This window comes from Acinonyx jubatus, chromosome F2, assembly GCF_027475565.1.
Source record: "Acinonyx jubatus isolate Ajub_Pintada_27869175 chromosome F2, VMU_Ajub_asm_v1.0, whole genome shotgun sequence".
NCBI classification, from domain to species: Eukaryota; Metazoa; Chordata; class Mammalia; order Carnivora; family Felidae; genus Acinonyx; species Acinonyx jubatus.
In genome coordinates, this window is record NC_069394.1 from 70697142 (window position 1) to 70985499 (window position 288358).

At 42.2% G+C, this 288358-nt stretch overlaps 1 protein-coding gene and 4 long non-coding RNA genes across 6 annotated transcripts; 3 read left to right on the top strand and 2 right to left on the bottom strand.

The window, feature by feature from the left end:
* Positions 1-39106: 39106 nt before the first annotated feature.
* Positions 39107-55040, bottom strand: LOC128312823 (uncharacterized). The gene is made up of 3 exons (XR_008292609.1): positions 54901-55040; positions 47695-47770; positions 39107-42393 (listed from the first exon to the last, which is right to left on the bottom strand). It is a non-coding gene; the product is annotated as an uncharacterized LOC128312823 (long non-coding RNA).
* Positions 55041-61401: 6361 nt separating this feature from the next.
* LOC113594749 (uncharacterized) lies at positions 61402-138704 on the bottom strand. Of its 2 annotated transcripts, XR_008292606.1 has the most exons (7): positions 138239-138704; positions 85994-86132; positions 80724-80922; positions 73267-75286; positions 72515-72715; positions 64272-64345; positions 61402-63965 (listed from the first exon to the last, which is right to left on the bottom strand). It is a non-coding gene; the product is annotated as an uncharacterized LOC113594749 (long non-coding RNA). The 2 variants fall into 2 exon arrangements; XR_003415187.2 differs by having other exon boundaries at positions 61402-64345.
* Positions 108186-118933, top strand: LOC128312822 (uncharacterized). Its single transcript, XR_008292608.1, has 2 exons — positions 108186-114601; positions 115991-118933. It is a non-coding gene; the product is annotated as an uncharacterized LOC128312822 (long non-coding RNA).
* LOC128312821 (uncharacterized) lies at positions 130220-137327 on the top strand. Its single transcript, XR_008292607.1, has 4 exons — positions 130220-132292; positions 133308-133409; positions 135135-135310; positions 136865-137327. It is a non-coding gene; the product is annotated as an uncharacterized LOC128312821 (long non-coding RNA).
* On the top strand, positions 137971-227903 carry CA8 (carbonic anhydrase 8). The gene is made up of 9 exons (XM_027042921.2): positions 137971-138329; positions 139409-139600; positions 150854-150978; positions 181904-181999; positions 187604-187666; positions 190773-190821; positions 192188-192300; positions 204778-204947; positions 224686-227903. Exons 1-8 carry the CDS (start codon positions 138230-138232, stop codon positions 204910-204912), a joined length of 873 nt encoding a protein of 290 aa, XP_026898722.1. The 5' UTR covers positions 137971-138229; the 3' UTR covers positions 204913-204947; positions 224686-227903.
* The last annotated feature ends 60455 nt before the right edge of the window (positions 227904-288358 follow it).

Genomic DNA, 288358 nt, shown 5'->3' on the forward strand with positions numbered 1-288358 from the left:
ACAGTTTACGAAAACGTGACGCACACCCTGTTGGCTGCATTCAGAGAAGTACTCGTATGAATGCGATCACGTCAGTACTCCTTCCTGCCCAAGCCAAATGATCTTGGCCGGCCACCCTTCCGTGATTAGGCAGTGATCTTGGCCATTGACTCTCTTTTTATTCCCTATTGCTCTTCTTAAGCTCCTGCCCTTCTTTTCATTTCACGCTTTATCACCAAATTGCCTTGGGAATAGTGAAGAATTACTTTACACAAAGAGAGGCTTGGCCTTTACCCTCAGCTACTGGAAGATGATCTGTAGGCCCTTAGAATGTCACACCTGATGGGAGTGTCTTTGTTTTCCCAGGGGCCTGAGCCACCAGATTTTCTAACAGTATGATTTATGTTGGGGGTGTTGGGCCATGGCATATCAGATTTGTCTCTTAGAGGGGCCTGGAGACCAACGGTAATAGCCTGACCTCCAAGAAGCACTGGACTAAAGGTCAGCCACATGGGCAGGATGTGGGGGGGGGCACCCCAATGAAACCGAATACCAATGGCTTGGGTGAGCTTCCCTGGCAGGTGATACTCTGCATGTTGTTCATATTGTCACATGTGTATGCTGGTGGTATAACTTGTCCATGCCTCAATGGGAAGAAGACATTCTCAATGGGAAGTTTCCATGTTTGAGCTCTCCTCAGCTCTGTCCTACATGTCTCTTCCCTTGGCTGATATCAATCTGTATCCTTTTGTTGTAATAAACTGTAACCAGGAGTATAGCAGCTTTCAGTGAATTCTGTGAGTCCATCTGCGGAATTATTGGAAGCTTTGAGGGGTGTTTGGAACTCTCCATACTTGTAATTGGTGTCAGAAGTGAGAGCGGTCCCTTGTGGGGACTGGTCTCTCTAAACTTTGTGGTGAGCTTCGGGGCTCCGGGGTGGCTCAGTTGGTCAAGGGTCCGACTTCAGCTCAGGTCATGATCTTGCGGTTCGTGAGTTCTAGCCTCACATCGGGCTCCGTGCCGACAGCTCAGAGCACGGGCCTGTTTCAGATTCTGTCTCCCTCTCTCTGCCCCTCCCCTGCTCATGCTCTGTCTCCCTCTCCTTCAAAAATAAATCAATAATAATAAAAAAACCAAAATAAAATAAACTTTGTAGTTAGCCTCAATTCCTGCACCTTCTCTTCTACAGTATAGATAGAATTAAGCATAGGTAAATTGAATTCCCACTATTTTTTGCACTCTCATCTACAAACTCACCTTTGTCTTCTTCTACAGAAACTTCTCTCCCTCAAGCCTCAGAGCTGCTTTTCCTTTAGTTCACCACCATGCCTTCTGTTTGATCTCTTGATCCCACCCCTCCAGTCTTTTCTGGGACTCTGCTCAGGACTTCTCTCTCCTCAGTTTTTTTACTCCTCCCCCCTGCAGGCTTTTACCCGCTGAAGGAATGTGCTCACGTCCACTGTTCTCCTAAGCAAAGAGAAACAAAAGCAAACCATGAGCAACCTGAACACGAGAGCACCTTGAGCTTACCCGTCCTCCTCTGAGGAAAGTTAGATGCTTGATTTCTCCATTTTCTCATGTCTCATTCGTATTACAGCTGATTGTGGTGGGACGGGATCTCTCCATTGCACTGCCAGTGCTCAGGCAAAGATTGTGGAAGACTACTCATTTGCAGCTCAGTCGTCCATTTGGTAATTGAACAAATATTTAATGCCACTGTGGGTCAAGCATCATGTTGGGCCCTTTGGTCTGTAATGCTGGACCCAAATAGACACAATTTCTGGCCTCATGGCATTTACAGTTCACTGGGCGGGGTGGGGGCAACGGGAGCGGCTTTCAGACAAGTATCATAAACAAACACGTTAAGTGTTCTATTACGGGAAACACAGGGAGCTATAGCAACTTACAGGGCCTGTCTCTGTAGCATTTTTTTTTTAAATTTATTTATTTTGAAGGAGACAGAAGGGGGTGGGTGAGAGAGAGGGAGAGAGAGAATCCTAAGCAGGCTCCACACTGTCAGCGCAGACCCTGAAGTGAGGCTTGATCTCATGAACCATGAAATCAAGACCTGAGCCAAAATCAAGAGTCAGATGCTTAACTGACGCTATTGACCAGGCCCTCGTTTGTTTGTTTGTTTGTTTGTTTCTCCTGTTTTTCTAACCATTTCTTTTTACTGCCTTTGCCTGCTCCTATGTCTTTGCCCACACCTTAAACTTTGGTGTTCTCTAGCATCCAAGCTCTGAACTCTTCTCTCCTCCTCCTCCACCCTTTGGGGTCAGATCTCCTTCACTATTACAGCTGTAGTTACCACCTGCATACCTGTGATCCCACGTCTGCACCTCTTGGTTAGGCCGTACTCCTGAGTCCTCTTCCTTAGTGTTGATGAATAAATAATGCCACTGTCTACCCAGCCCCCGATGCCAGAGCCCTGGCTGTCCCCCTACATTCCTCTCTCCTGCCCCGTTGCCTCACCAAGTCCTTTGAGTCTACTGTGTTGTGGACACTTGTCATTTCAGCATCCGACTCCCCTTTCTGTTTGCGGGGGGATTCTGCCGTCATATGAGATGCCAAATCTCGCCGCTTTGGTGACCAGATTCCTGCTCTTTCCATCCCTGGCAACCGTGATGCAGGCACACGACTTGCGCTCTGCTAGCTGGGTGTTCTCTGGCCCTTCAAATTTCGTTTCTCATTCTGCTCCTGCCCCTCAGTTTCTTTTCCATAAACTAATCATTTGAAAATATAAGTCAGATCAGGACGCCTGGGTGGCTCAGTCGGTTAAGCGTCTGACTCTTGATTTCAGCTCAGGTCATGATCTCGTGGTGGTGAGAGAGAGCCCCACATCCAGCTCTGTGCTGGCAGTGCAGAGCTGCTTGAGATTCTCTCTCTCCTCTCTCTGCCCCTCCCTTGCTCGAATTTTCTCTCTGTCTCTCGGAATAAATAAACAAACTTTAAAAATATATACAAGTTAGATCGTGTCACTTTCCGCTGAAAGTCTTCTAATACATTCCCATCATATTTAACATAAAACTCAAAGTCTTTATTGTGACCTACAAGGTCCTACGTCATCAACTGCCAGATAACACTCCATTTCCACTGCCTGTCATTCTTCCCCTTGCTTATGCTGTTCCAGCCTCCTCCTTGTCCCTATAAGCTGCCAAGCACACTCCAGACTCAGAGACTTTGCACCCTCTATTCCTTTTGCCTGAAAGGCTCTTTGCACCGATTCGTACATGGTTCACTGTCTTACTTAATACAGGTCTTTATCCAAATGTTTGCAGAGAGCCTTTCTCTGACCGTCCCATGGAAAATAGTCACCCCCCTCCCTACTAATTTTTCTTATAGTGCTTCCTACCATCTGATGTTATATGGTTTACCTATTTGTTTACTGGTCTGCTTTCTACCCCCTCCATCAGAATGTAATGCTACAGAGCTCCCTCGCCCCTTTCACTATTCAGGGATGCAGAGAGAAGTCTGCAACCAGGAGAGGACCCGACCATGCTGGCACCCTGATCTTGGACTTCCCATTCCCAGAACTGTGAGAGAAGAATTTCCATTGTTTGAAAGCCACCCAATCTGGGGTATTTTGTTATAGCGCCCTAATAGGCAAAGGCATCTGACAACCAAAATTATGCAACCCATTTCTAAATGTCGCCTGGGAGGGAAGGTGTAGCATGGCCCCATGAGAACCAGTGTTAGAGGAAGTGAGGGGGAAATACAGGAGGGTGTAAGTAGGGTGTTGGCAGCTCATATCTCGATCATGGCCTGCTCATGGTTCCACACGGCATGCTGTGTTTCAGCTATTCATTCCACCTCGGTCTCCCTCTACCAGTCTGTGAGCTCTCTGAGGGTAGGAATTATAAGGTGTCGGAGTGTATCACCCATCTGAATCCATGAATATGTATGTTTGTATGTATATGTATATGTATATGTATATGTATATGTATATGTATATGTATATGTATATCTTTTCCTTATTGGACTGCCTAGCTTCCATAGCTATATTCTTTTCTGACCCATCCACCTCTGTCCCACCAGGTGTCACTCAGGCAGGTGTAGTGAGACAAAGTTGGGACTTCTGACATCACATGTGCCGGCCCCCGTGTGACCACCTGGCCCAGCCCTAAGCCAGAATGTGCTCCCGTAGGATTAGCTCTGTATTATAGATGAGGAAATTGAAGCTGGTATTCTTTGCCCGCAACCTGTTGATTGATAAGCAATCGACAACCATCTCCAAAAGCCCTGTGCTCAGACTTAGGTCATGATTTTAAAGCACAGGCTCCCCAGGTGGTGGGACAGTGTCGTTGTTGCAGATCCGGTCACCACTAGACCTGCAGCAGTCCCCTCACGCTGTGCTGAGGGACAGTGCCCTTTGAGTTATGGCAGCCTGCACTCATTTGCCACCAACCCTGCTGCCTTACCTCATGAGACATTATGTGACCTGCTTGGATCGACTGAACTCATTAGTGACCTAGCTGAGACTGGAGTCGAATATTTCCTTTTCCATGTCACTAGGGTCCCTCTATGCTAGGTGTCTTCTAGACTTTGAATAGCCTTGCTTGTAGGACCCCGAATCTTCATAACCTTCATTAGCCAAGTGCTTTAGTGGATACACAGAGCCCAGAGGACAATCCCAGTGACTCTTATCCCAGGGTGCTTTACTACCCACTGGGGCTTTTGTCCTCACACTCTTCTATCTTGGTGACTTGGGCTGGAACACATATGTACTCCTTTAGTTTAAGGTTTAGAGAAGCTTGACCTATTTCTTTCTCAGCCTAGACCTACACCCTATTTTTTACCCTCTGACTGAGGCATAACAATATGGGTTCTTGTCCCTCAGGCCTGGAGCAAAGCTACCCTCTTTCCTTACAACAGTGTTTTTCAAACTTTGGAGACACACACAGAGAGAGAGACAGGGTGCAAGCAGAGGAGTGGCAAGAGAGACAGACAGAATCTGAAGCAGGCTGTAGGCTCTGAGCTGTCAGCACAGATCCCGACGTGGGGCTTGAACTCATGAGCCATTAGATCATGACCTGAGCTGAAGTTGGACACTTAACCAACTGAGCCACCCAGGAGCCCCCAGACTCTTAACTATAAGAGAACAAACTGGTAGTTACCGGAGGGGAGGTGGGTGGGGGGATGGGTGAAATAGGTGAAGGGGATTAAGAGTACACTTATCATGATAAGCTCTAAGATATGTATAAAATTGTTGAATCAAGGGTGCCTGATCAGGTCATGATCTCATGGTTTGTGAGTTTGAGCCCCACGTTGGGCTCTGTGCTGATGGCTCAGAGCCTGGAGCCTGCTTCCGATTCTGTGTCTCCCGCTCTCTGCCCCTTCCCCGCTCATGCTCTGCCTCTCTCTGTCTCTCAAAAAATAAATAAATGTTAAAAAAATTTTTTAAACTGTTGAATCACTATATTGTACATCTGAAACTAATATACCACTAGGTGTTAACTGTACTGGATTTAAAATTTTAAAAATAGAAATAAAAAGTATTTCTTCTTACCTTTTGAGGTAAAAAAAATCAAGGTTCTTAGCTTGCAGGTGATGATTGTGATTTGTTAGAATATATCAGAATGATATGCCACTAAAGACGCATCAGAGTCTGGTGGGAGAGGATACATATATGTGTTTTTTAAGTTCCTCAGCTGATTATGTCATACCACCCTTGCTACTTCTCCAACACACACACACACACACACACACACACACACACACACACACTCACGTGCACGTGCCCACCTGCGGTCTCTACTGTTGTTGAGAACACCCATATTGTACTCATCTGGATATTCCTCCGTGCCCGAAACAGTGCCTGGTACTCAGATATTATTCAATAAATATTTGTAATTGTCAAGTGGCAAAGAAAAGTTTGAGGGGGAAAAGGTGGGAGCTACGCAGTTTTCTTCTGCCATGCCAGGCCCACACTTGGCACTTGATGAATGTCACTGGCTGTGATCGTAACGACTTGTGGAAAACATAAACACAACCATGAGAAGCTAGATGAATAGAGCGTACAGGTGTGATGAACAGCCATTGAGCAGGGCTGGCCCTCACCACTGCACAATAAAGCTCTCTTTCCCCCTCAATGCACTTCAACAAACCAATCCAGACCAGGAAACCTCAGGGAAGGAGTGGCTGTCATCTCCCTAAGTAATAGAGCCTATCTCCTCTTAACCTTTGTGACCCTCAAAAACCAGTAAATTCCTTCTTTTATCTATCCTAAATCCTTTATATTACCCTCTAAGCCAATTTTCTGTTGTACTGTATTCAATGGGAATTGAAAACAGCTGGTCACCATCTGCTGTAGATTAATTCTTCATGTACTTGAAGCCTATAATTAGGTCATTCCTCAGCCTTCTCTTCTCCAGGCTAAATATCTTATTTCCTTTAGCCCTTCCCAAAAGGTTTTATTTTCCAATTATTTAATTGTCTTTCTAGTGTTCTCTCAATACCAGGCTCTCTGTTCTCCATACACCTCAAGTTGAGGAGGTTGATCAGTGTGAAGGGTTGTGGGTGTTTAAGGTCACCCCTGCCACTTCTGAGGACTCTTTTTCTGTAAGTTGTTTATTTTCAGAGGGTCACTTAGAAATGAACAGCAGCCTTCTACTGAACAGGACCCTGCCATGCTGAAATTGGAAACAGAAGGATCAGAACATTATGCTTTGCTCCTACCCTGACTCCAGATAAACTGACCAAAGCCTTGACTTTGCACCCCAAATCCTGGAGATAGCCAATGCAAATCCACAGGGAGTCACTGTCATTCTTGATTATGGATACATCATGACAATAGCATTTTCAAAGTGTCTTGGAAACCTGGAAGGTCAGTGACAGCTGGAGAAAGATTTTTAACTTGACTAAGCTCAGGAAACAAGAGTAGAGAGAAGTGTTCTTCCTCCGAAGTCCAGGAAATATCCTGCTGGTAGAGTGACCCAGAGAGGAAGAAAGCCCGTCTAAGCATCGTTCTCCAAAGCAGTGGTTCCTTAGCTTTCTCCCTTCTGGAATTATATATGTGCAACACATTCTAAATTATCCAGGTTTTTATGAAATACAGAAATACTTTGTGGGTCAATGGATTCTTGAAATGATTGAGATTGTATTTTCACTTCTGTGGCTCTCTGTGCTGTCTTTGTCTCTGGAACTGCGTTGGAGTTTTGCAGCATGACTTTTGGTGGGAAGAACAAACCCTTGGTGGCCCCTTCATGAGGTAGATATTATCACCCTCATTTTTTTTTTTAAATTTTTTTTTTCAACGTTTATTTATTTTTGGGACAGAGAGAGACAGAGCATGAACGGGGGAGGGGCAGAGAGAGAGGGAGACACAGAATCGGAAACAGGCTCCAGGCTCTGAGCCATCAGCCCAGAGCCTGACGCGGGGCTCGAACTCCCGGACCGCGAGATCGTGACCTGGCTGAAGTCGGACGCTTAACCGACTGCGCCACCCAGGCGCCCCTCACCCTCATTTTTATAGATGAAACAGATACAGAGAAATTTCAAAAACTGTGCCCAAGATTACTTGAATCCAGGTCTAGTTGGTCTTTCTAGTGTCATTACGATTGCCCTGGCATGCTTGGCATACAGATATCTGGATCCCATGCTCAGATTCTGATTTAGGAAGTGGGGCCCAGGAATCTGAATTTTCAGTCAAATATCCCAGCAATGCTGATGCAGGTAACCCAAGTCCTATGCATACAAAAACACTAACAATCTGATCCTGGGATGTCTGAATAAGAAAATCCAGGTCATTGTTTCCCATGCTCGGGTTGTACATCTATGAAGGAGCTTGTGAAAAAGAAGCCTAGATTCTATTTCTGAATCAGGATCCAGGAAGGGCGGAGTCCAGATGGCGTGTGTTCGCATGCAGCCCCGGGGTATTCTGAGTCACTATGAAGGTTGAAAACCACCGGTATGAGTCCTCCTCCCAGTGGTTTCCTATTCCCAGCAATTCTAGATGCTTTTGTGAGAGACTGAGTCAGCCAGGGTGAAAGATAAGATACTACTGGCTTTAGAGCGATGGGCTTCCTAACTATGGAAGGAAGCTTCTGGCTGAGGAAACTGTAGCAAGGTCACTCCAGGCAGGTGTCCCCTAAAGAAGAATCGTTAACCCTAAGGATAAAAAACCAGGGTTTTGAAAGCCAAGTGTTGCATTCGGAATCTGAAGTCTAGGGAAGGGATAGCCATTTGTTATGATTGATGTCATAGCAGGTAGTGTTGCCTTGGCAACATAGCAGGGGACTTACCGAGGAGCTAGACAGAAGAACAGATGGGCCGGGTGTCATTCCATTGAGAACTTAGGGGACATAAAAAGGTTTACTAAAATGAGCAATATAAAAAAATACTTGGCACATTGAGAAATCCAGTCATAGAGGATGAAAACTCAGAAGACTTGGTTCCATGAATATATTTTAAATCTACAAAATATGTTTTAGCAGCAGGAGCAGAAGAAATTTTCATTCTACAGACCTCCTTTGCAAGCAGCTTTCTAGTAAATCATGCACTGTACCATATGTAGTAGTAACATACCGTGTGTGGGAAAATGAGTGTAATGTTTGCACTTAAAAGCCAAAGCCACACAAGGACAATTAAACTGTCACTAGATGACCTAAAGATAATTGATTGAATTCAGCACAGCAATTCCTTGAGTCAGGATTTATCAAGTAAATAGATGGAAATAATTCTGAAAGTTCATGCACATTTGTATTTAAATTTCGAGCGTTATAATATTTATGGACAACGTTTAAAAATATCTCATCTTAATTCCCTAGATTAATTTTGACTCATATTTATTTAATTCATTTCTACTTTGAACCAAGGGAAGGTCATTACTTAACACTGGAACATCCATACTCCATTGATGCCTCAAATTCATGATAACCAAATCAAAATTATTGAGAAAAGACTTCTTTTGTAGTTAAACTTCACGACTTCCTTAAATACACAAATACTAAGTTAAAATGATTTTTAAGAGGAACAAATGGATTCTATAAAAGTGTTTATCCCACCACTTGAAAAAGATCAAGCTGGTTTTCTGCCATGCTGAGCAGTAAACGGAGGCTGACGTCATCAGACAGGGCGTGGGAGGGCCTCACATTTTTCTTGCATGGATTGATCTCTGAACTCTAAGGATGGGGACCGGGGGGTGGCGGGGAGGAAGAATCACACCTTATACTTGTGAGCACATGTCCCTCCAAATGTTCCTTGGGATAAGCTTCTGGGAAACTGAATCCTTCCTGCAGACCCGACTTTTCCTCATTCACCTGGGGTTTTCTCTTCCTGTGAGAAGCGCATCTCCTGAAATCGGATTCTGAAGCAGGCAGACTTGCTCAGGGCAGCAACGAAGAGCTGAACTAAGCTCAGGGCTCTCCATTCCTGGCCACTCAAAGCCCACCCTCTCCTCATGTTAGTACCAGGGAAGACAGTTTGGGGGAACATTGAGACCCACTTTTACAGTGGGTAGACTGTGTGAGGAAGTTATAATTCCATGATGGAAACAGATTGGAGGAAAGATGGTTGGAATAAGATGGTCCAATGAATGGCTCATTCCGTCTCCTCATGTAGTCTATGTTTACAATCACATGTGTATGTTCCTGTACACAGAAAAGTCTAGAAACAAAGGTTGTCTATACAGAAAAAGGAAGGCCTCAAATCCTAGGAGGAATCTCCTAATTACTTAGGATTCCACTGGTTGCAAATTACAGAAACTGATTTGAGTTAGCTTACGCCAAAAGGGAGGCTTTGTTAAAAAAAAATTTTTATTGATGTTTTATTTATTTTTGAGAGAGAGAGAAAGAGACTGAGTATGAGCAAGGGAGGGGCAGAGAGACAGGGAGACAGAATCTGAAGCAGGCTCCAGGCTCTGAGCTGTCAGCACAGAGCTTGATGTGGGGCCTGAACTCGTGAACTGTGAGATCATGACCTGAGCCAAAGTTGGACGCTTAACAGACTGAGCCACCCAGGTGCCCCAAGGGGGGCTTTGTTTTTACAGGTAAGGGAGGGGCACCTAGGCGGCTCAGTCAGTTAAGCATCCAACTGTTTATTTCAGCTCAGGTCATGATCTCACGGTTCATGAGTTCTAGCCCCGAGTAGGCTGTCAGCACAGAGCCTTCTTAGGACTCTCTCTCCCTTTCTCTCTGCCCCTTCCCCAGCTCCTTCTCTCAAAATAAATAAATTAACTTTAAAGGTAAGGGAATGTCTCCTGACACCCAAGGGCAGGGATGTAATCTATGGCTCATACTGGAATCAAGGGTTAGAAGTCCATCACATGTCTCTCTGTGCTGGCCTCTGCTGGTCTCTCATTCTTGAGCCTTCCTCTCTGTAGACTGGTTTTCACTACTTCTCCTTCTTCACATTGGAAAGCAGGGCCACAGTCAAATCCTGGGGCTTCGTTTTCCCCCATCCAGGAGAGACCCTCGCTAAAGTGGAGGTGTGTTGAGTGCATTTCCAAATTCCTTGGCTCAGTTTGGAACAGGTGTACATTCTTGGTCCCATCAAGTATGGCTTGGGGAGCAGTCGTCTTCTATAAATATGGCCTCTAGGAGCCCTGTTGCTCTGGCCGCGTGGATGGCAATGGGGTTAGGGTGCAGATAGGGCATTCCCAGAGTGGGGTAAATGGGTTTGTCCTGGGAAAACTGTAAGACCCTCTCCCCTGCCACACACAGACACCTTTTCTTTCTTATACATTTAAAGATCCTCAACCTAAGATGATCTACTTGAACCACGTGTATATCATTTCTATACCGTCTATGCCCTGTTCTTACACAGCATACCCCCAGGTCATGTTCTGCCACTGCATCCAAAAGAGTTTTTATGGAGATATTTTTCACAATCAGAGCACATGATTTCTGGGAGAATTCCGTGCCTCTTCCAATTTAGTCGTGTTCTTGTCTACATTTGATATCTCACTATCTTGCAACCTATGGACTCTTTCCGGCTAAAAACTTCATATGCATCTAGTACAAAATGGTGTAGGGAAAATTGGAATAGCCACAGTAAAAACCTCCCTCTCAGAAAATAAAAAAAGAACAGCTATCATTGGTGGTGGGTCCAGAGCTCGTGCCTTCTGTTGTCAATAAATTACTGAACCCCAGATTCTCACGTGCATCCATTAGTCATCTCATTGGTGGCAGTGGAACGAGGTCATTGGTCAGGTGATGTGACCTCAGGTTCTGACTGCTGGATCGCCCTTGTCCAGTACTTTTTAGGGCCATCTGGGGGTGGATGATGTGTTCGCAGCAGTTCACTTTCTGTTAGAATACTTGGACCTCAGGATAGTTTTAGGAACTGAGAAATTGTGGGGCCTTGTTCACCAGGCCTGTTGGTTTTTTTCTTTCTTACTCTTTTTTCTTTTTCTGGCAATGCAACTGTCTTAAATCATTCGTTTAATTTCTGGGACTCCATTTGCTCATAGCCATTGCCAGAAGTTCTGTGTATCTGTTTGTCGGCACTAGGGCTGGGATCCCTCTCCCTTGCCCCTGGCTTTCAACTGGGGAGGTGAGTTTTCTTCTTAATCTGCCCTGGAATGTTGCTCCAGTCTCCGCTGCAAGCATCATCGCCTCTGTCGCAGTGAGACACGTCAGCAAGAAGCCCTCACACTTGGCTGTCTTCAGGAGAGCCTATCCTGAGCTCAGAAATTAACAAAGAGGAGTGATTATTCACTCCACCCCCCAGTGCTTGAAACTGGGCAACTGGCTTGCACCCCACCCTTGCGCCAGCTCTCAGAAGCAAGCTGCACCTGCCATTGGTGCAAGTAGCTGCATATTTTCGACAGCACCCACTATCAAATATAGTTTAATAATATTTAAATATACCCAACATGGGGCTCAAACCCACAACCCCAAGATCAAGAATCACAGGCTCCAACTGAGCCAGCCAGGGGTCCCGTGTTTTCTTTTTTTCTAATAGGGGTTTCTTCGTTCCATTTCTCCCTTGTCAACGGGTTTTAATTTCGTTCTCTCACACGTTCACATTTTAACATGCATACTTACTACACTCTGATGTTAGTATCTTTCCACACCTTCCTGCTAAACAATACGAGTTTCTAGGAACGGTTTAAGTCCAATCACTACCCCGCACAGTTTCACAGGTTGTTATTGTCTAGCTGGGTCATTCCATCTCAGTTCTGTAACTCTTACTATGCACTTTTATCAATGTATGAGACAATGTTTGTTTTAGATTTACTTACCTGTTAATTAACTTCTTTACTCATGATATCTTTTTTACTTTTAATTTAGTCTGCTTCCAATTTCCTTCTTCCTTGAATATATCTGTTATCAATGTTTCCTTTAATGATCTAGTAGCAGTAACCTTCTTGTCTTCGTATTACAGACTGAATGTGCCTCCCCCAAATTCCCAATGGGATAGTGTTTGAAGGGGGAGTGTTGGGAGGTGATTAGGTTTAGAAGAGATCATGAGGGTGGGGGCCCTCATGATGTGATTAGTGTCTTTATCAGAAGAAGAGAGGACAGAACTCTTTTTTTTTTATTTAAAAAAGTTTTTTTTAATGTTTATTTATTTTTGAGAGACAGAGAGTGAGTGGGGGAGCGGTAGAGAGAGAGAGAGAAAGACACAGAATCTGAAGAGGCTCCAGGCTCCGAGCTGTCAGCACAGAGCCCAACGCAAGGCTTGAACTCACAAGCTTTGAGATCATGACCTGAGCCGAAGCCAGACGCCCAACTGACTGAGCTACCCAGGCACCCCCGGAACTCTCTCTTTCTGTCTACTGTTTATGAACACAGGGAGAAGGCAGCCTTCTGCAAGCCAGGAAGAGAGGGCCATCACCAGGAACTGAATTGGCTGGCCCCTTGATCTTGGACTTTGCAGCCTCCAGACTGTGAGAAGCAAGCCCCCAGTCGTTTAAGCCCCCAGGCTGTGGTGTTTTGCAATAGCAGCCAGAGCTAAGACACTTACTTTCCTATTCCAAAAATGTCTTTACTTGCACCCTAGTCCTTAAATGAAATTTAGGGTCTGTCATTTTTTTTTTCTCAGCCTTTTGGGGCTAATTTTAAATAGTCTCCTATCTTCTGTAACCGTTGAAAAGAAATCTGTTGTTGAGTAAGAGGTTATTCCTCTTTTTGGTAACCTGTATTTACTTACTGTTTGCCCTAAAAATTTCTAATGGGTGTTCTGCAGCTTACCTGTGATGTGTGTAGACACGGGTTTATTTTTACTTATCTTGCTTAGGAGCTATATCTTAAAATTGAACCATTTTCTTTCATTAAATCTGGACAATTATCAGCCATTATCTATTTGAATCTTTTCTCTCCCCCATGTTTTCTATTCTCCCCTTTAAAAATTTTCATATTTCTACTTCTGTGTTATTCTATGTTGCACTGTGGATTATTTCTCAGAATTTTCCAGAGTATCTGGAAAGAAGTACAGATCTGATTAACACCTCCATTGAGGGTTTGAAATTTCAGCATATTTCAGTATTTTCCATTTTTAGAAGTTTTAATTTTTAACCTTTAAGATCTTTCTTGACTATTTTATTTCCTTATTGTTTTCAATTCTTTCTCTGTGTAAGTATATATATTATATATACTACACACACACACACACACACACACACACAACACACACACACCTTTATGTATATAAAGGTGAGACAGCAATATGGGAAACAGGGCAAGAAAAACGGTGTTAGAAGGATCAAGAGTGCTGGGGCAGGGGGCAGGCTGCAGTATTAAATGATGTGCTCATGATAAGCCTCCTTGACTTGGTGAGATTCGATCAAAGACTTAAGAAGTGAGGGAATTAGCAAGCGGATAACTGGGAGGTGCCTGTCCACTTCCCCACGTTCAAGGGAACAGCTTACATCACAGGGCATAAGGTAGAAACATGCCTAACATGATCAAGGAGTAGTAAGGAGCCTCGTGTGCTGGAGTGAGGTGCAGAAATGTGGAGTCACAGGAGATCAGAAAGGTACAGGGGCACAGATCAGACAGGTTCTTATAAGCCATTCTAAGGACTTTGGTTTTTACTTTGACATTGTGACATTGAAGGGTTTTAGGTGTAGAGGTGACATGAGCTTACTTATATTTTTAAGGATCACTCTGGATTTTAAATGTAAATTAGGCTGTGTGTGTGTGTGTGTGTGTGTGTGTGTGTGTAGTTGGGGTAGGGAGTGCTATGGTAGAAGCAGGGGCATCTGCTGGAGACTTGGTGAGCAATTCAGATATTCTTCTGGTGATGGCTTTGCCCAGGGGGTGGCTGTTGAGGAGGTCCAAAGAAGTGGGATTCTGGATACATCTTGAAGATAGTTCCAGCAGTCTTTTCTGATGAATAGATCTAAGAATAAGAGTGGAGTCAAGAATGGTACCAAGTTTTTGGGACTGAATAACTCGATAAAAATGGGGGAAGCATGAGGATGCCCAGGCTTGAGGGGATGTAAGAAAAGTTTGGGTTTTTGATGTCTCTTAGGCATCTGAGTGGAGATTTTGAGTTGGCCATTGAATATCCCCATCTGGAAATGGGGGGAGAAGTGTGAGCAGTGATGGGTTTGTAAGTGATTCTTCAAGCCTTGAGACTCAGTGGGATCACCAACAGAGTATCACTAGAGAGGAGATGGGGACCGAAGACTGAGCCTGAGCCTGGGACACATCGATGTAATCCAGAGATGGTCTGTATAAATACAACACATATTACAAGAGGTAGTACTAATTTCTATATTGACGGTAGCCTATTCTTCTGTTTTTTTGTCTTCTTTATTATTTTTTTTACTCATGTAGGGCTTGCCCCATAGTGCTCCATGTTGTATGCCATTTCCTTAGGCTTGGTGTTCCAGAACCCTTGCGTTGTGTAAATTTTAACCACAAACCCAGGTGAGGGCAGAGGCCCATCATTTCAAGTTCTCAGAAAAGGATTTTTTTCCCGCCTAGTTTTGATCAAGACTGGGTAGCTCCCTTGTCATCTCTGTTAGTTGCAAGCTTTTCTATCTTTACTTTTACTGAGTGTGGTCCTTTGCTTTCTTGTGATCTCTTTCATGCATTTAAGCGATTGTTTTGTTTTGCACAGCGTTTAGGTTGTGGCTTTTCTTTTTTAAGCTTAGTCGTCTATGTTGTCTTAAATATATGCACTACCCCTCCTTCTCCGCTGTCACATCTTAGTTCAGGCCTTCTTAACTTCCCTTTTTACTGCTCGGCACACTCCTTGGCTGGTCTCTTTTTGCCGTGTCTTCTGCATGATCATTAGATAGATCTTTGGAGATGAAAATCTGAAAATTTCATTCCTTGGTCTACATTCTTTTAATGGCTTTCCCTCCCCATAAGGATAAGTCTCAGTGTCTTTAGCAGGATTTGTGGGGAACCTCTGGTTTCATTGCTCACTTAACACCCTCCATCCATGCTTTGTTCCATCCACCGTAAGCATTTTGGGGACACGCCATTCTCTCTTACACCTTTGCATAGTCTATGCTCTTTTCTTGGAAGCCTCTTCCAGCTCTATCTGTGTAGCTATCACCCAGTGTCCTTCAAGACTGACTTCCCATGACTTCTTCTTTGGAACTCTTTCCTAGGAGTTGTGTATCTTTTCAGAATGAGTCGGAAAGCTTTCCTTTGGGTTCCTACTCTTTGCTCCACAGCCCCTGGACACAATATTGTAACTCTTAGTCTTTGCATCGTGATTAGGTTTTCTCCCCATGAGAGAAACTCTCTTCTTATCCACAGTGCCTAGCACTGTGTGTGTGTGTGTGTGTGTGTGTGTGTGTGTGTGTGTGGTATGTAATACATACTCGGGTTGCCTGGGTGGCTGAGTAGGTTAAACGTCTGACTTTCGGCTCAGGTCATCATCTGAGGGTCAGTAAGTTTGAGCCCTGCCTCAGGCTATCTGTTGTCAGCACAGATCCCACTTGAGATCCTTTGTCTCCCTCCCTCTCTGCCCCTCCCCTGCTCACACACTCTCTCTCTCTCAAAAATAAATAAGCATTAAAAAATAATAATACATTCTCAATAAACCTTTACTGAATGATTGAAAATATGGGAAAATATTTTCAATATGTTGAAGGAGGATGGAAATACCCTGTATCTTTACAGAATGAAGAGTCGATGTTAATTTCAAAGGATAATATACAAAAAATATTGGGATTTAAACATATTTTGAAACACCACACATTTTTTCTTTTAGGTGCTAACACCTAAATGATATATGACAGTTGTGAAATGACAGTTGTGAAATACTGACAGGGCATTAAAACTACTACATTTGTTCGAATCTAGTAAAAATAAAAAGTTCATTTAACACAGAGGCAGATTTTATAAACCTTAAGATGAGTTATATAAATATAAAATGTAAAGAAAATGTTCAGGGTGCATTAACAGTGACAAAAAATGAAATCACAGAGTGGTATTTGCAATTTGGGATGGGAAGGTGGTGTGCAGGCCTGAGGCCACCGTGACTGTCACACCCATGTGGCTCGTTATGCTTTCGCTGACTGTAAGCTCCATGGGGGTGGGGCCACATGATGCTGGGTACATGACAGGTACGCAACACGTGTTCATTGAACTGAAATGTTCCTAAGGATACTGTGAGATATTCTTTCTTTCTTTTTTTTTTTAATGTCTATTTATTTTTGAGAGAGATAGCCCAAGCAGGGGAGGTGCAGTGAGAGAGGGGGACAAAGGATCTGAAGCAGACTCTGTGCTGACAGCAGTGAGCCCGATGTGGGGCTGGAACTCATGACCTGAGCTGAAGTCAGATGGTCAACTGACTGAGCCAAACAGGTGCCCCGACTATGAGATATTCTTAATAGAAATAAAGTAAGTTTTGTCAACCACGTATACATATTAGAGAAGGATTTTTAAAAAAATTATCTGGTCCAATTTTTATGTATTACAAAGGCTATGGTAACAATATGAAGAAGAGTAATGACCAATAATAAACATTTGTACAGCACTTATTTTGTGTTACACATGAAATACAAAGTTTTAAAAGCATCTTTACTTATAATAACTCATTTAATCTGTATACCATTTAATCCTCAGACTGGAAAACTGAGGCACAGAGACATTAAGTAATATGCCCAGAGTCTTGCAGCCAGTATGTAGGAGAGCTGGGATTTAGTACATCGCGAGAGCTTTCTTGTTTCCTCTTCTCTCCCAGACATTGTTCACACGCTCATGTATTTTTGTAGCTGGAGTCGTAACATACTTAAAATCAGATATTCAGACCTTCGTTTAGCATATTCTAAACATTGTCCCAAAATATTACACAGACCTAAATATTACAATTTTAAATGACTGTCTCACATTCTACCAAGTCGTGCATCATAAACAGCTTGATTGTTTCTCACTTGGTGAAAATTCAGGTTGTTCTCAATTTTTTCTATTACACGCAATACTAAACTTATTATGTTAATGCATGTACCTTTTTGCTTCTTTAAATATTTTCTTTAAGATAAAAACCTTGAGGTCACACTAGTTGTAAAAGAATGTAAATGATTCCATGACTCTTTTTTTTTCTTTTTAAATTTTTGTTTCAATTCTAGCTAGTTAACATACAGTGCAATACTGGTTTCAGGAGTAGAATTCAGTGAGTCATCACTTACATATAACACCCAGTGATCATCCCAACAAGTGCCCTCCTTAATGCCCATCACCCTTCTAGCCCATCCCCCACCCTTTCTCTATCGTTAAGAATCTCTTATGATTTCTTTCCCTCTCTCTTTTCTCCCCATCCCATATGTTCATTTGTTGTGTTTCTTAAATTCCACATACGAGTGAAATCATATGGTATTTGTCTTCCTCTGACTGACTTATTTCGCTTAGCATAATACACTCTAGCTCCATCCACATCATTGCAAATGGCAAGATTTCATTCTTTTTGATGGCTGAACAATATAATTCTGTTACTCTTGACACGTAATGAAGTCAAGAAGAGTTATGTAAATATGTGCTGTTAACAGCAGCATGGGAGAATCTTATTTTTCTTCCCATCTGTACTTAATTTTTGCTAGGCAAATTCTTGTTTACTTAAAAAATAATTTTTTTAAAGATTATTTTTGAGAGAGAGAGGATGACCTGGGAGGGGCAGTAAGAGAGGAAGACAGAGAATCTGAAGCAGGCTGTCAGTGCAAAGCCCAATGTGGGGCTTGAACCCATGAACCCATGAGATCATAACCGGAGCCGAGGTTGGATACTCCACCAACTGAACCACCCAGGCACCCCTCTTGCTTACTTTTAAGTATGTATCAAATATATACATGTATATAATATGTAATAGTAAGTCAGTAGAGCATGCGACTCTTGATCTCAGGGTTGTGAGTTTGAGCCCCACGTTGGGTGTAGAGATTACTTACAAATAAAATCTTAAATAAATACATATGTAATATAATTTCTTTCTTTTCACTTTTACTTATTTATTAGAAAGTTTGAATTTTTTGTTTTTCTTTTTAAGTAAGGTCCATGCCCAGCATGAAGCCTGATGCTTCAGGGGCCGAACTCACGACCCTGAGATCAACATCTCTGAAATCAAGATCCAAGCTGAGATCAAGAGTCAGATGTCTAACCAACTGAGCCACCTAGGCACCCCAAGAAGTTTAGATTTTTTTTAAAGGTTTTTTAAAATGTTTATTTGTTTTTGAGAGAGAGAGAGAGAGAGAGCGCATGTGAGCAGGGGAGGGGCAGAGAGAGAGAGGGAGACACAGAATGCGAAGCAGGCTCCAGGCTCAGAGCTGTCAGCACAGAGCCTGACACGGGGCTTGAACCCACGAACAGTGAGATCATGACCAGAGCCAAAGTCAGACCCTTAACCAACTGAGCCACCCAGGCGCCCCTGAATTTTTTTTAATGCTTATTTTATTTTCGAGAGAAAGAGAGAGGGAGAGTGAGCAGGGGGGAGCAGAGAGAGGGAGACAGAGGATCTGACATGGGCTCAAACTCAGGAACCGTGAGATCATGACCTGAGCCAAAGTTAGACGCTTAACTCACTGAGCCACCCAGGTGGCCCAAGTTTGAATACATTTTAATAAAATGTTTCATTTCTCTTTTACTGCCATTTTTGCTACAAATATTTTTCTAATCGGTTTGTCTTTACAACTTTAATTTTGATAGTTACCTTCAGAGAAATTTAAAACTTTTATACAAGGTCATATGGGTTTGTCTCCAGCGATGTCTCCCCTTTTTTTTAACTTTTAGAATATCACCATTGTAAAAACAAATATTGTGGGTTAGTTGTTTATGGCCAGAGTGCTCTTTGATTTTTTTGGTATATACAGTTGAAATTGCTAAGAAATGGTGGGAATCCCAGAAGCGTGTAAGGGAGGCTCTGAAGGCTATGTGGTTGGAGTGACATAGAAGATTGTGCAGATTGTTCTGTGACTCAACGTGTCCAAACCATTCATGATTTAAAGCCCAAAGCTACTGAGCTTACTTACAGTTCAAAGACCTTGGATCCTTTCCTGCAACACAGATCTGGTCCAAGACAATAATTCTTCCAGTTTTAGAGGAAAACTCTTTTACATTGCGGAGCGTTGGAGGTGAACGGACACATGCACACTCACTATTGCTGTTTAAATGTGAACAGTGGCCTGTGGCAATGTTGGGATAGTATTAAGGAAGGTTGGTTGGGTCAATGTCCACGGGTCTCCTAAATTGGCCTTGACTTCTGTAGATTCTGTACTATCTCAGGTCAGGTTCTCTGCTTTGAAGCTTCAAACATTTAGAATTTTAAGTACACTTGGTGTGGATCCAGCTCTCAGGGGCAGACTCTCATTAACCCAGGTGACAAGAGACTGATGTATAAATCACAGTGCCAGCGTTATTTTGCAATGAGAGCTCCGAGCATCCCTTTGATCGAAATATTTAGGTCAGTATAATCAGCATATCATCTCTCTTTTGGCAGTTCTCCTTGGGGACTAAAATTAAAATAGGAGATTTCCTCATGAATCAGAGCGAAGACAGAAAGTCGTCTGACGTAGACAATTAATCACATGGAGTTTCAGCAGCCGCGTGTGTGCAAGTCTACTGATTGCAGTGCTGGGGTCTGTGGGCTGCTCCCCCGCTCCCTTCAGCAGCGCTTGTGTGGATCCTCAAAGTTACCTGCTGTGTGTGAGCTTTCCACTTCAGTCATGCTCCTGATGGGGAGACTGAGTTGCTAAGTTCCTTCTTAGCCCAATTGCCATCACACTCCCAAGTCAGCCTTCCTGCGTTAATTCTTTGGTCCTTCTGGTTGGTGTTTTGGGTGTTTCTGAACACATTTCAGCAGTCTCTCGCAGTAACCAGATGACTAACCTCTTACATTATGGCTAGACTTGCTGGTTTAGCTCTTTGGAGACAAACTTTTTCCATTTTCTTGGGAATAGTCCCTCAGTGCTACCCCTGTAGCTTTCTACATTGTGGTCCAGGGAAAATGAGGGTTTTGAGGTCATTCTGACCAACTGCAAAGACCTTCAATCCCGGGCATCTCCTTGTAGGCCCTTCTTGGGAATTTTCCCATCCAGACAGCTGGCCTTCACCTTTCTTGGCACATGGCAAGCCATGCACATTTGGGACTTGGTTTTCCTCCTTCAGAAGTCGCACGGGAGCCCTCCTGAGCTGACGCCATAAGCCCAGACTGGCCCGTGGGTGCCGCTCGGGCCTCCAATTGCATCTCAGCTGCATTTCCAGACTTCCTCACACGCTCCCCTCTGCCTCTCACGGCTCTTGGGCCACCCTGACCGTTGTGCTCACTGGGTCCTGGGTGCTGGCCTCATGCCTGGCTCACCAACCCCAAACAAACTCTGCCAGCTGCTACATGAGTGATGACACTCGAGGGGGTGCTGGCAGTGCGGCCACAGCCCAGCACAGCCTTTGTTAAAACCAACAAAATGACACGTGCCTGAGTAGAAAATGGAGTACTTTGGGGGAGAAAACTGAAGATTTTAAAAAGGAGATTAAGAATAGTACATTTCAGAATAGTTCACAGTGCCTAGCACGATGGTTTGAACTAATAAGCCAACACACAAGAAACTAAAACAGCAGCGGTGAATAGCATTTCATTGTGCAGATATGAGTGTCCTGAGCTGTGCAGAAATACGGTGCCAAATGGTAACATTTTTGTTACCAAAACTCTGTTAAGTAACCAGGAGTTAATGAAACTTACCACACGTTACAGCTACGAAGTTTGCCTTCTAACCAATCCTATCGTTTTGTGGTGAGAACACAGCACTGGCTAGGGCCAGGCCATCTAGAATGCTTGCTCTTACTTTGGGGGCTTTTTCCACTGTAGTTGATTGCATCACTTCCTTCAGTGGCCAGCACCCCAAAGGCGAATGGTGCAGGGAGGCCGAGAACAGCCAGTTTTGAACTGAGCCAGACCTGGAACCAAATCTTGGCTTTTGCTGATGACAGGTCAGGGGACCTTGAGCAAGTTAATTGGTCATTCTAAGTATTGATGATTTTCTAGCTGAGAAACAGAAATAATAATAATCATGAGAATTAGGATTACATAGTAAATTAAATTATAATGCATGCAAAGTACTCAAAAAGATTCAAGATGACAATATATTTTATTATATTATCATGTAGCCATTGTTTTACCAGCCTAATCAGTGGAGACACCAAAACTGGAGTCAAGCTTGTTTTACTTTTTACTTTTAATGCTTATTTATTTTCAAGAGAGGGAGAGAAAGCACAAGCAGGGGAGGGGTAGAAAGAGGCAGGGACAGAGGATGTGAAGCAGGTTCCGCATGGACAGCAGAGAGCCTGATGCGGGGCTCGAACTCACAAATCATGATCTGAGCTGAAGTCGGTAGGTTAAGCGTCCAACTTCGGTTCAGGTCTTGATCTCACGGTTCACAAGTTCGAGCTCTGTGTCTAGCTCTGTGCTGACAGCTCAGGGCGTGGAGCCTGCTTCGGATTCTGTGTCTCCCTCTCTCTCTGCCCCTCCCCCACTCATGTGCGCGCGGGCGCGCGCGCGCGCTCTCTCTCTCTCTCTCTGTCTCAAAAATAAATAAACATTTAAAAAAAAAACCCTTTTTTTTTTTACAGAACACGTTGCCCATCCCACTGGCTAACTGGTTCTCATGTGAGCTTTTGTCTAGAACATTGCTTTGGTAGTACTGAACCATACATTTAATAGTAGTTGCTCAAATTGTGTCCTATCTTAATTCCTGAAAAGAAAACAATGAACTTGAAAAATCAGTTGGAAAAAAAAAGTAAGTACATCAAACTTAGGTCATGGTGACCTTGACACCTGTGTTTTGAAAGTATCTCCTTTTCGAGAATGCAGACACATCCTATATCTGCATAAGACTGTAAGCGTATATAGTACTTTCCTGTCTCTGACCTCATTGCACCCATATGGTGCTCTATGAAACAGTGTATTTATTCATGCTTTCACACGTGGAGAAGTTGAAGTTCATTTTCTGGGACTCTGGTTTCGGGACTTTTCCTCCACAGGGTGACCAGCCCTGGAGAAACGATGCCTCTATGTGACTAATGAAACGTAGGCTTCCCACAAATGCATACTTTTCTTACTAACAGCTTTCCCATCGGGCTGTTACATTTCGTCCATAACACTTACATTTCGTCAATGATAGACACCAATAGAAAGCCTCCTCGTCTACGTCTGGGGAGGTGTAAGTGTTTGCACACGTGTGTGCCGGGCATTTGCTTGTTTGTCCGCGGGGCCAGTGTCTACACTTACCCTCTGCTGCGTACCTCCAGAAATATGCTTCCCAGGCTTCCCTGTCTTCTGACCTCTACCTCTTCTGGGCAAGGACAGGTGCAGGCAGGGGACTGTCGGGAAAGGGGAGGAGAGAAGCCAAGGTTCTCTCCCCGCTTCCCATCCGCCTTGGGTGCTGTCTCCATATCCAGCAGCAGCTAACTCTCCTTGGTGGTGTTAGCTGCCCTGCCCCCCATGGTCCCAGCTCTTGCCAGCCACCTGACCTCTGGGCTCTGTACAGCCACTACCTTCCTTTATTCTCCCGGCCTCCAATCTCTAGATGGTCTCTTTATTCTGTCTGGCTCCCTAGCTCCTCCACCTTGTGTGGAACCAAATCCCTGCCTTGAATTCTATTTGAAAGACCTAGAGGTGGTTTTGTTTCATGCCGGGTCGATGCTGTCACAACATATTACAGTTAACCTTTGCAACATTCCTGGGAGGAGGTGATACTATTATGTCCACTTACAGAGGAGGAAGTCGAGGCTCAGGGGACACAAATGATGTGCCCGAGCTCATACGGTCTGTAAATGAGGCTCTGGGGCTCAGATCCAACAATCTCTAGGTGACAGGTGACACGGATTGAGTGCATGGTGCCAGACCCTGGGGCCTGCATGTGTCCCTTATAGCCCCCACAGTGATCTCCCCAAGTACAGATGAAGAAAGAGAGTTCAGAGACATTAGTTGGTTACATGTGCGGGGCAAGTAGCAGAGATGGGATTCAAACCCAGATCTGACTCTCAGCCCGTTTTTTTCTACTACTAGTGCTCCTCCAGAGTTCATGTGGATCGCAACCACCGTGGTGGGGTGTTGTTAGGGTATACATTCCCAGTACCCCCCCGCCCCCAAAATTCCAGTTCAGTAGGTTTAGAAAGGGGTTCAGAAATCTGCATTTGCACAATTACCCTAAGCGATGCTGAAGCAGGGGCGTGGGAACCACATGGGGCCAACCCGGCTTATGCCCTTGTATCTGTGACACCCTGTGTGGCCTCCGCATGCCTCCCCCCCGCCCCCCAGCTTCAGTTTCCTCATCTGTAAAGTGAGGGGTCGGACTAGATAATCTCCAGGGGCATCCCAGGTCTGTTGGGTCCCCTAAATCTGTGTGCTGCCGGGGTGCGGGGCACGTGGCTCGGGTTTCCGAGCACGCGGCTGCGGTGCCCTAACCCCCACCCAGGGTACACGGCTAATGGCCGGGAGTCTGGGCTTTCTCATGGACTTCCCAGGCTCAGAGACTCAACAGGAACTCTGTGGCTGGAGAGCAAAGAAAAGCCCTGTTTATTGGCTTGCAGTAAACTGGCAAACCGGTATTTTAAAAAGGAAGTGAATCGTGGGGTAGGGGGCTTAATTCAGGGAAATATTTGAAGAACCCAGTGTTTGCTCCGAGAGGTCATTAAATAAGTTTTGTTCCCACACCCTCTGGGAAAATGATGCTTCATTAAAATGGCAACATGAGGTGTAGTGAGAACGGTGAAATTGGGAACACTGAACAGACACATTCAGTAGATTCCACTTAAAATGTAAAAGGAGTGGAAAGAAAACAAATGGACATTTTCTCGAGGCAGCTGAGCGACACAAAACACAGGCATCTTTGTCTCCTTCTTGAAAACTTCCACAATGCCTTCTCCTTTCTTCCTCTTGACTAATCTGTACTTCTGAGAGGTGTTGAGTTTCGGCCAAACTCTGTGCTCGGCTCCAGCAGAGGCTGCCCTCTTGTGAATAGCCCGCTCTCACCTACCGGTCCTCTTACCCGCTCCTGCCCAGCCGACACAGGTCAGCCCCCAGAATTAGCTCACAGACAGACTCTCCAGGAGCATCAATCACGGGGATGAATGGGAAGCCCATGTGTGGGAACCGCGGGAGGAGTGGAGCAAAGAGCCCGCTGCGGCCCCTCTGACCCTGTCACCACATATCTGTCCCTGCGAAGCTTCCTCCGGTCCCCCGGCTCCGGCTGCCGGGTGCCCGGCCTCCTCTTTGCTTGACAGAACAGGTTATTCTGGTTGCCGCACAAATTCAGAGTCGTGGTTGTTGGTGGGGGGGGGGCGGGTTGCTGAGTTTCTGCTTCTGTGTTGTAACGCGATCTTCCTACCTTGGTCCTGGGTTGGGGTTTTCTTTTCTCATTAGAGGTTATGTGCTTTCACAAGGCTTCTGTGTCTCACAACAAACGGTACAAGGGGGATCGGGGTACTGGTCCCGAGTTTCGTTCTTCCATCTGTAATACGAGGGTGACGGTTCAGAATTATGAGCTGACAATGAACGAGTGAGGATAAGACACCCTGAAAATACAAAATAAGGTAAACACGCAATGCTTGTCTGCTCTTTACCAGTAATCTTTTCTAAGGCTGACCTGATCTCCTGTTCTCTCCTGACCTGAAGGTTGGGGGACCTTATTCATGCACCTGCCCCAGGCTGCCCCCCCCCCCCCCCCCGCCCCCAAGCCGGTGCCTCCTCCTTGATGCCTCGGAAAGAGGCAGGCCTGGGACACAGTCGGTTCTGATGCTTGTATACTGCACGCCCATACTGGTGCCTGGTGTCCTCGCTCCCGCCTGTTACCTGGGACCAGCCTCAACAGCAGCTCCCCCCTGCCCCGCAAGGCACAAGGCCAAAGGAGGAGCTAGAGTCCTGCTTGGGGCAAGGACTGCTGTCAGGGGCTCTGGGCCGCTGCTCTGGGGGCACTTCCAGATCCTACAGCACGGAGAGGTTTTCCCGGGGGGAAGGGTGGGCACTTTGTGACAGGAGAAAACCCACTGCCAGAGCCTAGCGAAGTCTAAAGCAGAATCAGGTCTATGCTGTCCCCTGGTGGTCATGTTTCATACTACAGTCGGCTCCTTGAGTACCTGTAAAATCACAAAGTATTGAACTCTTTTTTTTTTTTTTTGGATGATAAATTCTTAAAATTCATGGCAAAATATACACAACATGAAATTTGCCAGTTGAAAGTATGTCGTTGTGGGACAATAAGTACATCCATGTCGGCAACTTGATGATAAATTTTTGTTAAGACCAAGGTCATGTTATACCCTATGGATTTTTTTAAATTGGGGTATAATTGATATATAAGATTCTGTTAGTTCCAAGGGTATACAATCACTCTCATATATTATATTATACAGTATGGAAGTCTAGAGCTGAGAAGAATCAGTGAAGACGAAAGCATAGATCTGAATCTTCTCATGGGATTGAAGGCAAAGTTCCACTCCGAGAGTCATTCAGTCTTTATCCGGTAATGAGCACGAACCAGTAGACATTGCTGGAACAAAAATTACCAATTTAGTGGATTAAAATTGGCTTTCGCAGTTAAGAATTAAAATTGTACCATTTCACCAATTTTGACTTTCACCAAGTTTGTTTCAGCGTTCCATCTAATTCTCACCCTTTTACAGCAGTTTGGGGGGAAGAGAACAATCTATTTTTTTAATCCCGATTTCACTGACATGGAAACCGAGACAGAAGCCAAAACCCTCTGCAGAGTCATTAGCAGACTGAGGATTACAGGGCTCCGGGTCCGAAATCAGAGGTCACGCGGGTCAGGGATTCTGGGGCAGACCCCCAGAGCTTCAGTTGTGCGTTAGCGGTTTCACCCCCCATTTTTCCTCATCCCTGACACAGCGCACTAAGAGCGCTTCTAGTCAGCTGTGTATGCTATGTGAGGCATTTCAAATATGTTTCTGGGAGTTGTCAGTGCTGTTCTCCATGAGGCCTGAAGGCAAAATTCAACGTTTGTAGTAAATAAAGTACTAAAATTATATCAGCTATTAAGAGGATGGATTATTTCCAAGTTGCTTAGCCATATTGGCTGAGTGTTGAGTTCAGCCTTGGTGCCAACATATTATGCACAAGAGTTTTATGTTCCTGGGCACCGAGAATGACACTGAACATGGAGGTACGGAGTTGGCTGGGCAGGATATCAAGGTGGGGCAGCAGGGTTCAAGAAGGAGTTGATGGAGATGTAAGAGCAGGTTCTGGAAACTCTGCGAGGCTGGAACCTCCACCTGACTAGCTCCCAAAAGCTGATGCAGATGAGACAGGCAGCGTGAGAGGCTGGATTCGTAGTGTTTTGCAAACAGTGGGCCTCAAGGCATATGTGTTCCTAGAATCGAAGGCACCTATGGATTTTCTCATCCTCTCCCTCTAAGTCTCTATTATGAGCTGAATTATGTCCTCCAAAAGTTATATGTTGAAGCCCTAAACCCCAGTACCTGAAAATATGAGTGTATCTGGAGATAGGGACTTTAAAGAGCTTTCTGAGTTAAAATGAGGTCAGTAGGACGGGCCGTAATCCAGTATAACTGGTGTCCTTATGAGAAGAGAAAATTAGGACACAGACACACACAAAGGAGAGACATGAAGACACAGTGAGAAGACGGTCATCTGCAAGCCAAGGAAAGAGACTTCAGAAGAAACCAACCTTGCCGACTGCCACCTTGAACTCGGACTTCTAGCTTCTATAACTGTGAGGAAACAGAGTTCTGTTTAAGCCACCCAGACTGTGGTGTTTTGTCACAGCAGACCTAGCAGAAGACACAGTCTCCTTGTGAGTTGAAAGAACATGACAGGGTTGCCTGGGTGGCTCAGATTAAGATTCTATCTCCCTCTCTCTCTCTCTCTCTCTCCCTCTGCCCCTCTACCCCACTCATGCTCTCTCTCTCTAAAATAAAAAAAAAAAAAGAAAGAACATGACTGGATGGCCCACCTAGTATCAACACCAACCAAATGAAAACCGTCAAAGGCCATTCTGGTAGGAGCTAAAAAAAAAAAAATCTAAAACCAAAAAATACAAACCTAGGAAGATGGTTTGTGAAATAACATCTGGTTTGAATGATGCCCAGTGTCTTTTACTAGACAAGATGCATTAGCACAATTTCTGGAGAAAAGCCCAAATACGTGCCCCAAATATGTACACCACGATATGATGGAATATAAATCTTTTTTCCCCCTGGCTCTACGGTGTCCTATGGAAGGAATCCAAATAGTATGAAAAATGTCCTCGAGTTAAGGTGCATCATACCAGCCAAGTTTATGGAACCAAGTTACAAAGTTACAAGTGTTACAAGAAAAATACGTTCACGTAATGTTATGGCTAATTTTTCTTTAGCTCTCCTATCTGGGGTTTAACTTACAGATTACATTATTTGATGAAACTACACAAGATTTAATCAGAAGAGGGACCTCAGCACTGAGGACTTGGCAACCAGCTAAGGCAGATAGTCTGTAGGGCATCATCGATGGTGGGGATGTTGGTGATACTGGAGACCAGCTTACCTTTACTAAGCATTTCCTGGGGCACAGGTGCTAAATAGGCGCTTGGCATATTTCATGTCAGTTTCACAGGGACCCTGATGGAGAACACAGGGTACAAGGTAGCAGCTTAGTTTTGGCTACTACAACTACTCAGTTGTGTGAACTTGAGCAAATGACATTACTCTGTGTAACTGTCTTCTCATTTGTAAAAGGTTGTTAACACACATAAAAGTGCTTGACGTAGTGCCTGGTACATATAGAAGTTTTTTTTTAAACCAAATCTTTATTTTTTTTAATTAAAAAAATTTTTTTTAATGTTTATTTATTTTTGAGAGAAAGAGAGAGGAGGGAGAGGGAAAGAGTGAGCAGGGGAGGGGCAGAGAGAGAGGGAGACTGAGGATCTAAAGGGGGCACTACACTGCCAGCAGAGAGCCCTGTGTGGGCTCAAACTCACGAACCATGAGATCATGACGTGAGCAGAAGTCAGAATCTTTTTTTTTTTTTTAACGTTTATTTACTTTTGAGACAGAGAGAGACAGAGCATGAACAGGGGAGGGGCAGAGAGAGAGGGAGACACAGAATCTGAAACAGGCTCCGGGTTCCGAGCTGTCAGCACAGAGCCCGACGCGGGGCTCGAACTCACAGACCGTGAGATCATGACCTGAGCCGAAGTTGGACACTTAACCGACTGTGCCCCCAAAAGTTTTAATAAATGTAGGCTGCTAGTATTTTTTCTTAACATCCTCACATGAGGAAACAAAGGACAGTAGAGATGTTAAGCAATTTGCTCGATACCTTGGTGCCATTCTGAAGCAGGATCCAGGCGGGCACATCGGATCCCCCCATTACTCAGGCTCTCCAGTGCCTCCTGTTGGTCATACTGTCCTTTGCAGGTTCTTGTGACCTTCCTGCTGAGACCTGACAGAATGATTTTAATATGGGTGACACATGTTCCCTTACCCCTAAGTACTTCAGTGTGTGATACCTAAAAACAGGGACAGTCTCTTTGAGAACCACAGGAAAATGATCAAAATCAGGAAATTAACACCGATATACTAATATCTAATTTCTAGAATTTATTCAAATTTTGCCAACTGTTCTGCTGACACATAGGAAAGCAAAAAGGAAATAATCCTTTTCTGGTTCAGGATCCGAATCCAGGGTCCCACAAGGCATTTAATTATTGTGCTTCTTTTGTCTTTCTTTATCTGGAACAATTCCTCAGCGTGTGTGTGTGTGTGTGTGTGTGTGTGTGTGTGTGTGTGTGTGTGAGACTTTCACGACCTTTATGCATATAGAGTACAGGTACGGGGGGGGGGACTGCCCCTCATTTTGAAATCAGATTTTTTGTTTTTAATGTGCACTTTCTGGAAGCATAAGTTTATCCAAAGGGATGAAAAAATGGCAGGAATATATGAACTATCATAACAGAACTGAAGGGGTCGTTTTGAGGTGAGATGGGTCTTCTGATAACACTTACGTTGAACTGTGTTCATGGATATCACGGTTGATCCTGCATGAAAGTTGTTCACTGTTAGTCTGGTAGGTAAGTCAGTTGTTTCATATATATGAATATGGGTTTGATTTACACAGTCTCTAATACTCTGTCCAGTTCTGGATTCTTCTAGCGTGATGGAATTCTGATATGTTGTTATGATGCCATCTCCATGCTTCAAGTGTTCCCGAACTGGCTTCCCCCCCAGTGAGGAACATCCTGGTTAACGTCACTTATCTCCAACCATTCCATTCTCTCCTTCCCGTAGCCTTTGCAACGTTTGGTCCACTTTTCTTTTTTCGTGTACTCAGACGCCTTATTTTAACTATGTTTCTGCCATGTGACTGCTCTTGGGATGTAGGACATGCCTCACGTACTATGACTGTGTGCAACACGTCTCCTCCACTGAGGACACTACCACCTCCTGGGGGGCACCAAGTCACTGCCCACGCCTCTTGTTGTGTATTCTTCTTGTGAAATAATTGCTATGTGCACACACCTGGCAGGAACTGAATGCCTGCTGAGTGGCAGTGTCACCAAGGAGTTGGCCTCAACGCCGTAATTCCCTGCGTGAAGTTCTTGGGCTCGCTTTCTAGACGTAATTTCCAAGGGCTTTCTTTGCTTTGGGGGGCAAAAGAGAGAGGGGAGGCAACAGGTCCACTGGGATGGTAGACTTTGGTGGGGACTCTGGGAGAATAATGATGAGATTTTGCCAACGATTACATAGTGAAGGTATAGAATTTCTACTTGCCTTTGAAACAGCAGAGACTTGCCACCTCCTTCACAGATCAGAAGGATGGGAGTCTAGATAAAACGGCAGCTTTGAGTTGCAGACAACCACTTGTGTGTGATAGTTTTAGACTGAGCGGAAATAGAACGGTTTGCACTTTACAGACACCTTTCAATCACCCACCCGTCCACATGTCCACCCGTTATTTCCTTATTCAGCGTATCCCAGCTTCCATTCTCGGCCCTGAGAATGCAGAGGTGGAAAGAGGAAAGGCTTGGTCCGTTCAGTGGGGCAGGGTAACTACAATGGGGTGCGGCGGACTTAAAACCACACAAATAATTTCAGAGGTGAAGCTGTAACGTAACGAATGCGGAGACCGTGTCCCCCTTCGAGGCCAGCGACCTCCCGGGAAGGCGTGCCTCCTTTGGCAAGGGTGCTGTGCAGGGCCCGGGCAGTCACAGAGTCACCTGTGTGTGGAAGGCCTCCGTGGGCTGTGGGAATGGCGCTCTTGGATTTCCTGACTTTTGTTCATTGATGGTCTCACGCACAGAGTCGCATTAACCCAGTTTCCTAGACTCAATGAAACCATTGGCAGCTTTCTGATTTGTTTTTCAGCCTGAGCCGACGCTGGCAAAGAAGCCAGAATTCCCAAGCTTTCCCAGGCGAGTGTGGAGAAACACCAGGACGCCTTTTTCTCCCTGCACCCCCCGCCCCGTCCCATCTGCAGCCAAGTGTGCCTCGGTCAAAGGCAAAACTCTGAATCAAGCTTTGTGCTCGTCTCTGGAAGGATACCCAGGATCGTGTGACGGAGAAAAGTGACAGCGGCGGTGGTGGCAGTGACATCTGTGGGGCTAGCCCCGTCCCTATCTGCCGCGGGATGCGTGTGGGCATGCTTTGTGAGAAGAATCCACCCTGGGTAGAATGGGGCTTTTGACATCAGCTGAGGCCTGGGCTGCCTCACAATGAGGCCTGTTGGTCAAAGGGAGGCTGTTTAATGAAGTGCCCGCCAGAGGCCAGCTCCGGCCATCTGTACTGGGGACCTTCGGAGCGAGCCTTCCCTGTAACCGGCTACATGTGCGAAAGCACGTTGCCTTTCACAGAAGGCAGCTGCGACAATAAATTCATATTCCCAAACGGTGACCTTTTGACTGCTTTTTGTGTGTGCATGATGAAAAGCTTCATACCAGCTTGATACTAAGGCTTCATAAGCAAGGAAGCCGGAAAAAGGAGCCTTTTTTGGCCCTGAGGTCAATAATGATAACGGCTTTCTCCTTACATGAGGTAGCAACGCCCTGCCAAGGATGCGAAAACACCGCGTGAAAATGAAATTCGTGAAAGCCCTTAATGATCAAGTGAGGGAGGCAGGTGATGGCAACCGCCACCCCACAGCTGGCTAAACGCCGAGGTTCGGGGAGAAGGATGACTCATGACCAAGGTCAAAGAGCAGCTGGGCGGTGGGGCTCGCATCGCATCATGTCCTCCAGCTTCTGGCACTGAGGAAATCGCGTAAAACTTTGCGATGACTTTTCCTGGCAGGCTCGTTCTTCCCAGCCGGAGCGCAGGTGGCAATGTTGCGATTCCTGGCGTAACCTTCAATGCTTTGCTGATAATCTCTGTCGTCGCCAGGCACCAGCAGACTGTCACAGCGCAACTCCCAGGCTTCAGCGATGCCCGCCGAGGTCTTCACTGCAGCCTCTCATTTATTAGCTGTGTTGGAAAGAACTCTCTAATACCTAGCTGGGTACCTCTGGATTTTAACAGCTGTGGTTTATAAGAGATTAAGGGGGGGGGTTGTTTTCAAAGTGCCTTTCAGAAAGTATCACCTTAGACGGGAGTTTCCGTTCTGTTCCGGTAGGATGACTTGCTCTTGTGCTCAGAAAACCAAGCCTGCAAGAAAAATCCGATATTTTCTTACAAGACTTCTTAGCAGGCGGGCCTCTATATGACTTTCCCTTCTCCTCCCCTTTATTGGCCATAACCTTAACGGAAGGCTTTTGATGTCAAATGCTGAGTATCTTGGAAGAGGTCCTGTGTAGACAAGACTGCTTGGCCAGGGGCTGGAGAGTCACAGTTGGACTGGACTTGAAGGCCCCTTCTAATCTGAGATGTTGTGACTCCGGAACTAATTAGCCTCAACTTCTACAATGAAATGACACTAACTGCCATTTATTGAGCACTTTCTGTGTCAGCTCTGTGCTGAGATCTTAACATCATTCTCTGAATTCTGACAAAACCCTGCCAATATCATCCACCTTTTACGAACGAAGAAACAGGGGTTTAGAGAAGTTAAAAGCTTGTCTGGTGGCACAGATGTAAGGTTTGGTGAGCGACTGTCCCCTGGAAATCGATTCCAGGTGAGTCTACATCCATACTCGAAACCCACAACTCAACCAGAATGAAAGGGAGACACCAGGGATTGCCCTGTTCACGGATCAGTTCACGATCTCTTGGGGCGGCTAGTGTGGATTCGTTAGTCAGATTCAGTGCTGCAGTTAGGGAGCAAGACCTTAAACAAGACCTAGCAGTGTCCCAGCCCACGAAGTCTCTTCTGGAGGACAGCTGGGGGATTCCTGTCTTCCTGCCAATCAGGGATTTTAGCTATAAACAGTTTGTGACATCAAATGTCACTTTTCTTCCACACTCGGCCCTAGAGTTTCATTTAAATAATCAAAACATTCTTGTCATCAAGGAGAGGCTAATCCCAGCAAAGCAGCCTAAAGCCATGTGAAGTGTGCACCTGCCATCTAGCACTCATAGTGAAAAATACAGCATTTTAGAAGAATTCAGCTTTTCCAGTTTGTTTTTTAACTTTGGAATTAAAATGAACTCAAAAGTTAAAAAAAGGAAAAAGAGAGACCCCCTAACATGTCAAGGTATTGAGATATAAAATATGCACCGAGTATTGCAAGAAAATATACTTCCTCTCATTATTATTATTATTATTATTATTATTATTATTATTATTATTTTGGAGAGCTTCTATGCTTGAGGAACAAGACTGCTCCATGTGCCACCTCCGATCCAAGCCCCAACTTCTGCCAGGACTGAAGCTCCTTTGTTCAGAACCTCACCCCATGTGTCTTTTCATCTGGCTGCTGATTCAGATCCTTGAATAAACTGGTAAGCATAAGGATATATGTATATATTTCATTTCATCCCTCAAGGTCCATTAAATGCAGATTCCATCCATGAAGCTAATATTTTCTCATATTTTATGAGCATTTTTTCGACACTCATGTTTTCAAAAACGCACTGGGGCTCAGCTGGAAACTGCACAATGACATGGAGCGCAGTGGGCGCTCAGCCTGCCTCCTGCTGGCCGAGGCGAGGTTGGTGTGAACAGGCCAAGGTGCATGGTCAATGCCTCCTATGTGACACACCTCTGTAAAAGAGTAAGGACGAAACACTTAACAAGTTGAGCCCTTCGGCCTCTGCGAGACTATCACCGTGGCTCTGCAAACCTTGCAAAATAAAGAAATCTGGGGCTCCTGGGGGGCTCAGTCGGTTGAGCGTTTAACTCTTGGTTTTGGCTCACGTTCTGATCTCCCGGTTCATGAGTTCAAGCCCCCGGGGGGCTCCCTGCTGGCTCCCTCCCCATGGGGAGCCTGCTTGGGATTCTCTCTCCCTCTCCCCTGCTCTTTCCGCCCTCCCCCTGCTTGCGTACTCTCTGTCTCAAAATAAACTTAAAAAAAAAAAGAAATCTGACTCTTATATGTATCTTTCTCACTGACATTCTATCATTTGAAAGATGTCCTGGGGCCCCTGGGTAGCTCAGTTGAGCGTCCGACTTCGGCTCAGGAGCCTGCTTCAGATTCTGTGTCTCCTTCTCTCTCTGACCCTCCCCAACTCATACTCTGTGAGTCTCTCTCTCTTTCTCTCAAACATAAATAGACATAGAAAAGAAATGTCCTAAAAATTTTAAAGGCAATTGTAGAGAGGAGACATCTATTCCATTTATAATGTGAACTAGTGTGAGGAGCTTTTTCTTTTTCGCTTTTCTTTCTTTCTTTCTTTCTTTCTTTCTTTCTTTCTTTCTTTCTTTCTTTTCCCTTTCTTTTCCCTTTCTTTTCTTTTTCTTTCTTTCTCTTTCCCTTTCTTCTCTTTCTTTCCTTCCTTCCTTCCTTCCTTCCTTCCTTCCTTCCTTGCAACAAGCAAGAGGGGCAGGGCAAAAAATTATTTGGAAAACACCCTCACTAGTGGAAGTGCCTCATTAAATGGGGAGCGGAAGAGGGTGGGGAAGTAAAGCCGGCCACGGTTGGAACAGCACCCCCATGTGCCCCAAGGTGCGCACTGGTTCCTCCGCGGGCCTCCTGCAGGGGGCGTTCGGGGGAGGTCAGTTCTTTAAGGGGTGCACGAGGTCTGAAGCTAGCTGACGGATTCAGCTTCTACTGTGAATCTCTGAAACTTTCTAGAGCTATTGCTCTTCCCTTACCCTTGATGTAATTTGAATCTCGCCTGCTTTCCTGACCACGAATATTGCCTCAGTATACAGAAAAGGGAAAAGATGAGAGGTAAAATCGGTCCATCAGTCGGTCAATAAATCAATTTGGAATTTATGCAATAAAACATCTGGTGCAAGAGAGGCTAGCTAAAATAGGATTTTGAAGTCTCATCTTTGAAATCTGATCACTAATCTATGTATCTCCACACGGACATTTCAACCAAACATCAGTCCTACGTCCCCAAAGCCTGTCAGTTTTCTTCTGTTTTTGTCTTATTATGTGTTATTAAATAGAGTAAGTCTTCCGAAATGCTTTTGGAATTGGCTGGATAAGTAAATCCGAAATTAGTGAAAATGTACACAGATCTTCTTCTGTTCACAATGGGGGTTATGTGCCCAAAAGTCCACTGCACGTAGAAAATGTCATGAAGTTGAAAATGCTTTTAATACGCCTGAGTTCTCGAACATCATAGCTTAGCCTAGGTGACCTCAAGCGTGCTCAGAACACTTACATTAGCCTGTAGCTGGGCAAAATCACCCAACACAAAGCCCATTTTACAATAAAGTGTTGACTATCTTACATGATGTGTTGAACACTGTACCGAAAGTGAAAACCAGAATGGCTGTGCGGGTGCAGAATGGCCGTAGGTGTGTCTCTGGTTGACCCCTGCGACCGCTTGGTGACCCGGAGCTACAGCCGCGGCCCCTGCCCAGCATCACGAGAGAAAATCGTCCCGCGTATCGCTAGCCTGGGAAATATTCCAAATTCGAAATTCCAAGCACGGTTTTGACTTCGTGCATTTCGCTTTTACACCACTGCAAAGTCAAGAACTCCTAAGTTGAGCCATCGTAAGCTGTGGCTGTGTGTACATTTCTACTTGTAGTTACCTCCTATTGAACCGAACATGCCCTACATCGCACATGTCTAGCTACCCCCATCTCCGTTCTAATTATGATTTCTCCTTCTCTCCTGTTTTGATCAATGGAGCCATCATTCTTCTGTTCACTCAGGCACAATATCAGGGATGACATTACTCATTCATTTATTCCTCTCTCGGCTTACCTAATTAACACATATTCATTGAACTCTAACCCCAAAGTAGGCACTGGAACCAGGCACTGTCTTCGACTCTGGTAACACAGCAGTGAACAAAACTGATAAAAATCTCTGCCTTCTTGTAGCTCATAGAGTAGTAAGGTAGAAAGTCAATAAACATGATCAGTGCATTTTATGTTGGGTAGTCATCTGTCTTCACACCTCCCCTCTTCTGGGAGTCTGTGTCTTCTCTTACAAGGAAACTTGTCATTGGGTTTAGAGTCCACCCAGGTAATCCAAGATGATCTCATTTCAAGATCTATAATTTGATTACATCTGCAAAGACCCTCTGCCAAATAAGGGCACAATCATAGATTCTGGAGGTTAGGATGTATGTGTATCTTTTCGGGGGCCACCACTGAACCCTCTAAAGGGGAGAACAAGTAGAGTTTAAAAAATTTTTTTTTATGTTTAGTTTTGAGAAAGAGACACAGAGTGCAAGCTGGGGAGGGGTAGAGAGAGGGAGACACAGAATCGGAAGCAGGCTCCAGGCTCCGGGCTGTCAGCACAGAGCCCGATGTGGGGCTCGAACTCATGAACTGTGAGATCATGACCTGAGCCGAAGTTGGACGCTTAATCAACTGAGCCACCCAGGCATCCCAAGTAGAGTTGTTTTTACCCATTTTAAATCAGAAGTTACAGGGGAGACGTTTCTGAAAAGGTGGCATTTGAATAAAGAATTGGGGGCGCCTGGGTGGCTCAGTTGAGCAACTCGATCTCAGCTCAGGTCTTGATCTTGGGTTTGTGAGTTCAAGCCCCACACTGGGCTCTGTGCTAGGTATGAAGCCTACTTTAAAAAACTCAATAAATTGAATAAACACCTGGAAGAGGTAAGGGAGGGACCTGTGCAGACTTCTGGGAAGGAGCACTCTGGGAAGTGGGAAGGATGAGTGGGACGGCCTTGCCTGTGTTGTTTGAGGAGGGGAGAGGCCAGGTTGTGCAGAGCATCATGGGTCCAGGTGATGACCTCTGAGTATGTGGGGGAGCTGATGGATGGAGGGCTTAAAGCAGGAAAACCACACAGCTCAGCTTCTGTTCAACAGCCTGGTGTTGGCTGCGTGTGGAGAATAAATGGCAGGAGCAAAGGCAGACACCAGATCCGTTCAGACATGACAGGAAGACAGGGGCCAATGGTGGCCTGAACCGCAGGGGTGGCTGCAGGAGTGGTGAAAGCGGTTGGATTCTGGACGTGTTCTAAGAATATAACTGACAGGATTTGCATCTGGATCCGGGGAGTGGGGGGAAGGAAAAGAGGAGTCAAGGACGCCTCCAAGTTTTTGGCCGGAGCAACTTGAAAAACCGAAGCTGACGTTTACAGAGATGGGAGAAGCCCGGGGTGGGGGGGTGGTGGCAGGAACTTGGCTGTAGGCAACCGAGTGTGGCGGTCCAGTGGCTGAGCCTGAGAGGCCCTTTAGCCAGGCGGAGTCAGGTGGCGAATGAGCAGCGAGGTGTACAAGTGGGCAGGAGGAGGTCTGGGCTGGACATTTAAATCTGGGACTTGGAACACAGAAGACACTTGAAGCCATGACACCGGGGGACATCAAGGGTGACAAGGAAAGAGGAGTGGTCCTGGCACCGGGCTCTGGGTGACGCCAACTCCAACGAGGAGCCAAAGGAATCTGGGAAGGAGTAGAGAGAGCTGGAGAGTCAGCATGAAGCGTGGGAGGCAAGCGAAGGAAGTTTTCGATGCTCCACTTGTTCTTCTACATCCCAGATGTAACCTTTAGTGCAGTAACTTCTTCCTTGTGTCTTTTTTTGATCTTTTAAAAGTTTATTTATTTATTTGGAGAGAGAGAGAGAGTCCGAGTGGGAGGAAGGGCAGAGAGAGGGGGACAGAGAATCCCAAGCAGGCTCCGCACTTTTAGCACAGAGCCTGATGTGTGGCTTGATCCTACGAAACCATGAGATCGTGAGCTGAAATTAAGAGTCAGACGCTTGACCGACTGAGCCACCCAGGCACCCTTCTCCCTTTCGACCCATTCTTAAAACTCTCCTGTTCTTCTGATTCTCCCTGTGTCCTTCATTTTATCACCCCGCATTGAGGTAGAAAAGGTGGGATTTCCAGTTTGAGGTACAAAAGGTGGGGCTTCTGACTCCCATTTCGTCCTTCCCCTTTTCCGTACCTATGCCTGCATGGTGGGGGCAGGGGTCCGTTATGAGCAGGGTGATGGAGGTGGAGAAAAACCAAGCCAAATTTACAGATGGGTCGGAGTGGGAAAGATACAAGCTAAGACTTAACAGTAGCCGCACTATAGCCCCTCGGGCTGGCCCTGAAGACAGAGGTGAGGGGGAAACCCAAGGGGCAGCGAGTTGGATGACACATCTAATCGTCCACTTCGTGTGTAAGGAGAATGGCTGGAGGCACATGGACTCATCAACAGTGGCAGATGGCTTGGCTGCTCGGTCAGAGGTCCACAAAGAGAAAGCCTGCGGGCCACCAAGGGACAAGCGGGTCTGGGGCAGAAGCAGGTGGATGGACACCAGGTGTGAAGGGCTTTGTTTCCTTTTTCTAAAAAAAAAATGTTTATTTATTTTGAGGAGGGGGAGGGGCAGAGAGAAAAGGAGAGAGAGAGAGAGAGAGAGAGAGAGAGAGAGAGAATCCAAGGAGGCTCTGCCCCGCCAGTGCAGAGCCCAACGTGGGGCTCAAACTCACAAACCGTTAAGATCATGACCTCAGCCGAAATCAAAAACTGGATGCTTGACCCACTGACCTAGCCACCCAGGCACCCCAGGCTGTTTCTCACATGAAAGGCCACCAGGGAGCATCCACCATACATGAGGCGTTAAATAAGCAGGGAATGGCTCACTTAAGCTGGAGTCAACCAGCTTCATCATTGGCCACCCAGCGCTGGCCACACGGACCCACAGATGAAGTAGCGAGGGTGGCAAGATTGCGGGCCAGGAGTGGGTCCGGCACTGTGGCTCCCACTCACCAGGGCAGTGGTGCCTCAAGTGTCCAACCAAGAGCAGTGCTGAGCCCTGGTGTGGCACCACCCCTCCAACGGCCACGTGGGGCAGGCGCCTGGGTCCCAGTCCAATTGCCCCCACTGCCCGGGGCTGCTCCCTGCACTCCCTCATGGGGGCTTTTCCTTCGAGTAATCCCCAATTAATGTCCCGCTTGCAAGTGTCTATCTCTGAGTCGTTCCTGGGGAACCTGGCCTAAGGTAGGAAGAGATACAGAAGAAAGAGGAAAAATGTAAGTGAAGAAAGATGAACATCTCATATGTCGTCACCGATCGCCACGCAGAATGCTTTCCCCTTCCCTGTGTGCATCTCTGTCTCTGTGTCTATTCTTTTTTTTGTCTGTATTCCAATTTATTGTCAAATTGGCTAACATACAGTGTGTAAAGCGTGCTCTTTGTTTTTGGGGTAGATTCCCGAGGTTCGTCACTTACGTACAACACCCAGTGCTCATCCCAACAGGTGCCCTCCGCAATGCCCATCACCCATTTTCCCCTTCCCCCACACTCCCCCTTCCACCCTCGGTTTGTTCTCAGTATTTAAGAGTCTCTTATGGCTTGCCTCCCTGCCTTTCTGTTTGTAACTGTTTTTTCCCCTTCCCCTCCCCCAAGGTCTTCTAAGTTTCTCAAGATCCACATATGAGTGAAAACATAGGATATCTGTCCTTCTCTTCCTGACTGATTTCACTCAGCACAATACCCTCCAGTTCCATCCATGTTGCTACAAAACTCCATATTTCATTCTTTCTCATTGCCAAGTAGTATTCCATTGTATATATAAACCACATCTTCTTTATCCATTTGTCAACTGATGGACATTTAGGCTCTTTCCATAGTTTGGCTATTGTTGAAAGTGCTGCTATAAACATTGGGGTACAAGTGCCCCTACTCCTCAGCACTCCTGGATCCCTTGGGTAAATTCCTAGCAGCGCTATTGCTGGGTCATAGGGTAGATCTATTTTGAATTTTGTGAGGAACCTCCGCAAGCCCGCGCAATTTTTATTTTATTGCACATCTTTTGAAACATCCACTAGGTGGAGAACTTGTGTCAAGTTTGACGCTCAGATTGTGCCGCTCGGCCAGCCAGTCAAGGGAGCTGCATTTATCTACTTATTTATTTATTTAACCATTATTGAAACGAAGCAATGGGTTCTAACCAACAATGAAAAGCGTCTATGCCTCTTCCTAGTGGCCTAAGCTTTCCAGACATTATAGGCCTGAAAACATTATATAGAATTACATTTCTCTTGTGATTGACTGCTACCATGGCATGTTTTTAGGAGACACAGATGAACTATGTGAGTTCAAGGCTAAAATTTCTGCATAATCATTTTTGTTGAACCCTGCCTCTTGATTAGTTTATTATGGTTTATTCTAAGCTCTTTTAAATTGGCGACGTGGTGTTTTTTGGGGTTTCTGGGAGTGAGTATTGATTGAAAGTTAACTGCCGATTAAGGAAATGATTTTATTCGTTAAAAAGCCTTATCCACTGATGTGCTTTTTACATTTCAACTTGCAAACACTGGGCAAAGGAATTTCTTTTCATGTGCATTGTTATTCTTGCTGATTATTGAGAAAGTTTTATTGAGGTCACAGAATGTAGGTTAATAGAATTTACTACACCATGCGTTCTTGGTTGCAACTCCGTGCAGTAGAAATGCGACCCTAATTCAGCTGCCAGCCAGCCCTTCCGTGCGCGGGAGTGCTGTGCCAGGAATCCTTGCCGGCTCCAGGGAAGGCCACTGTGTGAGCTTGTCCCCTGCCACCAAGATGGAGGGCCACGAACAGCATTGCTGATCCTGGCCGTGCCTGTACCTACTCTCAGCAGAGCTTCCTGAAAACAGTCTGGACCTGGGTCTTTTCCTCTGGGTGGAACTCACAGCAGCGATTAGCAAACTAAGGCCCACCGGCCAAATCCAGCCCACTGCCTGGGTTTTACCATCCTCAAGCTACGGATGGCTTTTACAGATGAACATTGTCAACTGATTTGATGATAAGGGATACTAACTTGGAGCCGTGATTAAGTGATATATTTTCATTACAAAAACCCATACTCAATTGCTATAGTTTGGATTTTATCAATTAAAAATTGCTGCGGTTTCGCTTTCCCACAGCTTCGGTTGCCTGCAGTCAATGGTGGTCAGGAAGCAGATGACGCTCCTTCTGAGATACAGTCAGAAGGTCAGGAGGTCAAGAGCAGCCTAACGCTGCGTCACGATGCTTACGTCGTCCACCTCACTTCCTCTCATCGCGTAGGCATTTTCTCATTTTGTGACATCACAAGAAGGGTGAGTACAGCACAGTAAGATATTTTAAGAGCGCGCGAGAGAGACCACATTCACATAACTTTAATTACAGTATATTGTTACGATTATTCTAGAACCTGTGCTTCATTTATAAATTAAACTCCATCATAGGTATGTAAGTATAGAAAAAAACAGTATAATAAGGTTCAGTACTATCTGTGGTTTCAGGCACCCACTGGGGGTCTTGGAACGTATGTCCCACGGGTTTGGGGGGAGGGACAAATGTCTCCACCACATAATATCCATTCTTTGCCTCTCGGTCCATAAAGTCTAAAATATTTACTATCTGGCCTTTATGGAAAAAGTCTACTGACTCTGCTCTAGAGGGTCTGTTAACTTATTACATATAAAATTATGAGTGTGTGAAACATGTGGATTTTTCTGGAGAGAGGGCACCTGGCCTTCTTTGCTCTGAAAGGAGAATGTAACGACCAAAATGTTAAAAACTACTAGTCTCACTGGATGAGGGCCTTCCACTGCCAGCAACAACAACAATAATAATAACTCAAAGTATCATAGGATCAATGTACAAACAACGATCAAAACATTACTTCCCATGACTTTGAGGGGACCAAGAACAGGGCTGAGTTGAATTACTAACAGTGTGAGTGCAACTCTTTAGTCAAAATCACAAAGTTGATTATACTTTGCTGGGAACAATGTAGGTGCCTAGTAAGTTATTGTTGCATCAGCTTTACGTGTAACATGAAAAACAGAAGCCCCCCGTTTTGACTCACTGGAGACCAGCACAGTGCTTGGTACTGTGTAAGTGTTTAGTTTGGGCCCATGACTGAATGACCCACGTGAACACAATTAACTGGACATTTGAAAATGTGTTACTGTCAGGGCGCCTGGGTGGCTCAGTCGGTGAAGCGTCCCACATCAGCTCAGGTCATGAGCTCATGGTTTGTGAGTTCGAGCCCTGCATCAGGCTCTTTGCTGACCGCTCAGAGCCCAGAGTCTGCTTTGGATTCTGTGTCTCCCTCTCTCTCTGCTCCTCCCTTGCTCGTGCTCTGTCTCTCTCTCTCTCTCAAAAATAAATGAAAACATAAAAAAAAAAAAAAGAAAATGTCAAATGCACAGAATTAGGATGGGCAAAAGCACTTATTCTTATGAATTTGAAGCTAACCTCACCAAGATGGTACCTACAAGGAGTGAGGATTTAAATAATGCTATCTGAAGTTTCCTACTGTTCCCTGGGCTCACTCTGCTGTTGTGGTAATGACTGCAAGACTGGGATGCCTTTTAGAAAAAACAGAGGGGCAGAGAACCTTCTGAGAAGCAATAGTGATTCCTTAGAATGCATGTTTGATATTTTAGCTCCTTTCGGCTCGAGTTTCTGGGGGGGTGGAGTCTATTCCCACCTTTTCTGATTACATTCCCTTGAGTATTCAAATAGGTTAAATGAGCACTGGCCACACCAAACACACCGTCACCTCTGGAGCTGGTTCCAATTCATCCTCTCTGCAAAGATGAGTGGACGCATGTGGCCTTTACAACACCGGCCCACTGGAAAGATCTATGGGCAGAAGGGAAAACAGACATGAGACCATTACCTGGAATCAAAGCCAGTACCTTCTCGCCCAGCATCCTGGGAAGTGCCGTCTCAAAGAACTGTCTTTTTCCCCCAACAGGATACTTGCTCTAGTTTATAAAAAGTAAGAGGATTTGCACACCTTCTCCTTTGATTGAGCTGTTTGTGTTGCTGTGAATTCTGGCCAACGTCTCCTAGGGCTTAGCTGAGTGGTTTGGGTACAACGTCGCCGACTGTTCCAATTTAAGAAGCTCTCACGAGATTGCACCGAGACAAAGGGTCTGCTGAGAGGCGCAGCCCCGTAGCGCTCCGACGCTGTAATCTGAGTTCTGCTCTGCAAAGTCCTGTCTAATCCTCTTGTACCCTGCTGTGGCTAGCAGTCGAGGGAAAGGCAGCAAGGGCAAAAGCTGCGGGATACAGATTTAATTCAATCCAGCAAACGTTTACTAAGCACCTCTGGTGTGCCAGTCACTGGGCCAGGTTCCGGGGATAGGAAGATTAATAGGATAGGATTCCAGAACTCAAAGGGGTCACGGTTTACAGGCAGAGAGGCACAGCCACATGAATAATAAAGCAGAAGACGGGAGCAGAGAAAACTTGTCACTGAAGGAATGACACGGATGAGTCTTAACTGATAAGGTGATGTTAAGGGGCAGAGAACGGGCGGATGGGCATCCCGGGTAGAGGAAACCGCATAAGTAGAGTTAAGAAGGTATCAAAGTCCCTGGCATTTGGGGCAAAGGTCGAAAGGATTTTGTCTCGGAGAGAGGTGGGAGAAAAGGCCAGAAGTGTGGTCTGGGGCAGGGTTATTGATTCGTGTACTGCTGGAGACGGGATAGCAAAGGTAAATCAACAAATCCCTGCCCCTGGGAAGCTTACCTTTGGGGGTGAAGACCAGATCATAAATACAAAGGATAGGCAGCTTGTTAGGTCTGCCCTAACAAAATACCACAAACTGGGTGATGGAGACAACAGAAATCTTTTGTCTCCCAGTTCTGGAGGCTAGAAGTTCAAGATCAAGGTGTTAGTTGGTCTGGCTCCTGCTTAGGGCCGTGAGGAAGAATCTGTTCTAGGCTCTTCCCTAGCGTCTGGTGCTCGGTTGGCTTGTAGCAGTATCATCCCAACCTCTGCCTCCATCCTCACAGGGAACGCCTGTGTCTCTGTGTCCTAATTTCCCCTTTGAATAAGGACACCGGCCCCATTGGCGTAGGGCCCACTTTGAAGACCCCAACTTAACTCAATCATCTGGGAAGACCCTTTTCCCCAAAAAGTTACATCCACAATCCCATATACTGGGGATTAGGACTTCAGCATCTTTTGCGGGGGGGGGGGGGGGGGGCGCATAATTCAACCCATAACAGTATGTTAACTTGTAATAATAACTTGGAGCAACATAAAGCAGTGTAACTGTGTTGGGGAAAGCATCTGTGCTCGAGGCAGTGTAGCGGGGAGGTTTGCAATTTTCTGTAAGGTGGCCCAGGTTATGACTCACTGCAGAGGCTACATCTCACACAAACACACACACACACACACACACATACACACACACTTTAGGTTCTATTTATTTATTTAGAGAGAGAGAGAGTGCTAGTGGGAGAGGGACAGGGAGAGAGAGAATCCCAAGCAGGCTTTGTTATGTCAGCACAGAGCCCGACTTGGGGCTCAAACCCACGAACTGTGAGATCATGACCTGAGCCCAAATCAAGAGCTGGATGCTCAACCGACTTAGCCACCCAGGCGCCCCAAGAGGCTACATTTGGACAAAACTCAGGGAAATGAGGGCAGTGGGGCTCACAGATATCTGGGGGAAGAGCGTACTAGGCAGAGAAAGAAAACAGTGCGAAGGCATGTGTTAGGCATGATCTGTGGAGCGAGGAAGCCAATGAGGCTGGACCCAAGGGGGATGAAGGAACCAGAGGAGATGAGGTCAGTGACTGCGAGCTGCCGAGACATGCAGGGCCTTACGGCCATTGGAGGGACTTTGGCCATGGAGCCATTGGGTAGTTTGGGGCAGAAGGGTGAAATGGTCTGATTAGGTTTTAAGAGGTTTGGGGGTTTGGTGTTGAGTATGGTCTGGGCGCAGGAGCCATGGTGGATGTGGGAAGACCAATTAGGAGGTGACTGTAAGAATTCAGGTGACAGACGGAGGTTGCTCGGACCTGGGTGCTGAGAAATTTGGAAATACTGAATTTGGGCTACAATTGGCTCATGAATGTGGAGCCAGAAGCTGAGGACAGAGATCTGAGCTCCCACTAACCTAGACCATGTCATTATTTCCCCAGGTTGTGGGCTGAGATATGCATTTGGACACTCCAAGGGTGTCTTTTGGTTTTCTATACACCGCAGTGGCTTAGCTCCTTTTCTTTCCTACCTGGAGTCTCTTTGAAGACACAGACATTCAAGGACAGGAAATCCTGTACTATGGACCCTCTCTTCTTAAAAGTAGAGAAGACACAGAAATAATTCAGTAGGATCCAGACATTCTAGCTTTGCATGTTTTGGGTCTGGTACAATCCAGAGCAGTGAGTGACTTTCTCCGCTGAGGAGGTGGGCTTTGCAAGACATGTACCCTAGAGGCATACTCTGCGGGGTAGCAAGATAAAGACAAATCACAGTTGCTTTGGGGTTGATATAACCTCATCCTTATCCATTTACCCAATTTAATTGTGTGCCAAGTTCTGCATCCTTTTTTTATCCCTTCCTTCTGTCACTGTCCTAGTTCAGGCTGAATCTCCTCTCTCTGTGCTTGTAGAATAGCTTCCTCAATGATCTTCGTACTGCTTATGTTTTTTCTTTTCTTTTTTTTCTCTTTTCTTTTTTCTTTTGTTTTAAATGTTTATTTTTGAGAGGGAGAGAGAGAGAGAGAGAGAGAGAGAGAGAGAGAGAGAGAGAGAAGGTGTGAGCGGGGGAAGGGCAGAGAGAGGCACACACACAGAAACAGAAGCAGGCTCCAGGCTCCGCGCTGTCAGCACACAGCCCGACGCGGGGCTCAAACCCACAGACCACAAGATCACGACCTGAGCTGACGTCGGATGCTCAACTGACTACCCCGCTCAGGTGCCCCTCTCTTTCTATCTTTCTAAACTAGTCTTAAAGTCATTTCCAGAATGTTTCTGCTAAAATGTAAAACTGATGACAGACATCATTCCCTGCTCGCTCTGGAAATCCTTTGATGCCCCATGCTGACTTGCCTTGTCCAGGCCCACGAAGCTATTTCCAGTCTGGCCCAGACATGCCTTTACAGCATCCCCCTCCTCTGCTCTCGACCTCGGATTCCAGAGCTGTCCTTCCTGCACGAGTGCCTTTCTTGCCAACCTGCCCCTGTCTATCTGAAGAAGAAGACTTTGATCCAGAACAGTGATCACAATTTTTGAGTCTATAGTGTTCACGCTAGTGAGATAGTCAAAAGAACATGGATTCCTGCAGCAGCAAGACCTGGATTAGAATCATGGCTTTGACAACGGCCATCTGCGTGACTCTGATCCATTACATGGCCTCTCTGAGTCTCAGTTTCCTCATCGAGAGTAGAGATAGCAAGGCCACCCTGCAGAGCTGCGGTTGACGTCGACACCACGTTGTTAAAATGACAGCTTAGCACCAGACTTGTAAGAGGCATTCAGGGAGTGGTGGACATTGTTATTAAACATCAGTTTGGAGTTCAGGAGAGACACCGTCTGGAGTCAGACTTTCAGGAGTCGGGCATGTTGGTGGAAGTGGTGGGCAATTTACAATTTCCTGGGCAGATGGTTCAGAGAAAGAGGCAATGACCCGGGAAAGAGCATGCACGATGAGTTGATACTGGCTTTTAACCTAACACATATGCACACTTCACCATTTTAAATTCAACTAATTCAGATTTTATGACATTGCAGGCAAAACTGGGTTGCAACTTACTTCTGTGCTATTTATGAGAAAATTAATAGGGAGAACATGATCCGGAGCTCCTAATGTGGGGATGCTTAACCTACTTAAATAAGTCAACTAAAGTTATGTCGGAATCAGTTTAGCAAGATTAGTTTTCGTAGAGACACTGTGCTTTAAGTGATTTAGAGATGTAAATTAGAATTTGGGAGCCAGAAAGGAGATAGAGATTATTAGCATATGGCCCTCATTTTACAAAAAGAGAAAAGAGAGGACTAGAAAGCTTAACTGACTTGTACAAGCCCACACAGAAAAAACAGAGGGCTCAGGCCCCCTCCCTCCTGAATAGTGTTCCTTTGAATATGCTGGGTGTCACCTTTTGCATGTCAAGTGATCGGTGTTTTTCTAGGCCATACCTGGTTAGCCATTAGTGCTTTGTTTTGTTTGCAAATTCTTGATGGTAATTAAGGAAGTGCTATTTCCAAATTATCGTGTAATTCAGACTTAGTATTAATTCATGCTGGTGTTCCTGGTGAGGTTCTGAAATTTGGCTGGTTTACTTGGGCAGAGTTGTAAAAGGGAAACCTGTACAAGGAGTAAAAGCCTGATGGCAGCTTTACTCTGAACAAATGTTCTTTATTTAAAAAAAAAAAAATTGGCCTCTACATACCCAATTTAACTCACTGGTCCTTAATTAGGACCATTGTGAGTTTAAGTTTGGCTTCACAGAGTAGATTTTCTGAATCCCAAAGTCTGGCTGGCTTAGCAACTTAGTCTCAGCAAAGATCAAAAGCATTTTATGAACAATCCAACACCCTCCACTCGTAATCTGATAGTAGAGAACCCTGGTCAACATATTTCTCAGGGTCACCCCTTGTTAGCCTTTATTACTGGCTGACATATGAGAATACACTCATTCATCTCAGAGACCTTCTGAGAAAAATTAGCTGACCGCAAGGCACATGATCTTAAAGGGCATTAAAGTTTATGTAGATCATCGTTGGCTATAAAACCTTTTTTTTTCTTTTTTATTTTTTTGTCTCAAGTGAATAGTCCCTAGAATTCCTATTATCTGACTTCAAGAGAATCTGAAAAGAAAGGAATCCTGGGTGATTCGTTTTCAAAAGTATTTGTTTGACTTAAACTTTTGTACCCCCAGTACCACTGCCCGAGGCTGTCAAGACAAAATAAATCAGTGTGTTAATTACGCAAATAAACTCACAGTAGAAAGACAGCTACAACTAGAAGGAAGGACATAGATGGAGGGTGTAAGTATTATTCCGCCGTGGAGGAGTACAAACCAGGCTGGACTTACATACAGTAAGAAATGGGTAAGAATGGAAACTTCTTAGGTCTGTAAACCACCCAACCAGAGTTAACACTACAGACTTCTTTCTACCTAGGATGAAGCGAACTGTGACTCACCCTTTAACATCTGAGATATCCATGGTTTTGTCTTTTCTTCTTCTCCTCCTCTGCCTTCTTGGATTTAATAGTTATGCTGGGAATAAGAATATAGACCAGGCTTGAAAATTAAGTTAAATGAAGTAATATATACTCTTTACCTTCATGTATATTTTATACATACCAAATGTGTATATATATATGTATATGTATAGACACATATATATACATATATACACATATATACATATATATATTTAGTTTAGCTTAAATATTAAATTAAATGCTATATACTCTTTATCTTTTTTGGTCAGAAAGATAAAAAATGTATAAAGGACACTGGCATGAACCCTACTGAATCAACCGTTTTTACAAACTGACCCAATCTTCAATATGTGGGTTGGTGATTATGGGGTGTTCCAGACACTCTGTCCTCAGCTCTAAAGCTTAAACAACAAAACAAGTCCATGTTGCTTGCCAGTTAATAAAGGGATCCAAGGGCCTCCCACTGAAAGCTCTGGTCCTTTGTAGCAAAGGAGACATCATTGTCTTAGGATGTCAGGTTCTGTTTGGGGCCATGGCTTCCACCAGGCTTTGTCTCAAGTACCAGATCCTTCCTTTCACTCCCTTCCCCCTTCCTCCCTCCATCTGTTCCTTCCTTCCTTCCTTTCTTCCTTCCTTCCTTCCTTCCTTCCTTCCTTCCTTCCTTCCTTCCTTCCTTCCTTCCTGTTTTAACCACTTTTAAGTAAAAGATCCATGCAATAACTATATTCACTTTTCTGTACAACCACCATCGGTCTCCTGAACTTTTTCATTTTCCCAAACTGAAATTCTGTACTCATATAGTACCTTCATTTCCCCCTCCCCTCAGCCCCCAGTCTACTTTCTGCATTTACCAATCTGACCACTCAAGGTACCTCATTATGGGTGGAACTCTATGGTATTTGTCCTTCTGTGACTGGGTGATTGCACAGCGTAATGTCTCCAAGATTCATTCATGTTGTTGCAGTATCAGCACTTCCGTACTGTATCAGCATTTCATCCCTTTTAAAGACCGATGAGATATTCCATCGTATGTATATACCACAGTTTGTTTACCTATTCATCTGCTGGTAGACACTTGGATGGCTTCCACCTTTTAGCTTTTGTGACGAATGCTGTATGAGCATGCGTGTACAAATACCTGTTTGAGTCCCCTGCTTTCAATTCTTGTGTGTTTATAGTCAGAAGGAGAGTTGCTAGATCATATGACAATTTGTTTGTACTTACAAAGATTTTTTTTAATTTTATGGATTTATTTTGAGAGAGAGAGAGAGCAGGGAGAGAGAGAATCCACACTGTCAGCACAGAGCCCAATGCGGGGCTCAAACTCATGAACCATGAGGCCATGACCTGAGCCAAAACCAAGAGTCAGACGCTTGAGCGACTGCGCCACCCAGGTGCCCCTATTTGTACTTTTTTGAAGAACCACATCCCATTTTCCCTCCTGTGGCACCATTTTACAAATGTAAAATGTACCAGCAGTGCACAAGGGTTCCAATTTCTCCATCTTACCAACACTTGTCATTTTCTGTTTTGTTTTGTTTTTTGATAACAGCCATCGTAATGGCTGTGAAATGGTATCTTATGGTTGTGATTTGCATTTCCCTAACGATTGGTGATGTTGAACATCTTTTCATGCGTTTAGTAGCCATTGTGCATTTTCTCCCATTGCCTGCTAACTTTTCACTCTGTGGGGAGTGTTTTTGAGGCATAAATGTTCTATATTTGACTGAGTCCTACTTACCTGGGTTTTCTTTTATTGCCTGTACTTTTGATGTCACATCCCTGGTATAGCTTATTCTACAGAAGGAAAACAGGGCATGTGCTAGACTTTATCATGTCCGTGAACATGGGCAATAGAGGAGACAAACCCAGCAAAACCTATTTGAAGGAAAAACTGGACCTGAGAGAGTAGCTGTAGATCTGAACCTCTTCATGTGAAGGCTTGAGGTTAGAGGGTCTAAAGAAGATTTTACAGAGAGCTTTTTGTTTTTCTTCTTTATTCAAAATCAGGTGACACATGTGTCGAGGAAAAGATACATGACAACAGGCTTAACATTTATTTTTTTTAGTGGAGATTTTAGTTGTGTATACGTGTGGGGAGTGCTGAGTATTGGTGGAACTTTTTTGTTTTTAGTTTATCTATTTATTTTGAGAGGGAGAGCGAGAGAGAGCGAGAGAGAGAGAGAGAGAGAGAGAGAGAGCAGGGGTTGGGGGAGGGGCAGAAAGAGAATCCCAAGCAGGTTCCACACTGTCAGCACAGAGCCTGACTTGGGCTCAATCTCAGGAACCATGAGATCATGACCTGAGCTGAGATCAAGAGTTGGACGCTGAATGGACTGAGCCACCCAGGCGCCCCTGGTGGAACTTTTCAAAGTAGACTTGGGACAGCTGATGGAAGAAGTACTCGGGACACCATACTTCATTTGGGAATATCCAGGAGTGACGTTAGTTGGACACTGTAAACATTTTCGTTAATGGTAGAACATGAAAACATTAGAAGAATTCAGACCATCCAAATACTGGTAGCTACTACGTGTCCAGACTAGTAGGACCTCCAAATACATTAATGTTTATTACGGTACATTGCATTTATAAGAAAGATCTAATATTTGCTATGCCTTTTAAAATAGCCACATGGATTACTGACTATGAACTCATATTGAGAATGCACTTAGATTGAAGTAAGGGAGATTTCTGAAGATAAGAGGAAAAACTGACTTGGCACGAATGTTAATTTACGTTAAGTGGCTTGTGGCAGAGCTGGGCACTCCAGATCACCCTCCCCTACTCATGGACAGCAGCTGTCCCTGTGAGCAGCTGATCTACTTTCCTCTGTTTACCTGGTGTGTTCATTGCTGAGCTCTCATCCACGGAAAGGCAGCGGAAGTGATGTAAGTCACTCTGGGAGTGTGGGAGTGTCTACTTCTTGCTCTTCTCTCCCTTATGTCGGCTAGAGGTGTGGGGGTTGATGAAGTCTGGCAGGATAGCAGCGTCCTAAGATGGGAGTAGCTTGAGTCCCTGAATCGCTGTGTGGAGGAAAGCTTCCCACCAGCTAGGAGTATCCGTCGAGGACTATTACTGAGCCAGAAATCAGTTTCAGCCTGTGTCAGAACGCTGAAGTTTTGGTGTCTATTTGTTACGGCAGCTAATACAGGCTTTCAAAGGGAATGAAGATGCTTTTGCAATTTGATCTTAGAGTAGATTGTGACTTCTGAATTTGCACCGCAGGATGTTAATGCCCTGAATTCTTAGCCCGGACTGCAAAGCACTGCTAAATTTGGCCTTGCCAACCTATTCAGCATATTTAGATGCCACGCTCACTTTTCTGAATAGCAGCCACATCGGCCCTTCTTCAGCTTCTTCGCTATGGGAAGCTCTCTCCTGCTTCAGGATATTTGAACATGATGTTTTCTCTGCCTGCAATTCTGTTTTCCTTGTCTGGCTAGTTCTGATTCATGCTGCAGAACTCAGTTCAGAGGCTACTTCCTGGTGACCCTCAAAGTTCAGGTCCCCTGACGTATGTTGTTATTGCCTACTGTATTTTTCCTTCATAGCCCTCATCATACATTGTGATTCTGGCTTTGTGTAATGATTTGGTCAAATATATTCCCTCCCTCTACATTGTAAGACTCATAAAGGCAGTGTCCAGACTTGCTTTGCTCACCGTTGTATGCTCAGCTTGGCATAGAGTGGACTCCTTTTAAAAATTTTTTAAAGTTTTTTTTTTTTTTTTGAGAGAGAGAGAGAGAGAGAGCACTCGAGTGAGCCAGGGAGGGGCAGAGGGAGAGGAAGAGAGAGAATCCCAAGCAGGGTCCACAGCCAGTGGGGAGCCTGGTGGGGCTCAATCCCACGGCTGTGAGATCATGACTAACCTGTGCCAAAATCAAGAGTTTGAGGCTCAACCAACTGAGCCACTCAGCCGCCCCTAGAGCAGACCCACAATAAATATTTTGTCAAATGAAATCATACATGTCCCTAACAATGCCTACCACTTATGGAAAGTCTGTGTGCCCAGCACTGTTAATAAAGGCTGTACATATCTTAATTAACTCAACCCATCACTCCACAAAATTTTATTTTAATCCTAAGCACACAACACTTTATTCACATGTTATTCATAAGGCCAAGGGTTTTTCTTTTATTATGAGTCTATTGATTAAATCTCCCTTAGTCTTTTTGCATAAACCATGCCTATTGCTTTATTTATGACATCTGAAATGTTCAGGATGTAACTACACCTGCAAAACATATTGAGTACAGAACACTTCTAGATTTTTACAAATTCGCCACACCATTTTTTCTAATTATATCACCAATATCTAAATATCTATCTATCTATCTATCTATCTATCTATCTATCTTTTTACCAACTAATTTGACCAACTAGTATTTTAAAAAGTTACCTTTTACTTTTTGCCTTCATATTTTAATTGTCTTGTGATAAAAATTTTAATTGTCTTGTAATAAAGATTTTAATTGTCTTGCAACTAACTAAAATCAGCATAAATATATTTAAAAGCAAACACAGGTGTATCTAGTAGGCGTAAGTTGGTTGGAGGGGCATCATCTTGTGTAGCCTGTAAAGTGTGTGCTTTCAGCATGATTGAGCAGCAGTCAGCATGTTTTACAGAGAAAGAAGAGTCTTCATGAATCTGGAGAGTTGGTTAAATGGAGGCTGGCTAAGGGAGCTTCAGTGTAGTATTACTACCCATGTTATAAAAGAGAAAATGGGGTCTCAGAGAGGCAAAGCAACTTTTGTAAGTTTACAGGTTAGTGAGTGGTGGAGAATTTCGGATGAAAATTCAGGTCCGTGTGATTCCAAAGCCAATGCTCTGAATGCGTGAATCTCTTTCACTGCTGGGTAGTAAATCCTTCTGGTGGAAACCATGACTAGTTTGTCACACAGTTGTGGGTAAATAAAACAGCCACTTGATAGTTAATAAATTATTTAGGATTTTCTTGTGCAAGCAGGGGCCATTCTCTAACCTTTCTATAGCTGTGAGTTGTCATGTGGTGCAAGGATGGGTATTATACCCTTCTACTTGACTCTGATCTCGTGAAGGGTGTGTGTGTGTGTATTAATTTATAGCAATGCCTAAAGAACACTGAGTAATCAACAAATGTTTATTCACTGGACCAAAAAATTAATTCAAATGGAGATAAAAATCAATCAGACTTTGGAGCAGGATTTCTCTACTCTCAATCTTCTGGCCTTCCTGGTGCTATTGGTCACCCATCAGTCTCTGCTGATCTTTACTCTTCTAAAAATTCATTCAGGAAGATTCTCATCATTACTTTTCATTTTTTTCAAAGAGATGTAGCATGCTCCAAAATGATACTTTTTGAGATGCAGTAAATAAAAGAGAAATCTATTGTACGATGTACAAGACAAACAAGATGTGTCTTGTTCTAAAATGAGCCATAGAATTCTGGCTCAACATGGGTGGCTGACCAAATTTATGTTTTCTCCTTTTAAAAACCCTATTAAAATGATCATAAAAGTCTTAAAGATATTAATCACAAAATCAAAAAGGGCAGGAGTTGATTGGTAGCAAAGGAAGGAGAGATTTTAGCAAATTTTGGGATGGCAGCAAGTGGGTGATTGCAGGGAAGAGTAAACTGCATTCTAGCATATGTAGGACTCTGTGGGAGTTTGGGATTCAGTTATGGCAATTTTGATGGACAGCAAGAATGATTCACTGGGCTGACACCAAGAGGGTTCCTTGAAAATCTGTCTAGAAAGATTCCACCTCCTCTCAAATGTGCATTCAAAACATGTGATGGTCAGTAATTTACCTCCAAACAACCCTAAACATGTTACGATAAACAAATTGAACAAATTCAGAGCCAGAGCAGCAAGAATGAGCATTTCTTCCCCAAAGCAGTTCTGGCACTGGAGGCCTTTTACACTAAGCCAGCTCTGTATCCACTCCCCCTTTCTCTTAAGAAGTAAAACATAAAGACTAAGAGATGAAAGATATGAATGAAAAGGAGAGACCTAGAAGATCAACCCAAAGTATCTGAGATTTTGACCAATAAGAATTTCAGAAGAGAGAACAGAAAAAATGGAAGACAGGAAATAATTCAAGAAATAAAAAAGGAATTCTCAGAGCTGAATAACACTAGTTGCCCGGAACACTGAAAGACTCATCTCAACTTAGTCCTATAGAGTTTCAGAAAATCTATAAAAGAAAACATCAAAAAATTTACAGAGAGGGATAGAGAAAAACAAACCAGAGGAGTTACCGAAGAACAGAAATCAGGCGACCATTTGACCCTCCCCTCAGCAGCTCAGGATGGCCAGCAAATAATGGTATATGCTTTCGAAATTATGAGGCAAATTATTTCAATCTCACGTTTTATACTCAGCAAGGCTATCAATCAAGACGGAGGATAGAATGCATTTTCATACATCTAAGGACTTAGAAAGTCTGTCTGTTACATACAGTTTTTTACGTATGTAACAGTTGCTTAGAGGGTATGGTCTAGCCAAGCTGGGATAAAACAGGAAGAAGAAAAGGACAGGAAGGAATAACAAAGTGAAGTTCTGGTGTTACAGTAAGGAGCAGATCTGGAGAGCATTAAGTTTAGACCGAGGGGCAAAACTTCCATCTGGAACGATGGAATTCTTCCAAAAATTTGCGAAATCCTTGAGCTATTGGAAAAGTAAGGATTTGATAAAGGCAAGTAATGCAAAGAAGAAACAGAAGCAGAAGAGCACGGAGAAGCAGGAGGACGAGGAGGAGGAAGGAGAGGAGGGGGAGGAGGGGGCGGAAGAGGAGAGGGGAGGAGGAGGGGGAGGAGGAGGAGGAGATAGCCAAAAACTCAAGGAAAACAGAAAATTTAAATGCACTAATAATATACTACTTGGCTGCACAGTCAATGACACTACAAAGTCATAATACCACACATACTGTCTACTGATTTTCAGCTTTTAGAATCAACCAATATGTAAGGAAGACTTAATTATGTTATTTTTAAAAAGTAAGCATTATCAAAATCAACAAGGAAAAGTTAAGGTCCTGAGCAGCTGAAGTTGCAAGGTAGGGTGGGGAGAAAAGGAGAAAGAACAGGGCCATTAAGAATCCATTTTTACCAAGTGAGAACTCAAGAAATGCTTGTATATTCATATATTTAAGTTAAAAAGACAACCAACAGAAGGACTTACGATCATAATTTTACCTGACAGGATGGGAGAAGAAAGGTGGGAAGGAGATCAGGCAGCTATCTTGGTAGGAGGTCCACAGATGTCTACACTTGATAGATCAAACAATTGTGATCTACGCGCGTGCCTGTTATTTAGAGAACCACGCAACAGCTAGAAAAAGTAAACACAGAAAAGTTGACAGAGTTAATATAGCACACTGGTAAATGGAACTGAGACCATTAAGACTTAGGAAAGAGATTGGTGCTTTTTGTTAAAAATGTTCCTGTCTTGGGGCGCCTGGGTGGCTCAGTCGGTTAAGTGTCCGACTTCAGCTCAGGTCACGATCTCACTGTCTGTGAGTTCGAGCCCCACGTCGGGCTCTGTGCTGACAGCTCAGAGCCTGGAGCCTGTTTCAGATTCTGTGTCTCCCTCTCTCTCTGACCCTCCCCCGTTCATGCTCTGTCTCTCTCTGTCTCAAAAATAAATAAACGTTAAAAAAATTAAAAAAAAAATGTTCCTATCTTATTTAAATTTAAACGCTTGTTACCTTAAGAAAAATAAAAAAATATATTTCTGTTAAAAAAAGAATGCTGTAGACCACATTAAACATAGCCTGATGAAATGGAAGTTTGCTAATTCTTTCATTTTTTTTCAGGCAAGAATGTAACTAGTTAAGTTATAGAAATCATTTATCATTTCTAACACGAAGAAAAACATTAACGGGATGTGGCCGAGACAAGAGCCTCCAAAGGCTTTAGTCAGTCCCTTACTTTTGACAAGCCAGGAGAATGTCCTCACAACCAGCCACGGGGCAGTTTTTTTGACGGCAAGATGTTTTCACAGGCTTCTCTGTTATTTCTTCTAGGAGACTGCAGAGTAGGAAGACTATAGACAATTGCTCAGTTGCTTTCCAGGGGCATTTCCAGTCAGTGTCCAAGGACACTGCTGTATGCATACCTTTCCGGATGAGAGAATCGTGGCACAAGAATCGCTCCTTCCTTGGTATTTGTCCACACACTGAGTATGTTAGGTAGGGCATCCTATGCTTTCGCTCAAGTGTCAATGCTCCAGAAGGGCTGTCATGGGCCACACTATGTAAAACAGTGTTCCCTGACTCTGTCATTTTCTGTTCCCTTCCTGACTTTATTTTTCCCTAGCCTTCTCCTTAGCTGGCATTATGCTACGTATGTTTTTGTTTATTGTCTTTCTTTTTCATAGGAAGGTATGCACTGCTGGGGCGAAAACATTATTTTGCTCACTTTTTTATATTTTGACCCCAAAGCAGGGCGGGCACATAGTAGGTGCTCAGTAAAAAATTGTTAAATAAAGAATAGATTTGAGAATAATTACTTGGACAGGAAAGTCAGGGAAGTTTTTACAGGAGAAGTATCCGAGCTAGGTCTTGAAGGCTGAGTAGAAGTTTATCAAATAGTGAAGGCTGGAAACAAGAATCCAGAGGACAGTGGAAAATGCCACTTCCTTTGTGAAGATCCCAGGTCAATTTAGATCATGGGATTTTTTTTCTTTTTAAAAACAAAGTTAAAGAAAGTCTCTTCTTTGAGAGAGACACAGAGAGAGCACAAGTGGAGGCGGGGCAGAGAAAGAGAGAGAGAGAATCCCCAGCGGGCTCCACACTGTCAGCACAGAGCCCAGCATGAGGCTCAAACTCACGAATGGTGAGATCATTACCTGAGATAAAAGCCAGAGTTGGACACTTAACTGACTCAACTACCCAGGCGCCCCTAGATTGTGGGATTCTTTTAAGTGATGACTATCAGTAAAGTGAAGAAAATGGTCACTGCAAAGTTGAGATATTTTGAAAATATTTGCTGAAAGTAATTAGAGACTTACGTTGAACAAATCACTTGGTAAGCTTCATCCTAAAAAACAATTCTTCCAGGTATCGCTACTAGTTCAAACAGAACCTGCTACATGGCAAGTGGTCAGAAGTGAAGTAACTAGCTCGAGGCCACCTGGCTAATATGTGGATTTGAACTCAGTTTTCTCTGGTTCAAGAGGCTAAGCCGGTGTTGTCCAATAAAAACATAACATGAACCACACACGAAATTAATAAGTTTTTAGTGGCTATATTAAGAAACAAGAAGAAATAAGTGGAATTAATTTGAATGATATATTTTATTTAAGTTTTTTTTTTCAATTTTAATGTTTATTTATTTTTGAGAGAGAGAGACAGAGCATGGGCAGAGGGAGGGGCAGAGAGTGGGAGACACAGAATCCGAAGCAGGCTCCAGGCTCCAAGCTGTCAGCACTGAGCCCGATGTGGGGCTCGAACCCACAAGATCATGACCTGAGCCGAAGTCAGACCCTTAACTGACTGAGCCACCCAGGTGCCCCTCCAGATCTATTTTATTTAGCCAATATATCCCAAACAGTGTCATTTCAAAATGTCATCCACATAAAGCAGTTGCTGATGAGATGATCTACATTCTTTCTTTCATATTGTTTTTTAAGACCTGCTATATGTTTTACATTAAAATTACACCTTAATTTGCTCAGTAGCCACATTTCAAGCCTTAACATAAATCTCTGGATCTGGGTGTGATACTGGTTGGTAACCGGGTTGTGCAGAAAGACTTTTGTGCAAAAGACAAATTTTCACCCTTTTTCTAGGAAACTCCAGATTCAGCATCTTGCTGTCAGTGTCCTCAGTTTTATTTACGGAAACCATGTTAAGTCTATTTCCGTGCAGCATTTCTAGGACATCCCTATTTAACTTCATTTGTTCTCTAGCTGTTGTTCACAAGAGACAGGATTGGGTTGATTACAAGAAGCATGCAACACTGTCTTATAATTGCCACTAAATATGTGGAGTGTCTGTCTCCAAACTAGCTCCTAAGGCATCTGAGGGCAGGGGCTCATCACTGGACCTCCAGGGCCTAACCCATAATAGCTGTGCAGTCAAGTCTGCTAGATGTTACATGTATATTTCCCATAACAAACCTTGGCCAACTATTTATTTCTTTTGGCTAATGACTTAGGAATCATGCTAACTACAAGAGATCCCAAAGATTTCACCTGTAAAACTATTTAGTCAACTCTAACATGCATTTCAGGACTCACTAGGACCACAAGAGCAATCTGTATAAAAGTGAATTTGCTATTTCTCTCGAGTTACCAGTATTGCAAAATGGAAAGTTTTTAGAACATTCTTGAAACGTTTTTAAAGCCAGACCCAAGAGCCCATTAGCAGGAATATAGTTTAGTTTACAAAATGATTCACAAAGTTCATGATCCCTTCTTACTTTCTGTTACCTCATTTGGAAGACTGTCTTTTGCACAATCACCAAGAAGGAGGGGCTTCATGGAAACAACGGAACTTGGCTGTCAGGACCTTGCTTGCTATAGGTATTTTTTGTTGTATATTCCCACCAACAAATAACGATAGCTCAGGTTGAGATATGCTGCTGACAGGAACAAAAAAGATTTCCTAATAGTGAGCTCTTACTGTTTTGTTTTTTTTCCTTGATGTTGCTTAAATACCTGCTGGAAGGTAGAAATTTAATCTTGCGACTTCTGTTTGGTATTTTAACCACGTTCCCTATGCATTCCCATATGTCAGTCGTTCTCTCTGTGAAACTTGTAGTGGAGTTTTTACTGGCACGCAAGCGTAGATTCAACCTTTTTGTTTTTCCTTCTGGTATCTATCAGCAAAATGAGGTTTGGGGTTTGATGGGGTCATGTCAGAATCAAATTCCCTTAATTCTCATTCTAGCACAATGTTCTATCTAGCTGAAAGGCCTTCTACTTTCTCGACATTTATTTCTTCAACTTGGGATGTATCAGAGAAGGACGGATTAGAGTCTTGGGTTTTAAACATCAGTCTGAACTCTGGCAGTGGTAGCTGATGTTGGTTTCTCCCTCAGTCGTGGATTCTGAACTACAGTATATGAATGGAAGTTATAATTCTTGAAGGTCTTGATCTAAAATGACTGCAGAATCTCAGGTGTTGATTACATGCCCAGATCATCACTTCATCTTGTAAAACACACATTTATAGCAACATTAAACTATTAGTTTGATGTCTACAGTTGTATGACTCACCCCTTCTAAGGAACCATTTTCTATTTCGTCACTGTGTTTCCAATATTTTTTGTATTATTTTGGTGGCTTTGGTCTTGATCTTTTGGGAAATATTTTCCCTCTCTGGGGGTCCAGTAAAGGGCCTGAATTTCTTCCCTTAATGCCACTACTGGCAAAGTAGGGTGATATCTACGATGCTTGGACATTCAGGGGCGGAACTAAATTATGTGATTTTTCTTCTTCTAAGCCACAAGCCATAAATGATTTTGAAATCACTTATTATGGAAACACAGATTCATAATTTTAAATATCTGGCTTTCATAGTCATATAATATATAATAATGAGGTAATGGTAGGGCTGCATAGGATGAATAGAAATCTGGCTCCAGAATTGATACCAGAGTGAAAGAGTTTGCAGATACGAAACAGTTACATGGTCAGTTCCTATCTTTTCTATATTACATCCTCCCAGGGCATTGTACTTAAGACTTTTAAAATAAATAGGCATTTCTCTTCCTCTGCACTGATAAAGGTGAACAGATAGTGAAATGGGCCAAATAATGGAAAGTCGACATAATTTGTCCCCAGACAGTTTAGCAAGTTCATAGATGAAACGTTAAACCCCACATAGGCCCTCATCACATCTCTGACTTTGGACCACTGATTAGATGAAATTGAGGAGAGAAAGGGTGTTTAATTGTAGACTGTCATGGCCCTGAGCTCTTCACTATAAAAGGAACATTCCTGTCTGCTGAAGCTGTTGTAAATAAATAAACAGACCCTTGTGCATGGAACCAGTCTGTTCTTTTGTTTTCTTAAACTCAGAGTCAAACCACAATATCTGACTAGCACCTTCTAATGAGATTTGTTATTATTTTTTTAATGCAAAAATTTTACACTTGAACTATTAATGTGCTCCTTTAAGAAAAATACAGACTTTTTTTTTTATTGGGTTTGGAAGGGGCCTACATGTTTTTCAAAGTTTAGACAGAAGGAAATGTTTACTTTTCAGTTGAACACACCTAAATTGAAAAGGACTCAATAAAATTCCCATCCTGAGGCTATGGAAATAAATATTAGCATTTTATTATAAGCAGATCCCATGTTTTAGTTCAATGAACAAAGAGTGACCTTACTTGGCAACTGGCTGTCCTTTGCAAGTATCTCCAGAAAGAAGGACTTCAGAAACAAAAATCTCTTCATTTTTACTAGACTCTATCAACCTACAACTGGCTGATGGTTAATAGCCCTAGAAAACTGGTAAATCCCGTCAATTATGTTAGGGTCAATTCAGTCAATTGTCTTGGAGGGTTCACTGGGCAGTCACCCTGCCTAAAGTTGGACGCTCAATAGATACTCGAATGAGGGTTATGTTTGTTTGTTTTTGCTGAGATTTTCATAAATGGTTTTCCATACAAAAATGATTGTTTTCACATTCTAGCTCTGAGACTTGACTGCTCATTTTTCTGCACATTGGAGAACGTCTTGCCTGTGTTGTCCTGTACTCTCTGCTTACCTCGTGCACTGGGGGAGACCTTCTACGTCACACACACCTTCTTTGGGGGTCTCAGCTTTTATAAAAACCTGTCAACCTTACCCTCCCTTCAGCTGAATGTAGAAGTCAATGTGTTGGCTTTCTGGGGCCTGTTTTCTTGATACTCTTTTATTTCTGCACCAGACCTAGACCACGTTGTTTTTGTTTTTGTTTCCCTACATTGAAATTACTTTTCTGAACTCAGTTTGTATAACATGCCCTAGTTACACCTTGAAGAAATGCTACAACTGGTCTCATGCATATTATTGGGTTTACTATAAGAATATTGATGAAGGTAACAGGGTATTATTACATGAAAGAGAAACTTCTTTATAAAGATCTATCCAGGGGCGCCTGGGTGGCACAGTCGGTTAAGCGTCCGACTTCAGCCAGGTCACGATCTTGCAGTCCGGGAGTTCGAGCCCCGCGTCAGGCTCTGGGCTGATGGCTCAGAGCCTGGAGCCTGTTTCCGATTCTGTGTCTCCCTCTCTCTCTGCCCCTCCTCCGTTCATGCTCTGTCTCTCTCTGTCCCAAAAATAAATAAACGTTGAAAAAAAATTTAAAAAAATAAAAAAAAATAAAAAATAAAGATCTATCCATAGGAGACATTTGTTTCAGATTTTGGATACTGAGAATTAAAAAGATTTTGCTTATGGTTCCCTTTTTGTAGTGGCTGCTAAAAAGCTCAGAGTCAAATTTTTGGACCACCTCAAGCAAGCACACATGATTTTAGGGCATGTGTTTTATGCACTAATTTCACTGATAGCTTTATTGTTATCTTTCTACCATTATTTTTCTACAAATTCAGTTTCTACTCGTTATCTTATTTCATTGTACATATTTTTGGACTTTAAATCCTTTAGGACTAGATTTGGTAAAAATAAAGAAATAACTCAGAACTAACTACATTTTTTTGGAGGGGGAGTTTAGAATTTTTTAACATTTATTTATTTTTGAGAGAGAGAGAGAGAGAGAAAGAGAGACAGAGCACGTGCAGGGGAGGGGCAGAGAGAGAGGGAGACACAGAACCTGAAGCAGGCTCCAGGCTCTGAGCGGTCAGTACAGAGCCGCTGCAGGGCTCAAACCCACGAACTGGGAGTCAGGACGTGAGCTGAAGTCGGAGGCTTAAGGGATGAAGCCACCAGCTGCCTCTTTTTAGGGGGTTAGAGCTAATGGAAATGTGCACAGGGTGCAATCTCAGTGGCAGGAGGTGACTCCACCGTTCATGGCAGTGGTTGGGCCTTAAACAGCTTGGCAGGGAGCAGACTGTGACCCTCACAAAAAGGGACAGGAGTAGAAGGACAATAAAATCGCAGGTGCTGGGTGACAGCAGATAACGTAAGAACCAGCCTCCCTCCTCAATAGAAAACTTTCTAGAAATAACTGGAGGTGGAGCTTTCCAGTGGGAGGTGCTGAAATTGTAGGTGGGAAAAGGAGTCAGGGGTTTACACATAATTGCTGTTTGCACAGATTTATTTTAAGCCCCAAATTGGAGTGGCCTAAAGAGACAAAAGTTAGGTTGCAAATGAAGTAATTCATGATGAATTTTGAGGGAAACCCTGTCTTCACCAATCTGCTATGATTGATGACTGAAACGCCAGGATTTAAACTTATCCCTGAGAACGAAGGTTGTGTCTTTTCAGGAGTCTTTTGTTAACGATCAGGTGGGTCTGAGGTAACAGATTTGCTGTGGGAATCAGCCCATCAGATTGTTTCACGTCTGAGAGGGGCCATGAAAGAAAATGTGGTAGAGGACGGTGTGAATCTTCCCCCGTGTCGGACATGGGCCAAGGCAGGGGAGGTGGGAGGCGGTCCGGCACTGGAGGAGAGAAGACACGCCATGAGAACAGAACACAGAATTTTTAGTATCTGGCTTAAAAACCATTCTAGAACGGAGAAGGCTAGAGGTTGCATGCCAGGGAAGGTAGTCCTCAATTTTGACTTATTTCTGCTAACAGTGCTCAACCTCACTTTCACTGACGGTGATGCTCACTTAGGTCAACTCGTTACTGTCTTCCCCCGCTCCTTTATTTCCCCTACCTTTTTTTATAGGAGGTTCTGGGACCTCATGGCTATTTTTGCCCCTACTGACAACACTTTGGGATCCCACACAAACACTAACAGTAGCCAAAGCACAAAGATGTCTTTCCTGCCTCTGCACCAAGCACCACCTCTCCTTCCCGGTTGTGGTTCTTCTCAAGAAGAGTTGGACTCAACATGCCTGAGAGTTTTCTTTACCTGCCCTGGTGGCGGGAACAGTATTTCCTAGGTTTGTCCCTATACCGGCCACCTCTATGGGAATCTAAGACCCAGACCTCCCCACCTGAAAGCTGAGGGAGGCATCCTTAGTCACGCTGCTATGGGCTTGGTTCCCTGGGTACTTCCTTGGAGTCACCCTGTGCCCCTGCCTGGATGCCCTGAGTCCCACCCCAGCTCACACACCTAGCTCTACACTTGTCAGGATGGGCCCACAAGAATGCCCCCAGAACCCCATGGAGACTTGGGAGTCACACTACCCTTGGTCTTTTCTGCTTTCAGCCCCTTGTCCCTGGGACTCAGATACTAGTCCATGAAGTCTGACAGACTACCCATATCAGAACAGGCACAGATTTTTCTCCAAATAAGAGCTTGAGCTCCACAATCAGTTCTCCCTGACGGAAGACTTGCGTTTTCCTTTGAAGCCTTAACTACAGGATATAGGCCCAGCTCTGGTGATGTATAGGAACCATGAATCAGAGCCACAGGCAACTCCATTTTCCCAAGGGCTAAGAGGGATGTACTTCTGGCCCTGCGTTGCAGGACTGATGTTGGCCAAATGCACTGACCACAGCATTCCCCAATATGTGGCCAGTCCTACCTCGAGCTTTCATTTTTTGTAAATCAATTTGCCAACTTCTTATCGTGTGTTATATAAGTGGCTAAGAGTCCTTAAAATCCTAGCAATCTGATGTGTGGGTCATACACATGTTCTCTAAGTAGTGTCAGAAGTCCAGCTATTCAGAAAGGAAATCTGTTTATTTGTAATTATTTGTAAATGAGTCCCCGAGGTCCTGGAAAGGCATATATTAACTTTAGAGGACAATGGGCAGAGGCTGGGCACATCCACGAGATACTCTTAGCATCGAACAGCAATGAAAGCTCTTGCTGAATTATTATCTCACTTTCTGCTTTCCGATGGTCTCAAATGGTTCTGTTTCTCTGAGAAAGTAATTAAGTTGTCATTAGTATTTAATGATTATGGTTTCATTTTTGCTCCTTTGACTCCTAAGCCTCTGGTGATGTGGTCTTGCCCAGTTACTGCTGACACAGAGTCTAGAGTGTTCAAAGTCTGAGGAGTTTCTCTTATGAATTTGAACATGGGTTGTCCGCATTGCTGGGAACTCAGGAAAGCCAGGCGTTCTCTATGAAGGGGCACCAGACTATTTCCTCGAATGACAACAGAGCTAAAGCAATGACTCTGTAGGAGTCTCACCTTTGGGATGTTCTGGAAAGCAACTGATACTAGTCCATCAAGTGACAAGCTGCCTGAAAAGTGGAGGAACGCGGTGGTCATTCAGTATCCTTTCGGGCTTCCTGCAATCTTCTGACTCTAATAGTGGAAGAATTCTCATGAGTCATTATTATTTAAATGATGGAAACTGTTGCGTGTTATTTGAGGAAATAAAGCGTATCAGCGGGGTATTAGTAATACATTGTCTCTAAAATTCCATCTGTTAAATGCGCAGTTAACATTTCTTTTATAGTTGGCATTTGTCAGGAATTCTCTGCAGGTACCTGTAGTAAGTATGCATTTGATGTAGTACAAACCCATTAACTGTAACTTATTGTTACCTGGGATTTAGATGCATCAGTATTCACACGATGTCCCTTGAAAATAATACTGGGATTCAATTCCAAATCCTATCCTAGAGGATTCAATTAAAAAATAACTAAATTAATAAATTTATAAATAAAATTAAATAATTTTTATCAAATTACTAAATAATTTAAATAAAATTAATTAATTAAATAATAATAAATTAAAAGATAATTTATAATCCCACAGTTTATGGGGAACAGGGAGGGCTGATCCTGGGTTCCAGAAAGCCCTTTGTTTGCTCAACACTGTGAAGATTATGTTTGAAGGGAGAAGATGGAAATGGGGCAAGAATGATTTTCTCTACGTAATAAAGTGGGGGGGGGGTGGCGGAGGTTGAGGAAGGAAGCCAGGAGTGGCCTGGTGGGGAGGACAGAACCTTGGAGATTCACCTGTTCAATGAAGAGTTTTAGAGTGGTTTCTTTTGCAGTGTGGGGTTGATCTTTCTTTTCCATTTCTCCTGTGAAACCTTCAGAAAAGTCTTTAGTTGTAAAAACTAATGTTTTTAGTCCGAGCACAATGTTTCTGGGACTTGTGAAGATGCCGAGTTGAGAAATGAGGTTGGCACAAAGCGGAAGGGACGACGCACGGGTACCGCTGAGCCTTAGGCACGTCTCAGAACAGGTGATGGCACCTTGTTCTGTGATCTGTTGCTGCTGCTGCCGTCTGTTGGGGGGGCTCCCAGGGGGGCAGGAGGCCAGAGGTGCCGCCTAGGCTGTCCCACCATTGCTCGGGACCCGGCTGGTGGTTTCGGCCAGCCGAGCCTCAGACTTCTCCCCTTGCAATTTCAGCCGCTCCGCATCCCTCAAGGCGCTTCTCCAGCAATCTTTCGAATTGCTTTTGCATATGGGCTAGTCAGACATTCAAGCTCTACTTCTAACTTCAAACAGGTCACACTGTGGATGCACATATGAATGTCCCGACGAAGCAACAGTCTAGGAAGTCTCATTACAGCTCTGATTTTGACTCCCTGATGATTGTACTTCGAACGGGAAGTGATTTCTGGCTCTGCCTTAGCTGCCTTGGAACGTCACTCATGAGCTGCCCTGAACACACCGCAAAGCTGCGAGTTGTTTTCTTGTTTGTTTCGTCAAAGCTGCACCTGTTTTCTGTACTGAAAATAGTGCCCCATGGATCTAAAGCCAAACCCAAGCCCGAGGCAGGAAATAAACAAACCAACAAGACAACCACAAAAGACACTGTTACTCTGGTGGTGAGTTTGTGTTGTCAATTTTTTCCAGTTATCAGATCTTGCAAGTTGTATTTTCTTTTCTAGTTCAACATGTATGTTTCACTTAATTATGGTGGGTAATTACCGTCTATTTTGCCTGTGGGCAAGTTCTTGAGCGGACATTGTATCTTCACTTCTCTTGAGTACAAACCAGGAGTGGAATGGCCAGGTCACGTGACAACCCCATGTTTCACATTTCGAGGAGCTGATTGTTTTCCAGAGTGTCTCCATCTTTTACATTTTCACCAGCGACATAGGAGGGTTTCAGTTTCTCCACGTCCCTGCCAACATTTGTCATCCATCTTTCGTTATAGCTTTCCAGTAGGTGTGAACTGGGGTCTAATTTTGGTTTCGGTTTGCATTTCCCTGATGGCTAGTAATGTTGACCATCTTTTTATGTGCTTATTGACCACTTATGTATCTTCTTTTAGGAATTTTTTTTTTCAAAATTGTTTAAATTGGCTTGCCTCTTTATTATTAAGTTTTAAGAGTTTTTTATGTGTTCCGTAAACAAGTCTCTTATTCAATATATGATATGCAAAATGGGTCAGGAAGTGTTTCTTTGTTTCTTCTTCTATGTTTTTGGAAGCGCTTGTACTTTGGAACACTTTGACTTTGGAATGCTTTGGAACTGGTATCAGTTCTTCAAATATGTGATAGAATTCATCCGTGAAGCCACTTGGTCCCAGGCTTTTTATTGTGGGAAGTGTTTTTGACTACTAATTCAATCTCTTTACTGATTATGGGTCTATTAGATTTTCTATTTCTTTTGGGTCTTTTGGTAGTCTGTAGGTCTCCTACAATGTGTCCATTTCATGTATGTTGTCTGATTTGTTGGCAGGCAGTTGTCCATAGTATACCTTTTTTTTTTTTTTAAAGCTTATTTATTTATTTTCAGAAAGAGAGACTGTGTGAGTGTGAGTGGGGGAGGGGCAGAGAGAGAGAATATCCCACGGAGGCTCCACACTGTTAGCTTGGAGTCCGATGTGGGGCTCAGACCCACCAACCATGAGATTGTGACCTGAGTGGAAATCAAGAGACGGACACTTAACTGACTGAGCCACCCAGGCACCCCCATAGTATTCCTTTACAATTATTTTTATTTATGTATTGGTAGCGATATTTCCTCTTTTATGTTTAAAAAAATTTTTTTTAAGTTTATTTATTTATTTTGAGAGGGAGGAAGAGCACAAGTAGGGGAGGGGCAGAGAGAAGGAGAGACAGAATCCTAAGCAGGCTCACGCCATCAGCACAGAGATGCAGGGCTTGAACCCACGAAGTGTGAGATCATGACCTGAGCCGAGATCAAGAGTCGCTTAACCGACTGGGCCACTCAGGTGCCCCTTTCTTTTATGTTTTTATTAATTTGAATCTTCTCTTTTCTTCTTTCTTTCTTTTTTTCTTAATTTTTTTTTTTAACGTTTATTTATTTTTGAGACAGAGAGAGCCAGAGCATGAACAGGGAGGGCAGAGAGAGGGAGACACAGAATCTGAAACACACTCCAGGCTCTGAGCTGTCGGCAAAGAGCCTGACGCGGGGCTCGAACTCACGGATCGTGAGATCATGACCTGAGCCGAAGTCGGACGCTTAACCGACTGAGCCACCCAGGTGCCCTCTTCTTTCTTAATCTAGGTCAAGTTTCACCAATATTTTTGATCTTTTCAAAGAACCAACGTTTGGTTTCACAGACTTATTGTTCTTACACTGTTTTATTTATTTCACTACTAATCCTTATTTCCTTTCTTCTGCTTGCTTTGTGCTGTTTTTTCTTCTTTTTCTAGGGACAGAAGGTGAAAGATAGGTTGTGGATTTAAGATCTTTTTTCTTGTTTTTACGTAGGCCTTTGCAGTTGTGAATTCCACCCCCCACCTGGCCACCCGAAGCGCCCTGCCCTACAAGTCAGCTGGGGTGAAGGTGGTCAGAGCCCCTGAGCATTCCTGGCATGCTGTGACTGGGAGTCAGCCTCTGCCTGTCTGTCTGAGGAGGAGGGACCAGGTGGGGGAAGGGAGCCCTGACCTCTCAGCTGTTCTCAGCAGGAATTTAGCTTTTTCATCTTACAGTTGGTGGGGATGAGAAATGCTGGCAGACTGCCTCTCCTGGTGAGATACTACAATCCTTCTTTAGGAGTCGAGGAGGAAGGGAGACCTGTCTTCTCGGCCTCATCCGCCCAGAGTGGGGCTTCTATCAAACTTAGCTGGCAGAGGGCTGGGAGTGGGTGGGTTATAGCTCAAGTGCACACTGTCATTCTTCCTATAAGTTTCAGGAGATTTTCTTGACTAAATCGTGATTCATTTGCTGTATGCCCTTGGGAAATTCCCAGAGACTTAAAAGTTAGAAGAATAATTTTCATGAACTTTGCTTGGGTTGGGTCCATGGAGGTGCATATGTTTTCATCCCAGAAATGGAACTCCAGAAACTGCTTTTTAGAATTTTCATTTTGCTTTAAGATTGTATAAAATATTTATAACCTTCCAAAGTCAAATCTACAGAACAAGATATCTTCAAAAAAGGACTAACTTATGATCCCTCTACCCTATTTCATCCTTCATTCTTTGGAAACCATTAAAATGTTCTTCCTGGGGCGCCTGGGTGGCTCAGTCGGTTAAATGTCCAACTCTTAATTTTGGCTCAGGACATGATCTCATGGTCGTTGACATCGAGCCCCACGTCGGGCTCCATGCTGACAGCTGGGAGCCTGCTTGGGATTCTCTTTCTCTCTCTCTCTCTCTGCCCTTCCCTGCTCTCTCGCTCTCTCTCAAAATAAATAAACTTTAAGAAAGTGTTCTTTTTTGTTTTAAATGTGTAAGTGAATATGTTCTCCAGAAAGTTTTATATTTTTGTTCTCAAGGTTGTCTTTATACTATATATAAAACATTTAGTGCTCTCTTTTTTGGTTATTGCCTATTTTTTTCCCCACTAGGAGCAATATTGAAATTAGCCAGTGTCCTCATATTTTCTCTTCTCTTCATCTCCATACCATCTGATTTGATGTAGTGTCGTTTTACTACTTAATGCCTAGAAATGAAGTTACTCTACTGTCATATACTCTGGCCATTCTTCCATCAAGCTTCGATGGCTGTAACATAACCAGACTGCATTACTAAATACTATTCTATCTCACAGCCATTATCGAGTATTACGTCAATGTATCCCCTCCATATTGGTAGTCTGAAGCTAATTATGTAATAAATTGACAGGGAGAATTTGTCAAAACCATATTCCTGGAATTCAAAGCCATCAGTACATGGTTCTTAAACTTGAAGATCCATTTAGTGGAATACAAAACTCTTGGCTTGAATTTTCCTTTTTGCATATTTTAAAATATCATGCCATTGTCTTCTAGCCTACGGTGTTGCTCCTGAAAAGTGAGATGGCAACTGATTTTCTTTACTTTCTTACTGACTGACTTGGTATTTTTGCTGAATACCCAAAGGTTTTCTTTCTTTCCTTTTGAAGACTGTGTTCCTGGAATACATGTCAGTATTGACAGCTGTGGGCCAATATTCTCAAGTATCCAGGTTAGGCTCAAGTCTTTTTTCATTCAGGAAAATTTGCTTAAATTACAGATTTATTTGTTCTCATCCATTACTTATTTCTTTGGGGACTCCTATGTGTATATTGGGTCTTCCCTTTCGCCTTCAAAAATGACATTTTTGGTTTTAAAAATATTTGTTCTTTCAATTTTATAACGCTCTTTTAGGGCATTTTGTATTGTGTTTATTCCAGTTTGCATGATTTTTCTTTATTTTGAAAAAAATGTTCAAATAAGTAACTAAATAAATGTAGTTTTTGAGTTCCGACAACTTCTTCAAATATTCCTTTTTTCCAATCACTTTATTTCCACATTTTTCCAATTCTGATTTATGCTATTCTTTAATACTTTCTACAATTATGTTAATTTTTTTTTAGTTCATATGGAGACATTAGGTAACAGTTTTATTTGCTCTCTGGGCATGTTTTTCTTTCATTGATTGTAAGGATATTCTTCCTTCCCTTGCTTCCTCCCTCACTTTTTTCTTTCTTTGTAATAATAATAACATTGTATAGAAATTGACTATGATTCTTTCCTGTTGCTCATTTTTTTTCTTTTTTTGAGAGAGAGAGAGAGAGAGAGAGAGAGAGAGAGATCGTGCATGGTGGAGGGGGGGCGGGGGAGGCGCAGAGGTGGGGAGAAAGAGCAAGAGAGAGGAAAAAATCTTAAGCTGTCAGCATGGAGTCTGACACAGGGCTCCATCCCACAACCCTGAGATCATGACCGAGCCGAAATCAAGAGTCAGCTGCTCAACCAACTGAGCCACCCAGGCGCCCCTGTGTCGCTCATTTTTAAGTGATAGGAGTTTTTCTGTACTTTTAAGAAGGCAGGGGTGGGCCAGGATATATTTCTAGCTTCATAGCTCTAAAGCTCCTTGGTCTGTTCTTTCTATGAAATAATTAAGACATGGCCTATTCTCTGAGCTCTGTTTCCTCTGCTCTCTTTCCCCCCATGTTTATCCGGATTTCTCTTTTCTTTGCCCTGATGTCCTGCAACCTAGATTGTCATCGATTTCTCCTTAGTGAGAGGTCTGCTCTAGAAGTGAGCTCAGGATTACAAGTTTTGTGAATTCCAAGGACCAAGACCATTTTGGCACCTGCTGACCTTTCCTCAGGCTCCCTTGCTCTCCTCCATGAATGAAATTTGTAGACTCCTCTGACAGTCTTTTCATGCTTAGACAGTACCTGCTGGTGATTTTGGATCCCCCTTTTCTCAGGGTACTCGGATACCCCATTTTGCTCTTTCCATTTCCTCCCACATGAGTGCAGATGCCAAGTGGGTCTTATCATTGGTGGTGGTTCTTCCCCACCTCTCATATTTTGGGGTTCTTATCAGCTAGTTTTATTGTGGATCCTTATATTATTTTGATACATTCTTACAACATACCCTCATATTTTTAGATCCTTATTCTTTGGTAGTGTGGTTTTACCTAAGAGATCACCATATGAATAAGTATGTGGCTGCCTTGAGCTGCTTAGACCACGCCTAGTAATCATTCTGTACTTTTAAGGCTTGATGTGAATCACAGAATGCTGCTTCTGACAGCACAACAGACAGACTATCTAGGGTTTTACTCACAGTGGGAAGGCCTCTGAATTCGCTTAAACCTGATGAGCTGGTTTATCTAAAGTTCGTTGTATTTGAACTTTATCTCTGAGCCACTTCTAAAGAGCTTCAGAAGGGAGAAACAAGAGTTTAGGATCATTCCATCTCTGTGGTAAAAAAATATTTTCCAACCTAGTAAATTAATGTTCTTACCCTATGAAATTCTTAGCCTTTTGAAATCACTGGTTTTTAAATAACCATGCCTTGATCCTCTATTACAAGTACAATCTGCAAAATTCTTAACTGTAAAGGTATTTGATGATCTACTTTCAAGATAAGTCTAAAGCTATAAGCAAATCTCATCTATATGAGGAAAGAAATCACAGTTGAGTCATGGTCAATGTTTCATGATCAGAACAGAGGCTTGGAATTTGCAGTGAGTTCCCAAAGTCAGTTTTTGGTTTTTTTTTTTAAATATGTGTATGGGTTTAAAAACAGTGAATATTTTACTGAACTGCTCTTGTATAAATCTGGGGCATATCCTACTTTAGGAAGTTGTTCTGTAGTAAAATACAAGACTTGGAGCTATTTAAAAAAAGACAATGCCCTAGTATTGCTGAAAGTTTCACTTGCTCAGGGACAGAATAATTGATGGGATTTAAAAAGTCGCAGTCATGGCTTTGACATTTCTAGTTTCTCTGGTCCAACTGTTAATTACTGTAAATGTTTAGGTTTTTCTGTGCATTTCCTCATCAACAAGTAAAAGCTTTGATCTCTATTCCATGTGGAATCACATGGGTAGAGAGAAGAAATGGGATATATTGAAATAAAACAGAAAAGAGAAATTATAAAAATATTTGCTTCTGTGTGTTTTAAATTGTTGAGTTCACACATCACAAGAAATTTGGTTTCTTTGATGATTTAAACACTGGCAACTCAATAGTCTACAAATAGATTATTTCATTCCATTCAGTGTTTTGTAGAATTTTTTCCTTTAGAAATATTGAACAGGGGTGCTGTCTGGCTCAGTCAGAAGAGCATGTGACTCTTGATCCCTGGGTTGTGAGTTCGAGCCCCATGTTGGGTGTAGAGATTACTTAAATAAATAAAACTTAAAAAAAAACTAAAAAAATAAATACAAAGCAATTTCCAGCTTGGTCCCCAAATTATTTAGTGCCATGTCTCCCATGGTCCTGCTCTCTGTTGGAGCAGAGACTAAAGGGAAGTCAGGGGAAGTATGATTCATGATCTCTGCACCTCTGTGAGCTTCCGGCAACACAAGAAGGAATATGATGGTGAGCGGAGAGAAGCAAGGGTGCAAACGAATAGTTCCCCACTGAGGAAGTCCTGAGGCCCTCTTTTGAGATCACCTTCAACCTTGTGCCTTGGGAGTAGAAGTTTCCATTATATTCTCCACTTAGCACATTACCATCCATACACCAAGTAGGCATACAATGAATAAACGAATCAAAATGCTTCCCAGTCGGATAGAATTCAAATACTGCTTCCTCTATAAAGCCCGCCTTAATCCTTAGTCTGAAATCATCTCTAATGCTTCCCTTCTCTGACCACCCATGGAGTCCTGCATGAGGCATGTTTCTTGGTGTTGGCTAACTTCAGAGCTCACCCTAAAGGCTTTACCAAAGTATAAGGTTGTGGGGAATTCTGTTTCTCATTGGTGGCTGCTCCAATGTATTTATCCCATCCCAAAGACTCTTTTTACAGTATGACTGACCCACCCAGAGATGGGGCTGCTGGGGTTATAGTCCCTCCTCTGGAAACAGGACAAGATTTGTGACTATCTCAACTGGCCCAGTGGGGTATGACTGAAGGGATCCCATGTGACTTCTTAGGCTGGGTCACAGAAAGGTTCGAGCTCCTCTCCTTCTACGCCCTCCATGATGCTTACCTCAGAATCCAGAGCTATGATGTAAGGAAGCCTGGGACTGGCCAGATCTGTGACCCAAGGCCAGACTCAACCACTAGATGTATGTGAGTAAATCTTCCGGTGATTTCTGCCCCCAGACTTTGAGTGTTCCACCTGAGGCCGCAGGCATTGCGGAGGAAAGGCATGTCCAACACGTCCTGCCCCATTCCTGATGCGTGGACACTGTGAGAGAGGACAAAGGAGTATTGTTTTCAAGTCACTAAGTTTTCAGTGGATTCATTTTGCACCAATAAGTAGATAACCAGTACAAACATGAGGGTTCACGTGTAAATGTTTTTTCATTTTCTCCCCTTTTCCTACTCCTAACTCCTAACTTCTGTAGCAACCAGGATGATGGTCTGCACACACAGCGGAAATCCCATTTCTTTAGGTGATTATGAGAATTCAGTAAGATTGCACGCAAAAGGATCTGGCAGGATGTTCAGTAATATGACGTAACCGATAAATGTTAACTGAAATTGCTACACGATTCATTTATTTTCTAGCTTCACTGAGATACAACTGACACATGACATTGGGTAACTTTAAGATGTAGGTGTTGACTTGATAAACTTGTATTTTGCAAAATGATTGCTACGACCACAGTGTCAGCTAACATCTCCAACATGTCATATAATTACCAGTTTTCCCTTTTGCAGGTGAGACTATTCAAGATTTTCTCTCTTAACAACTTTCAATATAGAATAATACAGAATTATTAGCTTCAGACTTACTCATCGTATAGCTGGAAGTTTGTACCCTTTGACCAACATTTCTCCATTTCCCCCACTGCTCAGCCACTGGTAACCACCCTTCTACTCTCTGTTTCTATGAGTTCAGTAGTTTTAGGTTCCACATAGAAGTGATACCGTACAGGCTTTGTCTTTCTCTGATTTATCTTATTTAGCCTCATGCCCTCAAGGTCCATCCATATGGTCGCAAATGGCAGGATTTCCTTCCTTCCTGTGGCCGAATAATATCCCGTTATATATTTCATTACAGCACAACGTAATAATGCGACACATCGTATCTTCTTTATCCATTCGTCTGTTGACGGACACTTAGGTTGTTCCATATCCTGGCTACCGTGCATAGTGCTGAACTGACATGGAAGTGAAGATATTTTGTCAAGATCTTGTTTTCATTTCCTTTGGATCCATACACAGAAATGGGATTGAAGAATCATATAGTAGTTCTACATTAAACATTTTTGAGGAACCTCCACTCTGTGTCACAGTTTCTGTACCCATTTGGCTTTGTTTTCTTATAGCTTACTGAATTTCCTTAGAGCTGCTATTTTGATTTATTTGTCTGGTAAACTGCAGATCCTCATGTGTTCAGTTTGCGTACAGGAAGCTTATTACGAGCTTCTGGTGGTGTTACGTGACCTTGATTGTTCCTGTTCCTTGAACTTCTGCGTGGCTATCCTCGCGTCATCTCCTCCAGTCTTGACTGCCATCTCGAAGGCGGCCAAACTGGTTGTTTGCTGCAGCAGTGTGCTGGCACTTCTTCTCTGTAATCGTGGACTTCCCCAAAGGCTCTCTCGTGCACAGGCAATTGCCTAAGTCAGTGTTCTCCAGGAGCTTCTGGACCACAGCTAAGACGGGCTGAAGCCAGTTAAGGTGCCATTACAAGATCCACAGCTAGCACCAAGGTCCGTCTGCCTATTGCCTGATGAATTGATAGGTGAGACTCGTCCTGGATCCCTTAGCAGGTGGTGTTGGATGCCACAGTTACCGCAAACACACCCTTGCCCATGGATGCTGAACTTTCGCTGTCGGGGCGACAAAAATGAGGGACATCTTTTGCCATCACGATGCTGATGTAACTCCTCTTACAAGTAAATTACGACTTTGCTTCCTCTGCATATCACGTCTGCCCGACCAAGAAGGAAACAGTCTATTCACATCAATTCAGCAAAGGCAAGTCTCATCTGTTAGTAAATGCTAACCAAACCAGTTGTACAAAACAGCAGTTACTTGATTAAAACTTCCATTTCTTATCCGGCTGTTCTATGTTATGTTTATATCCCTACTCTGTTCTGTCTCCCATTCCCTTTCCTTGCCCTTTACATTCTCAGACCATTTTTAAAATACACATTGGATTGGTTTATTTGGTTAAAGCCTCTGGAAGGTTTGATTAGAATTTCTCAAATGGCTAGTTGAAACTGCATCCCATTTCTCTTTTGGCACCCTGGTGCAGGAAATGGTCTCAAATCACGCAGGGCTGGATGGAAACATGTGGGCCCTCTGGGCAGGCTAATCATTTGCTGACCTTTCAAATGGATATCCATGAGATATTTGTTACATGTTTATTTAGAGGTGAGGCTATAGAAGGTTGTCGGCAAGGCCTGGACAGCTGGCCTGGGTATGTGCCTGATCTGGCTGCGCGGTCTGTTCTAACCGGCTATTATCTCCATCCTCCCCACACTGTATTCGCCACGAAGAGGTCAGCCTGCCCAAATAGAGGGTGCTTCGGCGTTCTGTCATAGATACACAGAACATACTCTGTGCCGGCTTCTTGTTTTGTGTTGTTTTGTTTTTTGCGGAAGACATCAACTTTATGAAGACGGCAGGTCTCTTGGTGCGTAGTGTAGCGAGGATTTGCAGAACTGGTATCAGGAAACCTGGGCACTTGGTTTCTCTGTGCTCCTCTCAAATGCCTTCCAATTAAGAATGTTGGATAAAATTTCCTTAAAAGATCTTGTCTGTTACATTATTGCATCTCTTGGGCCTATGGAGCTGCATGATAAATCTGTACAGAGAAAAAAGGGAGAATACATAGGAGTTACAAGGGAAATCGCAAGGAATTAACCTATATCCTTTAGGTAAGTTAAAATATCATTCCGATTTATAAAAACGCTATGCGATCCAGAGCTAATACTGTAAAGATTTTTCTAAAATCTTGGGGAACTGGATCAGTGAGTAATAGATCACAAACCACAAGATTCATGAAAGAAATGAGAGCTTAACCAGCCATTGCCGTGTTGATCAAAGCACTGTATAATTTTTAAAGATAATAAAATGTGAATGTTTATATGAATGAAATGTGATGATGTCACCACAGCAAATGCATTCCTAGGTATTATGTATATACTTCTCAAAAATTTGTAGTCTGGGGGGCGCCTGAGTGGCTCAGTTCGTTAAGCATCTCACTTTGGCTCAGGTCATGATCTTATGGTTTGTGGGTTTGAGCCCTGCATCGGGCTCTGTGCTGACAGCTCAGAGCCTGGAGCCCCGCTTTAGATTCTGTGTCTCCCTCCCTCTCTGCCCCCTCCCCTGCTTGTGCTCGGTCTTTTTCTGTCTCTCAAAATGTTAAAAAAAAATTAAAAAAAATTTTTAGTCTGATGTTGCAAATACATAACGGAAAATTTCATCCAGAAAATAATTTTTATGATTATGAATACTCATTGTTTTCATGGAAGAGAAGTTTACTTGTTGACTGAATTACATTTATTGAGAAATAAGTAACAACATAAATGATAACAGAATGACAATGCAGTCATTAAATAACAGATGCCCAACAGTTAATCTGCCAAAACACCAGCTGAAAATCAGACAACGAAGTAAAAGAGATGAGTTCCAATAAAGAGAAAACTTTTCTATGGAGGAATGGGTGCGAGACATTCATAGTTTGGTTCTGCAAAAGCTTCAGGCAATGCAAAGTACAAAGACGAAGCCAGAATTTCAAGCGTAGAAAGAGACATTAGGTACCTACCTACATTGAACTATTTACTAGAGTGCCCTATTTATACATAGATACTGGTTATTATTATTATTTTTTTTACTGGATTAGATCTAGGATTTAATACTTATGAGAGAGTATTATGGCTTAAATAAAATGTTGCAGAAGTTATTTCTCTCGTTCTGAAGATTTTCTTATTGATTTCATTTTCTTTCACCTCCCTTCTTTTTCTTCCCTTTCTTGTAAGGGTGCTTTTTCTTATTTAAACTGCAGCGCTGAGGTGAGATATAGGGCATAGAGAGAATGCTGATTATTTTACAGTAGTTTGAAGTTTCTTTCTGCTGTTCATTTTTAGAAAGAAACGTATGTCGTTATATTCATCAAAATTAAGCAGTATTATGGAAAATAACTGTCAAATTATCACCAAATTGTGTCAGCTTCCCACCAAAAGCTGTCAGGTTCAAGGAAGTCAAAGAAAGGTGGAAGAACTGTTTAAATTGCAAGAGTCTAGAGAGTTGGCAGCTAAATGCAACGAATCATCCTGGATTTGATCTTGGACCTCTAGACAATTCTTTTCTCCAAATGGAATTATTGTAAAATTTGACAAAATCTGAATGGGTCCTGTGGATTAGACGGTCATGCTACATCAGTGTTTATTTCATTATATAGTTGGTGGTGCTGTGATTATATAGAATAGTGTCTTTGTATTTTAGGAAATATCCACCAAAAAATATCTAGAGTCACGTTTGCAATTTATTTTCAGTTAGTTCAGAAAAAAATTACACATATGTGTGAGAGAGACAGAGAGACAGAATGAGAAAGTAAATGTATAAACTATTTACAGTTGGGAAGCCAAACAAAAGGCATACAGGAATCTTTATACTATTCTTTTAAGTTTTTAATAAGTTGGATGTTATGTTTTTTAAGTAAAAAAAACAACAAAAATATTTTCCACCATATTCTCCACACCTTTCAGTTATTTTATTTTATTTTTCGGTGAAAGAAAAGTCAAGATAAATTAGCAAATGCTAAAAATTAATCATCCAGCTTCTGTAAATATTCTTTGTAATTCAGGAAAATCGATTTTGGATTTGAATGATCTCATTTTCAATCACAACTTTCCAAGGCAGTTTATGGCTTTTAGCTTTGTGCTTGTGTTTTACAAGATATAAGATTTACGAACACATTTCAAAACAGTTTTGCAATACAAAAATTCCTAATTTCATGTTGTTTTAAATGTATTACCCCTAAAATTGTCCTAATAAAGGATCTGCTAAACTTTAACAAAATATTAGACTTCTAGGCCATGACTATAAGCTTCATGGGAACATTGCTAAGCAAATGAGACATGGTCCATGAACTTACAGAATATTTAAAGCGTTCCACCTTAGGCTGAACTTCACTCAGATTTTTATTCCATTTGCATGCACATTAAGGCTTTTATTTAGTTTGATTTTATGCTCTTAATAACATATGGGTTTTGACAATGGCAGTTTTTCATATTCCTTTCCATACCCTTCCCCACCATGGCATTAGGTTTTAGACAGCAGAATGACCTAAGCTTCTACCGACTCTCCCTGTCCTACAATGCTGTCACCCCGTGGAGTGAGATAGAGAGTAAAGACAAAAATAACCAAGTAATTCAATTACAAATAAGAATCAATTAGAAAAAATTATCTTAAATTTGAAAATTTATTCACATAGTTACAAAGTTAAACACGAAATCCTTGACAAAGTTAATTCCTCCTTACTCCTGTTCTTTCCATCCTACTTGGCAGTTAGAGCTTCTTGGATGTGTAGATTGATGTTTTTCATCAAACTGGGAAATTTTGACCATTATTGCTTCAAATATTCTTTTTGTCCCCTCCTCTCTTTCCTCTCTTTCTGCGGCTCTCATTTTACATGTTTTGGAATGTGATCTTTTTTAAGGTTATAACTTTAGGAAAAGACACCTTCTAAGATATAGGACTGAGTATCCAGGCACAAATCTGTCAACACTTAACAAAACACTACTTTTTTTTTTCTGTAGGTATTATGATGTAATGGTTTATTTTTCTGTGCTATAATGTTCCATTTAAAATACAGAATGGAGAACATAAGTTAAAATTATTCCGTTCATTTATTGCTAACAAAACATGTAAGAAATTGTGCCCATGAGACTTCAGACAGGATCCATCCTAGAGTTAATGAATTGTAGTTGGACTATGCATTGAATCAAAAAAAAAAGCCTTGATTTCAAATTAAGAATTAAAGAATCATTGGGGCACCTGAGTGGCTCAGTTGGTTAAGTGTCTGACTTCGGTTCAGGTCATGATCTCACAGTTTGTAGGTTCGAGCCCCGCGTTGGGCTCTGTGCTGACAGCTCGGAGCCCGGAGCCTGCTTCGGATTCTGTGTCTCCCTCTCTCTCTGCCCCTCCCCTGCTCACACTCTGTCTCTGTCTCTCTCTCAAAAATAAATAAACAGTAAAAACATTTTTAAATAAAAAATAATAAAGAATCATTTATGTTTGCACTCAGAGATTTAGGGACTTTTATTATTGCATACCGGATCATACGTTACAGTTCTCTTTCTTGTTTTTATTCATATTATATAGCATTATATCAACAGAATAATAGAAGAGTCAAGCTTTGGAAACCTTAACTTTCAAGGAAAACTTGGAATTTGAAATGAGCATGCTAATGATTTTTGAGCTCCTACAAACCGGGAAGATTTGCCTGTCGGTAGCAAAAAGTTATAGAGACTGTATTAGTGACGGTTCTCTAGAGAAACAGAATCAACAGGAGATATCTTTACATGTACATGAAATGCAGACATATGCACATTTATGTTATGTTATATTTATTATAGGAATTGATTGATGTGATTATGGAAGCGTGGGACATTCCAATCTGCCCTCTGCAAGCGGTAGACTAGGAAAACCAATGGTGTAAGTCCTAGTCCAAGTGCAAACGCCCAGGTACCAGGACTGCTTATGTCTGAGGGCAGGAGATGATGGATGTATCAGCTCAGCAGAGAGCAAATCTGCCCTTCCTCTGACTTTTTGTTCTACTCAGGCCCCCAACAGATTGGATTATGCCTACCTGCATTGGTGAGGTTGATCTTTATTCTGTCTACCAAAGCAAATGCTCATCTCTTGTGACCATGCCCTTCACGGACACACTCAAAAATAATGTGTTATTGCTCTCTGGGCATCCCTTAGGCCAGTCAAATTGACACATAAAATTAAACATTACAGAGACTAACAAAGTGTTAAATGTTAATGATATTAACTAGGTTTAAAAGTATTTTCCACACACACCAGGATGGCTAATATAAAAACAAAAATGAAACGCACGCTCGCAGCGAGTGTTTGCAAGAATATGGAGATGGAGAGATTGGAAGCCCTGTGTCCCACTGATGAGAATGTAAAATGGTGCGGCCACTATGGAAAATAGTATGGAAGTTCCTCAAAAGATTAAAAATAAAACTACCGGACAATCCAGCAATTGCACCGAATGCGTGTACTTGAAGAGATATTTGTACAGCCATGTTTACAGTATCAAAAAGTGGTAGCCAAAAAGTGGTAGCAATCCAAGTGTAGGTACACTGGTGGGTAAATGGAAACACAAAATGTGGTGTATACAAAGGCTAGAATATTTATCATTCAGCCTTAAAAGGGAAGGAAATTCCGACACATGCCACAACATGGATGAACCTTAAGGACATTATGCCCAATGAAATAAGCCAGTTACAAGAAGGCAGATACTGTATGATTCCACTTACATGAGGTATCCAAAGCAGTCAGATTCACAGAGATAGTAGAAAGCTGGTTGCCAGGGGCTGGGGGGACTGGGAATGGAAAGGTGGTTTTTAATAGAGTTTCAGGTTTATGAGGTGAAAAAGTCCTAGAGATCGGTTGCCCAATAATGTGAATACCCTTAACAAGACTCAACTCTCGAAAATAAAATGCTAAATTCTATGCCGTGTGCCTTTTGCCACCATTAAAAAGAATACTCTTGTGTATGTTTCTGATGCTACAGCAGTCTTGTGAGATTTGCGGGAAGGAAGAATTGACATAGTTCATCCATGTTCAGAAAGGTGAACCTGCTGCAAATCAAAGGGTAGTTAAATGTTGGGACTGTGGGAGAGGATTGGGAATGGACATTTACAGTGCTCCTTACGGCACTGATCTAAGCGTGTCACACAAAGACTTCACGTCTATTTGTTTCCTTTAGTTCTCCCAATAATCTTCTGAAATAGAAATTCATCTCCCCATTTTCAGAGAAGCTATCTGAGGTTTAGAAGAGGTAAGTGATTTGCCCAAGATCAAAGACCCAGGAAGAAGCGACATCTTCAAGGCACAGACGATTCACACTGTTCTAGATTCGATATTGCCGGAATTGGGGTGTGACGGACAGCGGAGTACAAACCCTGACCCCCCTGCCTCAAAGATGGGACAACTCTACGGGGCGATCTGTTGTTCTAGGCGCCCATCCCCACAGGGTTCAGGCTAAGTTTGGATTCTACCTGAGGCAACAGCCAACAGTGTTAGAGTGGGACACTAGAGTCGGATCAGATCTTGGCTGGCACCGGGGACCCATCCTTGCTGGTAGCGGAGGCACCGGCGCGCCCCATCATGGTGTCACTGCTAAGGCACGTGTCCACTGCAGTGGCACCCGAGCCGAAGGGATGCACCGCGGTGGAGTATGTCTGGAGTTCGAAAGGTCTGGTGGGGAATAAAACATACAAAGATGGCGGAGTTGCATAGCCACAGCTGTTGCTGTCTGGACACCAATGATGCACGAAGAAAGAAAATGGCAGGCTTGGGCTAACTGCAATTTTTAAAGGGAAGTGTGACAATCAGAGAGATTTTGTGCACATTTAGAGATCCCTACCACCATGCCCAAGCCCTAGCCTCCACTGTCTTCAGCCACAGGGCAGAGAAAGCTCCAGGTCAGGCACAGGACTGAATTGTGAATGACAACCATCGGGGAACGCTTAATTCTCAGCTGACCTTGGTTGCCTAGACCACGGTCAAGGTGCTGATAGGGAAGGGATGGGGATCTGAAACTTGAGATGGGGAGTCCGGCTAGAGTTTCCTGAACTTTCTTGCTCATGACCTCTTGTTGTGAGATGGACCCCTGCCTGGCTCCTCTTTATTTGAAGATTGCAAAAGCCTCAAACGGGGCAAGCACTTTAAAAACAGAAGATCTGCTCCCAGCTCCCCTCTTGAACACCCATCAATATCTAGCGTCAAGTCTCAGTGTATCCTGACTGTGAATGTGCGGGACCTGGTGGAGGAGGAAAGGGATTCTTTGCCGAAAGAGCAACCGTGTGTGCTAACATGTACCAGCAGGATCCAGAAATGTCTGCCTGGGAGTGGATCCCGGGGGTGTTGAATCAAAGCGTCAGAAGACAAATCTAGGTAAGGGAGAGGTTGTCAACATCGGGATGCTGTTTGGTAACACAGTCAACAGCACCCTGGTGAGGGCCCCAGAGGACTATTAACACCCTGTTGGGATGGCTTTTAGATGTGTGAAAAAGTGAACACCTCATTAAACAAAGTAGAGATGCCAGAAATGCTGTGACTGGGCTCAGAGGGTCTAGTTGTTGTTAAGCCCATGATTTCACCTGGCGAAACGGGGTAGGGCATTTATTTCTTTACCGCAGGCACCAGAGTTGCTCTTAGGGAGAGAACGGCCTTTACGTGGAAGGTGAGTGATGGTGTGGGAAGAGGAAATGACTTAGCAGAAGCCAAGCAAACAGAAAAGACAGTCGAACTTTCCAGTGCAGGAAGCGACTAGGTACTCTTGGTAGCCGAGCTGGTGGCTGGGAGAAGGGAGCAAAGGACGAAGACAGAAGGCCTTATTACCATGAGGTACTGCCATCCAGCAGTGGCTGTAGCCTCCACAGGTGGTCCTCCAACAGCTGGTATTAAGCTGTCGTCAAAGGTACCAAAAAAAATCCCTCTGTCTTCCCAAACTCCCACTCACACGAATGTCGAGGGAGATGGCATTTAATGGATTCAGAGGAAGAAATCTCAATGCCACGTGAGCGACACAGTTCTGAGCAACACAGCTCAGCAAGACATTCCCTAAGCTGAGCTAACATAGTGGCTCCAAGAACTCGATAGTGGAGCTGACTAGAACTTAAGTGCTCCTGGACTTCTCAGGGATCCCCGGGGTGGGGGTGGGGATGGAATTTCCAGTATCTGCCTTAGGGACTTTGAGGTCATCTTCCCTCCAGGAGTGGCCAGACTTCGAATGCAGTCTTGGTTCTACTAGTCTGGGGGTTCAGGGAACGGATTCTGGGGAAATCAGTGTCTCACTGGTTCTTTTCTGAAGAATGGGTTTGGCTCAGCCGGCAATCCAGTGAAGGCGTAAGTCAGGTTGCTGGAAACTGAGGGATTTAATAGGGAGGGAGGAAGGATGTAGGTATGAGATAGCTATGAGTTGTAGCAGGAAAATGGGAGAGAACCAAATGCAAATGATAAATTGACCGTGGCTGGGCAGGTCGCTTAATTTTCTCCCATTTAGCTTCTGTAAAGAGAAAAATTTGCCAGGTGATGTGAGTTCACCTTATAATTCTATACTTCTAGTAGTCACTGAGTTCTGTAAATTCAGCATGCAGACACATTTGCCTTAAATCTATGTTACAGACTGAACGTTGGCGTCTCTCCAAAATACAAACATTGAAGCGCTAACCCCAAGTATGATAGTATTTGGAGGTGGGGCCCTTGAGGCATAGTTAGGTTTAAATGAGGTCATGAGGTGGGGGACCCACATGTTGAGATTAGTGTTTCATAAGAAGAGGAAGAGGGGGCAGGGCTCCCTCTCTCTCTCTTGATCTCTCCCTCCCTCCCTTTGTTCACCTCCCTGTCTCTCCACTGTGTGAGGACACAGGGAGAAGGCAGCCATCTGCAAGTTGGAAAGAGACCTCTCACGAGGAAGTGAACCCTGAGGGACCTTGATCTTGGGCTTTCTAGTCTCCAGAACTGTGGGAAAACAAATTTCTGTTGTTTAAGCGCCCCCCACCTCAAGTCTATGGTATTAGCATGCTATGTCTTACTATAGCAGCCAGAGCTAAGACATCTACTAACCCCTTCTCTTTACCTCAGATGCCAAGATTCAGATGCCAGGAATTTTCCCATAGTCTACTGGGCTAGAAAGTAGTCCCTGGTCCCTCAGTAACATCAAGAAACTTGGCGATGAGGGTGCCTGGGTGGCTCAGTAGGTTAAGCGGCCGACTCTTGATCTCGGCTCAGGTCATGATCCCACAGTTTGTGGGATCGAGCCCTGCATCGGGCTCTGCACTGACAGCACAGAGCCTGCTTGGGAATCTCTCTCTCCCTCTCTCTCTCTGTCCCTACCCATCCTGTGATGGGCTCTCTCATTCTCAAAAATAAGGAAACAAACATTAAAAAGACCCCAATTTGGTTATTAATAACCACTCCTTAGAAGCAGAATAGTGTAGAAAGAGAACCCAGGATGTATAATCAGAAGTGACCCTGGCAGAATCATGATCTCATTTCTTTAATGGGAGAATAAGTACTCCTGCCTTATCAGATGTTTCTGAGGTTCAAGCATAACTGTTTGCACTGCAAATAGCAAATACTTGTTACATAATTCTGCTTATTATGACTTTTATAAAACAGAAACACACACAAATACTACAAGATTTTTACAAACGGACAAATGAGACACATAAAAGTGAATTAAGTTTTCCTCTCAGGACAAGAGCGCAAAAGAAAATGCCTAAAACCGGCCCACTGTTTTTTGTCACTTACTTATCTTACTTATTTTGGATATCTGTCTTGTTTGGGTTGTGATTTTTTCTCTTTCACAGAGTTATTTCATTTTCAGAAATAGGCCTAACACATCACAATAAAGCAAAAAATATGGTCTCTTCATGATTGACTCCAACATGGCAGTGAAAGGTGAATGTCAGAGAAGAGATAAGAGGAGGGAGGAAGTGAAGTGTGACCGGGAACAATGCTGGTCTGGATTTCTGACAGTTCTCGCAACACGTATTGTTTTAACTATCAGTTCTTGGGTGGAAAAAGTAGTTAGCAGTAACGTTCCCAAGAAGCAACAATTAGAAGAATGTGGCATTCAATCTTCGTTAAGAAATCAAGGGCACAGGGGCGCCTGGGTGGCTGTCAGTTAAGCATCCAGCTCTTGATCTCAGCTCAAGGTCTACATCTCAGGGCTGTGAGTTCAAGACCGGGGTTGGGCTCCACACTGAGCGTGGAGCCTACTTAAAAAAAAAAAAAAAAAGAAGAAGATGGAAATCGAGGGCACGAAAAGGCATATTCATACTCAATTAAACTGAGAAGTCTCTAACACACTAGTGGGACTTGGAAAGTATCGTGTCCTTGATTTGTCCCCACCGGGACAGCCTATTAGTGATCGATGACATCTCTCACGTACGTATTCCCCACCCATCGCCACGCTCCTTGAACACATTTTATTCTGAAATTCACCCCACTTCGCCTCTCTCTTACTCTTAATTACCAACTATTGTGGGTAGTCGTCGTTCTCAACGTAGCATGCTTTATTTATGTACCTTGGTCACAAAACTCAGATGTAAATTAAAGGAGAATCTCTTACATAGCTTTATGCTAGTTTAGCTTTCTTATTTTAGTGCTGAGAACCTACATGGAGTCCAATGGAAAGCATGCTGGTTATTATACCTCATTGCTTACATTAGTGAGGTAATATCAATAAGAAATAAATACGATGGTCAAAACGTGGTCTCAGAGACAAATGGAACCTAGTAGACTTAAGAGACACTTTACACAGTGTTCTATTACAAACGCAAAATACATTGGACACAATGAAGCTATAGCTTGAATTATAAATTGATTAATAATGTCACTGAAAGGAATCATGACGTATTTGCAAATGGTATCGACAAACAGAAAAATTCTGTTAATAATGATCTACGCTTATGAGCTGAGAAGGAAAAGATAAAGCAATTGTCAGACTGTATATGGAGCTTTTCCAGGATAGAATACTGTTATGTTTTCTCCCCACCAATGAAAAAGGGAAGCAGAGAAAGGGAATAACTTGTTGTTACTAAACAAGTATGCTTTGGTTTGAAAGGGCATAAGGGTTTACAGATAATGCTGAACTGTCTAGAGAAATATTTTGATTTCCATTATTGCCAAATATTTTCTTCCCAAGTACACAGGAAAGCTTCCTGCTTTAGGAAATAAAGACCAGTGGAGAGCTACTTTTGCCCCGATGCACAGGGGTTGGGAGTGTGGCAGGGGATATGGTGGGGAGGTGCACTGTAAGACTTACACGGGTGGCCAGAAGGTGGGGCTTCTTTCTTGCATAACGGACTTGCTCACATTCTGTTTGTGATCCAATTAGACACTAAAACTTCTCCACGAAGAACAAGCCAAGTGACTTAATATGTCTCCCTGGTCAGGTACTAGCTCAAGAGGAGAGAATGAATGACTGTAACTTCCCATGCGTTTTCAGTTACATCCGTCCTGACGAGTAACTTTCAGGTCACGAAACTCTTTCATTTAAGGGCCAGTATTAGGAGATTAGGGGAGGGGCAATTTCTCTTTGTCCTTTTGTCTACACCCAAATAAATAGTGCCTTCTCCCCCCTTTCTCTACTTGTTTTTGAAGTAAAGACATAATGACTCGGCCTTGAATTGGGGTAATGGAGAATTGATATAGGCTGCCTGCAACATTTTCTAGTTAAATTAGTCATGCTCTCATTTTTGGAAGACACATCATATCTTGCAGGTAATGGAAATAATAACCTCTCATTTCTACTCACCAAATGAGTCAGTTTTCTTGCCATCATTTTTCAAGGAAGATTTTGAGTCAGGGGCAACTTTCGTTATTTTTCTACTCTTCCATCCGAGAGAATCTGCAATCTAGTGATGTTGGATGGAATGCCTAAACTCAGAGCAGTGCTGAAAATAAATACATACAAAAATCACCAACCAAGCACAGAAAACAGAGATCTGTCTAAAGTCTTTATTTTTACTATGGACAATGAAGATTTTTTTAATTCTAAAATTAAAATTATTGCACACAAAAGAGCAGTGAATTTAATAAAGAAGGAAATGGCAAGAACTGTCAAGTCTGAATTTTGTCTTTTTCAGTGTCCTAAGTCACAGAATTTCATCAACCCCTCATTTAACCTTGTATCAAAAGGGGGGATACACTCTTTGAAAAGAGGATTTTAGGGCTCCCCTGCATTATTGCAGAACTATTTTCTCTCAACATCACGAACTTGTTTTGAATCACATCCAATTGTTCCCTGTTGGAATTCAGACACTCAGGAGTTGACAACAAAGTCTGCTTCCTCTAACGCTGGCTTCTCAGGGTGCATTCATACTACTCTTCACAGAATTGTACCAAAACCTCATTTGGGATGGAAGCTATATTTTCAAAATAGAAACTGATGAAGAACACAATGTCTTATATTTCGTCTGTAGCTAATCATTACTTTTTTTCAAAAATCACATACAGGGTTTGAAAAATAATAACAACCAAACAAAAATAAAATACCAAGATCAAACTAGAACAACACCCCTTTTAGCCTCTCTGACTCCTTCCCTCCAGATGCAGGTGGAACTTGAGAGGCTGCAGTGACTGGAAGGCCTGAAGTTTCTGCCTCCTCTTTCTAATGTGTTCACTAGATTAAACTTTGGATCTTAGTTTTAGGAAGCAAATGATGAAATCTATCGAGCAATGAGTTTCTTGCCCTCCACCCTCCCCATTTAATTCATCTGATCTCGGGGATATCCTGTAGGGCGGGTGACTTTGGTGAACCTCAGAGCAGGACCCTACCAAGCTACTCTTGTGTGGCCTGGGAGGAGAGAAGAGGAACGCTATTCCCTAAATGTTTCATCTGTTCCATAAACAAAACCCTGATTTTGTAATAAAACAATCTTTCCCCTGACTCTAATCCATGCTCTGTCATTAACTATTTGGGAGACATTAGAGAAGTTAATGACTCAAATATGAGAGTTCCATAGTTGTAGATTTGAATTCAAATTCCCATAGTTAATAGCTCTGTGACTTTGGGCAAGTTTATTCAACCTCTCTGGAACCTTAAAATGGGGATATTAATATTTATCTCAGAGGGTCGTTGGGAAAATTAAAATTTGCCTATTCCTAACGTACATCATTTTGTGTGTGATATTAGGGAAAGTTATTTTTTTCTCTTGGGTTCTCAATTATCTTTTCAAAAACAAGTAAGCTGATTTTGCTAATATTCTCTGAATTTCTGATTTATTGGTAAGTCTTTGGGTTTCTTTCCAGGTTCTCTATAGATTATGATTTCATAATGTTAGAGAAGATTGTATTCATTAGTTCAGTCCAAATGCTTTGGCTACTGCAATTTATAAGATCAATATTTATTTACTCGAGATACCCAGGTATGGTTATGTTACCAACTGACTTGACCGTAGACAAGTTATTTAACCTCTCTTTCATCTTCAAAAAGGAGATTATAACACCTACTTCACAAAGCTCTTGTTAGAGCAGATGAAATAGTATCTGGAAAGTACTTACGATAGTGCCTGAGGTATACAAGTGCCTAATAAATGGTAAAATTATTTTCATTATTCTTACTAAAAAAAAAAATCTAAAAGGTTTGTGACAAATTATACAAAGGAAAATGGGTCAACCCGAAGAATATAAGTGGTAGAAAGAAGTGACATACGTGTCATATACACAGGTCAAATATACTCATTGGACATTTGGAACGTGGGAAAATTCTCAAATTCAGGCTGATGGCCCACTTATTTTAAGCAATTTTTGGCGACTCAAAATTCTAGGCAAACAGAAAGGTCACATAACCTTTCAGATTTTAGTAGAGTATATTGGGCCCTTAGTATTGAAAAAGAAATAGGTAATTTTCAGCTTAGTGTTTAGGTAGCAGGGTCTGCACCCTGTAGCGTTATCTGCCAGCAAAGGGCCTGGAGTTTTCTTCTTTGTGATAAATACTGTAAGGGAGGCCCCTCTTGATGGAAGCCCAGTTTCCTACCCTCATTGTATTCCATCCAGCTTTCATGTTTGTTGGGTCATTAGCACAGATTCCACCACTGAAACTTCTCTTTCTTCTCTCCACCATTTTCTTTCAGGTACTATCTCTATTAAATCTATCTGATAGAAAAACTGCCCGGTGAAATAGAACTACAGGGCCATCCAGAGCCAGGGAATGGCTGACTTCCCCTGGAGTATTTGCTAGTAATTGAAGTAAGCAGTATTAACCACTCCCCAAACAAGCAGTAATTTTTTGTATATAAAAATTATTTTTTATTATGTAAGCAAAACGTGTGTGTGAAAAGTCAAGGGCTCAATGATACTGGATGGGACAGGTTTCCCCCGCTACCCATGAGTAGAGCTTCCTCTGAAACCTGTCATAAAGCGAAACGTCATGAAGAAGCAGTTACCAGTCTGTAAATGTGAAAATCCTCAAATTTCTTTGGGTGAGCGAAAACATGTTGTAAGGTTGGTTTTTCATAAAAGCCGAGTGGCACAAGGCAAACTTTTGGAAAGCGGGGAGACCTGTATTTGATCAAGGAACACCAAGTTTTGAATCCTTTGTTGACGCAGCTCTCTCATTTTCTCCCGAAGACGTAACCCCAGGGAATAACAGACACGTGAAGTTGGAAAGAAGTACATTCTCCTGAGTTGGGCTTTAGCTCCAGACACCCCTGCAGAGCAGCAGGGACTGGGATGGACTCCTGGGAGGGCAGGCTTCCCTGAGGCTGGTGACCATGCCGGGCCTGGAGCAAGGCACACTGTGTGCTGTTGGGCTGGCCCCCTGCACACAGGTAGGTCTGGGAACTTGCGTCGCAATGGAACAAGAAACCGCTGCACCAGCCAGTGTACAGTAGAGAGCACATATGCTCATTTAACGCCCTGTGTCTTCATCTCTAAAGTCTGAGCGATCTTCCTTCTCAGGACAGAGCGAAGGGGTGGGATGGGGAGGAAAGGACTCCTAGAGCAGCATCTTCAACCAGTCTGCTCATTAGAGGACATTTAAAAGACACTAGCATCTGGGTCCTATCTCAGACTAGCCAGAATCCCTGGGGGTGGGGCTTAGACATTTAAAGAAAAGCTTCTGTGGTGATTAAGGGGTGCAGCCAAGATTGGGAACCACTGTCCTAGACGCTAACAGTATTTGTTATAAAAAAGTGAAAAACTACAGTCAGACAAATACAGTGATTTCACTACCCCAAAATGATGACCATTGCCATTGTGGTCTTTGTATCTCTATCTATGTCTGTTTCTGTCTCTATGAGATATTTTCAAACAACGTGAAGAATTAATTGCTGCAACCTAGTAATTGGTACATGTAAAATATTTCTCTTATATAATTTGTTCTATTTCTGAGTGTGAGTCTTTCCCGAAGCTGTTTGCTAAAAATGGAAAAACACCTCTGTCTCGGTCCATGGGCTGCTATAATAAAAGAGCATAGACTAGGTGGCTTATAAACAACAAACATCTATTTCTCTGGAGGCAGGAAATCCGAGAGCACCAGCAGGGGCCGGTGAAGGGTCTCTTTCTGGTTCATACCTGGCGCCCTCTCGTTGTGACCTCACATGGTCTCTCTGGAGCGTCTTTCACATGGCACTAATCCCTTTCTCAGGGCTCTACCCTTCCAAGCACCCCTGAGAGGCTCCACCTACTAATCCCATCCCCTTTGGGGATCAGGATTGTAACATATGAATTTAGGGGGACACAAACATTCTGTCCCCAGCAACCTCTCAAATATGTTCCTTTCTATTTATTCAATTCTTTCCCTATCTTGCCCTTTTCCATACACACACACACACACACACACACACACACACACACGGTGCCTATTTATTTTTGAGAGACAGGGGAGGGGTGGAGAGAGAAAGGGAGACAAAGGATCTGACAGTGCAGAGCCCGATATGGGGCTTGAACTCATGAACTGCGAGATCGTGAACTGAGCTGCAGTTTGGTGCTCAACCGACTGAGCCACCCAAGCGCCTGTCTTGTCCTTTTCTTTAAACTGTGTCGCCTGGCAGGCAGCAGCTGGGGGTCTCAGTTCTTGGGTCTGCACAGGCCTACCCTGCCTTGACGCAATTTCAGGCCCTCACCTTACGGCCGCGTCATTGGTTCCCTCCAGGAAGGCAGCTGATCATTTTACTGCATCCAATACTTAACCGTGAACCCTTTCCCCAGGCTGTAGTGTGGTTCAGAGTCTGCGCTGTGATCTCAGGAGGGAGGCGACTGTGGTGGCCTGAATTAAGCAAGGTGTCAGGCAAGAGGTGGCATTTGAGGCGGGCCTGAAATAACTTTTAGCGGTGGAGAGTACCCAAGAGTTAGGGAAGGCAGCTGTGAGTAGAAGGAATGTAGCAGGCGAGGACCGGAAGCGGGATTTCTGGATGCAAGGACAGACTGCTGCGAGAGGAGGTTCTGGTCTGGCCCAGACTTCCCAAAAGGCAACTGTGGGAGATGTGGCTACAGGGGACGATCACGGATAGGTCCCCGAAGCTTCTCCCTGACAAGCAAAGGAGAGTCAGCATTTTATTTTGTGGACGCTGGGGAACCAATGAAGCATTCTCTCCAGGGTGTGACAATAAAACAGTGCTTTATGAACGTGAATTCGGTAGCCATGGGTAGAATGGTTTCAGGGAGAGGGGTTACAAAGCTATTGCCTTAGCTCAGGCAATGAGATTGAGGGACTCGACTAGGGAAAAGGCAATGAGGGATGGACAGATGGGGGCGGATGTGACCAACATGCAAATGTGGTCCCTTCAGGATGAAGTCACAGGATGCCGCTGGCTTGTGGCAAAGAAGTGGAAGATGAAAATGCCGAATCCAAGCCTGGGCAACTGCAAGAATGGTGATCCCATGAACGGAGCCAGGAATGCAGGACGAGTGGGTCTGGAAGTGGAGACAACCGAGGGAGATGTTACAGATACTATGGATAGCACTGCACAAGTATTTTAGACAACAACTGCAAGGAAAAGCTCGGCACAGAGTTTTGAACTCTACACCCCCGGAAGAGAAGAAGGGTTCCAGTGTGGTAGGGTTGGGAGGAATGAATTAGAACAAAATGCCCATCTGGCTACATTTGGAAGGGAGGTTAGATTCGAAATCTTCTCAATCCATTTGGCTAGGCGGGTAAATTTCTTAGGAGATCTCTCAGGAGATTGTGTTTATAGCTCCTTACATAACCATCAAATATTAACTTTCTGGCAAGGAAATTCTATGCCAAATAAAGAGGATCCCTTGTGTTAATTATTACACCTAAGTAGAAATAAATGCCAAACAAGGTGGTTCTTAAAGTTTACTATTTTTTTTTTTAAAGAGAGGGGGGAGGGACAGAGGGAGAGAGAGAGAAGGAAAGAGAGAATTTCAAGCAGGCTCTGTGCCCAGAGCAGAGCCTGATGTGGGGCTCGACCTCACGACTGTGACATCATGACCTGAGTTGAAATCGATAGTTGATGCTTAACCAACTGAGCCACCCAGGTGCCCCAGTTCTTAAAGTTTAAAAAGGACTACACTGGAGCAGCCTTTCTAGAGTCCTATTAATGTTTTATTGAGGAAATATCCCTATTTACTTCTGAGTAAGGCTTAATTCTCTCCGTCAGGGCAGTTTTTCTTGCGAAACAATTGATCTGTTCCCATGGTTCCCCACTTCCAGGTCTCCCAGAGGTCTTAATGACAACTCAACAAACCTGTTACGGAAAATATAGATGGTATTATTTTAAGTGGATTTTTTAAAGATAATTTGAAAAAAGTCATGGCAAAAATTGTACCAGTTTATTAGGTAATTTTAACATTAGGCTGTTTTGTAATCCTCTTTCTAGAGTATTCAGTTACGGTGTATGGGAATATGGATAGTTATATCCTGAACAACTGAACAGGGGCTTAAAATATTTTACAAAACAGCAGTCATTTTTCCCCGCACATATATGGTATATGTGTACCAAATTCTGTGTTAAGTGCCTGACATAAAATGTTTCACTTATCTCTACATAACTTGCTGAAGATGATGCTATTATTAACATCGTTCTTCAGCGTGTGGGGCTTGTGTATTTGGAAATTCAGCTGCTTGTGAAAATTTATTTGTAATCCCAAATCAATACTTGTGGCACCTTTGCAATTACTCGTGGATGTGCACACGTGCAGAGCAGGAAAAACTCTGGGTTGCTCAATGCACATGTTCCCAGGTGAGGTTGGACAAGATGAGGTTTTACCTTCTTGTTCCAGCTCTCAGACTGTAAACAAGTATCCTTTTTGCTGTCTATGTAGCACTGTGTGTGTGTGTGTGTGTGTGTGTGTGTGTGCATTTTTGTGTTTTATGTTGGACATTTCATTGTTAAAACATTGTTTAAAGCAAAGGGCTGACGTGCTGTCCAGTGTTCCTAGGAGCAAGAAGGCCACGATGTGCCTTGTGGGAAAAAAGTGTTAGATAGGCTTTGCTTATCATGGGTTACAGGCTGTTGACAGTGAGTTCAATGTCAATGAGTCAATATTAAGCAAGGCATCTTTACACGAACACACATAAAACAAGCCTATGTATTGACAAGTCGGCAAAAATATTGTAACCAGAATCTCGTAGGAACCTAACCCTGTATTTCCTGTGGGAACAATGGCTCAGTGATTCAGTGTTCACTAATTCCGTATCTCTAGCAACTTTCTAGAATATAACTATTGTGAATAGGAGAATCACTTGGTGTCTCTATGTTGCTTGCATATGAGGAAGCTGAGGCCCAGGGTCACATGCCTAAGGGCTTTCTGTAGGTAAATGGCATGGCTACGATTCAACTGGGTGGAGTTTAATGACTTCAGTGCTTTGCTGCCACCAAAACCTAGTTTAAAACTGTGCTTTGGCTCCTTCCCATAGTCTCCTGTGGTTGATGTTTTTTATTTCAGCCATTTGCATCCTGAGGAACATTTCTTCCACTGTGAGTCTGAATTGCTTCAATTCCTATCTGCACTGGTACATAGCCATCGGCGCTGTGCTTGTCAACAGACTAGTGCTGGGTGTTCTAGACTTCTCAGCTGCCACATCACCCGCTCTGCTGAGCCCACAGGGCATGAGTGCCTGTAGCACCTGGACACATGGGCAACAGGATGCTAGGGGCAGAGGAAAAGTCAGCCCACGTATAGGGTCAAAGGAATGGTCAACCTTTGTTCTTATTCCCAGCAATTCTGAGCACAGCACCTGCAGGAAGCTTAGTGTTATTGCCTACATTTTACTCCTTAGCTAACATTTTATTCCCTAGGTCTTTGCTCCTACCCACTAGTCGAAATATTCATCCAAAGTTCCCGCTTAAGGGAATCGAAGCATTGTAATTTGTTAACACAGACGTAGCAACAGCACACATTCCCACCTAACACATCACAAAGGTGACACACATAGTGGCAAGCCTTTGCTGTCCCCGAGCTCGGAGCTTCCAACCACTGACACTACATTTCTCTTGTTTTAATGTTTATTTATTTTTGAGAAAGAGAGAGAGAGTGAGCGAGCACGAGCGCACGAGTGGGGAAGGGGTGGGGGTGGGGGACAGAGGATCTGAAGTGGGCTTCAGCACTGAGAGCAGAGAGTCTCATTTGAGGCTCAGACTCTTGAACTGTGAGATCATGACCTTAGCCATGACCTGGGCCACCCAGGTGCCCCTAACATCTACACTTCTGAATTTACTTTACTGTTTAGGAAATTTCTTTTTTGTGAATACAAAACTAATAGATATTTATTGTAGATTATTCGGAAAATAGAAGAAAGCAAAGAGAAGACTATAGAAGGCATTGCTTGTCCGTTCTTCGCATATAACCGCACTTAGTGTCTGGGTGTGTGTCCTTTCAATTTTTTCTCCCTTAGAGTTTATATAGTTGAAAATGCTGCCTTCTAAGCTTTTTCATGTAATGTTATACTACAAATATTTTCCCATCCAGTCAGATAGACTTAATACTAGTAAATGATAGCAAAAATAGTCCAGTATATGGGTTCACCACAAATTAAAGATTTCACATAGCTGTCTATTCAGGGTTTTTACTTATTTTTATATTATAAAACAACTCTACAATAAGAATCCTTGTAGCTAAATCCTTGCGCAAACCTCTAGTTATTTTCTTTGGAAAAATTATTAGAAATGAAATTGGTAGATCAACAATATGCACATTTTTGAGGCCTTTGAAAGGCTCACACTCAGCTGCAGTGTAAATATTGGTTAGATTCAAACATCTTCTACTCTTTAACTGAATTTCCTGCATGCCAGCAAATATATTAGTGGTATGGTGGACAGGCAGGGTAAGGCTTAGAGAAATATACTTCAAGGACAGTGTTTTATAAGAAAAGTCGCTACCTGTTAAATCTTCCAAGTATTGATGGCAGAAAGGTAAGGGCAGGCTAGAACCAGATTAAATGTGTGTATGTGGGAGCTCTGTTTGTTTGGTAGCTGCCATATTTCCCCCTAGCAAGTTCCAGACCGTTCTGACTTCGGATGTATATTTGAACTTGCCTGAAACAGCTGCTGAACTGGGGTACTGACTTTTGAACACTTGATGCTGATTTTCTACTCAGGAGCTGCCTCTTGACTTTAAGTGGTACAATTCCCCAAAAATACTCATCTAGAGCTCGGAAGACTTTTTAGCAAAGTAACTTTCGCAGGTGTAGTCGCTGTAGGGTGGAGCTCTGTTGGAGAAGTTCTCCTCAGTGATGAGATAAAATCATTTAGCACCGGAAGACCGTATCTGCAGCTGCCCGTATCTATTTCCATCCCTTGGAAAGAGAACTATTGTGTCGTCAGGGTGAAAGAGCTTTGGCTAACTTGTGACCATTGTCCCTCGAGAAAACCACCACCACCACATCAATCTTTCTGCTTGGAGAGTGATTAATGATCGATTCTTGGGACAGGATCTGTGTCCTTTACATCCAACAATAGAGACAGAGTTGGGCCCACACGAATCTCTTTGTAAGTGAATCAAATGCAACCAAGCCGTGCACATTGTCTACATGTCGGACCACAATTTCCTTTTGGGATTTGAACAAATCAGATGGCAGAGAGCAATGGCATCCTTCCTTTCCACCAAGAGAATGTTTATCAGGCACAGGATTAGTTTATGCGTGCCCAAAGACAAGAATGTGGTCAGTAGCTAACGGTGGCAATGAATGGTATTTACTCTGGAACAGCGCTTGCCATGAAAACTCTCTTACGCGTTGGCAAGCGCCCCAAATGCTGGCCGTGGGGCTGGCAACAGCGTGTGGCAGGGCTGTTTGTCTTTGAGGCCACTACTTCCCCTTCTTGTCCACGTACTTGATCTATCTCCTCCCCACTTCCTCTCTTGCAACCTGGGTCACAGAGAAGAAGGATGCGATAAACAACTTCCAGTAAGATAATAATTACGTGTGTTACTCCTCCCTAGGAATATTTTAATTTCAGAGTAGGTTCATGAGGAGGATGCCCTTACCAGAAAAGCAATTTCCAACGTGTGCTTCGCTGCCACTGGCGTGTATATGTATACGTTTATAGACAGGGATGCTTCCTTTGGGGGTAAGAGGGTGAAACATGTCAGAATCATGGGTAGAGGAATATATTTCCGTAATGGAGTTATTTTTATTTGGCCCAAGGGATCGTTGATCCATCTCACAAACTGTCAGTGTAAATAGCCATGTGGTTAGTGGAAGATTCACTCTTTTAAAACTGATAGTTCTCTACATGCCATCCACTGTCCTACGATTACAGTGAAGATTTGATAAGTATTAAAATCACTGACTATTTTCCTGCATTGTTAAAAAAATTCTTCGTGGTTCCTTTCAGCAAATTTCTGCTCGATTATCCTGGAAATGTTTCCATAGCTCATTGTTTTCTTTCTCAACTAGGAAAAAGTTTGCTACAGTTCCTAGGCGCTAGGGGAACACCGAGTAGGTGAGCAGTGATAAGATAAATGGATCTGGTCCTCTGTTTACACTACAACAACTTCCTGTTCTTTTAGAATTCAAATTTCTTTTTTTGACAAGTATCTACTCATAAAAAGCAAAGAATGATTGAAGGGACTATTCAAATAAAGAGGAGCTTTTCTAGTGTGATTTTGTATTAGGTGACTTTTAAATTACTTTCTGCTTTTATTAAGAAGAAAATTTTATTTTATCCTGTTGGTAACAGGCAATATACATTCAGATGTACAGGAAACACTTCATGTGTTTTTGTCTTTAATTTTGTGTAGAGGAGTAAATTCTCAAAAAGTAATTAAAAATAATTTCTTCATTCTTTTCGGGCAGTTGTTAGTGTCTATTGTACAGAAAAAGCTCAATACATGTTTTGATGTTATTTGTTACCTAATTTCTAATGACTTTATTTCAATGTACTAGAAGCTTCTCACAGGGTGGATTAAGCTACCAGGGTTCTTCTTCAGTATGAGAAAATAGTTTAGTGACATAAAAGAGAATGTGCCTTCACACATTCTTAAACTCATTCTTAACGAGCTTAAACTCAACAGCTTTTGTTGAGTTTACCTAGCACAGTTCAGTAGTTAAGATCCAGGTAAGGTAGTAAATATGACACAAGACCAAGGCTCTGCTCAGAGGTTCTTCGTTTCCTAGGCTGTTCCCGAGGAATTCATTTAATTTCTCAAGTTCCATCAAATGTGGCTCTGATGTTTTAGTTGATTCACTCCTTCCAGATACCAATAGCATTCACAAGTATGGAGTCCATTAACATGTCGGCATTGTGCCGTTTTCTAAAACAGATGAGAGCATTTAGAAAGGGCATTAACACCACCACCACCACCGTCAACAACTTGATCTGGCTTGGGTTGAAGGAAATTCATCTTTGTGGGATTTCACAGGGCAAAGGTGGAGTAGAGATGTATCTACCAGTCATGCTGTGGTTTATTAAAAACATGGGATCCACAGAGGACTGAACTCGCAGCACTTCAAAAATGGGTCAGGTCAAGCAAATTAATAATTAATTAGCAAAAGAATCAACCATGAAATGGATGGGAAACTCATAGGAAACTTTTCCTGGAACGCTTCAGGAAAAAGCTATGCTCCGTTTAGAGCTGTTTAAGGGCTCATCAAATGTGGGTCCTTAAGGGATTAGGACCTTGTCTTACAGCTCCATAAAGAGATTAAGGAAAGGATAGGATGGGACTTTGGGAGAAAGCATATAGTAGTCATTTAGTGAGAAAATTAAAGGAACGAATGTTGTTATGCAAACTTTTTACATTGTGGAAATGAACCAATTCACAGTTATGATTTTCATGGTTATATCCCCCAGGATTCATGCACTCATGAATCCAAGAAATACACAGTGAGTGCCTCCCATGTACGTGCCTGGCATTGGGATAACTGTAGGGCATAAAACGTGCATGAAAATCTCTGTGCTGAAGAAGTTCGCAGGCTTGTGGGAACACAAGACTTCACATAAATAACTATGGAAATTAAAAAGAGGCATGAAAATTGCTCTGGTACCTTGATGGACTAACTCCAATCTGGGGAGAGTTAGGAAAAGCTTCCCAAAAGAGGTGACATTTGTTTGAGCTGAGTCCTGAGGAATGAGTGGGAGTTGGCCAGGTGAAGACAGGAAAGCATCACAGGCAGAGTGAACAGCATGTTCAAAGGCATAAAGCAGAGCTTCCTAAAGCCCATCAGAGGCACCAGGGGGTGGGGGTGGGTAATTTGCAGAATGCAGATTCCTGGGCTCATGCAGATGTATTTGGAATCAGAATTTCACGGGCAGAGCTTGAGAACTTTGGCAAGCATTCACATGTATTCTTACGCACTCTAGAGTTGAAAACCATTGGCATGGAGGAAAGATAAGAGTTTCTGGATGCGCCCTGAAAAAAGCCAGTCCTACAATGGAGTGTGGAGGTTTTGTAGGTACTTCCAAGAATACAGTAGACCGAGTGGTCGCCTATGGATAAAATTTTCAGGGATCTGGTGGTTAGGGATGTGCCAGGACATCTCCAAAGTACTACACCTTGCCCTTTTCTACCACAAAGAAGGCATCACAATACCTACTGGGCGTCTCTGGGTTCCAGAAGCAGCATATGCCACAGCTGGGAATATCGCTCCGGCTCTAATACTGAGTGGAGCCAAAGGCGACCTACCAGCTGTGAATGTGGCCAGGGCAGGAAAGGCCTCTGCAGCAGGTGTTGGGGGCGGGGGGCAGTATCAGCGGTGGGAAAAGACGTGGAATCTGTGGCAATTCCTAGTGGGAGAATAAAAAAGTAGGCCCCCAGTGTTCTGGCGGGATGCCACTTCATCAGCAGCGTAGAATTATATGCTCTTTGAAAAACATTTCCTGACCTGCTACTGGGCTCTGGTAGAGACAGAATGACCGACCAAGGAACACCAAGTGACCATTCAGCTGGATCTGCCCATCGCGAGCTGGGCAGACTTCGCACATCATAAGGTCGGGCTGGCTGAGCCACAATCCACTGTATCGGATGGTGAGGAGGGTGCATCCAGGATTAAGCGTGAACAGAACCAGTGGACATGAGCACGCAGCGTGAGCAATGCAGCCACGACTGTGGTACTGTGCCCCTGTACTTATGGCTGTATGGGGGATCCTATAGATGGAAGAAAAGGCCCAAGCTGGCTCTATAGAGGGTGAGTTCGTTATACGGAGGCAAACCACAAATGGATGACAGCCATGCCACAGGCTCCCTCAGAGGTGGCCTTGATAGAATGTGGCGAGAGAAAAGCCTCCCCGCGGGCAGTGTACTCAGTCACCCGCTTTATAACGAAAGAGAAGTGGCCCATGGCTAGGAAATCATGAGACTCTTGGGACATCCTGAATGGCTTGGCTGGCTGGGCAGGACCGTGGAAGGAAAAAGGCTGGAAGATCACAGATGCATGTGATGGACGTAAGGAGTGGGCCTGAATGTGAAGACCTTTGTGTCACATGTTAAAACCCGTGAGAGCGTACCCTTAGAAACAGCACGAGACAAGGGAACAGACAGAATGATCCAGCAGGTTGATATCAGCCAGTCTCTATTATTAATCACCCTGGTGCTGACATGGTGAACCCATGAATGCAGTCACCGTGCTGACTACACATGGGCCAGAGGGCACAGACTCCCATTTACCAAGACCCATGGAACCACGGACACCATAGAATGTCCAAACTTTCAGCTTCGGTGAAGAATACGATGAGCTTCTACCTTCCCTGGAGCCCTGCCCTGGTGCATTTCTAGTTGCTGGCTCCATTCTAGATCACCGGGGCCTCACATTCATTCTCAGAACAGCCTCTTGAGAAATCTGAGAGATTGTTCACTTTGGAAAGATTACCATAATACTTGGAATTCTTAAAACTTTATACTCGGCGAGCTACTACATTGGACAAATCCAGTTTTAGTCCTAGTGGAAGTAGAGTTTGACTTAACATTTTTTTGGTTGTCTTTAGACTGTTAATAAGTTGACTGAAGTTAATAAGTTTAGGGAAGAGGTCAGTTTTAATAACACTAAAACAGCATCACAGAGATCTATTAGAGAAGGTACAGGGCTCATGCAAAGTGCTATGGGGAAAAAGGTGATTTTCTTTAAAACTCCACTTCCCCCATATTTTAAATCACCTCAGTTATTGTAGGAAAACTCAAAAGCATCAATATTGCCTTTTATCAAGTCACAGTATCTCATAATAATGGGTTAAAATCTTATAGGATGTGCTTTAAAAGACCAATGTGTTTGAGAGAAGAAAACCAAAGTGATCCTTCACAGAAGCCATTGGTCATACATAAGACCAATTCCCTGGCTGGGAAAACGTAAGAACATATATTTGTAACATCCGTAATCTGTCAAGATGGTGAGTATATAAAAGTCTAGCTTTTGAGAAATCTATTCTTGGAGGCAGAGTAATTTCAATGGAGAAAAGTAATCCTTGAACCAGTGAAGGAATGATCTAGAGTTTCAGCATCCAGATAAAGCCTGCTCATTTGGGATAAACCTGCTATGGGGCTTCCTGACTTGTAAAACTTTGCCCTGCCTTGCATTTTGAACTTATTAAAATGACCCACAGACAAAGAAGTCTCTATATGACGGCCATAGAGAGACAGCACCTTACATTGATCTCTTGGGGGGCAAGGGGTAGCAACGATGCATGACAAAGGCTTCTCCTGTTTTCTATGCTAGAAAACGATCATCTTGTAACATGGTAAGCTAATGGCAGACAAGGTGCCTACATTCCTTTACCTCAGGCAGCTGAAGTCTCCTAACACCTAATAAATAATCCAACGGCAGAAAGAACATTAAAGAGATTGGGAATTCCTTTGGGCATTTTCCAAATACTCATTGTGCCTTTGGGAGACCTCTGATTTTAGAGATTTCAGGAGCAAAGTGATCAATTTTTCTCCTATTGAATTAATGGTATAAAAATGAGCTAAGTCATATTCGGGACTTACGTCTTTGCTTAAGGGAAAACTTAGCTTTGCATTTCTTCGGGTTCCGATACCCATCTGAAATCTGGTACACCTGCCTTCCCGGTTTGCTGCTCGGCACGCCCTCTGCTCTCTATCTGTGCTACCTGCTGTGCCCTAAATTCTCTCTGTGTCTTAATGCTTCCAAGTCCTTGCTCTGTCGGAAATCCTTCCCTGTCATCCCTGATGCAAATATCAGTTCTTTGAAGAAAGCTTCTCTGATCTTTACAACTGCGGTCAGTCTCCTTGCTAAGATCACTCGCACACACAAAACCTACTTAGTGCATGTTTATCTCCTTCTCTACATCACAAGCCGAGGCGGGGATTGTCTCCCCCTCCTCGTCTCTCTCCTCCCCTTCTCTGCTATGCACACGGTTTCTACAGGCCTGTGCTCCTTGGAAGACAACACTTAACACAGATCCCTACCACTGAGGGCTTCATTGTCTGCCTCCCCCCAGCCCCCTACCCTCACCTCCCCCAATATCCTTCAGCTATACTCTAAACTCCAGGAGGGGTGGTCCTTCCAGAAGCATCTCGAAAGCCACTGTATCCAGCGTCCAAATCATTTGAAGAGCTCCCGACCCACAGAAGGCACTGAACACACATTCCTTGTCGCTTCATCCTCTGTGATTTCTTGCACCGTGGATTTAAATTGATATGATCCTTTTCATTTGGGTCAGACTCTTAATAAACCTTTCCCGTCGGTCCCGTGCTTTTGGAAATAAAACAATACTACTGTTGTCTAAGCCCAGCTCAGTTCCTCTAAAGCATAGTCAGGCGACTGTTATTCATGACTTAAACGCTTTGGAAGATTACCAGACTGTTTATAGAGTCGAGACTGAACTTTGTAGGCCCCTGGCCTCTCTTAAGTCAGCCGAAGCCACAACGTACGAATAAAAAGAAGGTACACAATGAACAGAAGGTACATTTCCAATGTTGCGGCTTTTCCCTTAACAAAGGGATCATTGGAAAGCAATTCGTAATCCAACATATATTCCTGTAACTTCTCAACATGTAAACAAAAAAAGTTGTGGCGAATGCAAAACTAGCACTTGTTACACTAAATAAATTAGAAATGTGCAACATTTATACCTGTGGTTTTCCGATTTTGGAATTTGTAATAAAAATGCCAGTATCTGGTACAAGAGTTGGCAACACGCTTTAGTCCAAACACTGCTGCATAAACCAAATGGCTGTTCTGTAGAGGAAAATGGAGCTTGGGAATACTTCAACTGAAGGCTGGAGTGTGGGGATTTCCATCCTCTCGGCCAGAGTGAAACCCTATTTTCGTCAAGTTTAGAAACTATTTACATAAAATAACACGAAATCTTAGGCCTCCTCAGATGCACAAAACCAAGATTAAACGACACGAGTGACACAATCTGGAGAAAGGGCTGTTACTCCTCTTTAAAACAGGCCTTTTCATGCAAATAAAATAGGTGATTTTTTTCCCCCTAAGTTAAAATTGGGTTCATTTCAATTTAAGGTTGCTATTTGTTCCCAACATTTGTTCACTATTCTCCCAGCTGCATAATATCTTTGGAACATTCTCCCAAACCAAAGACCCAGACTTCTTCACTCCCGTGAAAGGACACAAATCCAGAGTGGAGATTTTTCATGCCCAAGCACATATTTTTGAACTCTGGAGGGGGAGGCCCACGGACTTTCCCTTTCCAATTCTTTCTTAATCATTTCTTACATTTTCAGGGACAAGAATAATGGGGTTGAAATGCACTGAGAGCTGCTTGTGTGAATTTATTTTGTTTTACTTACTTACTTGGAATTGGGGTCATTGGTGGGGGCGGGGGGAGGAAAAGTTCGCTCTATGCTATCCCTGAGAACGACAAAACATAGTGTCGACTTGCTTCCTTCTCTCCTAAATGACCTTCCAGCATCATCCTCTCTGGCCCTGCACAGGCTTTTCTACCTCTCCTGTCTCTGAATTGGCCATTTTGTGCAAACCTCCTTTTCAACTCTGGAAACCTTTGTTTTTTTGTGTTTTTTTTTTTTTTTGAGCAGGTTCAATGTTCTTTAATGAACTTCTGGGTTCTGACTCGTGACATGAGTGCTGGGAAGGGGAGGTGGAACAGACATACTGGGGCAGAGCACCCACTGAGGAGGGGCGAGCACAGAAGACAGACTCCTGTCCCCTCTAGTCCTGTGGGTTAGTAGTTCTTGGTACCCCTTCCCCTCAGGAAAGGGGGCTCTGCCTGCCTGCCTGCCTGCCTGCCTTCACCTTGAGAGTCTGTCTTAGTAGGTAGCTACTCAAGAGCCTGGCCACATCTTCACCCCTGGACCCAGGGAGAGTTCTCAGGTGGAAAACCTGCAGGAAATCCCACCCTGCTGGTCTTTGAATAAGTTGACTCTGGTCTTTAAATAATTTTGTGCATATTAAAAGTGCTTGAATGTATCACAACTTGAGAAATGTCTTCCTTATCAGTTACAGAACGGCATTAAAAGTGTGGGCTCAGGAGTCAGGCGACGTAGATTCAAAGCCTGATTCCATTCTTTCGAGGCTGTGAGACCTACGTCAAGTTACTTAACCGTCCCAAGCTTCCGTTTCATCATCTATAAAATGGAGATCATAATCAAACCCTCTCTTTGTGTTGTAGTGAGGATAAAGGGGATGATGTTTGTAAATAGCTTGGCGGATTGTCTACCAGACATTCAGTGCTCCGTAAATGTTAGCTATTGTCTATATATGGGTTAACATTACTGCAGAATCTCGGAAGTTTCAGAATTCTGTTGGGAATATCACCCTGTTCAGCTCTTCATTATAATCATAACTGGGTCATCCTAAGTTATCTCTGCCAGAGGGGTGCTTCGGGCCTCACCTTACAAAGCACTGATATTAATTCATTTCTTTTTAATTTATCAAGGGACTTCCACTAGCTACTAATTTAGCAGAGCCCACAGTCTCCCTGTATGTCCTTGAGCTGAGATGCAGGAGACCAAGTATGTAAGAAAAAAAAAAAAAACTGATTGCTTAGCCTTCCAGCTGTTCATTTGCTTGTTTTTCAAAATGGCTCTGAGCAGCAAGCAAGAGACAGGAAAAAAGTTGTTCGAAAGTGGAACTTGATTTAATGTATTCTGGACACAAAACTTTTACTTTCAGCCCCCTTCAGGCCTGAAATACATGAACTACAGCCTGTAACGTATTCAGTAAACGGCAAGTAGCCTAGAGGTCAAAGGCAATCTGGTACTATGGGTATTTGATCTTGTTCAAAAGGTGCTTTTGCAGGCTGGCTTTAGACTGTGCTTGACTGTCACCTTGGTTCTGGGAAGGCAAGAACGAGGGTGTTGTTCATATTGGTTCCTTTGGAGCCTGGAGAGCAAAGCCTCTCCTGACTCCTTTCTCTGACCCTTAAGGTCTGACTTCAGGGAGACCCAAGTGGCTGAAGTCAAGGCCATAGTTGTGTTGGGTCCTTGCAGAAGGGACAATTGTGGTATCGCCCGTGAGGCAGGGGGAGCACACTCTGTCACTGCAGGGGCCACGGCCTATTGGCCGAGATGGGGAGAAGCAGCGGCTTCCATTTTATTTATAGGAAAAGTGGTTTCTCTGTTTTTCTCTGTTTCAACTTTTATTCTAGTTTAAGGATCATCAGTGGTAAAATCTTTAGAATCTTAAAGGAGTTTTACTACACTGGATAACCTAAGGATAAATTTTCTTTTTCTCCACTCTATCTTCATTCAGAAAAAAATTGTAGGCAATGCATTTAGGATGAAACAGGAATTTTTACCATTGGAATTATAATTCTAATACTAAATAGTTGTTTTACTCTGGTTCCTCAATATTTCTGGATGTCATATTCCTCAGATAGAAAATGAGGGGCTTGGAATGGATGAGCTGTAAAGCCCCTGTCAGATTTAAAAACTTTATGGTTCTGCTGGAGGCTCAATTTATAAAGAAATATATTGTCCCCCTACCCCTACCAGTCAGTTCCAGATAATGTGCTATTTTTCACAAACATTGCTGATATAGCATCTATTTTCAGTTTCCAATGCAATGGAGAACAATGTGACCCATTTAAAAGCTAGCTTATGAGAGACTATTATCCACCAGTTATCAATCCTTCTATTTAGTTTTCTTGATAAGGACCATATGATGGAAACATTTCCTTGCTACAAAAATAATAGCGGTCTAGACTATAGTTGATAATACTGTACATGCTCTCCGTAATAGCTCTGAAAAATGATTTCATATTTGTTGCCAATTCAATTTGGATGAGTTGAGAAAAAGGAAAAAATTCACTCTTGTGCTCATTTGTCTTGAACAACTGAACAGTTAAAAAGACATATGGCTTCTCCACATCATTAGAAACTGTAATTGTTAATTTCAATTTGGACTGCTCTTGAGTTTATGATACAGAAATGATTGCTGTTAAGATCATAAGAGATTTCTTTTTTTTTGTTTTAAGAAAATATTCTTCTGTTCATATACATGCTTTCTTAGAATGAGTTAAAGGATGTTTACTAAGAAAGACGGGAGAGTAACTGAATAAATGGGAAACAGTATTATTTCAATGAGCAAGTCAGTTCACGGATGTAGTTTCCTTAATTTTATTTATATAACAACAATCTGGCTAATGTCTATCCACTAGCGATAGTGAATAGAGTTTAAAAAAATGGTTTCCTGGGGCGCCTGGGTGGCTCAGTCAGTTGTGCGTCCAACTTTTGATTTCATCTCAGGGTTGTGAGATTGAGCCCCATGTCGAGCTCCACACCAAGTGTGGAGCCTGCTTAAGAATCTCTCTCTCCCTCTACCACTCATGCTCTCTTGCTCTCTCTAAATATATATATAAATAAAAATAAAATATAAAAAAATAAATTAAAAAATTGTTTCCTTAAAGAGGGACAAGACTGGGACATATTAGGTAAGTGATGTCAATGGTTCCTCGTTTTTATATTCAATTTTGGTTACAAAGTTCGTATCCCAAGTTAGGGGCAAACACCAGAGTACATATTTTTAATGATATGTTAACTTCTAAATGCAGAATTTAAAAAAATACCATAAAATGATGGTACAGTAGCTAATAGATATTCTGTACAAGGAGATGCCGAAGAAAAGCTTTATAAAAACAAAAAGCAACCCAACAACCCTGACAGTATTACTCTTAATCCTTTCCAATTTCTGATACCCTGACCAGGAACACCCCATACACACACACACACACACACACACACACACACTCCCTGAATGGCTGACGGTGGGAGGGAGGACACGCCCCACAGTGGCCCCAGCGTCAGGTAAACGCAACAGTGGAAGAACCGAGGGGTGCTTGGAACCCAAGTCCCGGCAGGGAGCACCGTGCAGGCGGGTCTCTCATCTTCAAAGGCAGCTGGAGAAGAAGATCCAGGAGAGCGGAGGGCAACGTGGGAGCACGGAGCAGGGGAGCATGGCCGGCAGTGCTGCTTACGAACGATGCTTCTATCTCAGCTCACTTTTAAACTCGGAGGCACGGGGGCGCCTGGGTGGCTGTCTCTTGGGCGTCCGACTTGGGCTCAGGTCGTGATCTCCCGTTTCATGGGTTCGAGCCCCACATCAGGCTCTGTGCTGACAGATCAGAGCCTGGAGACTGCTTCATATTCTCCCTCTCTCTCTCTCTCTCTCTCTCTGCCCCTCCCCTACTCGTTCTCTCTCTCTCTCTCTCTCTGTCAAAAAGAAATACACATTAAAAAAAAATGAAACCAGTGGTATAGAGAGACGCGGTGAAGAGTGAATGAAAGAAGAGAAGGACGGAGAGAGGGAGGTACCCCCTAAAACGGTAACTTGGCCTCAGAGGACGTGACTCTGCATCCTGGTTTGCCTGTTGTTCCCATATAATTAGCAACAGTAGCCTTTCCTCTCAGACTGTCCCGCTGTGGATGATAAATTACCACCCTAGATACGTGCCCCAAATACTGGCGGCACAACTAGTGACAGGTCACCAGTCCCGGGACTCTGAAGGGTCAAGCAAGCGGTGCAGCCAGGGAAGGAGAACTAACGGTCTGCAGGCAACGGAGACAGAAACCAAGAGAAGCCACCGCATTTTCCTTGGTATCTGTATATAACTTGATAGGCTTCTTGCAGTCAGATATGCAGAGGAGAGTGTTTGTATGAAAGATGATAATCTGAGAGAAGGCTTTTCCCTCATCGCATCTCTCACCGTCTCTGTCTTCCTTTGGCCTCTAAGGCAGCCCCCCTGGTACTCCTGGCCTCATGTCAGCCCCTCCCCGAGGGTAGCCTGGATCTTTTGGCTCCTTTCTGGCAAACAGGATGGGGCAGGGGCGATGAGGTGCCTCTGCCAAAACTGAGTTATACGAGGGCTCCGGCTGCGTCCTGGCGCGCGCGTGCGCGCTCTCTCTCTCTCTCTCTCTCTCTCTCTCTCTCCCTCCCCTCAGGGAGACTGGCAGCCACATTGTGAGCTACCCTGTGGCGAGGTCTGTGTGGACAAGGAACTCACGTCTCCAGCCGACAGTGACCAAGGACTGAGGTTGCCAACCGCCACGTGAGGGAGGCTGGAGGCGGGTCCTGCCCCAGCGGAACCCTGAGGTGACAGCAGCCCCGGGCCACACCCTGACGACAGCCTTGAGAGCACCGGAGGTGGCATCCAGGCTGCGCCCAGATCCCCAGCCCATAGAAGCCGCGAGATGATAAATGTTTTCTAAAGCCCCTAAGTTTGAGAGAAATCTCTGAATCGGCAACAGTGACGTAAGATAAGCACCACCTTTGTCCCCCTGCGGGGTTCACGGACGGGCTTCCCTGCCTCCCACTGACCGGACCCGACGGAGGCAAGAACCCCACAACTGGCTGTCGTTGAACAACATTATTCAAATGCCTACTGTTGAGTAGGAGGGCAGGAATCTAAACAGGTTTTCGAGGGAAATGGCCAACTGAGAGGATTTATATGCAGGGGAGGCTTCAGGCTGGTGAACTTCCCCAGGGCAGACCTTGCCTGACTCACCGGCTAAGCTCTCCAACCCCTACGGCTGGACGGACGGTCTGTGTGAAGGCTGCAGCTACAGGCCTCAGGGCGCACACTTCCATTCCTTAGGGAGCTGCTTTTCCCGCAATGGGACACCTCATCCGCGTTTTCCACGGGAGGCCCTACACCTTCCAGTTCCCTTCATTTGGGGCGGAGGCCAAGGCCAGGCCTGTGGTGTCCTTGCTCTTGCTGCATTTGAAAGCAAGGATTCCATTTCCTGCAGCTTTGCAGTGAAACTTCCGGCTGACTTGTTACACATTTTATTTTGTTGGCTTTAAAGCATCGTTTCCTTATACGTGAGGCTGCTATTTCTTTTTTTTTAAGTTTATTGATTTATTTTGAGAGAGAGACAGAGTGAGCAAGCATGAGTAGGGGAGGAGCAGAGAGAAGGGGGAGGAGAGAGAGAATCCCAAGGACCTTTTACACTTTCAGCACGGAGCCTGACACAGGGCTTGAACTCACAAACGGTGAGATGATGACCTGAGACAGAATCAAGAGTTGGACACTTAACAGGCTGAGTCACCCAGGTGCTCCTTTCTCTCTTTTTTTAAAAAAAGTTCTTATTTATTTGAGAGCGAGAACGAGGGAGGGGCAGAGAGAGACAGGAAGAGAGAGAATCCCAAGCAGGGGTTGTCGGTGCAGAGCCCAATGAGGGGCTCGAATCACCGACTGCGCGATCATGACCTGAGCTGAAATCAAGAGTCAGACACTTAGCCGACTGAGCCACCTGGGGGCCCCATATTTCTTTTTTTGATAAGGACTCTTCTTTGGTTTGGTTCACTCTTGACGGGTCAACAAAACCTGGTGGTTCAGAGCTTGGCTCTGGATCTCCACTTGCTGGCCTCAGGTTTTGGGTCTCACATTTCCCAGCTGTGCAACCTTGGGCAATCTGCTTCACCTCTCTGTGCATCCGCTCACTCAAACAAAAATTGGACGGCAATAACTGTTACTGTGCACCAGTGAACACATGTCCCTTACTTATAAGGGCTAGAACAGGTTAGCTGTTTCAGGATGCCAACAATCAGGAAATACATGGAGGACAGTCCCACGAGGTGCTGGGGCATGAGGAAATTAACATTGTGCAAAAGAGCACCGGGCTGTGAGTGGGCATTCTGTCCACCTCACCTACAACATCACAGCATCACGTGGCACAAACATAAAGCAGTCATTTTTAAAAGTCAAAACCATGTCTTGAGCTGGGACTATTTTCTCTCATTTAAAGTTTTGGGAATTTGCCATGAGGTGCGAAATAACCCACTGGTATATACTGGATTCTTAGAGAGTGGTCCATGACTCAGACTCCTCAAAGGAAGTAAGACTGCTCCACGCAAAGCCTTTAGAAGTCATTTGTAGTCAGAGAATGGGGATAAATTGGAATCGCTCCGTGAAAAGAGAAATTGCCTATTTAATAGGTGAGTTGAGGGCACTGTGGAATCATTTATGGAATTTTGGAAGAAGCGCCATTGTAAAATAAATGAGGTATCGTGGACAAGTCAGTTTTGTTAGTCAAAGGAAACCGTGATCTAAATTTCAGCAACCCATATAGAGGAGACGAATATGGACGTGGCGGGGATGCACAGATATTCACAATGATCTCATCTCGTAGACGTTATCAGGAGCAAATACTTTCTAGTAGGCTATGGAACATGTATGTGTGGCATGTTTGGATTATACGGCTTCTGTGCTTTGGAATTAAAACCCAGAAGGGGATGTATACCCATGGACAGAAACCCACATACAAGAAAACTTTCAGGAGAGGCTTGGCTATATCTGCTCCCTGACTTCTTTCCTTCTTCCTGCTTCCTCGAGTCTATCCCCGCTTCCTTGACCTTCTGCCTGCTGCTTTGCCCGACTGACCAATCCTTCTCTTGGCTGGCTGGCTTGCTCCATCCACATGCTTAAGCACAGGACATGCAGGTGCTACAGGCTATTGGTTGGAGCCACAAGTACTCACACTGGCGATGAGAATGTGAAGTCCACATAATTTTCCCACAAGCACAAGAGTGGACATGGAGAAAAAAAAATCTAAGAATGAGTGTATTATATTGGGAAAAAAAAAACACACAGAAGATCCTGTCTCTTGGACCACCGGCATTGGCACCATCCAGGAGTGTGTTAGAAATGCAGGGTATAAAAAAAAAAAAAAAAGAAATGCTGAATATCAGACCCCAAACTGGACCTACTAAATCTGAATGCTTTGTTTTGCTTTTTTTTTTTTTTTAATATTTTTATTTTTTTAGAGAGGGAGAGCTAGCAGGGGAGGGGCAGAGAGAGAGGGAGACACAGAATCCAATGCAGGCTCCAGGCTCTGAGCTGTCAGCACAGAGCCTGACGCGGGGCCTGAACCCACAGACCGTGAGATCATGACCCGAGCTGAAGTCGGGCGCTTAACGGACTGAGCCACCAGGGCTCCTCATGAATGTGCTTTTTTAGTAAGATTGCTAGGGAGCTGTATGTACATTAAAAGTTTCAGAACCACTTCCCAGGAAACAGATTAGATTAAAACTCAAGTTCTTATAGCAGCACAGCACAGCGTAGCAGTAAAAGCATGGAACCTGATGCTAGAATGCCTAGGTTCACCACCTACAATACGGATCACACAACTTTCTTCACCTCTCAGAGACTCACTTTTCTCATCTATAAAATCAGAATGATAATAGTACTCCCCCATTGGGTTGTAATTGAATTAATAATTGCAGAATGCTTAGAACAGTGACTGGCACTTGGCAATGAAGTGCCATGTAAGCATTGGATAAGTAACCCGTTTCTGAAGCTCACGGTAACATAGGCAAAATGTTCTAGAACTTCTTTATAAACTTTATGGAGTGATAATCAAGGCCTACTTGACTCATTTCTCCACATTCTCACCCACTGCTTCCTTACTTCCTCTTTTGGGCTGCCTCTGAGCTGGGCATATATATCAACTCTGTGCTTATTACTCTGTAATGTAATAATTTATCACTCTGCCTTCCACACCATACTATGAGCCCTTGGGAACAAGGACTGTATCCTAGTCTTTTTGGTATTGCTTCAGAGTCTGGCATCTGATAGTAGGCACTCGATAAATGCTTTTATTTTTTATTTTGATTTTTTTATATTAAAAACAATTTATTGTCAAATTGGTTTCCATACAACACCCGGTGCTCATCCCAACAGGTGCCCTCCTCCATACCCATCACCCATCTTTCCCTTCTCTCGATAAATGCTTTTAAAATGAATGAACAGATGTTTGATTCATCATTAGTTCTTAATTTTTCTCAAGGCTTAGACATTTCTTTGTTTTTCTCATGCATTTTTCTCTTAATATTATTTAACACCATCAATTTATATTCATGGGGAACCTATTGTATATAGCTGTACGTATGTTTTCATTCACTAAGTACATTTCACGTTATTCATATTAGGTTTGAAAGTGGTGCCTGATAGTCCTGATAATGCAAAACCAAGCAGATTTCTCTAACATAATTATTCCAGGGAGAGTTTCTGCTCTAAGTGAGTCTGGCCTTGTATCCTTCACTAACAGCAGGATGTGACTTCTTCCAGTTTTAGCTCCCTTGCACACACATTACGACGTGTGTTATGCCCTGGCCATTCGGACCTAATTAAGGCATACGTTCCTATCTTTAAAGACTCAGCAAAAAACTAGCAAACCAAATCCAGCAGCAACACACAAAAAGGATTATATACCATGAGAAAGCAGGATTTATTGCAGGAGCGCAAGGTTGGTTTAACGTCAGAAAATCAATTAAATTAGTAATATGTTATAGTGAGAGAATAAAAAACAGAAAGTACACAATCATCTGAAGAGACCCAGAAAGACAACTGACAAAATCTACCACCTTTTCGTGACAGACACTCAGCAAGCTAGGAATGGAAGGGAATTTCCTCCCACTGATACAGAAAATCTGTGAAAAACTGTCAACGAGGTGACTGAATGGTCAAAGACTGAATGCTTTCCCTTTAAGGCTGGGGACAAGAGAAGGATGTCGCTCTCACCGCTTGTATTCAACATTCTGCTGGAGGTTCTTCAGGCAAAGGCAGTGGGAATGACTGCTAATAGAGTTCTTTTTGAGAGGATAGAAATGTTCTCCACTTAGATTATGGTGATGTTGCACAACTCTGTAAGTATACTAAAAACCACTGAATGGTACAGTTTAAACAAGTATGTTTTTATGTTATATAAATTCTATTTCAATGTAGCTGTTAAAAAGCCATTATAATACAGGGATGCCTGGTTGGCCAGTCAGTAGAGTGTGTGACTCTCATTCTTGGGGTTGTGAGTTCGAGCCCTACGTTGGGTGTAGAGATTACTTAAAAATAAAATCTTAGAGGCGCCTAGGTGGCTCAGTTGGGTGAGCGTCAGACTCTTGATTTCAGTTCAGGTCATGATCTCATGGTTTGTGGGCTCTGAGCGGATGGTGTGGAGCCTGCTTAGGATTCTCTCTCTCTCTTCTCTCTCTGCCCCACTCCTGCATGCACATTTATTCTCTCTCTCTCTCAAAATAAGTAAATAAAAAACTTTAAAACCATCTCAAGAAAAAGTCATTATAGTACAAAATGACAAGTGACAAATGTAATAACCCCTAGCCTTTTCCTAAGCACTGAGGGCATACCAGGCAGCATACTAAAGTCTTTAAATATATTATGTCTGTAATCACATATAAGGTAAATGTTGCTATTATCTTGATTTCACGGCTTTTGGCAGATGGGGAAACTGAGGCTTAGAAAGCTTCAGTAATCTCTCAAGGTTACACAACTAACAAGGGGTGAAGCTCGAATTCAGTCTTAAATACTATGAGGCTACAATGTATATACAGCACAAGCAAAGGGGAAGGATCTTCCAAATTCTGTTACTGAACACACGCTTTGAATATTAAATATTTATGCCATTGTAATTCTGTGGACTTATACAGGCCATTTCCTTTGGTATGAGGTTGGGGACTGGACTTGGACCAGGGCGCTCATCTGAGGCATAAAACGTTGAAGGGGGCTGAGCTGAAAGGCAGATTCCGGCATGGTAAGACCACACAACCTTTCATTCAGCCTACAGCAATGATAGCGTCCTATCCAAAAACTCTTCAGCACACACATGCCTAACAGTAAGACCATTCTCTTCCTTCAACTCCTGGGAAAACAACAGGAAACCGCAGACTTGCAGCATCCCACTGTGGCTCTTAGGACACAACCCAGCTCATGGAAAGTGAACATTCAAGAAGAAGGGGCGGGACAACAGCAGGTGAAAAGGGGCGGTGGCAGATTTTCCCTCCTGCTGCTAAAACAATGGGCGGACTCAGTGAGCTCTGAAGCACGGGGACCTTCTCTTCTGTGGAGGTAAAAAGAAAGTTTTACCCTCCCTCATTCTCTCTGGCCTCCCTTTTGCGACCTGTCTTTACTTTCAGGGTGTTTGGATGTTTCTTTTGATGCGTTTAGAAGTATTGAATCAGAAGGTGAAAATAGGGCAGGGAGAGAAATGGGAGTTTGCTGGGCTCATCACCACTGTCACGTGTTGCCTGGGAAGTGACCTGCAAGGGAAGTAGGGACCTGCCACTGGTCTCCCTCCTGGGCCCTGAATCCGTTTTTCTTTTTTTTTTTTTAATTACAAAAGTAAGACATCTTGTTTTTATACATTTCACCTCAATTTCACCTCCCTGTCAATTTCAGAGCAATTGCCCTATAGTTTTACTCTGGGAAAAAGCCCAAGTAAACTTCAGGCACTAGAAAATAGCTAGCAGGAGACCTTTAGAAGAGAAAACAAAATAAGCTCAGAATACTTAAAAAAAACCCACGTGCATGGAGCCTTCTACAAATCTTCCGAAAGAGGTAGGGAGCCACAGGAATGAATGACATAAATATTGTGATGTCCAGGTACTGAGGACCTTCTCTGTGCCGGTAAGTTGGTTGACCTGCAGAGCAGAAGCTTGGGCTCAGGGTCCCTCGCTTTCATGGAATCCCTTGCAAGGTCCTTGTGTGGTAGGATCCTCTCCCTAAGGAAAGAGAAAAACCAAAAACCCTCAAGGTAACCCGGCTATGCGCGCAGGCGACAACATCCCTCGTGACCTTTAACTGAGGCCACTTAATCAGACTGCATGTTTGTGTGTGTTACCATACATGGGAAACAGAGAAGTAAAAAACATATAAAAAAATACACCGTGTGGCGTTTGGGCACACACCCATCTGAGTGGTGCTGGCACGAATAAAGCTGCTTCCTGGAGAGAAAAGCCCGGGTGTCATGACTTTCTGTGCATTTCCACCTCCTTTGCCACCGGGGATGTGGATCTCGGGGTGACAGGAGAGGCAGCTTACTTGGCACCAGAGGACCCACTTGATCCGCAGGAGACCAGCCCTCCCAGCGCAGCAGGGTGGGGACCTGGGTGCGCAATGGAACCCGTGAGGCCCAGGAGCCTGCTCAAGGAGCGCCCGTCAGACTGGTGAGAGCCCGGGTTCGTTTTGGCAGACCTGCCCCTAAGAGGCAGAAGGGGAGCCTGATCACCTCCCAGCATGGCCCTAGTAGGTCCAAGAGGGATGAGGAATGAAGCCGCAACTCTAAGGCGCTGGGCGCTGGCTGGCGGGTTGGAGTGGCCGTGTGACTGTGTGTGGGGATTTGTCTCTCGTTCATTTCCTGGGTCAGTGACTATGATCATTAGAGACAACTGTCTCTGGTCGGTTTACCTCAGAACGGGGACTTTAAGGAATATTCCCAAGCAGCTGCTGAAACTCCTTTTGTTTCGGGGAAACTCCCTGTCTTCTCCAGATTGACACGGACTGGGGGCGGGGGGGGGGGGGGGGGGACAAAACAAAACAAAACAGAACAAAAGAAACCTGGAGTCTGCTCCTCGGTCTGACCTGATAAGATTTAAACCAAGGAATTCTCTTTCTCTGCCTTCTGCTGGCACCTCGCCTCTTCTGCCTGCCCTTCCCCCCCTCCTGTTTCTGCCCCACCTGGGGGGCGGCCTGCACAACTGGCTCCCCAATGCCTCAGGCACCATCAACTCCTCCTCCCACCCTAGATGTCGAGGAGCGAAGACCCCGGATGTCAGATTTCCCCACCAACGTTCCAGGTAAAAATTAACCATGGGGAACAAAGTGTCTTCCGTGGACCCAAGTAAAACGTATTCAGTGTTTAAGCTAATTGAAGTTTGCTGGTTTGAGACAGGCAATGTTTGTCAACAACAACAACCAAAAACCTTTTATTCTACCTAGATTTGCTGGAGGTCAAATGAGCTCATGTTATCTCTGTTCTAATTTGTTAGCAAAAGGATGACTTAAAGTAATGGTTAACTTTGGGGCACCTGGGTGGCTCAGTTGGTTAATTGATTTGTAAGTTTGCCATCTTAGAAATTCTGATGTAACAGTTCACAGTTGGTTACTACTTAGTTTTCACTGGACACTAAAGTTTCTAAGAGTTAAAATTCCTGCTCAATGTCATTAAGACTAATGACAATAAGGAAAGCAACTCTGCATGTAAAAAAGTAGATATATTAAAAAATATATATATATATATAATAAAAATACATTTTTTGTTAAAGGTAAAAAAAAAAGAAAAATACTTTTGTCCTAAATGAGACTGGTTGTTTACACACACACACACACACACACACACACAGAAAAAAGGCTTAGGTCAAAATCTAAAAGCAAAGAAAAATTGTAAAAGGTTTATAAAGAAAAATCTTAAAAAAATTTTTTTATATCTGGTCAGGAGGTCTAAAGTTAAACCATTAACTTATGCTAAAGTATCCACTATCTTACAGACCCAAAATAAAAGCCCAGTGGCCTTCCTGGAAAGGTTAAGGGAGGCTCTCATTCAACATATGGCTATTTCCCCTAACACTCCTGAGGCTGAGATGATTCTAAAAGACAAATTTGTCACTCAATCGGCCCCAGGTAGTAGGAGAAAACTGTAAAAACTGGCTGTTGGTCCAGAAGGGACCTTGGAGGAGCTCTTATGAGCTGCCAACTGGGTATATTGCAACCAAGATCAAAAGGAGAATAAAAAAAAAAGAAAAGAAAAGAAAAAAGAAGAGAAAAGAAAAGAAAAGGAGGCTTAGAAACAAAACAAAACAATCTGAGGCCTTAGTGTGGCCTTAGGTACTATGTCAGACCAGACTTCCTGAGGTCCTGGCACCAAGTGCCATTTATATGGCCATTCAGAGCACTAAAATGAGAATGTCCTCAGAGGGGACAACAAAAGAAAAAACCCATAAGCCAGGCCCCTTGTGTGGAGACAACCAGTGGAGATCTGAATCCGTTCGGGGACCTGTATCTGTGAGGCTCAGATAACCATGTCCCTGCAAGGGACTGACGGGGCCTGGGGCTCTTCACTGAGGCTCCCCTGAACCAACTGTCTATCAGAAACCCAGAGCCTCGGGTAACTCTAAATATAGAACGAAAACTGGTTGATTTCCTTCTTGACACCTGAGCTACCTTTTCTGTCCTCCTTTCCACTCCAGGCCAAGTATCCAAACGCAGTACGACGATTAGAGGCATCTCCAGAAAACTTCTTAACTAAATTTTTCTCTCAGCCCCTGGGATGCATGTGGGAAAAAACTAATTTTTTTCTCATTCTTTCTGGATAATACCGGAGAGCCTTACTGCCTTGTAGGAAGGGACATTATAACTAAATTAGAGACTATAGTACGAGTAACTCCAGAACAAATAAACAATTGTATGAATTTTGGGAAATTATTGGATATTGTAGGCTGTAGATACCAGGGTTCAGGAAAATGGTTTGCCTGCTATATCAATTATTAAAGGAGACTCAATCCCACCTACTCTCCAAAAAACAAACAAACCAGGGTCTGACTCCTAGGCACTGTCTCCAGCCCTTGGAATGGTTCTAAACAGAGCAGGGCAATTACTATTACCAAGCTCACAGGGCTAAAAGATCATTAAAACACAGCATCAGGCCTTTCATTTAGGGAAGGACAAGATTTATCAAATGGCCCAAAGGATGTTTACTGGAAAAAATTTGTCAAGGACAGTTCTGCAAGTAGTGTCAGCCTGTGAAGTATATCTTGGAAACAGTCCTCTCAACAAACTCTCTCTCCCAGGCAGTCAAAGAACTGGAGGCTAATCCCCGGAAGACTGACAATTAGGTTTCACTCATATGCCAAGGTCGAAGGAATGCCAACATCTGTTGGTATGGATTGATACTTTTACTAATTGAGTAAAGGCCTTCTTCTACAAGACAGAAAAGGCACAAGAAGTAATAAAAGTTCTGCTTTATAAAATGATACCCAGGCTTGGCTTACCTAAAAATTTGCAAATTAATAATGGTAAATGGCTGCTTTGACTCTTTCTCTAGTAGAACTCCTGGCTCATAGAAGAGTTTTACCCCTCAAAATAAAGCAAACTGTCTGCTGATGCTCAGCAAAACTCTAAATAACACCTCAGAAGCATTAGATGTTTAAAAAAAATGTTTTCTAAGTTGATCTAGGGCCGAACTCTTGGAAATAGAGCCACCATTGGTTACGCGCTGCTCCTGTTCCTCCATCACCTGAGTTATGAGAGATCCCCTGACAAAGTCAGGGTCTCTCCTAGGTTGTTTGACGGGTTTGGGAACTAAGGACATTATCTTAAGACGCCATCTTGTTGGTCAGTATAATCGTTACTTTGTGTTTTTCTCTGTGTGTCTGCTGATGTTTATACCACCTCCTGCCTGCCAGCCTTCCTGTAGAAACATGCTGTGGGCCACTCGACCGACCCACGGGTGGACTCTAACTGCTGTACCCCTCCCTACACCGCCCCCTGTCAGCTTGAAGAAGCTGCAACGGTCATCGTCCCTGTTCCCTGACAGCAGTTATAGGCCCTGTTCCAGGGGTGGAATAAACAGGGAAAGGGTTAACATGAGGCAGGGAGAGATAAGGGACCGCAGCTGCAGGTGGGGGGCTGAAGAAGCAGACGGGCTTCTCCCCGTATAGGATCTTTGACAGGCACCCTCCCCCCATTATCAAGGGCATAAGGGGGAGGATCTAAATGCGATGGACAACCTAACCCTAAGACAACAGATGCGGGCCCTCGGGCTCTGCCCTAATCACCTTACACCTCTGGGTCAGGGAGCCATTACCTGTGAGTCTGACCACAGACGCTCACCCCTTTAAACCAGGAGATGCAATATGGATAAAGGAGTGAAATGTCCAACCCCTAAAACCCCTCTGGAGGGGCCCGTTCACTGTCATTTTGTCCACCCCTCCTGCAGTAAAGGTGGCCAAAGTGTGTCCCTGGATTCACCACAGCAGAGTGAAGCCGGCATCTCGAAACTGGGCATGCATTCCTGACCCATCAATGCTGTGCAAGCTGACCATACGGAAGATTCTGCAACTCCAGAGGCTCCGGGAGACTGCAGCCCTGCTTTAGTCACTCCGGAAGCTGCCTGATCTATGCACAGCAGAAGGCTGAGGAACCGACCGTCTGGTGAGACAGATGACCGTCTTATTTTCTATATGTTTCCTTACTTGTGATGCACTGTCGCCCTTGTTTCTCACTATTACTGTGATGTTTGCTCTACTCTTTGTCACAGGATTGGCCTAGGCCGCCCCGGTTGTCTGCAAATGTGGGGAGAGGTTTCTGTGAACACTCACCTTCCTCTTGTGGATAGGATACTTCATTGGTATCAATGTGGGAAAACAGTGGCCATAAGAGACTAGAAAATTAGATCCCCACAAACTTTAGAGTAAAACAAAATACCCCAGTCCTACTACCGGGGTTTGGCTTCTCAAAAGCTCAAATAATTGGGAAGAACTTTCTTCCCTAGTGGGGGAAAAGTTCATCGTCGTCTCTGTTAAAAACTTAACATTCCTAGGCCAACTGAACTGCCAGGAAAACCCAGTGGTGGGGGCCCCAGATCACCTTGAGCCAGATCCCCATCCATTTTCTAACTTTTCTCATCTCTGAGAGGCCTGGGACAGTTGTCAACACAGCCATCAAATGGCGGGTCCCAGGTGGACTGTACTAGATATGTGGAAGGACAGCTCTACAGTACTTCCCTTGGTCTGGTCACGGTCACGTGTGCTGGGAACTCTTCGTCCATCTTTCTTCCTGCTCCCACTTGCCAGAGGGAAACATTCGGGAGTCCAAGTGTATGGGGAGAGGGAGACGCAAAGAAAGCAGCATGCCTTACAAATTGGCAATTAAAAAGGCAATAAAGGGCCTCCCGAGCATATAATCCAATATTATGGCCCTGCCGCCTGGACAGAGGACGGGTCCTCAGGCTACTGCACTCCCATTTACATGCTAAACCGCACAATCAGACTATAGGCAATTATAAAAATTATAACCAACAAAACTGCCAGAGTGGTTGACTTACTAGCCAAGCAGCAAACCAAAACACACAATGCTACCTATCAAAATTGCTTGGACTTAGATTACCTGCTTGCTTCCCCCCCCCCCCCCCCCGCCAAAAAAAAGTTTGTCAAAAGTTTAACGTAAGCAACTGCTGATTGATAATGAGAAAAAAGTCATAGAGGAGATCACAAATCAAATGAAAAGGATTTCTCATGTCCCCGTCCAGACCTGGAAGAGTTAAAACCCCAAGGAGTTATCTGGAGGATGTTTTTCAACTTTCGGAGGATTCAAAACTCTCATAAAAATTATCCTCCTAATTCTGGGAGGTTGCTTAATCATACCTTGCTTAGCTCCCTTGGTTGCATGGTCTGTCTCCGGTCTCATTGAGACCATAATTAAAAAAAAAAAAAAGGATGGTCACTCATGTAATGATGTTATAGAAATACAAACGTCTAAACCAAGATGATGCTGTTTGACCCAAAATAGAGGGTGTGAGTATCAAAGGGGGGGAATGTGGTAGGGTTCCCTAACAAAACCTAACAAAACCTCAAGGTAATCTGGCTATGTGCGTCCATGATAACATCCCTCATGACCTTGTAACATGAGACCACTTAATCAGACTGCATGTTTGTGTGTGTTACCATATATGGGAGACAAAGAAGTAAAAAATATACAAAAAACTATGCCACTGGCACAAAAAGAGACACTCAGATCAATGGAACAGAATACAGAAGCCAGAAATGGACCCACAAATGTATGGCCAACTAATCTTTGACAAAACAGGAAAGAATATCCAATGGAATAAAGACAGTCTCTTCAGCAAATGGTGCTGGGAAAACTGGACAGAGACATGCAGAAGAATGAACCTGGACCACTTTCTTACACCATACCTAAAAATAAACTCAAAATGGATGAAAGACCTAAATGTAAGGCAGGAAAAAATTCTCGAGGAGAAATCAGGCAAAACCTACTTACTCATCATGTAGCAACTTCTTACTCAACATGTCTCCAGAGGCGAGGGAAACAAGAAAAAACGAACTATTGGGACCTCATCAAAATAAAAAGCTTCTGCACAGCGGAAGAAACAATCAGCAAAACTAAAAGGCAACCGACAAATGGGAGAAGATATTTGCAAATGACATATCAGATAAAAAGTTAGTATCCAAAATCTATAAAGAACTTATCAAAATCAACACCCAAAAAACAAATAATCTAGTGAAGAAATGGGCAAAAGACATGACTAGATGTTTCTCCAAAGAAGACATCCAGATGGCCAACTGACACGTGAAAAAATGCTCAACATCACTCATCATCAGGGAAATACAAATCAAAACCACAATGAGATATCACCTTACACCTGTCAGAATGGCTAACATTAACAACACTGGCAACAACAGATGTTGGCGAGGATGTGGAGAAAGAGGATGTCTTTTATACTGTTGGTGGGAATGCAGACTGGTGCAGCCACTCTGGAAAACAGTATGGAGGTTCCTCAAAAAACTAAAAATAGAACTACCCTACGACCCAGCCATTGCACTACTAGGCATTTATCCGAGGAATACAGGTGTGCTGTTTCAAAGGGACACATGCACCCCAATGTTTATAGCAGCACTATCAACAATAGCCAAAGTATGGAAAGAGCCCAAATGTCCATCGGTGGATGAATGGATAAAAATGTGGTGTGTGTGTGTGTATATATATATATATATATACATATATATATATATGTATATGTATAATATGTAGTGTTAGTCGGCAATCAAAAAGAATGAAATCTTGCCATTTGCAACTACCTGGATGGAACTAGAGGGTATTATGCTAAGCGAAATTAGTCAGAGAAAGACAAATATCCTATGACTTCACTCATATGAGTGAACATAAAACAGATGAACGTAAGGGAAGGGAAGCAAAAATAATATAACAACAGGGAAGGGGACAAAGCATAAGAGACTCCTAAATATGGAGAACAAACAAGGTTGCTGGAGGGGGTTGTGGGGGGGGATGGGCTAAATGGGTAAGGGCATTAAGGAATCTACTCCTGAAATCATTGTTCCATTGTATGCTAACCTGGATGTAAATAAATGAATAAGTGAATAAATAAATATCAACACAAAACAAAACTACGCCACGTGGCGTTTGGGGCTCAGTTCTTCGGGTGCGAACCCAACTGAGCGGCGCTGGCAGGAATAAAGTTGCTTCCTGAAAGAAAAGGCTTGGTGTCACAACTCTGTGCCCGAATCCTGCTACACTTGGAGAGGCTCTGGCAGTTTTATATTCTTAATTTTCTACGTTTTTGAAGACCGTAATGTTATTGAAGTCTGACATCACATAAAGAAGACAATTTTGCATCATTTCTTCTGAGGAGGATCCCCTACTCCCAAACTGTGTACGTCTCAGGCCCCACAAAACCTGCCTCAGCCTGTGCTCGAACTTGCTTCTGGAGAGAAGTCCTTTCCCTCCTCCTCTCCCATCCCAACTGCGGAATTCAAGCTTGATTACCAAAAGCCTCCCTGAGTTCGGAGTGCTTCTGGCCCCTGTTTTGCACTTCCATAAAGAGATCCATGAAATGACAGTGGTATCGGCAGGCGGGAATAATGTGCTCAAATCCTGAACATTAAATTTAAAAGACGTAAGTGTAAAAAAAAAAAATCTAGCATTTGAGTTATAAAAGAAAAGGTACAGGACTGAGGAAACGGCTGGACTGTCATCCGTGAAGAAGGAGATAAGTGTTTTGTTTCACCACGAACTCAGTGTGTCAGTAGGTGCTAATGAGGTTATTAGAAATATCTAGAGTTATGGGATGTATGGTAACCGGGCAAGCATAGAGGAGTCCACTGTGTGCAGACCACATCTAATTTAACCTTCCGTGTTCTGGGAAGCCTGTCTCAGGAGTGGTAAAGCATACTTTTCTAAAAGGTAAAGTCACAAAAATAAAATGAACAGGTGTCAAGTATTTTATTCAAGTCGCTAATTAAAATCTACTCAGATGGTATTTTGACTTACAGAGATTTATGTTCTCCACCAGACAAAATCCATTTACACTGCCATGAACACGAATCGTCTGCATTACCGTGGGCACGCACTTGCCTTTGTTACCCATTTTCTATAACTTCAAGTCTATTCCTACGGACTTGTAAAATAGCCAAGCCAATTAAAGGCCATCAGAAGTGCACACCCTCTAGAATTAGATAACCCTCGAGGGTGTGCTAACAATGCTGTGAGCTCCACTGAAAGGGCACTAGAAATCAGTTTGGCCATTTCCAAAGATTTGGACCATTTTTCCTACATGAGGGATATTACCAAAGAGAAGGATGTTTCACGTAGAATAACCGTGAAAGCAGAAATCATGCATTCTGTGGACTAATGATGGGGGGGGGGGGGATGCTGTGTGGGATATTTTCAGCCCAGGAAAGGCAAGGTATATTGTACTGGGGGCATTTTCTGCCTGGCAAAGAAAAGATATAAGTTACCCAGTATCAAAGAATTGTCATGAGGCAAAGCGTTATCCTTATTCTCTGGTTTAAAGGTCAGAATCAAGATAAAGAGAAAACAAACAACCCCAGGATGTTAAAGCACAGCAGATCTTAATTCAATATATGAAAGTCCTGTCCGGAAATGAAAGTGGTCATTTGCAGGTTCCTTGTCATTGAAAGTATTGAGGCAGAGGTTACTTAATTTTCCATATGAGTTTTGTGAGGTCAGTTGTTACATTTTTAAGAAATTTGGTCTAGAGCAGTGCTGCCTCTTAGAGATATAATGCAACTTGTGTAATTTTAAATGTTCTTCTAGCCAGATGAAAAAAACTGATTAAATTGATTTTAATAATAGACTCTGTTTAACCTGATCTATCCAAATCATTACTATTTAAATATATAATCGATACAGAAAGCATGAATTATATCTTTTATTATTTTTGTACTGTTTCTGACATTCAGTTTGTATTTTTCATGTGGCAGCACGTCTCAGTTGGGATGAGCCGTATTTCAAATGTCCAATAGCAACATGGAGCTTGTTCCATCTTATTGGCCAGCACAGGTCTGGGCCACTGGTTCCCAAACTCTAGCCTGGAAGACTTGTTAAAATATTATTGCTGGGCTCCACCCCATTTCCCAGCTCTGGAAGGGAGCCCACTAATTTGCATGTCTAACAATTTCATGTCTAACAATTTCTCAGGGGAAGCGGATTCTGCTGTTCTGGGACCACGCTTTGTGTTTCTGGGACCACCTTTGTTCCAGACAAACCTAAGATCTTTACACATGAGGTGAGAAATGGTTCTCTTTTAGAAAATCTTTTTTTTTTTTAATGTTTATTTTTGAGAGAACGAGAGAAAAAGTGCACGGGAGGGGCAGAGAGAGAGAGAGAGAGACAGACAGACAGACAGATGATCCCAAGCGGGCTCTGTGCAGATAGCACAAAGCCAGATGTGGGGCTGGAACTCATGAACCATGAGGTGGTGACCTGAGCCGAAGTTGGATGCTTAACTGACTGAGCCACTCAGGCGTCCCGAGAAATGCTTCTCTTGAAAATGGGTATATGTTTTGGACATCTGTTGCTTATTTTTGTTAAATGATGGTCTTTGTGTAATAAAACTGAGATTTTCTGGGTTGACTCCAAAATGATTCTGACTTTTTCAGTCTTCACTGAGAGTTTCCTCTTATATCATGCTCTCATTCTAGAGCTCCTAATGTTTCATTCATGTTTGTTTTTGAACAGAGGTACTTTTACAAATTTCACTGAGGCTGTATAAACATTTACATAAAAGTCAAAAAGGGGAGTTTAAGGTTTTTGTATTCTTATAAAGGACATTCAGCAGTGGGGCATGATTTCTCGATGCATTAGACCCCAGAGACATAAGTCTCTGTTTTTCTTTTGTACCATATCTATAGGTCTTGAAACTATAAATTTATTAAACTACATTATAATTTTATATCATACTTTTGAAGCTTATTAAATATATAAAGTAGACCTTTGAAAAGACTTTTCCTAAAATTATACCTTTTAATTTCCAAGAGGAGCTTTGTTAATTTGATTATCCCAGAATTTGGCAAACATCTCCATATCTAATTTACTGATACCCCATTATTTCCCTGCTGGCATGTGTCCAGATATCTCCTTGGAAACTTTAGTTAGGGTCTTACTCAATGATGCTTATCCATTAGCTATATCCACCTATATCCACAAGGAATTCCATTTTCAACTTCTGCTATCAAAAGCCACACTTCTTGCATAGGTTTTTTGGTTTGGCCTTTAAAACAATCAGTTAGCACCAAAGCAGTTATGAAAAGAAAGAAAGGTGGTGGGGGGAGAGGGAATTGCATTTCAATGTTTTGGGAAAGGAGACAGGCCTGGATATTCTTGGTAGCCAAGAAGACAAATGTTTCTTCTCAGCAGATACAAGAAACACAGACTTTTATTTTTTTCATGTAACCAAGAAACAAGAGTTTCTTCTCCTTCTTAGGAAGTTTGGGAATACACCAAGGGCCATTTGCTCACAGTCTTCACAAAGGTACAAGGCTTCCATCAGATCCAAATACAGATGGGCTTGGATATGCATGCTGGTCAGGAACACCAGCTTCCCGGTCAGGTTGTTAGAGAGGGGGTTTATTCAAGCTGGGGAGATGACCAGTGGGGACAAAAATCAATGGTTTAAAAGTACAAAATATAGACACGTTCAAAACATAAATTAAAAATTGATGAAGCTTTGCATGAAACAGAATCCATTTAGGTGTATTGTGGCTGAGAAATGCCACGTGAAAATAGGACTTTGACCTTCAGAGTGTCTATCATATTAACCAATAAGTTTGTTAGTTTTGTTTAGAAGTGTTTAAATTATTCCCAGTAGACCCAGAACTTTCCTTTTAAACTATTGGGTTTCCAAAACATGTGATAGGTTATTTAAAAAAAAAAAAAGACTAAAATCTTATCATGTGAATTAGTCAACGAGTATTTATTTTGAACACCTACTCTAAGCCTGAGGCTTACTAGGTGTTGGAGATTCAAAGATGAATAAAATGTTACTACTGACTTTTTGAGAGCTTATACTCAAGTGGTAAAGGAAGGCAGGTAAGTGATGATCATGGAGCAAATGCTTTGGGAATAGCCCCTGTTTTTGCAAAATGTGGGAGTTGGGAAAGGCTTCAAGTGGAAAAAAATTAGTTTTGCCAGCAGCGAGGGGGTAAGAAGGGCTGGGGGAGGGTGGGGAATGGAAGAAGCAGCAAGAGGTGTCCTCCCTTTGGGTAGAGGGAGCCCCATATGCAATACACATAATAGGAGGTCTAATTTAGCATTGTGATACACAACTGTGTCTATCAGTAAATATCTAATACATTTTGAATGTCGAATGCATTTTTGAAAACCAGATTTTAGCTCGTCATCAGTCAGCAGCCCTTTATTAATGGTCCTCATATTTCTGGGGTTTTAACGCTCTATTACTGGAGTAATGAAAGCCACACCATCTTTGAAGCTAGTAGCTTGTGTGTGTGTATTCTAATCTCACCGCCTATTGAGGCTGTCACATTGGGTAAGTTACATGAACTCTCTGAGCCCCAGCTTCCTCATCTGTATAACAGAGATAATAATACTTTACAGAGTTGTCAGGATTAAATGAGCAAGTAAGTCTAATAGTATTTGATTCACCCTTGGTGGTCGGAATGTGCTCATTGCTGCTCTTGCCCTAAGTCCTTCCTCTACTGTGGGGTGAAATGTGGTTTTCTTATGTCTGTTCAGAAGCTTAACACTTAAATCACTTTTAGGGGCTCCTGGGTGGCTCAGTCGGTTGAGCATCTGACTTTGGCTCGGGTCATGATTTTGCGGTTCCTGAGTCTGAGCCCCACATCGGGCTTGCTGTTGTCAGCACAGAGCCCGCTTTGGATCCTCTGTCCCCTTTCTCTGTCCCTCCCCTGATGTGCTCTCTCAAATATAAATATTTTTTAAAAATAAAAAAAAAAACTTTCAGAATTTTGTAGCATCTCTGGAGAAACTGGAGACACTTGTGGGATGGTTTAGTTCAGGTTTGCTCTAGCCTAGTGATTTTTAGCCCTGCTATATATTAATATTAATTGGTGGAGCTTTTAAAAATTATGATTCTTGGCTCTTCTCCTCTCCCATAGTTTAGAACCCCTGCTGTTCATTTAAAAGAATTCTTCTGAAGATCCAACTGAGTGGGGCCATTATTTTAGTTTTTCATGCAGACTATAGTCACTGCTTTGGGTATTATGAATGAGGTTCAAAAGGATGTTCTTTCATAATGCATATTCAATCTGCGGAATCATGTCAATAATTTAGAATAGCATTTAAGTAGTCATATGGCTGTTCCCCAGTACCTTTTTCTAAAGTTCATTTTATCATGAGAGATTCTTTTTAGGGGTCACAAAATGAGCTAGGATTTTTTTTCCCCTGGAAGAAACAACATACTAAGATTATTTAATTTTGTTCACTTGGATGACTTTAAGAAGTACTCTAGGTTAGAAGACTCTTCTTTATAGTAGGACAAGACTCAGCTCTGTAGATGTTAGGAACACATGAGTATATTCAAAAAATCAATGTTGAAGCTACTAAGCCATTTGGATTTTTCATTGTGTTGTGAGTATCTGGGGCAACTCTACCAATTACGAGGGAACTCTTACAGAGCCCCTGTGAAGAAATTCCAAGACGGTTGTTGGAGGAACTTGGAAACCCAGAGAGCACCAGTTGGAAGAAAGAAGAGAAGCTGGCTAGAGTTCTAGGCTGGGAATTTCTTGCAGCAGAGAAATGGTGAAAGACTTTACTACAGACAGTGGAAAGAATGTCAGGCATTAAAAAAGAGACCTGAAATGTCCACTAAAGGGATAGACTTGGGGGGAATCACATGACCTTTCTGAACTCTGCCTTTTTATTTTTATTTTTTTGTATGAGAGAGAGAGAGTAGGGGAGAGGAACAGACGGAGACAGAGAGAGAATCTTAAGCAGGCTCCATGCTTAGCATAGATCTTGATGCAGGGCTTGATCCCACGACCCTGGGATTATGATCTGAGCCGAAATCAAGCTGGATGCTCAACTGACTGAGTCACCCAGGTGCCCAGGGATCTGCAAGGGCTCTTCTGTCAGCAAAAGTTGTGACAGACGTTTGAAGTGGGCAAAAGAGATTTCTGGATGTCCTTGTAGTGGAAATCTGGGTATTGTGGGAGGGGCCTTCCCAGGAGAGTCCCATTCTCTGGGGCCATAAGTCTATGTCTTTGCTCTATTTTGTAACTCCGTAGCAATAGAAACGGTGCCTTAAAGTCATTAGTTTATAAATGTATTCAGCTGCTGGGAAACTACTAGACTCTAGCAAGGCAAATAGAGAAAAATGAGATAGATTTCTAGTCAGTTCCTAGCCTAGAAAACGAGTCACATCATACACCCACTGATACTAAGTCATCCTTTACCTGTGCCCTTACCAACGTCCCCATCCTCAAATCCACCCAGGAATGGGGACTAGGTCAAAGAAGAAACGTTATGCAGAACAGTATGGTGGGCACGAAAACAACTGTGAATATTTTATAATGATAAGTTTTGTGTGGTCAGAGTTTTGGATTAATTACTGAGTGAATTTAATGAAGCTAGATGGTAAGATTTGGCCAGCTTTTTAAGGGTCTTGTGTTCCACACTAAAGGACGTGGATCTTAAATACTGTATGCGGCAGGGAGCCAGTAGGGATTTCTAAGCAGGGAAGAGACAGGATGTTACCTTCACCATTGATACGGAAAATGAGCAAATGAGGAGAGAGTGAGGGCAGGACCACCCAGGTGAAAGCTGACAGTTTTGGACTATGACAGTAGCTGGGGGAACAAAAAGGAAGACAGGGGTTGAGAGTCATGCTTTGAAATGGAATTAATCCATTAGATTATTAGAGAAAACACTCCATTGGTGAGAAGGAAGGTAGTGCAGGTTGATTATGAACTTTCTATATTGCACCAATGGTAGCTTCCATATTGGCAGCAAACAACGTTAAAAAAGTGAGGTTGCTGCGGCGCCTGGGTGGCTCAGTCGGTTGAGTGTCCGACTTTGGCTCTCGTCATGATCTCACAGTTCATGAGTTTGAGCCCCACATCTGGTTCTGCGCTGACAGCTCGGAGCCTGGAGCCTGTTTCCGATTCTGTGTCTCCCTCTCTCTCTGTCTCTCCCCTGCTTGCACTCTGTCTGTCTCTCTCTCAAAAGTAAATAAACATTAAAAAAAAAGTGAGGTTGTTAAACTAGGTGGGGTGAGTTGGGGAATGCGTTTAGCTGCAGACATGGTAGGAGAAGCAACTTAATAATTACGAAACTAATTTATATTTGTATAATCATTGATAATTTTTAATAATTTTCATATGTATTTCTTAAGAATTGTGAGTTGATATTTTTACAGTATCATATTTTCGTCTTTCATAGAGGGGCGTGCTACTCTTACTGAACATCACGAATGTATGAATGTGGATTAAACAATGTGTGCGCGCAGTTCTTTGCACAGTGAAGGCACACATGGTCGTTCTTTGGTTTGCAGTTGGAGCTTCTGCAAATTGGGCTTTCCCTGTTGATGGCTCTGTGGAAAACCTAACAGCTCCTCACCTCTGGGATCTTTCCCAATGGTCACACCACCATTTGTAAGGCCTGCTTCTCAAGGTCATTGCTTGAGGCATTCTGAGTGTGGGTACGCATTTCATCACGGTATCCCAAGCCTTGAGACAGGATCTACCACAGAGGACTTACTCGATAAGTGCTGCCTGAATGAAAGGATGGATGAATGAAAGGGCACGTTCAAGCCGTCAAAGCTTACATAGAGCAGTACAGTTGCAGTACTGATGGACTGCCTGGAAGTTAGGACTCGTCGTGTCCTTGAGGGTTGGTCACGCGTGACTTGGGCTTTTGAAAGTGCGTAAGAAGTAGAACAGAAAATGTGCAAAAATTCACATCTCAAACAATCTTCTTGTCTTCTTCCCACAACTTCAGCCCCTTGGTAGACTTACTGATAATTTCTCTCATATCTGAAATGTAAATATCCCTCCTTCCCCCATCTATGTGATCATTGGTTAAAGAGGCTTAAGGAAAACTAATCTAGAATAAGTTGTCTAAAACCAAACTATCCTGAAGGCAAATACCTAGAATTATCTACTGATTACCAGCAGGTTGTATTTTCTTTCTTTCTTTCTTTCTTTCTTTCTTTCTTTCTTTCTTTCTTTCAGAAAAAAATTTTTTTAACGTGTCCTCATTTTTGAGAGAGAGAGAGAGAGACAGAGCACAAGCAGGGGAGGGGCAGAGAGAGAGAGGGAGACACAGAATCCGAAGCAGGCTCCAGGCTCTGAGCTATCAGCACAGAGCCCAACACGGGGCTCAAACCCAGGAATTGTGAGATCATGACCTGAGCTGAAGTCAGATGCTCAACCAACTGAGCCACCCAGGCGCCCCCAGCAGGTTGTATTTTCATCTGTGGTCTCAAAGGGATATGGTCAACTTCCTAAGGTTTGTAATACATTTGAAGTCCTGAAGTGATGCGCTATTCTTGTATTGTTTTACACACTTTGGGCAATCTCACAAATGTACAAAAACATAAAGACCACTTCTATGAATATAATAATAATAATAATAATAATAATCAAACTAATAATGGTAATAATCAAATTAACCCAAACATAAAACGACCTAAGAAAATATCCAGGTCAAACACACTAAATGTCAGTTTCTTATCATTACAACCATAATAATTACATTATTTGAGTGTTTAGTACATGCAAGGTAGAGTCAGTTTTGCTCTAATGTGACACACATGCTCTTAAAACCCAATGTGCTAGGGCACCTGGGTGGCTCAGTCAGCTAAGCGTCCGCCTCTTAATTTCAGCTCACGTCTGGTCCCAGGGTGTGGGATGGAGCCCCTCATCCAGCTCCGTGCTGTGCATGAGCCTGCTTAAGATTCTCTTTCTCTCTTTCTCTGCCCTCTTCCCTGCTTGCACTCTCTTTCTCTTGGAAAAAAAAAAATAATAGTTTTTTACACATTTCAAAGATTAAGAAATGCATAAATCCTAGGGGTGCCTGAGTGGCTCAGTCGGTTGAGTGTCTGACTTTGGCTCAGGCCATGATCCCAGGATCGTGGGATTGAGCCCTGCTTTGGGCTCTGCACTGAATGTGGAGCCTGCTTAAGATTCTCTTTTTCTCTGAACCTACCCCACCCCCCTGCTTGCATGCTCTCTCAAAAATAAATTTTGGGGTGCCTGGGTTGCTTATTCCGTTAAGCATCTGACTTTTGCTCAGGTCATGATCTCGCAATTTGTGAGTTCGAGGCTCTGTGTGGATAGCTCAGAGCCTGGAGCCTGCTTCAGATTCTGTGTCTCCCTCTCTTTCTCTGCCCCTCCCCTGCTCACATTCTATCTCTGTCTCTCTCTCTCTCTCTCAACAATGAATAAACATTAAAAAAATTTAAAAAACCCATAAATTAAAAAAAAAGCATAAGTGCTAAAATAAGTGTGGCATTTTAACTTGGAAAAGACTGATATTTGCTTGTGGAAGCAGGTATTAGAAAGGCTGCAGCTTGGGAGTTACTGTGAAGGGGTGGAAGATAGGTTCCTTGGAATCTGATGGACAGTCGTCACATCAGATGAGGATGGTCTGGCCGCTAACACAACGTAAACTGAGGTAGCTGTAGGTGTCTGAGGTGTGCACCTGTGTGCACTTAGTGTATTTCCTGCACCACTCAGTCCAATCAGGTGCAGTTTTCTGTGTTAGTCTGGTGTTTCTCACAGACAAAAGTGGCATAAGCAGCAGGGAAGTCTTGCTGTGCTCCAATTGTTCCTTATATTACCAATTGCATTAGAGCAAATTTGCATTTTCAAAACAAGCATTCTCGTAGAAGTGACTGTTCTAGTTGAAGCGCATTATCTGTATGAACTCATGTAATCATCCCATCACCCTTTTGGCTTGATACTATTATTGTTCCCATTTTATTGATGAGGAAACTGAGGCAAAGAGAGGTTAGATAATTTGATCACGATCAAACTTACTAAGCGACAAAGCCATTATACTATACTATACCATACTGTCTCACAACATTAAATAATAATGCATTTAATGAGAGAAGTGTTTCCATCAGACTTTTGGAGAGGACCACTTTAAATAATTCTGACTATCTGGTAATCACTGTGTCTCACCTAAATCTCTCATGTTGTAATTTTAGTCAATTTTTCTGTTATCTCCTTTGTCAAGGTGCAGACTATCAAGTTAGAATGTTGTATGTTACTGCCCCTTAGGTAATTAACGCCCAGTTAAAAGCACAGTCCATCTTGTTTAGTGCTTAGCATGTACTCAGCACCAAGCTACATTTTCTCTTCCATCACTGGTAATTCTGCTAAAAGTAATAGTCAGTGAAGGCTAATCAATGGGGTTCCAATTATAATGTAAACATGCTGTGCTCCATTAGCATTAGAAATGTTTACTGTTTTGTGTATTTCATCAGTGTCCCTGGTTCCTCCTCATTACACAAACTCTTTATGAAATAGAAATATTTAATATAGAACATCTTGAATGCCTTCTGTTTTCGAAGAGTAGTATTTTAGGTTGCTAAGTAGGCACTTAATTCATATCCCATCGAGAGCTGGTTGTAAACATGAAAGGATGAATAACTAATGACACTCTGAATGGGCTTTTTGCTACAGTAGTGGCTAAAACTTGTCTGAGTGAAAAGTGGGAGAGGGTTACGGTATAAGCTTTGGCTGTAGAGCTGGTTGGACTTGATTCAGATTTTAATTCTTCCATTTGTTAGCTGTGTGATCATGGATAAAGCACTTAATTCTCTGAGTTTCTGTTTCTTCATCTATAAAAAAAACCTTTTGTCATATTAGAATTAATGAGCTAAATCACATGGCACACTTAATACATAATAGATGATTAGTAAATCGCCAGCTAAGTAGAGAGGACTCTGCCATCCACCAAGAGACATCAAATCCTGGGGCTGTTAGTCTGAGTTTGCGCAGAGGCAGGATGCAATAGGGCTGGAGTGTGCATTTCAGTTGGTGTTTGATTCTTTCCTTTTTCCTTTCTTTTTTCTTTTTTGGAGAGCAGGGGGAGAGGGAGAGGGAGAAAGAGAATCCCGAGCAGGCTCCACCCTGGCACGGAGCCCGACGCGGATCGATCTCACAACTGTGAGGTCGTGACCTGAGCCGAAATCAAGAGTTGGACCCTTAACGCACTGAGCCACCCAGGTGCCTTGGTGTCTGATTCCTAACTGTTCCTACAGCCCACATTCTCCTGGTGGTGGTGATGGAGCACATTAGCTGACTTCACCAACTCTAAAGGCAGTAAATTTGGCAGCTCAGAGCACGGGTTCGAGAGACAGACCTCAGGTCAGCCACCACCTCTGTCTGTGGCCATAGACAAGTCTGAGCCTTTGGTTTTCTCACCTGCAAATGAAGCGATATTATTGGAGCTCGTCCGAGAATGAAAGGAAACATTGGGAAGTGCTTTGCATAGTATCTGCTACACAGGTAAGTGCTTGCTTCAGTTCTCTGTGCTGCTTAATAAACCACTCCAGAGCTTAGTGGCCTGAAACAGTGATTATGATTTCTCAGAGTTCTGTGGGCCAGGAATTCAGGCAGGGTTTTTCTGTCACACATGCTGCCAGCTGGGGTCACTACCAGCTTTCAGGTGGTAGCTAGGCTGGGCTGGAAGGTCCCCGAGGGCTTTATGCGTGCACCTGTGCCTCTGAGCCCCTCCTCCACCTGTCATCGCCTGTCTAGCTTGCTCTTCCTCACAGCATGGTGGGCTCAGGGTGGGAGGGTTTCTTCCATGATGACTGGTTTCTGAGAGCAAAAGAATTGGTCAGCCCGCTTTAAGGCTAAGCCCACAACTGTACGGGGTCACTCTCTCACAGGCTGTTGTACAAAGCAGGTCACAGAGCCAGCTCCGATTTAAGGGGACGGCAAGAACTGTTGCAGCCATCTTTGGAGACAACCACAGTGCTCAAATTATTACTTTCCTGTGAATTGGTTTGTCATCTTGTGTAACAGGCATCCCTTTACGTCCCGGAGCTTCATGGCCTGTTACAAGGCAGAGTGAGGCGTCAGAGCTGCTGTGGGAACTAAAGTAGGGGTGTGGCCATGGGGCTGTTCGAACATCTGACGGATGCTGTTGTGTCTCTACGTGTTTTCAACGCTGTTGTTCTGTCAATACCACATCATACTCATTCAAGCATGTGATCTACTGGGTATTTTATTTCGTGTCGTGAGGTTATTTTGAGACTTTCAGAAAAGGAAATTTAGAGTAAACATAAAGATACCTTATCTGAACATGTCATTTTTGCTTTTTTATTAGCACCGCAGAAAACCTTCTATTAACACCATAGAAAAAGAAAACAAACTTGACCAAAAAGTCCAAGCCGTGCTGGCTTCTGTATTTGAAGTTTTGTTCTTTATTTTTCCACTTGACTGGCAGGTCTATTTTGCCTCCCTTCCTTTTCCCTTCTGCGGGCAAAAGAACACTTATTTATCTTTCCATTTATAGGGCATTTCCTTTATGAAGCCCCTATTGACGCACCTGCCACCAAGTAAACTTGATCACTCCCTGTTTTTGTGGCCCCGCTGCTCCCTGAAAGCTTCTACCATGGTAATCACAATTTTTATTGCACTAATATATTTATAAAGGCTGATCGGGTCACCATATGGCTGCTGGCACAAGGAAACTAATTCCTAAGTGCCTACCATGTGCTACGTGGGGGATACAAAGAGGAATTAAGATGAACTCTTTGCTCGTGAGGGCTCATTGTCGGTTGGAGGAGATGGCTATAAGATACATACTTCCAACTTAGTCTTAATTTCAGGGCTCGAGATCTGTACACGGTATATGGAAGCGCTCAACCACTTGAGTGGGAGTTTCATTTGGCAGAATACTTGGAAGGTTCCCTAGAGAAGGTTTTGCTTCCTAATAAAGGTAGATTTGAGAAGCATCAATATAATGATCACATGGCCCAACGGCCGTGGTTCTAGGTGGAGGGGCCCATGAGTAACTGCTGTGATCTCAGACAAGGGAAGAGGGTTCTACCCATGTTTACTCAGAGAGGAGGCACATTTCTCATGGAAAAGGGCTTTCGCACCGTGTGGTAAGATTGTGAGGATCCTAGATAGGGCCGGGGCTTCTACGAACTTTGCGAGGTGGGATACGGGCCCTGCTTTGCAGTATTTAGTTTCCTTGCAGGCCAGAGAGGTTCTTCCACGCTAAAGAAAAAGATGACAGAAAGCATTTCAGGAGATGAAACTTGCCCTTGAACTCACTGTTACCTGATGGGCTGCTGTAGCAGCTAGGTTATGCTAGGCTGCTGTAAAAGATTATCCTCAAATTTTAGTGGCTTATGAAACAAATGTTTACTTCTCACTGACATTACATGTCGACTTCTGGTTGGCTGTGGCTCTGATCTATGAGTCTTTTTTGTGCCAGGATCCAGAGTGACTGAAGAAGTAGTGGCTTTCTTAGACTGGGTACTTTTGGGACAGAGGGACAGACAGGATGGTAGAACCACATGACAACTCCTAAGGCTTCTATTAGAAGTGGCATGTGCACATTTACGCGTATTTAATTGGTCAAAGCAGGTCCTATGGTCAATCAGTGAAGTGCCATCGCACAGAGAGGGGCAGAGAATGAAAGGAACCATAATAAAAACCTACCATGGCTACCCAGAACCTGAACACTGAAAGCTGATGGTTCTGAAGACAAAAGATCAAGGAGAGATCAAACAAAGGTAGGGTGATTAAGAAAACTTTAAGTAGGCAAAATATGCGATTAATCTGGTAAGGTAAAAAATGTGGACGAATCAGAACTTCTTGCCTCAAAGCAAAACTTGAAAGTTTCAGACATCAAAATACGTAATGAGGAAAATTTTGATGTTGTGAAAATTAATCCAGGGAAAATTCACTGAAATGGAGTTGGGAAGCCAGGGGGGAGCACAGCAGGGAGAGACATCACTGAAATGTCTATCATAGGAAGAATTGTCAATTACAGACTCGAACAGAAGAACTGTTCACAGGAAAGAATCATAAATTACGGGCCCCGATAGGGACTGATGGTTCATTGTATCTCCTATAAGAAATGAACCACCTTGCAATTCAGCCAATGAGAAACCATTATCATCTTGAACTCTCGCTTTTCTCCAATGGACTTTCATTCAGAACAACCCCTTCCCACCTCCTCTTTCTCCATAAAGTAGTGTTCCTCTCCTATGTTTGTTGGACTTGTGTATGGTTTTGCCACAGCTTACCTTTTCTGAATCGCAGTTCTCTGATATTCCTGAGTAAATCTATTTTTGCTGGTAAAATGGCTGACTGTTTTGTTTTTCAGGTTAACAACGTCTTCACTGACAAAACGAAAATCAGACAAACTAAACCCAAGAAGTGTCTTACTCCAGTCACAATCCCACTGAAGCATACTTTTTCTGAGTAATCTAGATTGGTCTTGGCAGGTCACGGAAGATACTTAATGGAAAAGTGGGTCCACAAAGAGCACTTCGTGATTTGGTATCATTACTTGTGCTTAAAATGCTATTGGCTCACTCACTGCCTTCTACATCCTACTCAGCCTTTTTCATTTGCCTTAAAAGCCATCTTTTCCGAGAAACTCTCCTTGATTACTCCCATCTGTATGAATTGCATCTTCCTTGCATGTAATGGTGTTTGCATTTCTATTAAATATATCGCCTTTATTATAGTTAATTATTGACTGATCCCCCGCCCCCCCATCCCAAGATTTCTTGGGACTGATTGTGAATTTCTGTGGGCAGAAAGAGTGCTATTCATTTTGGGGTCTCCCACAGTGCACAGTGCAGAGCGGTACACAGGCAGGAACAAAAGTCATGGTTGCTGAAGTTTAGAAATTTACAATCTGGTTAGAAGCCATCTGATATCCATAGGTTAGCGCTGTCCTTGAGGTGCTCCCAGAACATAAGAGGTACACAAGAAGAATGTAATAATTGTTCATGACTCGTCTAGAGCCCAAACTCAACAACACAAGGAGGAAGTCTGGGTAAGGTAGGCAAAGGATGGGGGAAGATTGGGAGGAGAGGGGTGTGTAAGTCAGGGATGCCGTGAGGCCATCTTAGTGCCTCTTTGTTCCTGTGACATCTAGATCAGTTTGTCCCTTTTAGTTATTTCTATTTCTGTTTTCTCAGTATCAAATAGTAATAGTTATATAGGTCTTAGTTTTAATAAATTGTTCCACTGATGTGGTTTGACCTCAGTTATGCAAACACTATAAAGCAAGCCATAGAAAGTTCATTTAAGGAATCAAATATGCTATTAGGTTGAAATATTTTAAAATTACATGCAGGGGTATGTGGAGTACTTATGTTCATAATATAGAGCAGGGATATTTTTAGATTCTCTGATATTAGATTTAGGTGTGCTTGCTCCAGTTTATAAATCAAAGAATTGGCCTATATCTTCGGTCTGTGTGTTTAGGTTTTATGGTGACAAATACCTTATAATAGCTAGAAATAGAAATTCCATCTTTAGTGATAATATAGTACAGGGACCTGAGAAGAGGTCTTAAGGTGCTGTTAATTAGCAGAAATCTGAAGCACACAGTCTCAAAGCAATTAAGGCTGTTAATTGAATATTTGGATGCACAGTGTAATGGCTCATATGTCGCTGGGTAGGGTATCCTAGGCTTGCGGTGAGGAGCTGCGTTATACACATGATGCTGAATAATTCAGAAAGAATAAATATGGGTAAACGTATGTTTGTCTAGTAGTTAACTGCATTTATAAGTAGTGATATATTGTTGGCTATATACAAAATGGTCTATTAGCTGCAAAATTCAATATTGGTAATCCAATCTTTCAGCCTATCTGCTGTAAACATGGCACACCGTTTACTCATGGAACACTGACCTTTTTGCCATGGTGATTTGCTGTTGTCTGGTTTGGTAAACATCTCCATAATTCATGGGATGCTTTAAATGAAATTGGTGGTCACACAGGGCTACAGTTTGGCATCTGTGCATGTGTGGGGTGCAGGGGAATGCACGTTGCTCATGAGCTCAGGGTGGCAAAATGATTTTATTATCTTCTACAGGTTCCACTAGCTGCGGCATTTGATTAACATGTGAACATACCTCTAGCAAGAAACGTTAAGGAAAATGTCGGCATTGTTAAAAGGTATTCAACAATGGAAAGAGAAAGGGAATGTTCCTTTTAGAAGAACTTCGGTGAAAATGGTTAATACTTTGCGTCGTGATGCTATGATTTAGGAACCAGCTACTCAAACTGCTAACAGACATTTTGGTGCGCGCACAGAGCATATAAAAACACATTTTGCTTACGGATCAATTCTGAATTTATGTATGTACACTTTCTAAAAATATGGAGTTAACCTGCTCAGGGATTATTAGCTTGGGCTTTTAAAATGCAATGAAACAGGGGGCCGAAGGCAGGAACTCATTGGGAATCACGTGTAAGGTAACAATGGGACCTCTACGGAGCAGGAAAGTTCCTGTTACGCAATGTGTGCATTTCATTATTTACATGATTTCACGAGGCATTTTGGGAGCCTGGAAGTAAAACCACACGCCCTTTCTTTATTGCTTTTCACTACTCTTGCTTTTGAGATAATTTTTTTTTAATGGAAAAAATTCCCCGGATTATATTTACTTCTCTAGATTAAAACAATTTTGTCCGAAATGGTTGTAGGAACTACAAGTTTCTCGGGAATTTTTCCATTCCCGTTTCCGTCATCCTTCAAGGGCGAATTATATAGTAAACCGCCAATAATAAAGATCGGGAGTGGGAAACTTTTTTCTTGAGGTCTCCCAGTCCTCTCTCCTACTCAAGGCAATTCATCTCGCCTCTCCCCGACCTCCTCCCCCACCTTTTTTCTTTTGGGCATTTCCTGCAGTAAAGCCTAAATGAAGTAGACGGAGGTCGAAAGCCCCGGGTCAAGGCCCCGCACGCGGGGGAGCCCGAGGGCAGGCCCTGGGTGACTCGCGGGCTCCTGGAAAGTAAAGCGTGGGAGAGCCGGCCGCGGGGAGGCGACGCCGCAGGTAGGGGGCGGGGCTTCTGCAGTTTCCCTGGTGGGGCCCGGTAGCCCCGAGGCCTTTCCCCGCCATCCAACCCCCCTGCGCGGGGGCCACGGAGCGAGCGGGGCGGATCCTCCCGTACCAGACACGCCCCCGTCCGGTTTATAATTCGCCGGCTGCCGCTCCCGGAGCCGCGGCTCCACTCGCGCTCCGCGGGGACTCGGGACGCTCTCGCAGCGCCCGCCGCCCGAAAAGTCCGGCTCGGCCTGCGCCCACCTCGCGCGCTCACGCCCCCACGAGCGCGCCCACACCCCCACTGGCTCACCCGCACCCTCGCACGCGCGCACTCACACGCGCTCACGGTCCCACTCCTGCCCGCTTCCCTGCGGCGGCGCGAGAGCGCCGAGGGGACCCACGGCCTTCCCATGGCTGACCTGAGCTTCATCGAAGATTCCGTCGCCTTCCCGGAGAAGGAGGAGGATGAAGAGGAAGAGGAGGAGGGGGTGGAGTGGGGCTACGAAGAAGGTAACCGGCCGCGCGTCGGGCGGGGTGTCCGGGGTCCCGGGCGCCGCGCGTGCGTCCCGCCGAGCGCGGGGTCCCCGCTGCGCCCCGCTCTCCCACGTGCGTGTCTGTCGCGCGCACCCGCTCCACTGGTGGAAGTGGCTCCAGGAGAGAGGGCGTGCCCGCCGTCCGCGTTCGCGTCGGGGAGCCCGGCTTCCTGCCCCGCGGCGGCTGGCACCTGCGGCGGTTTGGAGGGCCAGCGTTCGGCCCCCCGGAACACTTGTGTGCGCGCGCCGAGGGCCCGCGAAGAGCGGCGTTACGTGTCGCTCAGCACCTTCGGGTGCACGGTACTGCCGCGACCACCCTACGGGCAGCAAGTGTCCTTGCCGCCCCTCGGTTCGTGAAGGAAACTAACAGTGTTCGGCTCTTTCTAAAGAAGGCCTGGATTTCAAGCTCGGTCAGCGGGTTTGGTCCGAAGGGGGCTGACTTCTTAAAAAGTTTTGCTTGCTACATTTATCCCGGAAGATGTAGGAATCCTCATACATGTGACCACGGGGGCTGGTGTTGAAACAGATGTGGAATTTTTGACTTTAATAATAAAATAGGGAAAGAGAATATGAGTCTGTATTGCGTGAAGATATAGGTGTGGGTATACGTACATATATCCACTTCAAAATTACCGTCTTTGCATTCTGTTAAAGAGGTGTTCATTCACTAGCATCACATTTAGTGGTTTTTGGCTCTCATCGAGCAAGTTGAGTTACAGGTATTTCCCCAGTAGTGCATGTAATTGAACTCATGAGCAGAAAAAAATTTTGTGGAATTACTGTTTTTTTAATCACTTAAAGATGAGCCAGCCTTCCTAGAGTCATAAAGGATTACATCTATGTGTTCAAATACACATAGGCTATTTTGTTAGTCCGGGATTTTATGTATGTATTTGATAGCTTTAGATCATTCGGAATATGAATGCAGAAGTTCTTCCACATTTATCGTATTTCATCCGTCAAGGATCATAAACAGTGTTTAAACTAGCCTTTGCATGTTAAATTTTACCGGAACTTTTTAAAACCTGTTCTAAATTTGCTTCATTTTGTCCTTAGGTGTGGAGTGGGGCTTGGTGTTTCCCGATGCTAATGGGGAATACCAGTCTCCCATTAACCTAAACTCAAGAGAAGCTAGATATGACCCCTCACTTCTGGATGTCCGCCTCTCCCCAAATTATGTGGTCTGCCGAGACTGCGAAGTGACCAATGATGGACATACCATTCAGGTTATCCTGAAGTCAAAATCAGGTATATTAGAAAACATTTTTGAAAGGATAAAAGGATGAAATAATGAAGATGGCAGTTTGGTTGTTCTGTGTTGTATGATCTTGCTGGAACACCCTTAGTTGGTCGACTTAAACTTGGTGGGATTTGAGGAAAAGTATATGCAGGTGTACTAATTTGCATTTTGTCCTAAATTGTTGTTTGGCTTAACTCATTCAGATAATTATTCTCTTCTTTCACTGCTTGGTGAAACTAAAGATTAGGATTTTTTGACCTAATCTGGCATTCAGGATAAACTTTTCAAATTAATTTTCTCTACTATATGAATGTGACAAGAAGAACTTCAACTAATAGCAATCAAAAACATCTCTAAACTTAGTAAAAGACTTAAATAGCCAACAAAACTCCTGTTTTTATTTTTAATTCTTCCCCTCCCCTTTGAACTCATCTGAGATGGATCTGAAATGTTTTGTGGAAAAGGTGTTGGAAATTGTCAAGAAAGTTGGCTTAAATGTAGGAGAGAGGAAAGAAGAATTTTGAAAAATTAGCATGCATATTAATGTTTTTCTTAGTAAATAATAGTTTTATTTCTCTCTTGGTAAGAATATAAAATTAGAGTATGTTGAAATGCTGGGAAATACTAATGAGCAGAGATCCTCTGTGCCCAAATTAATTCCGAATTAATAAATTTTATATTTCAACCCATAAAATCTTTAGGTTTATTATTTGGCAGGGAAGGTACTGATTTCCAATGGTGGATTTTTTTTTTTAAATGTTTATCTTTAGTTTTGAGATCGAGACAGAGCATGAGCAGGGGAGAGGCAGAGAGAGAGGGAGACACAGAATTGGAAGCAGGCTCCAGGCTCCGAGCTGTCAGTACAGAGCCCAATGCGGGGCTTGAACTCGTCAACTGCGAGATCATGACCTGAGCCAAAGTCAGACGCTCAACCGACTGAGCCACCCAGGTGCCCCCCCCCCTTTTTTTTAACTCATTGTGAATGTTCCTGAACTTTAATTTAGAGTCCATGAGCTAGTCACAGATGGATGTAGTTTTCCCTGCTGTTCTGAGTTTAGTGAAGGTATGGACATCATCAAACAGATTGTAGGTGTTACTATATGTAGTCAAAGAGAAACTGCTTCAGATATAAATTTGGATTTAAGTAAGATTTTGTGGGGGAGGGTATCCAGGAGAGACATTATGTGGTACTTTTTAAGAACACAGTACAGTTATTAAATGCTGACTGTTCTGGTTTATGAAAAACATTTGAAGGTAATAATAAATGTGTATTGGTATGTTGACATGCCTTGGTATTTCTGGAAATAAACATTTATAAATCTATACAACAAAAATGCATTGCACATCAGCACTGTGTTGAGTGAGTATAGGTTGTATACAAATAGATAAGACTGTTCTCCAGGATTCGTAGTTTAGTGAAAAGCATGATCCTTTAAATTTTCTTTTTTTAATGTTTATTTATTTTTGAGAGAGACAGAGACAGCGCAAGGGGGGAGAGGCAAAGAGAGAGGGAGACACAGAATCCGAAGCAGGCTCTAGGCTCCGAGCTGTCGGCACAGAGCCCGATGCGGGGCTTGAACTCACAAACCGTGAGGTCATGACCTGAGCTGAAGTCAGACGCTCAACCGACTGAGCCATGCAGGCACCCCAAAACACAATTCTTTAAAGCATTAGTGTAAATGCTAGTGGAAGTGTTACGAAATATGTGAGCATAGAGGGATGGCTGAGTACAAATACTCTGCTGTTAGAGCCAATTTAACGTGATGGAATTGAATTTAACATTTCCTTCTGGTCCCTTCACGATTTTCCTCGGCCCCCTCTCTTAGCCCAGAACAGACACTGTCAAGCAGTGTCTCAACTCTCTACCCGCAAGATTTTCCCTTTCAGGGTCCCTCTACCTTCCACCCCTCTGACCCCTGACCAGCCGGGCAGAGCTCTCTGTACGGCTGTCCTAGCCTAATTTGGAGACACATGTTCCACACCCTTTCCTCCTGCCTCCTTAGGGAGCTTTCTCCTTTAGATGCCCTGTCTCCTTGCTGCCATGACGATTTCTTCTTCCTTGTTTCCTCCTTTTTAGTATTTCTCAAACTTAAGAAACAAGTAACAACCAAAAAAAAAAAAAAAAAAAATACCATGTCTGGACCATTTTTGCCCCCCTAGGATATTTGAGCTTCTCAAAGGAGTAGTCTGTAAGCCCCGAACACCCTGTCATTTATTTATTTAATTCAAATGTTATCTGTATCAAAATAGAACATAGCTGTAATTTAAATAGCTGACTAGTACTACATGTTTCTCTCTCTGCCTGGTTATACCCTTCCCCCTGCAAAAAAGTACTTTTCGCCCTGGTGACAGCCACTTTTAGCTCTTAGCCATTTCTCCTGGTCTCTCCTTCATCCTTTACGGATACGTATATACTGTCATGCTTTGACATTTAAGATCTCCATGGACTCCTTGCTATGGAGAATGAGGCTGGTTCTCTTATTCTCCTCTCCCATTGTGGTTTTGCCCCTCTGTTGTCCCTGTATACTTAAATTGCAATTTTTATTTAAAGAATATGCATTAATAAAAAAAAATTTTTTTTGGTAATGTCTATTTATTTTTGAGAAAGAGAGAGAGAGAGACACACAGCACAAGCAGGGGAGGGGCAGACAGAGACAGAGGCACAGAATCTGAAGCAGGCTCCAGGCTCTGAGCTGTCAGCACAGAGCCCGATGCAGGGCTCAAGCTCACAGACCACGAGGTCATGACTTGAGTCAGAGTCAGATGCTTAACCCACTGAGCCACCCCAGCGCCCCTGCATTATTTTTTTTTTTTATCATTATGAGTGTGTGGCTGTTGTTTCCAGCTGAGACTAGATTCTGTTTCCTTTATTGAACAATATGGAGTTTTTCCTCCCCTGGAGTTCATGCATTTTTATTTATTTAATTGCATCTTTATCTCTCATGATTTCATTTCCAGACTCTTGACAGATGGCAGATCATCAAGAGGTCCTTCCACCCTCCCTTGGAGGCCTCTCCTCCCTTCTTCTGCCCCACTTTGGACCGCATGCTCTCGAGGCCTGCCCTGTAGTCATCACTTGCAGCTGCCTGCACCTTATGCCTAGAGAGTTCCTTTGCTGGTCTCTTGTGTCCAAGCCCATGTTTCCTGGATGCTGGGCATCCACTTTTGAGGTTGATCCCTCATTTCAGGGAGTTTCTAGGTTTATTCCCTCCTGTGGTCTATCTTCCAGTAACTTCCTGGGAAGAAGGGCATGTGAGGGCTAAATGTTTGGATACCGTGTGTGTGTCTGTCCTGGGTACTTGGTGTGCCTTTTGATCAGAATAATGGTGTCTGTCATTTTTTAGAAATTTTCTTACATTATTTAATAAGTTTTCTGCTTTTTTAAATTTTCTTCTTTTGTAAGTTGTATTTTTGTTTTGTTTTTTTGTCCTACTTTCTGGTAGATTTCCTCAATTTATATCTTTCAGTCTTTCTATCAAACTTTTCATTTCTGCTCTAACCTTTTTAACTTCTAAGAAAATTGTGCCTGGGGCGCCTGGGTGGCTCAGTTGGTTAAGCATCTAACTTCAGCTCAGGTCATAGTCTTGAGGCTCATGAATTTGAGCCCCGTGTTGGGTTCTGTGCTGACAGCTCAGAGCCTGCAACCTGGTTTGGGTCTGTGTCTCCCTCTCTCTCTACCTTTCCCTGCTTGTGCTCTTTGTCTTATGAAAAAAAAAAGGGTACTTATTCTATGACTTTTTTTAGTTGTCAAAGTATACCTTCTTTTCTTACATTATTGATAAGTTTTCTGTTTTTTCTTTATTTTCTTCTTTTGTACCTCATATTCTTGTTTTTTTGTTTTGCTCTCTGGTAGATTTCCTCAACTTATGCCATTCAGTCTATTAAAATTTTCATTTCTGCTCTTACATTTTTTTAAAGTTTATATTTGAGAGACGGAGAGAGAGAATGTTTGAGTGAGAGAGGGGCAGAGAGAGAGAGAGTAAGAGAGAGAATCCCAAGCAGGCTCCATGCTGTCAGCATCAGAGCCCAATGCGGGGCTCGAACCCACAAGCCATGGGATCAGTACCTGAGCCAAAATCAAGAGTCGGACGCTCAACCAACTGAGCCACCCAGGTGCCCCTGCTCTTACATTTTTAATAAGAAAATGCTTATTCTATGATTTTTTTTTTTTAGTTGACCACGTACACCTTCTGAAAATTATTTCATAAATGCAGGCTCTTTCTCCATTCTTTCCTCTATTGCTTTTTTTCTGTTCTATGTCTCCGCTTATGCTGGGTTCTTTCTTCTATTTGTTTGGTCTCTGTTTTTAAGATGAGCGGTCTTCTCAAATGTCTAGTTATCTCTGGCTCTTTATTCATATTTAGGAATGGGCCTAAGAATTGTGTTAGTATGTTTTTACCTTCACTGTAGTTCTGCATTTTTGAGGATGTCATCTAGTTGGGATCCTACATTGGCTTCTTTCGTTCTTTCACTCAGCAGTATGCATTGGCTTCTCACGCTGGTTTTATCTGGCTTGCCAAGGTGCAGGTGGCAATCTTTGTTTTACCTTTTTTGTAAGGTATTAACCTTCTTGGATCGGGTAAATATAAATCAGGCCTGCACCCTGCCTTCAAGAAGCATACAGTGGTGGGCGTGCCTGAGTGGGTCAGTTGGTCAAGCACCTGACTCTTGATTTTGGCTCAGGTCACGCATGATCTCGCGGTTCATGGGTTCAAGCTCTGTATCGGGCTCTCCACTTTCAGTGCAGAGCCCGCATCAAATACTCTTACCTCCTTCTCTCTCGGAGCCTCCCCTGCTCATGCTCTCTCTCCCCTCTCTCTCAAAAGTAAACATTTAAAAAAGAAGTTTGCAGTGGCGGATCGTGAAAGATAGGTGTAAGGGAGAGATTATTTTTGGCTGACATTATTAGGGGAGGATTGGCTCAGGAAGTAGCATTTGCAGAAAACACAAAGACTGAAGAGCATTTGGATTGGGATGATTAGAATGTGTATGGGGAGAGAGGGCAGTAAGCAGAAAGGACATAAGATATATGGGATGGTGTAGACATTGGATGAGAAGTGAATCCTGAAGTATAACTGAAAGAAAAGATTCATTCGTGTTAAATGAGGTTAATCTATAAATGGAGTGGCTGTGTTGGAGCAAACTCGTGAGGGATCTGGAGCCAGGTGTAAAGAGTATAACCTTTTTTTTTTTCGTCTGTAGACTATGTTTTAGGAAAATTAACCCGGCCATACCAAGTAAGATGGGATCTGGGAGAGGTCGGGAGCCAGTTTGAAAGTTATCGCAAGAGATTAAGTTAACCAAAGCAGCTGCTGTGTTGGGAGTGCCATTGGAAAGGCAGGGGTGACAAGGGGCGGGGGCGGGGGGGTGGTTCTGAGATGCCATCCACAGGGCTTCGGTGACTGAATCCGTGAAATGGCAAAGATGGGAATCGTCAGAGACGTGCGCTGGGGTGGAGCCCCTGTGACTGGACCACACTTTGGATCTTGTCACTGTGCTTCACCCTTTGTGCATATTTCAAGGTGACAGAGTGCCTTCTAACGTGGGTTGAGCCGAGCACCACATTTCAGGTCCTGTTGTCTCTTGACTATGGGGCATTTTACTGAGGCTGCCACATAGACGGCTCCATTTCCCTGTAGGACACGGGAATCCCTGTACTGCAGGAATCGTAATGTTTAGTGTGCACAGATTAAAATCAGACATCTTACAGCGGTATGAAAAGTAGCTTAAGTATAAAAATAGCACTGTAGATTTCTATAGCCTGAGTGGTTTAATACTTAAGTCACAAAAAAGCGTGAGACTGGCCAAGCTTCTGGAATAGAATCTTTCCTTCTTACGACAAACAGTGTGTTAAGGGTAATGACATTTTTAACGGGCCATCAGTATGGGAGAGATTGCTAATCAGGACAGGTCATTTGTACCCTTTGCAGTAACTTATTATAGAAACCTTAATAAAGAAAATTTTACTTCTGGGTCTTTTATAATTCTCAATATTAAATTTAGATTAGATTACTTTTATTGTCAATCACGCTTCCCCCCCTCCAAAAAAAAACATGACAACTTTTTATAGTGCTTCTTAACAGCCTTGCTGATTTAAAGATGAAGTTGTCAAAAATATCTTTAAGTTATTTGCACTTAGGAAATGGCTCTGTATCGTTTATTTATAGAGATGTCAGGGTTGAATTTCTTTCTGATTATACTTACTATTAGCTAACTTTGGGGGTCTTGCATCACCTGGACAATTGTCTTAATCTGTCTCACTTTGCTTATACAGAGCAACCTAACTGGCCTCCTCCCCCTATTGTCAATGTTATGTCCGCTCTTAAAAGCTGATGATATTTGTTCTTTAATATGAAATGAAAGTGTAGGTTAAAAGCTAAAGACCATAAAATAATTGATTTTTGCATTTGAGCCTTCAAATGCTAAAAAAGAACTAATTTATACTATTTTTGGAATGTTTTATGACTACCTTTTGGATTCCTTAAAATTAAACTGAGGTTCTGAAATCTTCAGACCTGTCGAGAATGAGCTGTTTGTTTGGGTCTTGAGATCTTTTGGGGGACACATCAGGGACGTTAACATTGGTTTCCCTCCATGTTGGAGATATGGCTCTGGCAGTCTCTGTCTCCTGGGACAGTCAGGTGGTTAGGCTTGCCCTCTGATGGTCCACCATCCAGGTAGACCTGTCGAGAATGAGCTCTTTGGGTCTTGAGATCCTTTGGGGGACACATCAGGGACCATTAACATGGCTTTCCCTCCATGTTGGAGATGTGACTCTGGCAGGCTCTTCTCTTGGGACAGCTAGCCGGTTAGGCTTGCCCTCTGATGGTCCACCGTCCAGGTAGACCTGTCGAGAATGAGCTCTTTGGGTCTTGAGATCCTTTGGGGGACACATCAGGGACCATTAACATGGGTTTCCCTCCGTGTTGGAGATAAGGCTCTGGTAGGCTCTGTCTCCTGGCCTCACCGTGTCTGCCTGAGCTGGGACGGCCAGCCACTTAGGCTTGTCCTTTGATGGTCCACTGTGCAGGAAGGTATGGGAGTAATATTTTAAAGGGCAAAAAAATATTAGTTCTCTGCTTAAAAGCTATCGGTGATTCCCTCTGTGATAAACTCCAGCTCTTAGGTACAGCCTACAAGTCCCCTCCCGGGGCTCACATCTTGAAGCCTACCTTTTTTCTCTTGAAACACACTCAGGCTTTCTCAGCCTCTTCTGTCCGCTTGGAATGTACTCGCTCACTTCTCTCGGCTTGATCTTCCAGACTCTGCTTAGTTATCTCCTCTGGAAAGCGTTCCATGACTTTCTGACGCCCTGTTGGTTTTGGCGTGGCTCTTGCTTGGTATCCTCCCGGTTCCTTGGCGCTTTCTCTTACTGCTTTTGATGTAATCTGTTTAAACTACAGTATTAAGTTCACGAAGCACTGAGAATGTCTTGCTAGCCCTGAGCCTATGTCCTTCTTTTGAGATTCTTGGTGGTCAGCACGGGGCCGGGCATGGAGTGTATCTCAAAACGTGTGTTAAACTCAAATGAAATGAGGGGGAATAAGCCTTGATCAATAGCCTTTGAACTGTCTGGAAAATTTGTTTTCGGCAGAGGATTGTGGAAGCTTAGTTGGACTTGGGTAAATGCTTCTATATCATGTCTTTATGGGATTCTCAAATTCTGCAGAGGCTTCTGAAAGGAGCACTTTTTATGTGGATAAACATAATAGCCATGCCTGTTAGAGAAAATGCAGACGGTGGCAATTGCATTCGTTTATTTTATATTCTTTCCACGAGTGTGCTATTCTAAGGAAATGCAATGTGTCATCAGTGTGACTTTCATGTTGTTTCAGTGTAATTTTATTGAACATAATGACATCACAACTAATAAACCTGCCACGTGGTGACAGAATATCACTCAGCAAAATTTGATACACATAAATGTAAGGAGAGTATACCGCTTTTGGTATGACTAGTTTCCTTATGAAAAAATAGGCTGGGAAAAGGGAGAATAAGAGGATGTTGCCAAATGGGTAAAACAGAGCTACTATTTATTTTTAGTCTATAGATGCAATCATTCTTGGGGGATGAACAGGTAATGCTTTTTTGGCACCTCATAAAATTCTGAAGTCAGTATTTTGTCATTTTTTATGGCTTTGCACAGCCATGTGATTTTAGTGTGGTTTCACTTTGGATTATTCATCTGCAGCAAAAGCGAAAGGTACCCAGGGCCTGAGTGCTGGCCGAAAGCTGCGTCTTTGTCACCCCTCCCTGGGGACCAGGCCTGGGCAAAATGCTTCCCTCCTTTGTGTTTATTTTCAACCCAGTAGAATGTAAGACCCATGAGGCTCTTGTTTCATTATAATTTTACTGAACATAATGACTTCACAACTAACAAACCTGCCAGGTAGGGACTAAATACCACATACTCAGCATTAATGCATGGATTTGCATTTTATCCAATAGAATGTAAGACCCATGGGGCTAGTGAATTTTGTCGGTTTTATCATAGTCAGGGTATCTTAAGTATTTAATATGGTACCTGGTATAAAAATACTAGTTGAAAGGATGAGTAAATAAACCCCTGGGGGCCTGGAATTTCTCCCTATGAAGACACAGGTCAAAATATCAGCTCTGTCCTCAAGTTTCAAACTAAAGACTTTCATTCCTGTTGAAGAAATATCAGGCATCGATCAGGTGGAGGTTGTATTTTGGTCCCCTGAAATCACTCAAGGTCTGTTTCCTCCTTTTCTATAGGAGAGTATTGGTGGACTGCCCTGTAACAGTTCAGAAACACTGCGTGTGTGTGTGTGTGAGAGTGTGCCCTGAAAAGAGGTTTTGGGAAAGATTTTTTAAAATCCTCTTTCCCATTTCACATGTGCTTCATTTCACGATGCTACCCTTTCTTTTTCTTTAGCAACGTGGAGCTAAGCCTCCTCTAAGACCATTTTTGCCTTCTATTGAAAGAGTAGAGAGTGAGAGAACACTCGTCTCCCCCCAGCAGGCCTCAGGTCGGGCTGTAGCTATGCATGGTGAGGGGTATGTTTTCTAGTTCTGATGATGCAGGCCGAGGTGTGGCACGGGACATACCAGAAGCTTTTTCCCATTTATTCTTTTTGGTTTAGGAGGTGGGGTACATTCCACCTTTGGGAGTGGGTACAGCCCAGACTTCCTTCCTGGTTTTTCTCAAGACCAGCATTGGACAGCCAAGGGAAAGGAATGATTTTTATTCACAAACTGTGGCATGGTGGTTGAAATAGAAGCATTTCATCCACAGCATGGATGGGTTATTGGACACGATGCCATGCACTTGCTCTGCAGTTTGGGACATCTGTAAACCTTTGTGATCCATGTATTTACATTTTCTTTTTGATGGTTCTGGAAAATAGGATGAGGTGTAGTAGTTCTCAAAAGAAGGACTGCAGCTTAGAAATCCAAGCTTAAAGAACTCATTGTTTTTTTTTTTTTTTAGTTCCTGCAAACAGATGCAGAGATTTGGATCCCCCTGTCCTGTATCAGTGGGCAATGTGGATCAGAAGAGTGGAGTCCCAGGCTCCTGAAGTTTGCTAGCTAGCTGGGTTTCCAGGGCTGATCACACTTTGCTCCTCTTGGCCACGTTTTCTCCCCTGTCGATGGGGATAATTAACACCTACTGACCCTTCTGATTTGTTGTACGATTTCAAATAAGACCAAGCATGAGGAAAACGTTAAAATCGCGCCAGGTAGTGTTCTCCTAAAGACCATGTGTCTCACTTCCCTTCCCCCTGGATGTGAGGTGTACACCCTTGGAAAATTATCATGGTGTTTTGCTGCTGATAGCTCTTTTTCTTCTTTGAGCTGGTAGAAAGCTTAAAACCGAATTTATAGGGTACTTTTGGTAAGGATTTCACAGCACTTGTTTGCGTGGCAGCCGCATTTCCCCGTCTGCACCTGTCTCTGTCTTTTGTTTTCCTTTTGCTCTTCCTTCTAATTTATGCCTTCTGGCTGTATTACACGTACTGGATGTCAGAAGCCCTAACATGTTTCTAGAACAAGTTATTAGATGAAGAACCAGCCAAACAAATAATGCTGCACCAACTCCCTTACTTCTCCTTTGAGGTTTAGAGTAAGGATGGACAGCAGAACTGTCCCTCTGTGTGGCACTCACCCTTGGGCACCATTGCTTCCTTCACAGTGGTGGCCCGAGCGTGAATGCTAATTTCTTTCACAGAGACTGCTTCTTGGGGGAAGAGGTAAATTTTTTCAGCTTCCTAACTGAAAGAGTAAAAATAACTTACAATTCTTAGCCAATACCATTTAGAGTTAACATTTATTTTTAGGAAGAATGCAAACAGCCTTCATTGATGTCAAAATTGGTCATCTGTAATAAACTAAGTTTTTTCGTATGCTGTCACGGACTGTTTAAGGAAAGTATGTTATTGCTTCGAGACAGGTTCTTACACAAATGTACTTTTCATCATCCTTAGAGTGCTCTTGTTTGGGACAAAGTTCTGGGTTATATCTGGAAATAAGACATAGAGACACGGCCCCCATAGAACAAACGTTGATGTCGTTTTTCCAAACGTTGACATTTTAAGCATTGTTAATATTCTGTCATAATTTTATTTCACTTGCATGTCTGTGGTTCTAAAATGGTAAATAGGTTTTCAAGTGTTACTTTGTTGTTGAGAAATCATATGGCCATAATCATTCTTTTCATGGAAGATTTTGTTAGCTTACACTTTTTAAATTGAAAGTCTGGTGCAAATGGATGATCTCTAATGGATTTAATTTATTGACAGGTTTATAACAAATTATTAGTCAGTCTGAGGCACAGATTCTATTCTTGTCTCCTGAGCAGTGCTAAATGTAAGTCTCAGGGAGAGTAGGTACTGTGTGTGTTTTCTGCGTCTACTCCTTTACCCGAAAGACACAAGAAGTTGATGTTCTGCAACATTTCGAAGTATTTCAGTTTTTGAACTTGAGTTTTGAACTTACTGTTGTAAGAATTCTGCTGCCTCTGCAGATTCACTAGGTCAGTTTTGTAGATGCTGTGGATAGATGATAAACTGAAAATCGGTAACTTTTGGGGAAACCTCAACACTAGACTTAAATCTAGTATCGATATGATAGTGTAAGCGCATCCCACAGTTAGAATATATTTCTCATTTTGGCTATATGAATTCAATCTGTAGAGCTCATGAGAGCTTTCTGGCAAAAAATGTTCCCCATGTTTAGAACGCTATACTGATGAGTATGTTTGAGATGTAATTAAACAGAACTTAATTTTCTTTTTTCAGTTCTATCAGGAGGTCCATTGCCTCAAGGGCATGAATTTGAACTGTATGAAGTTAGATTTCATTGGGGGAGAGAAAACCAGCGCGGTTCTGAGCACACAGTTAATTTCAAAGCTTTTCCCATGGAGGTAAGAATAACAAATCCTCTTATAAAACTCTTACTGTTCATGTACAGTGTTCAATGATTTACTGAGAATGGTTTAGTTTAGAAGTAGTTGCACATCAATTGGATTTTATCAATTTATATTAAAATGATAAAGTATTTACAGAAACGTAAGCTCAGGGCAGCAGATGACGCTTCCCAAGAACTTTGGTGAGCTTGAAGGATGCACATGGGCAACTGGCTGTAAAGGTAATCTACACTAATAAAGTTTCCTTTCAGCATTGGTACTGTTCTAAAAATTCTGCTGTCTCTGCAGATTCACTAGGTCAGTTTTGTAGATGCCATAAATACATGATAAACTGAAAACCAGTAACTTTTGGGGGCACCTCAGCACTAGCCAAAAGTCTAGTTGAGCTCTGATTAAAATTGGTAAATTGGTTTTATTCACCCTAGGCATTTAGAGATTTTTAGACATTTTGTCTGAAGAATTCCCTCCTTACTTACTGTCCTACTCGGTTCCTGCTGCTTCTTCAATACCTAGTGGATGTATCATTTCTTCCATGGGAGTTTTTCTGAGTTCCTTCCCTAAGCAGAATGAGTTCTCCCTCTTTTGTGTTCCAGGTGTACTTGACCGATTGCTGCCATGGCACTCATGGGTCATAACTTTTAGTGCCTACGGTGTCTTTCTCACTGATCCTATGGGTTCCTGTTATGGACTGAAGTATTTGTGGCCCCCATTCATATATTGTAACTCTACCCCCAATATGATGGTATTAGGAAGTGGGGGCTTTGGGATGTAATTAGGGTTCGATGAGGTCAGGAGGGTAGAGTCCTAATGAACGGGATTAGTGCCCTTATAGGAGTCCAGAGAGAGCTTGCTTTCTCTGCTCCTTGCCGCATGAGGACACAAGAAGATGGCTGTCGATAAGCCAGGAAGTGGGTCCTCACCAGACGTCAGATCTGTTGGCCTCTTGACGTTGGATTGCCCAATCTCCAGAACTGTGAGAAATAAGTGTTTGTTGAAAGTCACGCCATCCGTGGTAACTTGGGCCCAAGGTGGCTAAGACAGCTCCTGAGGAAAACGTCTCCCTCTCATTCTTTTCTTCATACCCATCATTTAATCCACTGCTAGGTATGTCTCTGTGAAATGCAGGTGATGTCCCTGTTGGTCCAGGCCTTGTTTATATTTCTTTCTATAAGGACCCACAGTTCTCTCCTTGCTCGCAACTGCACGCATCCTTAATTAAGTATGGAATTGAACATGGCTAGACACTGTGTCTGGTCCAGCCTACTGACTAGAAATCACTACTGTATAATTTATGGAAGTGATATTTGTATTTCAAAGAATGAAGGTAGAGGAAGGCCTTCTTGATATTACTTTATCATTTTTTAAAAAAATTTTTTTAACGTTTTATTTATTTTTGAGACAGGGAGAGACAGAGCATGAATGGGGGAGGGTCAGAGAGAGAGGGAGACACAGAATCTGAAACAGGCTCCAGGTTCTGAGCAGTAAGCACAGAGCCCGACACGGGGTTCGAACTCACGGATGGTGAGATCATGACCTGAGCCGAAGTCGGACGCTTAACCAACAGAGCCACCCAGGCGCCCCTAATTATCATTTTTAAAAAGTCTCTTCGGGGGCGCCTGGGTTAAGTGTCCGACTGTTGATTTTGGTTCAGGTCACGATCTCCCGTTTCTTGAGTTGGAGCCGCACGTTGGGCTCTGCGCTGACAGTGCGGAGCCTGCCTGGGATTCTCTCCCTGCCTCTCTCTTTGCCCATCCCCTCCTCGCTTTCTGTCTCTCTCAAATAAGTAAAATTCAAAAAAAATCCCTTTGGAATCTGAGGATAACCCTTTCATTAAAAAAGACTCAAGTCTTAAAAGTGAAATATTAAGTATTTTAAGGATGGAGGGAAAACAGTATGTTGAGCAGCACCTGAGTTTGTGATCGGGAGGACCGTAATGGAGGGCAGCTCCTTTAAGGCCTTGATGGGGAAGGTTGGGTCTTCAGACGTTACCATTCTAAGCGCTGTGTTTCTCAGTGCCTACAGACATCGTCTGACTTCCACCACCTGAAAACAGTTCTGCTGTGTCTTTGTGTCACCTCTGGCTACTGTGCTGTCCTCACCCAATGTGACAAGGAAAAGTACACACCAGGATGCATCAGAGAGGAGAGAGGGCACAAAACAGTCCAAAACAGTTAAACCTGCAGGGTAGTGGAGGGCAGAGTGAGGGGCAGGTTGAACAGTGGACGGCCAGTGCCTCAGCTCTGCCCTCTTCTTCGAGATTGAAAGACCGTTTCATCACTTCCTCTCAACCCATCTTCAAAGACGTAGTGTGATATAAAAAAATTTAGTGACAGATGGGAGTAATTGGGTAGGCAGCAACTTGTAGGTGAGAACTTAGTGGCTTTGCTTGCAACACACGGAATTTACAGCCTTCAGAAAGCTTGATTAGATTAAGGGAGTCAGTGGTGTGTGTTCGTTGCTCTGCAGTGGATTAGCATTTCCAGACCACATGTTCAGACTGGTTCTGTTACTTGGTGCCACTTTAACTGCTCTGGTCCATTAAGCACAGGTAATGGTTTGTTTTGAGTGAAGATTAAATTCTGATAGGCTTTGTTTCTGCAGAAATATTTATATTTAGGGTAATGGAATTACTTGCTGTAATTTTTCCAAAATAGGTGATGAATAATATTTATACTCTTTGTTACCCCAGATTATCCCTGATCCAATCCTAGAGAAAATATTTGCATCACCATCCGATGTTTGTGTAGTGTTGTATCCCATGGAGCGCATAAATGCAGGAGCGTGAGTGGGCAGGAGCAGAGGGAGAGATCTATAAGCCACGTGTTTTCTGTTTATGTGTTTTGTTTTGCTTTGTTTTAATGGTGGTTGTGAATACTGAGCTGGGTGTTCCGGGGGAGGGGGCTCACACACGGTGTGCTGAAAGAGAGAAGAGAGACACTCCCTGTAGAAGAGTCCAAGAGGGAATGAGATGGCTGATGTGGAGATAGGTAGGTGACTTGCCACTGGTCCCCTGGTCCTGAACTGCCCTCGCAGGCCACCTGGAGCACAAGGGCATGGCAAATAGGACAGTGGAGAGCGAGGGTATCCAGTACCCTTTTGGGCGTGTTATTAAAATAATGTTTCTTAAAGATACTTTCCATATTTTATTTATACTTTAAGACTAACTTTAATCTCCAGATCACCTATCTATACATACTTTCCTTTTATTGATTTCACTTAACCTGAAATGAATGGCTTACTAAACACTACAAACAAATATTGACCACGTGTCTTACGTGAAACATAAGAATGGCTTCTAACAGTCATTCATCAGTCTCCCCACTAACTTTTTAAAGTTATGAACATATACAGTAAAAACAATTCTGAAGGTTTTTGATGGTACTGGTAGCCAGCACCCACATCCCTTCAAATATTAACACAGTTTGTGACTTCAGACAGTTTAAACTGCAGCTCTTTTGCTAAGTGGGGTGGATAAGGCACACCATTTCTGCTTTTCCTTCTTGAACTTCTTAGTTTTGAGACACAGATGAGCTCCCACAGCGTCTGACATTCTTGCTGTTTTCGTCTCGTAAACCTGAATTCTGCTGTTCATACTCCAGGTTTGTGCTTAGAGGACAGTGCCTTAGCAAGAGAAAAGTAAATTGTGCTGCACTTTTCTTCCTGTTAGCTGAACACCTAATGAGTTTGTACATGTTAACTACATCCTTAGAAATGTCTGAGTCATGTCTACCAGCTGGAATTCTCTTACTTAACGTGTGGAGGTTTTGCATTGTGGTATTGAATCAAGATGGCAACAGGAGGGGGAGGTTGTTGATTGCAGAGACGTCTGAGATCCAGTCAAATGAATTCCTATGTCTTTGTCCTTCTGGTGACTGCAAAACCTTCATATTCTCTTTAGACATCATTAGATACCATGGCTCTTGAAGTCCAACTTGAATCCTGTAAGAATGTTGTCATTTTGCCATAGCGGTATATTGCGTTCATCACCATACCATAAGGATAATTTATTCCATTCACATTAATTTTTGTTACAGATCTAACCACTGGAGGAACTGCTAGGTATTTAGGGTCCCATTTAACTTTCAGGCTGTGTGTTCTGTTTCCGCCACTTGTCTAAGAAGACTCTCAGCTGCTTTTCTACTTCAAGTAGCCTAACGTTGTGGTCCGTAGAACTCTTGGTAAATTATGATTGATCTTCACCCATGAGTTGCTACTTTAATACTTCCATGGAAGAGTGCTTCCCAGGCATTTAGATTTTAGGAACCATGAAATAAAAAAAAATTAGAGGATGGGGAAACAGGTAGTGTGGCCAAGTTTTGTTTTTTTTTAAATACGAACATTATTAACTATACTGTCCTCATCATTTCATAGAGAGAACCTATCTTTAGTAGCTGAGTGTAGGAAGGATACAGTCTGAGAATGAACACGGACCTGTAAGTTGAACAGACTTAGCTTTTAAAAAACTCGTAACCTTAGTTCTGTTTTCTCATTTCACTATAGATGAATGATAGTCTTGTCAGGAAGGGCACTGGTCCTGCCCACAGACCAGCGGGAGGTCATGCATGGCGGGCGGGTCTTTCTTGCCCTCTGGGCCTAAAAGTTTGTAATTTGAGAGTGAATTACCAAGGAAGAGCATGTTGTAGGACAGATTCTTATTTTTATCTTGTATATTTAAAGAGAAGCTATTGCTCTGTATTCTCCGAAAGGACTCAGCGGTAATTGAGCCACATACCAGCTATTTATGGGAAGTTGGGTGCATTAGGTAAATATTAAAAAAAAAAAAGTTTGTGCAGAGCAGGACTCTTTAGTTGTGAAGAGTCTAGGCCTTGGTTGTGAAATAGGCCAACAGAACATTTGTTAAAACATTTTTTTAATGTTTTTTTAATTTTTTATTTTTGAGAGAGACTGAGTGTGAGCGGGGGAGGGGCAGAGAGAGAGGGAGACACAGAGTCAGAAGCGGGCTCCAGGCTCTGAGCTGGCAGCACACAGGCCACCACGGGGCTCGAACTCACGAACTGTGAGATCATGACCTGAGCTGAAGTTGGATGCTTAACCAACTGAGCCATCCAGGCGCCCCAGGCCAACAGAACATTTTGAACAGTGTGTCTCCTGATACCGTACCAGTTCTGAATATTCCACTCTCCACTCTCCAAGTCCCGGGTCTTCTGTGTATCCTGTACTTTTCTTTTCTTTTCAGGCAAATACTAGTGTCTACCATTTAAGTTTTCTTTTAGTAAAAATGATCAGGCCTTTTGCTTTTCCTAAGCTATTTGCATGCTCGTATATTTGCCTGACTGAAAGGCCTTTGTCAATTTTCCGGGCTCTGGGGAGCACCAGGAAGAGTTTTCATGGTCAACAGTGAAAGGCGGGGGGATCTGTTCAAGTTACTTTATTCCCACGGATGTCTCAAATAGAGCTTCGTGTTTGTGACTCGCTTCCGAAATAGAGACTTCCCTTGACTTCAGTGAGAAAAATATGATGAGATTAGATCTATAAGATATATAGTTAAATAATTTATTTTTAAAAGGAACTTCAGAGATCACCCAGCACAAACTCCTGTTTAACATAGGAGAAATCCTAAAGATTAAGGGTCACAGGGCAACTTGGTGGAAGCCATAATGTATGGCCCGGGTGGAAGAGGGGGTATTTTAGTTAATTAAATATTCCACTTAAAAAAGAGTCATCCTCTGCTGCTGGTCTTTTCTCTAATGGGTTAGATCGATGAGACAACACAACAGTCTTTGTCTCCCTGCCTCCCCCCCCCCACCAACATGCCTGAGAGGGTCTTGTATGTGTGCATGCACCCCCATTCAGAGATGGGAGTGTTGTCGCCTTGCATAGGACTGTGCTGAAGCTGTGGCATGGTCCCCTGGCCTTACTGGCTGTGAAGACAAAATTCAGAGTGGTTTTGTGAAGGTATAGCAGTGTGGGGTCATGAAGGTTGGGACCCTTGCTGCCCCCGAGAACCGGCGTGGATGTAATGGATGAGATAGTCCCTCCGTTTTGCTGGGGTGCTCACCAAGGTCTGGAGAAGAAGGGGACTAGCTCAGGCAATGGCAGGGGTCACAAGACCTATTATCTGACTTCTCCAAGGAGTGCTCCCCCCCCCCCCCCAACCACCCACTTTCCAAAGCCCATTATTCCTAGAAAAATCAACCCCAGTTTGAGATTGTATTTGTAGTGGTAGTTAATACTTTGGATTGAGGTTGCTTTAGAAGAAAAAAGGGAAAGAGGAGGTAAGACTGATACTAAAGGAAATGACTCAAAGTGTGAATGTTCAGCTTCTTTGGGAAATTGTATTATTTTGATCAGAAAAAAGGAACAAATTGTACATATGATTGTTATGATTATAATTTGGCATCCTGGAATATTCCACAGGGCTAGCAGATTGAGCGTCACGGAAAAACAGATGAAGGAATTAGAACCTTGTGCTGTGGCCTCTCTGTGGTCATAATTGCGGAAACTCCCTCTCATATCTGGGTAAAAAAAAAAAGATAAATAAAAACAAATTTTATGTTTCCTGAATTCTGGTGAACACTTGCATTTTTACTACATAAAAATCACAGTTCCTGCTTTGATTTAGCATGTTTATTTTCTCATTTATGAAAATGTATTTAGAGTAGAAACTTCACAGTTTACTGAATAGAAAATAAATTACAGTGTTGAGCAAACAGAAATGTTCTTTTCGCTGTACCACATGATGTGGCAGTCTTCCATTCCCACTTAGAAATAGAAGTGCACGAGGCCAGTTTGACCTTTGAGTCGTCTTTGAAGCTACCTTTCATTTTATATTTGCAACTATTTCTTTTAGTAGATTATTCTTTGTTGTTGTTTGAAGATGTATACAATGTTTTCGGCAAACTAAATTTGGAAGAATCATTTATATGTATATTTTTACAAGTAAGGCAAATTTGTGCAAAATGGAAAATTGTTTCTGTAAATGTATATGGTGTATAATTAGTTTACAGGTGTAATAGGTATAAATAATTTATAGACTTGCAAGAAGAAAATATTTTAAATTGGGTTCTAACAGATATAAATTCTACAGTAAAATAGATCTCTTAATGCGTCTTCAGGTAAGAAATAGACTCTGATTTAAATATATAGTCCGTAACCAAGCAGCCACCTTTAACTCCTTTCCATCTATTCATCAGTTTATTCATCTGTTGTTTTTCCATGCATCCATGCATCCATGCATCCATGCATCCAATCAAGTGTTTCTTGGGAATCTACTGCTCAGGCTCTGGGCTAAGTGATAGGGATACAACGATGAGTGTCAAAGACAGCCAGTGGAGTTTATTGCACTGGGAGGAGTGCAAATGCATTTGTATGCAATTTATCTCCTCTCCCCTTTCCCCCTAAATTGATGAGCTTTCAAATCAGTGTTAAAGGGCCTTATCCCCTCTACTCTGTCTATGCAGTATGCAAACTCAGGCTATTAGAAGCTAATTATAGGAAGGTTTTGAAGATACTTACTAGAAAGCAAATATATTATTTGAAAGGTAAATGATTATCAACCAAACAAAACATTTATTGACTAGTATGTGAAAGGCACTGTGTCAGGTGTAACTCTGCCACAGGGTTAATTTAACTGCGATAACCTAACAAAATTAGAATCAGCAAGACACAGGATAGGAAAGTTTTGATGGTGGGGGGGGGCAAGTTAGGAAAGGTCTAGATTCTGAAAAGCTGCTAGAACCCCCGGGCCAGTGCTGCTGCCCCATTACCTACCTATAGATTACCAGTGGGATGGGGTGGGGAGGGGTCAGTGTGCTGGGGTTGGTGAGAGTTTAGGCCGGTACATCAGAAAATCCAAGATTCAGAGCCAAGCTCTGTGACCTTGGGCAAGGTAGTAAACCTCTTCAGATGTTCCTGTCTACGAAGAGGGTTCAAAAGTAGCTCCAAAGTTGGCAAGGAGTAAACCTTTTAGTATATTAGGAAGTTGTCATTATTCCATTATTATTATTATTATTATTATTATTATTATTATTATTATTCCTACCATGAGGAAGAGATGGGGGGACATCAAGGGGCAATTGTGATTGTGATGGTAAAAATCTAGTTAAGGGACACCTGGGTGGTTCATTTGGTCAAGCGTTGGACTGTTGAATTCGGCTCGGGTCGTAACCTCATGGTTTGTGAGTTTGAGCCCCAGACAGGGCTCTGTCTGTGCTGACGGCAGAGCTTGCCTGGGATTCTCTCCCCACCCCTCTCTCTGCTCCTCACCCACTCTATCTTTTTTTCTTTATCTCAAAATAAATAAATAAACTTTAAAAAATTATTTTAAAAAAATCTAGTGAAAAGTTCCTAAGGGGAAAACAAAAGGCTTTTTTTTGTTGTTATTACATGGAATATGAATGGAGAAAAAAGTCTTTTGTTTTCTTTGAAACCCCTGTTCCACCCTTTACTTGAATATATTGTCCTCTACAAGTCTAGTCAATATGTTCCCTGAGACATGTTTTTATGATTATGGTGCATGCACATGCAGTAGAATTTATATCACCAGTCTATTTTGTAGTGAAAAATAAATATTTCCTGTGTCAGGTGAGTATTGGCATGATAAAACTTCTAATTGAATGGGAGACTATTGAAAGATTTTTAATTCCAGAAGATCTTAATTAGTATAGAAACTACATAAGGTGTGGGGTTTTTTGCTTGTTTGTTTGTTTTTGGTATTTAAGAATGACAGCTTAAAATGGCACAGTGGTATTGGTAAGATAATCGTGCTTGTGCCCTGGCCACAGCTTTGCTGTGCTTGAAAACATGTCTCCTTTTAGCTTCTTCGTGTTACGCACAACAGGAACTCACTATGGAATCCTAGAATGTTGGGCCATGGACCCTGTGGGAAATTGGAACTTTTGGTGCCGTGGTTTCCCAGAATGAAACCTGCTCTGGTGATCGGTACTCTCCATCAGAGAAAGCCCCACTCGGATTCCAGCTCACCATGGTATTTGCTATAGGACTTCTTTGTAGCCATTCAAGTTCAATTCCTTTGCTGGGACATAAAGATAATACAGTTGTACTTAACCCTTATGGAACTTAGGGAGAGGCTGTAAAAATTAATGGTGTAATATTGGAGGCACCACGCACTGAGTATCTCATATGGTGGTTTAAACACAATCTGGTGTTCGCTTAAAGTACTTTGTAAAAGCATTTTAAGGGCATAATTAGCTGCAGTGTATGTAAATGTAATTTATGATAGTATAGTTGTCTCGGGTTTTTTGTTTTTTGTTTTTTAGAAGCCTTGAGTAGAAAAAAAGAAACCCAGATTTTAAACTGTTAATATACACATTAAGTATAGAAGGAAGACATTTATGCTTGTAGGACCCGACAGATGAAAGATGGACCTTTTTTCATCAATTAATGTGTTCACTTGGGGCCCTGAGGCAAGCATGTTCTCTAAACCCAGTTAACGAGTCACTTAGAGCTCTGGTTGATAGAGCTTATTCAGTGGAACCAATTTATTTGGCTTCAGAGTTAATGTATTTCTCGTGAACGTTCCTTGATGAGTTCTCTAAATTGATGAGTTCTCTGAGGAGATCTATAAAGGGATCCCTTTCTCCAGCCTGGGTTTTGAACAAGTAAGAAATAGGGCATTATTAGAGTCATCAAATGGAGAACAAAACATTACCTCTGTTGTGAATAAAACTATACTGGAGACGTAGCATAGAAGGAAAAGGCTCTGCCCACCTAGTTACAGGCAAGGGGCGGGTGGCAGGGTGTATTAGCCTGCTCTCTAAGGGTAGCTCTCATTTCAAAAAGGAAAAGAAAAAAGAGGAAGGGGTTAGTTGAAAGAGCGGAGAGGAAGGCCAGCCTTGTTGAGGCAAAATCCCTCTTTCTAGGAACAGGCAACAGGGAAGAGGCATTTCCTGTTGATAAGACAGACTCTTTTTTTTAAAAAAAATTTTTTTTTTTAAACGTTTATTTATTTTTGAGACAGAGACAGAGCATGAATGGGGGAGGGACAGAGAGAGGGAGACACAGAATCCGAAACAGCTCCAGGCTCTGAGCTGTCAGCACAGAGCCCGACGCGGGGCTCGAACTCACGGGCCGTGAGATCATGACCTGAGCCGAAGTCGGCCGCTTAACCGACTGAGCCACCCAGGTGCCCCTAAGACAGACTCTTAAAAATTCTCCCAGTTATCCTTCAACATTTGATGGCCCTGGAGCAAGAGACCAACTCCGTTTGGGAATCAGCGGCGAGAGTGTGGTTTCCTTTTATTCTGGTTTGTTCATTTTAATCATCTGGGACCAACTCCCTTTTTGCTAGCTGCTCCTTTGTACCTAAGACAGTCGCACAGTCTCCTCCTTTCTAGAAGGAGCTGGGAGATGGAGTCAGCGAGGATTTTGATGCATGTGCAGGATTTATTTTTTTTCTTTCTAACCTACGTGGGGGGGTTTCTGCCCAACGTAGCATCTCAGCTTGGGCCAGTTGTTTAAACCAAAGATATAAATGTATTTATAAAAAGAGCTGTTTTACTTCCCCCAAATTGTGACCTAAGTCCAAGGCTTAAGTCATTAATCCTATTCCGAATTTGGGTTGCACGGTGCTGGAACTATTCTCAGTAATTTTTAAGAACAAATGTCACTTATCCACCTTGTCATGGAGAACAAGTAATCACAGATTTTTATCAGTGGGCATTGTTTCTAATTAGCTTATCAGCCATGACGTGCTTTAACTCTGCTCCCAGTCTTGCTGTTTTTGAGCTTGCCTGTATCGGTCAAGGACTTGGGTCTAGTGGAATAAAGGCTGTGCCATTAGTAATGTCTCCTGTTAGTAACAGTAATGTTACTGTTTCCTCAGCTGAGCTCCAGTGGGTTGCCTCCTTTGAGGCTTTCTCTCTGAGGCACTGTTTTCCCCATGGGCAAGTGAAAAGAAAGGTACTACTGGGTTTTGAGTCTCGTAGGAAGGCAGGATGGCGGACTGGTACCTCCCATTCGGTTCACAAACACCTGTCAAGTACCAAACCCTGTGAGATACACAGCATGTAAGACGACAATACTTGTGTGCAGTGATTCTGTAGTCTGGTGGGAAGAGGTTGGATTAAGATAAAAACACGTGAAGAGATAACAGCAGAAAGGTTAAATGAAAAGTGATTCGAAACGCATTTAGGGAGCAGCTGCTGTGTGTTTGCTGCTGGGTGTGGTGCCGACCTTTAACAATAAATGAAAAATAATCCAGGTCTAGAAGAGGTTCATGTTCCCAGCAGAGTGACAGGCCTATGAAAAATGATGACATCTAAAAGGGAACCGACACCACGGAATAGTGGCTTTCTGCTGGACTCAGGGAGGGCTGTGGAAAAGAACGGTTATTGGAGCTGGGCCCTGACGATTGGGTAGGAGTTTGCAGGATAAAAACGATACGAAAAAAGGAGAGGCGGATGCAGGAATGTCGTAAAGGACAGGTGCACTGGGGCTTGGCGAGCGATGAGAAAAGGCCAGTGTGATGCTGAGAAGTGGACCTTCTGTAGCTGAAATAGTCACGGGACAACGAATCGGAAAATCAGGGAGTCAGAAAGCGAGGTACCATGGTGGAGAGAGGCTGATACATTTGAATTAATACAAGTGTCACTTGACTCATTTCAATCCATATTGTTTTTAATCCCAGAATACTCGCAAATTAGGTAAAAAAAACCAACAGGAGTTGGGGCAGCAGTTCCTTGAAAGGTTGTAAAGATGCTCTCAGCTATAGAGAAGGTGAAGAGAGAAAAGCACTTGAAGTCCTACTAAGCCTCACACAATGTGAGTCTTAATGAAAGCAGGGCTGATCTTTCTCCACACAACAGAAAAGTGAATTCAAACTGAGGATTACCAGAGTTTAGTTTGTGTTTCCTGTTAGTTGGAGTTGATTTGTTTTCGCAGGGAAAGAATTTTCAGCTTTGGAATTTTCATCCCCTCCTTTTAGCTTGATGGTCTGACTGTATTGATCCTCACAGGGTCACATGTATTTCTGCCCGGGTTTCCTAGGCAGCATCCAGGAGAGCCTCTCCTTTTGGGTGTTGTTTTGGAAGAGACGTTTCTCTTGATCTCTGTGCTCCTTGGAATCGCTAGGCTTGCTCTTGGCAGTGGCTGTTCCTGGAGTCTCTCCTCCTTTCCTCTGGCCAGGTTATTTTTTAACATGGATGTCCATGCGCTGTCAGTGCACCTGATGGCCCTTAGAACTCGCTGGATTTTAAAAACTAAAGAATGTGGCAGAAATAGCATATTGACGAGGAAAACCATAAGTGAAGATGCATCAAATTACACGGATATTTATATTTCTATATGTCTGAATTTTATTAGAGATTTCATTGTGAATTTGTCGTGAAAACCATATTTGTGCAGACAACACAGCATTTTGTTTTAGGTTATTAGGACTTGTGTTATGGGGGTTACTGCTCTGCTGAGCCAAAAGGCTCTGGAGAACTAGGTTCCAGTCAAGTTTGAACCGTCTTTATAGGAAGAATTATCCTTTGTTATTTGAGTCTAATATCAGAAACATCTCGGTTGCATCCCTTACTGAATAAATATTGAATCCTGTGGGGACAAAGATTTGAGATAATGGCAGATTGTTTTGCCTCTCTTTCCCAGCCTTTTTTTTGGGGGGGGCAGGGAGCGGGGGGCATTGGGGAAGATAGTAGACATAAAATTGGACTGACCAAATACTATAATTTGGGGGTGGATAATAGTAAGCATGTACCTCATGTCACACTTGTCAAAAAAGGAATGGACAGGCACCTGGGTGGCTCAGTCGGTTAAGCTCAGGTCATGATCTCGCTGTTTATGGGTTCAAGGCTTGTGTGGGGCTCTGTGCTGACAGCATGAAGCCTGCTTGGGATTCCTGTTCTCCTTCTCTCTGTCTGCCCCTCCCTGGTGTGTGCCTTCTCTCTCTCTCTCTCTCTCTCTCTCTCTCTCTCTCTCTCTCTCTCTCTCAAAATAAACACTAAAAAAAAGAAAAGAATGGAGACTTTGAGCGGGAGGCTGGGGAGCACTGTGTATTAAGAAATGGCATGGGGATGCCAGGAGGGAAAGGGAATTGAAGCAAAGATGTCAAGGCCAACCAAAGTCATGCTGAATTTGAGATTGGTTGAGATTGTTATACAGTTGAACTCAAAGATGAATTGGAGGAATTTTCACATTGGGAAGTTTGATTTCTGATAGACTCTCAGTTCCTGGCATAGAGAGGGCTCTAAATAAATATAAATAAGTGAGTGAAATAATAGATGGTAAAGTTCTAGGCATCGTACCCAGGTTCTGAGGACGTAAATAGGACAGTTGGGACCTTCTCCCACTTGGGGGATTTTGTCCTTGCAATTCCCCTGTCTGGAATATTCTTCCACCAGTAGCCATTAACTTGCTCCTTCAGCACCTTTGGGTCTCTATTCAGATGTCACATAAGCAGAGAGGCTGACTTTAGCTTTCTTTAACCTACTTGGTTTTCTCCATTGCATTTCACGGTAATTTAATAATACGTATATATGGTTATTTAAACCTAAATTCTGTATATGTGTACCATACATATGGCTGTTTTATAGTAATGTATTGTAGCTGGAGTTTAGGGGATCTAGAAATTAAATAGCTGGAGATAATCTTGAATGGCAGGGTGGAACAAAGAATGGAAACCCTTAAATGTCAGGTTGATATTGGTATCCTTTTCTTTGGTCAGAAAGGTGATGTATATGTGGCATTTCACTAAGGGCAGTGGGGATCACTGTTCTGCATTTCACAGTTACACATTTTTTCATGCATTCACCAAATATTTGTTGAGCACCTACTATATGAGTTGCAGGCAGTCTGAGGTACTAGGGACAACACACCGGTGACAAAATACGCAGAAATCACTTTCCTTCTCAAAACGGTACTTCTAGTGAAATGTAATCATTTTCATCGATCAGTCATGTGATGCTTTGGGGAAGTCATGACGTCACCTAGGATGTCGTCGGCTTTGACAAAAAAAGAAGGGAGTGTGAGAAATGATGTGGGGAGAGAGCATTCAGAGCTTACCAAGAGTTTTGCTAGCTTGTTTGGAGATCAGGTGAAAGGAGCAGTCCGTGATTCCTCTAAGATTTGAGCCTCCATAGCTGGAAAAATGGTGGGCCTCTTAGAGGAATGCCAGAAAGGGGGATGGTTTTGGTGGAAAATCCTGGTGTATACTTTGATATGTTTTGAGTTGGACAGCTGCCTTTCATCCAAGTGGAAATGCCCAGGAAGAGGCTAGAAATGCAGATCGGCAACTCAGAAGGGAGGCCACCGTTCAGCATTTACTAGAGCAGCTGATACTGTTTACTTACGTATCTATTTGAATCTGACTCCAGCTAAATGAGTTCATATAAAAGAGCACGCTGTATCTTTTCTTCGTGCAATGTGATGAGAAAACAGTTACAACTTTCATTTGGTATCCTGTCACTACTGCTTATTGGTATCATAGGAATATGTAATGTTCCTGAGTAAGCTTAATCATGCAGTATTTTACCAAGGGGAAATTATATTCTTAATCCTAGGTAATGGCCACCCGTTTACATACTATGATTGTAGCGATTGTGGTAGCATATGTTCTCTTTATCCACACCAATAATTAATCTATCCTTGAAACTTACTAAGCTGCTTACTTCAACAATAAACTAATAATAAAATCCACTGCTTATTATTAAGAAATATTAATGTGAGTATAAGATTTAGGACTAGATTTACACTCCTAAAATTGCTTTAGCTGATGATACATTTTCTGCTTGCTGATAACCGGTTTCCGTGCCTCATGTCTTTATATTTCAGGGTATTAAAAATGATGATATAGAAAATGTGTCTTAGAATATTTTCTGAAAAGCCCTAGATCAGAGCACAAAGCTCAATATACTTTTGTCTGTTCTTAGACATAATTTTACTTTTCAAGAAATGCTACATTTTGTCTACCAGAACCCCAAATTTGACTTGAAATAAAATTTTTCTTTTATGTATTAAGTTATTTGGCTGTGTGTACATCTAAAAGATTTGATGTCAGAAACCAAGGGAGTGCTTTTGTTCAGCATCCTATATCCCTTTTAGAGGAGCACCTTGCAACTCAGAAAGCGTCGGACATTTTTCCTTCCACGTTGTGAAAAGTTCTAAAAGGCAGCTCCTGGGTTGGTTAATTCAGCTGCTAAGCCGTGTTTTGAAGGGCCAGCTGCTTTGTTTTCCTGCTAAGTCATTTCAGGACTTTGGCCCTTTCCTGGAAATGTTCATTCAGGGTTGTAGGATGGCCATATCACATCTTAGTGGCACATCCTCACAGACTAATGATGAAAGGTTGTAAGAGGACTCCATTTTCTTACATTAATTTTTGGTAACATGTATTTATTTTTGAGAGACTGAGAGACAGATTACAAGTGGCAGAGGAGCAGAGAGAGGGAGGCACAGAATCCAAAGCAGGTCCCAGGCTCTGAGTGGTCAGCACAGAGCCCCAGTGTGGGGCTTGAACTCGTGAACCGAACCGTGAGACCATGACCTGAGCCAAAGTCGGAAGCTTACCCGACTGAGCCACCCAGGCGCCCCTGTTTTCTTGCATTAAAAAAATGTTTTATTGACGCAAAACTTACATATCATGAAATTCACCCATTTAAACTGTACAGGTCAGTGGCTTCAGTATATTTACAGTGTTGTGCAGCCATTACCATGGTCTAGTTTTAGAACTGTTTCATCACCCCATAAAGAAAAAGTTACTCTTCACCCCCTACCCCTATCCCTAGGCAACTAGGAATCTGCTTTCTGGCCCTGTAGACTTTCCTATTCTAGACATTTCATAGTAACCAGACGATGCTGTTTTCAAGGTTCGTTTATCCATGTTGTAACCTGTATCCGTATTTGATGACTTTGATTGCCAGAAAGCGTTCCATTGTGTGGATATACCTCCTTTTGTTTATCTGTCAGTTGACGGACACTCAGTTTGTTTCCACTTTTTGGCTGTTGTGAGTAATGCAGCTATGAACATTTGCATACAAGGTTTTGTGTGGACATAAGTTTTTCACTTCTCTTGGGTGTGGAATTCGGGGTAATATGGCAGTCCACACCTAATTTCCTAGGCGTGGAATTACTGGGCAATATGGTAGCTTTGTGGTTAACATTTTAGGAATTGCTAATTTGTTTTCCAAAGGGACTGCATCATTTTCCCAATCCTGTCAGCACTGTGTGAGGGCTTCAATTTTTCCACATCCTGGACAACACTGGCTGTTGTCTTTCTTTTTTGATGAGAGCCATTCTAGTGGGTTCGAAGGAGTTTCTCCTTGTGGTTTTGGTTTGTATTTCCCTAATGATATATGGAGCGTCTTTTCGTGGGTCTGTTGGCTATCCATATGCGTTGTGTTTTCGTTTTGCTGATGGTGTTGCTTGATGTCCAAAACTTTTTGATTTGGATGAAATCTGATATATCAAATTTTTCTCTTACTGGTTCTGCTTTTGGTGCCATCTCTATTTTTTACAATAAAACATCTTATAGGTAAGTAACGTACGTACAGAAAGGTGCCCAAACCACGAATAGACAGTTCACTGCATTTTCAGAAGGTAAACATACCTATGAAAAACCAGCATGCAGATCAACAAACAGAGCACGACCAGTATCCCAGAAGCTCCCGTCACGGTTCCTCCAAGGTTAGTTAACCGTGATCTTGACTTCCAACATCATAGGTAAGTTTTGCCCATTTGGGGGCTTTGTATAAATCGAATCACATAGTAGTTGTTATCCTGTGTCTTCGTTTTTTAAAAGTCTACGTTGGAGTCTGCTACACTGTAGCGTGTATGTTTCCTTTGTTTACTTTCTTGTGTAGTAGCATATCATTGCGTGAGTTTTCGACGGTGTATTTTTTCCACTGTTGATCGGCATTCGGGTTACATTCAGGTCTGGTCTGTTAGACTAGAGCTTCTGTGAGTATTCTGTTTGGCGAGCATACACTTAGAAGGGTAGCCTGTGTAGGAGAGGCGTAGTTCAGCTCTAGCAGTTGTTGCCAGTTAATTGGCCACAGGGTTTGCCCTGCTCCATGCTGTTACCAGCCTTAGGAATCTCTTTTTAGCAACCAGATGTTTTCCCAGAGGTCTTCCTCACCCCTGCCATCCAGCAGAGCTCTCCTCAGGTGTCATTCGCCAGAATTTCTGTACACGCGGGTTCCTGGGATGGTCATTTCAAGGGAGAAGACAAAGCTGTCACTCTTGGCTTAGTCAGGCTCACTCTGTAGGGCTGAGGAGGGCTCTAGGCTTGTCGTAAACACTTGGTCTGATATGTAGAAATGTAGCTGAGGTTCTGTCTGCATGGAGGAAGGGGGAGGGGAGGCAGCTGTGTCTGCAGAAAGTGGGAACATCCAGTCGCACCAGTTAGACACTACCAGAGGAGAGGCTTTGTGCTCCCCAAGATCTCTCTTCTGGACTTATTTTCAAAATTTAGCAGGAGTCCTCCGTAAGCATTTTTTATAGTGATGGTGCTTTTTGCATTTTAATTTGTATTTTTACAACATTACATTTTCACTAAGCCTGCTATAATAAATCGACCTTTGGACAGTGTCGCCCGTCATCGCTTTTGTCTTCGTCGTGGTGCCTCATTGAAAATGTGCCGGGGAGCGCTCTCCAGAAAGTGGTTACCATTTTCCCACGGAAACAGTGTTTCATTAAGCTTTGGTTCCGGCTTAAGCCTTAACAGCACATTAATTAAAAATATCAAATACCGTGTTATGTAAAAGCAGAGGTAATACAATAACTGTACATGTCCACAGTGATTTTAGCAGAATTATCTTCTGAGTTACATTACTGTCGAGCAAGGAAGGTCCTTGCTTTCCGGAGGGGCATGTCCCTATGACTTCACATACACTCAAAAATACAGTTTCACTCACTGATATATCTCATTTGTCTAAAACAAATGTGCTACCTGTAATAAAGACTTTTGGAAAACAATAATTGTGTTTCTATCTGAATTTACATAGGTTCTTTTTTGAGAATGGTTGTGGATGGCCAAGATGATAAAGCATCGAGTAGCACAGTGAAAGTACTGTTTCCACAGCCATGGCTGTGCAGACCAGGGGGGATAAGTGTTGTAAAGCAGAGTCTAGTCAAGCAGAGAGCCTAGTCAGTTCTGGAGAGATCGGTCCCGTTGGTAGGCAAATTGAGGCATAGGTGACGTTCTCATTTCCTAATTGGTGTTTCCATATCTGCCCTCTGAACATTTGCGGAAAGCACGGTGGTTACTGGTGATTATTCATTTTGGATTATGTGTAAAATGTAATCCTCTTGTTTTAGAAATGTTTTCCCCCTAAGTCATAGGAGCTGTGCAAAATCCAAGCGCACTGCCATGTAAACGTAGGTTAAATTTCCTATCAGAATTGTTGTGCTTTTTCTCGTTCACACCCATTCATGCCTTTCCTGTTCCTAGTTGACCTTTTTTTTACCCGAGTTGTTTTGGTACAAGTTCCATCTCAGTCAAGCGGAGTGATACTTCACCTTGTCATAGCATTGAAAGGAAACCTGGACTCCATGTTCTAGGTCAGGGGTAGGTTAAAACCCAGTTTTCTAGAATGCCTTTTAAAATAATTTGATATGCATTTGGTTCCCAGTAGCATTGCTCCTGTGTTAGCCTGAGAGTCTGAGACAGACTTCAGGGAAACGTGGTCCCCTTTAATTAGCACTAGAAGTGATGTATGTAGTTTACTGCGAGTTTGCTGAAGAAAGGTTCTTTGTGCAACTCTCTTGAGCAAGAAGTGAGCTGGATTAGTTTGTTATGGTTTTCCAGTAAATTACAAAACTTCTATCAATAAGGAAATAATTTGCGGGAGGAGCATAGGTGTGGATCTTTGCAGAGCTTTTTGTCTTGAGGATAAGGGCAGTGTTGAGTGTTCGTCTAGTTGTAGAGGCGGGGATGTCCTTGCACTTGTGCGGGAATGTTTGGGCGAAAATCTGTTACATGAATTTCTGAGTGTACGTTTATTTCTTGAGCCTGTCAGAGTTCACTCTTCTCTCAGTATTTCAAAGATGCTGGATGTTTTTATTGTCGGGAAGTTTTGCATCCCTCGCGTGATCTCTTATCCATGGAGTTAATGCAAGACTCCTTTTACTGCAATCCTCAGGGAATTGTGGACACAGTGTTCATGCTCATGAAGACCATCCATGTGCCAGACACATGCCATATCTTATTTAATCAGTAAAATGTCCCTTAGAGCTAGATGTCATGTGTATTTTTCAGTTGAATAATCAAGTCATGGGGCGTTAAATAAGTTGCCCCAGGTACATCAGTAATGGCTGAGACTCAGACCAAGTACCATTCTTTTCCCTCTACGATATATGCCTTCTCATATTTCTAATAAAATGGTTCTGATTTGTGCTGTAGATAATTGCAGTTCAGAAAGTAAAAGCCTCTGAGTATGCATGCTGTGTTAACAGACAAGTAGCTTTTCAGGTACGGTGAGGATTAAAATGGACTTTAACATTTTCAGGTAAATGCATTTTATCGTGCAATTGTAATATTTTGAATATCGTAATCGGCTTTAAAATATATTTCCTGAAAACTAGGTTAATCGGCAATGTATTAGGTGTATAAAGTTGGAGGATGAAAACTGACAGAGGTGTTTTGATAGAAGGACATATTCTTGTGCTGTGCTGTGCTGCGTATTGAGGAATTCAGATTGTATCCCAGGGACAGTAAGAAGACTTAGTTGGGCCTTCCTGAGGAGAGTGACGTGATCAGATTTGCACCGGGTGACTGCACGGTGGGAGGTGCATTTGAAATGCCTGCTTTGGAGACATGGAGATAAGTTGAGAGACCTGGGCAGTCATTCTGGCAAGATCTAAACTCAGGAACTGCTCGTGGGAATGAGTCACGTGGACGGATCTGGGAGATTTTAAGGAGGTAGAAGATGGCAGAACATAGCTCTTGGTTGTTTTGCAAAGGAAGAAGAGGATGAAAGAGGTGTCTGGCTTGGGGCCATTGACAGAGCCAGGTGCACAGAGCGGGGGACACAGCTCCGAGGAGTTGGTGGACGGGCTTCAATGGTGAAATGCCGATTTAAAATATTTCAGTGGGCAGTGGAGTAAAGGGATCTAGACAGATTTCGGTGAAAGATGGTGGTTTTGGAATCATGGGCGTCTAGATGGCAAGGGAAGACCTGGGAGGGTATTAGATGACCCAACGAGAATTTGCTCGGCGGGAAGAGAAGAGGCGAGAGGGTATGTTCCTCAGCTCTCCCGTCCCTGTTCACCCCATGCTTGCCCTCATTGATTAGCCTCATTCTTAGAGGCACTTGAATTTGTGACTCTGATGGAAGGGATCCAGCTTTCTGTAATGAAAAGCCTTATTAGTGATCTTGGACCTTTAGCAAAACAAAATAGGTGAGGTCGGGCAGCACAATGAGCAAAGAACCGGACTGAAGGGAGAGGAGCATACGGTTGTTTTCAGAGACTTTTAGTGCAGTTTTAACACGATACTGTTCTGTTGGCACCTCCGCTTCTCCTCACCCTCCCGGCTCTAGCCGGCACTTAGGTGATATTTTCCAGGAGCTTTCCAGATAGCATCTCTTGCCCTTGTAACGGCCTGAAACGTTAGATAGTATCAGCTCTCTTTGACAGCGGAGAGTCTTAGAGCTCAGGTAATTTCTCCAGGAGCTGTGCACTCACACCTCGGCCCTGTGAGCTTGTTAGTGTCACACAGCCTGCCTGGATTACTAGCCGTTTCCTGGTTTGCACACTCTTTTTTCATTCTCTTCTCCCTGGTTTTTCTGGTCTCTAGAGAGAGCGCTGTGTGTCGTTCCTCTAGGCAGCGTGCGACCGTTCACGCTGTGAAAGCTACGTTCATCGTCTTCCACCTTGCCTCTTTGGAGCACAGAGCTGCCGTCCAGGTGCCGTAGCCACGTCCTCGCTCTGCCACTTGTGAGCTGTCTACTTTGTCTTCTCTGCCTCCATTCCCTTCTTGTTAAGATGGGTGTTGGTGACAGTCGCAATAGCATCTGTTGTTAGAAAGGCGATCGCGAGGACCGAGGGAGATGTTTGCGAACGTTCGTGACGGACCGCGCCTGGTGGAGAACGTGACGTCAGTACACATTAAGTAAATACAAATACCCAGAGCATCCTCTAGAATGTATGCTGCACCCTGATGCTTTTCACTTATCTTTTCCTTCTGTTGAAGTAGAAGTTTTGCGTTTGTATTTATTCACACCCTGTACTCCCCAATAAAAAGATTTGAGGTCTTCGTATTTCCAGTGTTGAAGGCAGTGAACGCTAAAACCCAGGTATCATTCGTGCTTAGTAATTTCAGAACTGTTTTGTCAGATGTGGTTTTATTTGGGAGCAGTGGGGAAAGAATACGGACGTTATTTGCTGACGGACCGGATGGAGCAGACAGATGCAGTCTGTAAATGACTTCCGCTCTATAACCCCAAGACCCTTTGACATCTCTTTGCTTTCTTTATTTCATAGAATAACAAATGAAATAGGGAGACGTTTAGTTAGAGCGATTTAACTGCAGCCACAGCCCGCAATTCAGATTTTCTTTTCTTTAGAAAATAAGATGGGTGATTAAAAAAAAAAAAACAAAACCAAGATTGGATATTTCTCGGAAAACAAGGAAACCAGTGTCGAAAGAATCAGTTTTAATTGCTTCTGATCCTACGTTAAATATGAATTAGATCAAAATGATGTTTGTTTTGATTCGGAAGACTGCTCCAACAAGCCTTTTTTCCAATGTTTGTTAATGAACTTCCTGAAGGAATCTCCCAGTTTTCGAGATAAGTGTCCTAACAGTACTCAGATGCCCTCTTCCTAAGAGGGCAGAGATGTCAAGGTAAACAAAAGAAATTAGCATTCCAAGAGGAGGTCATTCTACTTTGAGAAAAATCTTTTTGTAGATTACACAGAACTCTAGTGCCTTTTGGACTGAGAATTCTGAGCCCCAAGAGCACTGTAAATAGCTTTTGATAGTAATAAATCAGTAGATGAAGTTGCTCTGAAATGTTTTAACATATCCTCCTATTTTTCTTCTACCTCATGTGAGAGGCTACGTAATTTTTAGGCAAACATAACAAGTAAGTGACAGTCAGATAGAATTTCAAATAATTTATTTTCCATTTCATGCTTTACATCCCTTTGTCACTATTATATTTGTCTACACCTTGGATGTCCTTCTCTGAATAATGGCTGTATGGTAGATTGACAATGACATCTTAAAGTGCAGCAGCACCTGGAAATAATACACACTAAATCTCTGTTTATCTGCAGAGGTAATTAGGAGTGGATCTGGAGAGAGGGGGTGCTTTCTCTGCTCTTTTTCAGTTAATTATTGCTCTCATCTTGTTACTCAAAACATTTCCAGTTTCCTGTTCTTTTTTGTTCTTTTTTAAGTTGGAATGCTTAATGTCTTCTTTGTTTCAGCCCTCTCCTTATCAGAGGTGTAGCTGAGACCTTATCTTTTCTTTCCCTTTTTCTAATTCCATAGCTCTTCCGGAGTACTCTGAGAGTGGGTGTTTGGAGTGGGCCAGAGCACAGGTGCGGGGGCACTCTTGGCTTCTGACACTCAGAATCTGGTGGGAGACCGGCTGTACCTCTCCCCACGTTGCGTTTCTTTGGGACTAAGGAAAGCAGTTCGCCCAAATCAGGACCCAGAAACCAGGGTCTCTTCTTGACGAATCTATAATAGGTAGTGGCCCAGCTCAGAGGAAAGTTCTCAATGACTAGAGTTTGGCAGAAGAATGCTTCTCAGGTACAGTTGCATCTGAGTTCATAGGTGCATTGAACGCTTCCCTTTTTTTTCTTTTTTCTTACATTTATTTATCTTTGAGAGACAGGGTGAGACAGAGCGTGAGTGGAGGAGGGGCAGAGAGAGAAGGAGACACAGAATCCGAAGCAGGCCCCAGGCTCCCAGCAAGCGTTCAGCACAGAGCGCGACACGGGGCTCGAATCCATGAACCGTGAGATCATGACCTGAGCCGGAGTCGGACGCCTAACCGACTGAGCCACCCAGGCGCCCCTGAATACTTCTGATTTATCAAAATGTATAGCAACTTGTGATTCTCCCCAGTTTTACTTGTACCCGTTGAAAGAATAGATAAAAAGGACACTGAAAGTGAAAGATGACTTATTCTTGAACTCAAGCATACTGTTTCTCCTTACTTGAAGAAAGAGCACTTAGCAGTCACTTGAGCCACCTTTTGATTTGTTTTCTGATACTCACTGCTCACCTTCTTGGGTGAGTGGCCTTGCCCTGCTGGTTTTATCCTAAGGCCTTTATTTTACTTCCTTAAAGTTTTATTTAAGTAATCTCTACACCCTTCATGAGGCTTGAACTCATGACCCCAAGATCAAGAGTCACATGCTCCTCCAACTGAGCCAGCCAGGCGCCCCGACGCTTACGCCTTTATACTCTGCTTCTTTCATTGTATTGCCACTGCCCTCTCAATAATCTCTGAAAGGAGGTGGGTCCCACATCTTTTCCTTTCCTTATTTTCTTCTGTTTCTTTGTAGCCTTGTTGGTAGCACAGCCTTAACGCTTCTCCTAAAATGATCCATTTGTCCTAATAGGTCTTTGGAATTTTCTTGGTTTCCTCCTCCAGATTTGGGGTCTGAAATTCCCCTTTTCCTCATCTCACCATTTCCAAAATCTCAGTCTTTGCCCTTCTGTCAGTCTCTTTTATGACTGGACCCATGGGTGACCTGACTCCATAAGGCTGTCTGTCTAGATATCTGAGGATGTGTGTAGTCTACACCGTCAGCCCTTCTTCTTAAGGCAGTTAGTTCTTCGTTCTGCACGTCTTACCCCTGGGAGACCAGCTGGACTGTTGAGACATAACTTTCAACTCTTCTCTACAACCGAACTCTTATTTTTGGTCAGCGATACAGGTTAGAAACCTCAGTGATCCCTTCTCCTTCGTGTCTGTTGGGTCAGGTTGTACCTCTTTTCATCTCCGTTATCTGCATCATCAGTGTATCTGTCTATTAAATGCCTGTCAAGGCCCAGGAAGATAGGGAGAGTTTGGATGAGTCTCCCGACAGTCTCCGTTCCAAGCAAGTGGAACATTAAACAGAACAGGAAGGCTGTTGTGAACGGTCAGGAGTCACACGTGATTTGAATGTTTTGGAGATAGTTAGGATGGAGAGGGATGGGGTTAAAGAAATTTGATCCCATGATCCATGGGATCCATGATCCCTGCCCATGGGCAGGAAATAAAGCAAATTAGACATTTTTGAACAGAGGGAATGTGGTGAATGCTGCATTAAAGAGAAATCAGTTGGGCTTTATAATGCAAATGATTAGGAGCTGGGGAAAGGCAGAGTTGGAGATGGGGGGGGGGGGCAGGGTCCAAGGTCCCAGGTCCTGGAGGTTGGGGCTCCATGGTGGGAGAGTAAGGGAGTTGATGTCCGTTCTAGAGATACTCAGCTTGAGCTGACGTGAAGCCATTCGGAAGGAATTGTCCACGAAACACCGGAGGAGAGTTTTCACAGAACTTGTGTGAGCGAGTGCACAGGGCTGGGGAGAGAACTTTGTGAGTTATCATTGCCTCTTCAGCCGTAATTTACTGCTTTTTCCATTCCTCATGATTCATTCTTTTGTACTTTAGTGCTGTCGTGTTATTTATGTTAATAATAAACATCATTTATCTTGAAGATAGCTTTCTGTTAGGCCGCCATGAAATCTTCAAACTTCTTTTTCTCGGTGACAAATAAGTGATTATAAGGCTGCGGCTTGTCACAGTTTCATAACTTTGGACAAATTTATCTATTGCTGTGAGTTAAGTACATTAAGATGAACGTTTCATGGGTACTAATGGCTCAGCAGCACAATCAATTGCAGGAAATTTGAATTTGTGAGCCGTGTAGCAGAAGCTCAAAGAGTTTCTCTTAAACTATGAAAGGATGCTTTACAATTGTTATTGGATGGTCAGCTTTTTCCTTTTTTCTTTTTTTAATCGGCAGGGATGATGGTCACGATGCCGATAGAGAAATTACGGATCTTTGCTTTTCCAGTTCTCTGTGATACCTACCTTGTAACTCATCTGAGGCCACATGCATTGGGGCCTCGGGGTTGGGCGGTCGTGGGGGTGGGGGAGAGCAGTAGGAAGTGAGGAAGGAGTCGGCTTTGCTAGAGAAAACCACTTTCTTCTACTCAGCCGCAGCCAAGGTGGGCGGAGACCAACACCTTTTGTCCTTGGAGGGAGAGTGAAGTGCCCATTGTTGTGACTGAAGACTTCTCCCTTTTTCAGCTGCTAAGGCAGAGTCCTGCTTGCTGTCACCTTGAGCCCGGGGACCCAGACGGAGTGAGAGTGTAGGCAGCAGATGTAGTGATAACACTCCTAACCCTTAGACTCCGTAGAGACGGTCAGGGGCACGTAAATACTTGGGTGTCACCGTCACTTGGTCGGCTGCTCTCCATTCCCAAGATGCCTCATCCTGCGTCTGTGCCTTTGCTGCCTGCAGAGAATTGATGCTGATGAGTGCAAAACGTGCTAGAAATCTCAGAATCAAGAGAGTATGGTGAGCGGGCAGAGAGAGGTGTGAAGAAGCCGAGCGGGGAAGACACAGCTCTCCTTGTGTTGCAGATCCTGAGGCTCGGACAAGTTAGTGACTTGCGAAGTTCACACAGCTGAAGAGCTGTGATTCTGAGTCTAAGAGTCTACGATTCGGGATTGCTAGCTCAGAGATCTTTCAGGAGAGCCTGCTGCCTCTAAGAATTCAGGAGTGGAGTTGCAGAGGAAGTGCCCATTGTTCCCGCCTCTGCAGTCTGCACGGCCCTGCACACCATTCACACCCCAGAGCATGGCTGTACCGTCAGGCTTTGAAGTCAGCTTCCAAGTTCCCTTGACTGCTAAGGGCTGTCTGCATGGACCTCTGCTAAGCCCCCCTTGGACTCGATTGGCCGCTTCATCGTTTTCTGAGCCATGTTCTTAATATTGTCTGCCTCTCCATTCAAACTCATTTGTCCCTAAGCAAATTTTGGAGCACGTGTCCTTAACATCGTGCATGTCTAGTAGTAAGTTATACACGTGCACCAGTATGGGTTTTGCCTGGATCTGTCTTCTTCTGTTCGTACAGTTATGTTGGGAAGCACAGGGAAATGAAATTTTAAAAAGGATGAAAGTAAATGGGTGGAAGTTCTAGTCTGTATTTTCTGTTCGTATGTGGGTTGTTTTGTCCTTCCACTCCTCTTCCCTATAGGAACTACACTTAGGTTTAGGAGAGTAAATTGCAAATGCTCTCACTTTAATTGTTAGAGTCCTTTGCCTTTCTTCATATTGCTGCTAGAATTGTCCATATCTAAACGTCCACTTGTTTCCACACTTTTTGTTTGGTCGTTTGTGCAACCCGTATTGGTTAGGGTTCTCGAGAGAAACAAAATACATACTGAGAATACGTATCTGACACAGAGAGAGACACTGAGATGTGTTTTAAGTAACTGACTTATTTGATTATAATCACATGGCCAGTCTGGAATCTGCAGGCAGACCAAAGATTGGAAACTCAGGTAGAATTTTTATGTTATAATCTGGAAGTACTGTTGCTTCTTCTTCAGGGGACCTCAGTCTTTGCTTGTCAGGCTTTCGACTAACAGGATGAGGCCCACCACATCATCTGTAAAAAGTACTTTCACAGGGGCGCCGGGGTGGCTCCGTCAATTAAGCGTCTGACTCTTGATTTCAGCTCAGGTCATGATCTCATGGTTCGTGAGATGGAGCTACGCGTAGGGCTCTGTGCTGACAGCGTGGAGCCTGCTTGGAATTCTCTCTCTCTTGCTCTCGTTCTCTTTTCTCTCTGCCTCCACCCCACGCATTCTCTCTCTCTCTCAAAATAAATACATAGGTATTAAAAAAAAAGGACCTTCACAGCAAAACGGCTAGACTGGTATTTGTCCAAAAAAACGAGCACCATAGCCACGCCATATTGACACATGAAATTAAGGAGCTTTTGTGGTACCCTCCTAGCTTATCTTCCAGTCTCCTATGTCCATCTTCCACTTCTTTTCCACCCTCCTCTGTCAGGAGACCTTAGAAGGACAGACATCGGCATGGGAACATTTCATTCTAAGCAGCGTAAGTAATAAAAGTCCTCACTGTGCTAATACATTCTTAGTGTTCCCCTAGATACAGTTAGGATAAATTCGAAAGTTCTGTGCCACCGGAACCCCTATACCTTCCAGCCTTGTCTTTCCTGTCTTGGACAGACTTACATATGCTCTAGCTACTCTCAGAGGTACTTTTAGTTCTTCCTGTGCACTGATAATTTCCTGTCTCTATGGCTTTGCTTTATGATACAGAAGCAAGACTAGTATAAAGCAAAATATAAGATGGTAGGAATCAGGAGGGGGCTGAGAGAGACAGAAGTCAATGTGAATAATTCAAGCTTTTGAGCTCTGCAAACACTTCATTAAGGTGGGGAGAGAGGAAACGGTGAGATAGATGGTGTTATGGGCCGAATTGTTCCCCTCTCCCCCATTCATATGTTGAGGTCTTCAGGATGTGACCATATTTGGAGACACAATCTTTATAGAAGTAATTAGGCTAAGATGAGGTTGTTGGAGTGGGCCCTTAACCCGGTACGACTGGTGTCCTTGTATAAGAAGAGGGAATTTGGATACAGACACACACAGGGGAAAGATGATGTGAGGACGCAGGGAGAAGGTGGCCATCTACAAGCCGAAGAAAGAGGCCTCAGAAGAAGCCAAACCTGCTGACAGTGGTCTTGGACTGTCAGCCTCCAGAACTGTGAGAAGATAAATTTCTGTCGTTCCCATCACCCAGTCTCTGGTGCTTTGTTACGGGGCCCGAGCAAACTCCTTCAGATGGAGTGAGGAGGGGCTCAGGGAGCGCGGAGAGGGCTGAAGCGGAGAGGCGGCAGAAACGTGGAGTGTTACCTTAGTGGATCGTGCATCTGAGTTACTACTACTAGGTTACGGCCGATTTCCACAACGTGTTGGACCTCAGCCTGGTCCTTGAATTAACTGTGTTCAAATGGTGGGGAACAGGGGTCTTTCTTTAATGGTGTCTTACAGCGAGAGCAAGAGCCTCCAGGAGAAGAGGGTGCCCAGTTAGTACCAGAACAGCGCTTTGTTTTCCAAATCTTGGGTCCCTTGTTGATTGTGAAGGATGAATCTCTTCTGCCTCTCAACTGCCAAGTCGCAGGTGATTATTTAAGACCCAGACGGTAGAATGAACAACAGGTGGTAGAGATTCTCTGGCTGTTTCATTTTGTGTTATGTGCTAGTCACACAAGAGTCATAGTGAGCTTTCGTTATTATCCTTTTTTAGCTTGGGTCGGCTGAGGTGACAGCATTTCCCTTAAAAAAAAAAGACTTCGTCTTTTTAGAGCACTTTTAGATTTATAGGGAGACTGTGGAGACATACAGAAAGTTCCCATATAACCCATACCCAGTCCCGCTGTTATTAACGTATTACCTTAGCATTTTACATTTCTTATGATTAGTGGACCAAAATGTATACATACGTAAGATTTTTTTATTTTCATTTTTACTTTTTAATTTTATTTTAGAGATTGAGAGAGAGAGTGAGCGAGTGGGGGAGAGGGAGAGAGAACCTTCTGTGCTAGTCACACAAGAGTCCTGGCGATTTTCCATTATCCACACTGAGTGCGGAGCCTGACGCGGGGCTCGAGCCCACGACCCTGGGATCATGACTTGAGCCGTAATCAAGAATCAGATGCTCAACTGACTGAGCCACCCAGACACCCCTATACATTAAGTTTTAATTTTATTCAGTTTCCTTAGTTTTAAGCTATTTCTTTTCTGTGTCTCAGGAGCTCACCAGTGATATTGTGTTATTTGTAATTCCTCTGTCTTCTTGGGCTCCTTTTGTCTGCGACCTTTTCTCAGGCTTCCTTGGCTTTTGTTGACCTTGACGGTCTTGAGGAATACTGGTCAGGCGTTTTATAGAATGTCCCTCTACTGGGATTCGTCTGACGTTTTCTTCACGATTAGACTGGGGTTTCAGGTTGTTGGGAGGAAGACCATAGGGGTAAAATGTCGTTTTCACCGCATCCTGTCGAGGGTGCATGCTATCAACATGACTGATGACTGTCGATTCTGACCTTGCTCACCTGGCCCAGGTAGTGTCTGTCCCGTGTCTTCACAGTAAAGTTCCTCTCGGAAACCAAGTCACCGTGTGGAGCATATGCCTAAGGACTGGGGACCCTCGATTTCTTAAACACAAAATACCCTGGAGCAGTTTTTGAACGCAGGGTGTGAGTAACGATGTTGCTGAATTACATACAAGGAGTGGCAAAGCAAAACACAAAACCATGCTTTTTTTTTTTTTTTTTTTTTTGCTCCTTTTGTTTCAGAAAAAAAAGTACTTTGTAATGTTGCTATGAGAAGTAAGAAAAATGTTGATTGGAACTTTGCAATTTGTTGAATAAAAATAGATTTCAACCTTGGGCCTTCTTTGTTTATCTAATTAAGGCGGTCAGTTCTTATCTGTATGCTGTATACTTATCTGTACCACGGGGACTCCCAGGCTATTGTTACAGCCAGAAAAGGAAAGATTAAAATTGGTCTGTCTTTCATTATTAATTGAAATGTTATAGAACATTGTTTTCTCAGAGGCAGTGCCTTGACAGTTACATTTATTGGGCAGTCACAGTCCATGTTGGTTTTTCAGAGCCTGTCCTAGCTTGGCCTTGAATGTGGTCTTTTTCTAGGTTACTGTTTCTATTACAGGCAGAGGATTTCATTTTCGCCCTCTAGTGGTCAGCTTTATCATCTCGAATTCTAGCTGGACAAATTCAGAGGTAGAAAAATCAAATTACTGACTATTCTCATGGTAATTTTCCCCTCACGTTTTAATACAGATGCTAAAATGACATGGTGATGAATTTTAGCTACGTATTTTTGGATTAGAACTAATATTTAAATGGGGCAGTGTTTTAAAGTGGTAAGTAATTCTAACTTGATTAAAAGCTATAGTGATGAAAGATAGCATTCCAGGTGGACGGTTTACCTTGCTGCTGCTTTACTAAGAACCTCAGTGGGCATTTGAATTTAACCAGGGAATGGAATCTGGCTTCTTGCAAGTGTTTTATCACTGCTGTAGGAGCAAGTGCATATTCTAGATAAACTTGAAAGCTACAAAGCTTCATGAAGCTAGGAGTGAGGGAGTCCTCTAGAGCACTGTTTGTCATTCCTTCACAGATAAAATTTTATCTCCGCTGCAGGAAATGGCCTTCTTTTAGAGCTCTACATCAACATTCATTATGTTACCGTGACTTTTAAGAAGATGCAGCATTATAGGGTGCTATCTCTGTTTATCCTTAAGAGAGTTGAAATAATTTACCAGAACTTGAGGCTGGCTTTGTCTTATTCTTGATGGAAATCGTGGGTGACACAGTATTTGATTTTGCAGGTACTAATCCCTGGAATGAGTTCTGGTGTTTGTGCCCAAACCCGAAGTTTTGTCCTGTTGAGAACTAGAGGGGGATGCCATTTAAGGAAAGGCAACTAACTCAGTGTGAAATCGGCCACTCCCCTTAGATGCAGTCCTGATTATGATCAAAACGTAACTCAAGAGGCAATGATCCACTGAGCATTGCTTCTGTTCAGAAATAAGAAGCGGGGGGTGCCTGAGTGGCTCAGTCAGTTAAGCATCTGACTTCAACTCAGGTCACGATCTCGCGGTTCATGAGTTCGAGCCCCACATCGGGCTCTGTGCTGACAGCTCAGAGCCTGGAGCCTGCTTTGGATTCTGTGTCTCCCTCTCTCTCTCTGCTGCTCCTCTCTCTCTGTCTCTCAAAAATAAACAAACATTAAAAAAAAAAAAAGAGGTAAGAAGGAAAGAATTCCTACAGAGCGCCTGAATTAAAGCAGTGGTCTGTTTGGGTCTGTTGGGTATACTTTTGTTTCATATGATACCATAGAGATGTAATAGATATAATTTAGGAGAAATGGATGTCTCTTTGTTCTCACTAGAAATACGTTAATGATGAGGTGACCTGTCTGTTGTTTACCCAGCTTCATCTGATCCACTGGAATGCCACCCTGTTTGGCAGTATTGATGAGGCCGTGGGGAAGCCACATGGAATTGCCATCATTGCTTTGTTCGTTCAGGTAAATGGTCTTTTGCTGTGACTGTTGGATTGTTCAGAGATGCTTATTTCTAATTCATTTGCAGAATGTTTTTTGTTCTTCCTCAATTTCGTTACTTATTAAACTCCTGTACAGAAAACGCAGATAATTTAAAGTTGGAAAACTTGATTTTTCTGGCTCATGGGAGAGCAACCATATTCACTGGTAGAACGTGGTTCATTTAGTTAGTAGAACTGTTCTTCAAACTGGCCTTCAGCGTCTTTGGCAAAACGATGGAGAAAGTGTCTCCCGAAGGCAGAGTTCATTTTATTAATGAAAAAAAATGTTTTTAGAAAATGTTTTTAGACCCTGGCTTTCTGTAAAATTGAAGAAAAGTCAATAATATAATCACATAGTAGATTCTTTTAGCTCTTTATTGTGAATAATTTTCACTCCAAGAAGATTTGAAGCGTCTGATAGAAAACAGTGATAAAGTAAGATGTTGGTAGAAAAGATCTTGGTGGATATGGTCAATAAATAAATAAGTAAGTTTAGATTTGAGCTCTGTGGTGGGCAGAATAATAAATGAACACAATTTATTACATAAATTTTGTGAAACCTACAAAAAAACAGACCACATACTTTCAAAGGTAAAAATTTTAATCTAGTTCCTCCCGTGAATCTTTTTAACTTTGTCTTATCACCCGTTGGATGTCCTAAAAGGTTAAGAGGTGAAAGACATCCGGCTTTCCCCTTCCCCATCCTACAGAGGAGAGACCAAGGGCCAGAGAGGTCAGGCATTGTTTATAGTCACAGAGACTTAGTGTCACTGACAAGACCAGGAACCATTATCGCAAGTATACGTGGTTCCAAGCTGCCTCTTGGAGAATGTGAGACCAGAGCAGTAATATTAGCAAAGTGATCTTTAGTAACTTAATCTTCCAAAGAGAGTTGGGCCTTTGCAAACCTGCTTTTCTTGTGTGTGGTATAGATCTCTTTTCTTTTCTTCTTCATTTTTTTTTTAAGTTTATTTATTTTGAGAGAGAAAATGGAGGAGGGGCAGAGAGCGAGAGAGAGGGAGAAAGAGAGAGAAACCCAAGCATGCTCCACACTGTCAGCACAGAGCCCCACGTGGGGTTCAGTCCCACAGACCATGAGATCATGACCCAAGCCGAAATCCAGAGGTGGATGTTTTAACCAGCCGAGCCACCCAGGTGCCCCTGGGTGGTATATATTTCAATAGTATTATTATGTACAATAATTTTCCATTATAAATTTCTTTCTCGGATATTTTCCTATTGATGTTTGAAAGCAGCCATCTGGTTTTAGCCTGTTAATATTTTAAAATCAATATCTTGAAAGTATGACACATGTCCTAGAATTGGAAAACTAATTCTTACAGTTTTAAATGAACCTTCTTACTGTTTACTTCATGGGTCTTTTACAGGCAGGGCCCTATATTACTTCTGTTTTATGACTGCATTTTGTAAATGGAAGGAAATCGGGGCATCGGGATATCAGTAAAAATGTTTTTAATTATAAATACACATTTTGATAATTCTTTAGTGTTCCTAAGTGTGCTAGCTATTGAAGTCTATTTTTTGAAACCTGAAAAAGTTAATAAAGCATCCAAATTTGAGATGTTGAGGCAAGAGAAGTAGAAGGCAATGTCTTATTAGTAAAAACTAAGAATAAAATAATAATAAAATAAAATAGTACAAATAACTGAGCACTCACAGAGAAGGGAAGTGACCGCATTAGATTCATCTCTGCAGTTGGTACCCAATAAATATTTGTGAGTGGAATTAGACGTGATAGTATTTTCACTTACTGATTCTCAGCATATTACATGTGACACGCAGTAAGAGAACACTAGGCGGAAAGCCAGGACTCTGGGGACCGGGCTTCACTATTCTAGGAAGAAGCTCCTTGTTGTAAGCAAGGGGAAGCCTAAGAGAATGCACCCTTGTTCTAACTTTCCAAAGTTTGCTGTGAGGAAAAAATCAGATTATCTAGGAGACAGTAAAGGTACAGGCACTTTGAGAGCCAAATGTCATGAAGGAAAGAAGCACTGAGCAGGAGTGCCCACTGAAGCAGAAAGGAGAAGGACTGAAGTCCATCTGGGGGTCTCACACTTAGGCGAGAGGAGTGGAAAATGAGCGAGGAGGCCGCCAGAGACCGTGAGCATGGGCTTCCCGTTCAGGAGGCTTGGCTCAGGAAGAGAAAGGCAGATGGGGTAATAACTCGTGCTGCTGCACAGGGATGTTCTCTTTGTTTCATTTCGAGATCTGCGGTCTGCCTGCATTTTAATTTTGTGCAAAAAGCACCGGTGCAGATGCAGAGTTTAAAAATACTGGAAAGAAAAGGGATACTTGATATAGACACGTCTGGGGGAGACAGGAGGCTGTAGGATGACGAGCTTTTGTGGGTAGACTAACCTTGGAAAGAAGGAGGGGCCACCCTCTCTTCACGACACGGGGTTAGAAGAAAGACTGGGTAGAAATGGCATGAATTTGAAGGTGGAGGATGGCTGGAAATTAGAGGAACTCATGCCTGATGGTCATAATCTCTGAGATGTACAAAGCAACATTATTTATAAAGCAAGGGAAGCATTGGTGTGGGGTTGGGTTTAGAAATAGCCCAGGAGGAGATGATAATAGCCTTGACCGTCGGTCTGGGAGACCCACTTGGAAGCGGACATCCTAGATTGTACAGCACGACATATCGTGGATGGTTCTCTATCCAGGTAGAAGAGTAGAACATTCTAGCAAATTGTTTCATTGATCTGTTGCAGTGCAGATGATTTAGGAGGACACAGAAAATTAGAGAATTGGGGGCGGTTGAAGAGGGGTCTCCTTCAGTGTAGGCAGAAAGGGAAAGAGACAAAGCTAAGAGGCCCCTGAGAGTCTTGGCTCCTTAGATGAGTGAATGTGGAGAGAGAAAAAAGAGCGAGAGAGCTAGATGGCTGGGAAACTGTGGTGAGAGGGAATGGTCTTTGGAGCTGACGTGTTCAGAGTGAAAACAAATTCAGGGAGTGTTCTCGGGATGGGTGCTGAGGCGGAATGGTGCTAGAAACCACAGACAGCGGGGGGGGGGGGGTAAAGACACAGACCGGCGGTGAAGCCCCCCCCCCCCCCCGTAGTGACAGCAGGAGGTGATGCGTACAAGGGAGTGACCAGTGAGTCATTTTGTAAAAACATTGCCCCAAGTGGATCTTGACAGCGGGTGGTGCACTCAAGAGGACGACGGCCCCGTGCACGTGGGTCAGAGTATCCATCGGGGCGGGGAACAGCAGGGCTCTGACCACAGCTTTCAGCCCTGTCTCTGAGGGAGACGGCACAGCGCCCACTGGACAGGCCTGGGAGAGCTGCGCCTCAAGCAGACCTGAGGGGGATCGGTAGACCGGGGGGTGGTGGCCGAGCTGGTCGGAGATGCGCTCGCGCCCTGTCGCAGAGGGCTTGGTGGAGATGAGGCGGAGTGAGAAGGTGGAAGCGCACGGGGCCCACGGTTTGCGTTTTGGATGACAGCGAAAGATGGCGAAGGTGGGAGGTAAGACGTGACCTGGCCTCCCTCCCGGTCCTTGGCACCAGGCCGTGCTGTCACCTGGATTGCCGTGGGATCTTGGGGCCGGGGCATACAGAGTATCGTCTGGGCTTGCTTGTGGTGGTGATAAACTCTTCGTACAGAAATTTGGCAAAGGAGGAAAGGAAGAGAGGGAGCATTCGCCAGGGTTTGTTGCAGATTTAAAACTCTTGCAGAAAGTAAAGAATCTTTGTAGATCGAAGGAGCCAATGATAGTTGAGTGCTACCAGATGTCACAACTGTTTGATGCTGTGTGACATTCTGAGCGAGGATGATAATGGGTGGTATTAATTGAATTGCCATGTTCCATGTCCTTTTGTAGTCTTATCTTCCACCCTATCAGCGCCCCCCCCCCCCCCCCGCCCCCGCCCCTCCCAGATGAGGAATCTGAAGGACATAGAGGTTAAGTAAACTTGCTTAAGGCTGAAAAGTGAGTCAGACTCAGAACCCAGACACCCAGCATAGGTGACCTTGCTCCTGAACCACGACACTGAGGACTCTTTCAACAAGTTACAGTCTGACAGCAGATGGGTTAAAGGAAAACGGACCCCATCTGGAATCCTCCAGATGCTACGTCATGGTTAACCGAGTACAACAAAGAGAGAGGTCTGTTTCCCCAGGTGACTGGGCAAAGCCTTCTGCTAACAGATCCAGGCTTCTGCACTCACATTTGCCTTCGGTATTATTCTTTAGCTTTAGAGGGTTCATTTTCTGTCTTTAAAGCCTGTCTGAGGACTGCAAACGCTTGGGAAATAGTTGAAGTCTTGGCTGTTTGGAACTGATTGGGATGTCTTAGGTTATGTGAGTTTCTTGTCTCTTTTCTCTCTCTCGCCCCTTCACCTGGCATGCTTCGCAGTTGCTGCCCGTGGAGAGACACGGAAAATGGCGACACGTTGACAGCTTTTCTAGCTCCTGTAGGTCATTCTCCACACCTTTCTGTGGAAGAGAAAAAGCGAATGATAACAGTGTTTATCTAAGATTTTAAGTTATCTCTTGCTGTTGCTGTCGTCCGTTATCACGGACCATTGAAACCTGGTCGAAAAGTGGAAATCACATGGCACTTACAATTTCTAATGTTAAAGTCAAGAATACTTAATGTCAGATTTCTTTGAAGGCTCCCGTTCTTTGAAGCATATTATACACTAAAAATATGTAATGATATGTAATGTTTTAAAATGAAAATCAGTGAACAGCATATTTTGATGTATTTAAGAATAAAAAGGTGATTTTACAGTTATGTCCAGTGGTAATCAAGAGATGTCCTGATTTTGGTGACTTTAAATATGAAATCACATACTTACTTTTCTGAGTTAATACAATTTTTCAACGTTGGTAAAGTCTTTATGACAATGGTCTAAAAATGCCAAAGGTAAAAATGAAAGTGTTTGGAATGTGATGAGCAATTTTAATAAGAAATATCCTTGAAATACCCTTGAAATTGTAATCATTTGATAAACAGTTGGCCCTTGAACAAACATGACTTTGAACTGCATGGGTCCATTATACGTGGATTTTTTTATGGTATAGTACCGTAAATGTTTTCTCCTTCTTATGATTTTCTTAATAATATTTTATTTTCTCCAGCCTACTTTATTGTGAGAATACAGTATATAACACGTATAACATTCAGAATCCATGTTAATTGACTGTTGCTTTCAGTAAGGCTTCAGGTCAACAGTAGGCTATTAGTAGGTAAGTTTTTGGGGAGTCAGACATGATACGTCATTTTCAAGGGCACAGGAGTCAGTGCCCCTTAACCCCCTCATTGTTCAAGGGTCAATTACATAGAGCAGAGTGGGCGATAATCCATACAGAGCAAGATGAATTTAGAATGAATTGTTGGAAATGTCCAAGAACATAGCTAATACTTTCTTATACTAGCTTCTCTTACAACTTTAATTGCCTTTAGTAGAAGTTGACCTGGTTATTAATAAAAAGGTCATCTACTTACTCCCTGAGAAGGAAATTCAGGTGGACTTGAACTTTACTTTCTGTTAGTTATTTTGAGTAAAAGCTGAGTGTTTAAAAAATTTTGTGGTGTGGTTTATGCTTTATGTATTTCAGATAGGAAAAGAACATGTAGGTCTGAAGGCTGTGACTGAAATCCTCCAGGATATTCAATATAAGGTAAGTTATTATTTCAAAGAAAATGAAAATACTGGTTATGGCAGAGGTCCCCAAGACCATTCTCAGATTGATGATTCGCTAAAAGGACTCATGGAATAGCTGTTATTCTCATGGTTGTGGTTGATTACAGACGGAGGACACAGGTGAAAAATGAGGGCAGTGCAAAGGTGCATGGGGCAGAGTCCGGGAGAAACCAAACACAAGCTTCCTGCTCTCCTACCCCAGTGGAATCGCTTTGGGATGAGCCTGATTCTTTCAGCAGTGATGCGTCACGGCATGCGTGAAGTGTCACCCATCAGAGAAGACTAGCTGAGCCTTTGTACGCAGGGATTTTACTGGGGGTCACTTATATGAGCACACGGTGTCTGTGTCACTGACTCCATCACTCCCACCCCAGCCCGAGCAAAACCACGCGTTTTCAAAAATCACATTGTCAGGGTAAACTTATCTGGTCCGGCTGGTAGAGCGTGGCCCAAGGTCTCAGGCATACAGAAACATTCTTATCAGCCAGAATATTCCACAACCTTCGAGCCGATCAAGGCCAGTCCTGAAGACAGACCTCCTTTTGAGCAACCCAGGCCTGCTGAGTTCACCTTTTCCACTTACTGGTTGTAGGAAAGTTGTGTAAATGAAACAAAAATTACGGCACTTAACACTTCAGAAAGACCAGCACGTAGAGGCTGTAGGATCCTTTATCTCAGAGAAGGTGATTTAGTTGGATATGATTCTGTGGTGATTCAGCCCAGCTTTGCTGGAAGCACAAGTTCTGTTTTAAACTGTACTTTTTAACACTCACATTGGATTGATTGAATCTGAGTGGCCTTGGAGGGCAACGGCGTAATCCTGGGTGGCTTCTGGAGATGCAGCACAGGATTCAGCGATCCAAGGCCAAACCAAAAATCAGTCTGGGAATGAAGTCTGATTAGCTGTAGGCCGGCACAAGCCCAGGACCTCTCGAATGAGGCAGCAGCCTCTACTGAAGATTTCCTGAGCAGGCTCAGAGTGAATCCAGCTACCGGAGGGAAAGCGCAGAGTAGTCAGAAAGCTGGTAAAAAGGAGGAAGGACACATTCTGACTAACATGTGTCTACTAGAAATGGATTGAGAAATTTTCTTTCATTGTTTCTGCTCAGATGGCATCAATCTTTCTGGAATACGGGGTGGGGGGGGGGTGGGGGAGAGTAAGTACGCGGGATTCTCTCTCTTTTTTCGTGTTTATTTTTAAGAGTGAGAGAACACACGCTGGCACAAGCAGGGGAGGGGCAGAGAGAGAATCCCAAGCAGCCCCCACACTGTCAGCACAGAACCCATGTGGGGCTTGAACTCACAACCTGTGAGATCATGGCCTGATCTGAAATGAACACTTGGATGCCTTAATTTTTTTTTAAATATAATTTACTGTTAAATTGGTTTCCATACAACACCCAGTGATCATCCCAACAAGTACCCTCCTCATTGCCCATCACCCACTTTCCCCTCTCCCCCACCCCCTATCAGCCCTCAGTTTGTTCTCAGTATTTAAGAGTCTCTCGTGGTTTGCCTCCTTCCCTCTCTCTTTTTTTTTTCCCCTTTCCCCTCCCCCCTGGTCTTCTGTTAAGTTTCTCAGGATCCATATAAGAGTGAAAACATATGGTATCTGTCTTTCTCTGCCTGACTTATTTCAGTTAGCGTAATACCCTCCAGTTCCATCCACGTTGCTGCAAATGGCAGGATTTCATTCTTCCTCGTTGCCACATAGTATTCCATTGTGTATATATAAACCACGATTTCTTTACCTGTTCGTCAGTTGATGGACATTTAGGCTCTTTCCATGATTTGGCTATTGTTGAAAGTGCTGCTATAAACATGGGGGTGCAAGGGCCCCTGTGCGTCAGCACTCCTGGATCCCTTGGGTAAATTCCTAGCAGTGCTATTGCTGGGTCAGAGGGTAGATCTATTTTTAATTTTTTGAGCAACCTCCACACTGTTTTCCAGAGCGGCTGCACCAGTTTGCCTTCCCACCAACAGTGCAAGAGGGTTCCCGTTTCTCCACATCCTCGCCAGCATCTATAGTCTCCTGATTTGTTCATTTTAGCCACTCTGACTGGCGTGAGGTGATATCTGAGTGTGGTTTTGGTTTGTATTTCCCTGATGAGGAGCGACGTTGAGCATCTTTTCATGTGCCTGTTGGCCATCCGGATGTCTTCTTTAGAGAAGTGTCTATTCATGTTTTCTGCCCATTTCTTCACTGGAGTATTTGTTTTTCGGTTTTGGATGCTTGATTGATGGAGCCCACCCAGGTGCTCCAAGTAAGCTGGATTCTTTAGTGTGTCAGATAGTTCCTAGAAATAAGGAAGAGACCAAGAGGTTATGCATTAACTTGCCCTGTTATGTCTGTATTGATAAAGTAATCTTATAAGAGACATCCAACTGCTGTGACAGGTCTGTTTGCCTCTAGGGCCTGAGCATTTTAAGAGGCGCTTTGTAAAATACCGATTGTAAATGTGGACTGTTGAATAATGCCACAAATATTTTATTGAAATTTAAATACAGCTTTGATAAAAGTTGGTAAGAATTGAATATTTTCACTCAGGTGTTAGTTTTCCCTCCCTGGAGGAAGAGAGCACCTAGAATACATCGTAGAGCTGGGTTACCACATGCAAATGGAGCAAAATGGGAGTTTCGGAGGCGGGTTATAATGCCAGGAAGGCTAGTCGCTGAGGGCAGAGCAGCGGGAGGAAGGTCATTTCAGAAGGATTCCCTGAACCAGGGTTCAGGCATTTTACACCAAAGCCCGTCTCTGGTGTGGATGTGGTAGGGCCGGAAAAGTACCTGGTGTGGGGCCTACAGACGCTGGACAGACAGAGTTAAATTTCACTCCGGGGATCAAGGGAAAATTGAACCGTTGTAGCAGAGAAAGAACCATAAGCTCAAAGCAGGAGTATCTTGTCGGAATGAGCCGCTGTTTCTCCAGTGAGGAGACAGAATCAGGAACCCACAAGTCTGTGGTGTCGAGGCTGCCGTTCAGAAAAGACTTCAACCTGGATTTTTAGTGCTAATGGATTTTTATTATACGATTTAGAAGTTTTATCTTAACATGGGGTAAATTTTTTTTTTTTCTTTTTCAGGGGAAGTCGAAAACAATACCCTGCTTTAATCCTAACACTTTATTACCAGGTAGGTGCTCATTTTGATGGCATAAGAGGAATTTTAACCGTGTGGATACGACCGCACTGTTTCCCTCATAATACACATAACTATGTATTGTTAGTTAATACAGTTTCTTTACAACTTGTATTCTCCGTAGTAGGTACTAGTTTCAGGTTGCTCTGAACATGGGAGTAAACCTTTTGAAATAATAAACATTTTGTCACTTGTTCTATTATTCTCTGAAGAGTTTCCTTTGGATTTTTAGCTGTAAAAATGGCTACCTCTGTGAAAAGCACGAGCATAACATGACCTTGATACACTTCTAGGATTGGTCAGAGAGGTTCTTTTTAACCTCTGAGTGAAATAAACTTTGTATCTAATTGCAGCGGTGCTATTGTTTAGGTGTTACTCTAATCGTTTAAGTATACCTAAGCATGTAAGAATCGTGTATAAGATGCTCAAAACATAGTTTGTAGTTAAAGGTTGTTTGGTATAAAAGTTTTGTCTTTACATTTCTCTGCCTAAATTTTATGCTATTTCTTAGTGTTTTAAACAAAACCAAATAGGCTGACGCATGGTTATCTTCGGGTTCCTACATTTAACTGCCTCACGGCAAAGCGGTTTTTGCCGTGTGTTGAACACTTATCCATCATATTCGATTGTGAATTCCTCTAATGCGGAGCTAAAAGATTTCTTAGGAATGATTTCTTTTGTCCTGTCATAATAGGACTTTAATATTTTACTGTTGAGGGAGCAGTATAAGACGCAGCTACAACAGAATGGTTGAAGACACAGACTTTGAAGTCAGACTGCCTGGGTTTGAATCCTGGCTCTCTGCCAGTTATTAGCTGAGCGACCTTGGGCAAATTATGTAACCCTCTGTGATTCAGTTTTTCCGTCTGAAAAATGGGGCTAATGACACTATGTATCTTGTTTGTTGTAAGGGTTAGATGAGTTCATGTAAAGTGCTTAGAACAAACAGTGCCTCACATGGAGTAAGTATTGAATTAGTACTGAATTACATATGAGTAAGTCAGGTCAGTCCTTCACTAAAGTACAAAACACCACACATACACTTCTTCCGAAGTCACCAAACTTGGTATATACGTATACATGTGTACGTATATATCAGGTTTATATAGCCATATTTGGATTATATAGTGATACGATGATAGAAATCGCTAGAAACAATAGAAAGAATGTTTGCCATATTTTCCCATTAGTTATTTTCTCATGAGGATTAGTTTAAGAATAAATGTGTGAGGCTCTAGTTTAAAATGACTTCAGTCTGAAAACTGTTGTTTAGACAGTTTGTAATTTTGAAAATGATTATTGGAATCTTCAAGATTGTCATTAACTTAAATTTTCGTGACATGTCCATGTGGTTGCACAGATCCTTTGCTGCGAGATTATTGGGTATATGAAGGCTCTCTTACCATCCCACCTTGCAGTGAAGGTGTCACCTGGATATTATTCCGATACCCTTTAACTATATCCCAGCTACAGGTGAGTACAACGTTTTAAATCTTTCAGAAGAAGTTCTGAGTTAAAGGTTAAATATTGTTTCTGTAAGAGAGAAATGTCTTTTATGTTTTAGCTTCCTTTAGATCTGTCACATCTTTGCAGATGAAAGTTAAATAAATGTCTTGAACCAGTGAAAGCAATTGAAAGGTCAGGGATGAACAAAACCAAGCTATCATTTATGAACTGTATTTTAAAAGTTAGTTTTTATAGAGTAAATAGAAGTCACGGAAATAGTCAGACTTTTGATTAGTCTAGTTATTTCTTTGTGTAGGATTCCCCAGGAGTGGAAAGGAGAAAGGTCTTGGAAATGAGAACGTTGGTTATTTCTGTGAGACACGTGGGCTTTATAATACTTCTTCCTTGTCTTGCACAAGAAAGTTTTGTAAGCAGAAGGGTGAAGGGGAGGTAAAAGGAATGCTCTGGAAAGATCCAGATTGTTCTCTAGCCCCACATTTGGTCACTTAACTTCCCACCTTAGGCTTTGCATAGGTGCTCTAATGCTGATGCACAGGGGTGGAGGCCCCAAGTTGCATGTCCTGGGCTGTTGGCTGGTGGAACATGAGGCAACATCATTATAACGTGTTTAAATAATGATTTTGATATTATTACAAGAGAGGTACTTCAAATGTCTCCTGTCCTCCAGGGATTTAAGGGATGTGTTCTAAAAGGCTATGTTTTTTTTCTTCATGATCAATCTCAGAAGTCTTAAGCTATACTCCAAACAAACCAAGTTTCCTTTAATAACGTTTTATAGATTTTTATTATATCCCCTATCATTTTATAAGAACTTTAAGTTTACTAACTACTCAGTAAACCCTTCTTTTTTGCTTGTCCTTAAATCTTCAAAATCCTTTCAGCCTTTAGTAGTTGCTTCTTATTTTTCTTTTTTCCAAGGATTAATTTTAAGAGTTACCAATTTAGCTTCGCCATCCTTTTACAGACTTTGATCACATAACCTTTAGGCCTTCATGTTTTTAATATAACAGATCCCTTGTTGATTCATTCATCCCTCTGGTCTCACAAGGAACTATGCCCAGTGCCAACAAGAACATAGAGATTAAAACGTAGTCTTTACCCTCAAAAAGTTTGCCATAGAGTTGAAGAAGCAAACAGTCACACAGATAATTATGTTCATTGTGAGCAGCGAGGTGTGCTGGAAATGCGTAGGAGAGAAACCCATCCCTGACTGGGAACTTTTAAAATTAATTCTTAGAAAAAGAAGTAAGTGAATAATTCCTGAAAGGTATTAGGAGTAAGTCTAGTGAAGGAGAGAAAAGGAATTAGAAATTGGAGTCTGATGTTAGGAATACAAGTTTGGACTACTGATTATGGGTTTGGATTTGAACACCAAGATGGTAGCTGCGGTAACCGGTCAATGTCAACATTTCAATGACTTGTCACAGAAGAAATTTATTTCTTACTCAGAATCCAGCAAGTGGGTTTCTTCTTCCTGGTGAAGGCTCCTCTCTGTGCAGTTGTTTAAGGGACCAGATTGAAAGACACTGCCTCACTCGCAGAGTTGCCCTAGGTGTGGGCACGTAGCCAACAGAAAGGGGAAGAGTGTGAAGAATCTCCAGGAGGATTTTTTAAGGGCCAGTCCTAGAAACGGTGAACACTCATGCTTGCCTTCTCCTGGCTGGAACTCAGCCACATGGCCACATCTGACGGCGGGGGAAGCTGGGAAGTGCATTCAGGCTTCATGTCCAGGAAGAGGAAGAAGTGGATTTGACACAGAGTTGTGCTCAAGTTGAGGAGGAGACAAGACACCAGCTGATTAGAGAACCTCAGGGCAGCTGGAGGCGATGGTACCATGCAGGGCACTAGGAAGGACTTGAGGACAGTCAGGAGGGAATGATGTCCTGGGATCCAGGATGGGAGAGAACATTGCCAGCGTGTAGAGGAGAGAAGTTAATAGTGACAGATGCCTCAGAGAATCTCCGTAGGATGAGTGCTGCCCACCGGAGTGGCAATTAACTCTGCCTTACAGAAATGAGCCCAGATGCCAGTGGGTAGTTGTGAGGATCCACCCCGATTCTGTGTGATTATCAGTACTGGGTGCCTAAGCACTGTCGCCTTTCAAGTCTTGCCCTTTATGACATTACAGTTCCTTTGAGACCCTCTTTTTTCCATGTGAGACCTTGACAGGAAATCTCACTGGTATCAGAGAAGGTTTCTGCCTGTTTGCCTATGTTTTGTGTCCTCAAGTAGGAAGAGTTTGGTTTCTTTTGACAGTTGGAAACAGAGAGCAAGATCTTCAGAGGCTGATTGAGGGAGGGATCATTGGCATAAGAGAAGGAGCCAGTGGACACAAACAAATGAGATACCCAAGAAAAGAGTATGGGCGAAGAAGAGTCGAGAAGATGGTAGAAACCTTCTCTTGGGACTTTTTCCTGAGGGCATCCTGTCTTTTAGAAGAGAACTCTTCTGAGCTGGCAGCGTCCCATGGGACTTACTACTCTCCTTTTGCTGTCTGGTTACCCCCAAGTCTGGTCCTCTCTCCGACATCACATTTCCAAAGCAGGGAAGAAGGTCTGGGATTAGGAGGTGGGTGTGTGAAGGCTGTGCTTGTGGTTGGCCAGCCCGTCCAGGTCAGACTGTGAGCGATTGCAACCTCAGCGGTCCTGATATTATGACTGTTCTGGGAATGACGTATATCAGAGATCAGACATCCCTCTGCATTTACTTTTCCTGTAACTTGCTTCTAGGACAGTGATACACGTTTCCTTGTTGTTGCCGCCAGTAGCATAAAATCTTGGATGACCAAGTTTCAAAGCATTGAGGCTTGATATACAGTATGTTTTGTGATGCTGGGGATGCACTCATTGGCTTTTACATGTCCCTGACCCTATTAATGCAAGAAGTTAACTGATAGTATTTTGCCATAGTCCTGTCTTCCTTTACCCTTGTCAAAGGCGGATGTTAGCATGGGGAAGATCTCCTTTGAGAATAATATGGGTAATTTATTCATTAACTCAATGCATTCATGGATCGATTCGGTGATCTGGCATTTTCTATATTCCAGGTACCATAGTAGGCACTGAAGTGGAGGACCAGTAAGACATGGTTCTGACCTCAAGGAGTTCACCCTCTAGGGGGAAGGCGAATATGTTCACACTTAAAGAACAGTAATTTTGTGTGAACAGTGCCTTGGTATGACGTGAATATGGTTTTGTGGTAGCACAGAGGACAGACACCAGATAAGATTTAGCCATCTAGTACTCCTTCCCCGGCCAGCGATGGGGTGTGGCACGATTGTTAGTGGGCATTGCCAACCGGGGAAGAAGTGTCGGCATAGGCACGGAGGACTTTGGAGATGCATGCTGTTAGTATAAAGGGCCAGCAGCATGAGGTGAAGTTGGAGAGGAGATGAAGGGCCTGACCTTCATCAAAGAGCCTTGATATTGTGACGTGGAGGCTTCCTGAAGGCAACGAATCTCTGGGATGTTGTGAGGAAGAAAGAGACGAGGCCAGGTTTGAATTTGAAAAACCTCTCTGTAGGTACAGGATGGAGATGGAAACCTCAGTTAAGACCGTGACAGTGAGATGAAAGGAGAGGAATGGCTTTAGAAATAATAAAGTAGTAGAATTGGTGACTGATGACGCTGGAGGGTTTTCAGGGAGTTCAAACCCACATACCACTCCCTGGATTTTGGCTTGAGTGACCGGTGAGTGTGATGTTGCTCTCCACCATGATAGGGAACAAAAGTGGAAGAGCTGGCTTTATGGAGAGTATTAGGAGCTTGTGGCTGTAAATGCGGAGAGTTCGAGATGCCTTTGTGACATCCAAGAAAAGGGCGTATTACATAGGTGATGGTTGAAGCCCTACGTGTAGAAGAGGAGATCCTTCAGGGAGAGAAAGGGAATGATGCTGTGGTGGCAGCTGATGAGGGCATGCGTTGCAAGAGTTGTCCCCGTGCAGTGACTCAAGAAGGGGGTGACAGTCAAGAGGTTGATGTGGCGTAATGTCTGGAAGCCACGGTGGGGCGTGGGCGTGAGTTTTGAGGAGGAAGGAGTGGCGAGATGAGAAGTATCCGATGCTGCACACACATTAAATGAACGGCTGAAAAGTATTAGTTGTATTTAGCCACGAGGAGAGGTCTCAGACGTGAATATGACGTGGAAGAATCTGAGTCTGCGGTCCTATTTGTTCAGCATCGCTTTGTTTAGGGTACTTTTCTAACGATAGATCAAACCTTACAGTGAAAAATAAAACTTTAACACCACAATACATTTCTATTTATTGGAAGTTAGGATTAACCTTGGTGAGCCAGAAAAGAGAACATTCGCCATCCCTCTCAGAACTCCATTAAGGATTCCCTTGCTAGCATGTTAACGCACGGGGATGTGAATGTTGAACTACATCGTGAATGTCAACCGATGTTCTGTAAATCTGAGCCATAGTGTTTTACTCCCCTGTTGACTAGCGTGCGATGCTGAGATTCAGAGACAGAGCACTGGGCCTTTGTGTCTGGCTGGCTTCAAAGGGGACCTTGCTTTCTGTTGTCCCTCTGAGTAGGGTCAGTGACATACTCTAACCCTAACCCACCTGTTCCTCGATTGTTGGGAAAAGCCGTATCTTCCTCTCTGGGAGCCAAAACCAAATGATCCCAACTCCTCTTGAAAACAGATGACTTCCCAGGTAGCTGTAGCTTTCTAAGAAAAGATTTAGGTACTACTTGCACAAAGCTCCATGCTAGCATCTGTTCAGAGGGCAGCAGTGTTAAAATGCACACATACACATATTAGAATGCATTTTAATGTGGTTTATATATACAACGGAATACTACTTGGCAATGAGAAAGAATGAAATCTGGCCATTTGCAGCAACATGGATGAAACTGGAGGGTATTATGCTAAGTGAAATGAGTCAGGCAGAGAAAGACAGATACCATATGTTTTCACTCATATGTGGATCTTGAGAAACTTAACAGGAGACCGTGGGGGAGGGGAAGGGGAAAAACAAAGTTACAGAGAGGGAGGGAGGCAAACCGTAAGAGACCCTTGGATACTGAGAACAGACAGAGGGTTGACGGGGGGGGGGGGGGGGCGAGGGGAAAGTGGGTGATGGGCAGGGTGGAGGGCACCTTTTGGGATGAGCACTGGGTGTTCTATGGAAACCAATTTGACAAAAATTATATTTAAAATGCACACATGCACATATTAGAATGCATTTTAGAGTGATTTTGGAAAAAATCATAATTTGGGGAAGATATAAATTAGTCTGTCGGTTGACTTGAATGTTTCACTGTTGCTGCTCTTAGAATTTCAGAGAAAGCAGAGCAAAAATGGAAAAGGTCTAGAGAGGGCAATAAAAATGAGAGGGACTAGAGGGAGAGATGTGGTTCTAAAATTTAGACCAAGAAAAATTGAGACCTCTCGTATCATTATTGCCCTTAAAGAGGAACAGAGAAAAGGGGAGGGATTGTATATAAAATAACAAAGGGAACAGCAAATAGTAGCTAGAGTCTTTGCATAGCTGACTATATTGAGAAATATAAAACTGTATTGAGGAAGAAATGTTTACTTTTAGATGCCAAGGTTAACATGTAAATTAAGCTGCTGGGTATTATTACGGAAATAATGGGTATCTTGAAATAAACCATCTGCCATAGGACAATAATGTCTGCCCTAGCCACATTAAAGAAAAAGCTCTAAATCATCACACCTTTTAATGAAATGCACAGCAGCTGGATTTAAGGAGGAGTCATCTTCTGTTTGTTGATGGAGAGTTGACAGTTAAGCCTATCCTGGAGCATTTTCGCCCTTCTAAAGTACTCAGAATTCTAGAGTATGGATCTGGGAGCCTCTGCTTAGTTGAATTTGTTCATATTATTCTTGGTTAGCATAGCATATGCTAGGGGGAAAAAGCATGCTATTGGATGGATTTGAATGAGTGTAATTTTCTTTTATTTTGCTATGATCCATAACTGTTAAATTACTTTTCAATAAACAGTGGTCTAAGCATTAGGATCCTACAGGAAAATTTTTTTCCAGCTGAATTATTATGTTTGGAGATGAGATTCCAAGAATGGAATAAAAAATAACCAGATTTCATCAAGTCTGTCAACAGAATTTTCAGACACATCCTGATTTCCAGAGACATTAAAATGTGAACAACACTCAGGGTTGATAAAATGTGGTTATTTTGATATAATGGCATGTGTACAAGTATGTGCACGCAGACACACGCAGATGACTGATAAAGTTTTACTCTCCTTTGACTTTTTTCTCTCTTCTGTTTCCTCTTACTCATCTGTTCCTATTTGTTAATTTATCTGCTTTCTCAAGTTAGGTGTGCCTGTCTTTGTTTTTATCTCTTTCAACGTTATGTGATCCCAGTGAAGCAAAGGAATATAAATGTGCTTGTTGTTCTTCACTATGTGGATATTTGTCTTGTTAGAACTTGGAAAACCACTTTTAATTTTCTTTTCTTCTCCATTTTCCTTCCTCTTCATCCTTCCCCATTCCGTGTTTCTTAGAGGTTAGAAAGCGGGACTCTTCCTAACCCCAGCAGCCTGGGTCAGGTCATGCTTAGCCAGTGGGACCTGGGAGCCCACCTGGTCCTGGGTGACCAAGGGGATGTTACTATATCCAGGACTCAGCGGCAGGAGCAGGGCCCCTCTTTCCGTGTGCTCCACATGGGTTTTGAGGTGCTGTTAACCCTAAAAGCCAAGTTGCTGTGGGACCGTGGCCTGGTCATGTTTGAAAATCATTTCAGGGGCACCAGAGTGGCTCAGTCAGTCAAACATCGGACTCTTGACTTTGGCTCAGGTTATGATTCCACGGTTGTGAGATAGAGCCCCATGTAGTCGCTACTTAAGATCCTCTTTCTCCCTCCTTCTGCCCCTCCCCTGCTCATGTGCTCGCATGTGTGTGCTCTCTACCTCTCTCTCTCTCTCTCTCTCTCTCTCTCGGTCAAAAATTTTTTTTTCCAAGTCATTTGGAATATTTGTTGTAAATTTTCTTCTGTATCCATGAATTCTCAAACTTGTGGGCTTGTTAGAACACAGATTGCTGGGGGGCTCCTGGGTGGCTCAGTCACTTAAGCGTTGGACTTCAGCTCAGGTCATGATCTTGCGATGCATGAGTTCGAGCCCCACACTGGGCTTGTTGCTGTCAGCACAGAGCCCACTTCAAATCCTTTGCCCCCCTCTCTCAGTCCCTCTCTCCCCCCCCAAATGAGTAAACAAACAAACAAAGAAAAGAACACAGATTGCTGGGCCCCACAGAGTTTCTGATTCAGTATGACTGGGGTAGGAACTTCTTCCAGGAAGCGCACTTTGAGAACCCCTATTTCTTGTCTACTTGTATTTACCTCCATGTATAATTTAGAACAGCACTCTAACACTGGAATGCGGAGTTTCGAAGGTAAGTGTTGAGTATCCAGTGGAAACACCGTATGAGCCGCATATGTGAGATTAAAACTTTTGGTAGTCACGATAAAAAAAGAATCTAAATAGATGAAATTAATTCAGATAGTATAGTGGTGGTCATGAACTCTAGACTGTAGTTCTTTTTTTTTTTTTTTTTAAAGTCACCAGCTATTTATTCATCCAACTAATATTTTTTGAAGATTCATTACAAAAGAAAGAGTGAGAACAGAATAATGAACAACACAATACTTCCTTTTGGAGGTTCCTTACCTAGAACAGAGTCAAGCGGGTAAACAGTTATAACTCCTTGCATAACATGATCAGCTTGGCATTTTATTAATTAATTAATTATCTTCCAAGAGTTTATTTATATTCAAGTTAGTTACCATATAGCATATAGGGTAGTGTTGGTTTCAGGAGTAGAATTTAGTGATTCGTCGCTTCCATATAACACCCAGTGCTCATCCCAACAAGTGCCCTCAATGCCCATCACCCATTTAGCCCATCCGTCACCCTCCAGCAGCCCTCCGTTTCTTCTTTATACATAACAGTCTCTTATGGTTTGCCTCCCTCTCTGTTTTTATCTTATTTTATTTTCTTTCCTTTCCCTATGTTCATCTCTTTTGTTTATTAAAATTCCACATATGAGTGAAATCATATGGTATTCGTCTTCCTCTGACTTACTTATTTCCCTTAGCATAATACACTCTAGTTCCATCCATGTTGTTGCAGATGGCAAAATTTCATTCCTTTTGATGGCTTAGTAATATTCCATTGTGTGTGTGTGTGTGTGTGTGTGTGTGTGTGTGTGTGTGTGTATACCACATCTTTATCCATTCATCTATTTATTAGTTGATGGACATTTGGGCTCTTCCCATGCTTTGGCTATTGTCGATAGTGTTACTATAAACATTGGGGTGCATGTACCCCTTCGAGAAATCAGCATTTTTGTATCCTTTGGATAAATACCTAGTAGTGCAGTTGCTGGGTCATTGGGTAGGTCTGTTTTTAACTTCTTGAGGAACCTCCATACTGTTTTCTGTAGGGTTCCCCTTTCTCTGCGTTGTCGCCAACATCTGTTGTTTCCAGAGTTGTTATTTTTAGCCATCTGACAGGTGGTATTTCACGGTGGTTTTGATTTGTATTTCCCTGATAATGAGTGATGTTGGGCATTTTTTCATGTGTCTGTTAGCCATTGGTATATCTTCTTTAGAGCAATGTCTGTCCATGTCTGGACTGCAATTTTGATGATGTTTGTGTATGCGTAGCTCATCAGTAACCATCTTCAAGCAAAGATGGGAAGACAGTGACAGAGACCAGGACTGAGGATTGGAATAAGGGAAAGTTGACATCATTGTTACTGGGGAGAGGATATTCTCTTCTCTAAGCTCTTAGGAAAATTAGATCAGATTAAGGAGTCAAAGACAGATGAGTTGGTTTATGGATGAGAAGTTAATAAAAAAGAGGGAGCAACGGTTTTAGAAAAAAGTGAGATAATAGATTGAAGAAAATGAAATAAACGAAAACAAGTCTGAGTACATGAAAGCTGGAGAATCCTATAAATGACATATAACGTATAATCCCAGGATATAGAAGTGTATATGGACTCTGTAAGTACAGCCTGCTTTTGACTTGCTTTTAATGGCTGCCATAAGGAGTTATATTACTCTAATTCGCTTATTGCCATTACCTGATGATAAAATAATATGAGAACATTGACTTTTATGTGTTATTTTTCTCTTTTAACATGATAACAGAGATGTAAGTCAAAAGAAGTCTGGTAGAGGATATTTATAGAAACTTGGGAACTTTTGAAAATAATTGGTGCCAAACCTGAAGCCATGTAACTTAGCACTTTAAATGCACTCCTAAAGAATGCAGTTTTAAAGCTGAACTTTGAGTGAATAAATTGGTTCATGAGTCACTGAAGGTTGGAGTAAATGCTTTAGACTAAGTAGAGTGCACTCCTGGTTCAGAGACCAGTCACTGTTCAACTCTGCTACCTTTAGGAGATGAGGCTTTCTCCCTGAAGCTTGGGTCTCTGTTGTCTCTCTCTCTCTCTCTCTCTCTCTCTCTCTCTCCCTCTCTCTCTCTGTGTCTCTGTCTCTCTTAAATTGGTTAAAAACAACCATGTTTAAGTAGAGTAGTATTAAAAATCAACGAAATCATCCCTACTGATACGTGTGACAGTGAAAGTCTCTGTACTGCCCTGACATATGAATTTCGTTGCAGACTTTTATCCTGAAAATATTATTCTGCTCATTTCTCAATGTCTGTCTCTTCAGTGGGAGATAACCCAGTATGGTCTTGAAACCATTTGAAGTGACTAAAGGTTTGGGGGGGGGGTTACTTCAGAAAAATTGGCATTTCAGAAGGACATGTTTTTCCCTCCATCTCTGTTGACGTTTGAAGTCTTCAAAGTGTTGCCTATGATCAGAGAAACACGTTTCTTGTGAAATAGTTCTCTCCAAGAATGCAGTGATTTGAGGCTGGCTCGCTGTGGATTCAGCTCATCTGTTTGAGAAGAAGCTGTTTTCACTGAATTTGCTTCAGGCTGAGGTCTGAGGCTTGAAAGATTTATTGTCAGCTCCGAATATGTAAATATAAAATTAACCTAGTTTTAACATAAGCCTCAAGGTCAATCCAAAAAGAAGCATTTCCTAAAATATATGTACGCAGTATGGTTTCTAGTCTCTGTCGCTCCTCAGTGACCCGGTGCAGGGTATGAAGATTCTAGACGCAGCCCTTACGTGGGGTTGACACATCAAATGCAAGGAGGGAGCCCTTTCTGTTTTCTCAGTCAGTTGGCTTCTGACCTCCAGTCTGCTTTTTACCTATCAAGTTGTAGCTAAATATTTATCTCAGGATGCTAAAGGTTTGACTTCACAAGAAGTTGTGCTAGTAGCTGCCGAGCACGTCTGCGTGCTAGACGTATGCTGAGTGATTTGTCGTGAATTATCTCACTCCTTGGACCGTCCTCACAAGTACTGCCATCATCACGCTTATACGCACGTGGAAACTGAAGCCTAAAGAGGTGACCTGATGGGGTCGTTGGGGTCTTAGGGGTCAGAGCCGGGGGGTGAATGGGGCTTTGGATGCAGAACCCAACTGCCTTCACCTCCATAGTCGCCTTCTTGAAGAAGCTCGACTGGGTTCCTTTCTGCTCCGTGACAAACTCGAAGTCAAAGCACACTCCACGGATGATGACGGGATTCGCACGCAACCTTGCTTCTAGAAGTTTTCCAGATGCAGTAAGCAATAGGTGCCGCCCGTATTCTCAGCCTGAGATCCCAAGGAAGTCTAGTGAAAAACCACTGTGTAGACTAAACAGCCACTTGCTCATCTCACTGGCACTGCTGTGCAAGTACAGCACACAGGTGTTCTAAAAAAGCAGACAACAGGACAGTAGCAGGTGGGTCAGCCTTCTCCCATTTAGGGAAATCGTTTGGAATGCTGAGAAAATAAGACCTTAGATTTCTAACTTGGGTTCGAATCTAACAAGCTACTTACTCTTCCCTGTGGTCCGTTTCCCGACGAGCATAGGAGTGGTGGGAATATTAGAATCCTGTGAGACTTAACTCTTTTGGAGTCTGGGAACCTCTTCTTAGGAAAGGCACATGTAAACATTTGCATGTCATCCAGGGGTTTCATGGGCCCTCCAAAATCTCTTGGGGTTTCTAGACTTTCATTAGAACCCCTGAATCAGTTGATCTCCTGCATTTCATTGTAGCTCACAAATGGCAGAATCCTGTGGCTCTGCTGTATGAAGAACATTTGTAGACAAAGCCCTGTTTTCCTGGTGAACTTTCGGTGAATCGATGCTCTTTAAAGCACATTTGTTCCACATCCGGGAATATGGAGGATACAGGTTATACTGAGTTGATTAGAATTTCTTTTTAAAAACTTTTTTTTTAAGTTTTATGTATTTATTTTGAGAGAGAGAGAGAGAGAGAATGAGACAATGAGAATGAGTAGGGAAGAGGCAGAGAGAGGGAGAGAGAATCCTAAGCAGCTTCCACACTATCAGTGCAGAGCCTGCTGCGGGGCTCCAACTCACAAACTGTGAGATCATGAACTGAGCTGAAATCAGGAGTCAGATGCTTACCCAGCAGAGCCACCCAAGCGCCCCTGAGTGATGAGAATCCTGAAGAGGGGGCAGTGAAGCCAGGAGAAGAGCAGGCTGACTGGGGCTTGTCAGACCTGGCTCACGTGGAAACTTTCTTAATTGTTCAGTTTCTCCTTTCGTGGAAGGGGCAAAGAACGTGTCCTGTGACTGTGCGACATTTAAGCAGAAGAACATCAGGTGATGAATCCTGTGGCTAAATCGACGAATGCGAATGAGCCTGGTGAATGTTCATCACGTTCGCTTCTTGCTTCACTAGTGTTTGGCGGGTCCCGGCAGCGAGTGGGTTCTTGGGAGATGGAGACCTGGCAAGTTGGATATACTGATCCTTGAGACACTGGGGATCTCTTCCTTCCTGTGGAATGAGAATCCATGGGATCTGGGGAAGCCACCTGAGAAAGGGAGATGCACTTGAAAATCGATATTGCTAAGGGGGGGAAGTTGGGCCTACGGTTTTGGACAGTCGGAGGTATTCACTGGGCCTGTGTGCTCCAGAAGGCTGGAAGAGCGGCAGAGGGAGTCTTGTGGTAAAGGAAGCCTCCATCTGATGAATCCAGCATCTAATCAGGATCTATCTAATCAGGATACAGCAGGACCAGAATCCATTAATGAAAGCTGTACTTGGGAAGCATTTAAGAGCACTCATTCGTTTGTTCGCCTTGTCTTATCATGCAAGCTCTTGGCGGGGTGTGTATCATTCTCGCATGAATGAGTCCAGCAGGTTTCTGTGGCTGTTGGGGTTGTCTGGAGACTTCGGTGTCTCCTCTTCTCCGGGCTTCGTTGCTTGGGTGCCACTTGTGTCTGATGCCTTCCTCAGGTCTGGAAGACTTAAGACGGTTTTGCTCTTCCTGAAGATCAACTTTAATTTTATTTTTTAAAACTCTTACAATGTATGCATATTTGAAGTCATTTATGAAATGTCTAGCAAATAATCAGCTTGTGTTGCTCTGTTTTTATTTTCAGATCGAAGAATTTCGAAGGCTGAGGACACACGTCAAGGGGGCTGAACTTGTGGAAGGCTGTGACGGGATTTTGGGAGACAATTTTAGACCCACTCAGCCACTTAGTGACAGAGTCATTAGAGCTGCATTTCAGTAGCCAACGAGAACAGGAACGAGACTGCCTTCATCTGGGTATGTGCAGATTAAGGAAAAGAGGGCACACAGTTACGTGAAGCTGCCATGCCAGAGTTATTCTCATGGTGATGCTGATGATTTAGCAGCGTGAGTGCACTTCATTTTGATAAAACGGATGACACGTTCGCAAGCGCTGTTAATTACAAATCAGGTGGCTTTAAAAATTCCACGCAGTGTTGAGAAAGAATCTGCCATCCTTCTATTTTCCCACCAGAGCAGCCTTTAATTGTCGTTTTGCTTTAATATTGACCTTCGTGAGATAAGGAGCCTCGAGGCAGAGAGGCAGCCCCTCTTTACTCCAGGTAAAGAGGTTAAGTCCTTTTTAAGCGCTCCCTATGCTGTAGCCTTGAAACGGCAGCAGTCACCTCCTGATGACTGAGGAACACAAAGGAGGCCACTGGAGGAGTGTGTGAGCCTCAGAGTTGACCCTTGTCTAATGCAGATTCGATCTTATTTATCGGGGTAGGCGAGGGTAGATCTGGCATGCATTAAAACCCTTGACCTGTGCAAGTGCTTTTATTTGATAGATCAAGAAACGCTTGTCAGTTACGTGAATATGTCACGTTTCTTTATTGTCTAAAACATAATCTATGCATTTTAACATACCGAATTCAACATGTGTATACCTTACCCCCATAGAGCTAACAGGATAAAACGTCACAGACACGGGAAAGCTCAAATATACAGAAATGGCTGTATATATGCTGGATTATTTCTTTACCTTGTGCATTGCCTAAGAGTGCATACAGAGGTCAGTTCCCTGAGCTGGCCAACCACTGCTTCCCACAAGAGGAAAGCATCTGTCGGGGTTAACGTAGGCAAACGGGTCAGAGCTTGGACTTTGTTCAGTGGACCATGGAGAGTGTGAGCTCACATACTGTGCGGGTGGAACGGTGTGTGGGAGTCCCAGGTCAGTAGAAATCTGTAGCCTCGAGAAGCTCACGGTCTCACAAGCTCGACGGTGGACGTTGGAATTTTAAAAGGTGATCATTTTGTCCACGTGTTTCCCCATCCGTTTTTCTTGCCTCTCTCTCTATACCACATATTCCTAGTGTTCTGTCCAGACTTCTTTTTTCTTATGTGAATGTGCTTTGCTCATACATTCTTTCCCACCCCTGCAGGCCCAACTCAAATACTGTTCTCAGCACAAATTCTCTGCTTCTCCCTTAAATTGTGCCTCTCAGTTCACATTCTTTCTTCCAGTTAGCTATGTGTGTATTTCTTATTTTTTCTCTGTTAGATTCAAGGTTTTTAAGAGTTGAAGCATCTCCATTGTACCTTGAATCCATCATGACGTATAATACTTTGTGTCTTGAATATCTATAGGCAAATTAGAAATTCTTTCTTTATTTTCTAAAAATGTTTATTTTGAGAGAGAGAGAGCGCATGCGCTCGTGAGTAGGGTAGGGGCAGAGAAAGAGGGAGAGAGAGAATCTCAAGCAGGCCCCGTGCTGTTAGCACAGAGCCCGATACGGGGTTTGAACTCACGACCTGAACTGTGAGATCATGACCTGGGCCAAAATCAAGAATAGGATGTTTAATCAACAGGGCCACCCAGGTGCCCCTGGAAATTCTTTAGAACTACGCATAGTGTGTATCAGCCAGCCACATTCCAGTCATTCACTGACTCTCCATTGCTTAGCCAGTACAGTTCTTCCCCTTCTGATTTTGGAGATGGTGAGGGCCAACCAGGCAAAGTTGCTTTTGTAGGAACGAGTGGGGACTTAGAGTAATCCATATATGGTAACAAGGGAGAAAAACCCAAGAGTGCTTTAAGCTAAGCCTTACAATGGAGGAACTAAAGAATTAAAATACATTTGCTCAAAAATCATTATCGAGCACCTACTATGTGAGGGTTCTGGGTATCCAAAGGTCAGAAGAACACGTCTCTGTTCTCATGAAACTTAGAATCTCATGTGGGGAGCCTGACAGAGGAAAAACAAATACTTCAGAAACATACAGTTACAGCTTGTAATGAATCCATGAATGAGAAGAAGAAGAAAATGCAGTGAAGGAGATTTCAGATAGAGGGAATATCTCTTGCAAAGGCCCTGAGGGGCTGCTCCCTGTGGAGGAGGTGAGAATTTGATGCGTTGAGGTACAAAGGGAGACCCTGTACATCTGGCGTGTGGGAATCAAAGGGGCAGAGCTCTTATCTCGCAGGCCCCGAAGCCTCTGGCTGCCACATGAAGGCATCTTTATTTTGCTGTTGATGTGCTGAGAACCCATGAAGACTTTTACTCAGGGGAGTGGCTGGACCTCATGTGTGTTTTCAATAGATCACAGTAGCTGGGGAATGAACAGATCGGGTCATAGTGGGCTGAGGGGGAGGGGGAGGGAGAGGGAGATATTTTAGAAGTCTGCCGGGTAGCCGAGGTGAAAGACACAGAGTCTTGGCTACTAGAATAGGAGCAGTGGAGATGCGGAAAAGTTAAAGTGTGTTAAATAAACATTGAAAGTGATACTTAGTTGATAAACTGGATGATGGTGGAAGGAGATGGAAATAGCCAAAGATAGCTTCTGGGAATTGGGGGCTTTAGAAACTTGTGTGGATGAAGTGCCATTGAATGATGGCAGGAAAGCCAGAGCAGACTCTGGGTTGGAAAGACAGTGGAGTTGGAGCTCGTTGAATGAGAGCTGGTCTGTCAGTCACAGTAGTGGACCCCTCATGTAGGTACTAGAGTTTCGAGAGTGGAGATCAGAAAGGAGGTCTGAACTGAGTATGGTCGTCATTGGCATGGAGATTATGTATATGTATATGTATGTGTATGTGTATAATGTTCTGATGCTACATGGGATCATCTCATTAAGTGCTCCTAAAATTTAACAGGCGGCCTTATAAATAAGTTCCTGAAGCACAGAGAAATTAGATCACTGGCTAAAATAATGCAGTCCCTGAGTGGCAGAGCTGGAAATTGGACCTGGGCAGCCTGACCGGCAGAGCCCTTCTTCTTACCCACTGCACGGCAGAGGTCAGAGAGCATCCCCACACTGGCGGTGGGGGGTGGCGTGCTGAGGGAGGGATGTGTGTTGCGCAGGCAGGCCTGAGTTGAGTGGGAAGGGAGGAGGGGGAGGTGTCTTGTGATGTCTCAGAGGGGCTGATCCTAGCTGTGAGGTCCCTGAGGACTTGAAAGGGGAAGAAACCTGGGGTGCCTGGCTGGCTCAGTTGGAAGAGCATGCAACTCTTGATCTGGGGGCCTTGAGTGCAGGCGCCACGTTGGGTGCAAAGGCTACTGAAAACGAAAAGGGATGAAATCCTAAGCAAATGTCGATACTGCTTTGTTACGAGAGTGGACACTTTCTGGGCTATTATAGGAAGGGAGAAGGAGGTGGTGGGTTGTAGCTTTTGAGTTTCCCTGACTTGCCTTTGTTATTTAAGGAAGAATGGGGCTGCAGCCAGGAGGCCTGAGAGCAGGAGGGAAGGTGGAAGATTAGAGCAGAAAGAAGGGAGGGACGGTGAGTTCACAGGAGCAACACAGTAGGAGGGGTGGGCAGGAGGTGCAGTGAGGCTGGGTGAAAATGAATTTATTGATTTCTCCAGTCTAGGTTTTAGTGTACTCTGTGAATACCAGTAACTATTAATGACACTTTTTATGAAATCAGATTATTACCTTGAATTTTTGATCCATATCTAGTCCTAGGCCAGAGTTGCCTTTCTGTAAAGATCTAAATAACCGTCGCTCTTTTCTGTCTCCCCCACACATGGCACGCAGACCAAAATGTTGTTGATGAGATTATGCGTATTTCAGATACTTCGTATTCCTTATATGGTAGGAAGGTAAAGAATAAATTTTCAAGGCTTTAAATCAATTATGACCTAGGCATTTTAAAAGGAGGGTGGATTTGTGTCCTCATCTTTGTGGCCAAGATTACTTAAAGGGTGTCACTTTCCCCCAAATTCCTTAGAATGGTGTAGGAGTTCTTTCAAAGGCAACTCCAGTTCTGACTTCATCCTTCTATGAATATATTTTTGACCCTTTTATCTTGAAATGTGTAATACAAATCTAGTCATAGTTCTACATAAAATTATATTGGGAAATCAAACTTATGGATGTGTGCTTTTTATTTGATATTTAATAATGCCCTAAGGGCGGTAATTCAAATTTTTATTAAAGTGGAATGATTTGACAGTCAGACTTTGAATTTAATGCATGAATGTTTCATTTAAGCTCTTGGAACTGAAAAGGAAAAAAAAAATTCTGGTAGTTCTCTAAAAAATGTTTAAAATAATTCAGATTTATTTTAGCTATGTCTTACTAAAATAACTTTAGTTTTTGGACTTAAAATGACTTTTTTTTTTTTTATATGACATGGCTAGACATCTGGAGAGCTTTGATAACCAAGACTTATTATTCCATGAATAATCTGTGACTTTTTATATTACCATTTAAGAAGTATGAACTATGGTTTTATACTTGTTTAAAGAACTAGGTTATAACTCATCCAGGTGCTGGAAATTCTCTAGTTTTGCAGTGCTAGTTCAGGTTTCTGGGAGCCAGTGGACATGAAATGATCCATTACCCATTGAATTTTCTGTGTGAGAACCATATCTGTGTAATAACAAACAAAAAACAAGACCAAAGTTTAGGTCCAGTTTACTTTTTTTTTTCCATTCTCTTTATTTGGCATTTGTTCATTTGATACATATATAAAAATCTATACAAGGTAAAAATACAAAATAAGTATTTCTTTATAAGTTATGCAGTTAGATAGCTACAAAGTTTAAAAGCCATTGCAAAAAAAGAGAGAGAAGAAAATCGTCAATGCTTTATAGTCATTCACAATAACATTGGTATAAAATATCCATACAACACATGTGTACAAAATAGTATACAGTTCGTAAAAGCTGTGCAAAGACAGGAGAAAGACAGTTTACTTTTGTTCTTGGTATCTCAATACTGGTACTTATGTTCTGATGAGATGATTATTTGCCTGTTTGTTTCACAAAGCATTAGCCCATTATTTAAAGCTTTTCTGGCTATTCAAAGACTTGCTTATTTCCCAGTGACTCAAATATTGTTAAGCTGCACACGTTTACAGTAGCTGTACTTAATTATATTATTTATTTTCTGTAAAACCAGTGCCACAAGGCTCTTTAAATTGTTTCCTACCCCCCACCCTTGAAATGGGGAAAAATAAAAGTATGCTTCCAATTAGGGAAAAAAGTAAAACAAAAAAGAAGAAAAAAGAGGGGTTATTGACCAAATGACTTTGAATGATCCCTTTGTCAGACTTGCCCTCATTTTTCTTTCTGGGTCTTTGAAGCTATCCTGAACTGTGTTGAGCTCTTCCCCACATTTACTTTTTCAACTAATAATGTTGTCTTTTTAGCTTTAATAATGCTATCACAAGCATCAGTTTCATATCCGTTCTCTTTTATAACCTAAGAGGAGTTACAGGTTGGAAAAGGATAAGGCATTATAGGAAAGGAGGGGCTGTGTGGGGAAGGGAGAGGGTCAACTCTGAATGACCAAGTAGGTAAAAGCTATTATCCTTCTAGGACAAATGGAAAGCTCAAAGCCATATTTTCAGTCAATAGAACTTGGGCTTTTCCTCACTCTAATAATTTAACTTGATGCACAGCATTAGGGTGAGAAATGAAAAACTCGCTGGATATAGCTGTTTTCTATTTACTATATCATATAGAATTTCTTGAAAATGGAATGGATTTCCTAAAGGATTTCAAAATAATTTCAGGAAAAGGCCAAAATATCAAGGGTGCTCAACCTATCTATTATGTTTTGATTATGTGATGTAAAAATTGTTATTAACCCAAGAATGAAAAACATCAAAGCTATATCAGCCTTTCTTCCAAGATTACTCAACAAGGAACATAATCCCTGCTTCCGTATTTATCCTTTTCTTCTTTTTATGTTTTAGAAATGTTTTATTTATTTATTTATTTATTTATTTATTTATTTATTTATTTATTGTGGATAACAATTGGGGAATGATTTAATTTTTGTCCCCCCCCCCCCCCCGAATTAAAACAAGATTGGGTTTGGGGGAAAGATAAGAGAATATTTGGCAATCGTGGGCCAACTTGTATGTTGAACATTCTTATATTCTGATACCTTAAGGATGGTGGGGTTCATGATTTTAAATCTAGAGAATATATTTTCCAGTGAAAAATTACTGAGACCAGGTTACCTTATCTAAACATGTTCTATTATGCCTTTTACATCATGGGTGCTCGTTTTTGGTAATTTCCCCAAATCAATTTTTTGACTCCATTTTCCCACTTTGAGACTTCTTAAGAAAACTGTATTTTTAAAGAGGCTCTCATTTCAATTTTCTCCTCATTTATCTGCTGTCTATTCTCTTGAGTTTTTCTTTTTCATGATGAAGGTTACAGAGACTTAGGAAAGCAATCATCCCAGAACGAGGGAAGCATAAAAGCTCAGCCCTCGAATGGACCTCCAGGGAGGCCGCTTACTATTGGGAGTCCTCACAGTCCAGCCTGTGACGCATGCTCTTACCTAGACCTACAGTTTCTGTGGCCACCCAATGCAGATGACCCATGCATTTATAGTCCAAGACCAGGTCTCTCTATTAAGTTCTAGAGTTGAATTGAATCCGGAGTTGAATGCCCAGCTGTCTGTATGACTTTTCTTTCGGATATGTCAAAGACATCTTAACCTCACTATACACAAGAGTGAATTTATGATCTTTCTCCAAAGACCTGGCTCTCTTCCAGTTTTCTTAGAAACCTGTTATACCTGACACCTCTCTTCCTCACCTCATCTCACATTTCCAGTTTATCATCCAGTTCTGCAGATTTGCCTTCTGATAGCTCCCCAATCTATCTCAGTGTCCCCTTTCCCAACCTCACACCCCATGAAGTTAGCCTCATCCCTTACCTAGACCATCACAAGAGCATTCTGCTCTCTTCTGCGTAGGATTATTAAAGGAAGATTTGTAAAGATCAAAGACCTGGATAATGTGGAGCCCTCAAACTTCTGTGTCAGCTGTGATTGGTTGAAAAGGAGACTGAATCCACTTGTGAGCCTAGTGGGAGGGAATGCTGTGACAAATTGGTGTCATCTGCCATTGGAGTTGGGTGGTATTGTAGTTTGTTCTCGCCATCCATAATGAAAGGTTCTATTATTGGCATCTATTATTAAGGTGCAGAGTCTTTTGAGAATGTGCCTTGGGAAGCTTATCTGAATTAGATCTAGTGCTACATTGCTAGGTGTTGACAGTTATCAAGGCGATATGGAAACAGGACAGAATGACTGAAGTCCTCTTTTTAGTAGTTTCATTTCGTCATGTAATAGTCACAGTCCTGATGATTGTATATAGCAAATTGCTTACATATAGCAAAACCTAGGGAATCTGAAATCTCAGCATGAAAATGAAATGGCAGGAGGATGAGGAAAGAATTATGGCATGATAGCGTGGAGAAACGTACCCCAGACCTCTATATTAGGGACAGAAGCCATCTCCCAAAAAGGGAAAAGGATAAGTTAGAGAAGAAACCACGTAAGAGAAAGAAAGATACTGACGTGATGCTCAAAAGGGTGAGAGACAATACATTTTAAAGTATTTTTAATAAAAATGTGCCATAAAAAGTTGTTTTTTTTAACCGCATAGACCTTAGGGGTGTGTGTATATGGATATAGGTTTGCCTTATTTGGGGAGATACTTCAGTTTTAATTAAGTAAACATTCCAAATAAAACTTGTTTTGACAATATACAGAGCTAAAATGATCTAGACAATACCCAATATCTTGGGAAGAAATACATATATGTTTGTTAGATAATGTGGAGGTTTCTCCAATCAAGAAATTTGCCACTAGGTAGCTAACACATTCTCAAATTTATTGTTAAAGCAAGAAAACCACATTGGTTTTGGATGGCTTCTCTTTTCCATTACAGTGCTTTTTTAGTTCCCTTCAAAATTTTTGAATTCTCGTTGTACTTTCAGTGGTTAGAAACTCATAAAGGTCTTTAGGGCTTGTCTACAGTGAATCTTTTTAGGACATCTTGGAAGCATGGTGTTGAATTGGACCTTAAAAAGTTACTTAATCTAGTCGTCTACCTGAAGAGATCTTCAACTCAGTTATTTCAGATGGTTGCTTGCTCCCTGTATCTAGAAACAAGCAAACCAACCTTTGTTGTTGGAGAATATCTATTTCAGACTTTGTTTTACTCTTCTGTAATGCAAAAATGAAAAAAAAAAACCTCATGAAATAGTCTCTCTGTAAAGTATTAACTGAATTTGGAATGCCATTTTGATAGTAATATTTTTACGGTTTACCATAAATAAATGTTTTTTATTAATGTAACTGATTAGATTCCAAGATTTATGTTTTTCTTCTGTTTGCAGCATGTGAGAATTCCTGTAGCTTTTATGCTGCAGAGAAACTCATCTAGTTTTTCACAGATGTGAATGTTCATTCTGATTTTGGTACAACTAATGATTCTCTAATGGTATCTTTTCTTTAACGAATGATTATATTTAGTGGGTCCCAGCAATAAAATCACTGTAATGAGGAATAAAAGATTGTAAATAAGAATAACAATGTTATTAATCATCTAAATTAGTCATTTATGGCACATTCCTGTACCTGAAATATTTCCATAGGAAATAATGCTAAAATCCACATTTACTTATAATTAGACGTAATACAAACCTTCTTTCATTATAATAGTTGCCCAAATCCCAATTCAACTTAATTTCATTGACTCTGATTTCTGGACTGAAGGCATTAAGCTTGAACTAGTGAAAAATGTATAATATGTGCATTCAATTAAGAAGTAATTAGATACTCAATCACCCTTACAACACACCAGGGATTAGGGAAGAAGGAAGAAAAATGTGACTCACTGTAGTGTAGGAAAGTTTTGTTAATTGGTTTACTGCTAATTGAGATTGAGAAAGTGTCAAAGCATCATAACATAGGTTTACTACTGAACGGTCTTAAAAGCTAAGTTTAATGTTTCATGATTCTCTGATGCAGAATAATGTAGAAATTACCAAGCTGTATGATTTATTTTAGAGTTCTTATTAAAGTTTATGTATTCATTCTAAGTTCTACATATTAGTGAATGGTGAGAACAAGAAGAAGGAGTGCTTTGTTAACAGTTCAGACACGGTGCTCTATTGTATCTCATTTAATCCCCACAGCAATCCTGGGAGGCATGTGTTCTGATTGTCATTTTAGAGATAAACTGAGGCTAAGAGGGGTTGACTAACTTGCTCAAGGTCACAGCCAGTAAAGTGCAGAACAAGAGTTCAGACCCAGGTGGGCTTAACTGCAAACTCCGAGCTCTTGTCACTGCGCCACATTTCAAATAGCAAAGGGCAGAAGGTTATGAAGTCCTTGTATATATTTGCCTCCTATGTCTTTCGGACAATTTCCTGGGGCTGAGATTTCTGGGAGGAAGGGACACACGTGTTTTCGTTTTTGGTAGCATATTGCTAAAACACCCTCCCTAAGGGATGTGCTAATGATGCAGGCTCACTGGGGTCTCGGACCTAGAGTGGATCCTGCAGGACCAGCCAACATAGTCCTTGGCTTCGTGCAGAGTGGAAATCAAACTCAAGCCAAGAGGAAGTGAGAGCCGAGTTTACTGAGGACGTAGAGTGCAGATAGAGTGTCTGGGAGACTTGAAAAGGAAAAGAGAGGAGAGTGAGCCTCATCCTTGCTTGGGACCTGGGCTTTTTATCGAGGATGGTGGTCCAGAGCACATGTCTTGGCAGGCATCTGGGAACAAAGACAAGTATTTAGGTGTCCTCTGTAAGTCAGGTGTGCCCTGGGGCCAGGGGTCTCGGTGACTCAGTGGTCTTGGAAAACATTCATGACGACCCTGCCTGGTCACTCCTTAGATGTTACCCACCGTGCTGGAAGAATCCAAAGAGATTATTGACTTCTCTGCAATGAGGACATACATTATCTTTCTGTGAGGCATGTGGAAGGCAAGGGTGTAGGTCCCAGCAAGAATAAAAACAGGAAAAAGAGCCAAAAAAAGCAGTTTTTCATGGGGTCCCTTCAGTTTCCCCGTCTCACCAACGTGTGCTTGCATCATTGATTGACCATTTTATAGGTGTTTCTGCCATTTTTTTAGATCACTCAGTATACTTTCCATCTCTCCCTCATCTTTTTCCTCCTTAATTCCTTGAAATGTGTCCATCTCCATCTGCCTATGGAGTCACCTTTGATTTCTTTTTTTTGTTTGTTTGTTCTTTGTTCCCATGTCTCTAAGTATGATACATGTTCATGACAGAAAATTGAAACAACATAGAGGGAAATGAAGAAGCGATGATGTCCCAAACCCTCCTGTCAGTGACAGCCATCACCAGCACTGGGCTGAACGCGGAGGCCCCATAGCACAGTGGGGTTGTCTTGGGTTCCATTTTGACTTCACCACTAATCATTGTGTGATCTTGAAAAAAGTTGCTAATTTCTCTAAGTTATTTTCTTCGTCACTTAAAAGATGTCCTTAAGTGTAATGGTGAAGGAACAAGGAGATTGAATACAAAGTGCTTAACGTGTTTTTGGTCCATGATGTAAGTATCCAGTGAATACTTAGCTTTATTTTTATTTGTGTCCATTTGATCTCTCACTATGCATTTATCTTCAGTGGGATATGTAGATATATAATGTTCTTTATGGGATTATATTCAGGCTATTTTTATTTTTCTTATTTCTTTGAAGATTTTCTACATTTTTTCTTATTTTTAAGTCATGTCTGCACCCAACATGGGGTGGGAACTTACAACCCTGTGATCCAGAGTCACATGCTCTACTGACTGAGCCAACCAGACAGTCCATAGGATCTGTCTGTCTTTCTTTTTTTTTTTTTTTTTTTTTACTATTGTTGTTTTTTGTTTTGTTTTGTTTTTACATACAATGGAGCTTTACATACAGTGTGGGGCTTGAACTCACAACCCTGAGATCAAGAGTCTCATGCTGTACCATTTGAGCCAGCCAGGTGCCCAAGGCTATTTTTCTATCTTCTTCATAATATATATCTTTTTATGTCCTTACATAGATACATTCCATACTTTAGATACATTCCATACTTTAAAATGATTTATTTTAATATTTTTAAATTTATTTATCTTGAGAGAGAGACAGAGTGAGCGAGGAGGGGAGGGGTAGAGAGAAAGGGAGAGACAGAATCCTAAGCAGGCTCCACACTGTCAGCGTGGAGCCCGATGCGTGGCTCGAACTCAAAAACCGTGAGATCATGACCTGAGCCAAAACCAGGAGTCAGACACTTCAATGACTTAACTACCCAGGTGCCCCTAAATGATTATTTTTAAATTTTTTAAAACTTTTTTTTATTTGTTTTTGAGAGAGAGAGAGACAGAGCACGAGTGGGGGGAGGGGCAGAGAGGGAGACACAGAATCTGAAGCAGGCTTCAGGCTCCAGTCTGTCCTCACAGAGCCTGATGTGGGGCTTGAACTCACCTTGAGATCATGACCTGAACCTAAGTCGGACGCTTCACCAACTGAGCCACCCAGGCACCCCTTACATGATTACTTGTAAATAAGTTACCTGTATGTATGTCCCCGGATTTTGAGGACATTATTATTATGCATTGTACGTTATTATACATCCTCTATTATTATACATTTAGGTTACTTGTAGTAATTTGCTGTAATCAAAATGGTTGATTTATGCATCTATTTCCTTAACACATTCTTAGCGATGAGATGACAGGGTCAGAGAGTTGGAATTAAGTGCACGTATATACAAATTACTCTTCCATTTATGCTTCCATTAACCAGTAACTACAGTTTCTCCTCACCTTGACCAACATTAACTGTTTTCAGGTTTTTCATCCTTGCCCATCTGACTGAACAGGGCAACACTATGATACAACATTTTCAGTCCGTGGCTACTTGGTTCTATTCCTGAAGGCCCTCACCTGTTGCACCAATCTGCCTATTCCTGAGCGTCTCCCACATGCTTGTGTCTGTTTCAGTGTTTGGTAGGACAAGATCCCTCACTAGTCCCTTCTGCAGAATTCTCTTGGCGATTTTCGCATGCTTAATTTTTCCAGATAAACTATAGGATCATCTTATCGGGAGGATTGAAATAGAGTAAAAGAAAAGAGAGTAGGAAAAAGAGAGTGTGAGAAAAGGAGAAAAGAATCTTACTAGAGTATTACATTTGGGTTGCATGGAATGTATAGAGTACATTAAGGAGAATTGGTATCTTTCCAGTATCAAATCTGGATCAAGGAATGATGCATGGGTTGGTGCTTCTTAAAGTTTTTACATTCGTCATAGATATACTACAGGATGTGTGTTTGGGCTCTGAAGTCAACCTTGGGTGTGGCTCGATGGGGAGCATAGCACCTCCAGTTGGTTCTACAGCTTGGGCGGATTATTGAAATTCTTTCAGCCTCGGTTTCCTCCTCTATCAAGTAAAGGTACTAAGAGTAATACCTCATAGAGGTGTGAGGGTGAAGTGAAATAAAGTAAAATGCACAGCATGGTGCTTTGCAGAGGATTAACATTCCACACATGTGAGCTATTACTGTTGTTATTGTTATTGCTGTCATTATCGATTTTGATCAGTGTCATTTTCCATTATATTTTTCTATTGGTTAATATTTCTTCATTGAACGAATAATTGTCCTTGGCTTTCTTAACTAACCTTTTGCATAGTTTCCAGTAACATTTTAGCTGATTATTTTGAATTTTCTAAATAGACCATGATCACATGTGTAAATAATGACAATTTAATAATCTTCTCCTTTCTAATTTCAATACTTATGGCACCGTGTAGTACTTTCAGAACAATATGAAATAATCTGGTACCCCTTTCTGACTTCTGATATGTTTTGATTTCTTTTTCCACATACAGTGGCATTTTCCTCACTGTTTTTTCTTTGAATCTTCGAATGCACTGGGCATGCCTGACCTCTTCCTTTCTCTTCCTCCTTTCTTTATTTTCCTTCCTTGACCTGATGCTGTTGTCAGTGGGTATGTTGGTGGGGGGGGAAGCTGGTCATGTGCCCTTGCTTGTAATGGGAGAACATTTAATGTTAGCCTTCTGTTTTGTGTGTGGTGGTATTCTAGGGGCTGTGTGAAAATGTAAACATAATCAGACATAGACTTTGCCCAAGAGGGCTTACAGCCTAGTGTTGGGATAAATCAGGAGCACGGCTAACTCCAAATTAAAGCAGTATGTGAAAAATGCCCTGAGAAAGTGTGCTTCTAGTGAACAGGACAAAACGACCACTCGGAAAGAGAGAATACTCATGTCTATCATATCCCTATTTCTTAAAAGACTCTTATTTTGGAGATTTTACACCGAATTCTCTTATAGAGGGAAACGTTAATGGGTTACCAATGAGCTGAGCCAGACTCACTAGAACTCAGGTCAGCCCTGGGGCCTGCAGTGGCCTCAAAAGCAGGACACGTGTGCACGCGTGCCTTTTATTATTTTATTATTTGTTATTATTTTTTAATTTTGCATGCTGGTTTACTTTTGAGGTCTTTTCAGGAAATTCTCCCAGGAGTGATTCGATATGCACTCATTCCCTAGGGTCTCTTCATAGGTCATTTGAAGTTCAGAAATAGTCACAGGAAAGATAGCATCTGTTACAATTATACTGAAATAGCAGATGATTTAGAAGACGTGTTAGGCTGTGGCCATACTTGAGGGTCTCACTATGAGTAGTGATCATCATATAATAGAACATTGTTTTTTTAGAGTTAAGCTTTCTCATTATTTATATATCCATAAATGGGTATTTGGGGGAGGGCCCAAAGGGGGGCAAGCCCAGCTGACCACCTTTATATATTGACAGTATCATTTCTGTAGATGGTTTTACTGAGTAAATTTACATTCTGATTGCCAAGTAGTATAGTTACGGTAGAAACTTTAGAAAATACACAAATGTGTGAAAAAGAACTTTTGTGTCAAATAATGATAATCCATGGAACACAGGCAATTAATTTTGGTTCCACCACAAATTGCATTAGCATAACAGGAAAGATTTTATTTGAAGTGCCCAAACCTGCAAGGATAGAGAAAACAAAAGAGACAGCAGCAAAAATATTGTAGAAGCTGGAAGCAGATGGTTGTGAGGTAACAGATTTAGCAGATGTGAGGAACAAGCCTGTTTACGTGACAGAATCTCTCAAAGTCTCAGGAATTGGAGGCAACAGATAATCTCTAGAAGGTGGAGTGAGAGGGAGCTAAAGTCATCTGCAGTGGTTAACAGCTGACGAGAGAGTCTGTTACGGGACCTGGGTGCACTGGGTGTCAGGACACCTCACTGAAAAATAGGATTATTAAATCACACCATCCTATTTATCTTCCCTCCTCCCCCTCTTGGCCTCCAGAACACTGGCAGAAAGGCCTCTACTCTCTAGGCAGGGGGCTGGCTGGCAGGGTCTTTCTGGAGAGTCTGAGCAACCCCAGGGACTTTTTAAATTAAATGGCCCAGCCGGTTCATTCTGTGGTGAAGGCAGGACAGAGAAGTAAGTGCCTGCTGTGCGCACGGAGCCTTCACCCAGGTTTTCTTACAATGGTTGTTCCCATTCTTAGATAGGGCTGCTAAGGATATTTGAAGAAAGTCTGTAATATAGAAGGGCCCAGAAGAAACCGAAGAAGGTAAGGTATAAGAAATAAATACTTAGGAAAAGAAAAAGTTCAAAAAAGTGATCATTCATGTCTTCAGAGAGGTAAGGGATGAAATTGCCACCATGAACTGGAATTGGATGCTAGGAAGAAAAGGAATATTCTACAAAGCTTTTGGAAATTGAAAACATAATAGCAGAAATGAAAACTTTTATAGTAGAGTCAGAAGGCAGAACTGAAATTTCTTAGAAAGTAGAGCAAAAAAAAAAAAAAAAGGAGATCTAAAAATAAGAAAATTGGAGAACCAGTCTAGGAGGTCCAGTATTCAAATAATCGGCAAAGTTAGAGAACAGAGAAAACGGAGGAGAGGAAGCAGTAACAAAACCATTTAAGCATTTTCTCAGGACTCCTGGGTATAAATTTGCAGTTTGAAAGGACCCATTGAATTTCCAGCACGCTTGATCAAAATACACCCACTAGCAAGGCACTATCATTTCTGGACACTGAGGGAGGAATTACAGGAAGAAAAAAATTCGAAATCCAAGAACCTGGAATTTGAACATCAGACTTCTTTTTTTTAATTTTTTTAAGTTTATTTATTTATTTTGAGAGAGAGAGGGAGAGAAAAAAATTCAAAATCAAAGAACCTGGAATTTGAACATCAGATTTCTTTTTTTTTTAATTTTTAAAATTTATTTATTTAGAGAGCTAAACCAGGGAAGGGGAAGAGAGAGACAGAGAGAGAGAATCCCAAGTGGGTTCATTGCTGTCAGCACAGAGCCTGATGTGGGGCTTGAACCTACAAACTGCAAGATCATGACCTGAGCTGAAACCAAGAGTCAGATACGTAACTGACTGAGCCACCCAGGAGTCTCTTGAATATCAGACTTCTAAATAGCAACACAGGAAGCTAAAAGTCAAGCATGAATTCTGAGAGAAAATTACAGCTAGAATTTTTTCCCCAAACTACAAGTAGTCATTTTTAAATATCACAGTTATTGAAAATTATTTCCTAGGAAGCTACTAGAAGATGTGCTTCACCAAAATGGACTAAGCCAGGAAAACAGATTATGGCAAAGGAGATGCCCAGAATGATTGTGAAGTGAGGGTGTAAGGGTAGAGGTTAAGAGTCCAGATGTGAGCAGATGAGAATGTTCTAGAGCTTTTCCCAGAAAGATGAAATGGATAGACTGCAGGATATGTCTTTTAACTTCTGGGGAGTCAGACAATTGGGAGGTAGTTTTGGATTGAGTACATAGAAAACTAAGGTGGGAAAAAACCAATGTAATTATTCACTCCACAGGAAAAAAAATTGTGCAGGAAAAAAATTGATACACTAATGCACATAATTCAGCTCTGAATAAGATTTACATTCTCACAGTAATAGAAATAATAGAATAGAAACTGATCCAGCCAAAATGTATAACCGTATTAGAAGGACGGAGTGAGGGAAAGGTGTGTATGCACGTGGGTGATGTGGTGGGGGGGGCGTGGGGGTTGGATATCTCACAGGAGGAAGGAGGGTCGCATTTTCTTTCTTGGTGGGGAGAGTCAAACAGACAATACGAACAATCGAAAAGGAGTAATGCCATCACACTATAGCCGTGTGGTGTTAGTATAATAATCGGCTAAAAGAGTTGAGGAAGTTGGTGGCCTAAGAGACAGGACTGATAGTTTTCATAAGAAACCTTTTAGAACTATTTAACTCTTTATGTGAATGTGTCATTTTGATACAAATTTTCAAAAATTAAAGTTGCCACTGTCATTTTGTTACACTTTTTGTGTATGTGTACACACACACACTTGCATTTTCTTGGAGAATTTGCTGTGGGCCAGATACTGCTCTGGACCTTGGGAACACAGCGCAGATGAGATCAAGTATAATTTCATCCCATGAAAACTTCTCTGACATTCTGAAGAGTAAACTTTGAACACATGCGATGGAAAATAGTAGGCCATAGCGTGGTTCAATTTTCAGTTAGTGAGACAGACGTCTGTTAAATCAACTGAAATCCTCACTGGTAGCTCAGTTATGTACCCAGGACTCCCTGTTGTCACATTTTATCTGTTGTCCTGCTGGATTCTCACACAATGCTATGAAGGCAGCTATTATCTGAAGCCCAGAAAGGGCAAGTGGGTTGCCTGAAATCTCACAGCAAGTTGATGGCAGAGCTGGGATCTGAATCAGTCTCCCTGATTCCAAATCCATACCCCAGATTGTGATCAATTGAAATATTTTCCCAGATAACCTGGTATCTGCAGTGAACAAGATCAAGCATCTATCTTTGGAGGTTGGGGGGGCAGGGGTGGAGGGGAGCTAATACAAAGATCATTCTCAATGTGCTTTGTAGAGGAGAGAAAGCTCCGTAAACATGGGGTATCTTTAGTTGCTCCTTGAGGGAGATTTTAGGAGAGTGAGTGCCTAAATTCACCAGGAGGGTCCACACTCTGGTAGACTAGAATTCACTTGGCATCTATTGAGAACCATTTACGTCAGACCCTTAGAGCTTCAAAATGAGTAAGACACCAATGAGCATGTGCTTCCATTGCCCTTTGGATTTATGTGCAAGTGTTCAAATGCTTTGGGTTAAGATGTAAATTTGTATGATTGGGGAGACTGCATATTTACTTTAACTATCTTTTTTAATTGATGTTTTGGACCATGGTAGTTTAATTTTAAGAATTGTTTCATACATTCTTAAAATGAAATTTCATTACTTTCATAAACTTGGAATATGTTTGTCTTGTGGACTAGACTTTTCCAAACGTGTTCTATGCAGCCATTAAGATACCCACTAAGGTGTTTAAGTCACAAGCTGATTGTCTACAAATTTAGAGACTCCTGGACACAATTACCTCCTTTTGGAGATTTACAGTGCACATCAGTGTGTTAGAGACTTTGAGGTGGTTTTGTATAGAAGAACCATGTATTACTGTATTTAACCAGAGTTTCTACAGTTTTTTGGAACATGGATTCATTTTTCCAAGTAATTTTTAGTTACGTGGAATACATTTTAGGAAACAGGGGACTCTAGGTTATTTTACTTTGGCAGAAAATGTATACATCATGACCTTTAGGCTCCTTTTCGCTCCGAAATGCTGTGGCTTCAGAATTGCAGTCATCAGTTTCTTGTGTTACTTTGACTTACAATTTACTGAGTTACAATTATCACATATATACACAAAGTCCTATTTTACCTTTGAAGTTCTATCTGGGATCTTAAAGATTTGATTAGACTATCTTCTTTGAAATGTAGTTTGGAAAAATATACCCCAGCATTACAAATATTTCCTAATAAGTTGTTCCAGAAATAGTATTTATATGTCTATATGCATACATGGACAGACACATGTATGTATGTATGTACAACACATCCATGCACACATCTCATATGTGGACATGTTGAAAGTGCTCTATTGTGTCATTCTTTATTAAGGAAGGAAGTCACTTGTTTCCATTATTTTGCTGCAGTGAATATCCTTACACATAAAATCTTTGATTGAGTGGTTATATCTGTACAATAAGCTCCTAGGAATATAATTTCAGCTCAAAAAGTATATACATCTGGGGGCACGTGGGTGGCTCAGTTGGTTAAGCATCTGACTCTCGGTTTCGGCTCAGGTCATGATCTCATGGTTCATGAATTTGAGCCCCAGGTCTGGCTCTGCACTGATAGCATGGAGCCTTCCTAGGATTCTCTGTCTCCTCCTCTCTCTGCCCCGCCCCCTGCTCTCTCTCTCAAAAAGAAATAAACGTATGCTGATTCATAGGGGCACATGTACCCCAATGTTTATAGCGGCGCTTTCAACAATAGCCAAATCGTGGAAAGAGCCTAAATGTCCATCAGCTGATGAATGGATGAAGAAGATGCGGTTTATGTGTACAATGGAATCCTCCTTGGCAATGAGGAAGAATGAAATCTGGCCATTTGTAGCAACGTGGATGGAGCTGGAGAGTATTATGCTAAGTGAAATAAGTCAGGCAGAGAAAGACAGATATCGTGTTTTCACTCATGTGTGGAACTTGAGAAACTTAACAGAAGACCATGGGGGAAGGGAAGAGGAAAAAAGTAGTTACAAACGGAGGGAGGCAAACCATAAAAGACTCTTAAATACGGAGAACAAACTGAGGGTGGATGGGGGCAGGGCAAGGGAAAGGGGAAAATGGGTGATGGGCATTGAGGGAGGGCACTTGCTGGGATGAGCACTGGGTGTTGTATGGAAGCAATGAGTCATGGGAATCTACCCGTGAGCACACTGTGTATACTGTATGTTAGCCAACTTGACAATAAATTATATTTTAAAAAATAATAAACTTAAAAAAACTATATGCATCTGAATTTTAATAGGCATTTATTGTCCAAAATGCTGGACCTGTTAACCCACAGGAACTGTATAACAGTTGGCCACTCCCATCACTGGGAATGTGCGTCTATGTCACTGAAAAGAAAATCTTAGCTGAATGTTTTCCTAAACGGGAAATTCATTATCCCAAAAAGAACTATTGTTTCATGTATTATTTTATATTTATTATTTATCCATTTAATAGAATTGAGTCACAAAGTTACCTGGAGACTGGGAAGAAGTAGTCTTCATGCTCAAGCAGTTACCGTCTGTGATTGTTATATAAGAAATTAATGACAATACCTTAAAGCTTAATTTTCTTATTAAGCATGATACATAAATTTGTTGTTTAGCAGGTCAAGCATTTATTTCGATTCAAAAGATTTACCTCTGGGGCGCCTGAGTGTCTCAGTCGGTTAAGTGACCGACTTCGGCTCAGGTCGTGATTTCGCGGTTTGTGAGTTCGAGCCCCACGTCGGGCTCTGTGCGCAGCTCAGAGCCTGGAACCTGCCTCTGATTCTGTGTCTCCCTCTCTCTCTGCCCCTCCGCTGCTCATGCTCTGCCTCTCTCTGTCTCTCAGTAATAAACATTAAAAAAAAAAACACAACTTTATTTCTGTGCAATTTTGCATTCATCGGTCCTTTCACAGAAATAAAAGGATGGTGGACTTTATGGGAAAACCGCAGACACGACAGACTTGAGCAGGAAGAGATCATTGAAATTTCCACGTTTTCTTGTGAAATCTTAGTGTGCACTGTCTCTTGTTGGACTGTGAAACAGACGTCTCAGTCTGCCGTGGAGGGATGTCAGTAACATAATTGATTCGTTCTTTTTGCCTCAGGGAGGAAGACAATGATCCTATAGTGCCCTTGGATGAGAAACGGAAACTTTTGAGCCGCACCTTCAGTTTATCCTCAAAGCCTGCGTTGTTTGTCTTCATCTAATCCAGCTTTGATGGACATCTGTGACAGTTGCCTATACACGTGCTCTAATGCAATATTAGAAATGGCTGTACATTCCGAAGAAACCCAGTGTTGTATCCCCACGTCACTGCTGCTAGTATTCATATTTTTGCACATACTGTTGATTGCTTATGTGTAGAAGAAATGAAACTAGTTTTCAGAGTTGTTATTAATATGAATATATATCATGTATTAATACCGAGACAGGAAAAATACATTCCCGGTGTTAGCAATCCTTCATTTCCTGTCTCCGAGAGAAAATTCCGTCATTCGGAGAATAATGCAATTCTTGATAATAAATAAGAGTTTTGATCAGGAACAGCACACGGCTTGAAAATGGAATGTGAAGGATTAGTAAAAGTCCTATCTCATGTTGTTTTCAGCCCTCACAGCACAATTAATGTCAGGCTGGTTATTATGCAAAACAATTTGGGAGTTAATGCAAGAACAAAATTGCTTTATATATTTCTCAAAGGATCGAATTGAATGTATGAATCTAATTGTAATTATTTGACATATTAGAAGCTCTCGTTTCTAGGAGTTTGAGAAAGGCATAAAAATAGGGGAAAACGTAAGTGGGTACAGCATACCAGGAATAGCTTTATTTTCCACGGTAGAAGCGTAAATTTAATAGTATTCTATAGTAATTTAGTGTTGTACGTTTCGTAAGACCTTAAGGTATTTTATTCTATGGACTTTAGTATATTGAGCCATTGCTTTCCAAGATGATCAATAATATCTTTATTTTAATTAATTTTAAGCGCTACTGGTAAATGTAAGCATATGCTTAGATGCAGTTAGATGTGACAGAATGAGATAATTTTGTAAAGCAGTAGAGTGCCTGGCACAAAGCAAGTACTTAATAAATGTTATCTGTTGTTATAATTACTGTTGTAAAACCGAAGACTTCATAATCCCAATTTGGAGGGATTTTGTGATGCCAAAAGTTGGAAATCCTACAGGTGCAATAAGTGTGTGTTGTGAGATTTTAGGTGTGTTGGATAGAGGCTGTAGTACTGAAAACATTAAATACAAATAAAAATCACGCGGAGTATCCCTGAAAATGGCAGCAAAGAAGGACTGTGGTGGACCTGTGGGCAGGGAGAGGAAGGACTGGCATGGCAGCAGAGTGAGGAAAAGCCTTGGGCTTGCAAAGGGTCAGGGTCTGTCCTTAGACCAGAACCGCAGCAGGGCAGCTGCAGGCAGAGCCTCTGAGAAGTGGAGACAAGCCCTGGGAGTCTTCCTTTCTGTTGTTTCTTGTATGCAAAAATAATGAAGAAATGGTTGCAAAACTGTCCTGTATTTAAAGACTTAATATCTCCTAGACGCAAACATGCCACACACACCGAACATTGGTTGTAGGTATAGCCTCATTGTACTTGACATCCAGAGACGACATCTGAAGATTTCATTTTCTTGTGGATTCAGAAGGCACCTTGGTGTTCTTTGGGTAGAGCCTGTGTTCAGGCCCTGGAACAAAACTGGGTGCAGGCACCCAGCCTCTTTGCTCCCGACACAGTTGGTGAGTGAACATCCAGGGTATGTTCTTGGACTTAACGTCCAGTGCTCCTTGCAATCTCCAACCATCTCTCCCTGAAAAAAACAAAATAGACATAACAAAAAATAGTTCACATGTCCTTTAGGGTCATATCTAGTTGATTATATTTCCCCCTCCAATTTTTTTTTTTTTTAATGGAAGCAACCCAATTTACTTACCATACATTTTTTGAGTCAAAAGACTGAAATGAACTACTTGATTCAGCTTGTGGGGTCCATTGATGTGGTTGTGTGGGGGCTTTCTAATCTTTGATCTGGAAAACCCCTTCTTCTTTCCACATTTAGGTACCTCAGACTCAGAATATGAATGCTGGTGATAGGGATGCTTACGTAGGACTGAATTTCAAAGGGCCATTTGTACATCAACCAAAGTGCAAACAACTGACCTGCAGTCGATCCTGTTTGATGGTGTCCTGGGAAAGAAAAGTCAAAGATACGTAGTGGACCCTGAAATTGAGGAAGGAACTTCCCAAGGCAAAAGTGTGTGTGTGGAGGAGTGGTTAACAGGATAAATGACACATTTCATGGATCTTGAAATGTAATTTAGGGTGGGTTTGTTTATCTAACAGGAAAAAAAGGCAACAAACAGGTGCTTTTTTTCACCTATCTCACACATTCAAAAGCGCCTCTGATTCATGGTAATTAATGTACCTGATGGTGTGTAAAGTAATATTATTCTCAGAAGGTTTGTCAATTAAGATAATTTGAGTCTGTGTTTGTTGGTCATTCAAGCTAGAGGCTTGCCAGTATTGTTGCTCTTCTCAGAGAACGTTTGATTTTGTTGGTTTTCTCTATGTTTCTATAACATATTTTGTGAAGTTCTCCATATTATTTCCTTCCTTCTGCCTGCTTTGGGTTTGGTTTGTGATTTTTCTAGTATCTTATGGTGGAAGATTAGTTATTGGTTTGAGAGGTTATTTTTAAAATAAAGCCATTTACATTTATAAAATTTTTCTAAGCATTGCTTTTTGCTGAATCTTGCAAGTTTTTTTTTTTTTTTGCTGTATTTTTGCTTTCTTCTATTTCTAAGTATGTTCTAATTTGCCTTGTGATTTCTTCTTTGACTTAATGATGATTTAGGTGTGTGTTGGTTAATTCCCACATATTGATGAATTTCCAGACTTCTGTCACTGATTTTTAATTTCCCTCTATTGTGGTCAGAGAACTTACTCTGCATGTTTTCAATCCTTTTAAATCTGTTGAGGCTTGTCTTACAGCCTAGCACATGGTTTATCCTGGCGTGTTCTATGTGCACTTGAGAAGAATGTGTATTCTGCTCTTGTTGCTGTGTTCTATAGATGTCTGTTAGGTCTAGTTGGCTTATAGTGTTGTTTAAGTATTCTATTTTGTTGATCTTTCTATTTCTATTATTGAAAATAGGATATTGATGGCTCTTATTATTGACTTATCTATTTCTCTTTTCATTTCTGTCAGCTTTTTCTTTAGGTATTTTGGGCTCTATTGTTAGGTGCATATATATGCTTACAATCTTCATGTCTTTCTTGAGGAGTCATCCTTTTATTATTATCATTATTACTTTTAAATTTTATTTTAGAGAGAGATAGAGCATGAGTGGGGGGGGGTGGGGCAGAGAGAGAGAGAGAGAGTGAGAGAATCCCAAGCAGGCTCTGTCCTGACAGCACAGATGTGGGGCTTGATCTCATGAATCATGAGATCATGACCTGAGCCAAAATCAAGAGTTGGATGCTCAACTGACCGAGCCACCCAGGTGCCCCTCCTTTTATTATCATAAAATGCCCTTCTTTATCTCTAGGAACACTTTTGCTTTAAAAAAAGTACCTTTTAAGATATTAGTATAGCTATTGCAGCTTTCTTATAGTTGCTGTTTTCATGATCTGTATTTTCCATTCACTCTCAGTCTATTTGTAGTTTTGAATCTAAAGTGTGTCTCCTGTAGACAGTTTAAAGTTGGATCTTATTTTTTCATCCAGCCTGACAATGTCTCTGACTTTTGATTGCGTTGTTTAACCCATTCACATTTAGTGTTATTGTTGATATAGTTGGATTTATGCCTGCCATTTTATTTTTTGTTTTCTGCATGTCTCATGTCTTTTTGGTTGTTGTTCTCTATCCCTCCTTTATTGCTTTCTCTTGCATTAGGTGAATGTTTTCCACTGTACTATTTCAATTGCTTTTATTTTTTCCTTTCACTTTCTTTGCACTTTATTATCTTAATGGCTGCCCTAGAGCTTACCATATTCATGTTAATTCAGTAGAATGTACTTCAGATTTATATTAACTTGATTACAGTGAGACCAGAAACACAACCTTTATATTTCTCTATTCTCTCTTCTTCTTTTTTTGCTATTATTGTTAATAATATTATTGTGCTATTCTGTGTATACACACACACACATACACACACATATATATATAATGACAAACCCAACAATATATTGTTATACTCATTATTTTATATAATTGCCTATTAGAAGCTAAGCAAACAAAGGACAAGTAGATTTTCTTATTTATGCAGTTTCTTTTATTAGCCTTCTTATTTACCATTTCTGGTTCTTTGGTTCTTTGAATTTGGCCCTGTGGATTCACATTACCATCTGTATCATTTTCTTAGTCCATTTTCGTATTGTGTTATCACCTACCTCCTTTATGTTGTTATTGTCAAATGTGTTACATTTCTATACGTTCTAAGCCTAATAGTATAATTATATAATACTGTTTTATACAATTGCTTTTTAAATAAGAGAAGGAAGAAATATACACATATACTGCCTTTTACGATTACATAATTACTTTTATCAGTGCTGTTTGGTTTCTGGTGTGAATTCAAATTACTGTCTAGGGTCACTTGGTTTCAGGCTGAAGAATTTCAGGTAAGGCAAGTCTACTAGCAACAAATTCTTTTGTTTATGCGGGAATGTCTTTATTTTACCTTTATTTTTGAAAGATAGTTTGATGTATATAAGATTCTTGATTGACAGGCTCTTTGGCCTCCATTGTTTCCATTGTTTCTCATGAGATGTCAGCTATTAAGCTTAATGGAGTTTCCTTCTGACAAGTCATTCTTATGTTGCTGCTGTCAAATTATTGTCTTTTTTTCCCCTGCCCCTCCTGTTTACCTGCCCTTTCCCACCCATTATTCTTACTATGATGTGTCTAGATATAGATCTTTTGTGTTTATCCTCTTAGAGTTGGTTGTGCTTTGTAGATGTGTAGATTAATGTTTCATCAGTTTGGGTTGTTTTTGGTCATTGTTTCTTTTAAGTATTTTTTTTCTGTTTCTCTCTCTTCTCTCCTTCTGGTACACCCATTATGCATATGTTAGTGCACTTGATAGTGTCCCGTATTTCTCTGAGCCTGTACTCATTTTCTCCCCTTTCCACCCCCTCCATCTCTTATTTGTTTTTGTTGTTGCTTGCTTTATTTATTTAGTGATTTGGCAGGACTATTTTTATCACATCTATTACCTCATGCACTGTGGAGCCCCGGGATGTGGTTCCTCAGAAAACTGTAACTCTGGGCATGTGCACAGTCATCATAGGACTACGGTGATGGTAACAGGGCTCTCTTTGGCTGTCTCTTTCCTGATGTCTCTGCTAAGCAGTTTGCCTGGCAAACCCAGCTGTTAGGTCCACTCCTAGGTGATTGCTTCCTTGTTTTTGACAATGTCCTGGGGCATAAATTGCTCCATATCTGGTTAAATTAAATTTAGACCTCTTTGCAGGAGTGGTTTTGAGGCCAGCTGTGAGATTTGTTCTGATCATAGGAAGGTTCTTAGCTGTCTCTTTCCATGGTTCTATCTGGTAAACTAGCTAGTGACTTAACTTGCTACCCTCATACAGCTAACAGTCTCCTCTTAATTACTTGCCACAAAATCTCCATTAGTTTCCAGAGTACCCTTAGGCTTGAACTTCCCCACACTTTGTTACTAACGAAGTTAGTTTTTTTTTAGAGAAAGCTTTGGTGCTTTTTGCTTTCATCAACTGTCCCTTGCCCTAGGCAAAATCTTTAAGTCGTAGCTCTTGAGCTGTGGATGGGGTCAGTAGATTATTTCTTATGGAGTGACACTCCTGCTTTGAAACAGGGCTCTCGGTAGGGGCAGTAGCTTCTGATCTTTGTGGCTTGCCTCTCCCAGGATGCAACTCTACCACTGTACGAGTGAGCTGGGGCACTTGGTGCTTGTGAGTGAGCTTGCTACACCTCGTATAGAACCTCTGCTCTGTGAGTGGGGGCTGATGGAAGAAGGGGGCCTGTGAACTCTTGGCTGTAAGCCCTCAGGGGCTTAGCCTCTGCAACCTTTTTAACATCCCTTGATTGGGAATTGAGGGAAGGGGAGCCCCATCTTCCTGGCCATCCCCACCCAAAAATGGAGATTTATTATTATTTTTTTTAATGTTTGTTTATTTGTGAGAGGCACAGAGTGTGAGTGGGGTTAGGGGCGGGGAGGGAGCAACAGAGGATCTGAAGTGGGCTCTACGCTGACAGCAGCAATCCCGATGCAGGGCTGGAACTCACGAACCAGGAGATCATGACCTGAGGCGAAGTCAGACGCTCAATGGAGTGAGGCACCCAGGTACCCCGAGAATGGAGATTTAATCATGCTAAGCTGGAGTAAGAGAAACAAGGGAGTGGGTTCATGGCTCAATTTCCAAATACTCTTTCTGCTTTTACTTAGATTTAGGAGATTTTCTTGAATAAATGCTGCTGCTTTTGCTGTATGTCCTTAGAAAAATTTCTAGACTGTTAAGTTTCTTCTCCTCCCCCTCCCCCTCCCTCTTCTTCTCCTTCTCCTCCTCCTGTTCCTGCTCCTGCTCCTTTTTCTTTCTTTCTTTTTTTTTTTTTTTCTAATTCTATCACTTTTGGTTGTTTTGCCAGGGAACAGGTCTGTGGAGCTTCTCACATTGCCATTCTGGATGTAATTTTCCCTCATTTAAGATAGTGTATTCATCAAAATGCCTGGCTATCAGTTCCTTTTTGGAATTTTCACTTGACTGAGCATATATTTCAAGTTTTTGTGTCAAATATCATAATTGTGATTGAGGGTAGACTCGTGGCTTTTGGTAAAGTTTCTCAAAATGAAAATGAACTTGACATAACAATATCATTAACTTGTCGCATTAATTACTCTGAGATCTTATTCCTGTAACTAAAGTCAGTTAACCAGCCCATGCTGATGATTTTCAAGTCTTAGTTCTACAAACTTAATCCCGAGGTGGCGTGTGCATAAATGGGCTCCCCCAAAGCCTCATTTTCCTTAGGCTCTATTCACTTCTTTTAGAACATATTACTATAGCAAAAATCCCTGTGAGAAAAAACAACCTATATCAATTTAGTACAGAATATTATCTTGGGTCATAGAACAGAACGTGGTGAAAAAGATGAGGCAGGCATTGTACAGCGATGATGTAATGCAAGCAGTAAGGATATGCACCCGGAAACATTCTTTCCTTCTTTGCTAAGTTCCCTTCCTTTGTCTAGAGTTGTTTCCTGCCCCACTTCTGTGTGAAACTCTTAAGGGGGACTCACTGAGCGAGTGAGGTGGTGAAATACGACCCTTCAGACGTTTTCAAGAAAGATAAAGACAAAACAGAAAGAAGATATTTTAAATTGGAACATATGTGTTGTCTCGGGCTTCGCTTCTGTTTCATGAAAGCGTCCTAGAAGTTTCATGCTTCAGGTTGTACAGGAATGCCCACTGGGAAGTGACATTGTTGAGTTTGAAGAAACTTTTCAGTTTCTGAAACTCCAGTGAATCTGTACAAACTGCCTCCTAAGGCTTTTATCTTCCCTGCCTCCACGGAAACAGTACAGCTTTCGAGAGTCCGCAGAACTTAAGAAATGTCTTAGAGCCACTCCAAAGACCTAATATGCTTGTTTTACCGCCTTTGGGCTTGATCCAGTTCTGGAATAACTCTGCTGCCTAGTTCCTTTGATAAACTTTAATTGCTTTCAAATTATATTGGAATTCAGTCGGCCTCAATAGGAATTTTCCTATGAAATTGTATTAGAATCTGGCCCAAAGGGATTTTTAAAAAATGCAGATTAAAGTCCATACGTTGCATGAAAAACACTTTATCTTTTGTAACATAAAGATGCTTCTTTATGGCATAAAGGAGATCTGCAGTATTCTTGTAGCACAAGACTGAGACGAAAATTGATCCCTTGAAATTTCAGTCACATTAAATAAATTTCCGTATGAATACTTTTTGGAACAAATCTCATTTGAATGAAATGATCTTAATACAAAAAATCTCCTGTAGTGTATGTGATTTCTTTACCCTTTTTTCTACTCCTACTCAGAAATTATTTTCATATGAAGTAGTTCCAAATATTCAGTAAACACATTTGAGGCATGTAAAAAAGTTCACATGCAAGTCCCGTGAAGTCTCTCATGGTGGCTTTGCAGAAAGGAACTGCCTCTGCTCTTAGGGTCAATAGTCAAGGTGGCCCAGTTCAGCCTTCACCCATAACCAGAAATGTGAAGCAGCCTGGGAAAAACAGAGACCAGAGAAGAGAAGCCTATAAGTCCACAGGTTTATATTTCCTAAGTCCACACAAAGGAGATGTAAATATCGTTCTTGTGGGTAGACTGGTCTTCCCAAGAAGAGAAATTAATACTTTTGAGCCCCAAGGAGGGGATTTTCTGTCCATAGAAGTGTGAGAAAACGTCCTAAGTGGTACTCTGTCGTGCAAGACGATTAGCAGGTGAGCACTTAGCTCTAAGGAATGGTGCATCGCACACAGGTTAGGGCCATTATTACTGCTAGTCCTTTCACGGAACCACATGTTGGAAAACATTGGATAGACTTTGATTACCCGTTACTTCCCACTGCAGTTCGGACCTTTGGGTTCCAGCCTTGCATCTCTGCTCTCAGTATTTTCCTGAGTCTGTAGGATACATTGCTGCTAACTCACACATCGTTGGCAAGATGATACATATTTTCAGTGGTATCCCAGGAGGCCTTTCCTTTCTTCTGGATTGCTGGCAGTTGGTCTGTATTTTTACATTCTCATGAATTTGTACTAAATATTTTTTATCATTGTACTCACTATAATATAGGAATCAGTTCAAACGAGGCAGACCATGTTTAAGCCAGAAGAAACTTTCTTTGTTTCCACATCACCTTTTAAAAATTGTCCAAATAGGATGATATTATTGATTTCTGGGATTTCTTAAGTCTGTCCTCTGATTTCGCCAAGGGAAACTTTCTTTTTTTTGACCAGAAGGAAAAAAATGTGTCAAGTACATATGGTCAAACCTATGCGTTTGATGAAGAATTATTTGTACTTTCAGATTCCTTTAGAATATTTCCAATGTGTTGCACAACACCCTTAACAAAACAGACCTGCCTCACCAGCATTAATTCCCACCATCACCCTGTGAGGTGGAAAACTCAGGAATAGGAAGCTATGGCACATCTCTACCAGCTGACAGGTGCAAAGAAAGACCCAACACAGCCAAATGGAGGAAAAGCAGGACCTTCAAATAGAAAGTGATATACAATAAAAGAATGTACCTGGGGTAGGAATATAAGTGAAAGAACCCATGAGGACTTCACAAAAGGAACAAAGAAGATCAGTGAAGCCAGACGCACAGTAAAGCAATGGCAGGTCAATACCTTGGATGATTCAAAGTAGTATTCACCACACCATTCTCTAGGCAAAGTTTGTGGCTAACTCCAAGTTACGTGCTCCCATCATGTCATGCGGTCAGATGGGAAGGTCTTAACGAGGTTCAAGGCATAGACCAAAGCCAGGGGCCTTGATGTGAATTCTGAACCTGAGTCCTGCCAATGATATGTGACCTTGGGCAATGTACTTAATCTCAATGGGTATCAGTTCTTCATCTTTGGGTCTCAAGATTTAAATCTGAAGTTCATTTTTAATATTTTAGCACTCATGGGAATATCTGAATAAGTGTTTGCTATTACTATTCCATCACTTATAGGAATGCCTAAGACCATAGAGAAGCGCTTTTGCAATTAAGTTGTTTTAATAGTATATAAAAGATGTGTTCGCTTGTTCAACAACTGTTTATGGTGCAGTTTTACAAGTTCCAGGCATTGTGCTAAGTGATAGTGATAGAGTGATGATTGGGTCAGAGCAGTCCCTGCTTTTGTGGAGTTACAGGCATTACGTAGGTAGGCTGCCTGGTGACCTCAGCTTGCCAACCCATTCTGCACTCTTTCTGGAGACTTTGCAATGCACACACCTCTGTGTTCCGCCTCTAAGCATACCAAGGCTACCTAGCCAAGATGATTGATAGTGATGACATCCAGTTCTAGTTTTTCATTCCTCAATCGGAACACTGAGTAATAGCCATATGACAAAAGAGCAAACAAAAACTTTTGTGACATTGAGTACAATATAAAGACTGAAGGATTGTCTGGTGGTTTCATTTCCACCCCTTGTTATGGCACGCATCAACTCTGTCGTGAGGTTGGAATGGACCATCCTCAGAGTTCTGTGCTTTCCTAGTGATGGTTGGCAGATTCACATGCCCATGGATGAAGGGGGCACCTCATACCACTAGTGGCCAAGAGCCCTGGCCTGTTGGAGCAGGCCTGCCCAGCACAGTCCCCTTCTCTCTCCTCTTTTGCCTTCTTGCAAAAGGTTGCGCATCCTTTTTGTGCCCACTGGCTCTCCCAGGGCCTTCGGGAGTGATGAACTTGCCTGTGTAGCACATGCCTGAATTAGTAACTCCCATTCTGAGAGAGGAGTATCACTCCCCAAGGCAAAAATCTCCTGAGATGTTTCTCATCATTTCTCTTCTTCCCACATATGGGACACTAAAAGTAGCTGTATTCCTGAGGAAGGATCCATCTCAAATAGATGTTTGAATATCAAAATACTTGAGGGGAGATGATGAGAAGTAATTTGTGAAGGGTGAGTGAAGCCATGCTCTGAAGTGAGGAGTAAATATGTTTACCAAGTGTAATTTTGTACGTTATTGTTTGTCGATGTAGACAAATGATTTAAAAAGTTGACCACGCCTGCCTCTTGTATAGTAGACAGTCTCCCAAGGGTACAACTTCTTGTGTTTCAGAGTGGCGGAGGGACCCTTAGAGATGCAAATACAGGCAACTAGGCACACGCCATTTGGAGCAGGGCACAGAGGAGTGTGAGAAAGATCTCTGCTTGGCAAGGAGAGCTCTGGGGGTAGAGTTGAAACTATTTCCATAAAGAGCTAGGGTCTTCTGGGAGAAAAGAAGCCAAAGTTTCAAATGAGTTTGAAAAGTAGGGAAACCATGGGGCGCTTGGGTGGGTGGCTCAGTCGGTTGAGCGTCTGACTCTGAAGCTCCACTCAGGTCATGATCCCTTGTGTTGGGCTCTGTGCTGAGTGTGGATCCTGCTTGGGATTCTCCCTCTCTCTCCATCTGCCCCTTTCCCCAGCTTGTGCGCTCGCTCTCTCTCTCTCTCTCTCTCTCTCTCTCTCTCAAAAGAAAGGGAAACCTGTGGGAGTTCACTGCTTGGGAAGGGCACCCCAAGACCCAGCAAAGCAGTGCACCACATGGAGAAGGGCAGGCTATTCGGTGTCACCTAATGGATGCTAAAACCTTAGGATTGTGGGCTAGGGCTGGTTGCAGTATTTTGGGGGCTGAGGCCAGAATCTTCTCAGGATCTCCCCACCCATCACAGCCTTGGATAACAACGCCGAATACAAGTGACCATGTGGGTTCTGGGAGGAACAGGCTGAAGTGCCCAGGCTGGAATGAAAATGCTGACTGCTTGGACAGCCTTTCCCAAGGGGGTGCTTAGACTTTCTAGGCATGAGGATATGTGGAGCTACACGTAGCACATTAAAAAAAGAAGTTATGTGATCAGTTTTGATGCCCAAGCTGATGAAGGAAGTCTTACTCCTTGTTGACACACAACAAACTAGGAAGAAGACACAGGGGATTGAGATACAAGTCTACAGTCCCTCCTCATGTGGCAAAGGGCACAAATGTGGACCTCTCTGGATCCTTTCCTTCTGTTGCAGATTGTTCTCTTCCAAGCCAACTCCCTTTTTTTCTCATTATAAGTTTTTCCTCAGTGCCAAAAATTCTTAAGAGTTTTGCTTGTGTCCTTGTTCAAAGTGCAGCCTTTAAGTCCAGAGTGTTTTTTCAGCAGATTCTTTTGAAGGCTCTCTTTCCACCATTACATTGATGGCTGCCATGTGGACTTGTTAAAGAAATGGCCACACAAGGCCACTGGTCTCTGCCCCTCCTGTCCTGTATGCAGGTGCTTGGTGTCCTGGATGGCTGCTTCTTTCTCTCTGGTGGTATCATTCTCCACTATGTCATGATAGATGTTATACTTAGCATCAGTCTGGTTGGAAAAAGTCACTTTCTTGGTTAGAGTCTTACTGGAATCATCTCCCACATTCCCTCACAACACCCCAGACTTCCTATGCAATAACGTGAAATCTGGGTAGCATGGGGCAGCATTTTTTAATCAGTGAATTCCCAGGTCTGTGAATGTGAGATAATGATTAGGTTAAGAATTTCTAGCCTTTCTTTTCTCAAATGGAAATAGAATATTTAATTTCCAAGGGTCACTTAGATGAGAAAGAGTTGAAAACTCGGTGGAAGGTAAGTGCAGTTGTTATCTGGAGAACTTCCTATATTCACTGAATATCAACACTCATTTCTTTTGCTTCCAGTGGAGAGAGAGCATTTGTTTCGTCTGTGGTCTGTTTCATGGCCCACATCAGTGAGGCCTCTCTCTTCGGGCCATATGGGCGAATGAAAGTAACTTCCTCAATTGCCCACCTACATTGATAAGTCAGACTTCTTCATAATGATAGAGCATGCCAAAGGCAGACCATTGGAGTGCGTGGACCATTTGCTTCATCTTGGTGTGTGCAGAAAAATGAGTAACTTGGCACAGAGGTAGATTTTCAGTTACCCTTCAGCCACCAAGCAAATATACAACACTAACAGAACTTCCCTGAATTTCTGCCTGAAAACACTCTAGCAAGAGAATCTGAAGCAGATCAAATAGATGGCCATGTGGTTCATGTGAATCGTAAACGACTGAATTTGACCTAGTGTGTTAAAATTTTAATAGCTTTGCTTTAACTGCGTTTTAGGCAAGGTTCTAAACTAATCAACAATCCCCAAATTATTGACTTGCAGGGGTAGGAAGTGGACAGCACTCTTTGTGGTAGCACACTGAGTACAGAATTAAGCGACAAGGAGACTTGAGGGTCACCCTGGGACTAAAAGTCTCCTTCACGTACACAATGGACAAGTCCCTTCTTGGACAGGATGTTGGTTTGTGGGAGGTGAGCCAGAATCTAAGTGTGAGTTAACAGTAGCCTTTTTAATTCCATTCTTCCATATTTCTAATTAACCCCACCCTATGGAAACACTATCTTCTCGTGTTCCTTTATAAATTTATATCACAAGCCCCCAATTTTATGGTGTCAGCATCGATAAGTTTTCTCAGTGCACACATTCCATTTATTTTTCATGCCACTCTCTAGTCCGGACCAGTGAAATTTATGTAACAATATATTATTATATGTTTCTCGGCTTCCGCCCATCAGAAATATTTAGCAAATACCCTATGTAATACTGTGAAACTATTCCTAAAGGAAATTATTTTTGTGGATGCATTTAGTTGATGCCTTGCTTATTATTATTATTTTTTAGAGATGTAGAGATTCCTAGAGTGCAGTCCCACTGACAGGGGTGCCTAAATGTTTGGGGTAAGTGCCACTGCTCACTGAGATGCCTCTTGCGATGATGGCTAGACTCACTTTGAAGCCGAAAATGGAATAAAATAAGGTTTACACGTAGTTGGGGTCAGCTAAGTCCATCGTGATGATTTTGCCTAATGCTTGTCAAATAGTCTCTAGTTGTCTTTAGTGTAATGCGTGGCCCGCTGCAGATTTTACGTTTTGGCGAGCAGGCATCCCTGTCTACAAATGCGAGGGCAGTTGCGCAGTGGGAAGGCTGTATGGAAGATGGCTGTGGTGGCATGGAAACGTGGCAAAGTCAAGGGCAGTCATTAGGCTCCTTCCTCCTTCTGTTGGTTTCTCCTCTTCTGTTGTAAATGAAACATGACTGGTAACATCCGACGTTTCCCCCTTGGCAGGGAGGACGAGTGTATCGTTTACTTATTCAGTGAGTATCTGCTGAGTTCTTATCCTGTGTCCATTAGTGTGCTGTGCTAAGGGAAGTTCAACTCTTGCCCGAAACACACCTACATATGATTCAGAGCGTCTTCTGGAGCCGTATGGATGGTGCAAAGGATCTGCTCAAAAAAGAAAAAAAAGAACATTCTGAGGTGAGCAGGCACCGTTGCATTGGGAAGGGGGCCCAGGATCTGAAAGTTGCAGAAGGAGGTTAGAGAGGCAGGTGAGGAGAAGGCGTCCAGGGATGGAGACCAGCGAGAGAAGAGGTGTGGGGGTGCGGGACAAGGTGGCCTGGCACAGAGTGGGTGATGGGCCATGTTAGCTGAACCTAAATATAAAGCGAAGAGATGTTCCGATAAAAGGCAGGTGAGGGAGTCACACTGAGTACTTTGAGAGCTAAATTGTGAAATTTGACCTTTATCTATCTACGGGAGGTAATGAATTCATTATGCAGGTTAATTATGAGCACATAAGTAGCACGCACGATATTAGACGCTGGAGAGACCGGAGGATAAAAGATCCACAGCCACTTCCCCAAACAGAGGCAGCAACAAGGCCCAGAGGAGTTTTGAATGTGGGCTTGGTGTTTTCCGGAGATTAGCGCTCCGCGTCGTTCACGGTGGTCAGGAATGGGGGACAGCGGGGGCTGGCAGGCCTGTGGCCCAGAGATGTGGGCAGGCAGACAGGTCAGGGCCAAGAAGCAGGATGGAGAAGCGGCTGAGGTGGGACAGGTGCCTGTGCCCCTCCTGGCTTGAGAGCCGGGGTCTGAGGCTGCCCAGGCCCCTCTCCTCATGAGCCCCCCGTCAGACAAACAGAGGTGTCTAGACGTAAGTGACGTGCTGCCCCTCGGCCTACTTTGTGGTATGAGTTTGCAGAAACGTTACCTTACTCCTCAGGCTGCAAGAAATGTAAAATAACTCCCTCACAGGCTTTAAATGCCTTGCTTGTACATGGCTCTCAAAAACTCGTATTGTGCCCACGTCTGCCCTTCTCAGGTAGCATTTAAGCACCTCAAAAAAAGGAAGGACTATTTTCCATCCCTTTGATAAGTTCCCACAGTTCCGTAAGTTCCCCCCATGTGCCTTTGATGCCTGACAGATTTCCCAACGAGGTAAAACATCCTGAACTCACTGTGGCGCACAAACAAACATCACTAACAACTAAATCGCAAATTGACTTACCGTTTTGGAAATGTACGTTATAACGTGTGTGTGTGTGTGTGTGTGTGTGTGTGTGTGTGTGTGTGTCTGTGGCCGGCGTGCACCCACATGTATATATTCCACCCCCTGTGGCCCATCCTTTCTCATCAATCCTTGCTGAATCCATGATTTCATAGTAAAAATATGTGCAATCTGGAAAACACGTTATCCTAAAGCCATATCACATCACCCTTTTTCTTTTCTATTTGCTGACGACACAGTTGTTCAGGGTCATGGACTCAGGATGGGCGTGTCTTCTTGATAAAAACTAATGGACATGTGGTGGTTCTATCCGCTTCTGACCTTGTTTCTGTTTTCTAAAAGTGTTTTCTAAGAGGATGCAGAAGCCCGGCCCCCTCAGCTCCCCTTCAGCGTCCTGTAACCCTGTATGTAGGTCTCCGTTTTCTCCAGACCCAGGAGACTTCTCCGTGCCACAGAAGACGAACCTAAAAGGACTTTGGAGGTGGGCATCTACAAGGCAAAGTAGAGGAGGTGGGAGCTGGGTGTTCCCCTTCTGGCCCCACGGAGAGTTCCTTGAACAGAACGGTCCCCAGGCTGAGGGGTAATGGAGAGGGAGCCTGAGAGCCAGCCCAGAGGGCAAGCAAACCCGCCGTGGTGCTCCCGTGGGGCCATCCCTTACCTGGTCGGTGTCCAGGAAGGTGTCTTTTTTGCTTGTTTTAAAGCAGCGCTCCTTTGCGGATCTGTATTCCTTTAAAAACTGATTCATTCTATGCTGCCTTATGCCACACGAGTGATTTTTCATTTAATGTAGGCTAGTGCACCATTTCTCATTTTGATGGGGATTTGTCTTCAGAATTAATTTCACTCATGTCTTCTTCTCTTCATATCTTTAGCAACTTGCAAACATTACTTGGAAAGACTGGTTTATATAATTTATTGGATCTTTAAAAAGCCATTAATATCTCTTCCTATTCCATAATTATTTCACTTAAAAGGTGGCAAAATTATGCTTTCTTCTTATTTAGAAGCGAACATAGAAAAAAAGCAGCGGCGTTCTGTTTAGGTGGTAAATACGGGATGAGACAACTGACCCGGATTAGCTCGTTGGGTGCACCTGTTTCAGAGGATTTTCTTCAGCCTTTGCAAATTCAGGAGCAATACTGTTATTTTTCTTTTACTTTAAACCGACCAGAGAAGAGCTGGAGCACGAAGCAGTTTTTCACCTGGTGGAGGCTTGCTTTTTGCAGCGGTCTGACAAGAGGGTTGCCTGAAAGCCTCGTCCCTTAAATGTGGCGGTGAGGGGCCATGCCTGGCACGCCGCGTTGCTTTGCCATGACATCTTTCTCTGCCCGAGCATTCTGAAATGACTGGGTGGATGCACTGTCTTAAAAGGACAGCCTGCTGTGACTCGTAATCCCGGTGCTGCGACAGTGGGCAGAGCCCCGTAAGACAAAAAGGCTTTTTCCCAGCTTCGCGTGAATCACCACTCAAGCATTTAAAAACACGGAGTCCGTTCTTTCAGTGCCAAAGCACTCCTGCTAATGCTAATGAGAAGTCACACATTTTACCTCAAAGCCGGAAGAGATGCCTCAATCTTTCCCCAGGAATCCTAGATGATAAAGAAAGAGTCTCTGTCCCTTTTTGTCGTGGGGCGGAATGGCATAATGGAGCTGAGGCAGAATCTGGCAACGTTTAAAATAAAGCTCTCCATTTGTTGACACTAGACAAACACGGTGTCAGCACAGAAATGCTGTTGTCTCCACCTGTGCTCGATACGTTATAGATTTGCCTCTTTTCCACCTTGAAGTGAAAAGGAAAACCGTGTTGATTTTTGCAAGATACAAGGGAGTTTTAAGAACATTTTACAGACACCAGCCACTCATTTTCTTGCTAATTCAAACCACGCGTTTTATCAGTAGCATCAGCAAAGGAAAGGAGACGAGACACAATAGATGAAAGACAGATGGAAATAGTGGCAACGCGATGGATGGGTCCGTTCCTCATCTCTTAAGGGACCACGTTCTGTCGTTCCTATTGAGCTGAACCACCTGTGATGTTGGCTGGCTAAGTGCACAGAAAACGAGGCCTTTTCAAAGTATCAGATCAATTAGCAAATCCTTACAACCAAGAGTTAATAGAAAGCGTTCCACAATAGGGCGGTATTATGTAGCATTGTTCTTCCAAGAATTACCGTTTTTATGGTTCAGTTTTCTATTTCCATCCACGTGGTGAACCCTATTCACTCTGAGAATTTGGGGGTAGTTCTGCATTTTGCTAAAACACAGGAGGCTAAAAATATAACGAAATAAAATGTAGAGAGTGAATAAAATGCAGGAGGTGAAGCAGGCTCCAGGCTCTGAGCTGTCAGTACTGAGCCGGAGGCGGGGCTCAAACTCCCAAACCGCGAGATCATGAACTGAACCAAAGTCGGACGCTTAACCTACTGAACCACTCAGGTGCCCCAAGATGATCGGTTCTTAAGATGAATCTTGGCCTTCTGCTCTGAGGTATCACCATTATTCCAAGTGTATTATTTTTATAATTTATACTAACAGTAAAGGAATAAAAATCCCAGAGCCACCAGCATCCATTTATTTAACACATATTTGAGTGCCTCGTGTATCAGGCACTGTTCTACTTGCTGATGCTGGTGATAGAGCAGCAGGGATGTGTGAATTTCAATAGATGCATTTCAATATAGATGCAGGACTGAACCCAGAAACATACTCCAAATGGGAGTCAGCATTTGGGTCCTGGAAAGATGACTACAGATTTCAGTTTCATTGCTTATGTTCCTGGTCAGGAACACCAACCAGGAGGTTACCACCAGGCTATCTGATTCCTTTCTTCGGTTAAATATTTGTACATTTGATCCAGGTCTGGTCTGATTCTCTTTGCGCTAAAATTGGAAAAATGGGAAGATAATTTTACAGAGGGTCACAGGATCCATGAATGAAGCATCCACAGATACCGAGGCGGGAAGACCACGAATATGGCCCATTTAGCAGTGCTAAATCCCGCCCACACTGCCAGATTGCCTCGTTACTGTATCAGGTCTGTTTGCCAACCCTCACACTACCAGGAAGGATCTTAGTTGGAATAATGAAAAGTAACCCTCTACTAGTATATTACATCAACTGATTTATCTAAAGCTTAAATCTTCCCTTTAGGGCTTGTGTCGAGGTTGGCTTCAACGTGCTTTACTCAGTCTAGTGTTGGGCACGAAATGCAATGTTCAAAAGGTAGTGTTATGTGTTGGGTAGAAGAGCACAAGCTTTGAAATCAATCAGATTCATCTGAGACCTGGATCTGTCACTTAGCATGTGGCAAATTCTTAATCCATTTCGAAGTGTACTGAAGACTCCACTGAACTCATGCTACAAATTTCTGTCGAGTTGTTTTTCTATTTATTCTAATCATCTTGCACCTAGAGCCAGAGGTTATGGCGAGATTGATGTTGCCACGATCCGATGGAAAGAAGTCAGGGTCTACAAAATTGCTGGAAGGGGTCTGTAGAATCGGAGATACTTCAGATATTGCCTATCAATATTCAAGTGTCTAAAAGATCATCTTGAATTAGTAATTAAATCAATCTTCTTTAGAAATGCCGCCTAATTCAAAACAGTTCCTGCAATTTTTTTTCCAGTCAGTGGATTTTAAGTGCATAAATTATATCATGGATGACTGATCAGAGTTTTGAAACTTCAAAAGGAGATCTCTAAAAAGCTAGGAATATTTTAAAAGATGTTTCTCCCTGTTTATCTTGTTCTGGTTGTTTTGGCTTGCTTCCAGTCCTGTAGCTTGTCCTCCTGCCTCCTTTTACCTTTTTTCTCTCCAACTGAGGTTCTCTAATTTGTCCTAGACCACTACTGGCTCACACTATAAAAATAGCCCCCCTGCAGACAAATGGTGGCCATTGCCTCTTCCCTTGGAGTTTCTTTCAAAGAGCCCTGTGGAAGTATATAAATTATACAATTACATAAATTATATAAATCATAAATTATATAAATTATCCATCTCATGGTACTGAAAATTTTTTTAACGTTTACTTATTTTGAGAGAGTGAGAGAGAGAGAGCGCACGTGTGTGTGAGCAGGGAGGGGCAGAAAGAGAGGAGAGAGAGAATCTTAAGCAGGCTCCACACTCAGTACAGAGCCCGAAATGGGGCTCAGCTCGGGGCTTGATCTCATGATCGTAAGATCATGACCTGAGCTGAAATCAGGAGTCAGATGCTCAACTGACTTAGCCGCTCAGGCAGCCCTGTTTGTTTTCAATATATATATAATGTGTGTGTGTATATATATATATATTTAATTTAATATATAAAACATATATTAAATATATTATATATATTATTATATATTTTTACTTTATTTAGTATATATTTTTAATGTAATTTTTTATTTCATTTTATTTAATATATTCTATTTAATTTTTTTATTTTTATATATTATTTATTTTATTTAATATATACATATTTATTTATATATATTATATATTTATATATTTTATTTTATGTATATTTTATATATATTTATATATACTTTATTATATATATATATATTTTATTTATTTCTGAGAGCAAGAGAGACAGAACACGAGCAGGGGAGGGGCAGAGAGAGAGGGAGACATAGAAGCTGAAGCAGGCTTCAGGCTCTAAGCTGTCAGCACAGAGCCCAGCTTGGGGCTCGAACTCACGAACTGTGAGATCATGACTTGAGCCGAAGTCAGAAGCTCAACCCACTGAGCCACCCAGGTGCCCCTGAAATGTTTGTTTTTAAGTGGCTTTTTGTCCCCCTCAGCACTGTGGGGGTTCTCAGTGCACATCTCAGCATACCAGTTTTGTTATATATATTATATATACAATATATATTTAAAATATAATATATATAGTAAATAGAAATATAATAAATAATAAATGTGTGCATATATTCACCTTCAGAGATTTCAGGGTATACTGAAATCCTTCCTGCCACAGCTTAAGAAGGGGACTGTATAAAGTCGTATTTACTCAGCTCTGATCCACTCATGATTCCACCACTCCACACAAACCACTGAAAATCGCTGCTAAATTCTCAGACTTTGAGTCTCTTATTATTTTACTTTTATTTTGGACAACAAATTTGTCAATTTAAAATTTACAGAAAAGTTAAAAACAATGAGAAAATTAAGTATACTGATTTTGGGGGGCACCTGAGTGGCTCAGTTGGTTGAGCAACCCACCAACTCTTGCTTTTGGCTCAGGTCGTGATCTGAGGGTTGTGAGATCAAGCCGTGCTTGGAGCTCCACACCGAGTGTGGAGCCTGCTTGGGATTCTCTCTCTCTCCCTCTGCCCTCCCCTGCTGGCACATGCGTTCTCTCTCTCTCTCTCTCAATCTCTCTCTAAAAAAACAAACAAAAAAACCAAAAAACGATTTTCTTATCACCAAGAGTTAAGTATAAAAAAAAAATCTGTCATCTCTGCTTTCCCTGTTGGTTAAAGATGTGAAACATATCATGAAGCTAACATCTCCTTTGACCGCCATTACCCATCCCATCACGTGACCCATTTTTCCAAGGCAATCACTACAATTAGTACGTAGCTTTCTAGTTCATCTAAATGCATAACTATGTGACTACATAATATTACTTTGGTATGTTTTTATTAGTGTATTTATTATGTTAGTATCCTTTTATCTTGCCTTTTTTTTTTTTTTAACCTGCGGTTATGTTTTTGCTGTCTCTGCATGTTCTACAGTGTTGTACTTTATGCCCGTACTCTGTACGTACATTTGTTCCCGACTTGGTGGCCATTTAGATTGCGTCTCTCTCAAGATGTCAGCAACATCCATCTTTGTATCTGTATGAGACATTTTCTAACATAGACCATTTGTAAATTTTGTACTATGGGAGAGGTTGTGGCACAGTGTTAAAACTGCAGAATTTCTCTTGTGGTAGAGTTATACTGATGCCAAAATTCTTACTTTTTCAGCATCGATAGCATTGCCTTGTTTTGCTGTGTTTTCAAAATTTCATTCTCCATCTTCCCCTTCGATTATCTGTGTCCTTCCACCTGTCTCCTGCCCCTCCTCATAGATTTACTCATACGCCAACATCCCATCCCATTAATGCTTTACCGGTGTGGTTGCTCAGAGATGTACATACATATTGCGTTCCTGTGACACTTTTCTTAGAAATAGCAAAAATAAATCTGATGGGAAAAAATCACATAGAAAGATCTATTCTTTAAAATGTCAGCTATCAGGCTGATATGAATGACTCAGATTCAGGAAGTGACAAGGAATGTATTGTCATTTTTGAAACAGAAATTACCAGTCTTTAACCCTTGACCAGCCAGATCATCACAGATAAGATTCCTTGTTAGTCCGTAGATGAGGGCAGCAGGAAGCCTACTCTGTACAATGCATATTCATTCCTCCATATATGAGACCTCATCAGTGAATATTTTATGACGGTAGCCAGGTAATTAAAGAAATATTTGAGGGAGCAAAGGGGTCAAGTGACAGGGTGAGGAGGAGGGAGAAAGTCTTAGATGCTAATAGTTCATGTTCTAGAACTTAATCGGTTTAAAACTCTTAGTCATAAATAGACAAAGAATCGTATTTTTACAGATGAGCTTTTATATTTCATTTCTCTGTTTATGCATGGCTCATGAGGAGGAAACTGAGGCCTGAGTGGAGGCCACACAGATCTTACCAGAGGCAAGGTGGCATTTGAATGCACGTGAACTTCTCTGAGTTCAGGTGCTCTTGCCATTGCATGACTATGCGGGTTGTAGCATCTGTCTCAAAAGATAATACTTCACTTTTCTACACATGTCGTAAGTGCTAAATGTCATTGCAATGAACAGGAGCACTTGGCGTGGACAATGTAATGGTTTGGAAGGTGTTTGAACTTGCAGTCGCAGTCATAATGGCCTCTCATCAGTCGTGTGGCCCTGGGCAAGTACCCCTCTGTCCTCATCAATAAAGTGAGCAAGTCTTACACACACAGGAAATTCTCAGATTTCACCATTGTCAAACATCAGTTTCCTTTCTTCTGGCTTTTGTCCCTTTAGAACTCCAATAAGTAGCAAAAGCATTGAAGTTTTAGACATAAAAATTAGTATGATTTAGAAAAATTGTGGTTGGGTGAGTGAAAGAAAGCTTTACAGGATGATTTTTAAAAGTTCAGATGTGTTAATTGCACACAATACATTTACACAAATAACAGAGTACTTCCAATATCTCTTTTAGAGATGCTTTGCTAGAATGAAAATATGATTTGTGATTATCATTATAATCCTGGAAATAAATATCTGTTGGTGTAGGCTCTTCAAATAGATTTAAGTGTGGGTTGCATTTGCACTATTAATTCCCAAGAAAGCATAAAATAATAGCTAATGCAAAACTTTGGCCCATGAAGAGTCAAATGCTTTGGAAATTGCTCTCCTTCCATGAAACCTAGACTGGACTGTGACCCAAAGAGAAGGAAAACAATGGAGTGAGCCCTAAAATCACCCCAGGTTCTGCTGTGGGTCAGTTTCCAGGCCATAAGCACAGGACAGAGAACACAAGTGGGCCCAATGGTTTGCTGACTGGAGGAGACAGAGACTGTATTTTAAAGAGGCAGCAAGTAGTCAAAGTACCAGAGAGAGGGCTACACAGACAGAGAGCTCTGGAGATCAGCAGAGGGTTCTCTTTGAGTCCCCACATACAGGGGGCAGGAATGAATTGTCGTGAGCCAGAAGAGCTGCCATAGTCCAGTGGGCAAAATGATTCCCAGAGCTCACATGGTTTGGGAGGAATTTGCATTCTTACCAGCCCGAGTGAAGAAATCTGGTATGACATGGGGTTTGGGGCAGAATCCTCAGACAGGCTGTAACATTATTTCCAGGCAAATTAGCTCTAAAGTAGGGGCTCTGAGCCCACCCTAGCAAAGCTTAAGCAAGCCTTGAAAGGGTCAAATGATTTGCAAGTAAAATTCCATAACAAAGCCAAATACTAAAGGAAAACGACAAAATCCAACACCAATGACAAAATTCACAATGGCCAAAAAATGATTGATTGATTGATTGATTTAAATGTTTATTTTTGAGAGAGAGAGAGAGAATGAACATGGAAGGCACACAGAGAGAGGGAGACACAGAAAACGAAGCAGGCTCCAGGCTCTGAGTTGCCAACACAGAGCCTGACCTGGGGCTTGAACTCATGAACCACAAGATCATGACCTGGGCTGAAGTCAGACGCTCAAACTACTGAGCCACCCAGGTTCCCCTGACCAGGAAATGATTTAAAAAGATCACTCTTCTTGCAAATATGTAAGAAAAATATGCCTGATACCCAGGAAAAAGATCCATCAGTATAAAAAAAAAACAAAACCAACAGAGTTAAAAGAATTAGGGGATAAGGATCTTAAGACAGCATTTCTAAATCTTAAATATGCTCGAGGATGTAAGAGAAAACATGAAAAAGATGAATAAAGAAATGGTAGATATGATAAAGAACGAAATGAAATTGAGAGGTGAAAAATACAATATCCACAGAGAAAAACAGATTGAATGAGGCTAACATTAGATTACACACTGCAGAAGATCAATGAACTTGAAGACGAAACAACAGAAAGGATCCAGAGTAAAGTGAGAGAGGGAACAGGACTGAAGAAAATGAATGAATTCTCTGTGACTTCATGTGATACAATACCATGCAGTCTAACATACATTTGGTTAGAGTCTCAGAGTAAGAGTAAAAAGAGAGAGTGATACAGAAGAATTTTTTAGGGTCCAGGACAATCAGCCAACCTCAGGAAAACAAAAAAACAAAGATGTGTCAATCAGTGTCCTATTAGAAGAGGGAAACCACATGGTAATTTGGAACAAAAGGAATTTGAAAGGGAAGGTTTAATACAAAGAATTATTAATTGTAATAGGGGATTGGCATAATGAGTGATTCACTAGTAATAAATTAAGATACTAAGGAATACAGGAGCAACAATATAAGCAGCAGTCGCTACACCTAAAGCTGAGGTAGAGCACTTAAGGAAGATACTCTCCAAGGGCTGAGATCCAGACCTCATTGCAGAGGCACAGCTGTGGTTCACTGACGGCAGAGAAATCACCGTGGTGCCATGCTGTGGAACTTGCTGGAAATGTGCCCTCTGGAACTTGCTAAAATTCCATACTCTAGGGCGCTGGGGAAAGCTGTTCATGGGGAGGTGTTTCACTGAAGGCACTCTGCTACAAAACCACCTGAGTAGGGTGCCAGGGGAAGTTGCTGGCAATGGTCTGCTGCTGGCTGCATGCACTGCACGGTCCTGCCAAATGAGCACAGCACAACCTGATGGAAAGCCTTCCTTCTGCAGTGTCTTTCCCAGCATCCTTTATTGACAAAACTTACAACCATTGGCAGAGGAAAAGCTAGATAAAGGGTCCAGATCCATTTTTCACAGAATAGACAGTGAAATATAAAATTGGAGCTGAGAGACAATAAATTGATAACTGGCACAGTCTACCTACTGACTACTGAGCTTCCATATGTGCTCTTCTACACACATTTGAGCCTCCGTACATCATCAAAACAACTCTATCTTTGCACCTAATAAGATACATCCATCCATCTGACAAGTAAAAGTTTCTATCCTTTCCCCAAAAGGAAAAACCTTCCAGTCCCAATAATCATTGTATCCATTGCTGTGTTAATTCCTCCTCAAATTTAGCTGGCAGACTGTTCTATTACTTAAAAACTGAAATGTAAATGCAATTTCTAATAATTTATATAGAAAATAAGAATAGTAAGAAAGAAGTAGGTGGCCAGAGAATACAAATATATGCACATAATGAAGAGAAAATATGTAAAGCTCCTTTAGTCATCACGTGTGTAATTGGTCCCAAGGTGGTGGTTGTTAGCTGTGTCTTCCTTCTTCAACTACTATCCTGTATCTCCCTTGCTCTCAACCAGTATCTCAGCTGCCCTGGGTTCTTTATCTGGTGGAGTGACCCAAACATTCTTTCCTGAATGGCTCCACTCCTCAACCATTCTGCTTGTTGTTGTAGTTTTTAAATAAGTTTTACTATTGGGCATAGAAGTACCAAGAGGCATCCTTGAGGATCCCCTAGGTTATTGACATAATTTTCCTTGCCTCCACCGTGTGGCAGCAATTCACTTTTCCTTTGGTAATTGGGACCAATCACTTCAACGAGTAGACCAACATCTGTCTGTTTTATCTATTGGCTCAGTGGTATAAATAGCCCCAGATGGCCAGGTAGAAGTTTTAGTGACATCACTGTTGTATTTATTCCTGAGGGAAGCATTTTGCCCTAGAGAACCATTGCCAGAATTCTATACCCAGCAAAATAGTCTTCAAAAATAAAGGCAAAATAAAGACTTTTTCAGACCAACAAAACTGAGAGTCCTTCTTTGTTTATTTGTTTTTTTGTACGTGTCATTTAAATAAATCTATCCTTTATTCGACTAGATTCTTTTAAAATTGTATATTTGTTTTTTTTTTTCAGTTTCACTATAAGTATACATGTGTATTTCTTTCATATTTTTTTGCTTAGTATTCATTAGGCTTCATAAATATGTGAGATGATATCTGTCATCAGTTCCGGAAAATGGTTAGCCATTGTTTTTTTGAATATTGCTTCTGCTTCATTTTTACTGTTCTCTCCTGAGTCTCCAACTAAGCACATAATAGACCTTCTTCTTACTATATATGCTGTATGCTTTTGTGTATCCTACACTTAAAAATATTTTCTTTTTGTTTCTTCATTTTTCATTCAGTTAAGTTCTTCTGTCTTCTGGTTCACTCACTCTTACTTCAGTTGGATGTATTCTGAGAGACCCCTCCATCGAGTTGTTAGTTTTTCAGTTTTTCTACTTGGTTTTTCTCCAAATCATCTATTGCACTGTTTAATAGTTTTCATTTTGGTGCTGATAACTTTAACCTTGGCTTTATAATAATATTAGTAATTTCACAGTCTGTAGTCTGATAATTCCACTATCTAGAATTCTTGTGGACCTTGCTCAGTTTTCTTTTTGCTGACTCTTGTTCATGGGGTCTTGTTTTTTTCTAGGCTTGGTTATCTTTGAGTCTGTTGGACACAATAATTATGGGAATAACTTGAGGCCTCAGATGATAAAATCTTCTCTTGAATATTTTTAAGGTCTTTATAAATTATAAAATTCTGTGGTATCTATCTTAATTAATTAGTGTACTACAGATTCAGATCCCATTGTGTTGTTGAGAAATATATGTATACATCTGCCTTTATCTCTTCATATTATTAAATCCATTAATTTGGGGAAGCTAACTTGATCTAATAGCTAACTTTGGACCAGGCATTTATATTCCTGTTTTGTTTTTGTTTTTGTTTTTTTGTTTGTTTGTTTGTTTTGCATATTTGATTAAGACTTATTTGATTAATGATCTAGTTTCTAGTTTTTTAAACCCTTCTTGTATATTTCTTTGTAAAAAATTTTTTTTAACATTTATTTATTTTTGAGAGAGAGACAGAGAGACAGAGTATGAGTGGGGAGAGAGCAGAGAGAGAGAGAGACACAGAATCTGAAGCAGGCTCCAGGCTCTGAGCTGTCAGCACAGAGCCCGATGCGGGGCTCAGATTCATGAACTATGAGATCATAACCTGAGCTGAAGTCAGAAGCTTAACCGATGAGCCACCCAGGCGCTCCTCCTTCTTGTATATTTCAAACATTAAATAAGATTATTCTAGATATAGTACTGTGAATCACATGACTTTTAGATTTGTGAATGATTAATAAATATATTTATATTGCCTGAGTGAAAAAAAATCTTTTTTTTTTTTTTAAGAAAGTTCTGTATGTGATCTCTGTTTATTTCTACTACTGTGGAAGATAGGTGGGAGTAAAAGGAACAGACTAGTAACGGTGCTTTTTCACAAGAACAGCCACACAAATATTACACTGTAATTTGTCCTGATTGTAGTGATGTGCCTTACACAATCTGAGAGGTTTGATCATGGTGATATGGTCCCCGAAAGGCTCTATCCAGTAGCTACTTGCTACTGATATTACAGACTGCTGTAGATACAAGAAATATTAAAAGTTACTTTGAAATAACTTAAGTACATTAATCATTAAGCATGGGTCTTACCCTTTTTGAAGAGCTGCTAATCATTGTGCTTTTTTGAATTCAATATTCATTCCAACAAGAAGAGAAAACCAAATTGAAGCAAGTCATAAGAATTCCTCTTTCCTTGCCCTCATTTCTTGCCAGACTGTCATCTTATTTAACTTTCTTCAGCTTTATTACATCTAACCATAAATATCTTACAGCTATTATAGCATTGTTCCTTTGGGAAAAATGAAGCTTTGAATTATATATTTTTCCAAATGCTTCTAGGATTAGACATATAATGTTACTCAAATAAGTAATATGCATATCAGTTTACTTTAAATTTATTTCTTTTAAAATACAAGGGCAAATATTGGTCTATTTATAACTGGATCACCAGATATATTTCTCTTTTTTCATAGGGGACAAAAATCATACTCAGGCTTAGACATAAGAATATGTATACATGAGGGAATTAAAGTTATTTTGAATCTATTATCTTCCTTTCTGTCCCATTCTTCTTTTCTTCATTACATTATCCTCTCTTCTTAGAAACTCTATATTTAAAGAAAAGAAAAAAATGAGATGGCAGATGCAGAAATACATTTTTCCTTCTTTCATACACAACCCACCCCCAGCCCCACCCCACCCCCCCTGCCCCGTATTTTGTTCTTCTTGGGGGAGAAATTAATGTAGCTTTTATTTGATTGTATTTTCTTATTTGAAGAATAGACTAGTGATTTCTCACTTCAATGTTTTTTAGCCTTTAACATTTTTTTTAAAGTAGAGATAGTCATATCATCTTCTCACTAGCTTTCTCAAAAATTTAAATACTTTTTTGTCTTTTGTGAAATTTGGACTTAAGGTAATTTTAATATTTTAATTTTTCCCAAAACAAGGATCCCCGGAAAAGCTCAGAAGGGTATAAAAGGGAGGGGTAATGAAAGAACAAGGTAGATATCTAAATGACATTAGCCTAGGATTATATTTTATAGGTCCTCTTAGGTTCTTTAACTACATAAGGTTCACTGAATGTTTGAGATGGAGCCACACCTGTAGCCCAGGGTCAAGAGACCAGATGCCAAGTCAGGCATTTGAGCCTCAACACCATGTCTGACCCAACTCCTTGGTGCATGATTTGATCCTTACTACCTAACAACTAAACTGGACACACTTTGAGTACTTTAACCAAACTATTACAGCACTAAATCAGGTAAAACAAAAACAATAAACAAACAGATGAAAAATCATTGAAAGGCCTGGATTATGGGGCAGTTGGGTGGCTTAATCGGTTAAGCGTCCTACTCGACTTCAGCACAGGTCATGATCTCATAGATCTCATGAGATCAAATCCGTTGTTGGGACCCGTGCTAGGTGTGGAGGCTGGATTATATTATGGTATATGTATCAATTAGCTGAAAATATAAAATAGTCTTTTAAAGAACCAAATTCAGGGGCACCTGCATGGCTCATTCAGTTGAGCATCCAGCTTTAGCTCAGGTCATGATCTCACAGTCCATGTGTTCGGGCCTGTGTAGGGCTCTGTACTGACAGCTCAGAGCCTGTTGCATGCTTCAGATTCTGTCTTCCTCTCTCTGCCCCTCCCTTTCTCTCTCTCTCTCTCTCTCTCTCAAAAATAAATAAACATGGGGTGCCTGGGTGGCTCAGTCGGCTGAGTGTCCGACTTCGGCTCAGGTCATGATCTCGCGGTTTGTGGGTTCGAGCCCTCCGTCGGGCTCTGTGCTGACAGCTCAGAGTCTGGAGCCTGTTTCAGATTCTGTGTCTCCCCCTCTCTCTGCCCCTCCCCCACTCATGTTCTGTCTCTTTCTCTGTCAAAAATAAACATAAATAAACAAACAAACAAACATTAAAAAATTTAAGGAACCCAATTTTTTCTCTCTGGAAGGGATAATATTAGTGTTTTTTGATTCTTACGAGACTGACCTCCCTGTATCCTACCTACCGTCTAAGTCAGTGTGTATTCATCATATTGGCACTGAATGTGTCTTGAGACCTTCAATTATATCCTGTTCCCCTTGGTGCTTTCATAAATACAACATTGATTTCCCATTTAGTGCGGCCAAAGCTTTCATTGTTTAATTTTTGCCTTTGTAGAGTCCATTGTTAATAGCATCATAATGCCTTTGGTACTTAAAATCTGGACAAAACATTCCTTCTCTCTATTGTGTGAAAGAATAATTAACAGGCAGAGGCTCCAACGCGTCACTGGCTTAAGAACTGCACCGAGCAATTGTAGTCTAAATCCCCATAGGACAGATGCAGACGGTGGGAACCCAAGTCCCAGCTAATTCAACCCAGCATCTGTGGGAGCCAGAGTGAAACCATTGCTTCTCTTTGACTCTTAAGTATTATGAGGTGAAGTAACCAAAAAATGCCAGTACCCAGTGGCACCAGAGATGGTTCTGATAGTATTGTTTTATTGGTATTACTGCTTTCATCAGAAAGAAAGTTCTTGGTAGTTGGGGTCACCATTGCTGTCCATATCTGGTCTAAACCTTGTATCACACAGTTGGGACCAACGTCATCATTCCTGGAGAAACTGAGACGCACTTTACTCAAATGATCAGCAATCCCACACGATCATCTTTGTAACCCTTCATCCAAGAATGAAAAGGAGGCGGCAGATCTGTGGACTGCCATGTTTGCTGGGATGGGGGGCAGGCAGGTCATACTGGTCATTGGTAGCATTCTCTTCCAACAGTTCTCTTCCTGACTCTGTGGTAGGCAGATGAACAGTCCCCCAAAGAACTCGTGAATGCGTTAGGTCACATGGCGAATGGAATTAAGGTCAGATGAAATTACGCTTACTAATCAAGCTGACCTTGAGATGGAGATTATCCTGGATTCTCCAGGTGGGCCCAGTGCAATCTCCTAGTGCAGTCTCAGACTCCTTAACATGTGAAAAGGGGAGACTGGAGAGGAGGTCAGAGGAATGCAACGTAAGAAGGCTGGGAATTGCAGAACTGTAAGGTAAATGTATGTTATTTGAAGCCACTAAGTATGTGGTGATTTGTTACAGCAGGAGTAGGAAACTAAAACAACATCCTTAATTATCTCATCGTTCATTCTGCTGGATCATGAAGCTTAATGATGAAAAGCAGATAAATCATGTGTTTAAAATTGTTCTACGTTCACTTATGCTACTGTGAGAGAAGACAGTATCTAGCATCCAAACATCCCAGAACCATGGTTTGTGGACACAGATATTTCAAGTGACACCAGGAACACTTTGCGGCACTTAGAAGTTTTAATGTAATTCAGGAAAATTCTGCCTCTGGAATGTTCCCGAATAACTCACATAGAATACTCCTTTACACTGAGAAATAACTTCTAACTACAGCAGTTAAAATAAAAAGAAGTCAGTGATGTGCCAGAATAGGCTTGCACTGGTTTGAAAGAAAGAATTGTTAACATTTTAGGAATTTTGGGAGGCGTGTATTTACTCCTTAGAAATCAGCAGACCCTGCTATGGAAGGAGCAGATGCCAAACCTGTCTCAGCACCACACCGACTCGAGTTCTCTCGGGCAAGTGTCTTCAACACACCTCGTACTTCCTCACTCTCAAGTTTTACCACCATTGTGAAGATAGCATGAATCTTCCAGATGCCTTTCTACGTACTTATATATTTTGGGGTTTCCAGATAAAACATCTGATTTTGTTAGCATTTTTTTCTCTCTTTAATTTTTCAAGTGTCACGAGAAATTTACTGTCCTGGAGCTTGCTTTTTTTGTCCCCTCGGCAAAATCTTGGGCATCCGTCCACGTTAGCTCATGTAGGCCTGCCCCATCTTTTACGTTACGATGGATCACGTATCATACGGGTAGAGTGCATATCCTATCGTGTTGTTTGATTTACGTAACAACTGCTCTATTTATGAATATGTGCTTCGTTTTCAATTTTTTACCACTACAAACACTGCCCCAGTGGATGGCCCTGTACTTGCTTTCTGGCCATTGCAAGTCTAGGATAACCAATGACATTTGGAATATCTGGGTTTAAGGATAGGGGCATTTATAATTTAAATATATATTTTCAAAATGCTTCCCAAAAAAATGGTAATAATACACAGATCTACCCAGCAGTGGATGGCAACACACTTTCTCTAATGTTGACCTGGTGTAGTTAATTTACAATTGCCAACAAAATGGATAAAAAAATGGTCATTTGATTTTTATTTTTTATGTTTCTTTATTTATTTTGAGAGAGAGCATGTGTGAGTGGGCGGGATAGGCAGAGAAAAAGAGAGGGAGAGTCTGAAGCAGGCGCCATACTCAGCAAAGAGCCCCATTTGGGGATCGATCCCACGAACCATGAGATCATGATCTGAGCTGAAATCAAGAGTCAGACGTTTAACCAACTGAGCCACCCAGGCGCCCCGAAGTGGCCATTCTAATTTGTGTTTCACTTGACATTTTCTTATGTTTATTAGACATTGTACATGTTTTCAGAGAATTACCTCTTCCGGTGTTTTCCTCACTTTTCTCTTTGTCTTTTTTTCTAACCAATGTGGAGGCTATATTCTGGGTGCTAATTATTTGTTTAGTATTATGTTACAAATATTTTCCCTCAGACAGTCCTTTAATATTACTGTTTTTTTCACTGTAAATAGTCCTTTGATTTTAGAATAGTGTCCAATTTACATAGAAGTTGCCAAAGTAGTATAGAACCTTTCCCTGCCCACCTCCTTGATTCTGTTCCCCCCTCATTAACATTTCACATCGCTACGGTACATTTGTCACAACTAATGAACCAGTATTGATATGTCATTATTAACCAAAACCCATGCTCAACTCACATTTTATTAATTTCCCCCCCCCCCCCCCAAACCTCTTTTCTGTCTCAGCTTCCATTCAGCAGGCCAGGTCACATTTAGTAGTCAAGTCTCCTTAGCCTGCTCTGATTTGTGACTCTTGTCAGACTTCCTGTTTTTTTTAATGACCTTGACAGTTTTGAGGAGCGCTAGTCAGGTATTTTGTAGATTGTCCTTCAATTTGAGCTTGTCAGATGTTTTGTCACAGTTTGGCCGGGTTGTGATTTGGGGAGGAAGATCATGGAAGTGAAGTGTCCTCTCAGAGCGTCATATCAAGGGTGCATGCTCCCATTATGATTCACCCTTAATCTCCCGGGGAGGGGAGTGTTTGAAGTAGGAGGTATGGGGTGAGTCCTAGACTTGCAACCATATGTCTGCTTTTTTCCTTTCCTTCTTTAGAAATCGAGTATCACTTGAGCAAGAGCTAATTGGCAGAAAAAGAGAAATTAGGATATAGGTATTTAAGATTATTGAATATTCCTAAGTAATTGTGTGTTTAATATTTATAAAGTCTGTTGTTTTTCTTTTTTTTTTTTAGTTTATTTGTGAAAGATGGATTTTGCCCATGGGATTACACTGGTTAAACTTTCTCTGAGGCTATTGGTAAAAAGGGATGGTTTCTTATGTTTTGTTTATTAATAGTAATAATAAGTAATATGACAGGAAATAAAGTAAAGAACAGTACAGCACATATTGCATTTATAATAATATAAATTTGCAATTACATCTAATGACCAACATTAAGTACAGTGTATTAAATTATTCAAATTGCTCTTCAGTATAAATTACGCCATTGATTAGATTTATGGCGGTAGCTATGAGATGTAAACTAAATATTGTGACATTCTTTAATTGAAATAAATGCTTGTACTTCAATTAATGGCAATTTTTTAGCTCATTAACTCTAGAAATTTGTTTTTATAGTCTATTCAGAATTCTACAATCAAGTGAATTGAGACATAAACAGCCTGGCTTTATTAAGAACAAATCAATGTCATATAAACCTGATCATATTTTTTTGATCTAATGATAAGGTAGCACATAAAATTTGCAATGCAAAGAAGTGAAGATGTCTGTGTTGGTCTCTCATCAATCTTGTTATGTCAAATACGTCTACTTTCCAAATAATGCTTTGTGGGCAGACGCTACGTGGGCCTTAATAGTGTATGAATTTTGCTCTTCTTTGCTTAATGCACCTTAGAATTCTTCGTTAGCCCCATGAAAATATAGCCATATTTTGGGGCTCCTGGGTGGCTCAGTCAGTTAAGGGGCCAACTCTTAGTTTCGCCTCAGGTCATGATCTCACGGTTCATGGGATTGAGCACGGAGCCTGCCTGGGACTCTCTCTCCCTCTGTGTCTGCCCTTCCCCCCGCCAAAATAAATAAATAAACATTAAAAAAAATGCAGCCACATTTTTACCTCAAGTACAGAGTAGGCAAATTTAGCATGGCTGTGCCAAAGTGTTCTAGGGAGTGGGCGTCACCCGAGGGAAGGGCAGTACGCGTATAAAATATAAAACTCTCCCAAACCCTTGTCATGTCACTTAGGCAATAGTAAAGGGGTACAGACTTTTGAAGGACACTGGACAAAATATCAACATCTAACTGGCATTTCTCAAAGCATAGGCCAAGGACACATTTCAAAATGATCTTGAGTATGCATTGAAATGCAGACCCGCTGAATTAGATGCTTAGGAATCGGGGAGGTGTCTGTACATTTACCGGCTCCTTGGGTATCCTTATGCAAACTGAAGTTCAGGGTCCACTGGTATGAAGGGCACAGTTTTGTTTACAATATGTGAGGGAGAATAAGAATGAGTGCATGGAGTTCTCAATTAAAAAGGGCTTCCTAGCCAATAGAATATTTGTGAAAGCGGTTCTGTGTTTCTGAGGGTATCATATTCCATATAGCTTGTCTTCAACCCTTTGTGGTTATTGACCCTGTCACACTCCGCCTTGTAGTTATTATGTACCTCTACTCTACCAGACTATAACCTCCTTGAGGGCAGGAGTCATGTGACCTGATGTCTACATCCTTCTAGCACCGATTTGATTGGGGGTACCTGAACGTTTGATGATCCGAATTGAGAAAACAACTAGCTAATTAGGTTGAGATAAAGTGTAACCATTGCTGAACATTTGTGTTATTATCAAGCCTAATGGCAAATTATGATAAGTAGCATTAGAACAGTAGGCATAGTTCCTGCCTGCCAGAAATTAATTCAGTTAGTTCTGGTTATTTCCTAACATTTTCTAGGTTATTCCATAGCAAACCTTTTCTATCACTTTGGTTTACATTTATACAACAATTTCTCCCCAGCCTTGAGGGACATTTTTCTGAGGCACACAAAGGAATCTTCATTAGGTACAGAGGAATCAATGTTTGAATTAAATGTATCGACTCTTATAAATATTATTTATGGCTATTTAGGGACTAATAACAATAATAATAATAAAAGTAATACAGAAAGACATACTAAAGATACTTAATTCATTCTAACCTAGTAATAACAGGGAGATGTTATGTGGTTTTTTTTTGTTTTTTTAAAAAAATTTTTTTTTCAACGTTTATTTATTTTTGGGACAGAGAGAGACAGAGCATGAACGGGGGAGGGGCAGAGAGAGAGGGAGACACAGAATCGGAAACAGGCTCCAGGCTCCGAGCCATCAGCCCAGAGCCCGACACGGGGCTCGAACTCCCGGACCGCGAGATCGTGACCTGGCCGAAGTCGGACGCTCAACCGACTGTGCCACCCAGGCGCCCCGAGATGTTATGTTTTGATTTCCCCTGTCTACTTCTTGTTAGAAAATTATGAGATCTCCTTCCCCTTAATGAACTCAAAGTGCTTTTCTTGCTCCTTGGGTTTGGGGATGGTAGGGGTTGGGGGAGAGCAAGCCTAAAGAGACTCCATGGTTGTGTTGTTTTATGACTTCATCAGTCCAGGCCACACAAATAGCTGGTGAATGGCAAGGTGATAGCACCATCGTATAGGTGGTCACCTACCTCTGGAGATGTTACCACATAAGGAATTATTACTTTGTAAACTTAATACTTTTTAGCTACTAACATTGAAAAACTGCCTTCCACAAGCGTATCTCTGAGCAGTCCTGTCCAGCCACTGCAGATCACCCTGGGAAGTGTGTTCCAACCCAATCCTTCCAACAGGGGTGTTCTAACTTTACCGTCCTGCACTTGGTCTTAGTATCTGGTATGTAAGGTGTGTCCTTTTCCTCTGGCTTTCTGTGGTGCTCAGTCCCCAGACATTGTCATAGTGTGGACTCTGGCTCTCTGGTGGACGGGGAGTTTTCTCATAAACCCCGTCTTTCTTGACTGGGACTCCAGGCCAGCCTCGGCTCCTTATTTGCATTGTGCATCATCCCAGTGATTAAGCAGGGGCGTGGTCAACAGTGGCTGTAGACTTGGCTGTTTTCGACAAAGGAGACGTCATGTCTGTCCTACGTACTTTTGTCTGACACCCTGAATTATGAAGCAAGCCTTAGCTGAAAATTTTACTCATCTTTTACTTAGAAGACTTGGGCCATGTTAGGATTAAAAACAAAATTAAAATTTTGACAATCTACAATAAAAAAAAAGGCGAAACACTGAAAATGTACACAAAAAAGATTTTAAATAGAGTTACGTGGTCGGGTGCTCTAGATCTAAGACCAGGTGAGGGGTGGAAAGGCACATGCTAAGGTGGGTGACCGTGGCTGGGGGGGTGGGCAGTTGCCATCTTTTCTGGTCACCTGCCTATGTGAACCCTTCTCTGCTCAGTATCTCTTAGGAGAAATGCTTCTCCCTCAGTGTGCCTACTCCGGGTGGGAGGTAAATTCAGGTGCTTGCCCTTTGTGAGGGAAGCCAGAGGGATCTCTGTGTCTCCTTCCTCCAATCTTTGTCACCATAATCCTGCACATGGCAAAGGCGAACCCACGGAAACCGCAGAGTTGCCTTTTCCTGGCTTTTCCAAGCAGGGTTTTTCAGTCTGTCCTCCAGACCCGGGAGCTTTCCTGAATTTTTTTAATACATTACCTTTTGCTGCTTCTAGCCAGAGTTCAGCTTTTGTGGCTTGAGATTGAAGAACTGCCAGCCAGTGAAATAGGTGAGTCGTGGGGGGCATCGTGTTGTCTGGGAGGCACAGGTAATTACCTGTTTTTGTTCCAATCAGGGCAAGGGGACGTCTATCTTTGAGGTCACAGTGTTGTTGTTTTCAACCTATGATTACCTTAATGATGTTTTGGTCCGTGAATCAGGAACACATGCTCATGTTTATCTTCTTCACATCCTAAAGAATTTACAAAGGAAACATCTACGAAGTGGTAATTCCCATGGAGGAGGACATCTCTGGGAGCCAGAGACCCCCCAAATGTTATCAGTACCACGACGTTCAACAGCTAGTCATGTGCCACATGCTTTAAACTTTACATTAATCAAAACTATTAGTGAAATTAGCAATGCAAGCCAGCCTCATTAGTTTTAATTCATTCTATGATGCGCGATAAAATACGAAGAACACGTAGCCTGTATCAGGAGGCATGATGATCTCAATAGCTCTCATCACCGGTTTAAACAAATGCTGCTTCTCACCTAATTCACAGGTTTCAATCGCCACATACGCTTAATTAATTCATAATTGATGCCTTAGCCGTCCCATTCCCAGAAAGACTGTCATTGTTTACTGATTCTTCTAATTTACTCTTGAAAAAAAAAAAGCAGTCTCTGTGGGGTTTGTAGTTTGGAAGCCAAGCACTCAAGACCATAATCGTCAGGTGAGGAAATGTCACTTTGCAGCTTTTGAATCTCCAACTGTGATAATTGGGCAGCTTTTATTAAACTTTAAGTTTTTGTGTGACAAAGAAACCCAGAGATGCATTTTGTTTATCTTTGTGGAATAGTTTTTCATTTGTATTCATAAAAATTTAGTTGTTTCCAGCTTTATTGAGATACAGCTGACAAAATGGTATGCGTTTAAAATGTGCAACGTGGTGATTCGCTATATGCATACGTTCTGAAATGATTACTGCAGTGAAGTTAATCAGAGCTACCCTTGTGTGTGTGTGTGTGTGTGTGCGTGTGTGTGTGTGTGTGCGTGTGTGTGTGTGTGGTTAAGACCTACTCTGTTAGCAAATTTCAAGTAGACAATACAGTATTGTTAACTATAGCCTCCATGCTGTACATTAGATTCCTAGAGCTCATTTATCTTACAACTGAAAGTTTATGCCCTTTGACCAGCCTCTCCTTTTTGTCCCCACCCCCTAAGGTCCTGACTACCATCATTTTACTGTTTTCATGAGTTAGACTTTCTTTTTTTTTTTTTTTGTAATGCATAATAATTTTAAATATTTACCTTTGGAGAGTAAGAATTTGTGTATCTTTGCGGAAATTCGCAAAGAAGGATCGTAGGAATTTTGCCTTTCTAAAAACAGACTTGCAAAGTCCCTCGACAGATTCATACCTGTGGTAGAAGAAAGTGAAAAGCAAGTCCTGTGGCAGGATGATGCCACCATGTGTTAAGAACCTCGACAGCAGAGTGACTAAAATATGTGGCTGGGTAGTGGAAATGTGTTGAAAGCAGCAGATTTCTCTGTCATTATGTATGTTTTCTGGGAAGTGTCGGTGGTGAGGAATGGGGCTGGCAAGGAACCTTTAGCTGTGTGGAAGCTGATGATTCCTACTACCACCACCAGAGGATGTTCTAGGCACGTTTTTGGTCAGAGCCACACTGACAAAAATAGCCAGTCCTTCCAACAGAAATAGCATAACGGCTCTGAGGATGTGGAAAATCTCAATGTCAACAGCAGCTCATAAAATGGAAAAGAACATGGGATCGACTGTGTTTAGAAAAGTCTGAGACATTTAGCTTAACTGTTCTTGAATCATTACCATGATACTGACAAGCAAAGATATTCCTGAGAAATCTGTCAGATTTAGTCCTTGACTGCATGGTTAATAGAGAAAATAGGTACACTACCCAAATTACAGTTCTTTTTGGGTTTGGGGAAAGCAGCCATTTTGATTGTTAGATGATGATGAGGAGGAGGAGGAGGAGGAGGAGGAGGAGGAGGATGGCTGTAATTCTTGTGGGGAGACCAAGGGAAGGATAGGAAGAGACACAGGGAAGGGAAAAAAGATGTTTTTAGGAGAATTTTAGTGCAGTGTTCCTTAGAGGAGGGGAAGGATAGAGAAATGTGCCTTATATTGACTAGAGAAATCAGCCATAAAATACTATCAAAAGGGTGCCAAGAGCACCCTGAAATCGTACAGCAAGGTCTGCTCTCAAATGTCAAATTTCAAAAACGACTCAGACGTCGAGTCTCATGTCAGCTCAAAAGGTATATAGTTAAGTTGAAAAGCAACATGTTTCCCATCAGTTTATTTCATTACAGAAATCACATCCTTTTGCGTGCTCAACAACACTTGAGAATATGTGATATATATTAAAATGAGTAAGTGTACTATGTTGTTAATGGTAAATCAGTTATGTGTGTGCATGTGTGTGTGTGTGAACATACATACACACTGAAAAGCACAAAAAATATTTTCCAAGTTTAAGAGCATGTGCTTTAATATAATATTTTAAAGACCATTCTCTGCCATTAATAAAAAGGTGTATTTTTCTTATTTATTTATTTATTTATTTATTTATTTATTTATATATTTATTTACTACTGTGGTAAGAATATTTAAGACTTACCATCTTAATAGATTTTTAAGGACACTGTACAGAGTTGTTATAGTCTGTGGGCACATACAGGACTCAGGCAGGAGTTCTCTAGAATTCATTCATGTTAAGTAACTAGATGTTTATGCTGGCTGATTAGCAACTTCCTGTATCTCCCCATATCTCCAAGACCCTGACAATTACCATTCTACTCTCTGCTTCTATGAATTTCACTACTTGAGATACCTCATATAAATGGAATCATGCAGAATTTGTCCTTCTGAGCGTATTTCACTTGTTTCACTTAGCATAATGTCCACAAAGTTCATCCATGCTGCCACATAGGGCAAGGTGTCCTTTTTTAAGGCTGAGCGGTATTCCATTGTATGCATATTCCACATTTTCTTTAGCCATTCACCCATCGATGAACCTTTAAGTTATTTCCATATCCTGGCTACTGTGAACAGATCGGCAATATATTAATTATTACAAGGTCCTGATTTATTTTTCAAATAAGAGTCTCATAGTAAAATAATGAAATAATTTGTATAAATTGTAGTGGCAGCTGCAATTCGTATAACAAAAATATTTGGCAACTGAACTCCTACAGGCATGGAACAGAGCAGGCAAGTGGACTTTGTGTACAAGTTAAGATCATGGCTGCAATCCCATGGGACTTGAAGGGAATTGCAAATACCTTCTTAGAAGTGTTGGGGGGCAGTGTAACAATATAGTCTCTGGAGTTCCACTGCCACTCTAATTACCTCCTTCCCATTTCTTTGTTATGTAAACATGGATTGTGCAGACAATGGGGTACTGGGGTGGCCCACAGGATTAATGTGAGAATAGAAGGAAATAGCAAATGTCTTGTGAGTGGCCAATACCTGGCCCACGGTAGGCATTGAATAAATGTCTACTGCTATTATTTCATTATTCCCTCTTTTTGGTCAGCCAGCATTGTACCCTAAAACACCAAATTCCATTGAGTTTGGAACGGAAACAGAAACTTTGGTCTTCAGAAAGCTTGAGGAATCGTGTGAATTAGTTGGAAAGAAAGTCCCATGAGAAGCCTTTCTGGTCTCCTTCCTAGAGTACATCTCACCAGCATCACTGATTACATCATTTAATTGTTACCACCCTGATGATTGAGGATAGGCTAATTTTAATCAAAGGGATACTAACATCCCTCAATCACTTTATCAAAGGTGACATGAACAGCAGTAAATCTTGGTTTACTGGGGATAGTGGGGACAGTCCGAGGCAAAACTGTCCGGCATGGGGGTCACTTAGGAAGTGCAGGTGTTAGGCAACACAGGTTTCAGGAAAACATGCCAAATGACAGAGCGCTTGATGGGAGTGATAAGAGGGCTGAAATGGAAAGGAGAGATGACAGAAAAAACTTGCCCTCTGCCCAGTGTGATTGTGGGACTGTTATGTACTATTATCGAACAACTCAGCTTTCTTTAAAAAAATATTCAAAAACACCATCTGGAGAAAGCGTCTGTACCTTGTGACTACTTTTCAGAAGCAAAGGCATTTATCAGGTCTTTCATATCACATCCTTCTTCAGTTTATTTCCTAAAATTGTGCCAGTTAAAGTCACTGCAACCAAAAGTCACTAGATGTTACCAGAACTCCATGTGAAGGTCATTTCCAATTAAAATGCTACAGTAAAAGAATTTGTATCTCAAATGGAGGGCAGACATTACTTTGTCTAAGGGTATTTTGGCAGGGAATCAAACCTAAAACCTGACTTAAAAATTATTTATTTATTTTGAGAGAGAGGAGAGACATAGAGAGAGCAGGGGAGGGCAGAGAGAAAGAGGGTGGGAGAGAATCCCAAGCAGGCTCTGCACTCTCAGTTCAGAGCCAAATGCAGGGCTCGATCCCACAAACTGTGACATCGTGACCTGAGCTGAAATGAAGAGTTGGACACTTAACCAACTGAGCCACCCAGGTGCCCCTAAAACCTTATTTTTAACGTAAACACACAAATCAGAAAGGAATTTGATACATGAGTTCTTAACTATGTATGTATATACATAATGAGTAGCTTCAATTTGCCTTCTCTCTGCTTCAGCAATTATCTGTGGCTTCCTCTATTGTCTCTTTCTTTATTCTCACTTTCAAGTCTAGATTGTCTTCTGTAACAAGCCCCATACTCTTGCTCTATTGCCTTCTCTTTCCTTGACTGAATTTTTCTGTCTTCCCTGGTTTCTTCCCCTCAGCCGTCAACTATCCTCAAGCTTTCCATCCTAATGGCCGAGAATGCCTTCCATTGATCTTCCAACCTCCTAGATTTCTCCTTGCGGTCACCCTCCAACACATTGGCAAAGTAAACAACTTGGGTCTGTGCATCAGAACCACAGGGCACAAGGGTGCAAAAGTAATAAGGTGGCCTCTCCCTCAAGGAGCTCAGAGTCCAGTAGTGTGAGAGAACTGTGTAAATACACTGGTACAGTCAGTGCTATAGGGTAAACTGTCCGTGAGTCAAGACTGCTTTCTCAGAGGTGAGACCTGAGTGCCTACTCAAAGATGAGTTGATATTTGCCAATTGGATAATAGTGGCAGCAAGAAGGACGTCCCACACAGAGGTACAAGTGAGATCTAAGTTGGAAAGAACACGAAGCCACAGGCAGGTAGAGAAAACCACAAGCGATTCTTTTTCACCGGAGTATGATATACAAGGGAAGTGCTTGGTAAGAAATAAGATTGACAGGCACACGAGGCATGACCAGCTGAACTCTTTTTCTCGGGCATCTAATGCATCTTCAAGAGCTTTCCCATCTCGGCTATTCACTTTGCAGTTTCCAATGTGGAGATACGTTGCGTAGGCAGACTGTATGTAAGTCGGGCTTTTCACTAAATTCCCCTCTCCGACTATTTTGTCTTTGGATACTGTACTCTTTATATGACAGTCTGCTAATCAGGAAGTGTTAATGTGTAGATAGGCTCTGGGCTGGCAACTATCAGATGCCTATCAGGTCTCTTCTCCCTGTCTCTAGTAATGGGACTGTAGGTTACATGGCCACCTGCTGGAGACCCCATTTCCTAGCCTCTCTTACAGGTTGGTGTGTCCTATGTGACTAAGTTCTGCACAATGGGGTAGAAGCGGAAGTGAGGTTGTCATATCTCCAGTGCCTGTCTCTAAATAGGGCTGTGTGGGCACATCTCTGGCCCTTCCCACTGGTTGTGCAATAGTAAGACCTAGAGCAGCTGTTCTGGACCTGAGATAGAAGCTGGGCACCTAACATGGCTGAGGCACCCAACCGGGTCTAGAACGCTCTCATTGGCCCGTTGTATAAGCGAGCAGTAAGTTCAGTTTAAGCCATGTTTGCCTCTCTGTTATAGCCAGGTAGCCTTTTCTGAAACTAATCATAGAGTGCTATACTGGGTTCTGAAGTATTGACTTCAGATAACATAAATGACTTAGGAATGTTCAGGAAAGAGTGTGTCAACTTAAAGCAATTATCCCAATATTGGGCATCTCAGATACCCCAGTATGTTCATGGAACAGACTTATTCGGGCAACTGGGGTCCCCCAGCACTTTCTAAACTACATCTGAAAAGCAGCAAACCTAATTTGAGAATAGCTTACAGAATAACTGCCTGGATACTTCACAAACATCAAGGGCAAGAAACACAAGGAAAGGCTGAGAAAGTATTTCAGATTAAAGGACAAGACAACTAAATGCAATGTCTCGTCATGGACAAGGGAAAAGGCAATAAGAGACATTACTGGAACAATTGATAAAATTTGAACATGGACTGCCCATTAGATATATCAATTCTAGAAATCTTGATTTTGATAACTGTGTTACGGTTATATAAGAAAATATCCTTCTCCTTAAGATAAACACTGAAGATTTAAGTTTAAAGCATCATGATGTCTGTAATTTATTCAAATGGTTCTGAAAAAATATGCAAACATATATGTGTATACAATACATGTGTATACTATGCACACACACACACACACACACACACGTATACACACATACACACACCACACAGAAAGAGAGACAGAATGAGAAAGCAAAATGGAGTGAAATGTAAACAACTGATGAATGGAGTTGGTAAAGGGTGATAGATACATATACTAGAAATCTCTAAGTTTAAAATTATGTCAAAATAAAAAAAAACCTATAAAGAAAAAGAGGTAGAAATACAATTTTCTCCTCCTCAGTCATCAGTAATATCATCAATAGCCACGCACTTGTATTTGAATATGGCCTGTCAATTAAATCGTTGCTGTTGGCAAAACATTTGGCTGGGTGCTCATGCATGTGACCCTTCATTTTGGGCCCATTGCCAATGCTCCAAATTTTCCCTGAAGCGAATTTGTCAAAATGATTGTGGAATACGCTCACATTTTAGAAGTTGGCAAGACAGAACCACTGTCCATCTTTTATCAAAGACCAGATGTGGACTTTGGGCTTGCATGGCAGGTGGAATTAGAGGCTGATTTTAAGCATTGCTAAAACTCAATTAGTTTGATTTTGGTGATATGCATATTCCTTAGATTTAAGGACATGGAACAAAATAACTGCACTTCCACTTCAAAAGGCAAGAAACATGAAGCAAGACTGAGTAACTATTTCAGATTAAAGGAGACTAGAGACAGGACAACTAAATGTAATATGTGGTCATTGACAAGGAAGTCAGAACTATAAGGGACATCATTAGAACATCCGGTAAGATTTGAACATGGACTGACAATGAGCTAATATGAACTCTAAAAATCTTAACTTTGATAACTGTGATACACACACACATGTGCAGAGAGAGAGAGAGAGAGAGAGAGAGAGAGAGGTAGTATTAGGACATGTGCAGGAAGGTCATTTTTATACCACTGGGGCTACTCTAAGTCAGAAAAATCTTGCCATCTGGGAACATCATCTTTCACTTGTTGATGAAAAGAGACACCACAGATGCATTCATGCCCAGACACCTCAGCAATTAATTTTTAGTTCAACGATTAAGTCCTGAAAGATGTTAGATTACCTGAACAGTGGGTAGCACCTTAACCAATTTTGTCCAAACCCTGGTAAGACAAAAGCAGAGAGGGAGGCAGACCACAAGAGACTCTTAAATACAGAGAACAAACTGAGGGTTGACGGGGTGCGGGGTTGGGGTGGGTTAAATGGGTGATGGGCACTGAGAAGAGCACTCTTTGGGATGAGCACTGGGTGTCATATGTAAGAGATGAACCACTGGGCTCTACTCCTGAAGCCAAGACTACACTGTGTGTTAACTCACTTGATGATAATAATAAAAAAGAAACTCGTTCATTTATGCAACAAGCCATTTTTTAAAGTTTTTTTTAATGTTTATTTTTGAGACAGAGAGAGACAGAGCATGAACAGGGGAGGGTCAGAGAGAGGGAGACCCAGAATCTGAAACAGGCTCCAGGCTCTGAGCTGTCAGCACACAGCCTGACGTGGGGCTCGAACTCATGGACCGTGAGATCATGACCTGAGCTGAAGTCGGACGCTTAACCGACTGAGCCACCCAGGAGCCCCTATGCAACAAGCCATTTTAAGCACTGCTAAATTGTCAGCCAGTAAGATAAGTACTGAAATGACACCGTTTGGCTCCCAAGGTCCCACAGTAAAGAGAAAGAACGAGGGAGGCAGGGTTAGTTACATAGGAATTCATTCGTGTTTTGTCCTGAAATCTTTCATTGTCTAGCACTTCCTCTTAAGATACACAAGGGAGGTGCATACATAAAGGCATATATAAATCTTGTTTGCAAAAGCCATGTGTGGAAATCACACGTATTTCCCAACTAACATTAAAGGTAAAGTTAAATGCATGTAGGGGAGATGTTGGTCAAAGGCTGCAGACTTCCAGTTAGAAGATCAATAAGCCCTGGGAATCTAATGCACAGTATTGCGAACATAGTTAACAATACTGTATTGTATACTTGAACGTTGCTGGAGAGTAGATATTAAATATTCTCACCATGAGAAGAAACGGTAGTTGGGTGACACGATGGGGCTGTCGGCGAAGGCTATGGTGCTGATGACGTTGCAATATATTCGTGTACGAAATCAACATGTCGTGTGTCTTAAATTTACACAATGTTATATGTTGGTCACATGTCGGTGAAGCAGGCAAAAAGTTAAGTGCGTGTAGTAACTTTATGGTATCACAAATAAATATAAACTTAGTTTTACTTTCTGGCCCACTGCCATGTTTATAAAGTATGATTTTGGTACACTTCTTACATATTCTTCTTTCCTTCATGGCTTCAAGCAAAGAGATTTATACGTAACAATTCTTGGTGAGATACTGATTTATTAATAGCTGATCATCGTTCCATCTGTTCCAACGCAGTCCCCTTTGGTAATACCTGTGCCAGAGAATGTGGCTCAAGCTTGAAACCTCTCTTTGGAATCTGGGATGACTGGATCTGAGAAATCTGCTTCTTACCTGGAAGCAGGAAGTGAAAGATGGGTGCTCAGAGCATGGGTGCTGGCACCTCCCGCTAGGGAAAGAAGCCCAGGATGGGTCGCATGTTTTGCCGGTAGCTGCTTCTCTTCATTTGAAGGCAGGTGGGCCAGATGAGGACATTGGGATGGGAGCCAAAGTTCCCCTCTGTAATATTCCACTTTGTCTTTATTAAAGGTTTGATGGGTGAGTTATAAGTCTCTCTATGGTTCTCAGCTTCCTGAGAACAGAAACCACAGCTTAACACAGTTTTGTATTGTCTCTCTCTCCAATCACAGAGACTAACTAATACATGTTTGCTGATTGATTAACTTTAATTGCTTTATGCTTTAGATGACATTTTTCAGAAGATGTTTTGAGATCTCTAGGTGCCTTTCGGACATAATTATAGACATCAATTCCCATTGTACTGTACAGGTGCATAAGTCTTGGTTAATAGATATTTCTGGATAAAGAAGTCTCTGTAAGAACATAGCATAGAATATTCATAGTTTTTCGGTATCTGTGTCATTATGGAAAAACATGATTCCATAGCATGAAGTGATTGAGTTAATTGTTGAAAATGAAGTAAAGTGCTAGCTGTTGTTTGAACTGCTTTAATATGAGGTTTATGCTACAGGACTAAGCAAAAAGAAAAAAAAAAGCAAAAAGGTCATTCCACAGACTATGCCTGTGGAGAGACAACATTCTAGAGATTGCGTTTGGTACAATTAATTATTTTCCTCTGGAAAGATCTACTCACCAAGTGTTTATACAGTTACTTGTTCTAAAGGTCATAAATTTACCAAGAGGCATCTGGAAGATGTTCTGAAGGTATTAGCTTAAAATTCTAACCACTCGTGATCACTTAGTGAGTTTTTGTGGATATGTGCTCTCTCATACATATTCATACCCCTCAAGTATCTATTTATATTGCTTCGCGCATAATAGACATTCAACAAATATTTATTAAATGGATTCATTGTCCTACCTTGAAGAATTGGCTGAAAAGCAAGTTTCTACAAATACATGAGCCTATTCATTCTGTCAACATAGTTGACTCTAGTTGACCTCAGAGTCAATCTCAGTGATGAAAATTGTGGAGAATTAGATTGGACCACATCGACCTGAATTTCCTGACAAGATCCACTCCTGGTCAAAATATCTTCTAATAGAATAACATCGTCTTCTGTTTTACTGGCCAAAAAAAAGGACATCACGGACACATTCCTAAGTTTGAAAACTCAGTGAGTGCATTCACATTCCGTGCTAAGACAGAAATGATGATTAGACTATTGTAGCATTGCGGGGTGGGTTAATGATGGACAGACCATCCGTGGGTTTATTCCTAACTCCAGTTAGAAATTAATTACCTCCTTAACTTATTAGTTTATGTAGACAAAAAGTTATTGCTATTGACTTAACAGTCTCTGTGATAACTAAGGAGGATACAGCACTGACAACTTCACATTCTAGAGATACACCTAAGATAAGGTGGAGTTTCACTAAATTACAGTTGACCAGCGTGTCGTTTCTGGAGTGATGTTTGTTGACCTGGAGATCTTGGTTCTCTTCCTAAGACCCAGCACTCCTCTAAGACATTTCTTATTTTGTGTTTGTATTATGAAGATACTTAAAAGACAAGCAAAAATAATAATGTAAGGATCTTTTAGACGACCACTCTATGACTGAGCATCGCCATGTACTTTCTGTGTCAGTGATTATACTTACGTTTGAAACGACAAAATTTCCACACCAGTAATCTTGCCCCTGTGAGGACATACACTGCTACTTGTATAGCAGGATTCTCCTACAGAGTCGTGACACCGAGGCTTTTCTTTCCAGGAAGCAACTTTATTCGTGCCGGCACCGCTCAGTTGGATCCGTACCCGAAGAACTGAGCCCCCAACGCCACGTGGCATAGTTTTTTAAAATACATTTTCTACTTCTCTGTCTCCCACATGTGGGAACACTCAGGAACATGCAGTCTGATTAAGTGGTCTCATGTTACAAGGTCATCAAGGATGTTGTCACATACGCGCATAGCCAGGTTACCTTGAGGGGTTTTTTTGTTTGTTTGTTTGTTTCCTTCTTTCCTTAAGGAGGGGATCCTACCACACTTGGTCCTAGATATGTGAATTTGAAAAATATCACTCTCGAATAGAGTACTGGTGAAGAAGTCCTCAATCCTCTTATGTCAGAGAACCACTATCCACTCTTTACTCTGTTAAGGAAAAGGATTCATTAAAAGAAACTTAAACTTTTCACACCATACATGCTTCGAGATGCTGCTATTGAGATTAACTGCATGAGAATGGCTTTGGTGTTGTTGAATGACTTAATCACACCTGCCATAGAAATTCCGGAAGGCTGTGTTATCACGTCACTAAGGATTCTAGCCATATCAAAAAGAACTTCGCCACGACAGGGTTGGCTTGAGAACGGTGAGAACGGTATATGATATAGGGGAACAATGGAATCCGTTACCTGAGCATCTAAAGAAGCTTTTAATTTTAGATCCTATAATAGGCAAATTTTGAAAAATAAACATTTTTTAAATGGTCTGTGGCAAGATGATCACAAAGGAATTTTCCCTCAAGCACATTTCTTCTGGATTTTTTTTCCCTCATAGACATTTAATCTGCATGCCTCTGATTTATTTATACCTGACTCCTCAAAATCTGTTTTTAAAGTGTTCTTTGATGTCCAAGGAAACTAAATAACATTAGTAAAAAAGGTTTAAGTCTGGTAATAGCGTTTGCAGCACAAAATAAAACATGAAGAAGCCAGTTTGAACTGCCATAAATATTGCTCTGGTAATCGGCCGCCAGGTTCCTTGTAATCATCTTTGTGACTCACTTGCTCCTTGGATAGAGGCAAACTTGAGTAGAAAAGCCAAAAAATCCCCTGTACTCTCTTCCTGCCTTCCCCCTGAAGATACAGTGGAGTGCTATACTTGAAAGTGAGATGCTTTATTTGCAATTACATTCAAACAGCTGTTGCACTTCTTAAAAAAAAATCATTATCCAGTAGTTTCACTATGAACGTGAGACTATGACAGATTTGGAAGCTTTAATTGATTGAAAAGAATATAAGAACTCCGTGAACTTGGGAGTAAGGAAGTTCAGGCTAATTCTGGAACATCTCTCATCTTGTTTTGATTTGGAACAGCCATTTTTCTTGAAAGTGATGAACAAGGGAGAGATGTTGCTTTAAGAAAAAATGCCAAATTAAGCAGATACCGCTGTTTTAGAAATGGATTGTATGGCTAGTTTCTGGTATTTCCTTGAGACAAGCCTTCTCTTGAGAGCCTCAAAGTCTCTAAGTATCCTAAATGCCTTGTTAGTATAATTATTTAAAATAAAACTTTGTGCATATATTAGTTACGTTATTAAAAAAAATACATGCAAGGGGCCGTGGGGCTCCAAGTCACGATGCTATTGGAACCCAGTTCAGCTTTTTAATCGGTCCTGCGTGCTCCACGTGATATGGCTGCTCTCGGTTTCTCCAGCTTCTCTTCGTCACCTCCTTCTCTCATTCATCAGGCTCAAAACAGGCTGGCGGGGACCCCCTGCCTTCTGAACACAACAAGCTAGTCTGTATCCCAGACATGTTGCAAATGTTATTTCCTCCGTCTGAAGAGAACCTCAGAGTTCTTCCCTCAGATCTTCAGACTTCAGACTTCTTCTCTCAGATCTTCCCACACCTGGCACATGTTACTTTACACCTCAATGGTGACAAGGGCTTAGGTCATATGCCATCCTCTGGGACGGCCTTCTTTGACACCTGTCTAAAGAACCTGCTTCCAGCTCTGAATGCCTACAGTTCTATCCAAGTGCCCTGTATTAGCGTCTTTGCACTCCCTGAAGTGACGTTGGTTCTTTGTTTATTGTCTGTGAGCAAAGAACTTGTTTGTCTTCACTGCTGTATACAGTGCCTAAGACAGAGCCTGGTAATAAATATTTGTTTAGAGAATGAATAGGTGGGTGCATGAAAAAGTTGTAGCCCAACTTTAAAATAATAATAGGCAGGGGCACCTGGGTGGCTCTGTCGGTTAAGTGTCTGACTTCAGTTCAGGTCATGATCACACAGTTTGTGAGTTCGAGCCCCGCGTCGGGCCCTGTGCTGACAGCTCGGAGCCTGGAGCCTGCTTCGGATTCTGTGTCTCCCACTCTCTCTGCCCCTCCCCGCAACTCATGCTCTGTCTGTCTCACTCTCAAAAACGAATAAATGTTAAAAAAAACTTTTAAAAATAATAATAGGTAACAAGTGAACATTCACTATATAGTAAATACTTAGTATAAATTATCTAATTTACTCGTATAGAAATCTGATAAAATACTCTTGGTATCCCTATTTTACAAATTTAAAATATTGGGTCTTAGATCCGTTCAGTAACTTGTGTAAGATTAAGGAGCTGGTGATCGGTGAAGGCAGAACTGAACACAGGCAATCTTATCCCAGAACAACGCCTTAATCAGAGGCTGCCTCTCTCTCTCTCTCTCTCTCTCTCTCTCTCTCTCTCTCTCCCTCTCCTCTCTGCGTACATTTCAGAATTAATTTCCTCAATTGGGTTCCATATCCCCTTGAGTTCTTGACGCTTGAGTCTTACTTTGGATGAATAATAATAATGATGATAATGATCTACAATATTTATAAAACCCTCTACAGTTTATGTAGCAGATTCACATGTGTTATCTCCTTTCGGATCCTCATAACTATCCTGTGAGCTAGGAAGGAAAGATATTATTATCAGCAAAATCACCCAGTGGAGGAGATATTCAGCATAAAGGAAGAAATCATTATTTTTGCATGTGAGAAAAACAATGTCACCCTGATTTTAAATGTCACCCCAATTTTGAAACTCGCCTCTGGCTTCCCCGTGAAATCACTGGAATGAATGGGAAAAGACAAGAAGCACTACCCTGCATGAATAAACCATGAAATATATTTGACAATAAAATTTTCAATTAATGTGGAAATATTTGCTCTGAATCTTGGCTCTTGAGGATGTAAGTCTCGGCCAAATATTAAAAATACGTTTTATTTCATTGCACAAAGTACATTGCAGACACTTAGGTTCCTGAGAAACCAAAAACTGCCATTTCGAGCATCCTGAATATGGATTAGGCTGATGGGCTGATTGTGTTGAGAGACCGGGACCCGCTATGACACTTACACACAGCCCTTACCCTCGCGCAGCGTGGCTCTGTTACAGAAATAGGGGCTTTACTCTGGCCACCGTTAGATGGCGGGTTCCCCGGGCTTCTTGACTCTCTGTGGGATCCTTTGCCCTTCAGCGAACAGGCCAAAAATAAAAAAATGAAAATAAGAAGTGAAGGTAATCAAAAACCTTTGCCCAAAGACTTTATTTTGAATTGTGTACTTTAAACAAGATCTATGTGATATCTGAGACCACTAGACCATAATACACTTTACGTTAGTCTTTTAGAGATTTCAGTGTCGCTATTGTAGTTACTGTCTTAGGAGATCTCTCATTTTCAGGGCTCTGCTTTGCCAAGAGTTGGAATTTGCTTGTGATCCCAGTTTAGTTTATTACCCAGTTTAGTTGGAATTTGCTAGTGCTCTATACCCAGTTTGACCCACGTTGAGTGGCTCCTGCGTGTAAGGACCATGTGGTAGACACTCACACATAGCCCTTGAGGTCAATAATAAGAGATGAGAAGGAATAAAAAGGAAGAAAGGAGAAGGGGGAGGCGGTAAGTCGGGATACAGCGGTCGCTTTGCCCACTGTACCGTTACTTCTATCACCCCTCAGGGCTTTCCCATAATCCTCTCCATCTTGAATTTTACCACTGTTTCAGAAGGATTACCTGAGTGTCTTTCTCCCTGTCTAGACTGAGGACTATAGGGATTAAGTTTCCCCCCATCTTTTCTATTCCTGGCATCTCTTACCACTGCCTGCATAAGAATTACAGAAGACGATTGGTCTCCCAAGGTGACGCAACACCTCCCCCAGAGGAACGGCAGAATGGAGAGCACTTAGCTTTTCTTTTTCTTTTTCTCTCTCTCTCTTTTTTTTTCCTTCTCAAATATTTATTTATTTATTTGTTAAAAAAATTTTTTTTTTAAAGAAATCGATTAGGAAATAAGTACATGTACAGAATTTTGCTTCGATGACTTTTTAGCACTGGAAAAGTCCTCTATATCGGGAGGAATTTATGTAACTGGTTAGTCAGTTTTACTCAATATCTATTTCATAGTTATGGTAAATAACATCATTTAAATTATTTAACTAAAAAGAATTAAAATGATTTCTTTGATTTAGGAAAAATTCAATGAGTAAAAAACTGAAGTAAAACTTTAAGTAAAAAACTAAAAAGACCCATCTATGATTTGTAATATTGCATTAGTGGTTTCTGGATTCATGTAACTGATTTGTTCCTGAATAATAATTATTAAATATTTTAAAGTTTATTCATTTTTGAGAGACAAAGAGAACAGAGCACAAGCGGGGGAGGGACAGAGAGAGAGGGAAACACAGAATCTGAAAGCAGGCTCCAGGCTCTGAGCTGTCAGCACAGAGCCCGACGTGGGGCTCAAACTCACTGATCGCAAGATCATGACCTGAGCCAAAGTCGGACACTCAACCGACTGAGCCACCCAGGCGCCCCCTGAATAATTATTTTTAAAATTTGTAGTACTCTGAAATCTATAGCATGCTATTTGTGGCTAAAGTTTTGGTTTAAATGTTTTTGACATGTTTAGAAATTCTTCTAAAATGATTATGTTTTAAAAATGAGAGTGTGGTATATAGAGAAGAGCAGTGGACTTAATCAGGAAAAGTGTGTTTCAGCTGTGACACGAGTCAATAATTTAATAATATTGGGCAGATCTGTTAAATTTTCTGGAACTCAGTTTTAGTATCTGCAGAATGAGTTTATACTATGCATTATATAAGTCTCTTCTAGATTTAAAATGTGTTAATTTTTACGTACTAAATATTTAATGTAATTTACTCTAGAATTTTTGAAAAAGATGAACAACTTGTACTTATATTGAATAAATCTCCTCAAAACAGTAAGTTTTTTTTAAAGTTTATTTATTGAGAGAGAGGGAGAGAGAGAGAGAGAGAGAACCAGTGGGGGAGGGGCAGAGGTAGGGAGACCGAGGACCCTAAGCAGGCTCTGTGCTGACAGTAGAGAGCCCGATGTGGGGCTCAAACTCATGAACCATGAGATCATGACCTGAGCCAAAGTCAAATGTTTAACTGAGCCACCCTGGTGCCTGTCAAGTTTTTATTTAAATTCTAGTTAAAAAAATTTTTTTAAGGTTTATTTATTATCGAGAGACAGAGAGAGACAGAGCATGAGCATGGGAGGGACAGAGAGGGAGACACAGAATCCAAAGCAGGCCCTAGGCTCTGAGCTGTCAGCACAGAGCTGGATGTGGGGCTCGAACTCACAAACCACGAGATCATGACCTGAACCAAAGTGAGACGCCTAACTGACTGAACCACCCAGGCACCCCATAAATTCTAGTTAGTTAATATACAGTGAAATATTGATCTCAGGAGTAGAATTCAGTAATTCATCACTTGCATACAACCCCCAATGCTCATCATAACAAGTGTCCTCCTTAATATCCATCACCCTTCTAGCCCATCACCACCCACCTCCCCCCATCATCCCTTAGTTTTTTTGCTATTGTTAAGAGTCTTTTATGGTTTGTTTCCCTCTCTTTTTCCCCTTTTCCATATGTTCATCTTTTTTGTTTCTTAAATTCCACAAATGAGTGAAATCATATGGTATTTGTTTTTCTCTGGCTAATTTCCCTTAGCATAATGCACTCTCGTTTTACCCATGTTGTTGCAAATAGCAAGATATCATTCTTTTTGATTGCCGAGTAATACTCCAGTGTGTGTGTGTGTGTGTGTGTGTGTGTGTGTGTGTGTGTGTGTGTATCTTCTTTATCCATTCATCAGTTGGTGGACATTTGGGCTCTTTTTATGTTTGGCTATTATGGATAGTGCTGCTATAAACATTGGGATGCATGTGTCCCTTTAAATCTGTATTTTTGTATCTTTTGGGTAAACACCTCGTGGTGCAATTGCTGAATCATAGGATAGTTCTATTTTTAACTTTTGAGGAACCTCCATAATGTTTTCCAGCGTGGCTACACCAGTTTGCATTCCCACCAATAATGCAGGAAGGTTTCCTTTTCTTCACATCCTGGTGGAGATTGTTGATTTTAGCCATTCTGAGAGGTGTGAGGTGGTGTCTCATCGTGGTTTTGATTTGCATATTGCTGTTAAGTTTGCATTTCTACATAAACTTATTCTTGCTTTGTGTTTAGCTTAAGCAGGTACAGTCTATAAAAACCATACAGTGTACGTAGACATGAACTTTAAGGTTAGAAATTATATTTTGGACACATTACATGTATTGAAATAGATATCAGATTTTTTAAAAACTAAAAACGATTTCGAAGTAAGTGGCATGCCTATGGCATCACTTCACAGCATGAGCAGTTCCTGTGCCCCACACTCTTGCAAACCTGCTTACCAGAGTTGGACCAAGCAGATGATCAATAATCTCAACTAATCTGAACTCAGCTCTGATTTCATAGTGGCCATAATTTCATTTTTCCAGTTAACAAATATTTTCCCTGTGCATACATGCTGTGGATACTTTAGTGAATGAGAAGATTCCATATCCCAAGTTTAGAGGGAGATGCAGACAAATGATCAGGCCCTCACAAGATAATTCAATCAGTGCTCCATTGTGGACACATTTCAAGGAGAGAAAAGGGTGGATATCTGGCATGAATCCGGGGAGTTACAAGTGCAGACCTCTGCTGACTTCTGAAATGAAACTGTAGTAATAGTGGGTGGGCCATTTATCAGCAACAGAGATCAACCAAAAAATTAAATTGTGAAAAGAGGGAAGAAAATTATGCAAAAACACCTATCCCAAATACAAATTGTTGACTGGGAAAGATTATGACAAAGGCAGAAATTTGCACTGAGGTTGCAAAACAAAACTCCAACTGACCAAACAAAAAACCCAGTGACTTTGAAGAATACCATTTGCTTCAAGGCCAGATTCGTGTAGGGCCTTGCTATCACTACAGCACAAATGGATCTGCCAAGGCTAAGAGCAAATAAAACTAAGGCAATCACAACCAAGCAAGGGAATCAAGAAAGGCTTTATAATGATGGTGACTTTTCAGTTGGACCTTAAACAGCATGTAGACTTTTATAGGCAAAGATAAGACAAGGCTGTGCAAAACTCTTAGGGTAGAGGACAACCTAAGCCAGGAGAAAGAGGAAAAGCCAGAATTGAATTTAGGAAACATCAGGGAGCCTTGGTTCTCTGTAGCAGAGAATTCATGTTGGCAAGTAGTTGATATTAAGGTTGAAAAGGAGGCTTCTGATGCATTGTGGCTTATCTTAAATATAATAGAAATTGAGGTCGCTGAGGACAAGCTCTAAATATATGAATAAATATGCATATTTATAAAATATTCCTTTAATGAAAGTGAAAGAATTTCATCCAATATTTGAAGAATAGAGAAATTTAGTCCACAAATACCATTCATAGCTTCCTTAATAAATTCCAAAACTATTATTGGTATTTGGGTATACTTTTTTTCAGTATATTGCCACACATACATCATATGCAGATTGAAAACCTTCTCTGGATTTTTATGCTGCACTTCTTTAATTCAATAAGAATTTTCCAACATTCCTTTATTTTTAAATTATCCCTTATTTATTAGCAGCATAATAGCTCAATGAATGATCATATCACAATTTCCTTAACTATTATGCTATTGTTGAATATTTAGGTTCTTTAAAAAAACAGCATTATAAATAACATCTTAATTAATTTTTTATATCTACAATTTTCCCCATATTTGAGATTGTTTTCCTCAGCATGATTGTTAGCTACAAGGCTTTATTTATTCTAGCCTAGTCTTGTATGGCTTTTTATATAATACACTTATTTCCCTAAGTCTGTGATATTTGCTGAAAATATTTTGTTCATATGACCTTTTATACCCTTTTAAAAAACATAAAAGAACAATTTACATTTTATGGGAATTAGTTGTTACCAGGGAGTTTGAAAATATCATTTTTGCCAGGAGTCTTTCGTGGATATCTTAACACTTGCATATTAATTTACATCTTCATTATTCATTAATTCAATTACTCTATTTTTGGTACCTTTTAATAACTTATGTGATAGCATAGACTCTGGAATCAAAGAACTCTTTGCTTGTGACTCAAGTCTACTGTTTGCTAGATGTGCACCTTTGGGAAATTTATTTCACTCCCAAGTGAAACCCAAGTTTTCAAGTTTCTAAATTAGATTACTGTTACCTAACAAATAGTTGTGAGGATTAGGTGAGGTCCTGAATTTAAAAATTAGATATTATTAATAATACTTAATTCACATTTTCTAAATATATCTGTACTTTACAAACAAAGTTACTACCAAGTATTTGATGATTACGTGCCTTATATTAAGTGTTATGTAAGCCCTCTATGAAGTCAGTCAGACACAATCCAAGAACACACATTAACAATGAACAGAATGCAGACACTGAGTGACTTCAATTTCTGGTGATATGAGGGAATAAAAGTATAAGCCAAGTGCATAGGGGCCCCCAATAAAGGTCATACAAAAAAATGAGATTCTTTGCTCCAGTAGGATGTTGTCTCCCTGAGTAACACAAAGGCTTTGGGTTTAGACCCTTTAGGAGATAGGGAATGACCACTGGACTGAAAGGAGGTAGGGTGTTTGGATGAAACTCTAACATAAAGTTAAGAATTCTTGGATATCTCGTATCTTAATTCAAGGGTAGAGCAAGGAAATAAAGGGCAGCCACACAAGAAGATGACAGCTCTTCTTGGCCTGACCATGGATACAAGATAGGAAGAAATAAACTAGCCCATTATAACTAAGATTTGCATAAGAGCTTACACTACCTCCTTGATCTTTAAGATCCTGTACTGAAAATTGACATTAGAAAATTAAAAAATATTCCAAGCTGGAAACAACCTCTGAACATGAGGGCGAAACAAAAGGAAAATCTGCCTCCCGGAAAACATCCTCAAGCCAGGCCCATCTGAATGTGAGTTTACAATACATAATGACAACACACGAGGAAGCAATTCATCATGAGTGAGAATCATCAGACATAGTAAACAATTGAATTTGATCCTTAGGAACTTCAGCTAGAAGTTCAGATAGAAACCACGAAAGAAAACATTTTAAAATAATTGGAGACATAAAATGTGGAATTAAAACAAAAAGGGAACAAATGTCATTAAAAAAGCAAGTTTTCTCCGACATTTTATTGTGAGAATTTTCAAACATAGAGAAAAGTTGAAAGGATTTTACAATGAATATCTAAATATCTAAACTGCTGTAAACATTTTGTTACATTTGCTTTAAAACATGTCTCGTTTACCTATCCGTCAATTTATCTTATTTCTGAATGCTTTCAGTCGAGTTGCTGGTTGTCAGTACTGACTACCTAAACAATCCAGCATACATATTATTAACTATAGTTGTTAACTATATTGCAAAAAAATACATTAATCATATCCATTCTTGTAAATAGCATAACTATATTGTAAGTGGAAATAGTTACAATTTCTTTTTGAAGTAAAATGTACATTCAATGGAATTAATAAGTTTTAAATGCATCATTTGACATATTTTGACAAATGCATACATCTGTGTAACTCAAACTCCTACCAAGATATAGAATATTTCCTTTATTTCATAGCTCTCCCAGTCAATCATATCTCACCTTGAACCTCAGTCCTAGAGGCAATCACTCTTCTGTTTTTACCCCATAGATAAATTTTACTTATTCTAAAATATCATATATATGGAATCATATGGTATGTATTCTTTTTGTTTTTAATTTTTTTTCAACATTTATTTATTTTTGGGACAGAGAGAGACAGAGCATGAACGGGGGAGGGGCAGAGAGAGAGGGAGACACAGAATCGGAAACAGGCTCCAGGCTCCGAGCCGGCAGCACAGAGCCCGACACGGGGCTCGAACTCCCCGGACCGCGAGATGGTGACCTGGCTGAAGTCGGACGCTTAACCGACTGCGCCACCCAGGCGCCCCTGGTATGTATTCTTTAATGTGGATTGCTTTTATAATATTTTTAGGCTCATTTATATTGTGTATGTCATCATCATTCCATTGTATAAATACACCAAAATTTGTTTATCTACTTTCCTATTGATGGGCATTGAGTTGTTTCCAGATTAGCTATTATGAGTAAAGCTAACATGAACATTCTTGTACAAGTCTTTTCGTGGATATAAATGTTCATTTCTTTGGGGTAAAAATGTATGAGTAGAAGTGTTGGGTCATAGGACAAATGTCCTTTTAGTTTTATAAGAAACTTCCAGACCCTTCTGAAAGCACATTTCCCTAGAGTATGTGGAGATATGATAATCTGAATAAAATGTTTAAAATATATCTAGTAGAAGTTCTAGAGAGATTGGAAAGAATTAGAAGAAGCAGGTTTTAATGTGTGATTTTTTGGTAAATTTCTGAACAATACAGATTTCCATATTCAGGAACCATAATGAATCTCAAGATAAAAACACTAAATCCACACATGGTCAAATCTAGTAAAAACGTATAGCCTCAAAGATAAAGAGAAATATTTTAAAAGCAAAAGAAAGAAACTGATGGATGACTTAAAGGTAGTAATAAAAGAAACCTGTAGATAGTGGAATATTGTTACAAGCATTAAGATAAAGTAACAGTCACAGTTAGAATTTTGCACCAGCTAAACTTTCATTAAAAGATGAGTATGGAGGGGCGCCTGGCTGGCTTGGTTGGTAGAGCAAGTGACTCTTGATCTCAGGGTTATAAGTTCAAGCCCCATGTTGGGTATAGAGACTACTTAAAAATAAAAATCTTAAAAAAGATGAGAATGAAATCAAGACAGTGAAGATGTTTTCAGTCTAAGAAACATGAGGAAGAGGGAAAAGAATAAGAGAGAGATGGGGAGACTCATGCTAAGGCATTACTAGAGAACATAATTTGAAGAAGGAAACTGGAATCAGAAGAAAGGAATAAGGAGCAGATAACTTGACAATTGAGGAAAGATAGTATAATACTTTATAGTATAATATCATAAATATCCGAATGGTTTACAGTGTGGACTCCTAACTCAAAACCACAGACTGGGTTTGAATCCTGTTTCTGTCACTTGGTAGCTATGTCATACAACTCAGTTTATTTCTCTGATGATCAGTTTCCTCACTTTAATGAAGACTCAGTGAATTAATAGTTTGGTGTTTAGAACAGTGTCCAGTACGTAGTTAATATATAAGTGTTAATTGGTAAGGAGAGAGAGAAGTTAAAATAATACAGTGATCAAGCTTGATCTATTGGTCATAGGTGGCACTCTAAATCAGCAGCGAAAAAACAGACCATCGATGAATGATGCTGAGGCATTTTTAAGGGAAAAAAATGAAACCACATCACACATCATAGGCAAAAACCAATTTTAGGTACATTAGGATCTAAATGTGAAAAACAAAACTTTAAACTTTAAGAAAAAAATAGAATAATTTTATGGACTTGACGTTGGAAGGTCTTTTTTAAACAAGACACACACACACACACAAAGATAAAGACAGTGATAAGATTTACCATATATAAACAAAAAATTCTGTCCATCAATACTGAAAAAAAAGCCCCCCAACACTGACAGAAGGTCTTTACAAAATACACAACCTCATGGATAATTGTCCAGAAAATATAAAGGATTCTTTCAAATCAGTAAGCAAGCAAAAATCAGATAGCTCCATCAAAAAGTTGGCTAAAGTTTCCACACAGGTTAGTCATGCACCAGGAAATGCAATTGACTAACAAATGGGTGAAAAGTTGCTCAAACTCGGTTTTTAAAGAAATGAAAATTAAAGTGACCATGAAATACAATTTCATCATTTTGAAAATAAATGTAAAGTTCCAGAATACAAAGGACTGGCAAGTAAGTGAAGCAGTGGGGAGTCCTACATGCCCCTAGTGCATATTTGGCAGTATCTGAGACTTACACATGCAGCCAGAGAACTCACACAAGCCCAACCAGTCGTGAAAAATAAAGTCCTTTCCACACTGTTTGGAAGAGTGAAATCCCGGAAACAATGGAAATATCCATCAGTAGAAGAGAAGTAGGCTGGTCGTTCCCATGGCTTGCAGTAACAGAAATATCTAAATATTCATCAACAGGTGAATTATTTACTTGTACTCATACAATATCTGGAGTTCCTTGCATCAGATATAAAAGAAGAAAGTTGGCTTGGAGGCAGTAACAGGTGGAGAATGCCAATACACTGAAAACAGGATGTAGGTGAAAACGGCTGTGGCTCACTCTGGAGAGGTGGTTCGTACATGAGTGTAAGGGTCAAGGACTATTGGGCTGTTATCAATAAAGCTTGCATTATCTCACACTGAATCTATCCAATTCAGAGTGAACCCTTGCCTCTGTCCCCCCTCCCAAAAAAAGAAAATGAATGAGACAGAAGTACCTGAATCATCATGGATTGATGTGCAAACCAAATGTTGAACAACAACAAAAAAAGCTAAGTGCAAATGTATATTTATAGCATTACCAGTTATACCGAGTTACTAACCTATGAAACTGCCTGATTATTTTATAAATGTGTATGTAGCTAAAATATAAGGATATGCATAATAAAGGTAAATATTAAGTTCAGGATAGTGATTGGCTTAGGGAAAGGTGGAGGAGGGTAGCAAGTGGGATCAGGGAGATGTACTCAGGAGGGTTCAGCTATACTTGCGAGTGGTACATTCATGGGTGGTTGTTACTTAGATTTCCTTTACTATTCAAAAATCCCAAATATTTCATCATAAAGCATCAAAAATCCCTTTCTCCTAAGTAGTTGCATAATAGTTTGGTCATTGCCGTAAACAGAGCTGTAGTGAGGAAGGAGGAAACCAGTGTTTAAAGCTCAGAAGGCGGCAGAAGTGAGAGGAAAGTGCAGCTGCCCTGCACGATGGGTGAGACTGGCCACTTAGAACATTCTAGAACAGCATCCAAAGTACCAGAAGCCTGACAATGCCTGCTGTCAGTGGAATTCAGCATCAGTAAGTCAGTGTGGCTGAGGCATGTGCCACGGGTTAAAGCCATTTATATAGACACAAGGTCGTGGGGTGCTCAAGAAAGATTCTGGACTATCTGCTCCAACTCTGGCTCTGTCTCTTACACTTTCACATTGAATAACCATAATCTAATTATTTGATCTCTCTGTGCCTCTATTTCCTCATGGGTGCAATGGGGCTACACAGACAACACTTAGTGTTCACTTCTGTTGTTGTTAGGATGGTGATAATCATTGACTCTCACCTCAATCCATCTGCTTCCAAAGGCACCCGAGATCCTATGGCCTTTGCCTTATTAGTATCATTCCCTTCCACTCCGTGTCAAGTCCTCAGTCTCAATTCATGTGCCTTGCTCCAAAACCAGGCTATCAGCCTCATTTCACATTGGAACGCTGTCAGAGGATGATTTCTGGTGACTACACAATCAGGGCGAGTCTTCAGCCTACCGTAGCTGGCCTCCCCTCCCTGTTCCTGCCTATATATATATATATATATATATATATATTTTTTTTTTTTAATGTTTACTTATTTTTGAGAGAGAGTTAGAGAGTGGGGAGGAGGGGCAGAGAGAGGGAGACAGAGGATCTGAAGCAGGCTGTGCGCTGTCAGAGAGAGCCTGATGTGGGACTCGAACTCACAAACCACGAGATCATGACCTGAGCTGAAGATGGTGCTTAACCAACTGAGCCACCCTGGTTGCCCCTGTTCTTGAGTGCTGTCCAGAATAAAACGTATTCATCCGACGACTCCATAATCTGTGTCCACATATCCTGTGCTTGGTGCACCGCACAAAATCTGACACAGGGAAAGATAGTAGAAAATGAAAGAAAGGTCTCTGTGTTGTGTTCATACGCTGCTTCACTAGATTGACCTCTCTCTCTCTTTTGTTTGGTACTTCTTCTTTCTAGGTTAGTGCACCTTTCTTGTCTCCATAGTAGGGGTTGACACTAAGAATTGATATCCCTTGTTTCCCTGTTCATCATTTTGATTCAGGAGGTAGAATGTGTATCAGCCATTAATGGCACTTTTTTCATCTCCTTCCATCGACAGTTTACAACCCTTCCTTGATTCTGAGGTAAGCTCATTGCTTGTCCTCAGTTTTTGGTGGTATTGTGGATTCGTGCCTCCTGTTAGTATGCTTTCTTGTATATGAAAAAGAAGTTGTATAAAGTCTTTAAAAAAATGAGTTCATTAGGCTGCATTCTAATCTGGGATTTCCATATTACGGCAGAAGTGATGCTGTGTAGTTCTATACCCAGCCCTTTAAGGTCTAAAAATTTCTGCTGCTGCTTATTTATTTATTTATTTATTTATTTATTTATTTATTTATTTATTTATTTATTTTAGAGAGAGAGAGGGAGAGAGAGAACATGAGCAGGGGAGAGGGGCAGAGGGGGAGAGAGAGAGAGAGAGAGAGAGAGAATCCCAAGCAGGGATCAATCCCATGATCCTGGGATCATGACTTGAACCAAAACCAGGAATCAGATGCTCAACAGACTGAGCCACCGAGGTGCCCCTAAAAATTCCTGCTTATATTCTTCAGGGACCCAGCTGCCATGCTGTGAGGAAGCTCAGGCTATCTTTCTGGAGAGAGAGGCATCCTGAAGAAGCTATGGAGGGAGACAGAAGGAGGGCACAGAAGAAACACAGGTCACCCACAGAATCAAGTTCAGTCCTCATTTATTGTTTTAAGCCGTTAAGTTTTGGGTGGAGATGTGTTACACAGCTTTTGATAACTGAAACACTCAGATAGTTTGTGTTCTTCATTGTGATCTCTTCATTGCATTACGATCTCTTCATTGAGAGACTATGAGATGATAAGAAACTATGTGTATAATTTTATGAGGACAGGCTTTCACTCCTACACCTAATGCTATTTTTATTCTACTTGTATATCTATCAGATTTTAACTCTATTCTGCCTCTAACAGGCTTATTCCCATACCTGAGCTTATTTTTAAACATACAAATCCCCAATTTTCAGTCTGAAATGATTTTGTTTTATGCCTACTTGGATTAGTGTGATCTTTTGGGGAAGATTTCTACTCAGAACAATTATATTGCTTATGATTTCTAGCCATGCAATGTTTTTAGAGGTATATTCAGAGGAGTGTGTTCACGGCATTTATTGGGGATAAAATTGTTAAGATCTAATGATGATCTCTTTAAAATATTTATTTGGTGAAACCTGAGGGTTTGGGGGACCAATATAATGGCAGAATAATTGCTAAGTCACTGTGAAGGCACTGCTCTATTTAACGTGTGCAATTTTGCACAAGCCAGGCGGAACTAATCAAAATACTGAAGGTAGGTTCTTGCTGTCAGCACTCTCCCAACATTTACCTAGCTGTTTACAAGGCCAGGAATATGACTTTATATATTGTGAGTGAATGGGATTTCTTAATAATAAACTGTGGTCTAAATTAAGCAATAATTCCTTCTAAAGAGAACTGTTAGTGATGTTTTCAGCTATCAAGTTCTTATTGCATCTGCCTCCAGTCCATCAGGGGTATGTTTAAAAAAATTTTTTTAACATTTTATTTTTGAGAGAGAGAGAGAGAGAGAGCAGAGGAGGGGCAGAGAGACAGGGAGATACAGAACCTGAAGCAGGCTCCAGGCTGTGAGCTGTCAGCACAGAGCCCCACGCAGGGTTCAAACTCCCGACCCAGGAGATCCTGACCTAAACTGAAGTCGGACGCTTCACCGACTGAGCCACCCAGGCACCCCCATCAGGGGCATTTTCACCCATTTTTGACACTTACCTGTTTGTCACAACAGAGTCCCTATGTGCATGTGTCAGAGCCTCTATGTGAGGTGTGGTCTGGCTTCCTGTGACACCCCTTCTCAGTGTCTGCTTTGTCTGACCAGGAGTATCCCCCATATGGGTGCCTGGAGCTGGGGAGAGGTAACCCCACTGCTCTTTGTTGCCTGTCACCCTCTGCGGAGCTTTCTCTCAGATACTCAGTGCTTGTCCTGACCTCCTAAAGGCTTCCATTCAGATTCTCCCTCTCAGTCTGCTCTGTTCTAGAATATTGTTGGCCCTTCCACTCAGATTCAGTTGTCCTTTTTGATTCTCCTTCAGAACTTTGTTCCGCGATGGTGGACAGTACTCTGAGCTCATAACCTCATGCGAGATAACGTGTTAACCCAAATGAGTATCCCTGAGGATGGATTTTTTTAGGCCGCTGGAAAAATATTTTTAGGCAAAAGTCTACCTTCATTCTCTTAAGCTAAAACCAAATCATTTGTGGTTTCATGAAGTAGAACTACCTTCACGTACAGACGGACTTATCTGGAGCGCCGAGAATTTCATTAGTTCTAAGACTCCGGAACATAGCGGTGATCCCAGAGGGGAGAGAAGAAGCTAAGCAACGGTGAGAAAATCTGTCAAAATCACCTTGCTTTTTCTTCTATATCAGGCAAAGAATCGCCTTCAGAACCAGGGATGTAGGTTCAGGTGTGTAACTACAGAGTAGATTTGCAGTGGTCAGGCCCACATAAGAGCAGAGCCAAGTGGAAGGAAGACCGGGGAGACAGAAGAGGCACAGGAGGCCTGGCTCCTGGTGTGGGGGTCACATTGGGTTGTGGTTCAATGGCTACACA

Excerpts from the sequence above, each read along its gene's own strand:
- CA8 (XM_027042921.2), top strand. The coding sequence starts at position 138,230 with ATGGCTGACCTGAGCTTCATCGAAGATTCCGTCGCCTTCCCGGAGAAG. Across the intron at positions 150,979-181,903 it reads TCAAAGCTTTTCCCATGGAG|CTTCATCTGATCCACTGGAA; the intron begins GTAAGAATAACA and ends TTGTTTACCCAG. Across the intron at positions 182,000-187,603 it reads TCATTGCTTTGTTCGTTCAG|ATAGGAAAAGAACATGTAGG; the intron begins GTAAATGGTCTT and ends TATGTATTTCAG.